We start from the raw sequence: 288,358 nt of genomic DNA, 5'->3' as shown, positions 1-288,358 counted from the left end.
TTATAATAAATCATTGTATTTAACAATACTTGAAAAAGTCACATAATTACGTATTGCAATGACAGTTTAAAAGACAGATTACCCTTATTGCAGTCAGTGTCTCCTCCAAGTGCTCTGATCCAAGATTTTTTTATACAGAAAAAGTATTCATTTTTAATACTTCCTAGATTGAACGCCACAGAAGCATAAAACAATAATAATAATAATAACTAAAATATCAACTTTTTTTCTTCATTAATTTATGTGTATATGTGTGTGTTTATATTATGTAATATAAGTATAATAATTATAATATGTGTGTGTTTATTATATGTAATATACAGTATATGTATTGTTATGAAGTCATATGTATAATCAGTACATTACCTGTTTTCTCTTCAGATTCATCAAAGTATGCTCAGTTTCTCTTCAATGCATTTGATAAAGATAAGAATGGCTCTCTTAGTTTTGAGGTAAAGACTTTTAATTAACTAGTTTGTTTTTGGATAATAAAAACATATATTTGTGTTGTTGACGTGACATTTCAAAAAAAGTGTGCCCACATTTTAAATCTGTCATATGGTGTGACTGTTTCAACAATTGTCTAATAAATTACAACTCTTATAAATTAAAAGTAAATTCATTAAATTATTAATAAATATCCCAGGCCTACATTTAAAAATGGCTATTTTAGTAAATGGCAATCATTTCTAAAAACGTAGGAACTAGATATAATTTGTTACTGTAAACCATGTCCTTTAGTGTGACACTATATGCTTATTTTTTAAATTGGCCAGTTCCACAGAACTTTAATTATTGAAAGACCCCATTGAAAATCATGTGACTGAAGCCCCCGTGAAGCCCATGATATTTACCTGTTAAATTTTTGTCTCAGAATTTTTCTTTTATTGACCTTTTTTTGGAACCACTGTAAAATTTTCATGTGTATTATGTCATAATTAGCACTATTTGCACCATATAAAGTGTCAAACAATGAAGATGAATTACACTTATGTTATTTGTACATTATTAAGAGTTGTTTTTCCTCATTTTTGCTATGTAACACCATTTGACATATTTAAGATACAGGAGTCTCATTAAAAAAATGGTGCAAACACAAAACGGGGTTAGAATCGTACACATTTTCCATGTTGTGCTGTAATAAGTAAACTTTAATTGTACCAATTTAAATCATCATACAAGCCATAATCGTTGATTAATAAATATGTATTTATTCTGCTTTACATTTAATTTTAGAAAGCTTTGGTTTGTTTGCAAGTTTTATAAGTGAGACCCCTGTTCAGTAAAATTGTAAAAAAAAAAATATTTATGTATATATTTCCTCAAATATCTGACTTCGAACTACATCAATATATCAAATTTTTCTTCAAAAGGGGTTTTTTACAAAATCTTTTTACTGCCTATTTGTCAACTACCCATTAATGTGTAAAATATGCATGTGAAAAGTTATACAGTGTTTTGAATGGCTTTTGTAGGATATCCACTGTAAACAATTTCTTGTGGAATTTACAGTAACTTACTGGCAGCACATCACCAGTTACTTACTGTAAATCAATTACAGCAAAAAAAACAAAAAACAAAAAAACAAACAAACAAAAAAACTGTATTTACATTCATAGCACCATTAATCTTGCTGTATATGTATTTACAGAATTATGCCTTTAATGTAAAATATACATTATTTTTACAACTTTAAAAATACAGTAACATACTGCATAACTGTCCTACAGTAAAAAACAGTTCATATTACAGTTAAATACTGTGTAATTTGCACAAATCGTTGACAGTGTAGTATCATTATGCATGGGACTTTATTATGTCAATTCCTTTTTTCAGGAGTTAGTCTGTGATCTCTCTGTTTTGCTGAGAGGCACTACCGAAGAAAAGTTGAACTGGGCTTTCAATCTATATGATATCAACAAAGATGGGCAGATAACTAAAGAGGTCTGGAAACTACTGTCATTTTCAGATTTTGTCTTTTACTGAATTTGTGTCTTTGCATTTTTAGTTCTGCCAAAGTCTAAACACATTCTGAGGTTTCGATTGTGACATTTTTCTATGTATTTGATCTTGTGTTTCAGGAAATGCTGGATATAATGAAGTCTATTTATGATTTGATGGGGAAATCTATACATCCACGGCTTAAGGAGGAGGCAGTGAGGCAACATGTCAGAATGTTCTTCCAAGTAATTCCATTATACATTATTATCATTATTATTGAAATATGTGACTGTACATTTCTTTAAAGAGCCCATATTATACATGAAATAGGGTCATATCTTGGTTGTAAGGGTCTCCAACAACAGTCTAATATGCATGCAAGGTCAAAAAACACTTTCATGGTCTTATAATCTGCATTTATTTTTACCTAATTATCCCAGCGACTCCTGTATGAATCGTTCAGTGATTCATTTGTTCCCAAACCCCTCCTTAGCGCGAAGCTAATCTGCGCTGATTGGACCGATGACAGTCTGTCGCGATTGGTCGACTGCCTTCAGTCAGAGAGTGAAATGGCCAATAGCTAATCAGCAATTTAAAAAGTAATCACAGTTCATACACGCTAGATAGTGTAGGCGTGGATTTTAGCTGCCACACACACACACACCTCCGGACGAGAACGCTCCCGCTTCCGCCCGCACCCGCCAGGTTTTAGCCTTAGAACCCGCCCCGTATTCTGCCCGCCGCGCCCGATCCCGCTAAAGAGCGGGGGAGAACAAAACCGAAAATCTGTATAAACACACACACAGCACCAAGCATAAAGCTCTCGCTCGCTCGCTCTCTCTCTCTCTCTCTCTCTCTCTCTCTCTCTCTCTCTCTCTCTCTCTCTCTCTCTCTCTCTCTCTCTCTCTCTCTCTCTCTCTCTCTCTCTCTCTCTCTCTCTCTCTCTCTCTCTCTCTCTCTCATACGCGCGCGTGCGCACTAACACACAAGCACCAAGCAGACACATCTTTCTCTTTCTCAGACAGCCCGCTCCCGTCCCAAATCAAACCCGTTACCGACCGCTCCGGCGATTTATTCGGAAATTTATTCCCGCGCCGCAGAAATCTGGCGCGGGGACAGCCGCGGGTATGCACACCTCTAACGTTACCACGGAGCTCCATAAACAAAGCAGCACGCGTCGCGTTTTTAACGTGACTTTGCACGCGATAAGAGAATATAGCCAGTTAACCTGATACAGTACACTCGGTTACAAGTAACAAATCACAACTAAATACATTTGCAAGCTAGAGTCAACGAGGCAACAACTTTAACCGCACGTACTTACACTTGAGAAATGGAAGAAACCCATCCTGATGTCCATCAGTAAGTTACTGATCCTTCCTTTAACAAACGCAGATGAAGTATTCCTTGTAGCATGTAGCTTCCAGAAGTTTCCAGTAGTTTCCAACTGCTTGGCTATAATGCTGAGGTTTCATCTTTGGGTAGAGACTCAATATATCCATCTGCAATGTGACTTCAATCGACCGGCATGTTTGTGTGCGTGTGTTTGTGGGTGTGTGTGTGTGTGTGTGTCTGGGTTACTGCGTCAGAGGGCGGGGCCTCAGGTTTGAAATCTCCCGGGTTTGCGCGTGCACGTGAAAAACTTAGTTTCGTTCGTACGTCATGGCGAAACACCTAATGAGTCGGTATCAAGGCGACTCGTTTGAAGCACTATGAATCGACTCTTTTATAGATGAATCAACAGTTTTAAACACTGTATTCTTACAGATTTAAGCCTTAGCTGGATACTTCACTTCACTTAGAGCTGTGTTACACACTACATGGAGGGGAATTTTCTAAAACCCATAATATGGGCTCTTTAAAATATATTTACCGTAACAGGCCCGTAGCCAGGGGGGGTTCGGGTGGTTCGGAACCGGAAGACCCACCCGCACTGACAAAGGTTCAGAATTTGTCTTATATATACTCACTTGTCAAAAATAGTGAAAATAACCCATCGAAAAAGTTATTAAGACCAAACGGAATTTTCTGTTAGCTGTCGTTTTGGTGTGACTTCTGCTAATCAGTTTTGGCCTATGCAAACAATAGTTATTCATGAGTCCAACAACCATTGTGCAAGAAAAAATAAACATACATCCGACCCCAGATTAATAAAGGGACTAAGCCGAAAAGTAAATGATTGAATGAATTATTACTAATAATAATATTATTATGTTTACATTTTTTATTATTCAAAGAGCTCAATTCTGACTGAGGAATGTTGAATGTGCTGGCCAGTTTGTTATTTGCCAAATAAATGACAATATGCTACAGTTTTTAATAAAAAAACCTGACAGATTACTATGTTTTTTCTAGTGATATCAATTGTAATAAATTTTTATTTTAAAAATAGGTACTTAATTCATATTTCTTTATTCTAAATCTTTAGGAAATATTTTTGGTACATTTAAAGTGTTATGATGACCATCTAACAAGCTAATCTAGCTAAAAGTAGTGCTTAAAATGTCACAAAAATGCAGTATTTAAATTTCAGAATTAAATAGCAAATGAGGCGAATAACTGAAAAAATATCCACTTTCTTGAGAAGAATGAACCACCCCTTTTACCAGGCTGGCTATGGGCTTGTATGAAGCTTACTATAATAAAACATTATGACAGTTATGATAACTGCAGATTTAAAAATATAGAGTTAAAATATCCACAGGGTGGCGCAAAAACAGATTGGACAAAAGTGGGGGGAGACAAATGATGGCAGAATTTTAATTTGAAAAATAGTCAGGATGAATTAAAAGCTGCAACTTTAAGAAATGTCCATAAGTTAGCATTTTTTTGTATTTTGTGATTCATCTTTTTATTTGTCATTTATTTATGCTTTTAAATTGCATAATGTGACTTAAAACAACTTTTAATCTTGAAAACATTGACTTTTTTTATTTTTTATTTTTTTTAGATTTTTAATAGTTTAAAGTGATATATCGTCTGGGTTCGTGTTATATATTATGGTACAACAATCTTGAAATAAACCTCCATTACATTTTCTGTTATTCTACACATTTATTTCCCTATACATTCTTTCTTATACATTATATTATTTCAAAATACTAAAATATCAATAAAAGTCAATTTGTTAAACAGTAGAGTTGAATTTTCAACATCAAATGTCGACAGAGAAGAAATCAAGGTCCCATAATGCAATTCACAACTGTAAATAAACAGCATTATTTCTCACATATGTTTTTATTCTCTAAGAACATGGACATAAACCAGGATGGTGTAGTAACTATTGATGAATTCATTGACAGCTGTGAAAAGGTAAGTCTCATTTAATCTTTTTTAAAAACATGTATCGTATAAAGCAAATATGTATAACAATACCACTGCTTCTTTATTATTATTATTTTTTTTTGCAGGATGAACATATCATGCAGTCTCTTAAGATTTTTGACAATGCAGTCTAGATGTTGACCTGGAATTCCACTCTCAAAAGTTAATGATAACAGCTTTTCTGTACTGTTGTCCTGGATTCTTCTAGACAGCTCAGGACTGCTTTGGACTGTTTATGCCAACACACTACTGAATGTATACCTGCATTGGTAAATGTTTGAGACTGTTTTGTGATGCAAATAGAAATGGAATATTAGCGGTAGAGCAGCAACTGCTTTTAAAGCAACAGTGTTTTTGTATTATAATGTGCTTCTGTTGTTACCAATGTGGTTCAGTTCTGGGTATCTGTTTCATTCTATTGTTTCACACATCTTCTGTTTCACACCTGAACCGTAAGCACTTAATGTATACTTTTGTAGAGATTCAAAGCCTTTTAACCCCAACCTCTTTAATATTTAATACAGTAGATGAATAATATATACAAGACTGGGATTACTTGAAAGCTTTCAAGGTCAAACTAAAACCTTCTGAGTGAAGTAAACGCCCCACTGTTCTTGACGTCAAATGTGCACATTGCATTTGAAGTAACACTGTATTTTTTCTGCCAAAAACATGTTCTGAGGTGAGATTTTTTTACTTTTTATTATTTGTACTGTATATTATGCAAAAGAATGATTTGAATTAAATTTATGATAAAATTAAGTTTTATGCTAAAAAATGAAGACTCATTTTTGACATTTTAATAAACAAATGACAGTAAACATAAATATTTCATTAACATTCCATATACACTTCAATCACCATGTTAAGTTATTTTGTTTGAAAAAAAAAAAAGTTTTTCTAGAAAATATTCACTGAATTTTAGTCAACAGTACAGCCTTTTGTTTTTTCCCCTAATAATGTTGGAATACAAAAAAAAAATTAATCATTATGAAATGTAACTTCATGTGATCTTTTGTAGAGTACTCTAAATAAAGTTAGGCTTAGTTGCATTAAAGAAACATTGAAACATATAAGAAACAAAAAAGTGTAAAACAAAAAGAAATTTAAAATAATTTGAAATACATTTAGGAGGGTGAAGATGATCAGATCCTGAAAAACAAGGGTACTCTACAAGGGTATTTTGGTGCTATTCTATGTTCTGTAAATGCAGCATTTATTATTAATGTAATTTATTTAGCTATAATTATAAATCATATCCCTTCCATATAAATTAAATTTAACCAGCACTACTATTAATAGCTTAGCATACAATAAAAGATCTTATTAACATTAAAACTCGCACATAATACAATAAATAAATGCCAACAAGTAATTATGGCATGCAGATATACATTTATTTAACTGAAAGTTTTGATGTATTCTGTAGTTTTATATATTTTAAATGTCAAGAAATAAAGTATAATGAGTTAGGCACTGGTGAAGTTTTAATATTAACTCATGAATGTGTATAACCAAATTAAGATGAGATGCCTCTATGCCAGATTGCCTTCTCTCTTTCTATCTATCAGATGAAGAGTTCTCTAATAATGTCCATGGCTGAGAACATAACAGTTTTATTGTGCATTCTGGAATTGTTATGAATAGAAAAGACAAGAAGATCTGAAATGTAGACATTTATGAATAGATTATTTGCTTTCCAAAATAATTCCTTTCAACTGTATAATAATTATTTGAAAATTGTCAGTGTCTGGTATAAAATCTAACATTTTTGTCTTGTGGTATTAGTTTGTGTGGTCATATATGTATAGTAATTTATAAAGCGTTTATAATTGCTTATTGTAAGTGTTATGTTCTTTAATAAGCTAATAAATGCTAGCTGCCTTGATTTCAACCAAATGTATAACATGTCAGTTGTTGTTAATTCTTAATCTGTTTTAAAACACTCATTTATGTTTAATTCAGAAGAGTATATGTTTTCTCTGGTTTCTTAGAATTCCATTGTTTTACTCAAAACCAAAATGAAAAAAAAAGGTTATTAATGTTTTGTGTGAAACTGTGTGGTTTATATATATATGTATATAAGTTACACATTTTTTACCACCACAAGCTGCTCTATCATGCTGTATTGTATTCATATAAAAATGTATTAGACTGATTTAGCTAATTTGCACAGTTGTTTTAAAGTAAACAAATACATTGTTAGCTGCTTCATTCATTAGTTGGCTTACTGCTTTTCACAATGTCCTTTAAATGGTCTACATTAATGTCTCATAGTTTTCTTTTCCAGAAGGTTTAACTAAGTTCCATTATGAAGACTGGTCACTAGAGGGCACAAGAAAGTAATTTCATGTTGTTCTATTTCTGAAGTTTGTTTTTATTCTTCCCAGTGCATCAATTTGCAAATTAACTTTTACAATGTTTTTATAGTGTATTTGTTTGAAATATGTCGCAGGGATCAAACATTTGATTTACGAGTCTTAGAACTCCCACTGATAATGGCTTTAATGGCATAGGTAATCAAAGTGTTTTCCTTTCCATGCTGTGGGCCTACAGTACCTGTAGTTGCTCATTCATGAGCTTCATCCATGTCACTTTGAACACTGGTACTCCCTCAGATTCTACCTCTGGGAACGCTGGGAGCAGGAGCCATCTCATTATTCCAAGAATAATTCCAATATATTCTTTAGAATATCTTGTTTTGTGCTCAACAGAAGAAATTAATTTTCAAATGTTTAGTACCACTTGTATATGAGTAAATGGTAAGGATTTTTTTTTTTTTTAAATTTGGATGACGTATCCTTTAAGGGGTGAAGTCTCATTGTGACATTTCTCATTAAATGCAGTCTAATATTTTTATAGAAACCCATTTTTCCTCTCAATCTAGGCCTGGCAGGCAGAGATCCTCCCTGTGGGGACTAGTTGATTATGGATAATTCCAACAATCCAACCCCCAACAAACCAGTGGACAAATGGTAACTCCTCTGAAAAGGCCATGAGCAAAAGAGGTTTCTCAAGAGTTTGCTTTCAGGATCCATTTGAAACTTTTTCTCGGTATGCTTTGAGTCCAGTTGCTTCTTTTGTGGATACTGCAACCACAGGTGCTCTTTCACATCCTTTTTTAAGGGATGCTTTGGGGCAACATCAGGGGATCTTGCAAATGCAGATTCTCCAAGTTGGAGTCCTTTTGGCAGGTACAGCATCTTTTTGATTACTTCCTCAATGGATCTGGCAGACACTGGTCTCTTTGATGGGATTCAGGAGGAACAAGTGATACTCATTGCTGGAATCAGCTGGAATGAGATCTGAAAGCCACAGTGGATCAGTGGATCTGACAGCCACACTCTCCAACAGGAATAGGTTTTTCCTCAAGTCTCTTGGCATGCATAGTTTGTACCTTTCTATTTGTACAGAGCAGGAACAGGTGGCTTTGTTATCTTTTCCAGGTGATAATCTTCTACTTCCATTATTAGCAGATCTGCCTTCAAGAACTGCTGCATTGGGGCATGAAGGTTTGCATGACTAATATTGTTGTTTTATAGTAAAAAATCTTTTATGGTGGTAAGACAACAGTTACTCATTTCTTACATGTTTTACTTCACATATCACCACTTGGTTTGGTGTGTATAATTGATAACAACAGCATACTATTAGGTTCACTATTTATTTTCATAAGCACTTTAGATAAAATTCTTGCAATAATTTTTGAACCAGTTCTGGTTAATATGTATTAAATGTAACAGATATGTTTCTGTTGTGAAACTGCTACCTTTTGTGTCAACTTAGGTTCAATTTGAAATTGACTTTTACTCGACTGAACGTGAGCTACCTGAAACACAGACTCAGAGCTGCAACAACAATAAATTCACAGGTTATTGTCATACAATAACTGAAGTATATGTAAACTTTAAGCCAAGTTTCATAAAAGTAATTTCGAGGGGAGCATGTGATATGATTAGTTGTGGCTGGTCTTTCATATGCAATCATTCACAAACCAATCAGATTATTCCAAACCTACAATAAATAGCCCATTTCACATTAAGACCACTACCGCTACAAAAATGATCCAGCTTCAAGAAATTTTTTACAGCGTTGCACTATTAAACCTATCTGTCACGGTTGCAGGTTTGTGCGCTTCTCCGGAGTGTATGTTTGATCACGTGGGTTTGTTTTGTTTTGGTTGTCCATGTGGATTTGTTAGGCTCACGTGTTATGACTACACTCAGTTGGTCTGATTAGTTCGCCAGCTGAGGCTCATCATGGTGCCTATATCTGTGCAACGCTTTTGTGTGTCTGTGTCAGTTTGTTACTATCACTTATGTTTGTGCTGTCTGTGTTTAGGCCCTGAGGAGTTTGTCTGGATCTGGTTTCCCCGTTCTGTTCCTGTCCTGTGTTCTGCGTTCATCTAGCCTGGCACTATTTGTTTTATTGTCAGATTCTAATAAACATTGTCACTTGCATTTGGATCCTCTCTGACTCTCATTCGAAACGTTACAGAACGAACTGACCTGTTCATGGATCCAGCGAGTGTTTCCCAGATCTCCGAGTTCGTCTCTCAGAGCAACGCTCGGATTGATCGACAGGATGAGGCCCTGGCCACCACGGCTCAGGCGATCCAGGCCCTGGTTGGCCAAATTTCATTGCTCACATCCCAGGTCCAACAACTGGTTACCCGTGCTGCACAGGCTGATACGGCACCAGCCCCCGAGACTGCACCGACCCCGGAAGTGTCACCAGCGCCTGCGGTCCTTGCTCGCTCTGTTGAGCCGCGTCTTCCACCTCCGACCAGCTACTCTGGAGAGCCTCTCTTGTGCCGATTCTTCTTGTCTAAGTGTTCCCTTTACATCTCGCTGCAGCCGTCATTATTTTCCTCCGAGCAATCTAAGGTGGCGTTCGTCATCACCCTCCTTTCGGGCAAGGCGGCTCAGTGGGGAACAACAGCTTGGGAACAAAAGCTACCATGCTGCTCTACGTTTAACCTGTTCTCCAAAGAACTTAAGAAGGTCTTTGATCGAGCCGCTTCCGGGAGAGAGGCCGCCCGAGTCCTCGCTGAACTCCGCCAGGGGAATCGGAGCGTGGCGGAGTACTCGATTGAGTTCCGAACCCTAGCCGCTGAATGCGGCTGGAACGCGGAGGCACAATGGGACATGTTTCTGCACGGATTGTCTGATCGTCTGCAAGATGCAATCTATTCCTTAGATCTTCCAAAGACTCTGGACGAGTTGGTGGATTTGGCCATCCATGTGGACACCAGACTGCTTCGGCGTGAGACTCGCCTGCAGCAGAGCAGGTATTCGGATTCCGTCCCTGACTTTCCGGCATTGGCTGCGACACCGGAAGTGGTAAGCGCTGACCCGGAACCCATGCAGCTGGGGAGATCCCGCTTGTCCGTGCAAGAAAAGCGCCGACGGAGAACGGAGGGACTCTGCCTCTACTGCGGAGGGGCGGGTCATCGGGTGGCTTCCGGTACCGTAAAAGACAACACCCATCAGTAGGTAAGAGGTTACTGATGGGTGAAATTAATTTGGACAAATCCTCTACGACTGTCACTTTACTGCCCGTCACTGTATCATGGGGTTCCGGAAGTCATGACATCCATGCCCTCGTCGATTCCGGGGCGGAGGGAAATTTCATTGACTCCAGTTTCGCTTTCAGTTCTAAACTTCCGGTTATAGCTCTGTCACAACCCATTGCAGTACGCGCCCTCAGTGGGCTTTCCCTTCCCACTATCACTCACTCCACCAAACCCATAAAACTTATCACGTCTGGAAATCATGTTGGACACATTTCATTTGTTCATTTTTCCAACTCACCGGTGGTTTTAGGACATCCATGGTTAATTCTTCATAAACCTCACATTAACTGGGGTCTTAATTCCATATTTTCGTGGAGTGAGAAATGTCATGAGTCTTGTCTTTCGTCTGCTCGTTCTGCTGTTTCTTGTTCTGTGTTTCAGGAGGAGCGCATGGACCTGTCAAACGTGCCCAGTGAGTACCTTGACCTGAAGAGAGTGTTCAGTAAGTCTCGAGCTGCTTCTCTGCCTCCTCATCGTCCCTATGACTGTGCAATAGACCTATTGCCAGGTACCTCTCCGCCTAAAGGCAAGTTATACTCTCTTTCTATTCCTGAGAGGGAGGCCATGGAGAAATATATTTCTGATTCTCTAGCGGCCAAGATCATACGGCCCTCTTCTTCACCGGCGGGGGCGGGGTTCTTTTTCGTGAAAAAGAAGGATGGGTCTCTTAGACCTTGCATAGACTATCGAGGGCTGAACAGCATCACGGTGAAGAATACGTATCCTTTGCCGCTGATGTCTTCAGCGTTCGAGCGTCTGCAAGGGGCTTCGTTTTTCACTAAATTAGATCTCCGCAACGCATATCATTTGGTTCGCATGAAGCAGGGCCATGAGTGGAAAACCGCGTTTTTGACCCCCAGGGGGCATTTTGAATATTGTGTTCTTCCTTTTGTGCTTTCATATGCTCCTGCGGTTTTCCAAGCACTCGTAAATGACGTGTTGCGAGACATGATAGATCAGTTTATTTATGTCTACCTGGATGACATTCTGATTTTTTCTCGTTCTCTCCAGGAACATGTGCAGCACGTCAGGCGAGTGCTTCAGCGGCTGCTAGAGAATGGGCTTTTTGTCAAGGCGTAGAAATGCGTGTTCCATGCACAGTCTGTTCCCTTTCTAGGACACATTGTGTCAGTCGAGGGGGTGCGCATGGACCCAGAGAAAGTTCAGGCTGTGGTGAATTGGCCAATCCCTGAGTCTCGTAAGGCCCTGCAGAGATTTCTGGGCTTCGCTAATTTTTACCGGCGTTTTATTCGCAATTTCAGCCAGCTCGCCGCCCCTCTGACGTCCTTAACCTCCGCCAAGACGCCCTTCAGGTGGTCGAGTGCAGCACAGGTTGCATTCACTAAACTAAAGAGCCGCTTTGTTTCAGCTCCTATTCTGGTGACACCTGATCCCTCCCGGCAGTTCGTGGTGGAGGTTGACGCGTCAGAGGTGGGCGTGAGCGCGATCCTGTCCCAGCGCGCAGCCTCGGATGACAGAATTCATCCGTGCGCGTTTTTCTCACACGATTATCTCCCGCAGAACGAAATTACGACATTGGTAATAGGGAGTTGTTGGCTGTCAAACTCGCTTTGGAGGAGTGGCGTCATTGGTTGGAGGGTTCGGGGGTTCCCTTTATCGTTTGGACCGATCATAAGAACCTCGAAAACATCAGGTCCGCCAAACGACTTAACCCCAGGCAGGCTCGGTGGGCATTAATTTTCGGACGTTTTGACTTTACTATCTCATATCGACCGGGTTCCAAAAACATCAAACCCGACGCGTTATCCCGTCTTTTTGATTCTTCCGAGCGCAATACGCCTCTTGAGCCCATCGTTCCCCAGAGGATTTGTATTTCTGCAGTAACATGGGAGATCGAGAGCAGGGTCCACACAGCCCTGGATGGGGTAACGCCCCCGGTCGGATGCCCACCCAGTCGTTTGTTTGTGCCGGAGGAGATTCGGTCTGACGTCATTCGGTGGGGACATTCCTCCAAAGTGGCTTGTCATCCTGGGGTGAGTCGTACCTTATTTTTGGTTAAACAGCGATTTTGGTGGCCAGCTATGGCACGGGACATACGCGAGTTTGTTTTGGCCTGTTCCGTTTGTGCTGTTTCTAAGACTTCTAATCGCCCTCCTGCTGGACTCCTTCAGCCGCTGTCAGTGCCCTCGAGACCCTGGTCGTACATTTCGCTAGATTTCGTCACCGGTCTCCCGCCATCTGGTGGCAATACGGCTGTTTTGACCGTTGTGGACCGGTTCTCGAAGGCTACTCATTTCATTCCTCTGCCTAAATTACCCTCAGCCAGAGAGACAGCGGAGGCTGTCATTAATCACGTCTTTCGCATTCATGGCCTCCCGACGGACGTGGTTTCTGACAGGGGACTCTAGTTTGTCTCTAAATTTTGGAGAGAATTCTGTCATTTATTGGGAGCGACTGTAAGTCTTTCTTCTGGCTTCCATCCTCAGAGTAACTGACAAACACAGAGGGCCAATCAAGATCTCGAGCGCATGTTACGTTGTTTGGTTTCCCAAAATCCCTCCTCTTAGAGTCAGCAGCTCCCATGGGTGGAGTACGCACACAATTCATTACCAGTGTCGGCTACGGGCCTCTCTCCGTTTCAGTGTAGCTTAGGATACCAGCCACCAGCTTTTCCCAGTCTGGAATCCGAAATCGCGGTCCCCTCTGCCCACGCCTTTGTCCAGAGGTGCCGACGCACTTGGAGCAGAGCCAGACAGACCCTCCTCCAAGTGGGTGCGCGCACCAAGGCTAAAGCCGATCGCCCCCGGTCGAAGCCTCCCGTTTACGTCGTCGGTCAAAAAGTGTGGCTTTCAACTAAGAATATTCCTTTGCGTTCCGTATGTAATAAACTTGCACCTAAATTTATTGGCCCATTCACTGTCATCAAGATCATTAGTCCGGTGGCAGTCTGCCTCAAACTTCCTCCAGCGTACAGGAGAATACATCCCGTGTTTCATGTTTCCAAATTAAAGCCCGTTTTTCATACGGCCATTAACCAGCCCTCACCGGTTCCCCCCCCCGCCGCGTCTCGTAGATGGGGAGACCGTTTATTCGGTTAAGCGCATTCTGGACTCGAGACGAAGGGGACGAGGATTTCAGTACTTGGTGGACTGGGAAGGTTATGGTGCGGAGGAGAGGAGTTGGGTCCCTGCAAAGGACATATTGGATCACTCTCTTATCGATGATTACAATCGCCAGGTAAGCTCTTCTGGGAGCACCAGGAGGTGCTCGTAGGAGAGGAGGTAATGTCACGGTTGCAGGTTTGTGCGCTTCTCCGGAGTGTATGTTTGATCACGTGGGTTTGTTTTGTTTTGGTTGTCCATGTGGATTTGTTAGGCTCACGTGTTATGACGACACTCAGTTGGTCTGATTAGTTCGCCAGCTGAGGCTCATCATGGTGCCTATATCTGTGCAACGCTTTTGTGTGTCTGTGTCAGTTCGTTACTATCACTTATGTTTGTGCTGTCTGTGCTCAGGCCCTGAGGAGTTTGTCTGGATCTGGTTTCCCCGTTCTGTTCCTGTCCTGTGTTCTGCGTTCATCTAGCCTAACACTATTTGTTTTATTGTCAGATTCTAATAAACATTGTCACTTGCATTTGGATCCTCTCTGACTCTCATTCGAAACGTTACACTATCAACATGGAAAAGAACCAACAACAACTTCAGCGAGCGCACCTCTCTCCCCGAGAGTGCCACCCAGCCCTGCCATGACCACAAATCAAACCTTAGGCCCCCGCCTTCAACCACAATGCTGCCAAAAAATCTCCTTCTCCATCCATTTCAGGCCACCATTTGCCCAGCCTCATCCTACGCATCCACCAAGTCTTCATCCCAAATCTCCAGCAAGATCACAGTTCACAAACTGCGCCAGAATGTACCAGATGCCGGGATCCATGCTCCAAGCCTTTGCAATAAGCCATACTCTTACCCCTTGATTTTCTAATGTACCATATGCGGTACATATAATGCTTCAAGATGAAATTCGCTAAATATAATGACTCCCCAACAAAAGACTAACTTCAAACTAGTCACCAGAGCAATCCAATCTTTAACATGTTCGGTAGTGTAGCGTCTTTTCAGGTGTAAACATTACTGCAAACATCACCTAAACTTTTTACTCATCATAGCACACGTGCTGCTGATGATGTGACAATAAAACTGATTTGATTTGATTTTGCAAATGACTTTGTGGATGACTTGGGGAAAAATGTCTAATCTAAAAGCCAATAAACATCTGAAAAGATTAATATACAACTAGTGGAAAAAATCAACATACTGAGCATATATGTCTGATCGTAATATGCCACAGTGCGTAACAGTGTAGCGGGAAAGTTTACATTTGCAAGTTGGCTGGAAGTGAAAATGGCAAGGAAAACAAACATAACAAACTTCCAGATTGAAAACCAAAATGTACTTGGGTGACAGTAATAAATGAAGTAATGATTTATGTGTTGATAGATACATTTGCATTTTAAGCAAATTTATAAGAACGCTGAAGAGTTAAAATTCTACTCCTTCATCACTTTATCTACTCCACCTGCTGGAGCTGGCCAACACAGCTACCGCCTAAAGCCCTCCCTGTCACCTCCGCACCACCCCCACCTCCAAACCCTGGCCTGTTTCCCCTGGAGTCTTCACTGCCCTCTCACTTATCCCTGACTCCCACCGGACAATGCCCCCAATTGTCAATATAACATTAAACCGTTCTGTACGACATCCACTGTTCAATACGCGCTTGTGAATTGCGGCTTTCTCGGTTTTATGTTGAAATAATTTATGTGCGTTTTATATCTCCTTGAATCGACTGTTTGTGTGTGCCTGCAAGTCTACGAGCTGAGATTAGGAAACTCCTCTCCGCGAGTAAATATCCAATCACTATGCTTTAAAGTGTTCAAAACATAACAAGTGGCGGTGAAGTGAGGCAACAGTACGAGGAAGGCCTTCAGTTTTGTCGCTGAGTATAATGCCAATGAAAGAAAAAACAGTGAACAGTGTGGAAGCATTGTTTTACACATATAACCATGAATGCACATCTGCAGTGCCATCACTTAGCAATATCACTGACTGAGGCAGGAAAGCAGAAAAGGTGATAAAGTCCTCCAAAAAACAACAATCTGTTGCTAAATCCTTTCAGCAAACATACCCAACTGGTTCAGAGACACACGTAAAAAAACAAAGGCAGTGGGGGTGTTCATTATTGCTAAAGATTTCCAGCCATTTTTGGTGATGGGAGATGCAGGCTTCTGTCATCTTATAAAAGCACTTGATCCAAGTTACAGACTATTATCTCACACTTTTTTCAACACCAAGACAATTAGGATGGTTTATTTATGTTTACTTAAGTACAAATAGGTCTATTTAAAATGGCCAATTTATCTTTATTAACATCACATGTGTTTATTTTCAAAATGTAGGAATTTATGTGTTCCCCAGTTTGTACATAGGCTACCAGTAGCTGTGAGATTTCAGTGTTAAATTTTTTCATACAATACACTAGGAACAAGTGTCCTTTTCTTGGCTTTTAAGTAATGTATAATGTCTTGCAATAAATCGTTTAAATTTTTTCTCCTTAACCTATTACTTTTCCTATTGCCATAACAAGAAACAAACAAAAAACAATATATATATATATATTGTAGCGAGCACACAAATGCCACGTTGCCCTGGTCGCAGATCCACCCCAGCTGGATCTTCATTAACACCGGATCGCTCACAGCTGGACCTCGTCAGAAGGAGAGGCATATAAGCCAAGCCCACGCCAGAGGAAGATGAGCTTCATTCAACTAATGACTCCCTGCGCTAATGCTTGTCTCTCTGTCTCTCCACAGCAGACTCCAGCTCGTGACGATCCCACACCCGACTACTCACTGTCCTTCACCTACTTCCCGGAGCACCAGAGCACCTCACCTCGAAGAAGAGCACCGTTTGCACACCCTTCACTTTGTAAATAAAGCACCCTCCGGGGACTTGTCTGTAAACTTATCCAACTGTGTCGGTGTTTTCCCTCTGCCTCGCTACTATATATATATATATATATATATATATATATATATATATATATATTATTATTTTATTTATTGTTTTTGTCGAAATCCTCAACAAATCTCAGCTGATCCTCCTGTGAGCCAAGCGATTGTTGAATTGTGCCAACAGCTGAAGTCAACTCTTCCTTCACTCTGTTGATATCTGATTGTAGACCGCTGATCGCACTTTCAATTCTAACACAAATGTCATTTTTCATAGACTCCAGCAATTGTTTAAACATTTCAGCTGAAAGTAATTCTCAGTGAGTCAAAGTGAGTCAGCCGAGCTAACGTTAGATGTAGCTAACGTTAGCTTGCGTCTCTTTGCCACCTCGTTTGTTGCCAGGAGCAGCCATTCTACACACGATATCAACAAATTTACTGTCTGAATGTGTGTATAAGCCATATTAAAGAAAAATAAAGTTTATTGATTATTACTTAATGAAATGTCACCTATGAGGAGCTCACTATAAACGCGTATTCATCTTGTTCGTGCAACCTTGACTCTCTTGATTGACACCTCTGAGGAATTGGATGATTAGATTATGCTTCCCGAGTGTGTTGCCAATCACCGCGTCATGATGAGCGGAGATGGCAGCCATGTAAACCTTCAGTGTGGAGGGTGACAGCCCACGCTCTAGCTTATCCTAATGGAAGGATAACACAATGCTAATCTGGCAAGTTCAAGAGTCATCTCAGCGAGAAGCTCACCACTCAGCGAATAGACTTCACTTCTGAGCATAGGCATGGCATAGACAGTGCTTTAGCCTGAGTGATGGTGTTAACCACTGACGCTGGTAGGTCACGTAAGTCTATGGACCACACATGGAGCTTCCAGAAATCTAGGCACAGGTGCCAGAGGGTGCCTCATCCCTGGGAGAGGAGGTCCTCTCTCAGGGGAATGTGCCAGGGACGGGCCATTGCAAGGAGTGTGAGTTTGGAAACCCAGGTCCGGTTTGGCACGTAATGATTTTAGACACTTGTGACTCCAGAGGAGCAGATGGTGAGCAAGCTGAGACATGTGTCTGGAGTGTATTGCTCATGCAATATGCCCAATTCATGCTGTAGGCATCCGTAGATACGACAACATGTCTGGATGCATGTTCTAGAGACACAATAACTCGTAGAAAAGCAGTATGACACAGCAGAGTGATGGACACATGGTGTGTGCCCATGCGCCATGCCCAGCTGGGGACCCAATGGTAAAGTCAGCATTGAAGTGGTCTCATATGAAGCAAGCCAAACAGCGTGACAGTGGCTGCTGATGCCATATACCCCAAAAGCCTCTTAAATATTTCATTGGGACCACTGATAGCACCAGCCAGGCACCATAGCCATTGAATCCAGCTCCATCCAGAGATAGATGATTCTCTGTACAGGACAGAGTTTGCTCTTCTCTTGGTTGACCTGAAGCCCCAACTGGTTGAAGTGCCAGAGCACCATGTCCCTTCGCATAATCAATTGATCCTGGGATGAAGCCAATATGAGTAAGTCATCGAGATAATTGAGTAAATGCTTGTAAGCCGCAGAGGTGCTAGGGTACCCTCTGCGAGCTTCGTGAAAACACGTGGAGACAGGGAGAGCCAGAAGGGGAGAATTTTATACTGCTTTGCTCGAGCCTCGAATACAAACCAGAGAAAGGGACGGTGGCATGGAAGAATGGAGACATGAAAGTATGCGTCCTTCAGGCATATTACTGAAAACCAATCCCAAAGACGGAAGCATGGGAGTATGCGTTTCTGCGTGAGTTTGCACAGATATAGGATTGGACCAACCACTCTTTCTGGGCACAATGAAGTACGGACTGTAAAACCTGGCCTTCATCTTGGCTAGAGGGGCCGACTCAATTGCATCCTTCGCCAGAAGGACAGCAATCTCCTCTCACAAGAAAGGGGCAGACACAGGACTGACCCTCGTAAAAAGTACACCCGTGAACTTGGGAGGGCGAAAGGTGAATTGAATAATGTATATGTAATTGTCCACATGAGCCACCACCATGGACTGGGCAGTGCTAACCAGGCTGGCTGAGCCCATGCTAATGGTGCCATAGGCAAAATCACTGACGTGCCAGTGGAAGGGCGGCTCGGGAGGGGATTAACACAGTTGTGCAGTGCATCTTTTTCAAGACATCGCTCCGACCATGCATTTTTGGATGCGGCGGTTTCCTGTCCCCGCATGATGGGCACGAGCATAGCGTTTCATGTCTGGGGGGTCCAGCATGTTAATGCAGTGCTTGTGGGCAGTGCATGCCGTCACTGTGATGTCATGTCTGTTGCGCAGTTAAGATTGCGGCTCGCTCTTGCAAAAGAGCGACCCACCTCAATTGACCCCTGCACTTGGGCAGATCGGAGGGTTCAGTGGGAGTAAATCCGTCGCCTTTAGGCTGCAGACCATGCGCTCCTCTATGCGCTCCATCCAAGCTTCAGGTGAAGAGAAGTGCTCCTTCCTTGAATGGTCGCTCTCTCACTTGATGACAACGAGGACCAGATGTCCATCGCTGCATCAGAGGATAGTCATTGTCCGATGAGGATGCAAACTCACTTTTCACTTCCTTTGGGGTGGGGAGCACAACGTTGGCATCTAAAAAGCAAGCATGATGGCCATGCTTTCCCGGGCTGCTTCGGCCATGGGCCTGGTGATAGTTTATCCCCCTGTCTAGCGACCAGACCAACTAGATGGGTGTTATGAGGAGGATATAAGGAGGCAAGACCTTCAAAGCCCTCCGTCCCCTTCTTCCCAGAAGTGCACAGTAAGCTCACACAGTTTTGCGGGCACTTTTTTCAGCCCAATCTGCATACGCTTCCATCCTTACCATCCTTGGAGGGTGGGCTGTCAATGTCTGATAAGGATTCGAACTCACTCCCTCCCTCCAGGATGATGAACACAGCGTCAAATCTAGAAGTATACTTGTGACCGTGCTTCCCCAGGCTGCTTTGGCCGTGGCTCTGGAGATGGTTTATCCCCCAGCCCCGCAGCTGGACCGGCTAGAGGGGTGTGATGTGGAGGATGAAGGCAAGACCTTCTAAGCCTCCCTGTCCCCTTCTTCCTGGATGCGCACAGCAGGCTTACGATGTGTGCTGCGTGCACCTCAGCCCTCACAATGCATGCTTTGGCCTTCTACCAGCGCTACCAAGCGCAGACACTGGCCCAGTTGCGCGAGGATGTTCCCGACCCAGAACTGACCATGAGCTCCGCACAGCAACCGACTGTGCGAAAAAAAAAAAAAAATTGGCTGTGTGTGCCCTGGGAAGGACAATGGTCACATTAGGGGCCAGGAACGCCACTTCAGGCTAAAACTGATGATGTGCGTGATGCTGACAAAGTTCGCTTTCTTAACTCACCCATTTCCTAGGCTGGCCTGTTTGACGACACCTTTGGTGAATTTGCCTAGGAATTCATGCCGGTGAAGGAGCGGTCGATCGGGGGGATCAAAAGACCATCCACATTCACTGCTTTTTGCCTGTAGCTTTTGCTCCGCCGCCTGCGTCTCCTGCCAAGCAGCTGCGCTGAGCATCTCGCAGGCAACCAGCACCCCCGACCCCAGGGAACCGCTAAGTTCTGTAAACGGACCGCGAATCGTCCCTGAGATGGGCCATCTGGAGAAGAGGGAATTTGCTTTTTCCCCGCTGAAGGGCGAGGCTATTTATTTAAAAAAAAAACGCCATCAAATCCTCAAAAAAAGAGCATTGTTCTCTATCCCCAGATGTGACAGCCCGAGCACTGCCAATCTAAGACGCTATGCCTTCCAGCCTGCAGGATCGGTGCATTCCGCCAATGGCTCATGGAGTGCGAGAGAACGTTCTCCTTTTTCTCCCACTCCTAGCCCCTCCTCTGGAGCTTGGGTGCGAGACGAGAGCAAGTCTCTCATCTCCTGCTGTCCCGCGGTACCACAGCCCACCCCGGGTGAGCCCACTCACTCCACGCTGCCCTACCGCTGGCACATCAGTGATCGTGCAGGTGGGACCACTTGCAAGGGCTCAGCTTTCCTGGTAAACGCGAGCCAGCCCTTCGCACTAACCTATCCGTACTATCAGACTCGGCTATGCGATACAATTTGTGAAACGGCCTCCCAGGTTCACAAGCGTGTATTTGACCAGGGTCAGCCTTGCATCCAGCCCTGTCTTGCATAAGGGGATTGCTGTCCTCCTGGCAAAGGATGTAATCAAGCCGCAGAAGCGCATCATCCGAAGCGTTTATCCGTGGAATTGGTTTGCAGCAATAGACCTGAAGGACGCATATTTCCATGTTTCCATACTTCCACGCTACCGGCAGGTCCTGCGGATTGCGTTCAAAGGTTGAACATGGCAGTACAAGGTCCTCCCCTTCAGGCTTTCTCTGTCCGCGGGTTTTCACCAGTTATCTCTACAACTGGCTGATTTTAGCCTACTCTCGGGAGCAATTGATTATGCACAGAGACAAGGTGCTCAGGCACTTCCACCTGTTGGGGTTTCAAGTCAACCGAGAAAAGAGCAAGCTCACCCCCGGGCAAAGCATCTCCTTTTTAAGGAGCTGAACTCAATCACCATGAAGGCACCCATCTCACGAGAATGCGCCAAGCTAGTGCTGAACGGTCTGAGAGAGTTTGACAGGACAGCATGACACGCGGGCACACATCGAGTGACTGTCAATGCACTGTGTTGCCGCGCCCTCACCCCCTGGAGGGACCCCTCCTTCCTACGGGCTGGAGTGCTCCTAGGTCAGGCGTCCAGGCATGTTGTCGTTTCGACAGATGCTTCCGGTACGTGTTGGGGGGCCATGTGTTGCGGCATGCTGCTGCGGACCTGTGGAAGGGAACCCAGCTGCAACTGCCTAGAGCTGTTGGCAGTGTTTCTTGCTCTGCCACTTTTTACTGGTGCTGAGGGGGCAACAAGGGCTGGCCAGGATGGACAGCACGGCGATGGTAGCGTATATCCACCGGATGGGGGGTATGTGCTCCTGCCGCATGTCTCAGCTCGCTTGCCGTCTGCTCCTTTGGAGTCACAAGTTGGTAAAGTCGCTCTCATGGCAGCCCCTAACCCCGGGAGAATGGCGACTCCAACCCGAGTCTGTCCAGCTGATATGAGCATGCTTCAGGGAAACCCAGATCGACCTGTTTGCTTCCTCCGAGAACGGCCATTGCCAGTGGTTCTTTTCCCTGACAGTGGACTCCCTCAGCACTGATGCACTGGTCCACAGCTAGCCTCGGGACATGTGCAAATATGCGTTTCTCCAGTGAGCCTACTCGCGCAGTTACTGTGTAAGGTCAGGAAGGACGAGAAGCAGGTCTTGCTAGTTGCGCCTCTCTGGCCCAACCGGACCTGGATATCAGAACTCTCCCTCCTCGCACTCAGAGCTTTAGTTGCTCTGACTAGCTCTTTGTCTGTTATGGTGGTCGGCAGAAGGAAAGTGCCGTATCTTAACCGAGGTTGGCTCACTGGATAGTGGATGCCATCTCAGAGCCAGCACGAGCCGTGTCCCCCGGGGGTAAGAGCGCACTCCATTCGGAGCATTGCATCCTCTTAGACATTAGCACGCGGCGCCTCTCTGACAGACATTTGCAGATCTGCGGGCTGGGCAACACCACATACATTTGCAAGGTTTTACAATCTGCAAGTGGAGCTGGTTTTCTCAAGGGTATTAGGTCACCCTTAGTGATTAAGGAAACAATTCGGTTAAGGTGTTGGAACATGCTTGCTGCGCCATTCTCCCTAACACAGAGATGCGTGCGCTTTTTTTTTTTTAGCTTTGACAGTTCAGTTACCCATTTGGGCTAGGCTAGTCCACAGGTTGTCACTAGGTCTCCCTTCTTTTGGGTAGCAGGTGACCTCCGCAGCGTACTCCCTATCAGGACTGAACGCTTTCCCAACGTACTGTTGTATTAAAACCTTATTTTACTGTTATTGTGACTCCCCGAAAAATATAGCTAAACCTGAACAGGTAAGTAAGGGCCAGGGGACATGCTGGAAGACTGTGTCTCGAGGCGTTGCAGGTGTGCTCGCTCTAATGGATGGCACACCCTTCGCCAGGGACGCGGTTAGGCTCTTTCATTGTGGCGTTTTCCATATATTTTCCCATAGTGGAAGTTTCCACATAGCATTGGAGTTCCCCATCTAAAAGGGAAAGCTACAGTTACTAAAGTAACCCTCCGTTCCCGGAAGGAGGAAATGGAAATGCTATGTTCCTTTGCCACAAACGATTATCCCTTAGCTGTTGAGAATGATAGTCTCTTCAGCTAAAAAAGGATGTCGAGCATTGCACTAGCCACGTCTTTATGGCATGACTGATTGTCATTGACGCCAGCAGTGCACGCCGATGTCGCCAACTCATTGGCATTTCATTGGCCTGCTTTTATACTCTTTCAGATGATTGGTTTCTGACGAAATCCCCACAGTGGAAGTTTCCACATAGCATTTCCATTTCCCCCCCACTTGGGGAACGAAGGGTTACTTTAGTAACCTTAGCGATTGTCTCTTACCTTTCTCCCTGGATCCCATGATGAGGCCCGTCTTAGAGATGCTTTATGGTTCTATTATTGGACTTAACGGCACCCTGCCAGCACGAGGCTTGGATTTGCCACTTGATTGAGCAGCCGAGGTGGATGGGGTAGCGGGGACAGCAGTTTTCCAAGCCTGCTGATAGGTGACATCACCTATCACCTTAGACTGCTCTTTTACTACCAAGAACTCCTGGGTAAAGTCCCAGATGGCATCGCCGAACAGGCCTGCATGGGATATGGGTGCATTGAGAAAGCGAGCTTTGTCAACGTACCTCATATCTGCCAGGTTTAGCCAGAGATGGCATTCCAGGACCACTAGTGTGGCCATCATCTTCCCCAGGGCACTGGTGGCCGACTGGGTGGTCATAAGAGCATAATTGGTTTCCATGCAGAGTCCAAACCTGCACGATGTGGAAGTGAGCTTGGGCAGACCTCTCCTTGTGGAGGCACCTTGGGGGCAAATATTGACAGCAATAGTCTGCTCCACCTGACAGATAAGTCCCCCCACAGTGATCCTCAGGCCTGCCTGTGTGCTAACCGACTGGCGGGGAGCAGCAGGGGTGACACACCCTAATGCTAGAGTGCGCAACAACCTCAGTTGCACAAAAATCAAGCCTTCGCAGTGAGGGCAAGAGCTGTCTGGAAGCACCTGCCCGACATGCTAGACCTCAAGACATGCGATACAGTGCTTGTGCCAGTCATCCAGAGCGGAAAAACAACCACATGAATGAATGATTGGAATGACATTTTTAAAAGATGTGCTGTTCTACTGTGTTGCTCTTTTAGGGAATCTGCTCTTTCAATGGAAACTGCTTTTTTATCCACCAGTGAAATGTCCAAGGGACAGGAAAGGAGCTCAGATCTACCGCCGCTGTGGTGTTGTAATCTGCACTAGTGGGAAGACTGATTTCTCTGCAAAATCAGGTTTACAGATGTTTGGAACTCTTTAGTCTCTTAGAGAGAGGCTCTGAAGCAAAAGTCTAAAGCTCGCTTTACAAGCACCAGCTGATATACTCTGTTAATGATTAATCGCTGACACCTGCGAAGACAAGCGCTGCCAATTCACTCTTCAGAGTGATTTAAGTGTGAACTCTTGAAGTGAAGTTTTTTAAAGCGGCTGGTCTCTCATCTGCAATCATTGATAAACCAATCAGATTAATCGAAACCTACAATAAATAGCCTACTTCAAGGCAAGGCAAAGTTTATTTATATAGCACATTTCATACAAAGTGCTTTACATAAACAATAATAAAAAAGACAAGTTTAAGAACATAAAAAACAAACAATAAAATGATTAAAAACAGATAAAAACTGATTTAAATTAGTTTAAACAGGTTATAAAGGAATGAAAAAGAAAAAAGAAAAACATAATAGTATGGTCTGTTGGACGTAGCACAGTGCTCACTTAGCAGAGGCAAAGCTAAACAGATGTATTTTCAGTCTCAATTTGAATGTGCCGAATGTTGGAGCACATCTGATCATTTCTGGAAGCTGATTCCAGCAGCAAGGGGCGTAGTGGCTGAAGGCAGATTCACCCTGCTTTGACTGAACTCTTGGAATTTCTAGTTTATTTGATCCTATAGATCTAAATGATCTGTTGGATTTGTATTTAGTCAGCATATCTGTAATGTATTGAGGTCCTAGGCCATTTAGTAATTTATAGACAAGTAATAATACTTTAAAATCTATTCTGAATGTAACTGGCAGCCAGTGTAGACCTGAGAACTGGTGTGATGTGCTCTGATTTCCTGGTTCTGGTCAGAATCCTGGCCGCAGTGTTCTGGATGAGCTGCAACTGTCTGACTGTCTTTTTGGGAAGGCCAGTGAGCAGGCTGTTACAATAATCCACCCTGCTGCTGATGAAAGCATGAACAAGTTTCTCTAAGTCTTCACTGGAAACAAAGCATTTAATTTGTGCAATGTTTTTGAGATGATAGTATGCTGATTTACTAAGTGCTTTGACTTGACTGTTGAATCTCAGATCTGACTCCAGAGTCACATTAAGATTCTTGACCTTATTTTTTGTTGTTTGACCCTTAAAACGCAATGACTTCAGTTTTCTCTTTGTGTACCTGAAGAAAATTTTTGCACATACAATTGTAAATTTCATCGATGCATTGGCAGAGGGTGTCAATGGGGCTGTAGTCATTAGGCAGAAAGGCTAGGTAGATCTGAGTGTCCTCAGCATAGCTGTGGCAGGAAATTTGGTTCTTTCTCATTATTTGGCTTAGAGAGAGCATATAAAGGTTGACCAGCAGAGGTGCCAGAATCGAGCCTTGTGGGACTCCTCATGTTATGGGTGTCCACCTCGACCTATGGTCACCTATAGACCAATTACCAACCTACGTCACACATGATGTCACACGGGTCCTCCGTTGCAAAAAAAGGACAGGCTGCAATGGGAAAAATGTTGTTTTGTGCGGTAGGATGCCGAATTCGAGTTAAAAAATAGAAAACTTAACTTTTACCATACACCACACACTGCTTTAATACCGACTGCAGACGTCTTTGGCTAAATAGGAGCTGAATGAAGTGAGAAGAGCTAATTAGAAATGCTGTACTCTGCAGTTCTCATGTCATATCAGGTAAGTTCACGCTATGCTGAATCATACACATCACTCGTTTTTGATTGCAGAAAGGATTTCAGCAAAAACAGTTACATATGGTGAATAAAACTGCGGACACTGAATGCTAAGAATGAAACGTGAAAGTTACGTTTATTAAGGTAAAGTTGGTTTATATTTACACATTCATTCAGTGACTTGTGACAAACTCCCTATATTGTTTACCACTGCACTTTGAATATTCGGTCTGAAATAACCTGCAAGTGTGACTTGAAAACAACATTAACACAGTTTATTTGACTGTGAACATGTTGTACTTAGTCATTGGCTGCTAATAAGATTTCGGTATTTAGAGTTTGCAAATAATACTTTAATGAAATTATACTGTTTAGGAGAAAGTCCAAATGTGCGAATATAAAACAGACTTTACCTCGTTCACATATCCTGCCGTACAGGTGCAGTCGTTTTGCGTGTTGGGGATTAATTACCCAGGCCTTGTATAACATTAACTCCGTCTTCTTTCCTTGTCTTTGGCTAAGCAGAATCTTGGTTTTTAGCTTTACATAGTGTTGAATCTGGTCATCATGGAGCATTATTTTTTGCACATGACCACACACAACATCATTGTTGGCATCCAAAGACTTGTAGACCTTTAACTTCTCTCTTGTAAAATCACTTGGAGCTTCAATGAGATTGTATATTTGGGGCTGGATGCTTGGTCATTTCGTCTTATCCAATATCCATTGGGTGGGTGCTATCGCAAATGGACCTGTCAGATGAACGCTGCTCACTTTAACGTTAATTTTGCCGAATCACTGTGCTTATTACTGGGTGACGAGCTGTTATAATATGCTGAAAGCATTATGTAAATAATATATATAATGTGTAATCAATATATCTTATTTCTAAGACAACAACAAACTCTGCACCGCATCTGATGTCATTCCCTCGCTGTAAATGCTGGCGCTGCCAGTTTTTTTTGCCACCTTCCTGCGCGCGCATCCTGAATGTTTACAAACATGGTAATTGGTTTATACTGACATAGTAACCTCTCCCTTCAAGGTAAGATCTGAATTATTTAAGGACTGTCCCAGACAGCCCAACCCAGTTTTCCAGCCTATCTATAAGTATGCTGTGATTAACAGTGTGAAATACAGCACTGATATCAAGCAGTACCAGCACTGTTAGTTTGCCTGAATCTGTATTTAGGCGGATATCATTGATTATCTTTATAAGGGCGCTCTCTGTACTGTGATATGCTCTGAAACCAGACTAAAAATTGTCTAAACACCCCCTAAAGTTTAAGAAATTGTTAACCTGGTTAAAACAACTTTTTCAATGATTTTGCCAATGACAGGTAGATTTGAGATTGGTCTGTAATTGCTCACTAGAGTATTATCCAGGTTGCTCTTCTTCAAGAGGGGTTTAACAACTGCAGTTTTAAGTGAGTTTGGAAAAATCCCTGTGTGAAGTGAAGCATTTACCACTTTTAGAAGATCCATTTCTAAACAGGTAAACACAGTTGTAAAGAATGACGTGGGGAGCGCGTCAAGACTGCAGTTTGATGTTTTCATAACTTGCACATTCTCTTCTAAGATTTTACCATTAATTGCCATGAAGTCAGACATAATGTCTGATTTCTTAAGTTGTGGCTGAGCTAATCTGACGTCGACACAACTTGACTGATTGGATGAGCTGATTGCCTTTCTGATATTATTGATCTTGTCAGTAAAGAAATTAGCAAACTCATTTAATTTGCTTTTAGAGAGTAGCTCACTTGGAATCCTACTGTCTCTCTACTGTTGCAAAGAGTGCGTGAGAATTTTTTACATTGCTGTTTATAAGGTTTAAAAAGAAAGCCTGCTTAGCAGTGTTTAGTTCCATATTAAAAGCATGAAAACTTTCTTTATAGATATTATAATGGACTACTAGATTCGTCTTTCTCCAAATACGTTCAGCTTTTCTGCACTTTCATCATTTCTTTTCATCATTTGGACCTTGTCCAAGATCCCTTTTGCCTGCCAGTCATCTTCCTGACTTTAACAGGAGCAATGTCATCCATGACAATCTTAACTTTAGAGTTAAACAAATCAAGGAGAGAATCAACAGAGTCTGCAGATATACTTGCTGCTAGCAATATGGCCTTCATAAACTGCTCACAGGTGTTCTCCTTTATGCATCTCTTTCTGACAGAGATAGATCTGTCTTTAATAGCAGGAGTGATCAATATATCAAAGAAACGTGCGTCCACAATTGTGTGTGGGTCAGATCAAAAGTGTCAAAAACAGTCAAAAGTTCTTTTGCAGCATTGATTTCTGGATTATCAATGTGAATATTAAAATCCCCAGCAATAGTAAAATAGTCAAATCCAGATTTTACTGACCATATGACTTTTGTCAGTGTTAACGATTTAGCAGAGGGTAAATGAAGTGGCTTACAAACAGGAGAACAATTATATTTTATTTCACAAGTTGTAGTATACACATAGTCTCCATCTTTAATGCAAACAAGGAGGGAAAAGTAAATGAACTAAATAAAGGAAAAGAAAAATAATAAACCACTAATGGCCACCGGTTACCCAGAAAGTGAGGACAGAAGAGGTACCCAAGCAGCAGTGTTCTCACCACACTCAGCACACAGCAATCACACTGCAACCTAAAAAACACAAAAATCAACAGTGACCAAATCACCACACAATCCCAACCACCTTTTCTCCACCGCCGTCCACACAGTGCAGGGAACCCAGTGGCCACTGATGGTAAAGCAAATCCAAAACAGAACCTACAAAAGAAAGAAAACGTTTAACAAAGAAAAATACAAATACAAATTTTTGTCAACCTAGCAACATAATAAACAACCCAAATGAGCATACAACAAAAGTCAACAAAAAAAAAAAAAAAAATAACAAAAACATTATTGTAGGTCTAAGGTAAACGGCAATGGTGCATCCCTAAAAAGGGGAAACACAGTTTATTACAATACAGAAACTCAAAATATTAAAATCACAAAGAAAATAAAACATCCTATAAATAAAACATGCATTAAAATAGAGATAAAAACCCTTCTTTGTTTTAAACAATACCTCTAAGATCCATAATTTCCCATTCTGACACTCAGACAACAATCAGCAGACAATGATCCCGTAATAGCATTAAAAATAAAAAGGATAATATCATTGAAACACAATACTATAAATGGGTTATTCAAATTATAAAACGACTACCTTTTCAATAAGTTCGCAATGAAGATCTGGCAGCATTAATGTCGTTTGCTCATCAGCTACCCCTCACGTGAAGTGTTGACTCTATAAATGTCAGTTTATGTATGCATTAAAAAAAGGAAACTCCGCGAGAAAGAGAGAGAGCGCACATCACACAAATAAACTCACTACCCACCGGCCTTTACGTGACGCGACCAAAATCCAACAACGAAAGCAAAAGGGCAAACAAACTTTATGACTCACTTATATAGCGCTGAGCAATCTACAACATGTTGTTAATTTACGCTGCAATCAGGAAATAAAGTGTCCGCACATAAACAACAACACTTCCTTGCATGGCGCTAAGCCTGCTGGGACTTGTAGTGTCCAGACATCGTCTCATTACATTACTATTGACAACAGCTCAGTAAATTCATCAATAAATTTTGGAGAATATTTTGGAGGGCTGTAGTTAATGATCAGTAAAATGCATGGAGCAACTTTCAGTTCTATACTCAGATATTCAAAAGACAAATAGTCACCAAATGACACTTGTTTACACCCATAGACATTTTTAAACTGGGCAGCGATGCCTCCACCTCTCCTATTAGCTCTGCAAACACTCAAAAAAATCTATGTTTAAAGATTTTACAAAACATCACTTCACAAGTTCACACTTGCATTCGTTTAAGTATAAAGCATATTTGGCGTGCTGTCCGGGGGGAAGGCTCTGAGCTCGAGAAAACACCCCAACTCGAGTTATTCCCCTTATCAGGAAACAAAGAGGAATTGGTATTCGAGCGAAGTGTCTAGCCCGGCCCCAGATCGCTCCCCAAAAAACGCTATTTGGTTACAGGACAGCAGCCATACAAGTGTGCAAGCCCCCCAAAATTGCTGATAATGAGACATCGTCTCATTACATTACTATTGACAACAAGCCCCCCAAAATTGCTGATCCTAAAAATTTGGAGGGGTGCTGTTGAGTTGTAAGGTATGAGTTTCGGGAGGAAGCGGTTGTAGAATTGCAAAGTGTATGTCTCCCATAGGAGCAGTCACTGCGCTTGCAGTGGTGCATAATTGTAAGGTGTACGTCTCCCGTGGGAGCAGTCACTGCACTTGCAGTGGTGCATAATTGTAAAGTGTACGTCTCCCATAGGAGTGGTCACTGCGTTTGCAGTGGTGCATAATTGTAAGGTGTACGTCTCCCGTGGGAGCAGTCACTACGCTTGCAGTGGTGCATAATGATAAGGTATACGTCTCCCATAGGAGCGGTCACTGCGCTTGCAGTGGTGCATAATTTCAAGGTGTATGTCTCCTGTAGGAGCAGTCACTGCGCTTGCAGTGGTGCATGATTGTAAGGTGTACGTCTGCCGTAGGAGCAGTCACTGCGCTTGCAGTGGTGCATAATTGTAAGTTTACGTCTCCTGTAGAAGCTGTCACTGCGCTTGCGGTGGTGCACAATTGAGAAGTGTACGTCTCTAGTAGGAGCGGTCACTGCACTAGCGGTGGTGCATAAAAAGTGTGTGTCTCCTGTATGAGTGGTCACTGCTCTTGAAATAGTGCATGATAGTGAGGTGTACGTCTCCCGTATGAGCGGCCATTGCATTAGCGATGGTGCATCAAAACATAATATAACACCTATCTGCCTAGAGAAAGCTACAGACACACTGGGTTCCTGCTTGTTCTGTAAACATCTGATAAAGATACTGTTATCTCAGCAGGCACTCGAGACACATCAGTGAGAGCTGTTGTGTTCACCAGCTAAATATGGGCCATTGTTTAGGGTTAGGGCTTCCAGGTGGCCTTAGATGTGGTTGTGGAGCAGGCCGCTTTTTGGTTGGTAACTGGAGGCTTGCGGCAATGGAGTGTGAGAGTTTAGTTCCAGCAAACACCAGTTCCTCCATCTTTTTTGAAAAATCCAAGAAAGGCGAGCAAGGTGACAATAAGAACATGTCTGATGAGAGAGGCTGTGGGTCTGGGGTTTCTGTCTGCTGAGATATGTTTACCTTGCTGTTCCTGGAGATCAGCCATGAGTGCTGAGACTTGCTGTTCTGATGCATGACATTCTGCCTGTGTTGAGCTCAGTGTACAGGGCGCAGACGGCAGTTTGTCCATTATCGCTGTCCTTGTAGGATGCGTCAGCCACAAGTCCACTCAGGAGCTGATTTGAAGTCCTGTGGTCATTCAGACATTTGCTAGGTGTGTGTGTACCATTCAGCTCAGAGGCATACACAGTTGATGGATGATAGAGGAAGAAATAGATGTTGTCTTTCAGCACTTTTGAACCAAGCTTGTTTGGATGAAGGCCATTTGATGTACAGTTGTATTTGGTTTCAGAAGAGATTGAAGTTGTCAATAAAATTCAGTCCTTTCCTGTTACATATTTTCTGCAGCCAGCCATTTAGGCCAAGAAGCAGTGAAAACAACATATTTGTCCCTCTCGCAGGGAGTGGTCCACTGATGAACGGCTTCAATCTCTGTCTAACTGCATTTAGGGATTCTTCACCTTTATTACTCAAAACTTTATATCTGTTCTGAAGCTGTATTTGAGTCTGAGCTGTATTTGGGTTTGAAGACGCTAATGCAGCAGCGTATGATCTTCGTGATCTGACCCCGCGAGTACCATTTGGTCTACATCGGTCTTAAATGAAGCAACCAAATCAGGCATGCACATTTCATTGTAGAAAAAGATTTTTGGCTGGCAAATGGTGCCAGTCACCTGCCACTTGCAGGAATGAGAAATTATCTGTATAAATTAACATTAGGTGGTGCTCACCCCCAGCCCACTCAAAATGTATAGTAGTAGTTCAGTAGAACTGTAAAGATTTTCTCATGAAAATTGTGTACCTTTCTGAATAATGTGCTCATTGAGTGATGGCTGTTTTTGAAAATCAGTGGTTTAGAACACGTAAGCTGTTCTGCTGTTTTACAAATTTGAAGACATTTTAATGAGATATTTTTAAATTAAAACAACAATAGCTGGCCAATTTAGCAGAGCTCATTATTAAACAGGCAATATTTATATATGTTAAAAAAATTATAAAAGAATTGATAATATGCAGACTTTTTATATTTCATAATTATTATATGATCAGCTAATTGCATTCAGTTTGTTTCACTCTCAGTTTTGTTGCGTTTACAGTTTTGACCAGCAGGTGTTCTAAATCTGTGGATTTTTGAATGCTTCAAAACTAAATTATTTTGCCAAGCTATGAAAAACGTTGCTTCTCCTATCACTACCTTGAACACACCAACAAATGACAGCCAACTTCAAACTAGGACTTGTATTCTGTGCTGCATGAGAACAAAAATCTTACTATACCTATAGGTGGCTATCAGTAGTCTGTTATAACATTCCAAATCTATATATTGCTATAAATGTATTGTTGTGAACTCAGGTTCATTTTTTCAGATGTAAACTTAAAAAATCTGACATTTTTGTTAAAACTGAGTTATTGACATATTCTTGTTAAATGACAACTTATTTACATTATGGAATGTTTTTTGTTATAAGTTGTTTACATTCAAAGACTTTTTTTGTTTACAAACAAATGTTACACACATACTGTTTGCCATAGGAAATGCAACAACTTTGAAGGTAAATATCTCAAAATAATCCAGAACGCAGATAGAACCTTATAATTCCAAGATGATGACATGACAATCACACACAAACAGAGAGCGAAAGCAGCACCACTCGTGCTTTGCGCACCTTTTTAGATACAATTGTAAACAATAATAGGACATACAGCAGATTCTGTTCTTGCTTCTTGGCATGTGACTGTATATCACAAGGAGATGACAAGGTTTGGCTTGGAACAACCATGGCTGATTGCTGAGCACTGTCATTGTATTATTATGGTGTCTTGTCTTGGCTGTGTAATGAAAACCTTTTCCCTTTTTTTCCTCCCAATTCTCCTTGCTTTAGCAAACACCGGTGATGATTCTCATTAAAAACCAATAGCGTGTAGCTGCAAGTATAGCTCCACCCTTTTGGTACCATTCTGTGTTCAATTACAAATCATAGATGCCATAAAGTGGTTTTGTGGTATTTATTTGGTGGTGTGCAAAGAACTGCACAAAAATGTATGTGACATGGTGACATGACATCAGAACGCTCTGGTTACTAGGAAATGCTATTAATGGATTTATTCATAATCCATGAATGAGAGATTTCGTTTCAGAAAGCCAATTGTCGAAAGAATATATAACGGGCCAATGAAATGCCAATGAATTGACAGCGTAAGCTTGCGCGCCTGGAACTTATTGCCAATTAGCTCCGCATATAAGCACAGGTGAAGCAAGGAAACACCATCCTTTTAAGCTGAAGAGACTGACACTTACAGCCAAGGAACAGTCATTATGGCAATGCTAAATAGCATTTCCGTTCCGGGGGTTACCTTAGTAACCAGAGCGTTCCCCTTCGGACGGGGAACTTCAATGCTATTAGTGGATTTATTCATAATTCCATGATTTAGATATATTTTTTGGGAAGTCGCTAGCTTCTAGATAATTCTAGGAAAATACGACAGTACATTGGGAAGCGTGCAGTCCCGATAGGGAGGACGCTGCGGAGGCCATCTGCTACCCAATGGGGTGATATGATGGCAAAAATACATATGGACTAGCCCTGAGAAGGGGGAGTACACATATAATAAGATGGTTAGCGGAGAGGGAATACACGGGTCAGCCTGTGAGGGGGGACTGCACCGTGGCTGAATAAGCATATGGGTTCTCCTAGTGGGGATCATGCATAGCAGGCACCTATACCCAAAACACGGGCTGACCAGTGGGCAGACCTACAACGTAGTGGGCCAGCAAGTGACTCCTCCGCTAAGTCAGTGCTGGGGGCCTCGGAGGAATCTGCAGGGCTCACCTGACGGGGAACTTTACTGACAGATAAAAAGGCGCACGCATCTCCGTGTTAGAGAGAATGGCGCAGCAAGCTTGTTTTAACACCTTCACCGAGTTGTTTTCTCAATCACCAAGGGTTACCTAATACCCTTGAGGAAACTGGCTCCACTCGCAGATTGTAACCTTGCAAATGTATTAGGTGTCGCCCAGCCCGCAGCTCTACAGATGTCTGTTAGAGAGGTGACGCGTGCACGCGCCCAAGAGGATGCGAAGCTCCGAGTGGAGTGCGCACGCACTCTCGGGGGACACGGCTCGCCTCGGCTTTGATAAGCGAGAGAGATAGCATGCACTATCCGGTGGGCCAACTCTGTTTTGATACGTCACTTCCCTGCTGCCGACCGCCATAACAGACGAAGAGCTGCTCAGATGATCTAAGCTCTGAGTGCGGTCCAGATAAATACTCAAAGCACGAACTGGACAAAGTAAGGAAGGGGCTGGGCCTGCCTCCTCCGGGGTCAGCGCTTGCAGGCTCACTACCTGTTAATAAAAAAGAGTGGTAGGAACCTTGGGCACATATCCCGGGCGGGGTCTCAGGAACGTGAGAGTAAGCCAGCCCGAATTACAGGCATGAGTCACTGGACGAAAAAATGCCTCCAGGTCCCTGACCCTCTAATCGATATCAACGCGACCAACAGAGCTGTCTTCAGGGACAGAAACTTAAAGATACTGAGTCGAGGATCAAAGGGATCTGACGCAGGCTCGTGAGAACGAGGGCAAGATCCTAAGAGGACATGAGAGGGAGCGGGGTGGATTAATTCGCCTAGCGTCTGAGGGAACGGATGATGAGGTTATGCGTCATGAGAGCGAAGATGGCAGCCACGTAACCTTGCGTGTGGAGGGCAACAGCCTGCTCTCCAGCTTCTCTTGGCATAAGAAAGCACAACGCTGATCTGGCAAATTTCGGGGGTCTTCTCAGCGAGAGACGCACCATTCAGTGAATAGACTCTACTTCAGGGCATAGGCGCCTTCAAGGAGGGGGCTCTAGCTGGAGTGACGGTATTAACCACCGCAATTGGCAGGTTACCTAAGTCTTCCTCACGTCTAAGCACCACCCGTGGAGGTTCCAAAGATCGGGGCGAGGGTGCCAGATGGTGCCTGTCCCTGAGAGAGTAGGTGCTGTCTCAAAGGGATCTGCCAGGGGAGGGCCATCGCAAGGAAGGAGAGCTCAGACATCCAGGTCCGGTTGGTTGGGCCAGAGGGGCGCAACCAGCAACCTGTTCCTCATCCTCCCTGACCTTGCACAGTAACTGCGCAAGCAGGCTTACTGGGGGAAACAAATATTTGCGCATGCCCCGAGGCCAGCTGTGAGCCAGTGCATCCGTGCCGAGAGAGACATTACCCATCGCCTCATACTGCTCTCTTACCGCCTTGAATTCCTGGGTGAATTCACAGACGGTGTTGCCGAACAGCCCAGCTTGGGATATGGGGAAGTCAAGAAAGTCTTTGTCGACTTCGCGCATATCAGCCAAGTTTAGCCAGAGGTGGAGCTCCTGGATCACTAATGTGGACATCGTCCTCCCCAACGCACACGCAGCAGACTTAGTGGTCCAAAGAGCATAGTCGGATGCGGTGCGAAGCTCACAAGCCTGGGTTGGACCCACCCTCATGCAGCTTGGCCAGCGCCTGCACTTGGTAGCGCTGGTAGGTAGCCATCGCGTGCAAGGCGGAGGCAATCTGGCCCGCAGCCATGTAAGCTCTAGCTCCGAAGGAGGCAGATAACTTACAGGCTTTGGACGGGAGACGAGGCGGACCCCGCCAAGAAGAGGCGCCACGCAGACAAAGATTGACCTCAATCGCGCGCTCAACCTGAGGAATCGCCACATACCCCCTGGCCGCTCCACCGTCAAGAGTGGTGAGGGTGGAGGGACATGCAGCACGGGCAGAAAAAAGTGCCCTCCAAGACTGCGTGAGCCTACTATGCACCTCCGGGAAGAAGGGGACGAGAGGCTTCGAAGACTTCGCCCTCTGGTCCTCTACGTAGCACCCATCTAGTTGGTCCGGCCATGGAGCTGGGGGATAAACCATCTCCAACCCATGGCCAAAGCAGCCCGGGAAAGCACGGCTAACATGTCCGTTTCAGGATCCGTCTTGACAGCGTTCACCTGCCCGGAGGGGGCGAGCGGGTCTGGATCATCATCGGACAATGAAAGCCCACCCTCCGATGCCGCGGTGGTCGTCTAGTCTCCGGTGTCATCTAGCGTAAGGGCTACCATCTGGTTAGATGGATCACTTCCCCCGCCCGAAGCTTGGATGGAGCGCCTGGAGGAGCGGGAGGTCCGCGGGCCCGTGGGTGATGGATTATCTCTCGCTGAAACCCTCAGATCTGCCCGAGTGCCCGCTGCAGTGCAGGGGACAGCTGGGGTGGTTTGCCCTTTTGCAAAGGCTAGTCGCGATCTTAACTGCGCAACAGTCATGGCATCACAATGACGGCATGAACTGCCCGCAAGCAGCACATTAACATGCTGGACCCCCCAGGCATGCAACGCAGTGCCCATCATCCAAGGACAGGAAACCACCGCATCCAGAAACGCACAGTCGGAGCGCCACCCTGAAAAGGACGTGCTGCACAACTGTGTTGCTCTCTTGGTGAAGTTACATCTTTATATGCACCGCTCTGGAGGACCGGACCCAAAGAACGCCAGCAAAAGAAGAAACCCAGCTCGACCGTCTGCCGCTGCGTGTACACACTCTGGACCGGGAGAATGCTCTCGTTCGCTCGTAATCGCTGGATCACAGCAGGAGGAACCCTCATCGACTCTCTTAGAAGGCTGTAATAGTCTCTGAAGCGAGAAGGATGGCGTTTTCTTGCTTCACCTATGCTTATATGCGGAGCTAATTGGCAATAAGTTCCAGGTGCGCAAGCTTACGCTGTCAATTCATTGGCATTTCATTGGCCCGTCATATACTCTTTCAGACAATTGGCTTTCTGAAACGAAATCTCCCTTTCATGGATTATGAATAAATCCACTAATAGCATTGAAGTTCCCCATCCGGAGGGGAATCAGGAAGACCTGTCCTTTAAGAATCTGTGATCTGTGCACATTGTCAATTTGGTTTCGTTTGTCTTAGGGCAAATATCTCAAAGTATTCAGGGTTCACAGGTAAGTCTCACAAAAGGGTTGGAGATCCCCTACTAGTGAGATCCAGCTCCTCTTATCAGGTTTCTGAAGCCAGCTCTGCCAATTCTTCCATTTCAAGAGGGAGCCTTGTTCATCACCTTTTTGCTTTTGAGGAGATGGAAGCACTGAGCTCTGAAACAAAAGTTGTTGGAAAACCGCAGACTATTTAAAACACAGAGTCAAAGTCGGTGATGACGAGCTCATTGAAGTCTTGTCCCAGGTAATGACAAGATTAAACATGAACTGGCTACTTAAAAAGCATGCAGTGCATCCACAAAGAGAGCTGCCCTCAATGACGAGACCTGCATATTTGAATTATGTGCATCATGGTTTTCATGGTCCCTTTACCTTAGATTATTCAAATGTACTGTGGATCAATCAATATGGACACAAGGCAATGTTGGAGACTGGTGATGATCTAGCTCAGCACCTCTCTCACAACTAAGTATTGTGCTTTAGGGCCTGATGTATCTATCCAAGCCGACCTGTTGAGAGAGTTGACATGAGAACAATCTGGATTTTGAAGAGTTACGTTTCACTATAATGAAAGTATATATATTCTCACAAACTAATTACTTAAACAAAATCAGTTAAAAAGTGAATGAAGTTAATTGACTTTGGGTGTAGAAATGTTGGTAGCATTTGGTAGCAACCTGCAAATTGAAGACCACATTTCAAGCCGTAAAACTGCATTTCTCTTTCAGGTCAAGAACATTACATTACCTTGAACAACATTATAGGGAATTGCCAGATGACCAGTCTCTCTGAAGAGTAAGAAAACGTGCCAATGTATGTTTGAGTAGGCAGAGAAGCTCCTTTACTGATGCAGCTACTTTATAATCTGCTGAGTTTATAAGTAGCAACTGGAGGAGCTTCTGTCAGACTTCGATTCAGAGCCAACAAACTGATGAGAGAGACAACACTGCTACCACTGAGATGATCTAAAGCTCCACTTTGCATCTATCGTTGAACGATGCATATGGCAGTGGTCAAGCTGGGTACTTCTCCCGTCCCCTGGCATTTCACTGAAGCTTATGAGAGCAGTCTAAAAGAAGCAGTTTCTCTAAAAGAACAACAGTCAATGAACATGTGCTTTTCAAGATGTTGTACCGGCTGTGCGTTTCTGGATGCTGTGGTTCCTTGGCACTGGATGATAAGCATGAAAGCTGTGTCACATGTGGAGCCAGCTCTCATGCACAGTTGCATAGCTAAGATTGTAGCTCATTCTTACAAAAGCACAAGCCATCCTTGTTGCTTCCCACAGCGCAGTGAACATTCGGGCAGGTCTGACGATTTCATTAGGGAGTAATCCATTGGCCAAATCCCTCACTCCTCCCTAGCTCAGTCCATCCAAGTTTCGGGCATAAGTGGCGAATCATCCTCCAGGATGCTCATGCTCTCACTCAATGACACAGCTTACCAGATGTTCATTGCAGCATTCATTGCAGGGTGATCTATCAATAAAGGAGGAAGGCCTGGATACACTTGGGTGCCTGAGGTACAGGACTTAGAATTTGATATGATGGCTGTGCTATTTGGTGCTGCTTTGGTGTCAGCTTCTGGATCAACAAAAAAGGTGCTATAGTATGTGGGGGCAAAAAAGAAAGGAGGCAAATCCTCCAGACCCTCCATCTCCTTCTTTTCAGAGGTGCATTGAGAGCCTACACAAGCATCAAGGGTAACACATTACTCCTTTCTCCACCCAATTCTTAAGCCCCTCCGACCTCACCACCCTGGATGGTGGGGCAGCCAGAGCTGGACTCAATCTCCATGACAGCATGCCTCACTGAGGAACGTGCTGGGCTGATAATGGCCTGTCTGAAATGCTTTGACAGAATAACAGTGGCTTCAGCAATGGCTTCACGATGGGGTCCCCGGATGGGCATGGCATGCGGGGAAACAGTGGGTGACCATCATCTTGTTGTATCACTGCACCCTCAGTACTTGAATGGACTTTCTATTTCTATTTCTTAGAAGAAGTGTCCAGGCATTTTGATGTCCTGACAGAATTCCAGTATGAGCTGAGGGGCTGTGTGCAATGAGCAAGTGGTTGCAGGCTTGTGGGATGAACCCCAGCTGCATCGCCATATCAATTGCCTGAAGCTGTGGACAGTGTTTTTTGATTTCCACTGATTTTGGTCGGTACTGGAAGGAAAACACATGTTGTTGTTTAGGAGAGAAAACATTACTACAGTATCGTATATTAACCAAATGGGCATTATACATTTTCGGTGCATGTCTCAGGTCGCTTGCCATCTGCTACTTTTCACTCACACACAGCTAAAATTGATGTGTAATGTTCATTTCTGGGGTGAGCTCAACAATGCATCCAATGTGCTCTCATGGCGGCTCAAGCTCCCAGGAAAATGGAAACTCCACCCTGTTGTGGTCCTGCTAATTTGGGAACAGGTGAACCTCTCATTGCCGGTGACCTCTCACTGCCAGTGATTTTATTCCCTAAGCAAGAGTCCTGTCAGCATGGGTGTGCTGGCACACAGCTGAGCCCAGAGGTCGCGTTAGACTTTCTCATTGTCTGTCATTTTGACGGAGAGGGTTGTAAAATATTCGTCATAACTTATTATTTTTTGTGTTTTAATTTGCAGACTTTCTGATAGCTTTTTTCATTCATCATTTAATAATGAACTTGCACGACGAGCACATAGGCTAAATTATTCATTTATTTATTTGACAAATGAACAAAAACTCCTATCTGCCTTAATTCATACCTTCCTCCTGCATCGACCTGAACTGGGTGCTTGCCTGTGCGTAATCAAATGCATCAAGGGAGACTGAGGGGGCACCCCTGTGAGTCCGGTAGTGCTCACAACGCACTCTAACGCACCCCAGATAGCAAAATACACTCGGGCCAGTTTTGGCTAGATTCTCGCCTGCCGGAGACTCCGGCTGCCGGACTCGGGCCAGATGCCTGTGGACTCACTGCCCGATTCCGGCCCGAGTCAATCAGGCCAGATGCGGCGGCCATAATAAGTGAGACAACGCTGCCGCATCCGAGACAGAATCAGCTCGCGAGTAATGTGGGCTGCGGCCCGGCGCGACTCCTTTTGGTATTATATTGGTTCTTGATACATGGTATTACAACCATTTGAGTTGATATAACAGCAAACGCAGGCTTTAATGTAAACACAAAGTGTAGGCACTGCGTTTAACCTTTGAATAAAATGCAAACAGCATACATATCCTTTAACAAAAATAGTCAAACAAAGGACAAAATAAATAATAAGAAATGTTTATTGATTGCAAGAAACAAATAATACTAAAAATGAATAAATTATTTTGTAGTGCACAAGAACATCAATATAAAAACATTAAACCTGACCTCCTTGCTAGCTGCCACTTGGTTGCATCATATTTTTGTCTGTTCTTCAACCTCTACTGCATAACTTCCTCTTTTTTCACCTTTATTATTAATATCACAACTATTTGGGTGTTTAAAGAAACTTCTCACACTCACCTGCTGTGACATTTTTGCTACTGTACGCAGCTTTGACAAAGAGAAGACAAATAAGGGCAATCGCCATCAGCTGGACAGGAGTGGGAATTACAGTTAGCTACAAATTACAATAGATCACCCTCAGCATAATCCGTCAAAATGATGGATCACTTTCAGATTTTTTCTTCACTCCTGAAAAAAATCTGTCAATGACGGAAAACATTTGGTTAACGCGACCTCTGGCTGGGCCTCAGGCCTGTGCAATTATGTATTTACCCCAGTAAGTTTGCTCACACAGACCCTGTGCTAGGTCAGGGCATAAGAGAAGCAGGTTATGCCTGTTGCCACTTTGTGGCCCAACCGGACTTGGGTTCCTGAACTTACTCCTCACGACAACCCCTCGCTGGCAAGTTGCCCTGAGGAATGACCAGCTTTTGCAGGAACAGGGCACCATCTGGTACCTGCGTCCAGACCTCTGGATCCTTTACGTTTCCATAGATAGAGCACAAAAGACTTAGATGACCTACCACCTGCGGTGGTTGACATTATTACTCAGTCTAAAGCCCCCTCTATGAGGCAGGCCTATGTCCTGAAGTGGAGTCTGTCCATTGAGTGGTACACTTAAAGGGCACATAGGTTACCCCTTTTTTCAGATTTAATATAAGTCTTTTGCATCTCTAGAATTTGTAAATAAAGTTTCAGATCAAAATACCCATCAGATTTTTCATTATACCTTTTACAAGATGCTGTTTAATACTGATTTCCAGCAGGGGGTGGTTTTGTCGTACTGCGCCTTTAAGACGAGTTTTTCCCGCCCACTGTTTCTACATGCCTCCTCTCTCAGCTGCGTCAGACAACAGACAGACTTAAAGGAAGAAGGTCTCACGTAGCGTTTGTGAGATACTACAGTAAGAACTAACCTTTACTAATCAGTATTGTTAAGTTGCATTGATGAGTCACACACAATATCGTTACAAAGTTAACGCATGCACACACACACACACACACACACACACACACACAGATACACACGAACACCGCAGATGACACACACACACACACACACACACAGGCAGGCAGGCAGGCAGACAGACAGAGCGCTTAGCTTAGTTAAGGCTAACCTCAAATACTGTGTGGATATCTGTTATGCTAATGTACAAAATAAACCTGATTTAACTTTCACAAACCGGGATTGAAGCGTCTTCTTTTATTATTGTTCTGACACGCGGCTGTGCTGATGAAGTAAAGCTGAAGTTAAACGCTGTAATTAATTACACACATACTCTGTTTTAAAACACTTTAAACATGTGAAACTTACTCTTAATCACATTTGATGATGATTGCTGATCCTAGCGAACAGAACAGACCTTTTATTCCCGGTTGCTTTGCGTATGTCTGTCTGGACTTGTTGACATATACACGTGACTACCGGAACATGTTAATGCGTGCAGCTGTCAATCAATTCGGTGGGCGGGGGGATCGCACACCTACGTAATGGTGCGATCGATTTGAAAACAGCTCCAATTGGCCGACCCTTTTTTTGTAGTTAAATTGGAAAAAAAGGACTGGGTGTGTCATATCACCCCAGTATGACGGTCTATACACTATACCAACACACAGATCTGTCCAAACAGCTTGAAAAGTAGATTTTTTACCATAGGTGCCCTTTAAAAAAGATGCCTGGACATGCCAGATCAGTGTTGTGCTCTCCTTCCTTCAGGGTAAGCTGGAGCGGAGACTGTCACCTCTACAGTGAAGGTCTATGTCGCAGCCTTCTCTGCTCAATATGACATCGTAGATGGCAGTGCACTAGGAAGGCACAATCTAGTCATCTGGTTCCTCAGAGGAGTGAGGTGGAAATCCATACTGTCCACCTCTCATGTCCTCTTCAGATCTCTCTGTAATCCTCTCTGGACTAACCACTCTATTCAGTATTTTAGGCTTCTAACATGAGGGCCGGGTATCCGGAGGTATTTTCATTCAAAAAATCGTGCATAGAATTTGGCCCAGGCTAGGGTTATCCTTATGTCATGCTGAGACTTCGGCACAGCTACATGCCCAAGATTCCTATGTGTCCTTTTTAAAACCAGGAAGTGGGTTACCAAACAGAGATTGCCACACTGGATAAGTAAATGCCATTGTCCTCACATACTCGTGCCATGGTGAGATGTGTCTCTGGGAATGAGAGAGCATTCAACAACGAGTGTTGCCCTCTCCTGGGTGTTACCACATATTACCTATTTAACAGATATATTAAGAGCTGCGGGCTGAGCAACACTTAACACATTTGCAAGATTTTACAATCTTCTAGTGAAGCTGGTTTCCTCCTGATTACCAGGAATGTCAGCTGGTCAGGAGAAAATCAGGCTCTGTGTTAAAAACTGCTTTTTGCACCATTCTCCTTAAAATAGAGATGCGTGCACTTATTTTGCTCTACTAGTAAGTTTTCTGGCAAATCAATATACATTTATTGGCCCGTTTTCTTACTCTTCAGAGTAATTGGTCATCTACTGCGCCACTTCGTCTCCACTGTAAAAATCTTTTGCTCAAGTGGTGTCTGAAACACCTCAAGCAGGTGAATCCACAACTACCTGAAATGGAATGGTCTGGCTTCTGTCACGGAAGGCATGGGAACCAGGTAAGTTGGCATATACACAGTTTATTTATAAAAGGATGTCAGGTAAACAGAGAATCATGAAAAAGTTTAGGAATGGGTTTCTGGACTTGAAATGTGGCATGCTCTAGGATGGGGAGTGGACCAGACAAAAACCAGAAGGGGAACCAGGTGAGACCAACACTAGGAGACAAAGCACAAGCAGCTGACTTGGATGTGCAGAGAGCATAGTCAGTTACTCTGTTGAGGCCATCCATGATGCCAAGGGAAGGACCATTCTTGTGCAGCCCACCCAGGGCATGAATATAATATTGTTGGACCTGGCCATGGCACCCGTGTAGGCTCTGTTCGTGAGGATTCCAGAAAAACTAGCTTGAAGCACCCAGGTACAGGAGAGAAGACCCAGTTGTGAGTTACTCTGTGTTGTGTTGAGTTGTGAATTACTCGGAAGAGAAAGTGCTCCAGTTTTCTGTACACTAGACATTCTCTACACTCCATAAGATAAATTTATTGGTACTAATGGGAACTCCAACATGTTTCTGATACCAGACATATGGGAGTACATAGCTGGTGGACTAAAAGAGCAATTTCCACTAAAAGAGCAGATTTATCTATGAGAGCACATGGTTGAGCAGTGCATCTTTTTCAAGATGTCGTTCCGAATGTGCGTTTCTGCATACGGTGGTTTCCTAGCCCCGGATGACAGGCACAAGCACAGTATCACGTTTGGGGGTCCAGCATGTTGAAGCGGTGCTCGCAGACAGTACTTGCCCTCACTGCAAGGGCTTGACTGTTGTGCAACTGAGGTCGCGGCGTACTCTAACATTAGGCCGTGTCACCTCTGGTGCTCCATGCCAAGCGGTTAGCACTCAGGCTGGACTGAGGGTTACGGTGGGGCTTATTCGTGACCTTTAGGCCCGCGGACCCCTCACTCCTCATCAGTTAGCTATGTCTAAGCTTTGTGTGGGAGCAATGGTCCATCCTCTGGGATGGCCGCACTTTCATTAGATGACACAGAAGATGTGATGTCCATCTTTGCATCGAAGGGTGGGCTGACATGGGTCTTGGATTTGGAGTTGGACATGTTGGCCGTGTTATCCCAGGCTGCTTCAGCCATAGAAATGGAGATGACTTATCCCCCAGCACCGCGGCCAGTCCTTTTGTGTTCCCGCTCTCACCACCCTTGATGGCAAAGCAGCCAGGGGATATGAGACAATTCCTCAGGTGAAGTGCATTGCAATCAATATTTGTCCACAAGGCACCTCCACCTGAAGAGGTCCACCCAAACTCACATCCACAGCATGCAGGTTATCTGAGTCTTTCAGGGCCAGAACCTACACCACTGCGGGCCAGGCTGCATCTGCTCTACAACCTATGGCCACCTAATAACGCTACTGAGCGCAGTAGCTGGCTGAGCAGCAGGACAGACTAGTGGTCCAGGAATGCTACCTCTGGCTAAACCTGGCTGATATGAAAGAAGTTAGCTGCTGTGGTGTTTTCCATACACTCTCCCAAATGTCTGGTATCAGACACACGTTGGAGTTCCCATGATAGGAAAAGTCCTGTTTAGGTATGTAACCCACGTTTCCCAAATGAGGAACAAAGACATGTGTTTTCCCTGCCACAGCACTTGAGTCTTCAGCTGTTAGCTGAATGATCAGCTCCTCAGCAGGCAAATTCTAGTGATCGCTTCTCAGCCGGCAGCTGCTATATCCCACTAATGGCTAATTGCTGTCAGCTGTGGAGCTGAGCTCTGCCAATTCATTAGACATTCATTGGCCTGTTTTCTTTCTCTTCAGAGTGATTGGTCATCTGATGTACTCCCATATGTCTGGTATCAGACACACGTCTCCATTCCCTGTTTAAAGAAGGGAATTCAGGGAACCAGGTTGTTACTTGCTCTGAAGCAGACCTTGGCTGTTTCTCAATATGCGTTCTTCAGCGGTCTTGCGTCCTCGTGTTCTCGTGCAACGTCATCATCAGCTGCCTAAGTTCAGTTCCAATACTCAAGACCGCAAGTACGGAGGACACATGAAACTTCCCGGATGTGTTCTTGATATCGAGGACGCACTGATGCAGACTTGAGCAGCGAACTCGCTCTGGAAGTCCCAGAAGTCATTGCGACTGGAGGTGGGAAGCGCAGCATTTTATTTAGATTTATTATAAAAGTTCAGAGATATCACTTATTTACCTCAGGAGTTTCCCTAAATGAAACGGTGAAAATAAACATTAACATGGATATCTTAATTAAGGAATAAACACATTAAGGGTTGTTTGTTTGCTGAAATTCATATTAAAATCTGTTTTATTTATATTGTGCAGAGTACATTTATAATGTTTTTATGCAAAGTATATATTTTGAAGAGGGGGGAAACCATAAATCGTTGCATGAATGCTGTAATGTTTAAATAATTAACTATTTAAAACGTGTGAAGGTCATTTGACCATCAGGAAGAACGCAGCATCCCATTTCTCAAAGGACGCATTCTCTGCCCTCGCGGTCTCCTGAGTTCGTTCTTCCGAGGACACCTGGCAAGACCGGTCTCCACAAGAACACAAGTCCGTTCTCTGCGTTCTTGGAATTGAGAAACAGCCTATGTTTTCACATTGCAGTATTTATTTATTCCTGGTTCCATAGGTCTGTAGGTGGTGATGTTCTTTCTCATCACTGGAACAAGTGTGCCACGTGCCTGCTTATGAGTATAGGTCTTGGCTGTTAGATCGCCCCCTGGGGGCTGGCTGCAATACAAATCATTAAGCCCGTCTCCTTCTTGTTAGTGAAGCAGACTTGAGCCCAAATAAAAAAAATAAATAAATAATTACACTTGTCTCAAAAGATGGTTCTGGTCAATTAAGGCACTGGATATCACGCTGATATAGGTGCAGATCTTCATTTTTGTAAAGTTTGTTTTTAGCCAGTAATTTAATGCTGGGCATGTCATTGTGATTGACAGTTGTGATTGACAGTTTCTCTAAGCTGACCGTCAGAGCTTTGGGTGGGAGACTGAAGTGTTATTATTCGATTTCTGTGTTATTTTACCATGATAAAATGAATTCAGCATTAAATATAGTTTCTGACATATAGGATCTGGTGGAACACTGTTTATTGGATAAGGTCAGGGCTTCATCTGGCTTTATTAGTTTGCTGATACACACCTAGCCATGACAGGAAAAATACAGGTGATCGCTATCTAGCAGTAATTCTCTTTATGGGTCTACAATAATAAATAGGAAGACAAAACTAATGTTAGCCGACACCTACATTGATCCCCTGTAAGGTTAATTGAACTTGATTAACAGGACGTCTCTGACATTTAGAATTTTGGCATGTTATTGAGTAAATCTAAGTTTGCTGTTATAAAATATGAATGTTCTAGAAACCAAATCTTAAATAACAAATAGAGCTGTAAATGTTATATATTATTTATATACACGATGTGCCGTTGGCTTTTTATTTGAGAACTCCTAATAAGCTAAAATGAATGTAAATTACTCTTTGCCAGATATAATGAAGGCATGGAATAAACCAAATGAAAAAAATGATAAACAATACAAATTATGTTGCTGCAGCTGATGGACATCAGTTGATGTATTAGAGTTTTTTTGGATTGGTTACACAATAAAATTAAAAGTAGTACACTATTAGAAAAACGTTACACTCAAGAAGCAAAACATCAGCCCATTATATATTGAACTGGTTTTAGCGACATCCACATTTCACCGTCCTATATCTTCCATCACACTCACCATTCCTCAACCCTATAGAAGAGTTTTTCTCGGCATGGTGGTGGAAGGTATATGATCTCGATCTCCAGGCTGAGGTACCCCTCATCCAAGCCATGGAGGAGGCCTGTGACCAGATGGAGGTCAGCAGCCATACAAGGATGGATTCGTCATTCAAGACGTTTCTTTCCTGGGTGTCTTGCTAATGACAACATTGCAATGTTGATGAAATTCTCTGGCCAGATCCGACTAGGTGAAGAGACAATGTCTTACTTACAGTACAATATGTAAAAAGCATATTATGTTACAGTACTACGTATCTCCATGTCAACATTTTACAGTTTTTTAGGATTGCTTACACACTAAAATTAAAAGTAGTACACTATTAGCAAAATATTACACACAAGTATCAAAACATCAGCCCATATTTGCACAACTATAAGCACATTGTCAACTTAACACTTGTTGCAAAACTCTACACACAGTGATTTTCAAAACACTAAACACACTTAACATACATTACACACTAAAATCTATCATGAAGTCACTTCATTGCAATACCAAAGCACGGACTGTCAAATTACTGCGCCGTCCAACCAATTGGTTCAACACACTCATCATCAGGTGTGCAAACACTTGTTTGATTTATTGTAGACACAACAATCAGGCATTTAAGCACTGTAAAATGCCAGTTTCAATGAAAACCATCAGGTCTAAACATCAACACTGTCACACACCATGAAAAAAAAAAACATTTAAATGAAGCAAATTTATGGAGTGCCTTTAGAGCACAATTTCGAAAGGGTGAAAAGACTGTGGCATGATTATGCAGAGGTATGTATTCACTTTAGCAGTGTGATCTGGCATTCTGTCTCATTATCTTTTACTGTACTGTAATACTAGATCTACACTGAACTACACAATTTTGCCTGACACTGTTCTTCAGGTAGTTTTACGAATGGATGGAGAGGAAATCCAGCATGAGTTCATTTTCGTAGATGATGGTGTGTTCAACCTGACGAGAACACAGAGTAGAAGAAATATTGGCCACAGGGCTATAGTCAATGTCCCAGGGCAACGTGGGGGAAATATACAGTAACACATATGCAGCCATTACAAAGAATGGGATCCTCCACTGCCATGCCCATATGGGCCCTTACTGTATAACACAGCACATATACTTACATTCTTGGACCAATTGCATAACATAACAGCAGCAAATCAAATTGGTCATACCCATGACATTGTTGTCTGGGACAATGTTTCTTTCCATCGTTCTGCCCTGGTTCAGAACTGGTTTTAGCAACATCCACATTTTACCGTCCTATATCTTCCACCATACTCTCCATTATTCAACCCTATAGAAGAGCTTTTCTCGGCATAGTAGTGGAAAGTATATGATCTTCATCTCCGAGCTCAGGTACCCCTCATCCAAGCCATGGAGGAGGCCTGTGACCAGATGGAGGTAGCAGCAATACATGATTCTACATTCAAGACACTTCTTTCCAAGGTGTCTTGCTAAGGACAACATTGCAATTGATAATTTTCATGTCAGATCCAGCTAGGCGAAGAAACAATGTCTAACTTACAGTTCAATACGTAAAGTGACATGTTACAGTACTTTGAATCTTCATGCCAACATGTTGGACATGTTGAGGAATTAATGAGTTTCTTCAAGGTGCAACATTGTTTTTGAGTAGTGTTTGGTGAATTTACTTTATATTTGTACTTTGTTGATGGTAGCCTACTCTAATCATAGGGAAGTAGAAGTGCTAAAAGTCTTTTAGGTTTATCACAGCAGTGTGTAACTCGTGCAAACAGTGTATAGTAAATGTGAAAATGTGTGTTTCTTTTGGTAAAAAGTGTGGTTTTTAAACATAAGTCTATAGTTTTTATAGGAGTGTTTAATTATGCAAAGGATCTGTAGTGTTTTGCTAATTGGGTGTGTGGTTGTGCTAATTGTGTGTACTGTTTTGAAAACACGGGCCCTGTTTTGAAAATCGTGCTTAAGCAATCCACAAAAAACTGTAAATAAATGTTGTTATTTAAATAAATATAATTAAATGAGAAATTAATTCCTCCTCCTGAGTTTCTTCAAGGAGCAACATTGGTCTTGAGTAGTGTTTGGTGGATTTACTTTAGATTTGTTCTTTGTTGATTTTAGCCTACTCTTATCATAAAGAAGTAGAAGTGCTAAAAGTTCATTCATTCATTCATTTTCTTGTCGGCTTAGTCCCTTTATTCATCTGGGCCACAGCAGAATGAACCGCCAACTTATCCAGCAGGTTTTTACGCAGCGGATGCCCTTCCAGCTACACACACACTACGGACAATTTAGCCTACCCAATTCACCTGTACCGCATGTCTTTGGACTGTGGGGGAAACCGGAGTACCCGGAGGAAACCCACCCGAACACAGGGAGAACATGCAAACTCCACACAGAAACGCCAACTGAGCCGAGGTTCGAACCAGCAACCCAGCAACCTTCTAGCTGTGAGGCGACAGCACTACCTACTGCGCCACTGCCTTGCGTAGAAGTGTAGTAAATGTGAAACGTGTGTTTCTTATAGTAAAAAAGTGTGTTTTTTAAAAGTTAGTGTATAGTTTTTACAAGAGTGTTTAATTATGCAAAGGATCTGTAGTGTTTTGCTAAGTGGTGTGTGGTTGTGGTAATTGTGTTTACTGTTTTGAAAACATGGGCCCTGTTTTGAAAATTGTGCTTAAGCAATCCTAAAAAACGAATACTGCGAAGTTTATTGTACGAATTGACAAGGATTATTTTATAGAGTTCTGGGATGGGATGTGTAAATACCCTGTTGATATTTAGAAATCTTCTTGTGTTTATCTTTTTAAACACGATTTTTCCCGCATAGTGAATCTTTGACGATGGTGTGTATATTTTGGGTCCTGTTGAATGCTTATTAAAAATAAAAACCTTTAATAAAATCTATGTGCTGTTTACATGTTATTGTTCATATTTTACAAGTGTTCGTTCTACCCCTATGAAGATAACAAATACTAACAACCCTGTTATAAGAGAAATATTTTTTTCTGCTTATAAATATATCAACTCAGGCTAGAGTGTAAGAAAGATTTCTGTAGTACAACATATATTGCTTTTATTACATTTTTAAATTCGTATATTATTACGTGTTTTCAATGTAAGTGCTTATATTTATATTAGCGAGCCCTTGTTAAAGTGCAAAGACCGGCAGTCAAGTGAGAAGTTCAGAAGGCATGGTTGATTTGATGTAAAAGCGTTTGGTTGGAAGCTTGATTCCGCGGCTCTGCCTCTGGCTTCATCAGCCACTCTTCAATTTCAGCAGTCTTATGCAACAGTTTGTGCCTGTCATGAGGCGTTTTGCCTTTAAAGCGTTCAATGGGAAAAGGTGCTGTTGCATCGTCCATATTTTTTACAGTCATTGCACTGGACTTATTGTGCAGATGCTTTACAACATAATAATGGAGAGATGACTGGTGATTTGAAGTCCCGTTCCCTCTCAGACAACTTGGGTTACACATGTAACCTGAGTTGTTTTTGTGGTATTACAAAACATATTTTCAATGTGCCTGTGTACCTCGCTTCCTGGTCTGAATCTAACACATCCAAGCTCTGAATCTTGTATTTCAAAGTCTAAGAGACTTCTACAGTATGCATTTTTTCTTTTTTTCACTAAGAAGCAGCTCTTTATATTTCCCCTGTATGTTTCTGTATTTTTCTTTGAAATGAATTCACAAATTGCTTTATCCCCCTATAGGGTGGATAAAAGCTCTACTCAATCAGATATTAGTGAAATCCTCCCAACTCAGGTCCCCTGCCATTTCCAGACTTGATAATTTGGATCTACCTCGTTGCTTTAGAATTATAACTCAATTTTATACTTGCGACTGGTTTGACAGAATCACCTACAGACCCTGTGATCATATTTTTGGATGGCATATCCAGTTGCCTGAGGGGTTTGAATAATTTTTTGTAGTGCAACATGAACTGACTTACTAGGCCCACTTTTGCATTGCCAGTGGAAACTGTGGAGTCACATCTACATGCATGTGTTTTGTCTATGGCACATTATGGTTGGAGAATGAGCAAGAAATGCAGACTTTGGTGAATGTAGTTAATGTTTGTTGTTAATGACCTGCATTCTAAATAATCTAATGTTGGGGCTATTTGCACAAACCTTCTTTGTTTTGTCCAAATAACTTTTATTTATTATATATTTATACAAATATCTTACTATTTTTATTTTTATACATTTGATAGTTTAACACTTACATTTTTAATATGCTGCACACCTACAAATAGATGAATGTGATGTGCTTTAAAAGATGTTATATATCATACACGACTATCACATATCAAAGCCATTTTTTCATGCTGAGTTATTTAATCCAACAGCAGGTGTTCGCTCGGCCAAAGGTCAATTTCAAAACAGCTGTCAATCAAATAAAAAAAATCAGTAGTAAGTATTTTTATTTTTTTTTTGTCACATGACATTTACTGTATGATTACTATTTATAATGAGCTATCCCTGGTTTCAAGAGGCTGCATTTGTGATCTGAATTTAATGATTGTAAACAAGCAACTGCAAATAATGCAATATTTAGTCAGTTACTGTATGCAATATGCAGAACTAGGAACAAATACATTTTATTTGTGATAATATAGAGTAGTGTTATTTAAATAAAAGTTCATTTTGAAAACTCTTGTATCTTAACAACAATTAAGTTTTTTTTATTTATATTTTTAATCTGTTTTTATTTATATCATTAATCTGTAACTATGATTGTGTATGGATATTAGTTTTTCTTAGTTGTTTACACACAATTACTTGTACTACAGAAATAATTACAGCAACATGTAACATGCACCAACCCCCTGAACTATTTTTACTAAACTAAAATCACAATTCCTGCTTCACACTCAAATTGTATGTTTAAAACACACTTTTTTCAAAACACTACACACAATTCTTTGCATTTGGCACAATTTTCATGCAGAAACTCTCTGGTTTTCACAAGGAACACACTGTCATTCACAATTGTAAAGTCAGTTGTCCTACATTGCATACTAACTCATCACATGAGTAAACACCTGTCACACAGAATTTCAATTTAGAAATCAGAGCTCATCTGGTTCATAACTGGTTCACTGCCCACTCACAATTTTTAGTTGTTTATCTCCCTCCATATTCTCCATTCCTCAAACCTATTGAGGATTTTTTTTCTGCCTGGACATGGAAAGTATATGACCGAAATCCACACACACGCTATAGTAGTTGATGCTTTTCATGGCTGGATTCGCCATGCGAGGTGACATTTCCCCCGCTGCTTGGCCAGACCAAAACAGAAAAGAGGTTGCAGTATAGCTGTTTTTTTATTATTATTATTTATTTATTTTACTGTAACTGTATTTAGTAAATACTTCTGTTTTTGGCATATTTAGACCCCGATATCTGCAACTTTGTGTTGGTTGGGATGAACAATGTGTACACTGTATTTGTGAGGAAAATACAGTAAAATATATTTGGTATTTGTTTGTTTTGTATAAAAACAATACTCTGAAATATTTTACACTTCTGTATGCACTTGTACTTCTGTAGGCCTACTGTCTGTAGTAAAGTGTAACACTGAACAAAAAAGACTTACAGAAAGTCATAATGATGAATGGAGAAGAAGTGGTCATAGTGTTTTACATTACAGTTTTTCTTGTTCGCTTTAATACAGTCGTCAACTAAAACTCCACATTTTCAAAACATCAAACACACAGGCCTAAACAGCGGCACTCATGGTCAAAAATGACACATTTTGCTTGCACATATGCTTTGATTAAATATATATTGAATTCTTGATATTTTTCAAACTGTGGCTGAAAACTGAAATACTGTATATATATAAAAAAGACAAAAGTAATAAAATACTGTAAATATTAGAGAAAACACATGTAAACTAATATACAGTCAAATCTATTGGGAGTATAGGACATAGCCATATTGACCTCCTCCATCAATGCTGTCACAGAACAACACAGACCTTCCATCGTTTTTATAAGGTTTGCAGACTGATTGCTAATTGAAGATTTGTGTGAAGGAGTGTCAAACCGGTGCTTCAGTGATTTCATACTGATGTTGGTAGTTTTTAATAGTTAGGAATAGATGGTTTCTGTTTGGTTACCATAACTAAAACAATGAAGTTTGGACTGCTTGAATAAAATCTGTGTTAACTGTTTTGAAAAATGGTGGGGAAAATCTGTCATCCCAATGAGAAAGGGTTTACACATTTGCAAGACCTGTCTTCTGCTCTGCTGGGATAGTGATAATGAAAATGAAGTGGAACATATTTCCTTTAACCAGGTCAAAGCAAACAAGAAAAACTGTAAGCACACCAGTGTTCAACTGTTCTTATAAATGTCTATTCATGTTCAATTCAATTCAGCTTTATTTGTATAGCGCTTTTACAATGTAGATTGTGTCAAAGCAGCTTCACATAAATGGTCATAGTAACTGGAACAGTGTGGTTCAGTAACTGGAACAGTGTGGTTCAGGTTTTAGTGTTTAAGTTCAGTTCAGTTCCGTTTAGCTCAGTTCAGTGTGATTTAATCATTACTGAGAGTTGAAACACTGAAGAGCAAATTCATCGATGCGTAGCTCTACCAATCCTGAACCATGCGAGGCAGTGGCGACAGCGGAGAGGGAAAAAAAACTTCACCTGATGGGAGTGAAGAAAAAAAACCTTGAGAGAACCAGACTCAGTTGGGCACGACCATTTTAATTTCTCCGCTGGCCAAAAGTCTTGTGCAGAACTTCATTCGCCGTGGTTTATGCTGGAAGATGGCCTCAGCGAAGACTCGTCTGTCCCTGGAGCGTCGCTGGAATCAGACACATGTTCTCCACTCCCCACGACCATCAGCGCAGCAGCAGCTCAGGATATGGCCTGGTCCTGGATATGGAATCCTTGGGATCATCACGTCGCTGGTCTTGGATCCAATCAGTGACTCCGCCTAATCTGAGGACCTCGGGATGAGTATCCCCAGGTGAAAATAGAGAATAAAGAGAATAATTAGCGTAGCTGCTGTTCATAGTGTATATAAGCAAGATGCAGAAGCCAGTGTGGAACCCGCTAGGTGATGCATTGAGTGTATGCTTTACTAAACAGATAGGTCTTTAATCTAGTTTTGAACTGGGAGAGTGTGTCTAAGCCTCGGACATTACCAGGAAGGCTATTCCAGAGTGTAGGAGCCATGAAAGAGAAGGCTCGACCTCCTTTACTTGATTTTGCTATTCTAGGTACTACCAGAAGCCCTGAATTTTGAGATCTTAAGGAGCGAGTTGGTTCGTAGCGAGACAGAAGGTTGGTTAGATAAACAGGAGCTAGATTATTTAGAGCTTTATAGGTGAGAAGTAATATTTTAAATTCAATACGAAATTTAACAGGCAGCCAGTGTAAGGAGGATAAAATTGGGGTTATATGATCATATTTTCTAGACCTGGTCAGAACTCTGGCTGCTGCATTTTGTACTAATTGAAGTTTGTTAATAGAGGATGCTGGGCAGCCAGCAAATAGAGCATTACAGTAATCCAGTCTCGAAGTCATAAAAGCATGGACTAGCTTTTCTGCATCTGAGATGGATAGCATATTTCGTAATTTAGCGATATTTCTCAGATGAAAGAAGGCAGTTTTTGTGACATGGGATATATGGTTTTTAAAAGTTAGATTGCTGTCTAATATGACACCCAAATCTTTTATAGTAGAGCTAAAGCTAACTTTGTATCCCTCTAATTGTAAATTGAGTTGCGAGATCTGCTGTGTGCAAGATTTAGGCCCAATGAGTAATAATTATTGATGATGTGAATTCATGTGATGGCTTGTGTGTGTCATTTGAAAACAAAAGACCATTTTGAGAAGAAATCACATTGTTTTGAGTTTCATTTCAAGAGTTCACACTTAGCTGATAATCAATAAAGCGTATTTGGCATGCTGTCCCGGGAGAGAGCCCTGAGCTCGTAATATCCTCGAGCCCGGGGCTCCCTCCCGTTAGAAGGGCGAGAGGGGAATTCGAGGTCAGGTAGGTCTCAAGAACTCCCCTGCTTGTCACCGTGAGAAGTGTAAACTCAGGTTGTATTGGGTGATAATTTGTTTTAGTCGATTGCTATGGTTTATGTTTTTGGACGGTGGGAGGAAACCGGGGAACCCGGGGAAAACCCACGCGAACACGGGGAGAACATGCAAACTCCACACAGAAACACCAACCAGCCCGATGGGTTGGACTAGCGGTGTTCTTGCTGTGAGGCAACAGTGCTAGCCACTGGGCCACCGTGTCGCCCGATCAGAAAAAGTGGGAGGATGTAGGGGTGGAAGGGGGGGAGCTTCAAGACGAAGATAACTGGAGTGGAAAACTCAGGTTATTTATAATGCTTCCGTAATCATCTAATAGGGCTGATTACGGAGCTAACAAGGAGCCAGCCGTGTTGATTATAAGCACGTGATCCTCTCGAAATTAGTTTATGAATAAACCACACTTCAAGAGTTCACACTTAGCTGATAATCAATAAAGCGTATTTGGCATGCTGTCCCGGGAGAGAGCCCTGAGCTCGTAATATCCTCGAGCCCGGGGCTCCCTCCCGTCAGAAGGGCGAGAGGGGAATTCGAGGTCAGGTAGGTCTCAAGAACTCCCCAAAAGGCAAAGGTTTTCAGCTCGGGACAGCAGCCGCGTATTGAAGTGCCCCCCAAAAGGCGAGAGGTCAGTGCCATATCCGGCTGCTGAATGTAAATTGAAGTGAGATGGGTTACTGCAGGAGAAAAGTTGAAACTGATTCTTAGGAGAGGCTGGGGACTCTGTTGGAGTTGGGTTCGGGGAGGCAGGGTTGGGGAGCCTAACGGAAGAAAGGAGAGTAGCAGAGGGATTTGGTGCTAGAAATAGGAAAGTAGCGGAGTAACTTAACGCTGAAAGAAGAAAAGTAGCGGAGGAACTCAACGCTGGGAAAGGGGAATGTAGTGGGTAGGGGAGAGGGGTTGTAGAGGGGGTGGAGAGAAGAGCGGAAGCATTCGACGCTGGAAGGAAGTAAAGAGGATGCGGAGGAACTCAACGCTGGGAAGAAGAGAGCATGAGATGCGGAGGAACTCGACGCTGGAAAGGTAAAGAAAAGAAACCTATGGGGATCAGAGGTCTGGGTCAACTCCGTGGGAGTTAGAGCTGTAGGATTGGACTACTACAGGAGTCTGGGAATGGAGGGAGAGGTGGAGACTCCTGTAGGTGGTGGGCTGAGCAGGACTCCGGGGGAGTCAGAACGTGGGAAGACTCCTTGGGAGTCAGATTGGTGAGTGATGTTTTTGAAATATAGAAAGAGTAGCGGAGGAACTCAATGCTGAAAATAGTAAAGTAGCGGAGAAACTCAACGCTGAAGAAAGAAAGTAGCGGAGAAACTCAACGCTGAAAGGGGGATTGGGAGTTAAGGGTGGGGAGAGGAGAGAAGTTGTAAGAGGGGGGAGAGGAAAGAGCGGAAGCATTCGACGCTGGAAGGAAGAGAAAGAGATGCGGAGGAACTCAACGCTAGGGAATATAGGACAGGAGATGCGGAGGAACTCAACGCTAGAAGGTAGGAAAGATGCGTATTAGGCCGGGGCGAGAGAGAGAGGGAAGGGGGAACTCCGTGGGAGTCTTAGCTCTTGGGGTAACTCCGTGGGAGTTAGAGCTGAAAGATTAGGCTCCTACAGGAGTCTAAATGGGGAGGGGGGGGTGGAGACTCCTATAGGAGGTGGGCTGGGCAGGACTCCGGGGGAGTCTAAGCTTAGATTGGAAAGGTAAGAGTAGCGGAATACTCAACGCTAGAAGGAAGTGATAGTAGCGGAGCAACTCGACGCTGAAAAAGAAAAGAAGCGGAGAAACTCAACGCTGGAAAGGGGGTAGGGAGTAAAAGATATTGAGGAGGTGGGGGGAGAGTGGGAGGGGATGGAGGAAAGAGCGGAAGCATTCGACGCTTGAAGGAAGGAAAGGAGGTGCGGAGGAACTCAACGCTAGAAAGGAGAAGAAGGAGGAGCGGAGAAACAAAGGAAGTGAAGACTGAAAAGATTTTATACTGGTAGCTTTGGGGAAAAAAGTTTTGCTCCTGTTGGGGTCGGGGTTCAGGCACTCTTGGGAGAGAGATAGGGGGAGATTATTTGCTGAACTGGGAGCGCTGAAAGAGGGGGTGGGGGTGGGGGGTGCGGGGTTGGGGAACAGGCAGAATTAAATTTCTGTCCTTGTATTCAAGATAGTGGATGTCGTGAGTGCGGGCTGTGAGGATGAATTGATATCCTCTCCAAATGTATACATGCATCACGCTGAGCTGTTACGTGTAATTGGGCTAGACAATAATAACGAGTAAACGCTTTTATGGGGGCGTTTAAACTGTTGTGAAGTGTCAATAGTGGTATGTTGAATGGAAGTGTATGTGAGCTCAGGCAGAGCGTCACTGCTGCGAAAGTGAAGCGGGGGGGGGGAAAAGAAGCTCTGCAGCTTCTCTGCTGTTGCAGAGGTGTGGTGGAAGTCAATGTCGGGAGGCGGGTACGCTTTCCCGAAAATGTATAACTGCTGTGCAGTGTTGGGGAGTGGAAAGGAAAGGAGCTGCTCTGTGACAGTGGTGCAATGGGAGAATAAGGCTTGGCTGAGCATCTCTGCTGTTGCAGGTACGGTGGTAGTCAGTATTGGAGCATTATAGGTGCTCCCACAAAAATATTAATATCAGAAGTGATGTGTTGAGATGAAAGTAAGTAGGGGCTCAGGTAGAGTGTCACTACGGTTGTTGTGATGCTATGGTGAGTGTAGCTCAGCGGAGCGCTACTGCTATTGGATAGGTGCAGTAGTGATCGGTATTGGAGAGTTTTGAATGCTCTCGCAAGAATATTAAATACTGTTAGTAGTGATATGTAGAGAGGAAGTGAATAAGGGCTTAGCTACAGGTGCAATGGGTGAGTATGGCACAGTGGAGCGATTCTGCTGCTGCAGAGGATCAGTATGGAGACAATGTGTGCTCCTGCAGAAGCATTTACTGCTGTATTAGTGCAGGGCAGTGTGACGAGTGTTATTGGACTTGTAGGTGTATGGAGCTTGCTTAGAGCATCCCTGCTGCAGTAATAGAAAAATTTAGGCAACCCCTAAATAAGTTGGAACTGTGGTGAGCGAAAATGTATGGGTGTATGGGATAGTTTAAGTTGTGCTTACACTTAAAACATTTGAATTGTGTGAGTGGGGGAAGGGATGTCGAAAATGTATATAGGACATGCTTTGCCGAAATAATCGGTTTGCTTGCTTAATGGAGAGAGATAGTGTTCCTCCAGTCAGATCAGATATGGTGAGGTGGATTGTGGGATTGCAACTGATGGTAATTCAGAGAATCTCAAAACCCGAAGACTAGTGTGAATATGGCATTATGGATGTGGGCTGTATGATTGGAAATGCATCCTTGTGTAGATTGTGATTGCATTTGGAATGGATGTGGAGTGTAATAGGTTGGATGAAGGTCAGCTTCTGGGCCGGCTGTCCTAATGTCTGGAATGAGAAACAAGAAAAAAATCAGAAATTTAATTTACAACATGATTCATGTATAGCAAACATGACAAAATTGTTTTAGCTGATATCTAATGCAAGGCATTTTAATAAGAGCATGGACAATTGTGAGCTTCGTTGTCGCAGTCTGCGAGGATGATCGAGGTGGGCATTTGTTCCCCCACAGGATAGCAGGTGGATGCAGGGCTGGGGATATGGGGTGTAGCTTGTCTGGTGGTCCTAGAAATTCTTCTTGAAGATTTATTTAAATGTTCATTCATGCAGTCAAGCGAAAAGTTAGTTTCTTTACCATTTTCACCTCCAGCCGGCGTGCCATTATAAGTTACATATGGCACTGTATATGCAAGTATGGGTCATTGACGTATTACGATTGGACTTTTGTGTTAAATTCTCACTGGTTGGGTAGTAGTCTTTACAGAAGTTAAATGCTATCAGATCTGGCAGAGGTTTTTATTTATTTTATTTATTTATTATTTTATTATTATTTATTATTATTATTATTATTATTATTATTATTTATTCATTCATTTATTATTATTATTATTATTTGTCAATTTATTTATTTATTATATCAAATCCCAACATCAAACGCTTATTTCACTACTTAGTGGAAACTGTATGAATGGAATGTTAGTTATGGGCTTTACTTAATTTGCTTAAATACATGTTAGGAATCTTAACTTCTAAAATTCTTAATCTTAACTTAATTCGCAAGCATGTCTGTCTCAGTTCATTCACGAGTCTTTTATGGCTGGGTTCATTCATGAATTGTTGAGAGGGCGGAACCATATCGAGTTTTAAAAGCGCATTGGATGAGGGCGCTGCTCCTTCGCTATTGGCTCGATGGGGCGTCAATCAAGATCGGAGGCCAAGTTTGTTTACCAGCGTTGTGTGAAGACACTGCGGCACACCAGCGACTAGTTTGGATGATAACAGCGCGGTCCATCGACGTATCAATATGTCGTGGATTAATGTCGTGATCTTTGCAGTGATTTACTTATGGATTTGTGGACGGGCTTGAAGGGTGAGTTCTTATGAATCTTCTAATCACGCAAGTCTTGTTTTTAAAAGATTTGTAAATAGGTTTAGTCTTTGATGGAGATTAGTTGTTTCCGCGATGCTACCCCTTAAAAGCATACTATACGTTACCGAGGGTGCACCGCTAGGAAGCAGTGAGTTAGGCTTTTGCGATGTTTTGGATCGTCGACGCCTAGAGAGTTTAGGTGGAGTTGTGGACTGCGTTTGCGTGAGGCAGTTTGGAGTGGAGATGGAAGAGCTGGTGGGCAGCACCGGCGTTTTTGCGGGAATTCAGGCTCGATTTTGGCGAGGCTGCGGCTGAATTCTCAGGGAGAGTGGAGCTCTGGCTGGAGTTGTTGTTTGTTGTTGTTGTTGTTGTTGTTGTGTGTTCTTCCGTATCGATAGGTTAAATGGTGCGATGCTGGAGCGTTTTGTAGCGGGAAGCGAGCTTCAAGACGAAGATAACTGGAGTGGAAAACTCAGGTTATTTATAATGCTTCCGTAATCATCTAATAGGGCTGATTACGGAGCTAACAAGGAGCCAGCCGTGTTGATTATAAGCACGTGATCCTCTCGAAATTAGTTTATGAATAAACCACACTTTGCAGAAGAATTAAAGAGTTTTGCCCAATGTGTGTGTATTTTGTGATTTGTGTGTAGAGTTCTGACAATATAAGACCTGCTTTCAGAAAATGTGTGTAAACAATTGGGAAAAACTGTAAGACATAAATGGCAATGAGACTGGGAGGACAACCAGTAGTAGAAAATATGGCCTACAAAGTATGGTATGGAAAACAGCCACCACACTGTTGTGTTTGGCTTCCAGGACACAAATGCTAGTTTAACATTTAGACACAAACATTGAATACCATTCCTTGTAGAGAAAGCAGAAGAGCTGATGGCTTTCCAGACAGTACTGCAGACTCCCTAATGAGGAAGAGGAATGAAGTCTCAACATGCTTTCATATATTTGGGCAAATTTGGAAACGACCAAATATATATATATGGATGACTTAGGTTTTCATTCATTCATTCATTCATTCAATCATTCTTTTTCTTTTCGGGTTAGTCCCTTTATTACAGTTTTTTTGGATTGCTTAAGCACGTTTTTAAAACAGGGCCCGTGTGTTCAAAACAGTACACAGAATAAGCACAACCACACACCCAATTAGCAAAACACTACAGATCCTTTGCATAATTAAAAACTCTTGTAAAAACTATACACTTATGTTTAAAAACCACAGTTTTTTTTACCATAAGAAACACACGTTTCACATTTACTATACACTGTTTGCACGAGTTACACTTTGCTGTGATAAACCTATGAATGCTGAATCCATCCTTGTATTGCTGCTTCCTCCATCTGATCACAGGCCTCCTCTATGGGTTGGATGAGGGTAACCTTAGCCAGACAGAGATCATATACCTGTAATGTGTATTTATATAGCACATTTATTGTGTATGGTCATACACCCAAAGCGCTTCACAATCATAAGGGAGGGGGGGTCTTTCCACACCACCGCCAGTGTGCAGCATCCACTTGGATGATGCGACGGCAGCCACAGGACAACGGTGCCAGTGCGCTCACCACACACCAGCTATTGGTGGAGTAGAGAGACAGTGATAGAGCCAATTCGGTGGAAGGGGATGATTGATTGGGAGGCCATGATCGCAAGGGCCGATAGAGGGACTTTAGCCAGGACACCGGGGTTACACCCCTGCTCTTTCACGAGAAGTGCCATGGGATTTTGAATGACCACAGAGAGTCAGGACCTCAGTTTAACGTCTCATCTGAAAGTTGGCGCTCACGGACAGTGTAGTGTCCCCTTCACTTTTACTGGGGCATTAGGACTCACGCAGACCACAGGTTGAGTGCCCCCTGCTGGCCTCACTAACACCACTTCCAACAGCAACCTAGTGTTTCCTAGTGGTCTCCCATCCAAGTACTGACCAGGCTTAGCCCTGCTTTGCTTCAGTGACTAATCGGTCTTGGGCTGCAGGGTGATATGGCTGTGACGTGTGTGTCCCAGACAATGTTTTGCATATGATTGATTTGATTAGCTGCTGTTACTGTATGTTGTACAATTGGTCCAATTGGTGTAAGTATGAGTGCTGTGTTGTAAGGGCCCATATGGGCATGGCAGTGGAGGACCCCATTCTTTATAATGGCTGCACAGAGTGTACATTTGCCCCACGTTGCCCTGGGACATTGACTATAGCCCTGCCCCTGTGGCCAATGATGCTTCTTCCCCTTCTTCATGTTCTCGTCAGGTTGAACCCAGCCTCATTTACATAAATAAACTCATGCTGGATCTCCTTTCCATCCATTTGTGAAACTACATGAATAATAGTGTCAGGCAAAATTGTGTAGTTCAGTGTAGATCTAGCATTACATATTACAGTCCATAAAAGATTATGAGACAGTAAGCAAGATCACACTGCTAAAGTGAATACATACCTCTGCATAATCATGCCGCAGTCATTTCACCCTTTTAGAATTGTGCACACACATCCACACACACTCACGCTCATACACTACAATTTAACTTACCCTATTCACCTGTAGCGCATGTCTTTGGACTGTGAGGGAAACCGGAGCACCCGGAGGACACCTACGCGAACGCAGGGAGAACATGCAAACTCCACACATAAAACAGCCGAAGCTCGACCCAGCAACCTCCTTGCTGTGAGGCGACCGCAATACCTACTGCGCCACTGCTTCGCCGGTTTTCATTCATTCATTCGTTCATTCATTCATTCATTCATTTTATTTTCATTTTCGGCTTAGTCCCTTTATTCATTAGGCGTCGCCACAGCGGAATGATCTGCCAGCTTATCCAGCACATGTCTTACGCATTGTATACCCTTCCAGCTGCAACCCATCTCTGGGAAACATCCATAAACACTCATTCACACACAAGCGAACCCACGCAAACACAGGCAGAACATGCAAACTCCACACAGAAATGCCAACTGACCCAGCCGAGACTTGAAGCAGCGACCTCCTTGCTGTGAGGCGACATCGCTACTGGTTTTTATATAAAATTAATTTTTTAAATATACAGCTTAATGCCGATGAGTAAATTATATTATTAAATTGATGCAAATATAGTATATCAAACAATAAATGAAAATATTTTACAACAGTTATTATAGGGCCATGTAAATTTGTGATACAGAAAACATGGCTGCAATTTGTTAACTTCGTAGATTTTGTGAATACATTAAAAGCACTACAATAAACTATTTGTGATGCGGACTACTATCTTAAAAAATGCTATTTAAATATTATCTATATGTGAATTTTGGTGTGGTTATGCATACTTGTTCATTTGTGATACTTTGAGGTGTTTTTTTTAATCAATCATCTCACTAAATGAAGACATAAAATTCTTGAAGACATTTCCACAGCTTGTGAGGAAAACTTTGCCTTTAGGACTAACTACACGATTGTTATTTTAGATTGGACAATGCATTTTCATTAATTGATTTATTGATTCATTGCTTGAATCATTCATTCATTCATTCATTCATTTATTAATTCATTCATTTACCTTTGGCTTAGTCCCTTTATCCATTAGGGGTTGCCACAGGGGAATAAACCTATAACTCAACCAGCATATGTTTTACACAGCAAATGCCCTTCCAGCTGCAACTTAGTACTGGGAAACACCCATACACACTCACACATACACTATGACCAATTTAGTTTATTCATTCAACCTGTAGCACGTCTTTGGACTGTGGGGGAAACTGGAGCACCCAAAAGAAACCCACACCAACACAGGGAGAACATGCAAACTCCACACAGAAATGCCAACTGACCCAGCTGGGGCTCGAACCAGTGACCTTCTTGCTGTTAGGCGACAGTGCTAACCACTAAGCCATCGTACTATCACCGAACATGCATTTTGATAAAATAAAATAAAACACATGGTGAAAAAACTAATGCAGAAAAGTCAATACATAAAAAAAGAATCTGAGGTAAAATAACACTGCTTTATTGAGCCCTCAATTAGAATATTTGTAAAGATTTCAAATACTGCAATATCTCCATAACATTAATAAATTTGTATATTTTACATGTAACATCATTTTTGTAATGACCATAAGCAGTACACTTAATCTATAAAAAAATAACATTTTAAAATATGTACTACAAGTTAATTAATTGTTTGGCTGTGTTGTGTAGAAATAGAAAAGTGTTGTCAAAGATAAGAAGCCCTTCAAAGCATAAGGCTCTCTGTGGTCAGTTGAATAATGGGTCTCTTAACATCTTTTGACAAGTCACTGACATCAGCATTTGAAGCCCTCTCCAGGATGACAAGGCGACTCTTCGCTTCCACACAGATATGAACTGCTATCATAGTACCTGCTGTACTTCTCCATATTTGAACAGTCAACAGCACACAGCAGCTCTTCTACTGCAGGCGTAGGACAGAGAAGAAGGAGGAGGGAGAGGTGAAGGACCTCCTGTGTGTCAAGTGGAATCTGGGGTGCTGAGCAGGCAGAGCGGAGGGGGAAAGTCTCCTTGACGGTGCAGACCAGACTCAGCAGACACCAAGCAAGACAGGCACGTAAGACAAACCTTCTCCAAATCTGTCCTTCAGTCTGTCTGTCTTTGTATCTGTCTGTGCTTTTCTTTTTCCTTACCTCTTCTCTGATGGTCATATTTTACTCTTGTCAGATGTTATCTAATAAATATCAGTATAAAATAAACTGAAAAACCTTAAATACTAATTGGTATTTGTTGCATTTGTAGAGAAAATAAAATCAATCACAGTAACAAAGAATTTATTTTTTTTATTTAAAAATAAGGGATTTTATTTCAATATTTGATTAGTTTGCTGGTGTGTAAGCGATTGTTTGCATGAGCATGTCTTGACGGTTAGAGTGGCCGAACAGAAATAACTGAGCAATTCTGGAAGATCTAAATTTAAAGATCAAGATCTAAATGTCCTCACAAATTGACAGAAGGACTATTAAGTTTTGTTGTTGGCTGTGCGTGCAGAGCTGTTCTAATGTACACTTAAAAGCAATGAGACTAGATTGTGGCTTTTTTTTCTTTAAGATTATCATTGGTTCTTAATAATTATGATATGAATGGAGTAGTATGTTAAATCAGCATTTGAAAGCTGCCTAAATAAGAGTGTGTCCCTGCATTAGTCCTAGGGCCACTGGTTTGATGGGCACCAGCATGTGTCAGTAGAGATTTGTCATACGATCTCTACATTAAATAGTGGACACCACCTCTCTCTCTCTCTCTCCCTCCCTCTCTCTCATCTAACCGCAGTGTTAGCACTGACACCGTTTGCACAGAGACCCACTTTAGCCAAGAGGTTTTATGACCTCTCGCAATGTTTGTTCACCTGAAAAAGCTTTCGGTAAGCCAGGCTGCCTTAGACTAAGCTGATTGTAAAAAACTCAATGCCCATTAGAATTGTTTATTGCTTAATTGATAAATTGATTGATTTTGCAAAGCTGTGAGGATAATTTGCCTGGATTTAGTGTAAGTGTGCTAATGTTCTCCACAATTATTTGTGAGACTCCCTAATGCTTATTTCTTATTTAAAACTATATTTAAGTACACTTTAATATATCATTAATCATTATATTCTGATAAATAATGATGGATCAGCTATGCTTTTCTAATATAAATTTTGCAGTCATAATTGCTTTGATGTCTATGAATATGTATCTGAAAAGAGAGAAGTTTAATCATTTTAATTACTGGCTAATTATTTTGCTCTGAATATTTAGAGAAACAAGACATTGTAAGCTAACAAAACACACAGTGCTCATTCACCTTAAGTGTTAAAGTATCTAAACAGTGCTTCAGTAATAGTAAAATAAAGTAGAATGCTAAAATGCTTACCGGTAACATATCAAAAGTTTAAACATTGTTATTTATCTGTTTATAACCACAGAGAATGAGTGCATTAACCATACTGATTATAACATGACAAGTTTTAAGATGAATTATGATCACATGCTGCATCGCATTGCATCAAATGCATGGAGCAGTCTGGGAAATTTAAATTCCTGAAAGTAGTTCCTGTTTTGTGTTGTGTCATTAATTTTCTCATGCCGTTTTCTTTTTTTTCTTGTTCTAAATTTTGTTTCACAGGACTAAAATGGAGATACAGTTGGCATGACAGCTGGAAAAAAGTCAACCCTAAATGTAAAAATAACACTGCTTTTTACTGTGGCCAACAGCAAGAGGGTGTTGATTTTTAAGACGTGTCAACAAAAGGGTCAGAAGGTAACACTGGTTAGCCACAGTATATCTAAATGACAGATTTCGGGACAGGAAAGACATTGTACACCACAAAGTAAGTCAGGATTTACACTCTCATCAAAGACATTTCAATGCTCAGAAACAAAGTACCACTTTGAGCTACATCAGAATATCTTATTATAAACTAAATAACTTTGAGACAATGGAGCATCTTCCACAGACAAAAGGCAAAGGAGTTTTGATGTTTGCCAAGAGGCGTCAAAGGATGGATGAGATTTCTGCAGAACATGAGGAAATGAGACGAAAAGGCATACCAGTTGATGCAATTGAGGAAACAAAAAGGGAAATTGTGATGCCTCCTCCTCAAGAAAGTAAACAATCTCCACAAGATTTCTATGCAAGGCAAGAGAAGCATTATCAAGGGCAGCCATTTCAGCTACAGATGTTGCAACAATCAGCAAACAGCATGAATGGTCTGGATCCACACCAAGGTTCGGCTGTTCCAAAACCCCTTGTGTCCAACAGAACTGCTAAACCCTTCTTTAGCGGTCATAATCAAGGCCAAAAAACTTTTTCACCAGTTAGAGGTGTCTCAAGCCCAACATCTAAGAAACCTGAAAACATATTCAAGGTTCCTATTCCGGTAAACACAACACCACACGTTTGGTCTCCCACATCAGACGTTATTGCTTCTCGTGATGAACGTATTGCCATTCCTGCTATTAAGACAGGGATCTTGCCAGAAACAAAAAGGAGAGGAGCAAACAAGACAGACTTAAAAGAAAGACCTCTACATCAGAAGAAAAGAGATGAAAAGTCCTTAACAGAGTTCGTTCAAGAGGAGGACCTTCTCAGTCTAGGCGCTGAAGCATGCAATTTCATGCAAGCTCCAACAGTCAAGCAGAAAAATCCTCCACCTGTCCTACCCAAACCTGTTATCAACCCAGCTCACCCTCTCTGGTCTGCAGATGGTCATGCCGTTTCAACGAGCCTCCTAATGACATCAAGTTCAGCTCAAGCTATGGGGCACAATCAGGTGCAGGCGGGCCATACAAAACAGCACCCTGCTGCAGCCTGGACTCCAGAACCACATCAGACACCACATAAACTTCGTGCTGGTCCCTCCAAATCCAAAACCCCATGGATAAAGTCACAAAGTGAAGAGAACTCTGTTGCTTCCTGCCCACCCCAACATCTTAGCACATACCTTCCAGCATCAAAGGCCCCATCAGCTTCTCATCAAGAGTATTCATCAGAAACAGGTGCATCTGAGGGTCTGAACCTTAAAGGAAAAGGAGCTGAACTGTTTGCACGGAGACAAACTCGTATGGAAAAATTCATTGTGGACAATGAGACTGTGCGAACCAATAAGGTCAGACCCTCATCACCAACGCTCTCAATGCCAAGCACCTGGAAATACTCTTCTAACATCCGTGCACCACCTCCAGTGTCCTACAACCCTATTTTATCACCCTTTTATCCCCTTGCAGCAGTTAAACAACCCCCACCTGCGACTAGTCCAAAGACAAAGCCGAAGGTAAACAAGGAGAAGAAGAATCCTCCCCCCAAGCATCTCAATGTTCTGGATGTCATGAAACATCAGCCTTACCAGTTGGATTCCTCCCTATTCACCTACAACTTTACACCAGAGGTTGAAGAAGCAGTTTCTCCTAAAGACTCAAAGCCAACTTCAGCAAATAGTTCTTCCAAAATTTCACAAACAGATAAGCAAAATCCATCTAAAGCCACTGGAGAGGTAAGTGCTGTATACCCGTTTGTCCGCCAGACTACATCAAATGAGACTGCTGCTGTTGCCCCACAACAATTAGATGGAAAACAACTTAACATGTATGATGGTACTAGAAACAAAGGCATCTTCAGTGTCCGTCTGCCTCCTGGTAGCTCTGGTGGCAATGTTTCTGTAGGATCTTCTGTACTTGAAAATAATCAATATGCTTCACGATCTGTATTACCAGTTGCCCCAAGACCAAAGTTTTCAGCCAAAAAGTCGAACATGACAGGCAAGCAATGGAAACCGATGATTCTGCAACATTAATTGAGCTTTAAAAGGGTCATGACATGGTGTTAATTAATTAAAATTTTATTTTTTCATTCACATGGTCATTAAAATACTTTTAATTATTGCTTTTTAGGTTAATGCGTGTTTCTTTTTGAGCTCAATGCATAATACTTGCAAATATTTCTGTGATTTAGGGTATAAAATGATTTGATTAGATTAATATTCTTGATTTTATTAGCTTCACAATTTTCTTGTTATGTTTCCATGTGATACAAAATGGGAGTTGAATTTATTTTTAAACAGTTTTTTTTTTTCTTTTTTTAAATAAGAGTTTTGGCAAATATCAAACCTGTTTCCTTTTCCCAATGAAAAAATCTTTGCTAGCATTAAATGCTATGTTTAGGTTCAGTGTCAGAGCAATACACTAAAAATGCATCCCTCTTTTGCTATATCATTAGATATTAGGTTTGGAACTTTTTCCACAGATTGCATTTCAACAAGGTTGTATTTTAGACTTCATCAGACATTTTTTAAACATTGTTTTATTGAGTTTTCTTTGGAAACTCAGGCCAGCCTAAAATATAATTCAGAGATATTTACTATTATTATGTGCTTTGTAAATTATAAACTATTTGTAATGTGTTTAGCAGACCCTTCTGTTCAAATACTGAGAAAAATACGTATGTATAAAATTTGCTCATTCATTTGTCTCAAGTCAAATATGATTGAACTGTATTACTACTTTTCTGGTTTCTTCTTTTCTTGATATTTCAAAACTACTGCATTGCCTGATCCTTCACTTTAATAAAATTTTCCATCTTTCTTTGCTTTATTTGTCTTTTTTGATCTTTCCCGCATTTCACCACAGCTCATTTTCTACACACATCCACTTGTCCTACAAAGACACATTGTAGTCTTTTACGGGTCTAGTCTTTATTCTGTGTGGCTGATTTTATTCTTCACTTGTTGATATGCTGTGGGAAGCTTGCAGAGACTTGGGGCTGTGGCTTTTTAAACTTTGCACATTGCTTTTTTTAAAAATAACTCCACCATGTTTGAAACGCACAAGCCTTATTACGACCAGCTTTGCAATATGATCTAACCAGAAGTGCTAAAATAACCTCACTCCCTAACTCAACCCTAAGGCTTTAAATGTTGTAATGACAGCACTAGATGTCAGCAGTATCATCTCATAAAGCAAATTGCATAATAATTTCAGACAAAAATGTATAATTTCAAAAGAAAATCATCTTAAAGCTGTTTTTTGTCAGTGATATTCCTCCCTAAGTATAAACATTTAAATAATTTAGAGAAAGTTTTGTTCATTTAAAATATATTAAAGTTTCATTTAATCAATTAGGAATAGAAATAAAAACCTTGGTCCCACTTTATATTAAGTGTCTTTAACTAATATGTACTCACACTGAAATTATTAATTTCTTACAAAGTACTTATTGCATAAATACACCTTTTTACATTGTTCTTATGATTGATTAAATACATGCATGTAGTTACATCTGTAATTAATATCTAGTTACATCTTTAACTACACTGTTGACCATCCCTTACACCGTAACCCACCCTTAAACCTACCCGTACCACCAAAATGTCCCCATCCCAATTTAGAAGCACCAAAATTGTTGTGCAATACATTATGAACACAGTTAGTGTGTTGTATTTATATTTTGATTCAAGTACATAGTAGTTAAGGCCACTTAATATAAAGTGGGACCAAAAGCTAAGCTCACATTTGTGAGTATATACCTATTTTTGCATTTATTTAATTAAAATGTGATATACACTTAATTTGATTGTTTTTATTATAATATTAATGACTTTTTATGGTAAATAAATTGTATACATTGATATCTATCAGCAAGTTAGGGCAAATTATTGCTGTGAGTGCAAATTATGATTCCGAAATGATCCTGTGCCAATCAAACCTGACCTCCTTTAAACTAAAATGAACATTATGTCTCTAAAAAGCACTTGCAGACACAGTCCAGATGAGGGCAGTCTTAGTGCATGATATAATTTTCTTTGGAGTAAATGGTCTTTTGAGCAACTCAAGATCTAAAACAGTCTCTGTTTCAATGTGAAATGTGTGCATTTAAAAAGAATCTACTGTGTCAAACAGTGCATACTGAATTATTTTACTAGTACTGATAAACGTGAATGTATATCTTTCATTTTCTGTAGGGTTTCAGCCGATGCCGTTCCTTGTCATCTCCAATGACCCATAATTTGCTGAGCAGGCAGTTTTCATGGGTAGAACAGCCCAAAACACCACTGTCGTCTATGGAAGCGCTTGCTTCAGTGCCTCTAAATGAGTCCAAAATGTCTGCCACTCATAGAAAATCATTACCAGAAACGCCAGCAGAATGGAAGGAAAGAGTTTTCTACGAGTCACTTGGTGGTCCACAGGAGATGCCCCCTGTTGTAGCTGTTACATCCTGCATCAACAGCTTTTTTTCAGTGCCAAAAGATCCTGTCGTACATGGGACGACTTTTTGTCCTTCACAGCCTCTGGTGACAAGCAAAAGGTACAGCAGAGGTAGTTCTCTGCCAAACAGTTACACACTTCAAAAAAACCATCCACAGTCACATAGAGTCAGCTGGAAACTGTAATCAAATTAATATCGTAGTCAAATTCAGTCAGAGAATAGAGCTTACAAAAAGTATTTTATGAGTTGTTTGATGTTTATCCATGTATGCCCATAAACGTTTTATGTGTGTGTTTTTGCTGTTGTTTTAAAATTGTTTTGATGTTTTAAAATTGGCTACTGAAAAAAAACTGTTATTCTGTGTCTTTACTTTGTAATTTAAGTTTAAAACTAATATCCTGCAAGATAACTAATAAAATGTGATTTACTATTATCATGGCAAAGGCAAAAAAATTAGGGTAACACTTTACTTGGGGTATTCATAAGAACATCATGATACATTTATAATGATAATATAACATGAGATTTTATGCATGCTTATGACAAGTGTCATTAAGTGTCATTAGCTCAGTGTTGTCATTTTTAATGCAAAGGTGACAGTTTGATATCATAAATACATCACAACTTGACACAGTGCCAAAACACCATGTCATAAATCTGTCATAAACATGATTTTCATGACTCCGTTATAACTGTGTTATGAATATTTTCTAATCACTTTCTTCAGAGTAACAAACTGAATTGTCATTAAAATTTTACATTAGAAGTGCCAATACTCAAATAAATTTAAACCAATACAAGACTTGGTGTGGAGTGACAGCTTCATTCATTATAACAGAACTTTGTAAAATTACTGTGAACTGAAATGAGGGATTTTTAGTTATTTAGGGATTTTAGACCCCTTGGTCTCATGCTATAATGCTATAAATCCAGACATTTTTTTATGATTACAGGCATTATTATGCAGAAAATCAGAAGAGAAGTATAATAGCACCCGGAAAAAATCCACGCAAACACAGGGAGAACATGCAAACTCCACACACAACTGCCACCTTACCCAGGGGACTTGAATCAGTGACCTTCTTGTTCTAACCACTGAGCCACCATGTTGCCAACATAGCTTTATACACTGTAAAAATGTACCTGATCAATTAGCGTTGACAGAAAATGCTTTTAGTTCATTGTAACTTCTTAAACTACATTAATAATGGTCTAACTGTCTAAGGTTATAATGGTAATAATGGTCTAAGTCAGTTTAAAATAATATAAATTCAATGGACTCATAGGGTTAATTTGATTCAATAAAAAACGATATGTCAAAACAGATGTGCATTAAGGCTAGAGCGACCTTGCTCATTTTTGACGCTCCTTTGCTGATTTGATTCTGGAACCAGGCCTCTGTCAGCCTTAATTCTTTATAGTAATCAGTAATCTATTTTCCAATCAAGCTGTCAGTCTTTATAGGCTTTACCTTGGTGCACACAGAATCCGTTTTCTTTGTTTGCAGGAGTGGGGAGAGAAATAAGTGGACAAAAAATTTTGTTGTTGTCATTTATAATGATAATAATAGTAATCACCATCATCATCATCATCATCATTAGCAAAGGGCACAGCTTGTAAATGTGCTACAGAGAACAAATTCATTCAAATGTATTGTACTGTGTGTACCTACTCAGAGTAAAAACCACATTGAGTGGACTGGAATAAATTCAATGTAGTCATAAGGAACAATATCTTTGAAGGCCTTCTGAATGGCAACATGCCCATGTCCTCAGCAGTGCATCTTCTCAGGACTGAGAAATATGTTGGTTTACAGTATGTTGTTTGCCTATAGAGTTTAGTTATTTAAATACAACAAAAATTTAGTTTGGCTATTATCTTTTATGTCTTTAAGTTGTGCATATGACTTTGGGCCAAATTCTGACTTCTGATATTGTCTTTTTGAGTAAGGGTTAGAGCCGAATTTAAAGGGATTGTTCACCTATTGTAATTTTGCTGTTTGTTAATTCTTAGTTCATGAATATGGCAGATTTTAAGCCATGCTGCTTAATTGTTGCAATTCATTTTGATGGTCTCACATTTGAAAATTCACAGTTAAAATAAAAAATGCACAGAGATATGAAGCATACCAACTGCATTTTTGATTGGGGTTGTTTGCAGTGTTCGCAAATCAATTTTTTTTGACTTAAATTGTTAAGTGGATAGTTTTCTTAAAAATATATATTTTCAATTTTCCTCCAAGACATTTTTTCTGCAGTAAAGTCAATAACTTTCTAACACAAAACAACACAGCAAAACTGCTTAAGCAACATTTAAAAAGTTATTTCATTTTTAAAGCTTAATAATACTTTGGAATTCTTAGGCTAGCAACAAATACAATGACCCCGAGAGCCCAAAAAAGGGAGCTCGGGCAGATCTGAGGGTTCCAGTGGGAGATAATCCGCCGCCCACGGGCTCGCGGACCTCTCGCTCCTCACGGCGCTCCATCCAAGCTTCGGGTAGTGGGAGTGATCCGTCTAACCAGATGGTAGCTCTCACGCTCGCTGACACCGGAGATCAGATGTCCTCCGCGGCATCGGAGGGTGGGCTTTCACTGTCTGACGAAGATCCAGGCCCGCTCGCCCCCCTCCGGGCAGGTGAGCGCCGTCAAATTGGATCCTGAAGCGGACATGTTAGCCGTGCTTTCCCGGGCTGCTTCGGCCGTGGGGTTGGAGCTGGTTTATCCCCCAGCTCCGCGGCCGGACCGACTAAATGAGTGCTACGTAGAGGACCAGAAGGCGAAGCCTTCGAAGCCTCTCGTCCCCTTCTTCCCGAAAGTGCACAGTAGGCTCACGCAGTCTTGGAGGGCACCTTTCTCTGCTCGTGCTGCGTGTCCCTCCGCCCTCACCGCCCTTGACGGTGGAGCTGCCAGGGGGTATGAGGCGATCCCGTTAGTGGAACGCGCTATCGCGGTCAATCTTTGTCCGCGTGGTGCCTCTACGTGGCGGGGTTTGCCCCGCCTCCCGTCCAAAGCCTGTAGGTTGTCTGCCTCCCTCGGAGCCAGAGCTTATAAGGCTGCGGGCCAGGCTGCTTCTGCTTTGCACGCGATATCCACCTACCAGCGCAAACAAGCGCAGGCGCTGGCCGAGCTGCACGAGGGCGGGTCCAACCCAAGCTTATTAAATGAGCTGCGCACCGCGACCGACTATGCTCTTCGGACTACTAAGTCCGCCGCGTGTGCGCTGGGGAGGACGATGTCCACACTTGTGGTTCAGGAACGCCACCTCTGGCTAAACCTGGCCGATATGCGCGATGTTGACAAAGTTCGCTTTCTTGACTCGCCCATATCCCAGGCTGGCCTGTTCGGCGACAACGTCGGTGAAGTCACCCAGGAATTCAAGGCGGTGAAAGAGCAGTCGGATGCGATGGGCAATGTCATCTATCGGCGTGGCCGTAAGCCCGCTCCGCTCGCCGAGCCATCCACCTCCGCTGCTCCTCGCTGAGGGCGCCCGCCAACGAGTGCTGCCCCGCCCCCGCATGCGCCTCCGGCCAAGCAGGCGCGGCGTACACCTCGAAAGCAGGCAGCCCCCCCTGCCCAGAGCGCCGTTAAGTCCGGCAAATGGACCGCGAAGCGTCCCTGAGACAGCCCCCTCTCCGGAGTCAGGGTGCGGAGCCAGAGCGAATCGCTCTCCTCCAGCTCTTCCGCGGGACCCTCGTGCTTCCCGGATCAGCACACCCACTCCGCGCTGCCCCAACGCTGGTACGTCAGCGATTGTATCGATGACTCCATTAGCGAGGGCTCTGCCTGCCTGGTTAGCGCGGGCCAGCCCCTCGCGGTGGCTCATACGCACAATCAGACTCGGTTACGCGATTCAGTTCGCGAAACGGCCCCCCAAGTTTACGGGCGTGTATTTCTCCAGGGTCAACCCCCTGTCTGCCCCTGTCTTGCGAGAGGAGATTGCTGCCCTTCTGGCGAAGGGTGCAATCGAGCCGGTTCCTCCAGCCGAGATGGAGAGTGGGTTTTACAGCCCATACTTCATCGTACCCAAAAAGAGCGGTGGGTCACGGCCAATCCTAGATCTGCGCGTTTTGAACCGCTGTCTGCACAGGCTGCCATTCAGAATGCTCACGCAGAGGCGCATTCTCCAATGCGTTCGTCCTCAGGATTGGTTTGCAGCCATAGACCTGAAGGACGCGTATTTCCATGTCTCCATTCTTCCACGCCACCGCCAATTTCTGCGGTTTGCGTTCGAGGGTCGAGCGTGGCAGTACAAGGTCCTCCCCTTCGGGCTCTCTCTGTCTCCGCGGGTCTTCACCAAACTCGCGGAGGGTGCCCTAGTGCCCCTTCGGCTCGCGGGCATTCGCATACTCAATTATCTCGACGACTGGCTGATTTTAGCCCACTCGCGGGAGCAATTGATTATGCACCGGGACAAGGTGCTTCGGCATCTCCGCCTACTGGGGCTTCAGGTCAACCGAGAAAAGAGCAAACTCGCCCCCGTGCAGAGGATTTCTTTTCTCGGGATGGAGCTGGACTCGATCACCATGGTAGCGCACCTCTCCGAGGAACGCGCTCGCCTGTTGCTGAACTGTCTGAGGGAGCTCGACAGCAAACTAGTGGTCCCACTGAAGTTCTTTCAGAGGCTCCTGGGGCATATGGCATCCGCAGCCGCCGTCACGCCGCTCGGGTTGCTCCATATGAAACCACTTCAGCACTGGCTTCACGATCGGGTCCCCAGACGCGCATGGCAGGCGGGCACACACCGGGTCTCGGTTACTGCGCTGTGTCGCCGCGGCCTCAGCCCTTGGAACGACCCCTCGTTCCTACAGGCCGGTGTGCCTCTAGGACAGGCGTCCAGCCATGTTGTTGTTTCAACAGACGCTTCCAACACGGGTTGGGGGGCCGTGTGTCGCGGGCATGCGGCTGCGGGCCTGTGGAAGGGTGCCCAGCTGCATTGGCATATCAATCGCCTAGAGCTGTTGGCAGTGTTCCTCGCTCTCCACCGCTTTTTACCGGTGCTGGAGCGGCAACACGTGCTGGTCAGGACGGACAGTATGGCGGCGGCGGCGTATATCAACCGCATGGGGGGTATGCGCTCTCGCCGCATGTCTCAGCTCGCCCGCCGTCTGCTCCTCTGGAGTCACCCGCGGCTGAAATCGCTGCACGCCATTCACGTTCCAGGCACGCTCAATCGTGCAGCCGATGCGCTCTCACGACAGCTGTTACGCCCTGGAGAATGGAGACTCCACCCCGAGTCTGTTCAGCTGATATGGGCGCGATTCGGGGAGGCCCAGATCGATCTGTTTGCTTCCCCCGAGAACGCTCACTGCCAGTTGTTTTTTTCCCTGACCGAGGGCTCTCTCGGCACGGATGCACTGGCCCACAGCTGGCCTCGGGGCATGCGCAAGTATGCGTTTCCCCCAGTGAGCCTGCTCGCGCAGTTTCTGTGCAAGGTCAGGGAGGACGAGGAACAGGTTCTGCTAGTTGCGCCCCCTTGGCCCAACCGGACCTGGATATCAGAGCTCTCACTCCTCGCGACGGCCCTCCCCTGGTGGATCCCTTTGAGAGAGGACCTACTCTCTCAGGGACAGGGCACCATCTGGCACCCTCGCCCCGATCTTTGGAACCTCCACGTGTGGTCCCTAGACGCGAGGAAGACTTAGGTAACATACCGACTGCGGTGGTTAATACCATCACTCAGGCTAGAGCCCCCTCCACGAGGCGCACCTACGCCCTGAAGTGGAGTCTATTCACTGAATGGTGCGTCTCTCGCAGAGAAGACCCCCGAAATTGCCAGATTAGTGTTGTGCTCTCTTTCCTTCAAGAGAAGTTGGACAGCGGCTGTCGCCCTCCACTCTCAAGGTTCACGTGGCCGCCATCTCCGCTTATCATAGCGCGGTAGCTGGCGGCACCGTGGGAAAGCATAACCTGGTCATCCAGTTCCTTAGGGGTGCTAGGCGAATTAATCCATCTCGCCCCCCTCTCATGCCCTCTTGGGATCTCGCCCTCGTTCTCACGAGTCTGCGATCCGATCCCTTTGAGCCACTCGAATCAGTATCTCTAAGATTTCTGTCCCTGAAGACAGCTCTGCTGGTTGCGTTGGCCTCCATCAAGAGGGTCGGGGACCTGGAGGCATTTTCGGTCAGTGACTCGTGCCTGGAATTCGGGCCGGATTACTCTCACGTCATCCTGAGACCCCGCCCCGGTTATGTGCCCAAGGTTCCTACCACCCCCTTTAGAGATCAGGTAGTGAACCTGCAAGCGCTGCCCCCGGAGGAGGCAGACCCAGCCCTTTCTTTACTTTGTCCAGTTCGCGCTCTGCGCATTTATGTGGACCGTACTCAGAATTTTAGATCATCTGAGCAGCTCTTTGTCTGTTATGGCGGTCGGCAGCAGGGAAGTGCCGTATCGAAACAAAGATTATCCCACTGGATTGTGGATGCCATTTCACTCGCTTATTCGAGTCAAGGTCAGCCGTGTCCCCCGGGAGTACGTGCACACTCCACTCGGAGCGTTGCATCCTCTTGGGCGCGTGCACGTGGCGCCTCTCTAACAGACATCTGTAGAGCTGCGGGCTGGGCGACACCCAACACATTTGCAAGGTTTTACAATCTGCGAGTGGAGCCGGTTTCCTCAAGGGTATTAGGTAACCCTTTGGTGATTGAGGAGACAACTCGGTAGGGTGTTGAAACACGCTTGCTGCGCCATTCTCCCTAACACGGAGGTACGTGCGCCTTTTTATCTGTCAGTAAAGTTCCCCGTCAGGTGAGCCCTGCAGATTCCTCCGTGGCCCCCAGCACTGACTCAGCGGAGGAGTCACTTGCTGGCCCACTACGTTGTAGGTCTGCCCGCTGGTCAGCCCGCGTTTTGGGTATAGGTGCCTGCTATGCGTGATCCCCACTAGGCGATCCCATATGCTCATTCCGCCACGGTTAAGTCCCCCCCCTGGGCGGACCCGTGTCTTCCCTCTCCGCTAACCACGCTTTTGCTATGAGTACTCCCCCTTTTTAGGGCTAGTCCATATGTAAATTCTGCCATCTATCCCCCCCTTGGGTAACGGATGGCCTCCGCAGCATCCTCCCTATCGGGATTGCACGCTTCCCAACGTACTGTCGTATTTCCTAGAATTATCTAGATGCTCACGACTTCCCAAAAAATATATCTAAATCCGTAAAACTTCTGTTGAAGTAGGATAAATTAGGGCCAGGGACACGTTGGAGGACCGCGCCCCCCATGATGTGGGTGCGTCACGCTTTCTTGACTATCTCCTCATCGGGGGTGTTGGTAAGGTGCAGTCATTATGGCGCTTTCCATACTTCTCCCATCGTGGATTTCATCCACTTATGGCACTGAAGTTCCCCAACCGAAGGGGAACGTTCGAGGTTACAGAAGTAACCCTTCGTTCCCCGAGGAGGGGAACGGAAGTGCCATACTCCGTCGCCATAATGACTGTCCCTTAGCTGTTTGAAAGTCTCTTCAGCTTAAAAGGATGGCGTCTGCTGGCTTCAGGTGTGCTTATATGCTGAGATAATTGCAGATGCCGCACACCTGCGCAAGCTTACGCTGCCAATTAATTACATTCATTGGCCCGTTCAATACTCTCCAGACAAGCGGCTTCTGATCCGAATCCTCCCATCGTGGATTTCATCCACTTATGGCACTTCCGTTCCCCTCCTCGGGGAACGAAGGGTTACTTCTGTAACCTCGAACGTTAAGCAGTAGACTTAAAATCTCCCATTGCAAATGAGTTAAATCATATGCACTAGTTCCAGAAGTCAAACATTGATTGCAATGTCCTGTTTGCAGGAAACAGAGCATTCCCTGGTCAGTTTTATCACAACCAGACATATCATAATTTCGATTATCATAAGGATTTAAACAATCACCATTTAAATGCATGATCCAATAATATCCTTCAGTTATGATAGGAAGTGCATGGTAAAAAACCATTGTGACAGCTCTGTTTACATTGAATTGTTCCAACTCTCCATAGCACACAGTATCATTGCAAAAAGTACTGTGGGTACTTAACTTAGGCTAATATAAAACATAATATTTAAATAGTGTAACAGCTCCGGTTACATTGAATTGTTCCCAATTCCCATAACACACAGTATTGTTGAAAACAATACTGTGGGCACTTAACTAAAAACAATATCCCTTACTCATGTTCCATAATTCTCTCCAAGCATTGCAACTATCAGACATTAATGTTTGTTGTACATCGCAAAGTTGAATTTTTGCAAACAACATGCTAACTTTACATTGTTACATTTTGTCCAATTCATCCACAATGACCAGTCATACCAACCTAATTCCTTTCTCCTCTGGTAGCCACCAGTAAGTCTGTTCTCCAGAGATTCCTGCACAGAAGAGACACATATACTTCGCAAAAGTTATTATGACTATCTCCTAATCCTCGGTCCACCACGGTGTCTTTCTGCAGATTTAAAGTTACAGTGGTTAAGGCATGCAAATTTAAGCCTGCTGAGTCTGGTATGTGCCTGATGTCCAGCCTTGCCTCCAACTCAGTTAGCCAAAATTTAACAGGTTGTGTCTGACAATATTTTACTATTGCAATCTAAACCTCGAGTTGCACAAAAGGAGTCTGAACCTTGTTGAGTGGTCGATTATTGAATGCCATAAAAGCTTCTTCTAAACGGTCCCTCCACCTCGTCAGATCCCCACAAAACAAAACAAAAACAAAGACAAAAACAACAAAAAAAAAACTACACATACTCATAGATACTGTTTCATACACCTTCTGATCATCTCTGTTATCTCCAACTATTCCCAACTTGGTGCTATTCCCCCAAGTCACCTAACTCACGTAATTTGGCAACTGTGACCCCAATTGTCCAATCCTCTGATCGTAAAAGAACAGCCATAACAGGACCTTTATACTGTGCTTTAGCATTTTTTATGATAGCATTTCTCATTGATAATGTCAACAGAGTGTCATCTAGATCTCCTGCATGCCCTGATATTACAGCCGCTCTCATGGCGAGCTCTCTTACTCTTGAAATGGCTTCATTCAAAGTGCACCACTGCCCCTCCTTAGAAGGCCAACTACCCTTATCTGGAAAGTGACGATACACTGCATTGACAATGAGAGCTAACAGACTAGTGTTACCCCCATCAAGTGCTTCTGCTTCAGTTTTTATGCTGGCTCTAATGACCGGATCACTACACAGATCTAGAAAATGCATACTATCAACACCATCTACTTGAACTTGACCTGCTCCCTGATCATAAAGCCGCACTAACCATCGATCAAGGGGTTCTTCTGATTTTTGTCTCATTCGTTCTCGTATATCTGAGAGTTCCTGGTGAGTATAATCTTCCATTACATCCTGTCTATTATTACCCATTGGTCCCTGTGTTAATCTCCTTCTCTGAATTGGTTTTGCCTGAACACAAGGCGAAACTGGAACAGCATCATTGTAATCACCATCAGAATCCCAAATATTTCCATCCCAAGTGGATGGGTCCCAACTCTCAGCATTTGCAGTAGCTACAAACGCCTGTACTTTACGTACATTTGGTCTTCTTTTCTTCCTAGTATTAACTTTGGCTATCTGAACAGCAGCCTTTTCTGCTACACCAGTTATCTGTTCTAAACGCTGGCGTAAAATTTCAGCTTGACCTTGCGCTAATGAGGCGCGCCCTATGGCATCAGCCACTTGTAACATAACTTTTTCCCTCTCTCTAACCTGTTGATCTGCACGCTTATGCTGCTTTCTGTAAGCAGTTAACACGATCCACAAGCAGCTCTGTAAGCCCTTCAATGGATCCATTTGCGAGACATTGACCTTTTTCAAGCAAGATTCTACTTGTTGCGGGTCTGCATCCCTCAGCACACCAGACCAACACTGAGGCAACCCTCCGCCCTTTCGGAGTTCTCTGGCCACTGACTCGTACAAAGTATCATCCCACTCGGGGAGTACATCAGGCTCGGGTTCCTTAACCTTCTTACAAAACATCTTATCAATATATCTTTCACAGCAAACCAATGAAACCTCCTCTGTCTCACACCAAAATCACTTTAAATGTCTCACAAATATCCTGCCGACTACGCCAAAATGTTTTAGTATGCCCCAAATTTTAGTATGTAAAATGTTTCAGCATACCAAAAAGGTTTTAGTATGGTATGTGTTTATGCAAGTGAGACAAGTGTGGTGCTAATCGACAAGAGAAGGCACCAATAATGGTCCATACACCATACTAATCAAGCAATACAACTGTTTATTGCTGGTACACACAGCTGATATCAATTATCCCAATAATATTCAATAATCATGAATCATACTCATGAACATCATTAATCGAAATACAACAAAATTGCATAAAAGGCTTATAATGCGAAATAAAGATGAGGTTACATGAATAAAAGATAGATAATGAAAACTTCAAGCAATTTGATACAAGTATATACAACCTCAGAGACGTGCCATCATTTTCCTCTTCAAAGACTGGGGAGCCCGTTGCAGTCACATTGGAAAACCAACACGTGTGTCCGAGAATGCCGGGCGATGCGCGCTTATCCCACGGCTGAGCTTCCAATGTTTCAGCAAGAAACCCTCATCTTTATAGTCAAAATTTGGGTGCTGGCCAAAGGTTGGCCTAATAGGTAAGAGAGAAGTGTGAGTTGATCAGGCCCACCTCCTCTCTCAGCTAGTTGCACAATATTTCTGATTGCAAAGCACTAATTTGAGGGTTGTAGTGTCAGCATGATCATCTAAAGTCAATATTATACCTCCTGAAATTTGGAGAAAGTTAACCTTAAGGTCTGGAGACCCTTCTCTGGTTATTTGGTCATTCTTAAGTGTCAATATTTTACCTCCCTAAATTTGGAGAAAGGTGTGAAGTTAACCCTAAGGTCATGAGACCCTTCTCTGTTCATTTGGTTGTTTGTTGAGCGCAACAGAAGAAAAACAAAAAATATCTCATTTGTTACACCATTGTAAAACCATTGTAAAAGGAGGGTAAAACCATTGTTTTACCATTGTAAAACCATTGTAAAACGATTGTTTTACCATTGTAAAACCATTGTAAAACCATTGTAAAACGATTGTTTTACCATTGTAAAACCATTGTAAAACGATGGTAAAACGATCGTTTTATCATTGTAAAACCATTGTAAAACCATTGTAAAACGATGGTAAAACGATCGTTTTACCATTGTAAAACCATTGTAAAACCATTGTAAAACGATCGTTTTTCCATTGTAAAACCATTGTAGAACGATCGTTTTACCATTGTAAAATCATTGTAAAACGATCGTTTTGCCATTGTAAAACCATTGTAAAACCGTTGTAAAACGATGGTAAAACGATCGTTTTATCATTGTAAAACCATTGTAAAACCATTGTAAAACGATCGTTTTACCATTGTAAAACCATTGTAAAACCATTGTAAAACCATTGTAAAACGATGGTAAAACGATCGTTTTATCATTGTAAAACCATTGTAAAACCATTGTAAAACGAACGTTTTACCATTGTAAAACCATTGTAAAACGATGGTAAAACGATAGTTTTATCATTGTAAAACCATTGTAAAACCATTGTAAAACGATCGTTTTACCATTGTAAAACCATTGTAAAACGATTGTTTTACCATTGTAAAACCATTGTAAAACCATTGTAAAACCATTGTAAAACAATGGTTTTACAATAGTTTTACAATGGTAAAACGATCGTTTTACAATGGTTTTACAATGGTTTTACCATCGTTTTACAATGGTTTTACAATGGCTTTACAATGGTAAAACGGTCGTTTTACAATGGTTTTACAATGGTTTTACAATGATAAAACGATCGTTTTACCATCGTTTTACAATGGTTTTACAATGGCAAAGCGATCGTTTTACAATGGTTTTACAATGGTTTTACAATGGTCAAACGATCGTTTTACAATGGTTTTACAATGGTTTTACAATGGTAAAACGATCGTTTTACCATCGTTTTACAATGGTTTTACAATGGTTTTACAATGGTAAAACGATCGTTTTACAATGGTTTTACAATGGTTTTACAATGGTAAAACAATCATTTTACAATGGTTTTACAATGGTTTTACAATGGTCAAACGATCGTTTTACAATGGTTTTACAATGGTTTTACAATGGTAAAACGATCGTTTTACCATCGTTTTACAATGGTTTTACAATGGTTTTACAATGGTAAAACGATCGTTTTACAATGGTTAAACAATGGTTTTACAATGGTAAAACGATCGTTTTACAATGGTTTTACAATGGTTTTACAATGGTTTTACAATGATAAAACGATCGTTTTACCATGGTTTTACAATGGTTTTACAATGGTAAAACGATTGTTTTACCATCGTTTTACAATGGTTTTACAATGGTTTTACAATGGTAAAACGATCGTTTTACAATGGTTTTACAATGGTTTTACCATCGTTTTACAATGGTTTTACAATGGTTTTACAATGGTAAAACGATCGTTTTACAATGGTTTTACAATGGTTTTACAATGGTAAAACGGTCGTTTTACAATGGTTTTACAATGGTTTTACAATGATAAAACGATCGTTTTACCATCGTTTTACAATGGTTTTACAATGGTTTTACAATGGCAAAACGATCGTTTTACAATGGTTTTACAATGGTTTTACAATGGTAAAACGATCGTTTTACCATCGTTTTACAATGGTTTTACAATGGTAAAACGATCGTTTTACAATGGTTTTACAATGGTAAAACGATCGTTTTACAATGGTTTTACAATGGTTTTACAATGGTTTTACCATCGTTTTACAATGGTTTTACAATGGTTTTACAATGGCAAAACGATCGTTTTACAATGGTTTTACAATGGTTTTACAATGGTAAAACGATCGTTTTACAATGGTTTTACAATGGTTTTACAATGGCAAAACGGTCGTTTTACAATGGTTTTACAATGGTTTTACAATGGTAAAACGATCGTTTTACAATGGTTTTACAATGGTTTTACAATGGTAAAACGGTCGTTTTACAATGGTTTTACAATGGTTTTACAATGATAAAACGATCGTTTTACCATCGTTTTACAATGGTTTTACAATGGCAAAACAATCGTTTTACAATGGTTTTACAATGGTAAAACGATCGTTTTACAATGGTTTTACAATGGTTTTACAATGGTTTTACAATGGTAAAACGATCGTTTTACACTGGTTTTACAATGGTAAAACGATGGTTTTACCATCGTTTTACAATGGTTTTACAATGGTTTTACAATGGTAAAACGATCGTTTTACCATCGTTTTACAATGGTTTTACAATGGTTTTACAATAGTAAAACGATCGTTTTACAATGGTTTTACAATGGTAAAACGATGGTTTTACCATCATTTTACAATGGTTTTACAATGGTTTTACAATGATAAAACGATCGTTTTACCATGATTTTACAATGGTTTTACAATGGTTTTACAATGGTAAAACGATCGTTTTACAATGGTTTTACAATGGTTTTACAATGGTAAAACGATCGTTTTACCATCGTTTTACAATGGTTTTACAATGGTTTTACAATGGTAAAACGATCGTTTTACAATGGTTTTACAATGGTTTTACAATGGTAAAACGATCGTTTTACAATGGTTTTACAATGGTTTTACAATGGTAAAACGATCGTTTTACAATGGTTTTACAATGGTTTTACAAAGGTAAAACAATCGTTTTACAATGGTTTTACAATGGTAAAACGATCGTTTTACAATGGTTTTACAATGGTTTTACAATGGTTTTAGAATGGTAAAACGATCGTTTTACAATGGTTTTAAAATGGTTTTACAATGGTTTTACAATGGTAAAACGATCGTTTTACCATCGTTTTACAATGGTTTTACAATGGTTTTACAATGGTTTTACAATGGTCAAACGATCGTTTTACAATGGTTTTACAATGGTAAAACGATCGTTTTACCATCGTTTTACAATGGTTTTACAATGGTTTTACAATGGTAAAACGATCGTTTTACAATGGTTAAACAATGGTTTTACAATGGTAAAACGATCGTTTTACAATGGTTTTACAATGGTTTTACAATGGTTTTACAATGATAAAACGATCGTTTTACCATGGTTTTACAATGGTTTTACAATGGTAAAACGATTGTTTTACCATCGTTTTACAATGGTTTTACAATGGTTTTACAATGGTAAAACGATCGTTTTACAATGGTTTTACAATGGTTTTACCATCGTTTTACAATGGTTTTACAATGGTTTTACAATGGTAAAACGATCGTTTTACAATGGTTTTACAATGGTTTTACAATGGTAAAACGGTCGTTTTACAATGGTTTTACAATGGTTTTACAATGATAAAACGATCGTTTTACCATCGTTTTACAATGGTTTTACAATGGTTTTACAATGGCAAAACGATCGTTTTACAATGGTTTTACAATGGTTTTACAATGGTAAAACGATCGTTTTACCATCGTTTTACAATGGTTTTACAATGGTAAAACGATCGTTTTACAATGGTTTTACAATGGTAAAACGATCGTTTTACAATGGTTTTACAATGGTTTTACAATGGTTTTACCATCGTTTTACAATGGTTTTACAATGGTTTTACAATGGCAAAACGATCGTTTTACAATGGTTTTACAATGGTTTTACAATGGTAAAACGATCGTTTTACAATGGTTTTACAATGGTTTTACAATGGTAAAACGGTCGTTTTACAATGGTTTTACAATGGTTTTACAATGATAAAACGATCGTTTTACCATCGTTTTACAATGGTTTTACAATGGCAAAACGATCGTTTTACAATGGTTTTACAATGGTTTTACAATGGTAAAACGATCGTTTTACAATGGTTTTACAATGGTTTTACAATAGTAAAACGATCGTTTTACCATCGTTTTACAATGGTTTTACAATGGTTTTACAATGGTAAAACGATCGTTTTACAATGGTTTTACAATGGTTTTACAATGGTAAAACGATCGTTTTACAATGGTTTTACAATGGTTTTACAATGGTAAAACGATCGTTTTACAATGGTTTTACAATGGTTTTACAAAGGTAAAACAATCGTTTTACAATGGTTTTACAATGGTAAAACAATGGTTTTACCATCGTTTTACAATGGTTTTACAATGGTAAAACGATCGTTTTACAATGGTTTTACAATGGTTTTACAATGGTAAAACAATCGTTTTACAATGGTTTTACAATGGTAAAACGATCGTTTTACAATGGTTTTACAATGGTTTTACAATGGTTTTAGAATGGTAAAACGATCGTTTTACAATGGTTTTAAAATGGTTTTACAATGGTTTTACAATGGTAAAACGATCGTTTTACCATCGTTTTACAATGGTTTTACAATGGTTTTACAATGGTTTTACAATGGTCAAACGATCGTTTTACAATGGTTTTACAATGGTAAAACGATCGTTTTACCATCGTTTTACAATGGTTTTACAATGGTTTTACAATGGTAAAACGATCGTTTTACAATGGTTAAACAATGGTTTTACAATGGTAAAACGATCGTTTTACAATGGTTTTACAATGGTTTTACAATGGTTTTACAATGATAAAACGATCGTTTTACCATGGTTTTACAATGGTTTTACAATGGTAAAACGATTGTTTTACCATCGTTTTACAATGGTTTTACAATGGTTTTACAATGGTAGAACGATCGTTTTACAATGGTTTTACAATGGTTTTACCATCGTTTTACAATGGTTTTACAATGGTTTTACAATGGTAAAACGATCGTTTTACAATGGTTTTACAATGGTTTTACAATGGTAAAACGGTCGTTTTACAATGGTTTTACAATGGTTTTACAATGATAAAACGATCGTTTTACCATCGTTTTACAATGGTTTTACAATGGTTTTACAATGGCAAAACGATCGTTTTACAATGGTTTTACAATGGTTTTACAATGGTAAAACGATCGTTTTACCATCGTTTTACAATGGTTTTACAATGGTAAAACGATCGTTTTACAATGGTTTTACAATGGTAAAACGATCGTTTTACAATGGTTTTACAATGGTTTTACAATGGTTTTACCATCGTTTTACAATGGTTTTACAATGGTTTTACAATGGTAAAACGATCGTTTTACAATGGTTTTACAATGGTTTTACAATGGTAAAACAATCGTTTTACAATGGTTTTACAATGGTTTTACAATGGTAAAACGGTCGTTTTACAATGGTTTTACAATGGTTTTACAATGATAAAACGATCGTTTTACCATCGTTTTACAATGGTTTTACAATGGCAAAACGATCGTTTTACAATGGTTTTACAATGGTTTTACAATGGTAAAACGATCGTTTTACAATGGTTTTACAATGGTTTTGCAATGATAAAACGATCGTTTTACCATCGTTTTACAATGGTTTCACAATGGCAAAACGATCGTTTTACAATGGTTTTACAATGGTTTTACAATGGTAAAACGATCGTTTTACAATGGTTTTACAATGGTTTTACAATGGTAAAACGATCGTTTTACAATGGTTTTACAATGGTTTTACAATGGTAAAACGGTCGTTTTACAATGGTTTTACAATGGTTTTACAATGATAAAACGATCGTTTTACAATGGTTTTACAATGGTAAAACGATCGTTTTACAATGGTTTTACAATGGTTTTACAATGGTTTTACAATGGTTTTACAATGGTAAAACGATCGTTTTACACTGGTTTTACAATGGTAAAACGATGGTTTTACCATCGTTTTACAATGGTTTTACAATGGTTTTACAATGGTAAAACGATCGCTTTACCATCGTTTTACAATGGTTTTACAATGGTTTTACAATAGTAAAACGATCGTTTTACAATGGTTTTACAATGGTAAAACGATGGTTTTACCATCATTTTACAATGGTTTTACAATGGTTTTACAATGATAAAACGATCGTTTTACCATGATTTTACAATGGTTTTACAATGGTTTTACAATGGTAAAACGATCGTTTTACAATGGTTTTACAATGGTTTTACAATGGTAAAACGATCGTTTTACCATCGTTTTACAATGGTTTTACAATGGTTTTACAATGGTAAAACGATCGTTTTACAATGGTTTTACAATGGTTTTACAATGGTAAAACGATCGTTTTACAATGGTTTTACAATGGTTTTACAATGGTTTTACAATGGTAAAACGATCGTTTTACAATGGTTTTACAATGGTTTTACAAAGGTAAAACAATCGTTTTACAATGGTTTTACAATGGTAAAACGATCGTTTTACAATGGTTTTACAATGGTTTTACAATGGTTTTAGAATGGTAAAACGATCGTTTTACAATGGTTTTAAAATGGTTTTACAATGGTTTTACAATGGTAAAACGATCGTTTTACCATCGTTTTACAATGGTTTTACAATGGTTTTACAATGGTTTTACAATGGTCAAACGATCGTTTTACAATGGTTTTACAATGGTAAAACGATCGTTTTACCATCGTTTTACAATGGTTTTACAATGGTTTTACAATGGTAAAACGATCGTTTTACAATGGTTAAACAATGGTTTTACAATGGTAAAACGATCGTTTTACAATGGTTTTACAATGGTTTTACAATGGTTTTACAATGATAAAACGATCGTTTTACCATGGTTTTACAATGGTTTTACAATGGTAAAACGATTGTTTTACCATCGTTTTACAATGGTTTTACAATGGTTTTACAATGGTAAAACGATCGTTTTACAATGGTTTTACAATGGTTTTACCATCGTTTTACAATGGTTTTACAATGGTAAAACGATCGTTTTACAATGGTTTTACAATGGTTTTACAATGGTTTTACCATCGTTTTACAATGGTTTTACAATGGTTTTACAATGGTAAAACGATCGTTTTACAATGGTTTTACAATGGTTTTACAATGGTAAAACAATCGTTTTACAATGGTTTTACAATGGTTTTACAATGGTAAAACGGTCGTTTTACAATGGTTTTACAATGGTTTTACAATGATAAAACGATCGTTTTACCATCGTTTTACAATGGTTTTACAATGGCTAAACGATCGTTTTACAATGGTTTTACAATGGTTTTACAATGGTAAAACGATCGTTTTACAATGGTTTTACAATGGTTTTGCAATGATAAAACGATCGTTTTACCATCGTTTTACAATGGTTTCACAATGGCAAAACGATCGTTTTACAATGGTTTTACAATGGTTTTACAATGGTAAAACGATCGTTTTACAATGGTTTTACAATGGTTTTACAATGGTAAAACGATCGTTTTACAATGGTTTTACAATGGTTTTACAATGGTAAAACGGTCGTTTTACAATGGTTTTACAATGGTTTTACAATGATAAAACGATCGTTTTACCATCGTTTTACAATGGTTTTACAATGGCAAAACGATCGTTTTACAATGGTTTTACAATGGTTTTACAATGGTAAAACGATCGTTTTACAATGGTTTTACAATGGTTTTACAATGGTAAAACGGTCGTTTTACAATGGTTTTACAATGGTTTTACAATGATAAAACGATCGTTTTACCATCGTTTTACAATGGTTTTACAATGGCAAAACGATCGTTTTACAATGGTTTTACAATGGTTTTACAATGGTAAAACGATCGTTTTACAATGGTTTTACAATGGTTTTACAATAGTAAAACGATCGTTTTACCATCGTTTTACAATGGTTTTACAATGGTTTTACAATGGTAAAACGATCGTTTTACAATGGTTTTACAATGGTTTTACAATGGTAAAACGATCGTTTTACAATGGTTTTACAATGGTTTTACAATGGTAAAACGATCGTTTTACAATGGTTTTACAATGGTTTTACAAAGGTAAAACAATCGTTTTACAATGGTTTTACAATGGTAAAACAATGGTTTTACCATCGTTTTACAATGGTTTTACAATGGTAAAACGATCGTTTTACAATGGTTTTACAATGGTTTTACAATGGTAAAACAATCGTTTTACAATGGTTTTACAATGGTAAAACGATCGTTTTACAATGGTTTTACAATGGTTTTACAATGGTTTTAGAATGGTAAAACGATCGTTTTACAATGGTTTTAAAATGGTTTTACAATGGTTTTACAATGGTAAAACGATCGTTTTACCATCGTTTTACAATGGTTTTACAATGGTTTTACAATGGTTTTACAATGGTCAAACGATCGTTTTACAATGGTTTTACAATGGTAAAACGATCGTTTTACCATCGTTTTACAATGGTTTTACAATGGTTTTACAATGGTAAAACGATCGTTTTACAATGGTTAAACAATGGTTTTACAATGGTAAAACGATCGTTTTACAATGGTTTTACAATGGTTTTACAATGGTTTTACAATGATAAAACGATCGTTTTACCATGGTTTTACAATGGTTTTACAATGGTAAAACGATTGTTTTACCATCGTTTTACAATGGTTTTACAATGGTTTTACAATGGTAGAACGATCGTTTTACAATGGTTTTACAATGGTTTTACCATCGTTTTACAATGGTTTTACAATGGTTTTACAATGGTAAAACGATCGTTTTACAATGGTTTTACAATGGTTTTACAATGGTAAAACGGTCGTTTTACAATGGTTTTACAATGGTTTTACAATGATAAAACGATCGTTTTACCATCGTTTTACAATGGTTTTACAATGGTTTTACAATGGCAAAACGATCGTTTTACAATGGTTTTACAATGGTTTTACAATGGTAAAACGATCGTTTTACCATCGTTTTACAATGGTTTTACAATGGTAAAACGATCGTTTTACAATGGTTTTACAATGGTAAAACGATCGTTTTACAATGGTTTTACAATGGTTTTACAATGGTTTTACCATCGTTTTACAATGGTTTTACAATGGTTTTACAATGGTAAAACGATCGTTTTACAATGGTTTTACAATGGTTTTACAATGGTAAAACAATCGTTTTACAATGGTTTTACAATGGTTTTACAATGGTAAAACGGTCGTTTTACAATGGTTTTACAATGGTTTTACAATGATAAAACGATCGTTTTACCATCGTTTTACAATGGTTTTACAATGGCAAAACGATCGTTTTACAATGGTTTTACAATGGTTTTACAATGGTAAAACGATCGTTTTACAATGGTTTTACAATGGTTTTGCAATGATAAAACGATCGTTTTACCATCGTTTTACAATGGTTTCACAATGGCAAAACGATCGTTTTACAATGGTTTTACAATGGTTTTACAATGGTAAAACGATCGTTTTACAATGGTTTTACAATGGTTTTACAATGGTAAAACGATCGTTTTACAATGGTTTTACAATGGTTTTACAATGGTAAAACGGTCGTTTTACAATGGTTTTACAATGGTTTTACAATGATAAAACGATCGTTTTACAATGGTTTTACAATGGTTTTACAATGGTAAAACGATCGTTTTACAATGGTTTTACAATGGTTTTACAATGGTTTTACAATGGTAAAACGATCGTTTTACACTGGTTTTACAATGGTAAAACGATGGTTTTACCATCGTTTTACAATGGTTTTACAATGGTTTTACAATGGTAAAACGATCGCTTTACCATCGTTTTACAATGGTTTTACAATGGTTTTACAATAGTAAAACGATCGTTTTACAATGGTTTTACAATGGTAAAACGATGGTTTTACCATCATTTTACAATGGTTTTACAATGGTTTTACAATGATAAAACGATCGTTTTACCATGATTTTACAATGGTTTTACAATGGTTTTACAATGGTAAAACGATCGTTTTACAATGGTTTTACAATGGTTTTACAATGGTAAAACGATCGTTTTACCATCGTTTTACAATGGTTTTACAATGGTTTTACAATGATAAAACGATCGTTTTACCATCGTTTTACAATGGTTTTACAATGGCAAAACGATCGTTTTACAATGGTTTTACAATGGTTTTACAATGGTAAAACGATCGTTTTACAATGGTTTTACAATGGTTTTACAATGGTTTTACAATGGTTTTACAATGGTAAAACGATCGTTTTACACTGGTTTTACAATGGTAAAACGATGGTTTTACCATCGTTTTACAATGGTTTTACAATGGTTTTACAATGGTAAAACGATCGCTTTACCATCGTTTTACAATGGTTTTACAATGGTTTTACAATAGTAAAACGATCGTTTTACAATGGTTTTACAATGGTAAAACGATGGTTTTACCATCATTTTACAATGGTTTTACAATGGTTTTACAATGATAAAACGATCGTTTTACCATGATTTTACAATGGTTTTACAATGGTTTTACAATGGTAAAACGATCGTTTTACAATGGTTTTACAATGGTTTTACAATGGTAAAACGATCGTTTTACCATCGTTTTACAATGGTTTTACAATGGTTTTACAATGGTAAAACGATCGTTTTACAATGGTTTTACAATGGTTTTACAATGGTAAAACGATCGTTTTACAATGGTTTTACAATGGTTTTACAATGGTTTTACAATGGTAAAACGATCGTTTTACAATGGTTTTACAATGGTTTTACAAAGGTAAAACAATCGTTTTACAATGGTTTTACAATGGTAAAACGATCGTTTTACAATGGTTTTACAATGGTTTTACAATGGTTTTAGAATGGTAAAACGATCGTTTTACAATGGTTTTAAAATGGTTTTACAATGGTTTTACAATGGTAAAACGATCGTTTTACCATCGTTTTACAATGGTTTTACAATGGTTTTACAATGGTTTTACAATGGTCAAACGATCGTTTTACAATGGTTTTACAATGGTAAAACGATCGTTTTACCATCGTTTTACAATGGTTTTACAATGGTTTTACAATGGTAAAACGATCGTTTTACAATGGTTAAACAATGGTTTTACAATGGTAAAACGATCGTTTTACAATGGTTTTACAATGGTTTTACAATGGTTTTACAATGATAAAACGATCGTTTTACCATGGTTTTACAATGGTTTTACAATGGTAAAACGATTGTTTTACCATCGTTTTACAATGGTTTTACAATGGTTTTACAATGGTAAAACGATCGTTTTACAATGGTTTTACAATGGTTTTACCATCGTTTTACAATGGTTTTACAATGGTTTTACAATGGTAAAACGATCGTTTTACAATGGTTTTACAATGGTTTTACAATGGTAAAACGGTCGTTTTACAATGGTTTTACAATGGTTTTACAATGATAAAACGATCGTTTTACCATCGTTTTACAATGGTTTTACAATGGTTTTACAATGGCAAAACGATCGTTTTACAATGGTTTTACAATGGTTTTACAATGGTAAAACGATCGTTTTACCATCGTTTTACAATGGTTTTACAATGGTAAAACGATCGTTTTACAATGGTTTTACAATGGTAAAACGATCGTTTTACAATGGTTTTACAATGGTTTTACAATGGTTTTACCATCGTTTTACAATGGTTTTACAATGGTTTTACAATGGCAAAACGATCGTTTTACAATGGTTTTACAATGGTAAAACGATCGTTTTACAATGGTTTTACAATGGTTTTACAATGGTAAAACAATCGTTTTACAATGGTTTTACAATGGTTTTACAATGGTAAAACGGTCGTTTTACCATCGTTTTACAATGGTTTTACAATGGTTTTACAATGGTAAAACGATCGTTTTACAATGGTTTTACAATGGTTTTACAATGGTAAAACGATCGTTTTACAATGGTTTTACAATGGTTTTACAATGATAAAACGATCGTTTTACCATCGTTTTACAATGGTTTTACAATGGTTTTACAATGGTATTACAATGGTAAAACGATCGTTTTACAATGGTTTTACAATGGTTTTACAATGGTTTTACAATGATAAAACGATCGTTTTACCATCGTTTTACAATGGTTTTACAATGGCAAAACGATCGTTTTACAATGGTTTTACAATGGTTTTACAATGGTAAAACGATCGTTTTACTATCGTTTTACAATGGTTTTACAATGGTAAAACGATCGTTTTACAATGGTTTTACAATGGTTTTACAATGGTAAAACGATCGTTTTACAATGGTTTTACAATGGTTTTACAATGGTAAAACGATCCTTTTACCATCGTTTTACAATGGTTTTACAATGGTTTTACAATGATAAAACGATCGTTTTACCATCGTTTTACAATGGTTTTACAATGGTTTTACAATGGTAAAACGATCGTTTTACAATGGATTTACAATGGTTTTACAATGATAAAACGATCGTTTTACAATGGATTTACAATGGTTTTACAATGATAAAACGATCGTTTTACCATCGTTTTACAATGGTTTTACAATGGTAAAACGATCGTTTTACAATGGTTTTACAATGGTTTTACAATGGTAAAACGATCGTTTTACAATGGTTTTACAATGGTAAAATGATGGTTTTACCATCGTTTTACAATGGTTTTACAATGGTTTTACAATGATAAAACGATCGTATAACCATAGTTTTACAATGGTTTTACAATGGTTTTACAATGGTAAAACGATCGTTTTACAATGGTTTTACAATGGTTTTACAATGGTAAAACGATTGTTTTACCATCGTTTTACAATGGTTTTACAATGGTTTTACAATGGTAAAACGATGGTTTTACCATCATTTTACAATGGTTTTACAATGGTATTACAATGGTAAAACGATCGTTTGACAATGGTTTTACAATGGTTTTACAATGTTAAAATGGTCGTTTTACAATGGTTTTACAATGATAAATCGATCGTTTTACCATCGTTTTACAATGGTTTTACAATGGCAAAACGATCGTTTTACAATGGTTTTACAATGGTTTTACAATGGTAAAACGATCGTTTTACAATGGTTTTACAATGGTTTTACAATGGTAAAATGATGGTTTTACCATCGTTTTACAATGGTTTTACAATGGTTTTACAATGATAAAACGATCGTTTTACCATCGTTTTACAATGGTTTTACAATGGTTTTACAATGGTTTTACAATGGTAAAACGATCGTTTTACAATGGTTTTACAATGGTTTTACAATGGTTTTACAATGGTAAAACGGTCATTTTACAATGGTTTTACAATGGTTTCACAATGATAAAACGATCGTTTTACCATCATTTTACAATGGTTTTACAATGGCAAAACGATCGTTTTACATTGGTTTTACAATAGTAAAACGATCGTTTTACAATGGTTTCACAATGGTTTTACTTGGGTAAAACGATCGTTTTACAATGGTTTTACAATTGTTTTACAATGGTTTTACAATGATAAAACGATCGTTTTACCATCGTTTTACAATGGTTTTACAATGGTTTTACAATGGTATTACAATGGTAAAACGATCGTTTTACAATGGTTTTACAATGGTAAAACGATCGTTTTACAATGGTTTTACAATGGTTTTACAATGGCAAAACGATCGTTTTACAATGGTAAAACAATGGTTTTACAATGGTAAAACAATCGTTTTACAATGGTTTTACAATGGTAAAACGATCGTTTTACAATGGTTTTAGAATGGTTTTACAATGGTAAAACAATCGTTTTACAATGGTTTTACAATGGTTTTACAATGGTAAAACGGTCGTTTTACAATGGTTTTACAATGGTAAAACGATCGTTTTACAATGGTTTTACAATGGTTTTACAATGATAAAACGATCGTTTTACCATGGTTTTACAATGGTTTTACAATGGTTTTACAATGGTAAAACGATCGATTTACAATCGTTTTACAATGGTTTTACAATGGTAAAACAATCGTTTTACAATGGTTTTACAATGGTTTTACAATGGTAAAACGGTCGTTTTACAATGGTTTTACAATGGTAAAACGATCGTTTTACAATGGTTTTACAATGGTTTTACAATGATAAAACGATCGTTTTACCATGGTTTTACAATGGTTTTACAATGGTTTTACAATGGTAAAACGATCGATTTACAATCGTTTTACAATGGTTTTACAATGGTAAAACGATGGTTTTACCATCGTTTTACAATGGTTTTACAATGGTATTACAATGGTAAAACGATCGTTTTACAATGGTTTTACAATGGTTTTACAATGTTAAAACGGTCGTTTTACAATGGTTTTACAATGATAAAACGATCGTTTTACCATCGTTTTACAATGGTTTTACAATGGCAAAACGATCGTTTTACAATGGTTTTACAATGGTAAAACGATCGTTTTACCATCGTTTTACAATGGTTTTACAATGGTTTTACAATGATAAAACGATCGTTTTACCATCGTTTTACAATGGTTTTACAATGGTTTTACAATGGTTTTACAATGGTAAAACGATCGTTTTACAATGGTTTTACAATGGTTTTACAATGGTAAAACGATCGTTTTACAATGGTTTTACAATGGTTTTACAATGGTAAAACGGTCATTTTACAATGGTTTTACAATGGTTTCACAATGATAAAACGATCGTTTTACCATCATTTTACAATGGTTTTACAATGGCAAAACGATCGTTTTACATTGGTTTTACAATAGTAAAACGATCGTTTTACAATGGTTTCACAATGGTTTTACTTGGGTAAAACGATCGTTTTACAATGGTTTTACAATTGTTTTACAATGGTTTTACAATGATAAAACGATCGTTTTACCATCGTTTTACAATGGTTTTACAATGGTTTTACAATGGTTTTACAATGGTAAAACGATCGTTTTACAATGGTTTTACAATGGTTTTACAATGGTAAAACGATCGTTTTACAATGGTTTTACAATGGTTTTACAATGGTAAAATGATCGTTTTACAATGGTTTTACAATGGTTTTACAATGGTTTTACCATCGTTTTACAATGGTTTTACAATGGTAAAACGATCGTTTTACAATAGTTTTACAATGGTTTTACAATGATAAAACGATCGTTTTACCATCGTTTTACAACGGTTTTACAATGGTTTTACAATGGCAAAACGATCGTTTTACAATGGTTTTACAATGGTTTTACAATGGTCAAACGATCGTTTTACAATGGTTTTACAATGGTAAAACGATCGTTTTACAATGGTTTAACAATGGTTTTACAATGGTAAAACGATCGTTTTACAATGGTTTTACAATGGTTTTACAATGGCAAAACGATCGTTTTACAATGGTAAAACAATGGTTTTACAATGGTAAAACAATCGTTTTACAATGGTTTTACAATGGTAAAACGATCGTTTTACAATGGTTTTAGAATGGTTTTACAATGGTAAAACAATCGTTTTACAATGGTTTTACAATGGTTTTACAATGGTAAAACGGTCGTTTTACAATGGTTTTACAATGGTAAAACGATCGTTTTACAATGGTTTTACAATGGTTTTACAATGATAAAACGATCGTTTTACCATGGTTTTACAATGGTTTTACAATGGTTTTACAATGGTAAAACGATCGATTTACAATCGTTTTACAATGGTTTTACAATGGTAAAACGATGGTTTTACCATCGTTTTACAATGGTTTTACAATGGTATTACAATGGTAAAACGATCGTTTTACAATGGTTTTACAATGGTTTTACAATGTTAAAACGGTCGTTTTACAATGGTTTTACAATGATAAAACGATCGTTTTACCATCGTTTTACAATGGTTTTACAATGGCAAAACGATCGTTTTACAATGGTTTTACAATGGTAAAACGATCGTTTTACCATCGTTTTACAATGGTTTTACAATGGTTTTACAATGATTAAACGATCGTTTGACCATCGTTTTACAATGGTTTTACAATGGTTTTACAATGGTTTTACAATGGTAAAACGATCGTTTTACAATGGTTTTACAATGGTTTTACAATGGTAAAACGATCGTTTTACAATGGTTTTACAATGGTTTTACAATGGTAAAATGATCGTTTTACAATGGTTTTACAATGGTTTTACAATGGTTTTACCATCGTTTTACAATGGTTTTACAATGGTAAAACGATCGTTTTACAATAGTTTTACAATGGTTTTACAATGATAAAACGATCGTTTTACCATCGTTTTACAACGGTTTTACAATGGTTTTACAATGGCAAAACGATCGTTTTACAATGGTTTTACAATGGTTTTACAATGGTCAAACGATCGTTTTACAATGGTTTTACAATGGTAAAACGATCGTTTTACAATGGTTTAACAATGGTTTTACAATGGTAAAACGATCGTTTTACAATGGTTTTACAATGGTTTTACAATGGCAAAACGATCGTTTTACAATGGTAAAACAATGGTTTTACAATGGTAAAACAATCGTTTTACAATGGTTTTACAATGGTAAAACGATCGTTTTACAATGGTTTTAGAATGGTTTTACAATGGTAAAACAATCGTTTTACAATGGTTTTACAATGGTTTTACAATGGTAAAACGGTCGTTTTACAATGGTTTTACAATGGTAAAACGATCGTTTTACAATGGTTTTACAATGGTTTTACAATGATAAAACGATCGTTTTACCATGGTTTTACAATGGTTTTACAATGGTTTTACAATGGTAAAACGATCGATTTACAATCGTTTTACAATGGTTTTACAATGGTAAAACGATGGTTTTACCATCGTTTTACAATGGTTTTACAATGGTATTACAATGGTAAAACGATCGTTTTACAATGGTTTTACAATGGTTTTACAATGTTAAAACGGTCGTTTTACAATGGTTTTACAATGATAAAACGATCGTTTTACCATCGTTTTACAATGGTTTTACAATGGCAAAACGATCGTTTTACAATGGTTTTACAATGGTAAAACGATCGTTTTACCATCGTTTTACAATGGTTTTACAATGGTTTTACAATGATAAAACGATCGTTTTACCATCGTTTTACAATGGTTTTACAATGGTTTTACAATGGTAAAACGATCGTTTTACAATGGTTTTACAATGGTAAAACGATCGTTTTACCATCGTTTTACAATGGTTTTACAATGGTTTTACAATGATTAAACGATCGTTTGACCATCGTTTTACAATGGTTTTACAATGGTTTTACAATGGTTTTACAATGGTAAAACGATCGTTTTACAATGGTTTTACAATGGTTTTACAATGGTAAAACGATCGTTTTACAATGGTTTTACAATGGTTTTACAATGGTAAAATGATCGTTTTACAATGGTTTTACAATGGTTTTACAATGGTTTTACCATCGTTTTACAATGGTTTTACAATGGTAAAACGATCGTTTTACAATAGTTTTACAATGGTTTTACAATGATAAAACGATCGTTTTACCATCGTTTTACAACGGTTTTACAATGGTTTTACAATGGCAAAACGATCGTTTTACAATGGTTTTACAATGGTTTTACAATGGTCAAACGATCGTTTTACAATGGTTTTACAATGGTAAAACGATCGTTTTACAATGGTTTAACAATGGTTTTACAATGGTAAAACGATCGTTTTACAATGGTTTTACAATGGTTTTACAATGGCAAAACGATCGTTTTACAATGGTAAAACAATGGTTTTACAATGGTAAAACAATCGTTTTACAATGGTTTTACAATGGTAAAACGATCGTTTTACAATGGTTTTAGAATGGTTTTACAATGGTAAAACAATCGTTTTACAATGGTTTTACAATGGTTTTACAATGGTAAAACGGTCGTTTTACAATGGTTTTACAATGGTAAAACGATCGTTTTACAATGGTTTTACAATGGTTTTACAATGATAAAACGATCGTTTTACCATGGTTTTACAATGGTTTTACAATGGTTTTACAATGGTAAAACGATCGATTTACAATCGTTTTACAATGGTTTTACAATGGTAAAACGATGGTTTTACCATCGTTTTACAATGGTTTTACAATGGTATTACAATGGTAAAACGATCGTTTTACAATGGTTTTACAATGGTTTTACAATGTTAAAACGGTCGTTTTACAATGGTTTTACAATGATAAAACGATCGTTTTACCATCGTTTTACAATGGTTTTACAATGGCAAAACGATCGTTTTACAATGGTTTTACAATGGTAAAACGATCGTTTTACCATCGTTTTACAATGGTTTTACAATGGTTTTACAATGATAAAACGATCGTTTTACCATCGTTTTACAATGGTTTTACAATGGTTTTACAATGGTAAAACGATCGTTTTACAATGGATTTACAATGGTTTTACAATGATAAAACGATCGTTTTACAATGGATTTACAATGGTTTTACAATGATAAAACGATCGTTTTACCATCGTTTTACAATGGTTTTACAATGGTAAAACGATCGTTTTACAATGGTTTTACAATGGTTTTACAATGGTAAAACGATCGTTTTACCATCGTTTTACAATGGTTTTACAATGGTTTTACAATGGTAAAACGATCGTTTTACAATGGATTTACAATGGTTTTACAATGATAAAACGATCGTTTTACCATCGTTTTACAATGGTAAAACGATCGTTTTTACAATGGTTTTACAATGGTTTTGCAATGGTTTTACAATGATAAAATGATCGTTTTACCATCGTTTTACAATGGTTTTACAATGGTTTTACAATGATAAAACGATCGTTTTACCATCGTTTTACAATGGTTTTACAATGGTTTTACAATGGCAAAACGATCGTTTTACAATGGTTTTACAATGGTAAAACAATCGTTTTACAATGGTTTCACAATGGTTTTACTTGGGTAAAACGATTGTTTTACCATCGTTTTACAATGGTTTTACAATGGTTTTACAATGGTTTTACAATGATAAAACGATCGTTTTACCATCGTTTTACAATGGTTTTACAATGGTTTTACAATGGTAAAACGATCGTTTTACAATGGTTTTACAATGGTTTTACAATGGTAAAACGATCGTTTTACAATGGTTTTACAATGGTTTTACAATGGTTTTACCATCGTTTTACAATGGTTTTACAATGGCTTTACAATGGTAAAACAGTCGTTTTACAATGGTTTTACAATGGTTTTACAATGATAAAACGATCGTTTTACCATCGTTTTACAATGGATTTACAATGGTTTTACAATGATAAAACGATCGTTTTACAATGGAATTACAATGGTTTTACAATGATAAAACGATCGTTTTACCATCGTTTTACAATGGTAAAACGATCGTTTTACAATGGTTTTACAATGGTTTTGCAATGGTTTTACAATGATAAAACGATCGTTTTACCATCGTTTTACAATGGTTTTACAATGGTTTTACAATGATAAAACGATCGTTTTACCATCGTTTTACAATGGTTTTACAATGGTTTTACAATGGTAAAACGATCGTTTTACAATGGTTTTACAATGGTTTTACAATGGTAAAACGATCGTTTTACAATGGTTTTACAATGGTTTTACCATCGTTTTACAATGGTTTTACAATGGCTTTACAATGGTAAAACGGTCGTTTTACAATGGTTTTACAATGGTTTTACAATGATAAAACGATCGTTTTACCATCGTTTTACAATGGTTTTACAATGGTTTTACAATGGCAAAACGATCGTTTTACAATGGTTTTACAATGGTTTTACAATGGTCAAACGATCGTTTTACAATGGTTTTACAATGGTTTTACAATGGTAAAACGATCGTTTTACCATCGTTTTACAATGGTTTTACAATGGTTTTACAATGGTAAAACGATCGTTTTACAATGGTTTAACAATGGTTTTACAATGGTAAAACGATCGTTTTACAATGGTTTTACAATGGTTTTACAATGGTAAAACGATCGTTTTACAATGGTTTTACAATGGTTTTACAATGGTAAAACATTCGTTTTACAATGGTTTTACAATGGTTTTACAATGGTAAAACGGTCGTTTTACAATGGTTTTACAATGGTTTTACAATGGTAAAACGATCGTTTTACAATGGTTTTACAATGGTTTTACAATGGTAAAACAATCGTTTTACAATGGTTTTACAATGGTTTTACAATGGTTTTACAATGATAAAACGATCGTTTAACCATGGTTTTACAATGGTTTTACAATGGTTTTACAATGGTAAAACGATCGTTTTACAATGGTTTTACAATGGTTTTACAATGGTAAAACGATTGTTTTACCATCGTTTTACAATGGTTTTACAATGGTAAAACAATGGTAAAACAATGGTTTTACCATCGTTTTACAATGGTTTTACAATGGTATTACAATGGTAAAACGATCGTTTGACAATGGTTTTACAATGGTTTTACAATGTTAAAATGGTCGTTTTACAATGGTTTTACAATGATAAATCGATCGTTTTACCATCGATTTACAATGGTTTTACAATGGCAAAACGATCGTTTTACAATGGTTTTACAATGGTTTTACAATGGTAAAACGATCGTTTTACAATGGTTTTACAATGGTTTTACAATGGTAAAATGATGGTTTTACCATCGTTTTACAATGGTTTTACAATGGTTTTACAATGATAAAACGATCGTTTTACTATCGTTTTACAATGGTTTTACAATGGTTTTACAATGGTAAAACGATCGTTTTACAATGGTTTTACAATGGTTTTACAATGGTAAAACGGTCATTTTACAATGGTTTTACAATGGTTTCACAATGATAAAACGATCGTTTTACCATCTGTAACCCAGGTTACTAGTGGGTAGTATACAGCAATAGAGCAAATAGAAATATGAGGAAAAAACATTGGCAGAATACTCGATTAAATAATATACATTAAAATTATTTACTTATATAAATAATTTATAATAGAGTATTATACAGCATTCAAGGGAATAGTGCTTTAGAATGACATCATCGTGCCTTACACTATAGCAGCAGATCAGCTTTCCAAACAATAATAAATCTCGCTTGTCTGTTAGCTTGTGTTTACCGTTGCTATGGTGATTCAGTGTTCGCAAGGGAAAGCAGAGATGTAAGTTGTTATATTAATAAAAGTAATATAACTATTAGATTTACATCTTTTAATGTTTTAATGCGTATTAACTGTGAAAATTGACCATTAATAAGATGCTGACATGATTTCAATCATATATTTTTAATGAAGGATTGAGAGAAGAAAAAACAAGATTTGTCTCTGAGAGTGAAATCTGCACACGAGTGCCACCTGGAGTTTTCCTATTTGTTTCGTTTTGATTTTGAATGATTTCCTTGGTGAGTTCATGTTTTATTTAATTATTATTGTATTCATTATAACATGATTTAAACTAGTGTCGAAAAATGTGTTTCATTAATTAACCATTTGTTTGGTCTAGTAAAAACAAAGTATTATACAGAGTATTATACAAGTGATTGTGTAAAGTTTAAGTGAAAGAGTAAAATGCTGTCATTTGTAAAAAGAAAATGCCAAATAGGAGAGAGAAATAGGAAAAACACAGAAATTCAGCAGAGAGAAGCATATACATGGTTATTTACTGTTGCTGTTTATTTAGAAATGTGTTAAGCTGAGTTAATGCATTCACTGTAAAATGCTAATGGTTTCTTTGGCCTTGTGTTTTCAAGGCCATGTTTTTTTTTTTGTTTGGTTTTGTTCGTTTGTGCATCTTCTTCTGGTTTTTCATCGGTGAGATGTTCTATTGACGTCAGTTGCTGGATGTGATCTGCTCTGGATTCGAATTAATTGAAGTTTGAACTCTCTTCTGGATTTGGATTGTCTCAACTTCCATCGGCGTGTCTAATTGTGGAGTTGGACTGGCGAGCCTCCCATTAGGTGGATTCTTTGGATACACCTGTTGAAAAGATACAAAGTAAAACCTATTCAGCGTCATGGTAGGAATGTAAATTTACAACACACTCACAAGTGCAACATCCTGGATCTCTGGAACTGAATTTGCAACCTAGTTGTTTTGCAAAAGAATCTTTTTGAAAGTTTATCACCTTTACTGGACTTTTGGAACATTTTGAAATGTTTTAAGTGAATGTTTTATCTTCATTTTTATTTTATTTGTACATTGTTCTTTAGAGTGTTCATTCGTTGGAATTTTTTAAGCTTTTTAGAGAGAGGTTAACTGGTTTAAGAAGGGAAATCTTGATTATATGTTAAATAATAATACAATTTTAATATTGTATTATTAACTTACACTTACAAACCTTTAATATAGTATTGTTATTAGTATATTAGTATTATATTATTGTTATAATAGTAACCAAAATATAATATTAGCCTTAACAATAGAAAAACTGAAAAAATAACAATATATTAACTTACCTTATTAGTGATATAGCCATAAAACCCTGTGAAGAAAGATAAGTGTTATTAGAGAGTGTAAATAAGATTGAGGTCATTAGATAAGTGTGAAATAAACCTAAAATTTGTTTTATTTATTTTTTTTATTTATTTTTTTTATATTTCTGTGAACATTTTACAATACAATCTTTTAATATTCTTACCTCTGTGTCCGAGTCCTTCACTGTTGTTGTATCTTCTCTCTCTTTGGAGGAATTTAGACTTCTGAGCATCTGGTCCATTGATTAAATCTTATAATACATTTGTCTACCGAGGGTTACATACTCGGATTGTTTTACCATCGTTTTACAATGGTTTTACAATGGTAAAACAATGGTTTTACCATCGTTTTACAATGGTTTTACAATGGTATTACAATGGTAAAACGATCGTTTGACAATGGTTTTACAATGGTTTTACAATGTTAAAACGGTCGTTTTACAATGGTTTTACAATGATAAATCGATCGTTTTACCATCGATTTACAATGGTTTTACAATGGCAAAACGATCGTTTTACAATGGTTTTACAATGGTTTTACAATGGTAAAACGATCGTTTTACAATGGTTTTACAATGGTTTTACAATGGTAAAATGATGGTTTTACCATCGTTTTACAATGGTTTTACAATGGTTTTACAATGATAAAACGATCGTTTTACCATCGTTTTACAATGGTTTTACAATGGTTTTACAATGGTAAAACGATCGTTTTACAATGGTTTTACAATGGTTTTACAATGGTAAAACGGTCATTTTACAATGGTTTTACAATGGTTTCACAATGATAAAACGATCGTTTTACCATCATTTTACAATGGTTTTACAATGGCAAAACGATCGTTTTACATTGGTTTTACAATAGTAAAACGATCGTTTTACAATGGTTTCACAATGGTTTTACTTGGGTAAAACGATCGTTTTACAATGGTTTTACAATTGTTTTACAATGGTTTTACAATGATAAAACGATCGTTTTACCATCGTTTTACAATGGTTTTACAATGGTTTTACAATGGTTTTACAATGGTAAAACGATCGTTTTACAATGGTTTTACAATGGTTTTACAATGGTAAAACGATCGTTTTACAATGGTTTTACAATGGTTTTACAATGGTAAAATGATCGTTTTACAATGGTTTTACAATGGTTTTACAATGGTTTTACCATCGTTTTACAATGGTTTTACAATGGTAAAACGATCGTTTTACAATGGTTTTACAATGGTTTTACAATGATAAAACGATCGTTTTACCATCGTTTTACAACGGTTTTACAATGGTTTTACAATGGCAAAACGATCGTTTTACAATGGTTTTACAATGGTTTTACAATGGTCAAACGATCGTTTTACAATGGTTTTACAATGGTAAAACGATCGTTTTACAATGGTTTTACAATGGTTTTACAATGGCAAAACGATCGTTTTACAATGGTAAAACAATGGTTTTACAATGGTAAAACAATCATTTTACAATGGTTTTACAATGGTTTTACAATGGTAAAACGATCGTTTTACAATGGTTTTACAATGGTTTTACAATGGTAAAACAATCGTTTTACAATGGTTTTACAATGGTTTTACAATGGTAAAACGGTCGTTTTACAATGGTTTTACAATGGTAAAACAATCGTTTTACAATGGTTTTACAATGGTTTTACAATGATAAAACGATCGTTTTACCATGGTTTTACAATGGTTTTACAATGGTTTTACAATGGTAAAACGATCGTTTTACAATCGTTTTACAATGGTTTTACAATGGTAAAACGATGGTTTTACCATCGTTTTACAATGGTTTTACAATGGTATTACAATGGTAAAACGATCGTTTTACAATGGTTTTACAATGGTTTTACAATGTTAAAACGGTCGTTTTACAATGGTTTTACAATGGCAAAACGATCGTTTTACAATGGTTTTACAATGGTAAAACGATCGTTTTACCATCGTTTTACAATGGTTTTACAATGGTAAAACGATCGTTTTACAATGGTTTAACAATGGTTTTACAATGGTAAAACGATCGTTTTACAATGGTTTTACAATGGTTTTACAATGGTAAAACGATCGTTTTACAATGGTAAAACAATGGTTTTACAATGGTAAAACAATCGTTTTACAATGGTTTTACAATGGTTTTACAATGGTAAAACGATCGTTTTACAATGGTTTTACAATGGTTTTACAATGGTAAAACAATGATTTTACAATGGTTTTACAATGGTTTTACAATGGTAAAACGGTCGTTTTACAATGGTTTTACAATGGTTTTACAATGGTAAAACGATCGTTTTACAATGGTTTTACAATGGTAAAACGATCGTTTTACAATGGTTTTACAATGGTTTTACAATGATAAAACGATCGTTTTACCATGGTTTTACAATGGTTTTATAATGGTTTTACAATGGTAAAACGATCGTTTTACAATGGTTTAACAATGGTTTTACAATGGTAAAACGATCGTTTTACAATGGTTTTACAATGGTTTTACAATGGCAAAACGATCGTTTTACAATGGTAAAACAATGGTTTTACAATGGTAAAACAATCGTTTTACAATGGTTTTACAATGGTTTTACAATGGTAAAACGATCGTTTTACAATGGTTTTACAATGGTTTTACAATGGTAAAACAATCGTTTTACAATGGTTTTACAATGGTTTTACAATGGTAAAACGGTCGTTTTACAATGGTTTTACAATGGTAAAACGATCGTTTTACAATGGTTTTACAATGGTTTTACAATGATAAAACGATCGTTTTACCATGGTTTTACAATGGTTTTACAATGGTAAAACGATCGTTTTACAATCGTTTTACAATGGTTTTACAATGGTAAAACGATGGTTTTACCATCGTTTTACAATGGTTTTACAATGGTATTACAATGGTAAAACGATCGTTTTACAATGGTTTTACAATGGTTTTACAATGTTAAAACGGTCGTTTTACAATGGTTTTACAATGATAAAACGATCGTTTTACCATCGTTTTACAATGGTTTTACAATGGCAAAACGATCGTTTTACAATGGTTTTACAATGGTTTTACAATGGTAAAACGATCGTTTTACAATGGTAAAACAATGGTTTTACAATGGTAAAACAATCGTTTTACAATGGTTTTACAATGGTTTTACAATGGTAAAACGATCGTTTTACAATGGTTTTACAATGGTTTTACAATGGTAAAACAATCGTTTTACAATGGTTTCACAATGGTTTTACAATGGTAAAACGGTCGTTTTACAATGGTTTTACAATGGTTTTACAATGGTAAAACAATCGTTTTACAATGGTTTTACAATGGTAAAACGATCGTTTTACAATGGTTTTACAATGGTTTTACAATGATAAAACGATCGTTTTACCATGGTTTTACAATGGTTTTACAATGGTTTTACAATGGTAAAACGATCGTTTTACAATGGTTTTACAATGGTTTTACAATGGTAAAACGATTGATTTACCATCGTTTTACAATGTTTTTACAATGGTTTTACAATGGTAAAACGATCGTTTTACAATGGTTTTACAATGGTAAAACAATGGTTTTACCATCGTTTTACAATGGTTTTACAATGGTTTTACAATGTTAAAACGGTCGTTTTACAATGGTTTTACAATGATAAAACGATCGTTTTACCATCGTTTTACAATGGTTTTACAATGGCAAAACGATCGTTTTACAATGGTTTTACAATGGTTTTACAATGGTAAAACGATCGTTTTACCATCGTTTTACAATGGTTTTACAATGGTAAAACGATCGTTTTACAATGGTTTTACAATGGTTTTACAATGGTAAAATGATGGTTTTACCATCGTTTTACAATGGTTTTACAATGGTTTTACAATGATTAAACGATCGTTTGACCATCGTTTTACAATGGTTTTACAATGGTTTTACAATGGTAAAACGATCGTTTTACAATGGTTTTACAATGGTTTTACAATGGTAAAACGGTCATTTTACAATGGTTTTACAATGGTTTCACAATGATAAAACGATCGTTTTACCATCATTTTACAATGGTTTTACAATGGCAAAACCATCGTTTTACAATGGTTTTACAATGGTTTTGCAATGGTTTTACAATGATAAAACGATCGTTTTACCATCGTTTTACAATGGTTTTACAATGGTTTTACAATGATAAAACGATCGTTTTACCATCGTTTTACAATGGTTTTACAATGGTTTTACAATGGCAAAACGATCGTTTTACAATGGTTTTACAATGGTAAAACAATCGTTTTACAATGGTTTCACAATGGTTTTACTTGGGTAAAACGATTGTTATACCATCGTTTTACAATGGTTTTACAATGGTTTTACAATGATAAAACGATCGTTTTACCATCGTTTTACAATGGTTTTACAATGGTTTTACAATGGTAAAACGATCGTTTTACAATGGTTTTACAATGGTTTTACAATGGTAAAACGATCGTTTTACAATGGTTTTACAATGGTTTTACAATCGTTTTACAATGGCTTTACAATGGTAAAACGGTCGTTTTACAATGGTTTTACAATGGTTTTACAATGATAAAACGATCGTTTTACCATCGTTTTACAATGGTTTTACAATGGTTTTACAATGGCAAAACGATCGTTTTACAATGGTTTTACAATGGTTTTACAATGGTTTTACAATGGTAAAACGATCGTTTTACAATGGTTTTACAATGGTAAAACGATCGTTTTACCATCGTTTTACAATGGTTTTACAATGGTTTTACAATGGTAAAACGATCGTTTTACAATGGTTTTACAATGGTAAAACGATGGTTTTACCATCGTTTTATAATGGTTTTACAATGGTTTTACAATGATAAAACGATAGTTTTACCATCGTTTTACAATGGTTTTACAATGGTTTTACAATGGTAAAACGATCGTTTTACAATGGTTTTACAATGGTTTTACAATGGTAAAACGATCGTTTTACAATGGTTTTACAATAGTTTTACAATGATAAAACGATCGTTTTACCATCGTTTTACAATGGTTTTACAATGGTTTTACAATGGTAAAACGATCGTTTTACAATGGTTTTACAATGGTTTTACAATGGTAAAACGATCGTTTTACAATGGTTTTACAATGGTTTTACAATGGTAAAACGATCGTTTTACAATGGTTTTAAAATGGTTTTACAATGGTTTTACAATGATAAAACGATCGTTTTACCATCGTTTTACAATGGTTTTACAATGGTTTTACAATGGCAAAACGATTGTTTTACAATGGTTTTACAATGGTTTTACAATGGTAAAACGATCGTTTTACCATCGTTTTACAATGGTTTTACAATGGTTTTACAATGGTTTTACAGTGATAAAACGATCGTTTTACCATCGTTTTACAATGGTTTTACAATGGTTTTACAATGGTAAAACGATCGTTTTACAATGGTTTTACAATGGTTTTACAATGGTAAAACGATCGTTTTACAATGGTTTTACAATGGTTTTACAATGGTAAAACGATCGTTTTACAATGGTTTTACAATAGTTTTACAATGGTAAAACAATCGCTTTACCATGGTTTTACAATGGTTTTACAATGGTTTTACAATAGTTTTACAATGGTAAAACAATCGCTTTACCATGGTTTTACAATGGTTTTACAATGGTTTTACAATGGTTTTACAATGGTAAAACGATCGTTTTACAATGGTTTTACAATGGTAAAACGATCGTTTTACAATGGTTTTACAATGGTAAAACGATCGTTTCACAATGGTTTTACAATGGTTTTACAATGGTAAAACGATGGTTCCCCTTCGGGGGGAACTCCAGCACTATAAGTGGATTTGATGTTCTAAATCCACGTATGGGAGGTTCGGTTCAGTATTGAATGGGCCAATTAAGAATGAATTGGCAGCGCAAGCCTGCGCAGGTGTGCGGCATATGCAATCAACTGAGTATATAAGCACGCCTGGCGCCAGCAGACGCTATCCTTTTCGCTTCAGAGCCTTTTCTGATCGAGCTTATGAGGGTTCCTCCTGCTGATCTACAGCCTTTTCGAGAGAACGATTGCATCCCGGTCCAGAGCGAGTCCACGCAGCGGCAGACGGTCGAGCTGGGTATCTCCCTTGCCTGGCGTCCCTTTGGGTCCGGTCCTCCAAGAGCGGTGCGTACTGTTGCAAACTTCCTAAAAGAGCAACACAGTCGTGCAGCTCGCCCCCTCTGGGCAAGCGAGCGCCGTCAAAACGGATCCTGAAGCGGACATGTTGGCCGTGCTTTCTCGGGCTGCTTCGGCCGTCGGGTTGGAAATGGTTTATCCCCCAGCCCCGCGGCCGGACCGACTAGATGGGTGTTACGTAGAGGATCAGAAGGCTTCGCCTTCGAAGCCTCTCGTCCCCTTCTTCCCGGAAGTGCACAGTAGGCTCACGCAGTCCTGGAGGGCACCTTTCTCTGCCCGCGCTGCGTCCGCCTCCGCCCTCACCACCCTGGATGGTGGAGCTGCCAGGGTTTATGAGGCGATCCCGCAGGTGGAGCGCGCCATTGCGGTCAATCTTTGTCCGCGTGGCGCCCCCGCTTTGCGTGGTCCGCCCCGTCTCCCGTCCAAAGCCTGTAAGTTTTCTGCCTCCCTCGGAGCTAGAGCTTACAAGGCTGCGGGCCAGGCAGCTTCCGCCTTGCATGCGATGGCCACCTACCAGCGCTACCAAGCGCAGGCGCTGGCCGAGCTGCACGAGGGTGGGTCTAACCCAGGCATGTTACACGAGCAGCGTACGGCGACCGACAATGCTCTCCGGACCACTAAGTCCGCCGCCTGCGCCCTGGGGAGGATGATGTCCACACTTGTGGTCCAGGAATGCCACCTCTGGCTAAACCTGGCAGATATGCGCGATGTCGACAAAGTTCGCTTTCTTGACGCGCCCATATCCCAGGCTGGCCTGTTCGGCGACACCGTCGGTGAATTCACCCAGGAGTTCAAGGCAGTGAAGGAGCAGTCGGATGCGATGGGCAAAGTCATCTATCGGCTGGGCCGTAAGCCCGCTCCATCCCCGGCCGAGCCATCCACCTCTGCTGCTCCTCGCCGAGGGTGCCCGCCAACGGCCGATGCCCCGCCCCCGCCTCCGCCTCCGGCGAAGCGGGCGCGTCGAGCACGCCGAAAGCCGGTAGACGGACCGCGAAGCGTCCCTGAGACAGGCCATCCGGAGAAGAGGAAACTTGCTCTTTCCCCGCTGGAGGGCGGGGCCCTGATAACAACGGTACTTTTCAGTGCCACCAAAACATCAGTAAAAGAGCACTTTTTCCCTTCCCCGGATGTGACTGCACGAGTTCTGCCAGTCCGGGACGCGCTGCCTTCCGGCTCGCAGACTCTACGTGCTTCGCCAGTGGCTCACGAGCGCTGGGGGGACGGTCTCCCTTCCCTCAGCCCTCCAGCCCCCTCTCCGGAGTCAGGGTGCGGAGCCAGAGCGAATCGCTCTCCTCCAGCTCTTCCGCGGGACCCTCGTGCTTCCCGGATCAGCACACCCACTCCGCGCTGCCCCACCGCTGGTACGTCAGCGATTGTAGCGATGACTCCATTAGCGAGGGCTCTGCCTGCCTGGTTAGCGCGGGCCAGCCCCTCGCGGTGGCTCATACGCACAATCAGACTCGGTTACGCGATTCAGTTCGCGAAACGGCCCCCCAAGTTTACGGGCGTGTATTTTTCCAGGGTCAACCCCCTGTCCGCCCCTGTCTTGCGAGAGGAGATTGCTGCCCTCCTGGCGAAGGGTGCAATCGAGCCGGTTCCTCCAGCCGAGATGGAGAGTGGGTTTTACAGCCTGTACTTCATCGTACCCAAAAAGAGCGGTGGGTCACGGCCAATCCTAGATCTGCGCGTTTTGAACCGCTGTCTGCACAGGCTGCCGTTCAGAATGCTCACGCAGAGGCGCATTCTCCAATGCGTTCGTCCTCGGGATTGGTTTGCAGCCATAGACCTGAAGGACGCGTATTTCCATGTCTCCATTCTTCCACGCCACCGCCAATTTCTGCGGTTTGCGTTCAAGGGTCGAGCGTGGCAGTACAAGGTCCTCCCCTTTGAGCTCTCTCTGTCTCCGCGGGTCTTCACCAAACTCGCGGAGGGTGCCCTAGCGCCCCTTCGGCTCGCGGGCATTCGCATACTCAATTATCTCGACGACTGGCTGATTTTAGCCCACTCGCGGGAGCAATTGATTATGCACAGGGACAAGGTGCTTCGGCATCTCCGCCTACTGGGGCTTCAGGTCAACCGAGAAAAGAGCAAACTCGCCCCCGTGCAGAGGATTTCTTTTCTCGGGATGGAGCTGGACTCGATCACCATGGTAGCGCACCTCTCCGAGGAACGCGCTCGCCTGTTGCTGAACTGTCTGAGGGAGCTCGACAGCAAACTAGTGGTCCCACTGAAGTTCTTTCAGAGGCTCCTGGGGCATATGGCATCCGCAGCCGCCGTCACGCCGCTCGGGTTGCTCCATATGAGACCACTTCAGCACTGGCTTCACGATCGGGTCCCCAGACGCGCATGGCACGCGGGCACACACCGGGTCTCGGTTACTGCGCTGTGTCGCCGCGCCCTCAGCCCTTGGAACGACCCCTCGTTCCTACAGGCCGGTGTGCCTCTAGGACAGGCGTCCAGCCATGTTGTTGTTTCAACAGACGCTTCCAACACGGGTTGGGGGGCCGTGTGTCGCGGGCATGCGGCTGCGGGCCTCTGGAAGGGTGCCCAGCTGCATTGGCATATCAATAGCCTAGAGCTGTTGGCAGTGTTCCTCGCTCTCCACCGCTTTTTACCGGTGCTGGAGCGGCAACACGTGCTGGTCAGGACGGACAGTATGGCGGCGGCGGCGTATATCAACCGCATGGGGGGTATGCGCTCTCGCCGCATGTCTCAGCTCGCCCGCCGTCTGCTCCTCTGGAGTCACATGCGGCTGAAATCGCTGCGCGCCATTCACGTCCCAGGCACGCTCAATCGTGCAGCCGATGCGCTCTCACGACAGCTGTTACGCCCTGGAGAATGGAGACTCCACCCCGAGTGAGATTACTCTCACGTCATCCTGAGACCCCGCCCCGGTTATGTGCCCAAGGTTCCTACCACCCCCTTTAGAGATCAGGTAGTGAACCTGCAAGCGCTGCCCCCGGAGGAGGCAGACCCAGCCCTTTCTTTACTTTGTCCAGTTCGCGCTCTGCGCATTTATGTGGACCGTACTCAGAATTTTAGATCATCTGAGCAGCTCTTTGTCTGTTATGGCGGTCGGCAGCAGGGAAGTGCCGTATCGAAACAAAGATTATCCCACTGGATTGTGGATGCCATTTCACTCGCTTATTCGAGTCGAGGTCAGCCGTGTCCCCCGGGAGTTCGTGCACACTCCACTCGGAGCGTTGCATCCTCTTGGGCGCGTGCACGCGGCGCCTCTCTAACAGACATCTGTAGAGCTGCGGGCTGGGCGACACCCAACACATTTGCAAGGTTTTACAATCTGCGAGTGGAGCCGGTTTCCTCAAGGGTATTAGGTAACCCTTTGGTGATTGAGGAGACAACTCGGTAGGGTGTTGAAACACGCTTGCTGCGCCATTCTCCCTAACACGGAGGTACGTGCGCCTTTTTTATCTGTCAGTAAAGTTCCCCGTCAGGTGAGCCCTGCAGATTCCTCCGTGGCCCCCAGCACTGACTCAGCGGAGGAGTCACTTGCTGGCCCACTACGTTGTAGGTCTGCCCGCTGGTCAGCCCGCGTTTTGGGTATAGGTGCCTGCTATGCGTGATCCCCACTAGGCGATCCCATATGCTTATTCCGCCACGGTTAAGTCCCCCCCCTGGGCGGACCCATGTCTTCCCTCTCCGCTAACCACTCTTTTGCTATGCGTACTCCCCCTTTTTAGGGCTAGTCCATATGTAAATTCTGCCATCTATCCCCCCCTTGGGTAACGGATGGCCTCCGCAGCGTCCTCCCTATCGGGATTGCACGCTTCCCAACGTACTGTCGAATTTCCTAGAATTTTCTAGATGCTCACGACTTCCCAAAAAATATATCTAAATCCGTAAAACTTCTGTTGAAGTAGGATAAATTAGGGCCAGGGACACGTTGGAGGACCGCGCCCCCCATGATGTGGGTGCGTCACGCTTGCTTGACTATCTCCTCATCGGGGGTGTTGGTAAGGTGCAGTCATTATGGCGCTTTAAATGGGCTCCCAATGCGTGGATTTTACAATCAAATCCACTTATAGTGCTGAAGTTCCCCCCGAAGGGGAACGTTCGAGGTTACTAAAGTAACCCTTCTCGGGGAACGGAAGCATTATACTCCGTCGCCATAATGACTGTCCCTTAGCTGTTTGAAAGTCTCTTCAGCTTAAAAGGATGGCGTCTGCTGGCTTCAGGTGTGCTTATATGCTGAGATAATTGCTGATGTCGCACACCTGCGCAAGCTTACGCTGCCAATTAATTTCATTCATTGGCCCGTTCAATACTCTCCAGACAAGCGGCTTCTGATCCGAATCCTCCCAATGCGTGGATTTTACAATCAAATCCACTTATAGTGCTTCCGTTCCCCTCCTCGGGGAACGAAGGGTTACTTTAGTAACCTCGAACATTTTACCATTGTAAAACCATTGTAAAACGATTGTAAAACAATTGTAAAACCATTGTAAAACGATGGTAAAACGATCGTTTTATCAATTCAATTCAATTCAATTCAGCTTTATTTGTATAGCGCTTTTACAATGTAGATTGTGTCAAAGCAGCTTCACATAAATGGTCATAGTAACTGGAACAGTTTGGTTCAGGTTTTAGTGTTTAAGTTCAGTTCAGATCAGTTTAGCTCAGTTCAGTGTGATTTAATCATTACTGAGAGTTCAAACACTGAAGAGCAAATTCATCGATGCATAGTTCTACCAATCCTGAACCATGCGAGGCAGTGGCGACAGCGGAGAGGGGAAAAAAAACTTCACCTGATGGGAGTGAAGAAAAAAAACCTTGAGGGAACCAGACTCAGTTGGGCACGACCATTTTAATTTCTCCGCTGGCCAAAAGTCTTGTGCAGAGCTTCATTCGCCGTGGTTTAGGCTGGAAGATGGCCTCAGCGAAGACTCGTCTGTCCCTGGAGCGTCGCTGGAATCAGACTCATGTTCTCCACTCCCCACGACCATCAGCGCAGCAGCAGCTCAGGATATGGCCTGGTCCCGGATATGAAATCCTTGGGATCATCACGTCGCCGGTCTTGGATCCAATCAGTGACTCCGCATAATCTGAGGACCTCGGGATGAGTATTCCCAGGTGAAAATAGAGAATAAAGAGAATAATTAGCGTAGCTGCTGTTCATAGTGTATATAAGCAAGATGCAGAAGCCTGTGTGGAACCCGCTAGGTGATGCATTGAGTGTATGCTTTACTAAACAGATAGGTCTTTAATCTAGTTTTGAACTGGGAGAGTGTGTCTGAGCCTCGGACGTTATCAGGAAGGCTATTCCAGAGTGTAGGAGCCATGAAAGAGAAGGCTCGACCTCCTTTACTTGATTTTGCTATTCTAGGTACTACCAGAAGCCCTGAATTTTGAGATCTTAAAGAGCGAGTTGGTTTGTAGCGAGACAGAAGGTTGGTAAGATAAACAGGAGCTAGATTATTTAGAGCTTTATAGGTGAGAAGCAATATTTTAAATTCAATTCGAAACTTAACAGGCAGCCAGTGTAAGGAGGATAAAATTGGGGTTATATGATCATATTTTCTAGACCTGGTCAGAACTCTGGCTGCTGCATTTTGTACTAATTGAACTTTGTTAATAGAGGATACTGGGCAGCCAGCAAATAGAGCATTACAGTAATCCAGTCTCGAAGTCATAAAAGCATGGACTAGCTTTTCTGCATCTGAGATGGATAGCATATTTCTTAATTTAGCGATATTTCTCAGATGAAAGAAGGCAGTTTTTGTGACATGGGATATATGGTTTTTAAAAGTTAGATTGCTGTCTAATATGACACCCAGATCTTTTATAGTAGAGCTAAAGCTAACTTTGTATCCCTCTAATTGTAAATTGAGTTGCGAGATCTGCTGTGTGCAAGATTTAGGCCCAATAAGTAATAATTCTGTTTTGTCAGAGTTTAAGAGAAGAAAATTGTTGGTCATCCAGTCTTTGATGTCTTTGATACACTCAGTTAGTTTAGAAAGTTCAGACGTCTCGTCAGGTTTAGTTGAAATATATAATTGAGTATCATCTGCATAGCAGTGAAAGCTGATTCCATGTCTTCTAATAATGTCTCCCAGAGGTAGCATGTAAATTGTAAACAGTAAAGGGCCTAAAACTGATCCTTGAGGCACCCCATACTTTACTGGGCTGACTTGTGAAGGCTGTCCATTAATATTCACAAACTGGTAGCGGTCAGTTAAATATGACTTAAACCATTGTAGAGCCTGTCCCTGGACACCTGTAGACTTTAAGCGATTTATGAGGATATTGTGGTCAATGGTATCAAATGCCGCACTAAGATCGAGTAAAACTAATAGCGAGACACACCCGCGGTCAGCAGCTAAGAGTAAATCATTGGTTATTTTCACTAAGGCGTTTTCTGTACTGTGGTGAGCCCTGAAACCTGACTGAAACACTTCAAAAATATTGTTCGTCTGCAGAAAAGAGCATAATTGAGTGGAAACAACTTTTTCTTGTATTTTAGACATAAATGGAATTTATCATTGCAAAACCATTGTAAAACCATTGCAAAACGATCGTTTTACCATTGTAAAACCATTGTAAAACGATGGTAAAACGATCGTTTTACCATTGTAAAACCATTGTAAAACGATCGTTTTACCATTGTAAAACCATTGTAAAACCATTGTAAAACGATCGTTTTACCATTGTAAAACCATTGTAAAAACCATTGTAAAACGATGGTAAAACGATCGTTTTATCATTGTAAAAATATTGTAAAACGATCGTTTTACCATTGTAAAACCATTGTAAAACCATTGTAAAACGATAGTAAAACGATCGTTTTACCATTGTAAAACCATTGTAAAACGATTGTTTTACCATTGTAAAACCATTGTAAAACGATCGTTTTACCATTGTAAAACCATTGTAAAACGATCGTTTTACCATTGTAAAACCATTGTAAGACCATTGTAAAACCATTGTAAAACCATTGTAAAACCATTGTAAAATGATGGTAAAACGATCGTTTTATCATTGTAAAACCATTGTAAAACCATTGTAAAACGATCGTTTTACCATTGTAAAACCATTGTAAAACGATCGTTTTACCATTGTAAAACCATTGTAAAACGATGGTTAAACGATCGTTTTACCATTGTAAAACCATTGTAAAACGATTGTAAAACGATTGTAAAACGATTGTAAAGCCATTGTAAAACGATGGTAAATCTAGCCATTGTAAAACAATCGTTTTACCATTGTAAAACCATTGTAAAACGATTGTAAAACCATTGTAAAACCATTGTAAAACGATGGTAAAACCTATTGTAAAACGATTGTAAAACCACTGTAAAACGATGGTAAAACGATTGTAAAACCATTGTAAAACGATTGTAAAGCCATTGTAAAACGATGGTAAAACGATTGTAAAACCATTGTAAAACGATGGTAAAACGCTTGTAAAACCATTGTAAAATCATTGTAAAACGATGGTAAAATGATTGTAAAACCATTGTAAAACGACTGTAAAACCATTGTAAAACCATTGTAAAACGATTGTAAAACCATTTTAAAACCATTGTAAAACCGTTGTAAAACCATTGTAAAATGATGGTAAAACGATTGTAAAATGATTGTAAAACCATTGTAAAACCATTGTAAAACGATGGTAAAACAATTGTAAAACCATTGTAAAACGATTGTAAAACCATTGTAAAACGATGGTAAAACGATGGTAAAACCATTGTAAAACGATGGTAAAACGATTGTAAAACCATTGTAAAACCATTGAAAAACCATAGTAAAACGATTGTAAAACCATTGTAAAACGATTGTCAAACCATTGTAAAACCATTGTAAAACGATGGTAAAATTATTGTAAAACCATTGTAAAACCATTGTAAAACGATGGTAAAACAATTGTAAAACGATTGTAAAACCATTGTAAAACGATTGTAAAACGATGGTAAAACCATTGTAAATCGATGGTAAAACGATTGTAAAACCATTGTTAAACGATGGTAAAACCATTGTAAAATGATTGTAAAACGATGGCAAAATGATTAAAAACAATTGTAAAACCATTGTAAAACGATGGTAAAACCATTGTAAAACGATTGTAAAACGATGGTAAAACCATTGTAAAACGATGGTAAAACGATTGTAAAACCATTGTAAAACCATTGTAAAACGATGGTAAAACCATTGTAAAACGATTGTAAAACCATTTTAAAACCATTGAAAAACCATAGTAAAACGATAGTAAAACCATTGTAAAACGATTGTCAAAAAACTATTGTAAAACTATTGTAAAACCATTGTAAAACGATGGTAAAACGATTGTAAAACCATTGTAAAACGATAGTAAAACGATGGTAAAACCATTGTAAAACCATTGTTAAAACATTGTAAAACGATGGTAAAACGATTGTAAAACCATTGTAAAACGATGGTAAAACCATTGTAAAACCATTGTAAAAGGATGGTAAAACCATTGTAAAATGATTGTAAAACCATTGTAAAGCGATTTGTAAACCCCCTCCAGGGGTTGACGGCGCCCCATCACTCATGTATCCGGCAAACCTCATGCATTAATAGGCCTAGACATTATTGAGACATGCCCCTGTCTTCGATGACTAGATAATAAATGTGTTATGAAATAAAGTTTTAACCGTTTTTCATGCGAGAATGTAGTTGTTTTAAACTCAAGTTTGTGTTTTATTTATTAAAATAGTGCGTATTTTAAAATGTTGTTTTGTTATATGGTTGTTTGTGACCTAAGGTGGCCCATATGGGCGCCCAATATTCTTGAATCCGTCTAAAGCAGGTTGGTCACTCTGACATTTAAGCTGACTTTGAAATAATTTTGTGTGTTTAACAGTCTTTGGTTACGTGAATCAATTATTTTTGTTCCAATTTACGTTTTGGTTTAGCACAAAGTTATGTTTATTAAGTATTATTTAATGTTTCCATGTTACCTTATAAAATGAAGGTGCAGTGCACCCAAAAATGGAAAACCAGGGGACAGTTTAATGCACTGAACAGTCTGAAGAAACTGGTTAGGTTATTCACAAAATAATTTGTCAAAAAATAAATAAACATAATATTCATAATATATAGTGTGTGTGGAGTTGTTCTTGGTCATTTGCAGTACTGTATTTAGATGCACAGTAACTGATTTTTCCCCAAAATTCATTGTAAAATGTACAGTAACATACTGTTAACCATGTTCACAGTATAGAAAAGTTGAAAATACATTATTATACTGTGAAAACAACAATATATACAGTAACACACTGTGCACAGCTTATACAGTAAAAAACAGTTGAGAAATGCAGTATAATACTGTGAAAACAACAGAAATCGTTTACTGTCACGGTTGTGGATCTATCTGCTCTTCATTTGAAGTGTCTGCGTTGAGTGACAGTTCATTATTTATGGTATGTGTTTCTAAGTGTGTGTGCTTCTCTCTCTGTGCTTGTGTGGGACTCGCGTGCCTGTCAGTGGGTGTTTGTTTTCGTGGCATCAGCTGAGCGGTCACATGATCCTTGTTACCGGAACTATTGCGTGTCACCGCTCGGCTGTTAATCAGCGCCCTACAGGTGTAGCGCATTTTTGTGCCTATAAATGTTCAGCGTTCCTGTCTCACTTTGTCAGTTCGTTGTATGCTCACGGTGTTTTGTCTTTTGTCAGGATCCTCTTGCTGATTCTCGCTGGTGGTGAGTGGCTCGGTTGCTTCCTCGTTTCACTTTCAGATGCTTCCGGTTCCTTTGATGATGACTGTTTGATTCACTCTGTTGACGAGTGTCATGAACTTTCTAAAAGACTGTGTACTTCCAGCCACTCACCATTTTCTCTGTCTTTTTTCTGTGATCTTCATTAAAAAACTTTTACTTGCAATTGGGTTCCACGTCCTGATTATTGAGCGTCACAGAACGAACTGACCAACATGGACCCAGCAAGTGCCGCAGAAATTCAGGAGGTGCTTTCACGCAGTGTCGCCAGGATGGATCATCAAGACCAACAGATGAAAATGACCAGCCAAGCCATCCAAGCACTGGTCAATCAAGTTTCGGAGCTGACTACACAAGTCCAACGACTCAGCTCGGGTCTCAGCGCCGGATCCTCCTTACCAGCTCCCTCCGTCGACCCACCAGCCAGCCCGTTGGTCAACGAAACTCCCCGAACCACCGAACCACGACTACCTCCACCACAACCTTATGCAGGTGAACCCCATTTATGTAGAGCCTTTATTGCCAAATGTTCACTTTACATATCTCTTCAACCATCATCTTTTCCCACCGAAGAGAGCAAGGTGGCGTTTTTAATTAATCTATTGACTGGCAAAGCGGCATTATGGGGAACCACGGCGTGGGAGAAGAAACTTCCCTGCTGTCTGTCTTTTAAGTCTTTTTCAGAGGAGCTCAAGACGGTGTTTGATCAGGCTGCTTCGGGGAGGGAGGCATCCAGACGTCTCGCGGCGCTTCGCCAGGAGGATCACAGTGTGGCGGATTACTCCATTGATTTCCGCACCCTGGCGGCTGAGTGTGGCTGGAACAGTGAAGCCCAGTGGGACATGTTCTTTCACGGACTCGCGGACCACATAAAAGACGAAATTTATGCGTTGGAGCTGCCCAAGACGTTGGACGGTCTCATCAGTCTGGCTATAAGGGTGGACAACCGTCTGCAGCGCAGAGGCGTTCACAAGGAGTTCCGTCCTCAGGCCTGCTTTCCAGTGGCTACAACCCCCGATCCGGAACCTGAGCCCATGCAGGTGGGAAGATTTCGCCTCTCGTCGGAGGAGAGACGTCGTCGTCGCACAGGGGGACTGTGCATGTACTGTGGGGTTGGTGGTCATTATGCAGCCGTATGTCCAGTCAAGAACAAACCATCCACTGGTAAGAGTTTTTTGGTGGGCGAAATATTGACTGGGAAGGACACTTCAGGTTCCACTTTTCTACCCATTAAATTGGGAGTTAACTCGAACTTTCATTCCTGTGATGCGCTCATCGATTCAGGAGCTGAAGGGAGTTTTATCGATTCTGATCTAGTTAATAAGTAAAAAATTCCTTGTTTTCTTCACCCATAGCTGTTCATGCACTTAGTGGACTACCTCTTCCTACTATCACGCACATCACGGCCCCTATTAGACTTATTACTTCAGGAAATCATACTGAAACTATTTCCTTTTTTCTCACTAAGACTATTAAGAATCCTGTCATTCTGGGACATCCGTGGTTGGTGTTACACAAGCCACATATTAACTGGGGCCACAACACAGTTTTTTCTTGGAGCGAGAGCTGTCATAAGTCTTGTTTATTGTCTGCGTGTTCTACTGTGTCTTGTTCTGTGTTTCAGGAAGAGCAGGTGGATCTGTCAAACGTGCCCCGTGAGTACCATGACCTGAAGAGAGTGTTCAGTAAGTCCCGGGCTGCTTCTCTACCTCCTCACCGTCCCTATGACTGTGCTATAGACTTATTGCCAGGTACGTCTCCGCCTAAAGGCAAGTTATATTCGCTGTCTGTTCCAGAGAGGGAGGCCATGGAGAAATATATTTCTGATTCTCTAGCAGCCAAGATCATCCGCCCGTCTTCTTCACCGGCGGGGGCGGGATTTTTTTTTGTGAAAAAGAAGGATGGTTCCCTTCGTCCGTGCATAGACTATCGAGGGCTGAACAGCATCACGGTTAAGAATACTTATCCTTTGCCGCTGATGTCTTCAGCCTTCGAGCGTCTGCAGGGGGCGAACTTTTTCACAAAATTAGATCTTCGCAATGCTTATCATTTGGTTCGCATAAGACCCGGGGATGAGTGGAAAACAGCGTTTAACACCCCTAGAGGGCATTTTGAGTATTGCGTTCTGCCCTTCGGCCTTTCCAACGCTCCGGCTGTTTTTCAGGCACTCGTCAATGACGTGTTGAGAGATATGATAGATCAGTTTATTTATGTCTACCTGGATGACATTCTGATTTTTTCCCACTCTCTCCAGGAGCACATTCAACATGTCAGACGAGTGTTGCAGAGGCTGTTAGAGAATGGGCTTTATGTCAAGGCAGAGAAATGCGTTTTTCATGCACAGTCGGTTCAGTTCTTGGGACATATCGTGTCAGTCGAGGGGATGCGCATGGATCCAGAGAAGATTCAGGCTGTGGTAGATTGGCCAACCCCGGATTCCCGTAAGGCCCTGCAGAGGTTTCTGGGTTTTGCCAATTTCTACCGGCGTTTTATCCGCAATTTCAGCCAGCTCGCCACACCTCTGACTTCCTTGACCTCCTCCAAAACGCCGCTCAGGTGGTCCAGTGCAGCCGAGGCTGCCTTCTCCAAACTAAAAGGCTGTTTTGTTTCAGCCCCGATCCTCATTGCCCCTGACCCTTCCCGGCAGTTTGTGGTGGAGGTCGATGCGTCGGAGGTTGGGGTCGGAGCCATCCTGTCCCAGCGTTCCGCCTCGGATGGCAAGGTCCATCCTTGCGCGTATTTTTCTCATCGATTATCTCCTGCAGAAAGAAATTACGACATTGGTAATCGAGAGTTGTTGGCCGTCAAGCTTGCTTTGGAGGAGTGGCGTCACTGGTTAGAAGGCTCGGGGGTGCCTTTTATCGTCTGGACCGATCATAAAAATCTTGAATATATTAGATCCGCTAAAAGATTGAACTCCAGGCAGGCTCGGTGGGCATTATTTTTCGGACGGTTTAATTTTACCATCTCGTACAGACCAGGTTCCAAAAACATCAAACCTGATGCGTTATCACGTCTTTTCGATCCTTCAGATCGCAAGTCATCTTCTGATTCTGTACTTCCTCAGAACATCGTCGTAGCTAACATATCTTGGGAGATCGAGTCGAGGGTCCGTGCAGCCCTGGATGGGGTAACGCCCCCGATCGGATGTCCACCGAGTTGTTTGTTTGTGCCAGAGGGTTTACGGTCCGACGTCGTCCGGTGGGGTCATTCCTCCAAGGTAGCTTGTCACCCAGGGGTGAGTCGCACATTATTCGTTATCAAACAACGATTTTGGTGGCCAGCTATGGCTCGCGATGTGCGTGATTTTGTTTTGGCTTGCTCTGTCTGTGCGGTTTCCAAGTCTTCCAATCGCCCACCTGCTGGACTCCTCCAACCGCTGTCAGTGCCTTCAAGACCCTGGTCACACATTTCGCTAGATTTTGTTAAGGGTCTTCCATCCTCTAATGGTAACACGGTAGTTTTGACCGTGGTGGACCGGTTCTCGAAGGCTGCTCATTTCATCTCTCTGCTCAAATTACCATCAGCCAGAGAGACAGCGGTTGCTGTCATTGATCATGTCTTTCGCATTCATGGCCTCCCGACGGATGTGGTCTCTGACAGGGGGCCTCAGTTTGTCTCTAAATTTTGGAGAGAATTCTGCCGTTTATTGGGGGCCACTGTTAGTCTTTCTTCTGGTTTTCATCCCCAGAGTAACGGCCAGACCGAGAGAGCCAATCAGGATCTTGAGCGCACATTGCGATGTTTGGTCTCGCAGAATCCATCTTCTTGGAGCCAACAACTTTCGTGGGTGGAGTACGCACATAATTCGTTACCAGTGTCTGCCACGGGCCTTTCTCCGTTTCAGTGTAGTCTAGGTTACCAGCCACCAGTTTTTCCTAGTCTGGAATCTGAAGTTGCGGTTCCCTCTGTTCACGCCTTTGTCCAGAGGTGCCGCCGCACTTGGAATAGGGCCAGACAGACCCTCCTCCAAGTGGGGAAGCGCACCAAGGCTAAAGCCGATCGCCACCGGTCTAAGCCTCTCGTTTACGTTGTCGGTCAAAAAGTGTGGCTTTCTACGAAAAACATTCCGCTCCGCACCGTCTGCAATAAGTTAGCTCCTAAATTTATTGGCCCTTTTATTGTCACTAAGATCATTAATCCTGTGGCAATCCGCCTCAAATTACCTCCAGCGTACAGGAGAATTCATCCCGTGTTCCATGTATCCAAAGTAAAGCCCGTTTTTCATACGGCAATTAATCCGCACACACCAGTTCCCCCCCCCGCCGCGTCTCGTAGATGGGGAGAATGCTTATTCGGTTAAGCGCATTCTGGACTCTAGACGGAGGGCACGAGGATTTCAGTACTTGGTGGACTGGGAAGGTTACGGTCCGGAGGAGAGAAGTTGGGTTCCGGCCGGGCACATATTGGACCACTCTCTTATCGATGATTACAATCGCCAGGTAGGCTCGTCTGGGGACGCCAGGAGGCGTCCGTAGGGGAGAGGGTAATGTCACGGTTGTGGATCTATCTGCTCTTCATTTGAAGTGTCTGCGTTGAGTGACAGTTCATTATTTATGGTATGTGTTTCTAAGTGTGTGTGCTTCTCTCTCTGTGCTTGTGTGGGACTCGCGTGCCTGTCAGTGGGTGTTTGTTTTCGTGGCATCAGCTGAGCGGTCACATGATCCTTGTTACCGGAACTATTGCGTGTCACCGCTCGGCTGTTAATCAGCGCGCTACAGGTGTAGCGCATTTTTGTGCCTATAAATGTTCAGCGTTCCTGTCTCACTTTGTCAGTTCGTTGTATGCTCACGGTGTTTTGTCTTTTGTCAGGATCCTCTCGCTGATTCTCGCTGGTGGTGAGTGGCTCGGTTGCTTCCTCGTTTCACTTTCAGATGCTTCCGGTTCCTTTGATGATGACTGTTTGATTCACTCTGTTGACGAGTGTCATGAACTTTCTATTGGCGCTGCCGACCAAGATCGCTACTGTTATTCCTGCTAAAAGACTGTGTACTTCCAGCCACTCACCATTTTCTCTGTCTTTTTTCTGTGATCTTCATTAAAAAACTTTTACTTGCAATTGGGTTCCACGTCCTGATTATTGAGCGTCACAGTTTACAGTGTATGTATATATATATATATATATATATATATATATATATATATATATATATATAATTATTAATAAAGATTTTAAAGTAATCATTTACCAACAATAAAATTGTACTCATCATTTACTCACCCTCAAAATGTTTCCTTACCTTTATGAGTTTCCATTTTCTGTTGAACTGAAAACAAGATAGTTTGATAAATTTTAGAAACATCACTGACATCCATAGGAGGAAAACAAATACTATTCAAGTCAATAGTTACCCTTTTCCAACATTTAAAAAAAATATTTTGTGTTCAACAGAAAAAAAAAACTCAACCAGGTTTGTCACAAGAGAAGTTTGAGTAAATGTTAGTAAATGATGATGGAAACTGAAAATCGGTCTTAAATGACAATCAAGAAAATCCCAGTCTATGGTGCAAACTGTTTTACATACTAAACCCTCGTCGGTTTTATCCACTTACATAGACTTGTGTACACTTTATTCTTATGCATAGGCTACAGCTGTACCTCCCTCCCCCTCCATACCATCTTATTGCATTGTGAGAGGTTTGAGTGCTGAACACAGCTAAAATTAGCCTATTGATGTAAGCTGGCGTTCCGCTAACACCCGCACACACCCCCACCTCAGTGTAAGTCAAGAACAGAGTGTGAGACAAAGACAAATCTGGCCGGATCGATCTACCTAAAGTAACCTCTTGCTTTGTACAGGTACTGAACTGAAGAAAACACGCAGCTCTAACAGGTAAGATGATGGCCTTCCTTCAGAGAATGTGTGCTGTGATGACATGATAACAACCATGCTTTATAACAATGCTGGGGTTGTGTTTTCTGGACAGTTCTGACACTTAAACTGATAACAAAGCATTGGTGTCTTTTACATTTTAAAAGTCATTTAAAAGAATGATGAGGATAAATGAGAATGATAACTAAGGCAGAAGTTCTAACACAAGAAAAGCTATTTTAAAATTATTGTTTAGAAATTTCCCTTTCTGAACAACGCAACTATTGTTACACTTAAAAAATATATATAATATATAAATATATATAATATATTTTTATATATAAAATATAATATTTTATAATAAATACATTATATATATAATAATATACAGTTTTACAATTTTGACACAACAAAGTATGCAAGTAGAGAGTGTTAATATTATTTAGCCTTTAACAAAAAGATTATTTAATGACTACACAAACTAGTTGAATCTCGACTCACATTGAAAAGAAAGTGTCAGAAAATGACCTCTGAGAGTGTTTGATAAGAGTAGCAAGTAAAGGATGTAATGGAATGTGCCAAGAAAGTTTTTGTTGGCAGTGATTGGCCTCAGTAACCCAATCAACAACCTGCACACAATGTTCCGTCACCAGCTCATGCATAACCACTGATTTATATGACTTCATGACATATGACATCTTGCTCTGTGTAAAGAGTTGGCAAATGCTCCGGTAAGTTTCACCTCTACACTTTGAGGAAGAACTTTTGGTGACTTGGAAAACCTAAATGTGTGGATTTTTTTACACAGCTAAAAAATCAATAACTGCATATTAATCATCAACCATTTGTAGAGAAGAATTAAGAACACTCAAAAAAACTATTTATTTAAAACAAGTTTTATCAAAGGTTTTCTGGTATAACTTAATTGTTTTATGTTCAATTTACTTAAAAGCTTGTAAAAGCTAATAAGTTAATGTCATTTTTTTCATGTCGCCCCAACACAAATCGATTGTGTATTTTTTACAGTGAAAAATGTTGTGTATTTTTACAGTATTTTAACACTGTTTAAAAAAAAAGCTGGGTTCCACACAATTTCTTCATGACGTCCCAACATAGATCGATTAAGTAACTTAATCATTTTTGTAACTTTAATTGAACATAAAACAATTAAATTGTACCAAAAAAAAAAAAAAAAAAAACTTAAGAAGTGTATTGTTTCAGCTTACTTTAAATAAGGAGTTTAAACAATCGTTTTTTGAGTGGTGGTATACTTTTCTATTTCAGTTATAAAAAAACACTAATGTGAAAGCCTTTTTTCTGCCACAGGATAAAATATGTAGTTGCACATTTTTATATTATAATTTTAATTCTGAGTTTATTTCCATTCAGAGAAAAAAGTCAGAATAGATTTAGGTCAAAATAATATAAGCAAAATAAATAAATAAATAAATAAATAAAATTTCAAATGTGCAATATATGAAATAACCTGATATTATAAAAACTACATTTGAATTCTGAATTAATGTTACAATTATCAGTTTATATTTTACCATTATTAATTGTGATAAATTTTATAGTTTATATTTTCATTAAAAAGAAGAATTTTTACATTAAAAAAAGTTATTCCACATAATTTTGTTACTTTAACTTATTATAAAGTTAACTACTTAATTTCAAGCCAGTTTAATAAACTTTCACCGTTAACTTTATTCACAAAAACATCAACAAAGTTTTTAAAAGCATTATAAATGTGAGATATTAACTCACAATACTGAGTAGAAAACTTAAAAATGTGAGAAGCAAAATCCCACTTGCAAAAAAGTCAGAAATGCACAGTAAAAAGCAATCAATTGGTTTACTTTTTAAAAGTAATAAAAACTTTGCCTTAAAAGGAAAAAGTAGACTGAAACTCACTGAGACCTGTAACTGTCGATACTGTATAGTTTGTATAATTAGAGAACATTATTCATACACTTAATAATTTTAAGCTAACCCAACTTGCTTTTTACCACCTGTAAGATAAAAGTTGCAATGTTTTTTTATTCTGTGATGGAAAAAAAGACAACATATTTGATGAATAATAACAAAAAATTGAAGTCATAACAATAGATTTTATTTTATCCTATTTATAGAGTTTACTGTCTTAATACAGGACTACTCATTTTCACCTTTCATTCTTTCAGACAGGTTTTTTTCAGGACAATCTCATTCATCTAAAAAGGATTTACATTTTTTTCCACGCCAAAAATCTTTGTCTTTTATGTATTGCAGCACCACTGGAATTCTGATTTAACGCAACATGTCACAGTTCAGCACTCTTTCAGTGCGTGAGAGGAAGATGCAGGCAGCTGCCCTTTGCCATGAGGTCCATGGTGGTGTCAACGGTATAATCTTCTATCAAAACTGCTCTCAGATCAGCAACAAATAATCACAGAGCACAATAAAGAGCATAGCTGCCAATCACAGAGAGAAAAGGCAACATTTAGAGTGTGGTTCAGGGCCACAGTCTCATTCTGGCCATAAATAATCTGTGGATGCTCTGCTGCCTGTAGCGGTGGATTCACTCTGTCATTGTCACAGGCTATTTCTGCAGAGGCTAAAGTTGGGAGGATGGGGCAGGACAGCTGTGCTGGAGCTGAAATGAGCACAGAATAAAGAGCATGGAGAACAAGAGCTTCTCCTATTTTAAAAAAAGCTTGCTCTGTTTAAAAAAAATAAAAAATAAACAATGAACACAGTGCATTGTTTTTGTTAGATTATTTTACATTAGAGATAATTAAGTATTCTGTATTGAGTTAGATCACAGCCCACATTAATACATCAATTATTGAACAAACAAAATTTACAGCACTTTTTTTTTTTAAATAGTAGTCTACCTAGCCTATTATAATCTTGGGGAAACAAGAGGATAACATGCACCTTTAATTTCCAGCCTAATGTAGAGGTAATTTACAAGAGCATGTTCTGGTGTTCAATTTACATAGCATATACAGTGCAGTGCAGCTGAAAACATTCATAAGCAAAACTTTAACTAAACCAACTACAAAACCTTTGAGATTAAATACTGTAAAGCTGGGGTTTATATCAAAAGTATAAATGATTTATTTGGCTGTTAATCAAAAGTGGGCAATGCAACTGGGGAAAGAAAACCTTTTAAACTGGGCAAACAACATTTTTTTTCCTGTAATTTCTGCTGAAATACTATTCTTTTATGTTGTTACTTTTGTTGTTAAATAATAATGTAACATCACAAAGAAAGAAGCCAGTGGTGCAATATGACTGAATAATGAGAAAAACATTTCAGTTTATATTTCACAATTCAAATCTTTCTACCATTTTGATAAGTGACAACATGCTTTTGTTACTTTAACTTATCCAAAAACATGAACTCCTTCATTTTCAAGCCACTTGGATAAAATATCTGAATTAAAATAACTTGTACAGTTAATGTGATTCACATTAAAGTTTGTGATTGCAACTGTTAGCTACCCTCTTGTTTCTCATCGATACAATTTAAAGCTATAAATGAGTGCTTTTTACTCCCTTGTTTCTCTAAACTTTTTATATTGTTTTCTTTTACTTACATTGTAGGTACATGGATATAGACTGTACAGGTGCACTAGCATTACAAAAAAACTATGCTGTAAATTTAGTTTACTTACTATGTAAATTGTGGGTTGTAATTTAAAGCTTTCCAAACATTCTTCTACTGAAAGATCGTTAATTTTACATTGGAGCACATGAAAAAAATTTATGATTTCTTTAAAATTTTGTTTGGAATCTTTTAGGAATAGCATATTAAGCTCTACTGAAAGATGCTGCAGCAATAGCTTATGACTGCACCTTGTATAACCTCCTATTAATTATAAAAAATCACAAGCATCATGTTTAACCCTTCAATAATGAACTTACCAGTTTCTATTAAGGCTGAATGATTTGTCCCGTGACCTGTCACAGAATGTGTGTCTAACACAGGCATTCAGACTCACACTAGCACCCTTTTTGTATTCTAGTTTTCTTTATATCATGATATATGATGTGTTGTTTGAATACCTGATACTGTACATGCAGTATGTATTTAAATATAAATCATATATGAAACATCCACATCATGACTTTCATACCTTTCATAGTTATGTCATTAACAGACATTATTGCGTTTAAACTGTAATAATACAAATTGCATACTGTAATTTTGAATACCATTCATTTACACACCGAATATCATTATTTCAATGCCATGATCCATACATTTTCAAATTAATTCATATATTAATATTAATGCTAAACACCTCCCACACAAACATTTCTACATACATATATATATATATATATATATATAAACACAATATGTTCATTTACAGTGTAGTTTATTTATATGTGCACATTATTTTTATACATAAATAAATGCATAATTATAAATTGTATGACATTAACGAACACAGGTGTTACTATGGACCTGGGAAAGAAACTTTCCACCCCAAAAGACATCATGCTGGAGGAACTTTCCCTCTTGTCAAACCGTGGATCACGTCTTTTTAAAATGCGACAACGGAGGTCAGACAAATACACCTTTGAAAGCATTCAGAATGAAGCCAATGCGCTTTTTAATGTAAGTAGCAGCTACACAAACACACTGGCCTGTCTGTATGTTGTGCATAACAAATCATTATGAGCTAATACAAATCATACAAATTAGTGTAATACATATTACGACATATTATGATAATAACAACACCTAGCCTACTTTTCACATGATGAAAGTGACTAAGATCTAATTTGATGTTCCAATTGGCAGATTACCACTGATATTGAGAGCAGTAAAGCTGAATTGTTCTGTTGTTGTGATTTGCTTGTCTGCGCTACTGTATGTGGGGTTACTTTGTTGGCTGATAAAGCAAGCATGTGTTCAGCTGAATGAATGGCAGCCACACATGGAAGATAGCAAATGCCACGTGCCCAGTGTCCTTCCACATGCTTCTTCTTTAGGGTCAGCACTGCCATGCGTCCCTGACAACCTACTTCATTTATCATTGTTTGTTTGTCTATGTGTGTTTGTGTGTGTCCATTCTCACCACTGTGCTTTAATTATAAATTATATCTTGTGTTTTATCAAATGAATGTTTCAATCAAAGAATATATAATTAATAAACTGTCTGTATACTGTATATACAGTACCCCAGGCTATAAATCTATAATGTACGGTGAATCACATCAACTCTAACAAACAAACAAACAAATAAACAGTGTACTATCTCTGGAGTAAATGCTTGTAATAAATCCTGAATCATTTAAATTGTAAAGTCACTAAATCTCCATCGCTCTGGCTGTGAAAATGATATTGATATATTAGCGTTTCTAAGAATTTTTCAGCAAGTGAACTCTTTACTATATAATTATTTTAGGATTTCCAATTCATTTGCATTTATAAATGGTCAAACCGCTTGGTTTACAAAAATGTTTATGACTATAATTAAAAATTAAAACAAAATATTAAGCAAATACCAGTTTGCAACATCAAGCAGCATAATTAGCTGTGTGTCTATAAATCAATTAGGTTTCAATGGCAGCACCTGCTCTTATGTGAAAGAATAAGGTCAATAGGTGTGTTCACTACTGACAGGTTTGCTTTGATTTAACAAGGTGTTTGCTTTGATTAAAGGCATAATATATAAGATATATATATAATATAATATATATAAAATTTTTCAAAAAACAAAACAAAACAAAACACTACAACAGTGTTATATATTTAGCAGTTTTATGTACTTATACTACATTTTATATATATGTAAATATATATATATATATATATATATATATATATATTTTTTTTTTTTTTTTTTTTTTTTTTTTTTTGAAAACATGATAATACCAAAGACATGTAAGTATTTTGTATTTTTCTTTAGACAGCAAAGAGCAGCATTATACTAGAACCTTGAAATTTATTTAATTTGATAAAACAGTGCTGCACACAATAAAAGCTGTGCTGAGCTTTTGACCTTTGTCTATTACTAATATTTTAGATCATCCATAAAAATTATTTCTGCAGCAGTCCAGTGGCTTGTAATGATTTCACAAAGCATCATCAAATGGCTGTTTCTTAATTCTAAGAACGCAAAGAACGGACTTGCGTTCTTGTGGAAACCGGTCTTGCCAAGTTATTTTGAAAGAAGGAACTCGAGAGACCGCGAGAACAGAGAACCCGTCCTGTGAGAAATGAGATGCTACATTCTTCCCTGGTTCTTCCTGATGGTCACACGACCTTCACGTTTTTATTGGAAAATGATTTAAGCATTACAGCATTCATACAACGATTTTTTGTTTTTCCCCTTTTTATTTTATATACTATGCATAGAGATCTTACAAATATATGTTGCACAATACAAATAAAACTAATTTTAATACGAATTTTAGCAAATACGCACAAAATGTTTTATGCCTTAATTAAGATATTCATGGTAATGTTTACTTTTACCGATTCGTTAAGGGAAACTCCTGAGATAAATAATGTAAATCTCCAAAATTAATTAAATGAAATCTAAATGAAATGCGCTTCCCACCTCCTTATTCAGCTGCAATGACTTCTGCGACTTCTCAAGCGAATTTTGTGCTCAAGTCTGCATCAATGTGTCCTCGATATCAATAACAAATCCGGGAACTTTCACACATCCTCTGTTCTTGAGTATTGGAGCTGAAATTTGGCAGTTGATGATGATGTTACACGAGGATGCAAGATCGTTGAAAAATGCATATTGAGAAACAGCCTATGTCTTTGTTTGTTGTGAATACATGCCCTCTAGTGGCAAAAAATACATACTGTACCTTTAAAACAATCTCTAGTGTCTAAGTGTGGTACTGTGTGTGTGTGTGTGTGTGTGTGTGTGTGTGTGTGTGTGTGTGTGTGTGTGTGTGTGTGTGTGTGTGTGTGTGTGTGTGTGTGTGTGTGTTTTCTTTGATAAAACGATGTCAGTTTGCATCTGATCAGTTTTAACAATGACAGTGTGAACGCAAAGCAGACTGGGACTATTAGAAACAATTTTCTGCTTCATTTAAAACTTTATTGCCATTTTGTGTACAATGTGAAATATACTTTTTATTATAAAGCTGTTTAGAATATACAATATAACGGTTTTTACGTCTTTTACTACAATGCACAATGTAGAAAGTTAATGTCAAAGATGAATGTTGGAAATACCGTGGACACAATTTAAATTAGTATTTCATTTCAGAATGAAAATCAAGCTAATGCTGAAAACTCAGAAAACAAAGGAGTTGCATCAAAAACTCCACCAAATACACCAGATCCCAGAAACCCAGCGAACCCTGAGGACATTGCACCAGGTATGTCAAAAGTAACAATTTTTGAAACATTATTTCATTGTCTTAATTCAAGATAATTGTACCATTATTCATATTCATTTAATTGGCAATGAGTGCCCAAATTTGCCCATTTAAATTGAGGTAACAAACATATATTCTGTTTTAGAAACTTAAAAGGTTTAATAAACTAAAAGGTTTATTATAAATTACTAAAGCCTAAAGTATACATCAGTGTAGGACATTTGTCTGGTGTGTGCTAAACCCAACGTGGATTTTTAACAAGGGTGCACAAATGAAATTTCCAGCAACAATATTTCCACCAAAGAATTTCGAGATTTTCAATCAGGTTTAGACTAAAATTTTACCTGGTTGTTTCAATATTTGAATGTTTTATATATATATATATATATATATATATATATATATATATATATATATATATATATATATATATATATATATATATATATATATTTTTTTTTTTTGAGGAACTGCTTTACCTGTTTTGTTGTATGATGGGATTCATTGCCCTGCATCCAAATGTCTGGGTGATTAGGTGATGAACATATAGAAAGGAACCACATGTTTCCAAAGAAACTTCTGATAGTTTGCATACTTTGTTATAGCTGTACTCTAGCCAAGTACTACTAACTAAAACTACTGTGTCTTTCAGTCAAAGTACATTTTTATATTGGATTGTGAAAAAAAAAAAAAAAAAAAAAAAATATATATATATATATATATATAATAATATAATAATCTGTTTTATTCAATTTGTCTTAAAGCAACCGCCTAAAAACTTAAAAAACATTTGCCTTTTTCAAATCAATATTTTTACTTTAAACAGCAGATTAAATGTCATGAAAACATGAAAAAAGTGGAACACAGTGAAAATGTTTAAAGGAAACCCTAAAACGTTATGGACCTGGTTATTTAGCTTATGGATATTTAGGGTAATAAATAAAGATAAGGGTGACGCAGTGGTGCAGTAGGTAGTGCTGTCGCCTCACAGCAAGAAGGTTGCTGGGTCGCTGGTTTGATCCTCGGCTCAGTTGGCATTTCTGTGTGGAGTTTGCATGTTCTCCCTGCGTTCGTGTGGGTTTCCTCCGGGTGCTCCGGTTTCCCCCACAGTGCAAAAACATGTGGTACAGGTGAATTGGGTAGGCTAAATTGTCCGAAGTGTATGAGTGTGTGTGTGAATATGTGTGTGGATGTTTCCCAGAGATGGGGAGCGGCTGGAAGTGCATCTGCTGCGTAAAAATGTGCTGGATAAATTGGCGGTTCATTCCACAGTGGCGATCCCGGATTAATAAAGGGACTAAGCCGACAAGAAAATGAATGAATGAATGAATAAAGACAAGGGAATCGGGATATTAAAATAAACAAACAAAAACTCCCCTACAACTTTACTGAGCAATATTCACGGCACAGCAGCGTCTGTCACATTTTTGGGTCCCCTTAAAACATTTACATTGTGTTTAAAATTATTTGTGTTGTGAGAAAATGCAGCATGTTTTTTTTTTATAAATTGCATGTGTGCTTTCAAACAGATGAAGATCTTTTCTTAATTTGCTGGTGTTTATTGTAACTGCATGCGTTTTCTTAAATTGCAGCACGTAAAGCTTTCTTGGCCCCTGTATTAAATACTATATATATATATATATATATATATATATATATATATATATATATATATATATATATATATATATATATATATATGTATGTATATATATTTATATAAAATTATAATATGAAATTTTCAGCCAAATCAAAACTATAATTTGAGGGTAATTTATATATTTATCTAAATGTAACTAATTACAATACTTTTTTAGGTTGGTCCAAAGCAAGATTATACTTTGATCTAAGATTGAAAAAAGTTTTTTCTACTTCAAATTAAATAAAATTTTTGTTTGAATTTAAAGTTAAATAATTAAAAAAGCTGGTAACACTTTATAATAACTACACACTACGAACCATTTATTAAGCATCAACAATTAGTGAATTCATAATCTGTTAAGAATTAACTCTACATTAAAAAACGTTAGTAAACGGTTTATAACTGAATCTACAAATGCTGTATTCTTGACTTTATAATCTGCCTTATATTTGTACTTTCATACTTTGGTAATATTTTATTTTTTACTATTTCTAAATTAAGTATTGCTTTATTTGCAAGGCAGTGGCGCAGTAGGTAGTGCTCTCGCCTCACAGCAAGAAGGTCGCTGGGTCACTGGTTTGAACCTCGGCTCAGTTGGCGTTTCTGTGTGGAGTTTGCATGTTCTCCCTGCCTTTGCGTGGGTTTCTTCTCCCTGCCTTTGCGTGGGTTTCTTCTCCCTGCCTTTGCGTGGGTTTCCTCTGGGTGCTCTGGTTTCCCCTACAGTCCAAAGACATGCGTTACAGGTGAATTGGGTAGGCTAAATTGTCCTTAGTGTTTGAATGTGTGTGGATGTTTCCCAGAGATGGGTTGCGGCTGGAAGGGCATCTGCTGCGTAAAAACTTGCTGGATAAGTTGGTGGTTCATTCCGCTGTGGCGACGCTGGATTAATAAAGGGACTAAGCCGACAAGAAAATGAATGAATGTATTGCTTTATTTACAAACCATTTATTTAAGCATAGTTGGTTGTTTTTTTAGATCATTCAGAATGAGTTAGTAAATGATTAATAAACTATTCAAACTAACATTTATAAATCTTATTACTCAGGCATATACTGTAGTAACAGTTGCTATGTATGTGAATAAATGGTTTATTAACTCAGTTTCATGCAGTTTTGTGACCTAATCCAAAGTGAGGACTATTAATACTTTATAAAGCCCTTATAAATGACATTTAAAGGTTCAGTTAAATTCTAAACTGGAAAAACATGAACAACTTTATTTATTTGTAACACAAATGTAACTGTACTTCAAATAAAAAAAAAATCTTTGAAACCTTATGTAAAATAAAAGTAGTTTAAACATAGTATCCTATTATATTGTTAAATTATTATATAGTTGTTGTTTTATCCAATTTTATGTCATATTTAACATTCCTTTATTCAGCAATGTTCAAACTTTACAATAATTTTACTTTTTAGATATTGCAAAGATTAATGTTCATTTGATACCAAGTCATTTATAAGGGATTTATAAAACATTAATAGTCCTCACTTTAGTTAAGGTCACAAAACTGCATGAAGTTGAGTTAATAAAGCATTTATTAACATATTAGTTAACTACTACCATATGCCTGAACAATAAGATATATAAATGTTAATTTTAATAGTTTATTAATCATTTTCTAACTCATTCTGAATGATCGTAAAAGCCTCCAACTACTCTTAAATACAAATGGTTTGTAAATGATGCAATACTTAATTTAGTATAATGAAAAATCAACCAGTCACTTTTTATGTAAGCACAATTATTAAGGTTATAAATGTGGTTATATTCTTGGTTACAAGAATACAGCATTTGTAGCTGCAGTTATTAACTGCTTACTAATGTTTATTAATGTAGAGTTAATGCTTAACAGATAATGAACTCACTAGATTAATAAATGATTCATAGTGTGTAGTTATTATAAAGTGCTACCTGCTCCTGCTGCAGAAAACATACTCAAACCATGAAACTTTGTTTCCTGAAGGTTCGAACTTAGATAAACTCTATGATAAGATCTCTCTATCCAGAGCTGAAAAAGAAAACCAGTTGCATCTGTGGTGTTGAACTGATTGCCCACATTACCTTCCATGCATTTGTCTTTTATGGAAGATTTGCCTTTTTGTGGGACATGCTTGAGATAGAAACATTGCAAACATTTTTTTAAATGACAAATTTGAAACAACAAACCTTTCCCTTTGGCCTCTATCTGGACAGTCTGCTTCAGTCACTTTAGAATGGCTCACTGTCTGATCATTTTCAATTATCTCATTTTATAGTGTGCTTGTTGCTTGTGTTTGTATATGTTCCAAAACTGCTGATAGGAGAACAGTTTCAGATTGCATACCTCAAATAAGCAGTAAAATTAGACCTTTTAGCAATCAAAGGTTGTTTACAAACTTTAATCACTGCCCTGTTTTGTAACCGTGCGTACAGTAAGACTGGCACATCTTTTGAACAGATTTCACATTATTTAGTTTATCTCATATTTAAGTTGTAAACACTGAGTCAGGCCATTGTTTCACAGTCAGAAATTAAATGACATTAGGAGACAGAACAAGAACAATAAAATACTACTGAAGACGACTACTGAAAATACTACTAAAAAAAGTGATAAATGCTTGTGTGAGTGGATTAAATAAATTCTCAACTCTGCACTGTTAGACCTTACCGGGCATTTTTACAGTAGAATACTGGCAACACTGTTGCCAGTTACTCACTGTAAAAGTTTGGTTACAGTAAGTAACTGGCAACACTGTTGCCATTTAATTACTGTAACTTAACCATTACAGTGAGTGGCTGGCAACAGTGTTGCCAGTTATTTACTGTAACCGAACCATTACAGTGAGTAGCTGGCAACAGTGTTGCCAGTTAATTACTGTAATAGAGCAGTAGTGGTAACTAACTGGAAACTGTGTACAGTTAATTACTGTACTGTGGTGTTACAACTCACAGCATTATACTGCATACACATTAATAGTATGTCATAGTCTTACTAAGATTAATTAGTATTCTTACCTGTTATTAAAAATAGAAGGCATAAAAATTTAGACAAATGTATTTTATTGTTTTGGCAGCAAACAAATATACAACAGAAAATGTATAACAAAATTAAGAAATCAGCAGATATAAATGTCATCTTTCATATTACAGGTCTGCACAGTAAGGCTGCGGTCACACTAACGTTTGAGCATGCAAAATTCTGTCATACGGCACTGCGAAAAGAAGTGGGATTAAACAAAATAATTAGAGATTGAAAAAACAAGCGACTGGTCCATAGTTAAAATTTTTGTTCAGACAGGTCATGTTTTGATCTTTGATTGGTCTCAAGCAATCACATGATGTGATTTCGCAGGTCAGAGATCTCCAAGTTTGAACTTTCCAATGCTGCGAACAGTGAAATTTTTTGCATGAGCTAGCATTCCAGGTCTGCAGCATTCACATGCGTATGAATGGAAGTCTAGAGGAAGAAAAGTGCAGTGTGACTGGGACTTTAAGCTGTAACTCTAATTGAACACACCTGATCAAACTAATTAAGGCTTGTTAGAAATCTACAGGTAATGTTGAAGCAGGGTGTGAACTAAACTCTGCTGCGCTGCTGTCCTCCATGAACTTGGAGTTTGACCCCCATGGTATATAGCATATTTTTAAAGCAACTGCCAACATTTATCACAATCACATATCAAATAAAAAAATGCATGCATGCACACACACACGCACGCACGCACGCACGCACACACACACACACACACACACACACACACACACACACACACACACACACACACACACACACACACACACACACACAGAAAGTGCTGCAGTAAAATGTGTTTCTCTCTCCTCAATGCTGACCATGCAAAAAAAGAAAAAACTAAACAGCAAAAAACACAAAATATTTATTTTATTTTTTAAAGTTTCAAATAATGAAAAAATAAGCATATGAAAAGAACACACACATATTCTCTCTCTCTCTCTCTCTTTCTCTCTCTCTCTCTCTCTCTCTCTCTCTATATATATATATATATATATATATATATATATATATATATATATATACATGTTTGTCAAACACAGGCAGATACTGTGTCAATTCTCAATAAAAAGTTCAAAATAAGTATAAAAAACAAAAACAAAGTCGGCAACACCGAAAATCCAAAGGATCCAATCTTTTATTGCTATAATTATTATCTACTTTAAAATCTCATGACCACAAACTTTTCTATTGTTTCTAATATAAATTCATAGGTGGAAACACAGCTCTGAAAAATACTTTGCAACAAACTCACAACCTGGGACCTGACAATGGAGCTTTTGTGTGTGGATAGTTATTTGTATCATATTTTTTGTGATTCCCTGTGATGATTTCTGTGCACATGTTAACTTACTGAGGTGATGGAATTTATTGGTTTTTATGTGCATAAACTTTTAGCATCTGTACATTATTGCAATATGCAATATCCAATAAATAAATATACTTAAAAGCGAGGAGAGGCTAACTAGCTAACAATGTAGCTTTCAAGTACACAGTTCAAGATAACAACAATATAACTTAAAACACAGCCTTATTTTAGAAACCCTCAAAAACATTTTAACACATTTTACTTACTCATTGTAGATTCTTATTTAAAGCCTAAAACATCAGACTCTACATCTGAATTGATAGACAGAGAATAGAGCACACTCAGCAGTAAACAAATCAAACACCTGGCTCCCTTAAAGAGCCAGCATTTTCTGAAAACTTTTTCTAATACCTTTGTGTTTAGAATAAGACAGCCTGTGGGAGTGTGGTGAGGCCTAAATCATTGTCTTCTGACTTTAAAATGCACGTCTCTATAAACAGCAACATGAAGCATCAGAGTAAATGGGACAGTAATGGTTGAACAGTAATTTGCCATTTATTGTCACAGTACATAAAGTAAATTACTGTAATTTATCCTTTGCATTACACAATTTTATACAAACTCTACTCCTTTTACAGTAAAATACTGTTTCCTTTCATTACAGCAAAACACTGACTAGTTTGCAGTTATTTACTGCATAATCTACAGGGGAAGAGTGCAGTTAAGCTTTAACCCTAATTAAGCACACCTGATCAAACTAAATCTAAAGGTAGTGTGTTGAAGCAGGGCTGGAACTAAATTCTGCTAGGCTTCGGCCCTCTAGTAGTTTGACACCCCTGGAGCATAGCATATTTTCAAAGCAACTGCCTACATTTATCACAATTATGCACATATTGTTTAATAAAAACAATTAAAATATGCAAACTTCATCCATAGAAAAAAAAATGATGATAAATAATCTGATCCTCATGTAGTCCCAAATCTGTAGTAATAATAAAAAAACACCAAAATTACATGATTTATACATTTATGTAGGAAAGTCTTTAAACTATACTGTTAATGCCACTTTTACTTACTTTAATTGAAGTTTTCCAAACAAATTCATTGAGTCTCTGCAAACATGTATGTACGTGCTGTTTAAGATATATTTTTTAAATAACACATTTTTACTAGTCATTTAGCAAAATACTAATATTCAGTTGAAAGTGCAAGTTAAAAGCTGAACTATAGGTTAAATTAGGCAAATTAGACTAATTATAGAAACGTAAACAAAGTTATAAGAATTATTATGACAGTTTCTTTGCTCTGTGTGAATATTTTTGCCTTTAAATGCATTTCATCCATATATGCTTAGCCTTTAATGATCTCTGTGGCATTGGTTGACTCCTGATACTCAATGTTAAAACATAAAAGAAACCAAAGAAAACACATGGCTGCAGTGAAATTCAGCTTATCATCAATGCAATGTCCCACTCTCCCCTCAATACTGACCATTCACATATCAAAACTGAACAGTAAATATATATAAAATTATATAATAAATATAAATAGCAACATAAAGCATCAGAGTAGATGGGGCAGTAATGGTTGATCAGTAATTTACCATTTATTATGACAGTAAATATCTGTAATGGATACATAGAGTAAATTACTGTGATTTATTCTTTGCACTACAGAATTTCATACAAATCCTGCTTCTTTTACAGTAAAATACTGTTTTCTTTCATTACAGCTAAACACTGGCTATTTTACAGTTATTTACTGCATAATCTACAGTAAGGGTTAACAGTGTGTTTTAAAGGGGCATACACATCTGCATTGCTCTTAAAATGTTGAAGAAAGTAAGCTCATAAAAAATAATACATTTATTGTATATTTGTAATGGCTCATGAGTCAGGAGGTTTGCTATAGTCTTGCTTATTATCCACTTTCAATAGCTTGGGAGATGCTTATAAAGCCTTGTATCGTTTGTGAAAGAGCAAGTGCAGTGGAATCAGAGCGAGTGAAAAGAGAACATGATAGTGACAGCACATGCCAACCCCAACTCACTATTTCTAGCTGAGTGAATCACTCTGAGTAACTTTAAAAAGGTTAAAAGCGGTATGCGTGTCTGTTTGAATGTTCAGTAAATGTTTGCTGATTTTGCTTTGCAACAGTCTTTAAGATTACATTGTTCCACAAGAACAAAAACAAACCTCCATTTTGCATTACTTTGACTTTTTGAATTGTAGGTTATTTTATTTTCTTTCAGTTTAATCTACCTGATTTACTTTTGCTCCTTTCATTTTAATTTCAGTTCACGCATTTTAATTTATATTGTTTGTCCTGTACAAGATTAACTACAATTGTTGAGAACTACAATGTATTTAAACCTTCATCTCTTCATTACTATATCCACTGAATTTTTATTTGTATTTTTCTCTCAGGATATGGAGGTCCTTTGACAAACATTCCTCCAGAGAGGTTTAATGCCACAGCTATGCCCAAATCCTACCACTCCCCCTGGGAAGAGGCCATCATCAATGACCCCACACTGGCTGACACACTTAAAGTTCACATGCCAGTGCCTGAACCGAAAGTAGAGCTGCCTGACTACAAAAGCTTTAATAGGTACTGCATTTTGTTTCTTATGGTCATCATGAAACACCAGAAATATGTGAATACTGTTTTAACAATAGTATATTATTTGGTTTCAATTACATTTTTATGAAAATATATATTTTATCAGGACAGATCCAGATCTCTTCTTATAGGGTGACCTGGCCAATATGGCAGCACAAAATGTTTCACATTTAACAAAAGACAAACAAAATTTGCTCTGTTCTGATTTGACAAATTCATTCATTCATTCATTTTCTTTTAGGCTTAGTCATAGCAGAATAAACTACAAATTTATCCAGCACGTGTTTTACGCAGCCAATTCCCTTCCAGCTACAACCCATCACTGGGAAACATCCATACACTCCATCACACACATACACATACACACACTATAGACAGTTTAGCTTACCCAATTCATCTATACCACATGCTTTTAGGCTTGTGGGGGAAACCAGAGCACCCGAAAGGAAACTCACGCGAACACGGGGAGAACATGCAAACTCCACACAGAAATGCCAATTGACCCAGCCGGGGCTCAAACCATTGACTTTCTTGCTGTCAGGCGATTGTGCTACCCACTGCGCTACCGTGCTGCATTGATACAACAAATATTATAAGAAAAATAAATGAAGACGATAAATCATAACAAGTGCAGATTCTTCCCTTTACAGTAGTTGAAAGTAATGAAAGTGGGTAGTGTTTTCAGCATTTACTCACACCACCATAATCTAACACACGAAATGAAAGAACTTGATTATCTCGCTTCAAAAAGAAAACATAAGTGAAAAAAACGATTTTAATCTTAGTTTTTTCACAGTTTTTCTGTTGAGAATCCCAATTTGACCATATACCCATGCAAGTATTTAGAACAATTTACTTTCAACAGAATACCCTTATAAAATATGTTGATCTATTTACATTAAATGCTTTTACATTGTTTTAAAGGTTATGTATGCTTAGTAATATTTTTTTTTTCATTAAATAGTAGTAATGGCAGTTTACATTGTAAAGTTTTTTTTATGTATGAGACATATATAGTTGCCAAGGGGGGACAGACAACATTTAGTCCTTTAATCTGAGCAGTACAGCACCATCCTGAGGAAATGAACAGGAGGTGCAGTCTCAATATCCATAAATCCCAATAGTTTTTTAAAGGAACTGATGACAGTGGTGTTCAAGATTTTATCATCATCATCATCATCATCATCATCATCATCATAATTATTATTATTTTCTGCTGTATATACCCCATCATGATATCAATACACACAATTGATCATTACCTTATCAATTTGATTTCAAATATAAAGTGATAAATATATAAATATAATAAATATAAAATTTACAGCAAAGTTTTGTTTTTAAGTTACTTTAGAGCAAAATATTTAATCACAAAAATCTAAATAAATGAATAAAAATTTATTAAACATATTTATCATTAGTTATCATAAAGTAAATCACTGTTACCATTACATCTTTTAGAAATGACAAATCTATTTATAATCTATTTAGTCTATTTATCAGAGGACAAAACATAAGCATAAAACTCATAGAAAACATAAGCATAGTCACCTAATATCCATATTATTTTAAAGCTATTGAATATTATGCAATTCTTTTGCTTAGCTTTTTTTTTTAAAGATATGCAGATTTTTTATGTTGAATCTTGCTGCTGATGTTTCAATGTTTGCAATTATATCTGTTCAGTATTTGTAAACATGGCACTTTCTGATCTTGTGCATTTACTTCAGCTCACGGAAAAAGCTTGTTTATAGTGAGTTATGATTTAAGTGGTGGTTGTCAGTGTATTTTAAATATACAAAACAGTACATCATGTAGATATATTGTTAAAAATATCATTTAAATAAATATAATTTCTTTTTTTATCAGAAACTGTAGAACGTACACCTGTAGAGATGCTTCACTAAAATAAAACTCTGTTTCTCAGGGTTGCTACACCATTTGGCGGTTTCGAAAAAGCTCCACGAGGAATCACCTTTAAGCTTCCAGAGATGGACTTGAATACTCCTCAATACCCTGAGCTTCAGGATCATTCAGCCAAGCGGCCCACTTTCAACAGGACAGCCCAGGGGTGGATCTCTGAAGGCACACCTTTAATTTTACCCACCGTCTCTCTGGAGCCTTTTGAGATCCCTGAGTCTGATGATCTGTAACACCAGTCCAACCCCAAACCCACTGAGCCTGATGGAAGTTTAAGGCTTTTGTAGATGTCCCCCATGTTAGCGTCTGATAACAGCCAAGTGTCATGTTTTATCAGTAAATATTGAACTTCTGTTCTTGGGACTAGTATTTTCACATATCATTTTTTAATGGATGCCAAATCAAAGAAAAAATGGATATCTAACAAAACAGTATCAAATGAGCAGCAGGAAATGAATCATTTTTAGTATCCATCACAGCATTACAAGTATTATTTACTGTAATTTATTGATATATCCAAGGTGTTGATTTTAATGCTGTGCATGGTTATACTGTGAAACAGTTTTCTAAGGTTGCATTCATCTTTATTAGTAAGTTTCATTTAGTACAGCATAAGATAATAGCTTGTTTTGCTCACATAAACAATCTTTGTAGTGTAAACAGCAACTCTTTGTCTAAAAGTAAAATTATTCATTTTAATCCTGTAATTAAATCTAATCTAATTTAATCAGGGATGAATCAATGGAGGAAACAGCCATGTAAATATAATTTGTTGAGTGCCTGAAATATTGTTTTTACTGTTAAAATATACTACTATAGATTTCTGTCTGAAACATTACATTCACTGTGTTAGAACTTGTACTGTAGCTTATAGAAATTAGTGTACCCAAACTGTGCAAATAAAATGATGAATTATTTGATTCTAGTTGTTGGTTACATATGTATGGTAGCATATTAAATCATCATCATCCAAAGCAGTCTCTGCAAGAATCTATCTCAGTTTCCCTGAGACACAACACACACACACACACACACACACACACACACACACACACACACACACACACACACACACACACACACACACACATACGCACGGACACATCCTATCTTCTGACATGGTCTATATTTACAGGAGTCATAAGTAGCCTTGAATTTGACACTCTGCACTGCAGCAACAGTAAACACAAAGACTTTTGGTCAGCAAATGCTTTCTTTAAGCTCAATAAATTGCACATAAAAAAACATAGCTACTTTATACTTAAAATGTATACTACATACACACACACACACACACACACACACACACACACACACACACACACACACACACACACACTTATCTATGGTCTTGTGGTCTGTTAGGCTGTTCTTGCCTGCAGCCGAGTTCACCCTCATTATTCACACAACTCTGTCCAACAAATGCTAATTATAGGTAACAATATAGATCATACAGACATTACATATGTAGGGTCATCAAGTATGTTAAGCATACAGCACTGTCCTTCAAAACACAAAAAGGACATGGCAAACATCATCAGCCTACTGTATGTGAATTATAGCCATTATTCAGTGGGTGATAATAAGAAATTAAAATAAATAAATGAATAAATAAAAAATAAAACATGAATAAATTTAATTATACCAATAAAGTATTATCTTATTCATCTTATTCAAAATAATAATCGCAATATCTATTTCAGCCTGTATGTTTTATTTTCGTGTTCATAATATTAATCATTTACCTATGTCTACATAAGTAAATAATTAATATTATAATATATCAATTCTTGTATAAAAATATAATAGGCTAATATTAAAAAATTTATTTGAACAACTAAAACAACACATTGTACCCTATTTGGGTCTTATTTTCTGACTAGGATATTATTTTGTCCCGGATTTCTGTAGAATTGCTTTGTTGTTGCGTAAGTTTTCGGTAATATCTCTGAGGTCATCCACGTCATACAGTTATAAGTCCTTTGGCTTCGTGTCTGTTTCGTCACACCATTTCATAAAACTGCGACAGTAATTTAATACAATAACAAAACATGACTTTGCATCTTTAAATTCAATGTGCTTGTGATGCACCAAGCGCTAGAGCACTGCAATCTAAATGTCACATCGGATGTTTTTTCTGGGTCTTTTGAGAATCTGTCAGAATCCACGCCCTCCGAACACGCGGGTTATTCCTGCGGAATGACAGTAAATAGTGTAGCGGTATATGCGGGGCGGAGTCAACGCGTCTAACTCCACATCCATCAGAATAATCTCCAGCTCAGGACCTGGACGGATAAACCCTCATGCTGATGAGAGAAAGTGGAGGAGCAGGAATGCGTGAACACGGACACGGCGCTGCGGTGTTATTGTGTTTGGGCCTGTAAGAGGATATCACCGTGTGGATTTACTGCGCTGAGCAATGAAGGATACCGACAGCAAATAACTTGAGTCGGACGCTTCTTGATGTGTGCATGTGGATAAACAGGCTTCTAAGCGCAGGATTTTATTACCAATATATTGGAGACGTGTAGGTGAGCTGCGCTTGTTTATTAATGTCTGTGTGTCAAAACTTAGCTAGCTCTCTGCATGTACATCATTTTTGGGCATCATAGGCGCGTTCTAATGCCTAAAAATGCGGCATAGAGCAGGTCACCTGAAGCGCATGCGCACTAACAGGTGTAACGGCACGCTGCTGCGCGCATTTCTGCTTTTGTTTATCATCTCATGCTCATACATAGCCTACCTTGACATGGAACCGTAGCTATCGATTCTATTTAACAACTACTTAGGGAGAGAGAAAACACAGTTTTAGAGCTATTTTGACAACGCATGGTTGTTTTAATGTTAAATGAGCTCATATAGTCAAATACACATTTCCTGACAGTTTTGCCACTGTTTTATATATAAAAAATGTTCGCTTATAAAACATACTCACGAATTATCACGAATACAGTTGTTTATTATTTTTTATGCACTACCTGTAATTTAATAAGACTGCCTTGCAGTATATTACACAAAAGTCATCTGTAAATAGTGAAATAGTGCAAGTGCTTATGGGAACCACACAGACTCCAGAAAAATAACGTCTTTGTTGTGGGTGTAACGTTAATTTTATACCATTAAACATGGGTTTTTCATTATGAAGAGGCATCAGTGCTGCAGCTGCCTACAGCCCATCATCTTCATGCGGTAGCCATGGCAATGGTCCAGCATTTACAGTAATATACTGCGACACTGCGGCAACAAGTTCTACATTCATCCTGACTCTTGAACAGTGGCTCTGGGCAGAGGATTGCCCCCTTGCACTGAACTGCAGTCAGATTTACTTATACAGTTGTCAGTTCCACATCATGACAAAAGCTAAACTCTTAATAGTCTAGTCTACTGCTTATAGTCAACTTATAAAGCAGGCTTTAATGTTGCTACTGCATTTTATTGTAACTTAATATATATGGTAAATAGTCACAAATAATAATAATAATAATTTTGAATAGACTAGGTGATTTGTATCATTTCTGAAATGTCAATCATTTATCTTTTATGTTTAATAAATGTTAAAGGTGTCAAAGTACAAGCAGTAAATCCATATGAATGCTTACAAATATAGTGCTGTACAGTAAATAAGAGCTATTTATTAACACAAGAACTCGTCTTACAGTCGTACAGAAACAAAGTATCATTTCAATTAAATGCAAGTTCCTGAATTTTATCCATACTTTTATCTTAAAATTTTATGATAGACATGATGATGGCACTGGTTAGTCTGCTTATAAGAGAAAGTTATTTTTCTATTTAGTAATGAGTAAGCTAATAGAATGAGTTACTAAATGAATAACTTTAAAAAAGATAAATGACATCAGTGAATCACAAGGGTTTTAAATTAGAAGACAGACAATAGCAAAATATATTGTATTTTATACTTTGAACATATCAAGCAACATGTCCAGTTGTTTGTTTAACTTTGTCATTTAACAGTTTTGAATAAGTGTAATTATTTACAAATTAAATGTAATGCCATCATTATTTAAACTCAAATGACAGATGTGGGGTGTCCAGTTTACAAGACTTTTACAGGACAGTCTAGGAGTGGTTTCAATGTCCAGTAAATTCTACCTAGCACAATAAAAGAACAATGTTAAATCAAGTTAAAGAACATGCATAGTTTTATTTTGTTTAATTATGGATGTCACTAAGTCTGTAAGTCTAAGTCCTGCCAGGCTTGTTTTAGTTAGCCCTTTCTTAATCGTTGCTGACCATTGGAGCAGCTGTTTTGAAATTTTATCTTGTTGTCATTTTGCTTCTCAACACTGATGTGAATACCAGAGATAAAGTGTAATGAAATGCTTGAACTTGGTCTGGATTTTCTTTCTTAGCTCAACTACTAGACATCCAGCGGCTAGTCAGCAGCTACTTAACTGAACTATTAACCTATGGATAGTTTACCCAAAAATAAAATTTCTGTTATCATTCACACACCATAATGCTGTTCTAATGGCATATACCTTTAGTGTGTGTGTGTGTGTTTTTTTCACACGAAATGAGAGATAGAAAAAGTCCTGTAGTTAGCTGTTGCTGCAGCTTATATGAAAATATACAAAGTCATAAATATCTGCCACCAACTGGCCCACACTTGGCCACAAAGTTGTCATAGATTAACACAGCTCATTTAACATGTTGGGTATATAAAAGATTTCAGCTGATTTTGCTACAGTATAACATATTTATAAAACTTGTTTTATGGAGTAAAATATGTGCTAGGGCTGCACGATATATTATTTCAGCATCAATATTGTAATGTGCGAGTCTGCAATTGTCACATCGCAGGGATCTGCAATGGATTGTAGTTGACCAGACATTTCAGTTATAACCTTGTGGAGTCATTTCAAATTTAAACCTTTAAGGGAAAGTTTATTATTTGCATGTGTTTGAATTTGAGGCAAACCTTTTTCTTTATCACAATTATGCTTGTCATTTTAAAATGATATTTTATGCAGATACACTCCCCTACACAATCAACCCAATCTTTACGAGCTATCAAGTCATCTGGTGAAATTTCATTTATATTGCAATATATATTGCAGTGAAGGAACAAATTGCAATGTCAGTTTTTTCCAATATCATGAAGCATTAATATTCATTCGTTCATTTTCTCTGTGGCTTAGTCCCTTTATTAATCTGGGGTCACCACAGCGGAACGAACCACCAAATTATCCAGCACTTGTTTTATGCAGCAGATGCCCTTCCAGCTGCAACCCATCACTAGGAAACATACATACACTACGGTCAATTTTTAGCATACCCAATTCATCTATACCTCATGTCTTTGGACTTTGGACCGGAGCAACCGGAGGAAACCCATGTGAACATGGAGAGAACATGCAAACTCCACACAGAAATGCCAACTGACCCAGCCGAGGCTCAAACCAATGACCTTCTTGCTGTAAGGCAAACGTGCTACCCACTGCGCCACAATGTTGCCCCAGCTCTAATATATGCCTCTTAAAAATGTTTTGTTTATTTATTCTCAGCTTCAAGTCAACTAAGATTTATGGGAATTTTTAATTTGTATAGAATAGATATGGGCCGGTATAAGATTCTGATGGTATGAAAACCTTGGATAATCATATCAAGGTTTCATGGTTTCACGTGTTGTGCTCACTGCTCTAAAATATATTCTTTTTAAATGTCTGGGTAAAAAACAAAAACTTTTTTCCCCTTTGATAAGAATTTATTCTTTTTTTTTTGAAAGATATATGATACTTTGTAGCACTAAACACATTAGGCTATATAATTCAGATAAATCATTAACTTCTGCTGTCTTTGTTTCAAAAACACAGATTTCTTTACAATTTAAAATGGCTTAAAATCTTAATGGCTTCAAATCTTTGGATATTTTTTCTGCTGGAGATACTGTTGTCCTAAAAAAATGTAAATAAAAAATCTTACATACTCAGGTACGGTATTACAGAATGTTTTGGCGGTTTTAAAACCTTGACTTTTCGGTTGACTTTTTCCCATGCCTTGCATAAAACATTAAAAATAATTATTTACTGCCATTTGAAGGCATACATTTCACCAGCGTATGTGCTCTATGAAATTGAGCCCATGGTTTTTGTGCTACCACAACACAGTGCTCTACTAGTCAAGCTACACAGTTCGAGAATTTTAGTATTGATGAAACCGCACATTGCATTGTGTCAGAGGCACAAATTTAGTACACATTCTTACAATCTCAGGAATAAAGATACAAGAGGTGTCACTGGGGCAGTACGCATATACAGTACAGTAAAGGGTCCATATTGGTACTACAAATAGTGTCTGGACTCTCAGCAGTGAATATTAAACCACACTGAACTAAGCTAAACTGAACTGAACTGATGATTTAATGAACTGTTATTTAATGTTTTACTAAGGAAAAAAGATAAGAAAAAGCCTACATTTTGCAGGGCATGAGAGAGAACAAATTAACAGCATGTTCATTTTTTGGTGAATTATCCCCTAGTAATAAAAGCATTAGATTTCATGTCATAATGCAGTATAACAAATGACTATAATAATATCAAGTAGCTTTCTATTAAACAACATTGATTTTCTCCTTTCATTATAACTCACCCTCTGCACCCCCAACCCCTCCCTGTGTGTCTCTCCCTGTCTGTAGGTCGTCCTTTGTTAGCCAGTGTTCTACTTCAGTGCCTGTCCTGAGGAGCCTTTATGAATGACCCTCTTCAGTGACCTCCATTGACTTTGCTGGAAATGCAGAGGAGAGTAATGGATTTGTTCTTCTATCTGCGTCCATCCTCATATTGCCTGTGTGCCTGGATGCAGAGGAATCCACACATGCAGTGGAGACAGAGCCAGATCATTGTTATAGTAACTGCTGGACTGATAAAGCAATGTGCTTCAACTTGTGGCTGAATGCCACATGCTTGCGTTAAATGTAAAGCAACTGAATAATTTCTTATATCCCAATGGTGTGCTGTCAAATTCTGCACATCGAAAAAAAATCTGTTGCAATATATTTTGCTCTTTTGTCGGGGGGCATTATACAGTTGGCTTTCAGCTACAGGGACTGCCAGGACTAATGTTGCCTAAAACAGATCCATCAGCCTCAAGTTGCTCAAGATCCATCAGCCTCAAGAGTAATTGACTGGTTATTTGCTGGAGAGAGGGCCAGGCTCCAACCTCATGGCATGGGTCAAACTGTTTAAAAAGCCTGGAGGCAACATGTCTGGCACAGGTGCAAGGAGTGGGACGGGGCTGAGCAAGTCCTATCAGCCGGGCAGCATGATCTCTCTCGCTTTGACCAAAGGACTTCTAAATGAGCCAGGCCAGAACAGCTGCTTTCTCAACAGTGCGGTGCAGGTGAGTGAAGCTATATTGAAAACCTACTGTATGCTGGTGTACAATTGAACAAACACTGAAACTGAATATAAAATATTCTTTAAATGGGGTGGAATGTGTGACCCTGGACTTGAAAACCATTTATAGGGGTAATTGTCTATAGATACGCCACATGAAGACAGAATCAAAAATCTGTTGAGATAGGACATTATTTGGCTAAGATATAAGATAAAATCTGTAATCTGAGGGTTAAAAAATAGAGAAATTTGCATTAAAAAGACATTGAAATTGTGGCATTCACTCGAGTAAATTATGATGTTGATTTTTATGCGTTCACTAGAGGAAATAATATGATTAACGCTAGCTCCACAGCTAACTATCAGGCACCTGTAGAGTTAATGCGTTCCAGTAAAATATAGCTATACAAATAAAATGGACCGGGTGCTTTTTGAAACTACACTGTAAAAAAACAATTGTAAAAAATAAGGTCAAGTGACTGGCAGCTATATCTGCAAAACAAAAACCATAAAATCACGGTAAAATTTCTTTGTTGAAATAAAGTGCAAAAAATAATAAATCTTAAGACTTTATAATAAGACTTTTCCTAGATTATTACGATCAAATCCGTTCAATAAAGTTACACACTAAGGGGCCTATCATACACCCGGCGCAATGTGGCGCAAGACGCGACGCAATTGTTGTTTGCTAGTTTCAGCTCGGCGCAAGAGTCGTTTTAACGTTTTGTGCCACGCTGTTTAAATAGCAAATGCATTTTTGCTCATATGTGCACCCATAGGCGTTCTGGTCTAAAAAGGAAAGCATTCTGAGGTGCATTGCTAGCGCGTTGCTATTTTGAGAAACTATAATAGATTTTTCAATTGACCAGAACAAAGCCGGTCTATTGTCCAGCGTTAGCACGTTAGTTATGCGCCTCGCTTACACACTGCTTAATACACACAAGATGTAGAGCAATGCGCAAATATATTTACATATAAAAAAGAATAAAAATATTAAGGATATATATATATAGGATATGATAAAGATATATATATAGGCTATAAATATAAAGGATAAAAATATTACAAAACATATTATTTTCTAGCCTGCATAAATTTAAAACCATACTTTCATGCCTTCTTCATCTCGGGGGCTTTTTCAGTTTATTTAGTATTAGGCAGTATTAAGCAGTATTATTTATTATATGCATATTTATATTTGTTTTATTAAAAAAAAGCTTAGATTTGCCCACCTGTCAGGTTTTAGACCATATGGGGCATAGCATTTGTATTTGGATATAACTTCGTTATTATTGTTTATTTATTAATTTGCTGAAAATTAGAACTGAATTTACAAATAGTTTTGAAATAAATCTTCGCGCTTAACAAACAAAATTAATTATTTATAGGCTAATTGATGTCTGTGCATACAAGGTTTCCCTATCCATGAGGGCAAAAGTGAAAGTAGATAAGGAGAGGCCCTTATCTCTCATTTTCGCGCTGCAGATGCTCTGTTTAGCTGTTTTCTTGCTAGTGAAATGCTCAGTTTTTCCACTTACAAAGTCGTCATGTAAATAGCAAATGCACCATGGCGTGATGCAACTGGCTCTTAAAGGGAATGGGAGATGAGACTCTGATTGGTTTATTCTCAAAACATACCTATAACTCATTAAGAAAATAAGCTCAACCCTTTTAGACCATGCACCATGGCGCAAAGTGGATTTTTCCGTCCTTAAAATAGCAAAAGTGAATTCCGACACGCTCTTAATGCATTTGCACCCTGCGCTTTGCACTTGGATCGTCAAAATAGAGCTTTCCAAAGAAACACTGTTTTTTTACAGACTTTACCTAGATTATTACGATCAAATCCGTTCAATAAAGATACACACTAAGAGTTTTACAATGAAACACTGTTATTTTACCCACTTTTCCTAGATTATTACGATCAAATCTGTTTAATAAAGTTACACACTAAGAGTTTTACAAAGAAACACTGTTATTTTACAGACTTTTATTACGATCGAACACCATCAATAAAGTGCCTGCACTAAAAGTTCAAGAGACAACAATGTTATTTAAAAGAATTGTTCCTAAGTCATTAAGATTAGACACCTTTAATAAAATGCCAAGACATGCTCATGGTCAGAGTTTAACAGTTTTATTTTGGATCAAAAAAGTATGGAAAAAAACAACAAATGAGATACAACTGATTAAAATTCTCACAACTTTAAAATTACAGTTGTTAAATTTTATTGAGTAGTATTTATGTAAAACATGTAGAGGTTTAAGTTATATGGAATGATTAATTTACAAATCCTAAATAAAATGGAATTGTAACGTGAAGGGGATGCTGACAGAAGGAGTGCAGATCCAAATGCAGGTTTATTACAAAGAGATGGTCAGGTAAGCAACAGTCAACACAGGGGCAAACAGAAGTATGCAGGAAATCCAGAGTCATGGTCAAATAACAGGCAAATGGTCAATCCTGGCAGCAAACCACGTAAACAATTAACAAACAAAGCAAGGCAAAAAAAGACAAATGCATCATAACATTCACAGTAACATTATAACAAGACTTAGCAGTTGGTGTGTGCGTCTGTGCTGCTTTTAAAGTCCATGTAATCAGTTCATAACTATTCTCCAACTATGTGTGTGATCACACGCAATCAGCGGAATCCTTTACAGGTGCATGAGAGTGGATTTTATCTGTTTTATTTATTGAACGGATTTGATCGTAATAATCTAGGAAAAGTCTGTAAAATAACAGTGTTTTTCTGTAAACATTTTAATGAAAATATCTGTAGATTTATTATTTTTTCACCTTATTTCAACAAACAAACTTTACCGTAATTTTTTGGTTTTTGTTTGGCAGCTATTTTTTTTTTGGCAGCTATTTATTAGACCTTTTTTTCCCGATTTTTAATTTTAATTTTTTTTTTACAAAGCAAGTAATCACAATTTATTACTTTAATTTTACGTAAATTTAAATGTACTTAAAAAAACAGGAAAAGCAGTGTGTAAATAATTTGCCATTTTTTTATGTAAAACAGAAAAATTGCTGTCATTTTCCATTAATTATTTATTTATATTATAATTTTTACGGACTTTTGAATATATTTTAAAATAACAGAAAAAATACTGTATAAATAATACTATAATTTCCCTGTATAAAAAAATGTCAGTAATTAATCTTTAATGATAAGTACCTAAAATGAAAGTCAAACTGTTAATTTAGAGAGATTGTCATTTTACTAAGTTTTAAATATAATTTGAAATGACAAAAAATAACTGTGAAAAACTTAGAGATATTTTCTGTCAATTTTTTTTTTTTACAGTGTAATGTAATGACGGTGAATGAATGAAAGTTAAACTGGTGAGCCGTCTGACAAAAAAGTGTCCTTCTGAATCAAATCAGGAGAATGCCCATCTGGATCTTTCACTTACTTTGAAGACTAATTACTATGTTTACATGGATATCAGTAATAGTAATTTGCCTTAATCTGAATAAGAGAATAATATAATTACGTGAAATGCTTTTTGAATGTTGTGTCACCAGGCTATTCACGTTTCCTTCAGTCTTGTGTAATTTTGGGTGTTTTATCTTCAATTTCTCGACTTTAACTGCAGTTCGGCAGTTTAACTTTCACTCATGAACATTTTATTCATACCCCCATGAAAAACTGGGTTATTTGATACGAATATGGAGGACTGGTGGAAGAGTGTTGTTTTTGTTGATACCGCATGTCGAATGGAAAAAAAAAAACTTCTGCATTTTGCAGCGAAAAGTCCTACATGGTGGTAATAGTTTGATTGCTGTGTTTACTTCAATAATGCCACTATTATATGCATACTCCACGTCGGAATTCCATTTCTGTTTAATTCAATAATGACTTTAGTCGGATTATGGTAATTAAAAATCACTGTTAACATGGAAGACTTAATTAGAGTATTGTCTTAATCGTATTAAAATCGTTTTAAAGTATTGTTGCCCCTGTTTAACTCAACCACACTGTCAGGGCTCTGCGAACTTGACTTTGCGAAGCAGCATTTTCTGTATGTACATACATCAAAAGCAAGTATGCTATGGCTCATGATTATTGACAATAAAAGATGATTTACAGTTTAACATTTTGTCTTCACAGAAAAGGCCCAGCCATCACTGAGTCAGGGAAGCAATATATTTATGTTTTATTGTAATTAATTCTACACACTTTAAACGCAGCAAGTAATATGTGAATGATGTTTGCATATGCATTATAATTTTGGCTTGAGGGAGGGGTGTCCTGGGGGGGGGGGGGGGGTGATCAAAATTGGACAAACTTGGGCGGCGTGTGTCCTAAATGTTTGAAAACCCCTGCCCCAGACAACCTCTTTCAGGCAGACTCGGGTACGGTTGACGGGTGTGCACTCGAGTTTAGAAGACATCGTTCACACCAAAAGTACTAGTGTGAAAGCACGCTGAAGAACTTAAAAGATGCAAACAATTGTTAAAACATTTGAACATTTGACTGCCTTAGAATTTCACTATATGGACAAAAGCCCTAGATTTTTTTTTTTTTTACAAAAAAAATGGGTTTGTGATTTCTAAGCCAGAAAAGCCTGTCCAGGAGCAGATTAACCATATAGTTTCAAGAGTTCACACTTAGCTGATGATTTACAAAGCTTATTTGGCATGCTGTCCCGGGAGAGAGCCCCGAGCTCAAGGGCTCCTCGAGCCCGGGGCTTCCTCCCGTTGGCAGAGCAAGAAGGGAGCCTGAGCTCGGTGGATCTCAGAACTCCCCTGCCGCTGTAGCTAAGGGAACGTAAGGAATTAGACAAGCTTGATTGTTAAGTATGTTGAATGTCTTTGGATGGTGGGAGGAAACCGGAGAGCCCGGGGAAAACCCACGCGGACACGGGAAGGACATACAAACTCCCCACAGAAACACTCACCGGTCCTATCGAACTAGGACCGGCAGTATTCTTGCTGTGTGGTTCACAGTGCTAACCACTGGACCGCCGTGCCGCCCAATTGCAGGTAAAGGAGGAGAATAGGGGAGGAGGGGGGTTTTCTTCCAAACGAAGATAAAGTGAACTGAAAACTTAGACTATTTATGGTGCCTTAGGGCTCATATGATTGGAAGATTAGTGATTAGCAAATACGAGACTGGACGTGATAAATCATAAGCACGTGATCCTCTCGAAATTAGTTTATGAATAAACTTCACTTCAAGAGTTCACACTTAGCTGATGATTTACAAAGCTTATTTGGCATGCTGTCCCGGGAGAGAGCCCCGAGCTCAAGGGCTCCTCGAGCCCGGGGCTTCCTCCCGTTGGCAGAGCAAGAAGGGAGCCTGAGCTCGGTGGATCTCAGAACTCCCCAAAATGCAGAAATTAATCGCTCGGGACAGCAGCCGCGTATTCGAAGAAAAAACCCCCCAAAAGGCAGGAAATTTAGAGCTATATCCGGCTGCTGGATATAATAGAAGGAAAGAGGTTAAATGCATGGGCATTAATTAGATAGGATTAATAAGGGTGAAAAGAGGATTCTAATAACTCTTGCTGGAGTTAGAGTTTGAAGGAACCCCTGCGGGGGTCATGGTTTTCGGGGTTGAGAAGAAGGGGAGAATAGGTGGTTTGAAGCAGTGAAAAGAGAACTTTGAGTGAATCTTGTGGGAGTTGGAGCTCTAAGTGACCCCTGCGGGGGCCAGAGTAGAGTGAAGGTATGGAGCAGTGAGTGGAGGAGAGTAGCTCTTACGAAAGATGGAGCTTTTGTGAGAGTTAGAGTTTAGAGCGGCCTCTGCGGAGGTTAGAGCTTGAGGGTAGGGTGTAGATAGGAGTGACCTCTGCGGAGGTTAGAGCTTGAGGGTAGGGTGTAGATAGGAGCGACCTCTGCGGAGGTTTGAGCTTGAAGGTAGGGTGTAGATAGGAGTGACCTCTGCGGAGGTTTGAGCTTGAGGGTAGGGTGTAGATAGGAGCGACCTCTGCGGAGGTTTGAGCTTGAAGGTAGGGTGTAGATAGGAGTGACCTCTGCGGAGGTTTGAGCTTGAGGGTAGGGTGTAGATAGGAGTGACCTCTGCGGAGGTTTGAGCTTGAGGGTAGAGTGTAGATAGGAGTGACCTCTGCGGAGGTTTGAGCTTGAGGGTAGAGTGTAGCTAGGAGCGACCTCTGCGGAGGTTTGAGCTTGAAGGTAGGGTGTAGATAGGAGTGACCTCTGCGGAGGTTTGAGCTTGAGGGTAGGGTGTAGATAGGAGTGACCTCTGCGGAGGTTTGAGCTTGAGGGTAGAGTGTAGCTGGGAGGAGCAATGAGTGGAAGAGAGTAACTCTTGCGAGAGTTGGAGCTTGAAGCGACCTCTGTGGAGGTCAGAGCTTGGGGGTAGAGTGTAGATAGGGGGAGATAGGTAGCAGTGAGTGGAAGAGAGTAACTCTTGTGAGAGTTGGAGCTCTGAGCGACCTTTGTGGAGGTCAGAGCTTGAGGGTAGATTGCGGATAGGAGGAGATAGATATCAGTGAGTGGGAAAGAGGATTTGGATAACTCTTGCGAGAGATTGGGGCTCGGAGCGACCCCTGTGGGGGTCAGAGCTAGAGGGTGAGTCATAAGGAGAAGAGAGGTAGTTGAAGTAGAGTGAAGAAGTTTTAGCTTGAGCGGACCCCTGCGGGGTTTGGAGCTTGGAGAAAGAGTCTAGGCGGAAAAAGAATATGTAACATCGTGAAGAAGAAAGGACTGTGGCCGCTATGGCCGAATCCTGCGAGAGTTGGAGCTCAAGGGGGCCCCTTCGGGTGTCTGAAGAGTCTAGACAGGAGAAACAAGATCATTAGAGGTAGAGTGTAAAATAGATTAGTTGGGAGTGGAGTGTAGAGAAGAAAGGAACGAGAGGCTGAAAAGTAGGGTTATAAGGATAAAAGATTTGGAAAAGTTGGAAGAAGGGAACAAGCACAAATATAATACATATGTACAAACGCAGTAAATGCGCAAAGAACATGTGGATACAAACGTCTGCATCTGTAAATAGCTATTGGTGATTGCAGAAGATGCTAACTGCAATGGCCCTTGAGGGAGTCCTTGGCAAACATGTAAGGGTGCCATGGGTGGACAATTGGGCTTCTGCGGAGTTTGGTTTGGATGACTCTTGCGAGAGTCGAGGCTCTGTTAGACACCTTTTTGAGTTGGAGCCGTGTGAGGAGGTGCTTGGGGGTTGGTTAAAGCCTGTTGGGCTTTCTTGAGGTGGTATTTACTGAGACGTATATAAGATTTGAAAGCTTCAGAAGACCAGCGACCAAGGGTCTGGATCTGATGGTGTGAGAGCCCGTTGTAGTGGCTGCGCCAATCCTGAATGAGTGGCTGGAAAAGGGCTCTGGGAAAAACCTGATAGGCGAAAGATTTCTTTAAGGTGTTTTTGAAACCAGAATCGAGATACTGGACAGTTAGCGTCATCAGTAAAAAGCGGGGCCAGTGGGTTAGCCTCTTGAGATTTTCTAGGCTAAGAGGGTTTGGAATGGGCGTGTAGGTGAAGGAATATTGAAAATGAGGATAGAGTGTCCTCTCTGGAATTAATCTGTTTTGCTTTGTTTGATAAGGAAAGAGATAGTTTCCCTGTCTTGCAAAGCTAGATCTGAGATGGTGGGGTGGAGTAGAGGGTTAAATTTGGATGTAACTGTTAATTCAGAACATTTAAGAAACCCCCCAAAAAAATGCTAGATTGAACATAACATCTAAAGTGCGGGCTGTATGGGAGGAAATGTAACCTTTACAGAGGGTGTAGATGCATGAGGTAAGGATTTTGAGTGTAATGGGTTGTCTAGCATGGTATGGAATTGTTTGAACAAATTCCATGCTGTGAGGTATGCATTGAGGGTTCTGGGATCTATTGCTTGTAGGATAAGAGATAGAGAAGTTTGATGAAGATTATGAAGTGGGTGGTTTATGGAAATATCGTTACTGAATAAGGAGGGACCGGCGTTGGGTGAGGGTCTGCTTCCGGGGCTAGTTGCCAGAATATCTGCAAAGAGAAATGAGAGAGAGAGTCAGCGATTTGGTTTTTGCAACCAGGTACATGTTCAGCAATCATGATAAATTGTTTTTTAGCAGATATCCAGATAAGGTGTCTTAAAAATGGCATAAGCGATTGGGAGTGGGAGCGCCCTTTGTTAATGCAATGCACTGTAGCTTCGTTATCGCAGTGAAAGAGAATGCTAGATGTAGACCATTCGTCCCCCCACAGGATGGCTGCTGCGATGATAGGGTAGAATTTGAAGAGGGCTGAAAAACATTGGTCTTTGGAATGGAATTACAATTGGGTTGGCCATGTTGAGACAAACCAGTGTCCTTTATATTAGCCACTGTAACCTATTGGAGGGACAGCGTCTGTGTATGTGTTGATGTCAATAGGGGATGCAATCAAGTCGCTGTAGAAAAAGGAACAGCCGTTCCATTGCTTAAGGAAAGAGATCCATAAGCAAAGTTCATCGCGACTGGGTTTGGAGAGAAAAATTGTTTCTTCTAAACCATGAACTGTGGTGGATAATTGAAGGAGGTGGGAAATGAAAGGAATAATGCGCATAGCGAAATTTAGATGGCCGAGAATTGGTAGGAGTTCTCGTTGTGTGCACATCTGTTTTTCAAGGAAAATTTGAGATAGAGAAATTATTCGATTGATTTTCTCTTTAGGAAGGGATGCTTGGAATTTATGCGAGTCTAGATTAATACCCAGAAATTCGATTGAAGTACTGGGTCCTTCCGAGATCAGCGAAAACCTGTTGGGTGATCGCTAGGTGTTTGGCTGGAGGAGATGACGGGGGGGAAATAAGAAAATCGTCTAGAAGGTGAATGAGGTATGGTATTTCGTAAATATTAGACAGAATCCAGCATAAAGCTTCTGACATCATGTCAAATATTTTTTGGGCTGCTTTTGCATCCGAAAAATAGAATTGATTTCGCCAATAAATGCCAAAAGGTGCCAGAAGTCTGGGTGGATTGGCATGATTTTAAAGGTAGGGGAAATGTCTTCTTTGGCTAGCCAGGTGTTACGACTGTCTATCTTTATGAGAGAGATCTCTTGATCAATGTCGTGGTAGTTAAGTAAATATTCGTCCAATGGGATAGTGCTGTTAATGCTAGGAAAGGAGCAATTGTGTTGGGACGAAAGGTCGACTACAAGGCGTTTTTGCCAGAACATTTTTGAGTAGCGACACCAATGGGGCTAATGCGCGAGATATTAAAAGGAGGAGCCTTGGAGTTCCAATCATGAAGTTGTTGTCGATTTCTTTTTAATAAGATAATCGACGGTTTCAGGTTCGGAGGTTGCAGACTGCAGGTTAGGACAGATTGGATAAAGTGAAAAATGGAATGTATCCTTTGTGAAGAGGATGTGGAGTGTAATAGGTTGGATGAGGGTCAGCTTCTGGAGCCAGCAGTCATGATCTCTAAAATAGAAAAAACAAAGAGAATCAGAAATTAAATCTTTGCAAAATAATACAAGTATGGCAGACATGAAAATTGTTTTAGTTTATATCCATGCGAGGCATCTTAATAAGGGCATGGGCAGCTGTAAATGGAAGCGCTTTTGATAATGCATGGTCCGATGACTTCATTGATACGATGTGCAAGGATGGTAGGGGTGGGTGTTCGTCTCCTAACGGGATGACAGATGAATGGAGAGCTGAGGACATGGGATATGGCTAGTCTGGTGGTCCTGGAAAACTGGTACCCCTTGAAGACTGAGCATGTGAAGTGATAGTGAAGTTTAAATTTGTATTTATAACAGTCAAGTGGGAAGTTTGTTTCTTTGCCGTTTTCACATCCGACTGACTTGCTATATAATCTTATATGACGCTTGTAAATCAACACATGAGTCGCTAGCGTATTACAATTGGACTTCTGTGCTTGATGGCATAATGTTTTTCAATAGCTTGTTAATATTTACTGGTTGGGTAATAATCTTTTCAGAAGTTAAATGTCAAATGGAATTTTATTTTTTATTTTTATTTATTTTATTTTATTTATTTATTTATTTATTTATTTTTAACTAAATTTACAAGCGTGTCTGGCCTATTCGTTCATAAGGTCTTTGCAACAGAGTCAAGAGAGAGGGCGGGACCATCTCCAGTCTTTTAGCTCATTGGATGGAGACGCTTATCTTTACAGCTATTGGCTTAAGGAGTTTCAGTCAGGCCATGCAAAAGGTGCAAAAAGCCTGGCGGCCATTTTGTTGATCAAATTCAACATTGTTTGTGGCTGGAGCTGCTGCTCTGCTGAACACATTCCAGCAAACAATCTGTTAAACGATGGATCGCATGTGTACTGCTAGGAGAAGGTGAGGGTTCCGTTTTATTGCAATAGCTTTGGAGTTTTGGCTTATATCTTGCTGGGAAATAAGGTTAAAGACACAGCAGATGCGTTGTGGTGGCTCTTTGAAGTGGAAGGTTTTGGTGTTGTTGTTTAAGCTGTTGATGAAATTGTTGGAGTTGTAGTTGTTTGAAATGGTAGTAATAGTAGTTGTTGTTGTTGCTGCTGTAGCTTGTATATTGTAGCTTGTAGATTGAAGCTTTTAGATTGTATATTGTAGATTGAAGCTTTTGTAACTTGTAGAGCTTGTAGCTTTTGTAGTTGATGAGTGGAGCAGAGCGTTCTTCCAAACGAAGATACTGAAGATTGTAGCTTGTTGCTGCTTTGGTTGTCCATGCTGGTTTAGAGTTGGTTCTTCAACGGAGATAGCTACGGTGAAGCTGCTTCTTCCAAACGAAGATAAAGTGAACTGAAAACTTAGACTATTTATGGTGCCTTAGGGCTCATATGATTGGAAGATTAGTGATTAGCAAATACGAGACTGGACGTGATAAATCATAAGCACGTGATCCTCTCGAAATTAGTTTATGAATAAACTTCACTTAAGTTACCATGGTAGAAAACTATATTCAAACTTACCTGGGTGAAAATCCTTTGTGCAACAGGCCTCAGGCAGACTATAAGCTGTCATTAAATATCAACGGTGTACTGTTTGCAAATATTGTCATATTAAGAGTTGTGTGAATTATTTTGGGTTAATTGTTCTCTATTACATGCTGTAAATGTCACATCCTTTTAATTTTCCTGTTGAAAATGTCCTACAAATAAAAACAGTCATTTTAAAATAACCTATGTATTTGAGTAACACACACACACACACACACACGCACGCACGCACGCACGCACGCACGCACACATACACACACACACACACACATATGTTATTGTTTTAGTTTTGTTAAAAGCTAGTGTTTTATATCCAATAAAAATCATGAGCTTTCTGTGAAAGCTTAATGTAACTATTTTCAATAGTATAAGGAAGTATAAGCTTCCTTTTACAGCATCAATATTGTAATGTAATTCAAATACAATCAATTAAATAGACTTAAGCATCCATTTGACTGTTAAAGCATAAAAAGAGACTAAAGACAGCAAAAACTACAACAGAATTTCCCTATTTAAAGACATGGCGTGGAAAAATTGAATTTAATAGAGTGCTTCTTGTCTGGTCTGACACACACACACTTATTATCGTATCTCAGCCAGGCAGTGAAGATCGCTGTTTTTTAAAGAAATCAAATCCTAAACGCATCGATTTTAAATGGGATAAGAATGCAACGGAATCCCTGGGGCTGGCTGACTGAAATTAAAAGTCTGTGTGTATATATCCCATTAATATATATTAGGAAAACTCTTAAATATCTCAAACACTCCAAAACAAATGTAAAGGACCAAAAATATTTCTTCTCTATGCAAACACAGCTAAATTGTATGAGAGGCTGATTATATGCAAACTAAAGGCCAGTTTCTTACAGGTTCTTTGGCAGCTTGACATCTTCAGGAGGAGCCTACGACAGCTGTCTGGCCATTTCTGCTTGGGTGATGCCTGTATTTTCTGCGCTTTAAAGGTGCATGTGTATCTGAAGGCTCAGATGTCTCAAAACTTAGTGAACTTACGACCTAGACAACATTTTTTAATCCTTTTTTGCTTTTATGAAAAATGTATCAGCTTATGAAAGACAAAAATGACAGCTCTTAAATCCAGCATGCAATATTCCATAAACAAGATTTGGCAGTCAATTTCATGGTAACATAAAGATCTAATTTTGACAAAAATGTCAGATAATAGTGTAAATAAGAACTCATACAGTTTATTTAGTTACAAAAAGCCTAGAAGGGGAATAGTGCAGTATGTGACCCTGGAGTAATGACCCAAAACCAGACTTATGTTTCATGGGTATACTTTTGGCTCTAGTTTTAATAGGTCAAAATTATATTATTTTCTTTTTGCCAAAAGATTATTGGATTATTAAGTACAGATAATGTTCTATGAAAATATTTTCCAAATTTCCACTGTAAATATAGTAAAGCTTTGATCAGTAATGTGAATTGCTAATAACTTTAAACCACTATTAAACAATTTTCTTACTATTTCAGTTTTTAACACTCATATTATAGGTGTTCAATCATAAAATGTTTAATATTTAACAATGCTTTTCTCAGTTAGTGTCAATTTAACTCTCTCAATTTAACAATCTGTTGCGTCCTTTTTGTGAGGAATGCTCTTTGCATGCTGTGACTCATTGACTGTTAATTAATATTCTTCCTATGAGGATCTCAAATTTATTATGCTCCTTCATCAATGTTAGGATGATGTCTGTGTGAACAGCTGTCCTTGTAAAAAGTCTAGACTTACTGAGTTCTGAGACATAACCTTAAATGAACATGACACAAACCTTTGTTATCTCAATACATTTTACGACAACCTTTCAAATACTATTTCTGAAGGATAACTGTATTGCATTTCTGAATTGTGGTTCTGCATTTCTGTGTTTTTTCTAGAGCATCTTCTGTCAGTTCCAGCAGAGTCGAGAGCGGGCTCTGCCGTCAGACACTCTACGTCACGCTCTGGCCGAGACCTTTAAAGATGAGCAGCGCTTCCAGCTGGGTCTCATGGATGATGCAGCGGAGTGTTTTGTATGTCTGACCTCAGAGAGAAAATACAGAATTACATTTGAGCTGAGACTAGGGTTGTAACGGTATGAATTTTTCACGGTATGATAATCGTCTAAAACAATACCACGGTTTGACGGTTTCACGGTATACGGTATGTTACAAATGTTACAAAATAATAGAACAGTGAAGCAAATTTGACTTTTTCCAAATAATATATTTTTAGTTACTATAAACAACACCACTTACAATGAACAAATAAAAAAAAGAAAATAATAAATAATGTGTCAAAGTCCAAATAAAGTCCAAATAAACATGGTGCAAATCCTCAGTAAAAATAGATATAAATATTTACTATACTATAAATAGTTACATAACGAAACTAGATTCAATATGGAACATCCTTAGGTTTTATGTGCCAGCATGGATATGGTTGTCTATCGATATGGATTTGGATATGGTTGTCTGCAATGCAGACAAACAGCTGCATCTTCATTTGCGTCTTTTGAAAACAGCAAGAGCAGCAGTTCGTCTTTGCTGTGTCACTGTTTTGTCATGTTTCTGTGCTGCTGTGCATGCAAAAGTATTTAGTATGAGAATTATTTCATGCAAAACTTTTTTTTTTTGCGTTTTATTTAGCCGCGCATAAATGTATGCCTATGTCTCATTCCGTGTTGTTCAAAAAGCTTGGTCCACAAACAAAAGCGAAACCTATGCTTATTGGTTGTGATATAGCGAGTTTGAACCAATCTGGGCATGGAGGAGGGACAATGCATCAATGTATCATGTCTGATTTGTCCGGAGACACAGTGACGAGCGTTTCTTTGTCAAATCAGCGTTGTCAAATGTTGATGACGTAACCGCACTGATTCCGGAGCCTCTGAAAGTCCGCGAATGTTATGTGATACAGCACTGGAAAGCTGAGATTCTCTTCTTTATGCCAATCTTTGAATTGTATGAATCGGATCAGCGGATCAAAAGTTATTAAACATTTAAGAGCAATACTTATTTTTAGCCGCGGGCGGCTGTCTCGATCTTTAAGGGTTAAAACCGTTGATATGCAATTGTTCATGGTATGATAATCGTGCACGTTCAAATCGTGGTAAACCGTCATACCGGTATATTGTTACAACCCTAGCTGAGACGTAATCTGTTTCCATGTGTTTAACTGTGGTGGAGTGGAGGTTATTACTAAACCTTAGACCTTATTAAGATGTTAGAATCTAATACTTTTCTGGGTTCCAAGGTCACTAAGCTTTTTATAAAAAATTTGAGTTGCATTGCAGTGCTTAACATTGTATGTGGCTCTGGGGAGTTAATGTGGAAGAGTTAAAATGGTTTATATATCATCACTCTGTCAGCTGATCTCATTTGTTCAGGGTCAGAATGACCATCGCTTGTTCACTTGATGTTTACCTTCACAAACAAACTTCCGTGGGCAGTGGTCTAAGCCAGATTTCATGAGATCTACAGTGACTGAGTAATGCTACACTGAATATTGCTACTTTACTCTTTATAAGCTTATGGTTAGGATTATCTGCAATTATACACAATTAATTATTGTTAATACTACAGTAAATGTGAATAAAAATATTTAGTTGTATATACAGTATTTGACATTGGATCACAAAAAAGTTTTATGTTGCATGGATATATTTTTGGCAGCGTCTAAAAATACATTGTATTGGTCATTTTATTTTAAATAACAATACAGTACTATGTAAATATCCTGTTCCATGAAGATATTGTCTAAATTCCCAACAATAAATATATTTTAAAAATCTATTTGCTCAATTTGCTAATACTTAACATGGAAAATATAAACACAGTTTTGTCAATTTTTAGATTTCTTTTAAATCTTCAGATTTCAAATAGTACCAAAGTCTGACATTTTTCTGTCCTAACAAAGGAGAGCATACATCAATATTTATTCAGCATTCAGACAATGCTTGAATGTCATTTTCCAAAAATGGACACTTATAACTATGGTACAGTATCACATATGTGTATCACACACAGTATCACAACTTACAGTGTTACTAATGTTTCCACTGATACAAAGGAATGATTATTATTTCTCACTCTTATGTAGTTTCAAACCTGTGGGACATTTTAAAAATCAGTGGGGTCCAAACAATGTTTGAGTCTTTCATGTTCATGCTAAATATAACAAAAAGTCTAATTATATTGTATTAATTTAGGCCTAACCACCATTTTGATGGTATTAAGTTTGCATATACAGTACTGTGCAAAAGTCCTAAGCAATATACCAGCTTTGTTGGCCTAAGACTTACTTTGACACAATATATAACCAATCAGTCTCTTTATCAACAAAACAACAACAACAACAACAGCTTTTTTGTTCTAATTGTCTTGACATTTTCTGAGATAATGTGCTGTGTAATATCAGGCTTCTTATAGCCATTTTCAGAGTTCTTCTTTAGGTTTAGAGTGTCAAGTCTTTCTTTTTTGCCTCTATAATATTCATGTCTAGACCCTGTGAAGGACATTTCATGACTGTCTGTGTTTCATCAGCAGTTTTCTGTCTCCAAATAGGATTCTCTGCAATTAGCGGATCGTTATGATGCTGAAAATGAAAACTATTACCACTGAAGCTCCTTCCAGAATGGCATAATGGATTAAAATCTGTACTTTTCATTCAGAAATACATCAATTTAGACAACATTGCTAACAACATTGATAGAAATGCAGCTCAAACTAGGACAAACAACCTCTCTCAAATGTTTTCTTTTACATATTTTAAACAATTAAACCAAAATAATTTAAACTCTGACCTAACCTAAATCCTATCCTAACAAGCCATACGTCAATTGTAGGATGATTTATTCAGCCTGTATAAATCTCAATGTAAAAAAAAAAGACCAAAAAAAATAAATAAATAAATAAAAATACACCAATGACTGGTTTTGTAATAAAGGGTCTCTTATATCATTATACCATCAGTAAAACATTTAATGTTGGACTAAAACTTTTGCACAGCACTGTATATTATATGCATTATTTATGAGCTTATGGTGTAACAATAAATGTACAAAATTGTTCACTGTTTCTTTTTTAGGCTGTGAATAATTTGAATCCATTTAGTGCCATTGCTGTGCTTTATTTTTAAAGCAGCTGTTTGTGTGATTTGACCTACTTTGTGTTAGTTTGATAACGCTAATAATAACAATGATTGTTAAAAATAAGCATTAGATTAGCACTAAGAATAATTGTGTCACCAGACTCCGACTCATCCTTTTTATTTCTGCATTTTGTTTTGGAAACCTTGGGGCACAGGAGAACATTCTAGAAAGGATACACCTCCACCTTGTTTCTGACTCAGCTACAGAAACATGTACTTCCAAATCATGCATCACCCACCAGAAGTTTGCTATGACTCTCTATGAGCAGGTACTGTGATGTTGTTTGCTCTCTTTTTTATTTTCACTAAAACTGTCTCCTTGTCCGTCTCAACAATAACAAGAAAAACAACAACAGTCTTTTTGCTTCATGTAACTCTCAGAATTTGATAACTTTTGGATATCGATTACAATGACAGTGCTTGGTGGGTTGGTAAGACCTCACTTTATACTGACAGTGATTTCTCCTCTGTAGTTTGTTTGTCGTAGTTGTGGAGCATCATCAGACCCTCTCCCTTTCACTGAGCTTGTGCACTATGTTTCCTCTACAGCCCTCTGGTGAGTGAGATATCCTACTGACCCATTATAACCTTGCAACTTTCATATTTAGGGAGGGACATATACAGCTAAAAACACAAAATAATTAGCCCTCCTGTGAACATTGTAACTACTTTACTAATATTTACCAAGTTATGTTTAGTTTGGCTTGAAAGAACAAAATTAAGGTCAATACTATTAGCCCCTTAAGAAATTATATATTTTTTTCAATTAGTTACATTCATGTAACAAACCACTGTTGTCAAATTATTTGCCTAATTTACCTAAATTGTCTAGTTAGTTAACTAAATTGTCTAGTTAGTTAAGCTAGTTAAGTCTTTAAATTGCACTTGAAGCTGAATACTAGTATCTTGCAATATAACTTGTAAAATATTATGTACTGTCATCATGGCAAAGACAAAAGAAATACGTTATTAAAACTATTATGTGGAAAAGTGTTTTTAAAATCTCACAGTTAAACAGTGCTTTGCAAATATTTAAAAAAGAAAAAATAATTTCAGGGTGAGGCTAAAAAGTGGTCTTTAATTGTGTAGGCTATATACCCCTATGGAATAGTTTTTTCATAACCTGGTGTGGTTTCTCCTTTGGATTGCTTACTTTAGACATGGCAGTCACACTTGGATTTTCGACATTGCCTGAATGATTTTTAGGTCTGTTTGAAGGGAAGACGGAGGGAAGGTTATTTTGAGTTATTTTAAGTATTTTACTATTTTGAACTTTGACTGTGGTGCACACAAGTTTTAAGGTGTACTCTACTGTGTGTACATTCTGGTCAGTGTAGCTCAAACCATTGCAATGAATGGGTTTCACAGCTGGATGTTTTCATTCACTTACAGTAGATCATGCATTAATAGAAATTTTAATTTATTTTTTGTCAGTTTCGAAATATTGACTTTGTGAATGTAAACTGATCCAAAAAACAAATTGCAGCACTTTTAATTTCTATAGAGGTGTTAAACACCCTAAAGTAGATGTATGCTATACACTATTACACTATCTGTTATCTAGGGTGGTTTAGTGACAGAAATTATCCTTGTGCTTTTTTTTTGTTGCTTTTTTGCCAGTCAACAAGTGGAGCGAATCTTGGAGAAGACAGACAGACTGCGTTCAGACATGTTTGGTGAACTGTTACAGGCAGCCAACACCATTGGAGATCTCCGCAATTGCCCTGTATGTAAATCTTTTTTCTTTCTTAACCAGTTCATGTACGCTAAAAAGTGCCATATTTTGTGTCTACTGTACGATCTTGTTTTTAAAAAGTGATGATTTTTTGTTCTTCTTAAGTTTGTTAAGAGGATAAATCAAATTCCAATTCTGTTATAAATTTGTCATTAAAACCCTAAGATATTTCGTTTCTAAAACACTATTAAAGATCATAAATCTTCACTATTCTCTACATATTTTATCCATCTATCCATATTAGATATATTTTCTATAGATATTGGAAAAATTTCCTCTATCTGTCCATAACAGCTTAAGTAATGTTCATTTGAATGCCTACAAAAATATTAAAAACATTAATTTTATGAAATGGCTGGAATGCTTTTTCTTTCCAAAAACAATATTGTTTAATATTGTTTATATATTTACAGTTTGTATTTGTATAGTGTTGTTCTGTTCATTATAAGAATGAGATGGGTAATGACAGAATTATATTTTGGAGTGAACTGTCTCTTTAAAGTGACACAGCCTATTGTGTCCAGCATACCAAAGTGTTAAAGCCTGAAAGATTGTAATTACATATCACATATAACATTTTAACACCTTTTTTCTGCACTGATCAGGTATAATCACCTTAAATGTTGTTTTAAACCTGGTTTTTAAGAATGAATAACCAAAAAAAGTTAAATAGAATCTCTATAATCTCTATATTCTTACGTAGTTCTATTTGATTAATTTGCTATTGTAGCAGTTAACACTTAATGCATCTTAAGCTCTAGTTAATTATTGAGGTCTATAATTAATCCCAGATAACTGTAAATGTGTGACTGTTTTAATGATGTTGTAAAATAGGTGTCCATTCCATCAGAGTATCAGAATTGATCTGAAGCTTTAGTCGTACCACGTGTAGGACTAATAAATAACATGCCAAGATTAGCCAGAGTTAACCTCTTGACACCACAGGCAGCTGTAGAACAAGTGTTAAATTTGGATACCCTTCTGAGAATGCTTCAGAATACAAATTAGTAAAACAAATAGATTTTGACATGAATCATTATTTCTTCTCAAAAGAAATAATTTTCAGCTTACAGATTTTATATTATTATTTTTAAGCGAACAGTTGAACTCACCCTCACTCTGTTATGCTAAATCTAATGTTTTTGTACATTTTAAAGAATTTATTAACTGCCTTTTTTACATAAAATTATAATTAATGTAAAGTAAAAATTTAAAGCATCCTAAACATATCATGAATACACAGCTTACCATTACCAGAAATAATGTGCCACCATTATATTGGTTCAAAAATGCAAATATACTGTTAAGTTTTAATGCATTGTATTCTGTTCAGTAAATTTTTTTATGAAATTTTACATTAAGACTTGCACTTTACTTGATTAGTATGACAAATATCATTTTGATATCTCTTGTCTGTCATTTTGCATTTCTCTTTTCATTTAACTAGACTATTAAACTATCTCATTTTAATTTACAAATCTTTTCAAAATTCAACCTTCTTATATTTATAGATTCTCCCACCACATTATTACTTGCTTTTTCAAAATAGCATTTTTAAGGTGACCTTGATAGACACCATACAGATAAAAGGGTGTTCTTCTTACATACCAGAGCTACATTCCTTTGCTTGCCATTTTGTAATTGTAATTTGACCTGTGCTCTTGTGCACTGCAGAGTAACTGTGGGCAGAGTATCAAAATCCGCCGTGTGCTGATGAACTGCCCCGAGATTGTAACCATTGGCTTTGTGTGGGACGCTGAACAGTCCGACCTCACTGAAGATGTCATCCGCTGTCTGGGCCCAAACCTCAATCTGTCAGGGGTGAGGGACAAATGTGCCCGACTATTGATGAATTATCTGCTCATCAAAGTCAGATTTTACAATTCTGTGTGTTCAATATTATTATATTGAATTATACAACTGTATTGTCATTCATTAATTTTCCTTCGGCTTAGTTCCTTTATTAATCAGGGGTCAACACAGCGGAATGAATCGGCAACTTATCAAGCATATATTTTACATAGCGGATCCATTTCCAGCTGCAACCCACTACTGGGAAACACCCATATACTCTCACATGCACACACATACACTTCGGCTAATTTAGTTTATTCAATTTAGCTTTAGTGCATGTATTTGGACTGTAGGGGAAACCGGAGCACCTGGAGGAAACCCACACCAACACAGGGAGAACATGCAAATTCCACACAGAAATGCCTAATGGCCCTGCTCGGACTCGGACCAGTGACCTTCTTGCTGTGAGGTGACAGTGCTACCCACTGCGCCACTGTGTACAACTGTATTGTAATGCATGCAGTTTTTAATGCAATATGTAATAAATGCTTGTGAACACAAATGGGATCAACATATAGGCCAGTTCAAAATCCATTTATGCATTTTTACCCAAGGTAAAATCTTCCAAAAATCTTCATAAGAATAAAGGCTATACCAATAATTATCGACTGGTGGCTAGAAACTTCATTTTTACAGATGGTCAAATTGCAAGTTATGTAATGATCTTAAAATTTTAGATATAAATTGAACTAGATATTATTATGTTTGGATAATTTATTAATGATTTTCTTAATTGAGAATGTTTAGAGTACCAAGATCTGCACACAAGCTGTGGTAGACCAAATAGATGTTTTGTGCACTAAATTAAAAATGACTGTTATTCCAATGACTGATACATGGTCATGTTTTATTCAGTAATTCCATTGTTTTAGTTAGATTATGGGCCTGTGTAGAATTGCAGCCAAGTTTGTACAACATGGTCATATGTTAACTACAATGAGGGAACAAACTAAAAAGTCATGGGAACTAAACTGTCAAGCCCAAAATTATTTATTCGCCTGAACATAATGTGAGCTTATAAAAAAGAGGTTTGATCTTATAGAGCCATTACAAAATTGATTACAGTTTTTGTTAAAAAAAAACAACAACCCAAAAAAGTGTAACTTCATAGATTTGCAACTGGCTTTGTATTTATACAAAGTTGGGAGTGTAGTACACATCATCAGCAGACTTTTGACATCTCCCAGGCTGCAGCTTTCTGAGCCACCGATAATGCTTGAAGGCTTTCCACTCTCTTGAAGGACAGAAACATTTTAGAAGCACTGCTTTCAAAGTCAGATATTAAAGCTCAGCAGATTAGTCTGGTTCAAAAGAAGGCATAGATAAGCCTTCAGGACACTACCCAAGTCTCAGGTTATGACCTTGAGGTGGCTTGCATGCCAATGGTTTCCTCCTCAAAAACACATAACTCAATGGTACGTGGTAAGCCACTCTATAGCGTGAAGGGGGATAGTCCTGCAGAGAACCAGTTCTGAAGCAACTCCAGCAATAGATCTACTGGGCAATAACTGGGTGCAGAAAACAACTGCTGCATCATGAAGTTAAATTACTAGTATAATTACCTTGTGAGGAGAACTCTAGTGCTGAGAATGGTCAGCACAACCTCAGTTGGAAGACCAGAGTTTGTTTGTTGAGTCCGGTCAGAGGCCAAACCCTTCCACATGTATGGTCTGGCTCCCTGGCTGTGACAGAAAGTCTCTCCTTATGGAAATCATTCAAGAATAAATGTTGAGGAGAGACATTATATCTGAGCCCAAGCCAAAACAAGGTTACTTGTAGTAGATGGACCCTGTTCTGACAGACACTCTCTAGAACTCCTGGGAGCAAAGTGATCTGGAAATGTGTATAACCTAGTTTCTATACCATGGTGTTCAACCTAAAAAATGAAGGTTTGAGGCAGAACCAGACTGGACAATGATATGTTTCTTGTGAAGCTAATTGATCGACTTTTGGCTTTGCCAAACTCCAAATCACCAGATCATAATGGATTTTCCAATCCCTGGGTCTTAGCCCCTGTCTCATCTGGGTGTCTTCAGCATAAACTTGGTGGCATGGAATATAAACTGCACTGGCAATTTGCCCTGAACCAACAAGATCTGCTGTGCCAGTTTGTGACCACAGGTGGTTGACCTAAGAAACCACCAATATGTTGTCTGTCTGAGATCTGTGAGGAAAAAAAAACATCTCTCCACAGTCTTGTGGAGTCATGTGTAGTGACCTTCCAAAATTGCTCTCCAACCCATGTGGTCATTAATCCCTTGCAATGACAGGGTTGCTAAGAGCACTGGGCCTTGATCAAGGACCAATCTTTTTTAACATATAAGGAATGTAGTTTTTTGCTTGTTACTTTGATCTGACATATATACTCACATTATATAGAAAACATAATGTCTAACATAATGTCTAGTTAACAAGGTGAAATGACCGCCTCATGTTGAACTTTTAACAGTCAACGTTTCTTCATTAAACACAGGGTTAAATTTATATAGTAAAATAAATGCAGTATTTACTGTCGCAGTATTTACAGTAGCACAAGGAAGGAGGTCTTCTCAACAGATATGGTAAAGACCATTTTGCTTCAGTAAGCACTGAGAAATAGCAGACTGGGCCATATGACCAATCAAAGCAGAGTAAGCTTTCAGAAATGAAAGGTTTAGAAAGAAGAAATTAGCAAACGAATTGAACACTGTAAAAATAGATGGTTTCACACAAATTCTTCATGGTGTCCCAACACAAATCAATTAATTTAGCTTAACTGTTTTTACAAATTTAGGGTGATTGAACATAAAAAGTAATTTAGAATTGTGTAGTTTTTCAGTGGTGAAGCACCCGTTTAATACTTGTTCAATTCTACCTTAGAAACAAATATTTGAGACTTTAAATGCCACATTGCGCTGGAAATATGTGTTGCCAAAATCAACCTTTTTAAAACCGGATTCCCCTCTGTTAGACCTCAGTTTCCTCCTCAGCAGTCATATGAGTGCTGCAGGCCAATATCACATATGTATGGGTCACTACACTGGAGAAGACATGAACCTTGGCACACTTTGACAAAACCATCCGGTCTGTACCCTCTTAGCTAGAGGCAGTTTACTGTTTTATTTAGATTTTGAGACATCGAAGTTTGATAAAATGGGAATAATGTAAAGCAGTTCTTTGCACAATACTTTCATTGCTTCAACCTAACACTTTTAAATGTCAATTTGCATTGTTCTGTCTGTTTATTCTTCAGCTGTTTTATAGAGTCACCGATGAAAATGCCAAGAAAAGAGATCTTCACCTGGTGGGAATGATCTGCTACTCTAGTCGACATTACCTAGCATTCGCTTTTCACAGCAAGTCTTCCAAATGGATCTTTTTTGATGATGCAACAGTGAAAGAGGTATTTACACACACATTTCTTCATATACAAAATAGTGAAAACTTTTTCATGGAAGTGGGCTACCAATAAGAGACTATAGGTATAAATACCACAAGGTCACTATAACATAGCCTGTATCATGCGTCTGCTAAATAACAACTTACCACTAGTTAAGCTATTTGGATTACAGTGTAATAAAGTTGCAGATTATATAGCAGATCCTTCCAATGTAAGATTTCCAATGAATATCTTACACACATTCAGATTACATATAGCAGATTACAGGTTTTCCCCACTGTGGGCCATGTGATGCAAATTAAATTTTGACTTTATTATTATTATTATTATTATTATTAATTCGTTCATTCGTTGTCTTTTGGCCTAATCTCTTTATTCATCAGGGTTGCCACAGCGAAATGAACCGCCAACTTGCCCTTACAGCTGCAACACAGTACTGGGAAACATTCATACACACTTGTTCACACACATACACTAGGGCCAATTTAGTTTATTCAATCACCTATACCACGTCTTTGGACTGTGGGAGAAACACAGAGCACCTGGAGGAAACCCAAGCCAACACGGGTAGAACATGCAAACTCCGCACAGAAATACTAACTGACCCACACTGCAAAAAATGCTTTTCTTACTTAGATTTTTTGTCTTGTTTCTAGTCCAAATATCTGGAAATTCCTAAATCAAGAATAATTTTCAAGACAAGAAAAACATAATATGCCAATAGAGAAATAATATGCCAATAATAAGTTAGTTTTTCCTTAAAACAAGCAAAATAATCTGCCAATGGGGTAAGCAAAATAATCTTACGTCAAAAGAAAAAACAAGAATATTTTGCTTACTCCATTGGTAGATTATTTTGCTTGTTTTAAGGAAAAACTAACTTATTATTATCACATTATTTCTCAAAACGAGAGAATATGTTTTGCTTGTCTAGAAATTGCCTCTTAATATAAGAAATTTTACATATTTAGACTAGAAACAAGACAAAAAATCTAAGCAAGAAAAGCATTTTTTGCAGTGCAGCCGGGACTCGAATCAGCAGCCTTCTTGCTGTGAGGCGACAGTGCTAACTACTGAGCCACCGTGTCACTATTATTATTGTTAGTAGTAGTAGTAGTTGTCGACACATAGTTATAATTGTAAATACAGACTTTTGGGACACATTTGGGACAAATACAAATTAAACAAATAAAATGGCACATGGTATTGAGTTTCTTAAGAACTCTAGATCAGACAGAAAGTAATGTAGTTAAATAACCATCAGAAAAAAACACAAGCATGAAAAAAGTGTGCTCATTCAGTTTTAGTTAAGTAGTAATCATAATTTTACCTAAATGAAAATGTAATAACAAATTTGAACAGTTCTCACATGGTACAAATTTATATAACGTCAGGGGAACTAATTCATAAATTGTGGCCACAATATCAGTTGTTTTGACTGTTGTTTTTTTTTTTAATTGTTTGTAAGCAAAACGTTTCCATTTTTAATTCATTATTTGCACACCAAACCTAAAATCACTATATAAAAAGCCATTACAGCTACTGGATGATGTTTAATAAAAGCATACAGGGATAAAATACAATGGGAAGATGAGTTACAAATATTGAGAAAAGTATAGCCTTTCAAGATGGCAGGGTTTTAGTCCACATAACATTTCCTCCATATAAAGTAAAGTCAAATGCAGATGCTTGTTAGGGAATCTATTTATAGTTGAAGTAATTCTAATTACCAGACTGATAATGAGGTGCAGATTGAATGAGCTTAACTAAGTGCAGAGCTTAGTTAAGAGTTACAGCAAACAGTTTCTATGAGATGTGATTTATGTACTGTGTCTGGCAGATGGTCACTTAAACCTTTCTCCTTCCTGGCCTGAGCCCCAGTGACTCAGATACTGTTACTATGAAGAATATTTACCAATTTTAAGAATGTCTCCTTCCCAAAGGGTATGGAGTCAGTCTTTTTCTCAGACCATGTTATAATGATCTCAATTATTAATAATGATCTCTTATTAATACATTTCTATTTAATCTATTTAGCAAATGTTTTATTAGACATGATATAGAGCGGATTACAGTGTCTGAAATTTTTTATTACTATTACAGAGACATTATTAGTGTTAATGTAAATCATTTTTTAATCACTTTATTTTGATAGTCCTTTTAACACATTTAGTTGTTTATAAGTTGCATTGCAACTCTGATTCTAATTTGAGTATTAGTAGAAAGTTAGGGTTGGGTTAAGGTTAATGTAAGTTGACATACTTGCAACTGTTCTTATACTCAGGAGAAAGTCTGTTGTTCAAGCAGTGTAAGCAGCTACAGTATTAAGCAAACAGACTACTAATATTTGATTGAGAAATAGTTAGCATGTAGTTGCATTGTAACTTATAGTCAACTAAATGTGCAAAAGGGACCATCAAAATAAAGTGATACCAATCATTTTATAAAATCTGCATTTAGAATTAGCAAGCACTTTTACAACTGGCTTCTGGTTAAAGAATTCTGGCTCCTAGTTTCAACTGGGCTGTGTTTGCAGATGTATCTTATAAAAACTCTTTGTTCAATTTCTACCTTTTGTAGTATACTAACATATTGTTGTTACAATATCTTGTGTCCAGATTGGCTCCAAGTGGAAAGATGTGGCATCTAAATGTATTCGGGGTCACTTTCAGCCTCTTCTCTTGTTTTATGCCAACCCTGATGGTACTGCAGTGTCCAATGAGGATGCCCCCCGACAGACCACCATGTGGTCACGTTATAACTCTCCTCTCAATGGAAAAGGGACAGGTAAGACTTCACATCTTGCTTACCCCTAGCATTCTTAGATTCCTGTAACTAATGACTTTAATGTAACCGATGTAAAGAATCCTTTCAAACATTTTAACAGATTAACCAATAGTTATTCGTTGTACAAAGTTGTTGTTAGGTAGAAACAAGTCTATTTACCACCCTTAAAAAATAATTGCCACCCCATCTGCCAGCCCAGCATTGGTAACCCAGTGTATTAAACATAAGTCAGTTATCTTGGCTGTTTTACAGCATGTGCTGTTCATTTTAAGCACATAAAATAACATGCACCTGTAAATAAAGAAAATAAATAATATCTAATAAATTGCAGTCCAAACAAACAACTTGTATGAACTGCTTTGTTTTAGTGAATTCTGCAGCCACCTACTCTCCTCTATGTTGCCAAATAAAGTAATTTTAGTCATATTTTAATACTGACACCTCAAGCCTCGGCTGGGTCAGTTGGCATTTCTGTGTGGATTTTGCATGTTCTCCCCGCGTTTGCGTAGGTTTCCTCCGGTTTCCGCCACAGTCCAAAGACATGCGATACAGGTGAATTGGGTTGGCTAAATTGTCCGTAGTATATGAGTGTGAATAAGTGTGTATGGATGTTTCCCAGAGATAGGTTGCAGCTGGAAGGGCATCCACCGTCCACCGTCCATAAAGCATATGCTGGATAAGTTGGCGGTTCATTCCGCTGTGGCAACCCCGGATTATTAAAGGGACTAAGCCAAAAAGAAAATGAGTGAATATTTGAGCTTATTTTACAAATTTGTGGGGATAGCTTTTTATTTATTTATTTTTATTTTTTGTGTAAATATTTGACAAACATTGTATTGGAAATAATGTATCAATTGGACTAAAATTGACAGTATCAAATTCAATGCAATAATCCTTGCTTTAGTGTTGCCACACCATAAAGAAATTTTTAGATCCACCCCTGTACTAAAGTTGAAAAAATAGGAGCGTTCACATCACAATAATAATGACGCAGATAAATCATTCAGTTTAGCAATCGCTACTTTTTTTTAGTTAAAGAATGACAAAAACACATTTTTATTTTAAAATTATACTTATTATAATTTTTACTCCCAATTATTGTTAAGGGCGTAGCACGATCGCCTCACAGCAAAGTAGGTCACTGGTTCAAGCCTCGGCTAGGACAGTTGCCATTTCTGTGTGATATTTGCATGTTCTCCCTGTGTTCGCGTGGGTTTCCTCCGGGTGCTCCGGTTTCCCCCTCAAGTCGAAAGACATGCACTATAGGTTAATTAACTAAGCTAAATTGTCCGTAGTGTATGTGTGAATGAGAGTGTATGGATGTTTCCCAGTGATGGGTTGCATGTAGAAGGGCATCTGCTTGATGTACTTGAAATGTTGGTGGTTCATTCCGCTGTGGCAACCCCTGATTAATAAAAGGACTAAGCTGAAAAGAAAATGAATGAATAAATGAATTATTATTAAAATGTGAATTTGTGAAATACTGTTTTCAGTCATCGTTGTCGTTTGTATGCCAACCCACTTATTTAATTATAAACTATAATAAAATTATAAATACATCTTCAGATCACTTAGCTGTTGTCTGTTGCATCCATGAAACTACCACATATGAAACTATTAATACATAGGTAAAATGTGTAAAATAACAGTTGTAGTAGTAGTAGTATGTGTAAATAGTAGTAGTAGTAGTAGTAGTTGTAGTAGTAGTAAGTTGTTTTTTATGAACATTAGCTACAAACCACTTTTTAATATGTCCTAAGAGTTACGTAAACTCCAGCATTCTATTGAGAACTCTTATTTTAAGCACAAATCCTGGTTTCGCAGCGAGCATTTGCGGGTGGATGAGTTGATTTCTGCTCGGCTTTCTGAACTCTACCAAGGACAGGGATTATCACCCACGCGCACTTTCTCTCCCTGCCTTTCACTTTATCTCTCTTGCTCTCTCTCTCGTTCTGTCTCTCCTAATCCCTTCCCTCTGGCCTTTGCCATGCACTGCTATTCTCTTGTCCCTTCTACCGAATTTTCTCTCCATTCTTGCTTTCGTCTGACTGATTTGCTAAATGGATATTCTCCCCCGGCTGTCATTCTCACAGAGTCCTATTGGAATGGGAAAGCATTCTTATTTTAATATGAATATCTGTAAGTAGCGCTTGTTTTCCTTTTCTTTTTCTTATAAGTTTTATTTATTTGATGTTTGTCAGTAGTTGTGCAAAGAAGAGATTGTTTACTTGGATGTGTACAATAGCACAGAGAAGTGTCGTGCTGTATATTAGTAACTATTGCTGTTGTGCAGCAGCAATTTATCCACTAGATAACTTCCCTCCACCGTTGGACCGTAGTGTGTATCTGCTCAGTTTTTTGTTGACTTTAAAATGTCTTAATGTGTTTCCTGGATTTGTTCCTCTGGTGCTTTTGGAAGGATGTTTAATGTGGGATCTGCGCCAGCTTGTTCTTGTAGTCTCTGCTGAGCTCTGTTCTTTAGACTGAGCTGGCAACACTTCTGCTGAGCAGAACACAGATGCTCTCCCGCTAGTGATAGACTGCTCACAGTCCCATGATTTCATCAAAGCTGTTAACTTTTTGCTAGCTTTGAATGCTGCTCAGTTTGAAGATTATTATTCAATTATTAGAAAATAATGCACACACCAATGTTGTGATGTGGTTACAGCCTGATGTATAGTTTTTTTTGAACGTTTGGCTTTCAAAAGAATGTTTTGTTCATAAAGTGACTAGAAGAACATCAAACCAAATAAGAATTATCTATCTATCTATCTATCTATCTATCTATCTATCTATCTATCTATCTATCTATCTATCTATCTATCTATCTATCTATCTATCTATCTATCTATCTATCTATCTATCTATCTATCTATCTATCTATCTATCTATCTATCCATCCATCCATCCATCCATCCATCCATCCATCCATCCATCCATCCATCCATCCATCCATCCATCCATCCATCCATCCATCCATCCATCCATCCATCCATCCATCCATCCATCCATCCATCCATCCATCCATCCATCCATCCATCCATCCATCCATCCATCCATCCATCTGCATTTTTTAAGGTCAAGTTACATAATAAACATTTCATGGTACTTTTCAGCTTTTTGTTTGTTTGTTTGTTTGTATTATTTCTATCTCTCCCTTAAAGTTAGATTATGTTATGATTGATGCCGATTTAAATCCAGTGAATTTTGTGTTGTTTTGTTTCTGTGGTGTAACAGTATTATGATTCCCTATTTGTTTGATTTATTACAGTATTTGTGTGTGTACAGTTGCTCTTCATCTGTGGGGAATGCAGTAATCCATGTGCTTGTTTTTTCCCTCTTCAAACATCTGTGGCGGCTCACTGCGTGTCCTACATAAGCACATAATAAGCAAGTTTAGCCTCTCTCTCTCCCTCACAGCATGAGTTTGCAGACACAGCAGAGATGTAATGTAGTTTAGTCTGTGCAAAGCTGTTTGTTAAGATACAGACTGCATTGGCTTATTTAATTATTTAACTCAGTGTCCTCTGGATGAGATGCTGAGTCAGTTTGGAAAGGTCTTTCTCTGCAAATACAACACAGCATAAAAATTAGGCAGTCTATGGCAATGTTATAATTTATAATATTCAAATGTAGTATACTAGCTATATTCATTTTATTACCAGTGTTACAAATACTCAAATTTCTGTATTTGAGTAGTTTTTTTCAAGTTTAATAGTAGTTTAGTAGTAAAAAAAATATATACAAAAATGTTTGACTTTGTGTGTAAAGACCTTGATTTACAGTAGGGATATACACTACTTTAGGGTTGTTGTTTATTTATTTACTTAATCCGTGATTGTTTAAGTAGAATAATCAATTCTGTGATTCTCATTTAATCAAATCATGCATGGAAAAAACACGACAGACAGACTGAACGCAAGACACATGGAGCAAACATGTACATTGTTAAAAGTCTCCTAGGAGACACAAAATCATTACTCACAGGGATCTAGAGACTGTTTTGACTGCATGTGAATGATGCGACACAATACACATGCTTTGTTTGTGGTACCAACTGTTGGGCACTTGTAGATTGTTTGTTTGGGTTTAAAGTGCATAAGTGAAGTTTATTTATAAACTTATTTCAAGAGGATCACATGCTTATGATTGCTTGCGGCTGGTCCTGCATTATCCAATTTATGATTCACCAATCAGATGATTCCCAAGCCACTATAAATACCCTAAGTTCCATATAACAGCCATCTTTGTTTTGAAGAATCCCCCCTTCCACAAATACTTCTCCTTTCCTAGACTGGTGGTATTTCTGTGCAGAGTTTACACAGTCTCCCCATGCTCACGTGGGTTTCCTCTGGGTTCCCCGGTTTCCTCCCACCGTCCAACATGCAACTTAAGATAATTGACTAATCCAAATTGGCACCATAGACATGCAAATAATAAGTAGTTTTCTCTTAAAAGCAATCACTATCTGTTTATTAGCTACTACAGCTGGGGAGTTCTTGAGATCTACCTGAGCTTAAACTCCCCTCTCGCCTTACAAACAGGATGGATCCCTGGGCTCATGGATCTTATGAGCTCAGGGCTCTCCCCCGCGACAGCATGCCAAACAAGCTTTATAATCAATCATCAGCTAAGTGTGAACCCGTGAGGTTACACAGGTTTCAAACTCATCAACCTGCTTTCAGTCAGCTTAGTAAAGGTGTGTTTATTAATATAATGTGTTTTAACATTAAATTAATCTAAAATTTTAAATTTAGAGGGGACTTATTATTCCCCTTTTTAGAAGATGTAAAATAAGTCTTTGATGTAGACCTAGAGTGTGTATGTGATGTTTCAGCTTAAAATACCCCATACATTTTTTTAAAAGTTTTTGAAACTGTGCCTGTTAGGTTTGATCAAAATTTTCCTGTTTTAGTGACTCTCGCTTTAAATTCAAATGAGATTGTGAACCAGCCCTTTTCAAAACAGAGCGGAGCTTGCAAGCACCTATGCATCAACATAACTGCAGATTTAAAACCAGGAGTAATGCTATCTCTGTGAAAAATAAAAAATGTCAAAATAAGTGTCTTAGAAGATGGAGACAACGGTGTTCATCTGTGCATCCTAAAACTTTACATTTATAATGCCTCTTAAGGGGGTAGCACACCAGATGCGCCATGCCACGCCATGCATTTTAGAATCTTACACATAGATTTCTATCAGTGTACACACACCGGCACTGCAAGTCAGTGGCTGCTTGTGTCGCCCAGCTATGACTCAAGCTCACTGTTCATATTTTTGCCATGCAACAGAGTGCCATCTTAATATTCATTCATTTATTTTCATTTTAGCTTAGTCCCTTTATTAATCTGGGGTCGCCACAGTGGAATGAACCGCCAACTTATCCAGCATATGTTTTACGCAGAGGATGCCCTTCCAGTTGCAACCCATTAATGGGAAATATCCATACACTCTCATTCACTATGGACAATTTTAGCCTACCCAATTCACCCGCATGTCATTGTGGGGCAAACCGGAGCATCTGGAGGAAACCCACGCAAACACGCAAACTCCACACAGAAACGCCAACTGACCCAGCCGAGGCTCGAACCAGCGGCCTTCTTGCTATAAGGCGACAGCACTACCTACTTCGCCACTGTGTCGCCGCAATCGGAATTGTTTCATCTTAAATAACATTCAAATGTGAGCGTCTGTGTGGAACTACAAAGTGTCATGTTCACATCATGTCGCTGAGCGGCACATCCAGTGCGACCCCCTTTAGTAGCTGACAGTCTTTAGCTGGTACAGTGTGACACCTTTAATGGACAGGGATTTGCCCTCTCATAACATGTACAAAGGAAGAATGTCAATCGAAGTGTTATATTACAGTTTTTCTCAGTCGCCATGATGTTGAGTATGATGTGAAAAAAAAAAAAAAGTCAGATGTTGATGACACGTCCTGAGAATGCTCAAGACAGCACTATTTACTATTTGAACAGCCATTTGAAAACTACAGTAAAGTTAGACATGACTGCATTTTGTGAGATATCTGAGTACAATACCCTGAATATGTATGTTTCACATTTTTGCTGCATATGCTTTATGCAATTCTAATTTATTCACAGCATTGTGCAAAAGAATAAATACACCCTTATTTACAACAAACATAAACTCCCATTGGGTAGAGCTGTGCACAACTGTAAACAATATAGCAGTACATATTGGAACTGAACCTACAACATACACAGGTCTGTAAATCATTCAGAAAATTGTTCAGTTTAGAAGACATTTTCAGGGAAAAAAAAAAGATTTAAACATTTTTTACAAAATTAGTTTGACAGATATTGACAACTAGTTCAACATTTTTGTATGACTCAAGTAATGAAATGAGGACTATTAGTTTTATATAGAATGACTAATTAGCATTCACAGGTTTAGTTAATTTTGTCTGACATGACATAAGCAAATAATAATGTTATAAACAGCATAAAGCAGTATGAATTCAATTGAAGCAGGTTCAAAATCATTTGCAAGCATTTGCTATGATGTGCACAAATAACTAATTGTTTTGAGAAATGCATGAACTGTTGAGCAAATCCAAGTAGTGTTGTGAGAAATGCACCAAAGCCACTGAGAAAAACTGTAAAGTGCAATTATAAAAATAGTAAGAATTAATTTTAGAGTCTTTAGAGTCTGGCTATATTTACACACTATTGCCACATAACTGTGATTAAACCTCTTATAAATTAATTTTTGCATAATAGTTCCCCTTTAAAGTGTAAGAATGGCAAAAACTTTACCTTTCACTTAAAAACAACCTTAAAGGAAAATGCCACTGTTTTAGACTACATTTTTAATTTACAGGGTATAAGGTGGAATATTATTTACACTGTAATATTCACTGCTTACAGCTCTTGTGTACTCTTAAAAAGGCTACGTTTTACCCACACTGTATTTTGAATGAAACAGATATAGTAGTGCAGATACATTTAATTTATTTGAGGTACATCTTTTGGCAAGTAATGCTACTTTCGCTTGAGTATGATTTTTCCATCTCTTTAAATAAATGGAAATTGTATAATTACTTGCCAATACAGGGCTCAACAAAGTTTACACCAGTCAACAACAGTGAATTGTTTATTTACCCTTTTGTCATTGCAAATTTGCACTTCTTCCTTCCTTTTTTCTGTGGAGCTCAAAAGAATAAGCTTTTACCGGTATATGTTTTATTATATATTGTTTTTAAATCAACAATGGTGCAAAATATCTGCAATATTTCACTGTTTCACTCAACTTTAATTCAAGTTTTAGAAAGTGGTTTTAGTATGGCCAGCAGGGGGCACTCAACCTGTTGTCTGTTTGAGTCCCTATGCCCCAGTAAAGTGAAGCGGACTCTATACTGTCAGTTGGTGCTGTCTTTCGGATGAGATGTTAAACCAAGGTCCTGACTCTCTATGGTCATTTAAAATCCCATGGCACATCTTGTAGGGATGTAACCGCACTAGGGATGTAACGGTATTAGAATTTCACGGTACGGTAATACCTCGATATGAATGTCACGGTACGGTATTTATTGAATAATTTACAGGAAAAACTAAACTTATGAAAATACTCCAAAAAAGTGCCAAAAGTATCAATGACATACAAATTAGCAATCTATCTGTAAGCTTTGAAACAGGAACTTCAATTTTAATAACAAAAAAATTATTAAACCATGTAAAAAATAAAGTTTCAATTTAGTATTGTTGAAAACTCATCACATTCAACATTTAATCACTCACTCACTCACTTAGATAGAGATGGGTTTTAAGGAAAATTATCATATAACTATAATCTGGTAAAAGTTGGTATCTTTGGGTATTTACAATGTCCCCTGCAACAGAAAAAAGCCCACTCATTTGGGACTGAGGTTTCTGGGACAGAAATATGACCATAAGTGACATAGAGGTCTCTTTGCGGTACAAGTCAATGTCTGCATCAATCTGAACAGTGTGCTGTGTTTCTGCAGTCCCCATGACTGTTATTAGTCGTATTCCCCAACTTGCAGGCACGTGCACAAATAGGGCTCAACCTGTGCAGTGCACATGCCCTTTTTAGTCTTGGATAGAAAATGCCCCCCCCCCGGCTTTACAGTACGCGCACAACAACACAGCTGATCAGAACGCGCTCGACAACAACGCCATTCAGTACGCGCGCGGCAACAACACCTGCTTAGGTTCGATCATTTCCAGCTCTTTTTCATCCCCGCACACTCCATTTCTGCATTACTGGATCTATAGCGACAACAAACCGCAAAGGATGATGGCCACGCCTGGGCTGATGGGAATTATAGTTTCCGCTACCTCCCGTTCGCTTCATTCGCCTGATCAAATTTTCTCAGATGACCTATAGTTTTATCGAGTCATGCGACTACAGTAATATCGAAAAAAATTGCTATTGCGGTATGACGTATTTTCAATACCGTTACATCCCTAAATCGCACTGTCCTGGCCAAATTCCCGCCATTGGCCTTTACCAATCATGGCCTCATAATCGTCCCCATCCACTGAATTGGCTCTATCAGTTACTCTCCATTCCACCTATAGCTGGTGTGTGGTAAGCGCACTGGCATCATTGTGCTTTGTCTGTCATCGCATCATCTAAGACCCCGTTTACACTAATGTGCTTTAGTTTGAAAATGCATAAGTTTTGCTACGGTTACGCCAACCGTCCACACTACGCTGGAGTTCTCGAGCGCCGAAAACGGAGCGTTTCGAATATGCTGGAGAGACCATTTTCATTCTAAAACGCTGCTGCTCCGTCTCAGTGTGGATGATGGAAAATGGAGACATCTGAAAACGGAGGCGGGGCTGCAGACATTCGCCTCTCTGATTGGGGCTTTTCCTCAATATTAAGTAGCCTAACACACACAGTTCAGCCCTGCATCCTCCCTTGTAAGATTTAGACTTCGCAAGTTTGATCAAGGCTGCAGTCTCTTCTTCTCAGTTTGATATGGAAAACAGACTATACCGAGGACATGGGTAAATCTTCAAAGGGAACAGTGTACTTTATAACTTCATTCACATCACCCTGGCTACGTTGTTTCACTTTCTCAATAATAAAATGTAAACATGATTTAAGGAACTGTCTATCTTCATTTTAATATTAGCAACTTAACAGACAGCAGAAATGTTGAGGCATCGTGCTGCATAATATGAGCGTCATCTTCACTGTGTGGATATTTATAACAAAACGGAGCCTATAACAACACTGCCTCCTTTCAATTTCAGTGAAAATACGAAACATACACTCTCTTTTGCTGAATATCAGTTTTACTAATCGATAATGGCCTTTATTAAGTTTATACATTATAGGAAATAAAGGCAAGCTATCTAGGCTACGTTACATTAATCATTAACTTATCTTAGCGCTCAGCCAAAACACGTTACCTGAGAACAATTAATAGATTCCAATGACCAAAGTCAGGGAATATGTCGTTAGATTAAGACAACAAGATGAATGAAATATCACGTTTAATAAATATAGTGAGATTTGATCACGCGGGAGACTCTTGATAAGAAGTCCGACTAGCACAGCTCTCATCTGGGTAGATGGGCTGCAGCGCTTGCCCGAGAGTGTGTGTGTGTGGTCACAGGATGTGCGTTTTCAGCGTTTTGGTGTGGACGGAGAGCTGTTCAGAAACGCTGGGTAAAACGCGAGTGTGGACGGGGATCGTTTTCATTCTAAAACGCCGTTTTAAAACTAAAACGCAATAGTGTAAAAGGGGCCTAAGTCAGGGGTCACCAATCTCGGTCCTGGAGGGTCAGTGTCCCTGCAGGGTTTAGCTCCAACTTGCCTCAACACCCCTGCCTGGATGTTTCAAGTATACAAAGTAAGCCCTTGATTAGCTTGTTCACGTGTGTTTGATTAGGGCTGAATCTAAAGTCTGAAGGACACTGGGCATCCAGGAACAAGTTTGGCGATCACTGATCTAAGTGGATGCTGAACACTGGTGGTGGTGTGGAGAGTGAATGTAAAGCGCTTGTAATTGTTTTAGTTTTACTTAACAGCACTGCAAATAATTGACATATAGCTGAAAAGTATACCTTTTTAAGTTTCTTCTGTTAACCACAAAAAAAGATATTTTGAAGAAACCTGGAAAATTGGTATCCAATGAATTCCATAGTATTTGTGTTTGACATACTATGGATGTCAACAGCTTCTGTTTTTCAGCCTTTTTCATGCTATCTTCTTTTGTTCTTTTTGTCATAAAGGGTTAAGATGACTTGAGGGTGCGTAAATAGTACATTTGGTGAACTATTCTTTTAATGTTTAATAAAACATTTAGTATTTTTACAGCAGAACTCAGTCATCACCAATTAACTCAAACAACAAATACATTTTTCTACTTGTGAAAATGAAACATTTGCAAGGCTGAGTGTTATACAAGTATACATTAAAGAAAGGTTTAGGTGAACATGGGTTTACCCCTGTGATTTCTCTGTCTCTGTTTGTTTGACAGACACTCAGCTTTCAGGCTGTAAGAAACTGGACAGTGTGAGAGATGCGAGTGCTGGTTCCCAACGAACAAATCAGGGATCTCACAAAACACCAATGCAGTCTTCAACCAGCCGGCGTAAGTCGTCATTATTAAAATTATAAAAAAAATTATATTTTAAAAAAATTTGTATTTATAAATTTATATTTAAAAAATTTTAAAAACTATAAAATTATAGTTTGTCAATTTGTGCAAAGACTTAAAGGATACTTCATCATAGTTAACACAAGATTTGGACAAAGATAATCTGTCTGTCCATTAGGCTTATGACAGTAGCAAATTTTCTTGTTGTACATCTTTCCCAAAGATTATTCACAAACAGTATTGCAATCTTATAAATATATATATAAATATATATATATATATATATATATATATATTATACTACTATAGTCCATATGACATAGTCAACATTCCTGCAGTGGTTTGAGTCTGTCAAAATTGTAAAAACAAACAAACAAACAAACAAACAAACAAACAAACAAACAAACAAACAAACAAACAAAATACTTCTAAAAATAATAATAGTAATCATGCATTCTGATCTAAATGTAATTATATACGATAAATAAATGAAAATAATTTTTTATGACCATATATGATTTATATATGACAATAGTCTGCATATTAGCCACTGTCAGTGGATTTATGTTTTAGTATACAATATGGAATATTCTGTAGAACATATGTAGGCCCAATATGTAAATGCATGTTTTAACAAAACTCACATTGAGTAAAAAAAAAAAAACAATGTGTCTGAATCTGCATGTTAAAGAAATATTTATTTTTCAAAAGAACTCTTTAATATGGATTTTCTCTGAAGAATTTGTTACTCTACTCAGTCTAGAAAATAATTACAGAAGTTTTATGTTTTACCTAACATGGGTCTGCGACAGAGCAACTATGATTTTCAGAAACATTTGTCACAACATTTTTTATTTCCCAAATGATGCATTGTTCTATGGTAGTTAAGCTGTGAGTTATGTTGTTGTTTGGGAAACGCATGCCAGATTAGTTTAATCAACTAATGTTAACAAACAAAGCATTGTAAAGTGTTAATGAACAATAACACTATACAAACCAGAAAAGTTTCAAACAATATCTCAGGCACATATTGTGCCAGAATAACATGCATATTTTTTTTCCAAAATAAATTGAGTTCACCCAATAATGTTAAAAGATCATCATTCAAAACGTGAATTACGTGAGTTTCTCTCCTCTGATGATTACAAAAGAAGATATTTTGCTGGTATCAGGCACCCATTGACTATCATAGCATTTATTTTCCTACTATTGAAGTCGATGGGTCAGTGGGTGATTGATTGAGTTCAAGAGAAGAAATAAACTCTCAAAGGTTTATAACCACATGATAGAGAGTAGACGGTTGTTTTAATTTTGGGTGAAACCTAACCTTAATTGAAACAAACTGTATTATATTTTATAAAAGTTTTTTTTTAAAAGAGTGAGAGCTCTTTTTGTTTTTTACAATTGTTTTCTTTTAATGTCCCAGTTAAAGTGCTTCCAGAAAGTCCAAGCAGATTCCGAGAGTCTTCCAGAGATTTGTCTCACAGAGGAGGAGGAGGACAGAGGAGAGAGAGTGATAGAAGCTACCGAAGATCAGACTCTTTCCAACACAAAGGTATGTCAATGAAAGATGCAAATTTATAAAGAAGTACAGTATATGAGTCATTGCCCAAAAAATAATACAGTTCTGATCATAATTTACACAGTTTAAGGGTTGATGCTTTATTACAACCCCAAATTAGAAATAGTTGTGGCAGTATGGAAAACAAAAATTAAAAAAAAGAAATGATTTCTAAATTAACTTTGAGTTGTATTTCATTGCGGACAATGCAATCATTATTTAATTTATTCCTTATTGCTGATATTGTTTTTTTTGTTTTGTTTTTTTTTCAAAATAAATTCCAATTTTGGTTTTTGCAACACATTTAAAATATAGGAACAGTAAATCATTAACCATTTCGTAATGGTGCCATTCCTTTTTACAATCTTTTGGGCAATCGTTCGGGGTCTTCGAAAATGTTCGAAAATCTCGATGTACATTTCAGCTGTAAAGGTGCCATCACAGAAGTGCAGTTACTACTGACACAATCCTAATACCATGACAGCCCCTGGCTTTTGGACATGTTGCTGATAAAAGTCTGGATGATCCTTTTCTTCTTTCTTCCGGAGCTCACGGCATCCATTTCTCCCTAACAATACCTGAAATACTGATTCACTTGACAACAGTACATGTTTACAGTGTGTGATGGTCCATCCCAAATGACTTTGAGCCCAGAGAAGTCAATAGCACTGTTAACTTCGGCCTTTTGCTCTTTTGGCACAGTACAGTATTAACTGGCATTTGTGGATGTAACTACATATTGTGGTACTTAACAAAGGTTTTGCCAAAGTAGTCCTGAGCCCATGTGGTGATTTTGCTTATAGATGAAGGAGGATGCTTGATGCAGTGTCACCTGAAGGGTCGGAGATCACGGTTGTTCAGCTTAGGCTTGCGTCCTTGTTCTTTACACACTGAAACTCCTCCAGATACCTACTTAGAATTAAAATACTTTTAATTTTGTTACACACGGTTGATGGTGAAATATCCAAATGTCTTTCTATCTTTTTTTAAAGAACATTATTTTTAAACATTTCAATAATTTTATCAAGTATTTGTTGGCAAACTGGTGATCCTCAGCCTATCTTTGCTCCGAAAGGACTAGACCTTTCTTGGATGCTGCTTTTTTACCAAATCATAATTACAATCACCTGTTGACATCACCTGTTACAAATCACATACTTATTTGATCAATTTACTGCATTATTAACCCTAAATTGATCCTGTCCCAACTTTTCTTGAAATTTGTTCAATCATGAGGAACACATTAAGTGATGTTTGTTTTATTGTCTGCAATGAAATACTAGTCAAAGTAAATTTAGAAATCACTACTTTATCTTTTATTTTCGTTTTCCATACTGTTCTAACTTTTTCTGATTTGGGGTTGTACTACTGTGCTTAGAAAATACTGAATTATATTATATTATATATATATATATATATATATATATATATATATATATATATATATATATATATATATATATATATATATATATATATATATATATAGTGTTGGTCTAGTAGACCATGCTTCACTTTTCTATTTTCACAAAGCAGCTTTTGCATTTTGCAGTTCATGGAGATTTGTGTGCTGCACATGTAATACGGTTTCCACTGGTAATAAGCATCAATCATGAGACATCATTCACAGGCCAAAACAGAATTTTTTTTTAGAGGTTTTTTTTTCTGGTTGCTTTTTTGCTGCTTCATATCTCTGAAATGCGGTTTTATGTGATACATTTTTGTGATACATCTGTTGCTGTGAATTTGAGTTAGTATTACAGTATATTAACATTGACTCAAGTTCAAGGTAACAGATGCATAAATGTACAGGTACGTATTCTTAAGGGGGTCTTATTATTTTGACCTTAGCAGTTTTTGTTTAAATATTTTTTTGATTCCAGCCAAACTAAAAGAAAAAGAAAATTTTCCAGAAGAAAAATATAATAGGAAAATACTGTGAAAATGCCCTTGCTCTGTTAGACATCACTTGGGATATATTTGAATAATAAATATAATTTTTTATTTTGTATATAATAATATTTTTTGTATACAAAACTGTATAATATTAATTGATATAGGTATTTTAAAAGTATCAGCTTAATACTTTATTTTTGAAAAGTAGATGATATTAATCACTATTGAGTCCACAGTCAACTAATAAATAAAGAAATGAGATAAAAATGTCTAATTGTGTCAGAAGTTGGCCTAGAAATCTGATTAAAAACTCAAAGAGCATTATTGTAATCAGAGTTGCTTTTTAAATATCTTTATTTATATAAAATAGATTTTTTTATTTAAAACAACATAAGCTCAGTCACTGTAAATTGTGTCTTTTGCTAATGTTACTGTAGAATAATGATACCAAATCAAATTAAAATTAGATCAAAATCACTGTAAATTTTATTAGTTCATATTGTTCTGTCAATGAACTCACAATGTTTCCATAGCCATGTATTTTGAAAACACAGTAATAAAAAAAAAACAGAAAAGGAAATCAATTTTCTGTATCAATTTATTAATTCTACTTCGTCTTACGAGCCAACAACGGTTTATTTGACAGTTTAGAGATATTTTGTGTGTTTGAAAACATGAAAGAGGCAACATGTCCGTGGTGATTGAACTTCTGGTCTTCTTCTGGTCTCGTTCTAACAGACGGAGCTTCTAAGGGCTACTTACAGACAGGAGTTTTGGCAAACCTCCAACATAACAGCAAACCATCTGTTCTATTAAACAGGCTGCAGATAAAAAACATCTGTTTAAAGAGGCTTAAAATTAATGCTAAAGTGCATCCACGTAACCTAATATGACTGAGTTTCACTAGATTTCTCTTAGTTTTGTTTTTGGTTAAAGATGAAATTTGGTAACAATAGTTAACCCCGTTAGATAGAAAAGATCTTGTATAAAAAGACAATAAAAGAGATTTAAATACTGTTGCAGATGTTTGGCTTATTATTAGTTACGTAGTGTTAACTGCTTTCCTTTTTTAAGTCAAGTTAGAAAAAAAGATGTAACTATCATAATTTCTGATAATTTCTTACTTTTTAAATTAAACATTATTACATTATTTATAATCTAATATTAATAATAAATAATTTAGACGTCTAATATGACATCTATGTCTATTTTGCCCAAGCGTTTAGATAGTAAAGTATAAACATATGCAAATATCTATCTGATCCAACATTCATTTATTCATTCATTCATTCATTCATTTTTTTTTTTGGCTCAGTCCCTTTATTAATCTGGGGTCGCCACAGCAGAATGAATCACCAACTTATCAAGCTTATGTTTTACACAGTGGATGCCCTTCCAGCTGCAACCCATCACTGGGAAACACCCATACACACTCATTCACTACACTACGGACAATTTAGCTTATTCAATTCACTTATAGCGCATGTCTGGACTGTGGGGGAAACCAGAGCATCCGGAGGACACCCACTCAAACAAGGGGAGTAAATGCAAACTCCTGGCTCGAACCAGCAACCTTCTTGCTGTGAGGCGATAGCGATACACACTGTTCCACTGCGCTGCCCATTTTATTAAATTACTTGTAAGAAATAAACTAGTGATTTTATTTAGTTGATTTACTTTTTTTATATGTTTGTTCAGTGGCCACAAAATATGAAAACTTCAGTTCTAGATTTAAGGCCAGCGCAAAATTATACTACTGTAGTCTCAGTGTAAAGCACTAAATTTTATGGACAATAATTTGACCTTATTGCATATACATGTATATGTGTAGACGTTTCACTTTCAAACACAATTTATATCTGGAGAATGTTTAAAATACATCAATTGATATACTAATGTACTAATGTTTGTAGCACCCTTAAAACATTTACATAACGCTTTTTGTCAAAAATTGCTACAGTATCTATGACATTCATAAATTTAGAGGGCACAATTTAGGAAACCTTTCTACACATGCAATTTAATTTCTCTTTTTTATGGGAGAATACTGATGAATTTTTAAATAATATTTACCAAGGTTTATTTTTTATTAATTTGCTGTTATTTGTTCCATTATTGAATTATATTTCAAACCATTTTGAGCTTCTTAGGTCACCAGTTCCAGATTATCATCAGATCGACCTGCAAATGTGTGCATTTACTCATATGTGTGTGTATCTTATTATTTTATCAAAAGTAGAAAAAACTAATAGAGTATTTCTATCTTGAATGGCCATAATGGTCAAATTGACCATGCATTTCAGCATGCCTTTTTCAGTGCGTCTGTTGCCTAGCAACATTCTGCTAACAAAAACATCATCTTCTCATAGCAAAAACAAATTTACTTGAATTATGTCTTTAAAAACAACATTTTCACTAGAAAATGTCTGCTTGTGATTGCTGATTTAATGCCGGTCACAGCTGATGAAAGTACTGTCAAATATTCATCTGCAAAGAGCAAAAATTGTTTAAGCTTGTCTATAAACTTTTCCATAACTCATAATGAATGACAATGGAATAAGCGAGTAATCAACAGCTTGCTATGCATTAAAGCAGTGGTCACCAAACTTGTTCCTGGAGGGCAGTTATCCTGCAGATTTTAGCTCCAACCCTAATCAAACACACCTGGACAAGCTGATCAAGCTCTTACTAGGTATACTAGAAACACCCAGGCAGGTGTGTTGAGGCAAGTTGAAGCTAAACCCTGCAGGGACACCGGTCCTCCAGGGCCGAGATTGGTGACTCCTGCATTAAAGGATCCTAAATGCACGATCCAGAGGCGGTTCTTTACCTCTGCGGCATACATTTCTACGCAATCCTTTAAAGGTTTAAGAAACCCTCAAGTTCTTTTTTTGAGACCCTTACAGATTTGTGTGTTGAGCATCAGTTAAGACAGCGTTAGCACTTGATAGCTTTAATTATGGGGAAAACTCAATCTTTTGAGCTTTTGTCAGCTAATTTCATTTCTGTTTTCTGTTTTCATTTCTGTTTTCTCATTTTGTTTCTCATTATTATTCATACAGAAGTTTTTTTGTCCTAAGCTTCTTAATTATTCATGTGACAGCACGTCCTTTCTGATGACAAGGCAGACCTGCCAAGCTGTGAGACCTCGGCCGAGCACAGCACACAGTATTTAGCCATTCATGAAGGGTTGTATGTGTTTGTTTCCATGATCCACAGGCTTTGTTGCATGTTTTTCCCCGCGATGCTGACAGGGCAGATACAGCAAAACTCTTAGTTTGTAGCAAGCATTTATGTCGGGAGAGCCTCACAAGAATTTTAGAATGGCAGTATTTGTCTTTTATCAGTTGAGTTTGTTACCATTCAGACACATCGCCTATATCCATGCTGCTGTGTTTCCTACTTTTAAAATGCTCTGGATTACCGGCAGGGTTAATTGTTGGAATAGACAGGTTAGGAGACCTACTGCACTGCTATCCACTGTGTCTGCATTCAGACCTGGGAATTCAGCAGGAGAGAAGTGTAGATGTACCAATAACATATGTAGCAGGGCATTAAATCACTTACTATTTATTTCTTTGCATTTTAACTTTGTAAACTATACAATTATGGGTCTACTTACAGTTCCCCTTCGGTTGGGGAACTTCAGTGCCATAGAGTGGATTGATTGAAATCCACGAATGGGAGGATTCGGATCAGAAGCCGCTTGTCTGAAAGAGTATTGAACGGGCCAATGAATGCAATAAATTGGCAGCGTAAGCTTGCACAGGTGTGCTTCATTGCCAATTATCCCAGCATATAAGCACACCTGGAGCGAGCAAACACCATCCTTTTCGCTTCAGAGACTTTCTGATCTAGTCGATTAGGGTTCCTACTGCTGTGACCAGCGATTCTGATCGAATGAGAGCATTCTCCCGGTCCAGAGTGTGTACACTCAGCCTTTGCAAAAGGGCGAACCAACCCAGTTGTCCCCTGCTCTGCAGCGGGCACTCGGGCAGATCTGAGGGTTTCAGCGAGAGGTAATCCGTCGCCCACGGGCCCGCGGACCTCCCGCTCCTCTAAGCGCTCTATCCAAGCTTCGGGCGGGGGAAGCGATCCATCTAACAGATGGTAGCCCTTACGCCCGATGACACCGGAGACCAGACGTCCACCGCGGCATCGGAGAGTGGGCTTTCATTGTCCGATGATGATCCAGACCCGCTCGCCCCCTTCGGGCTGGTGAGCGCTGTCACTACGGATCCTGAAACGGACATGTTAGCCGTGCTTTCCCGGGCTGCTTCGGCCGTGGGTTGGAGATGGTTTATCCCCCAGCTCCGCGGCCGGACCGACTAGAGGGGCGTTCCCTTCTTCCCAGAGGTGCACAGTAGGCTCACGCGGTCTTGAAAAGCACTTTTTTCTGCTCGTGCTGCGTGTCCCTCCACCCTCACCACTCTTGACGGTGGAACAGCCAGGGGGTATGTGGCGATTCCTCAGGTTGAGTGCGCGATGGCGGTCAATCCGCGCGGCGCCTCTTCTAGGCGGGGTCCGCCTAGTCTCCCATCCAAAGCATGTAAGTTATCTGCCTCCCTCGGAGCTAGAGCTTACATAGCTGCGGGCCAGGCTGCTTCCGCCTTGCATGCGATAGCCACCTACCAGCGCTAGGTCCAACCCAGGCTTACGAGCTTCGCACCGCCACTGACTTAGCTCTTCGGACTACTGAGTCCGCTGTGTGTGCGTTGGGGAGGACGATGTCCACATTAGTGATCCAGGAGCGCCACCCCTGGCTGATATGCGCGAAGTCGACAAAGTCCGCTTTCTTGACTTCCCCATATTCCAAGCCATGTTCGGCGACACTGTCTGTGAATTCACCCAGGAATTCAAGGTGGTGAGAGAGCAGTTGGTGGGTGATGTCTTATCGGCGGTCCGTAGCCCGCTCCGCCCGCCGTGCCATTCATACCTGCTCCTCGCCGAAGGCGCCCGCCTATGAGAGATGCTCCGCCCCCGCACACGCCTCTGGCGAAGCGAGTGCGTCGGGCACCTCGGAAGCAGGCAGCCCCCCTGCCCAGAACGCCGCTAAGTCCGGCAACGGACCGCGAAGCGTCCCTGGGACAGGCCATCTGGAGAAGAGGGAACTTGCTCTTTCCCCGCCCCATTTCCCCCCGGCGGGGCCCCATTTCCAACGGCACTTTTTTACTGCCATGAAAACATCATGAAAGAGCACTTTTCCCCTTCCCCGGATGTGACAGCACGAATTCTGCCAGTCTGGGACGCGCTGCCTTCCGGCTCGTCAGTGGCTCACAAGCGCTGGGGGGACGATCTCCCTTCCCTCAGCCCTCCAGCCCCCTCTCCGGAGCCAGGGTGCGGAGCCAGAGCGAATCGCTCTCCTCCAGCTCTTCCGCGGGACCCTCGTGCTTCCCGGATCAGCACACCCACTCCGCGCTGCCCCACCGCTGGTACGTCAGCGATTGTAGCGATGACTCCATTAGCGAGGGCTCTGCCTGCCTGGTTAGCGCGGGCCAGCCCCTCGCGGTGGCTCATACGCACAATCAGACTCGGTTACACGATTCAGTTCGCGAAACGGCCCCCCAAGTTCACGGCGTGTTTTTCTTAGGGTCAACCCCCTGTCTGCCCCTGTCTTGCGAGAGGAGATTGCTGCCCTCCTGGCGAATTGTGCAGTCGAGCCAGTTCCTCCAGCCGAGATGGAGAGTGGGTTTTACAGCCCATACTTCATCGTACCCAAAAAGAGCGGTGGGTCACGACCAATCCTAGATCTGCGCATTTTGAACCGCTGTCTGCACAAGCTGCCGTTCAGAATGCTCAAGCAGAGGCGCATTCTCCAATGCGTTCGTCCTCGGGATTGGTTTGCAGCCATAGACCTGAAGGATGCGTATTTCCATGTCTCCATTCTTCCACGTCACCGCCAAATTCTGCGGTTTGCGTTCGAGGGTCGAGCGTGGCAGTACAAGGTCCTCCCCTTCGGGCTCTCTCTGTCTCCGCGGGTCTTCACCAAACTCGCGGAGGGTGCCTTAGCGCCCCTTCGGCTCGCGGGCATCCGCATACTCAATTATCTCGCCGACTGGCTGATTTTAGCCCACTCGCGGGAGCAATTGATTGTGCACAGGGACAAGGTGCTTCGGCATCTCCGCCTACTGAGGCTTCAGGTCAACCAAGAAAAGAGCAAACTCGCCCCCGTGCAGAGGATCTCCTTTCTCGGGATGGAGCTGGACTCGATCACCATGGTAGCGCACCTCTCCGAGGAACGCGCTCGCCTGTTGCTGAACTGTCTGAGGGAGCTCGACAGCAAACTAGTGGTCCCACTGAAGTTCTTTCAGAGGCTCCTGGGGCATATGGCTGCCGCAGCCGCCGTCATGCCGCTCGGATTGTTCCATATGAGACTACTTCAGCACTGGCTTCACAATCGGGTCCCAAGACGCGCATGGCACGCGGGCACACACCGGGTCTCTGTTACTGCGCTGTGTCGCTGCGCCCTCAGCCCTTGGAACGACCCCTCGTTCCTACAGGCCGGTGTACCTCTAGGACAGGCGTCCAGCCATGTTGTTGTTTCAACAGATGCTTCCAACACGGGTTGGGGGGCCGTGTATCGCGGGCATGCGGCTGCGAACCTGTGGAAAGGCACCCAGTTGCATTGGCATATCAATCGCCTAGAGCTGTTGGCAGTGTTCCTTGCTCTCCACCGCTTTTTACCGGTGCTGGAGCGGCAACACGTGCTGGTCAGGACGGACAGTACGGCGGCGTATATCAACAGCATGGGGGGTATGCGCTCTCGCCGCATGTCTCAGCTCGCCCGCCGTCTGCTCCTCTGGAGACACCCGCGGCTGAAATCGCTGCTCGCCATTCACGTTCCAGGCACGCTCAATTGTGCAGCCAATGCGCTCTCACGACAGCTGTTACGCCCTGGAGAATGGAGACTCCACCCCGAGTCTGTTCAGCTGATATGGGCGCGATTCGGGGAGGCCCAGATCGATCTGTTTGCTTCCCCCCGAGAACGCTCATTGCCAGTTGTTTTTTTCCCTGACCGATGGCTCTCTCGGCACGGATGCACTGGCCCACAGCTGGCTTCGGGGCATGCGCAAGTATGCGTTTCCCCCAGTGAGCTTGCTCGCGCAGTTACTGTGCAAGGTCAGGGAGAACGAGGAACAGGTTCTGCTAGTTGCGCCCCTTTGGCCCAACCGGACCTGGATATCAGAGCTCTCACTCCTCGCGACGGCCCTCCTCTGGCGGATCCCTTTGAGAGAGGACCTACTCTCTCAGGGACAGGGCACCATCTGGCACCCTCGCCCCGATCTTTGGAACCTCCACGTGTGGTCCTTAGACGCGAGGAAGACTTAGGTAACCTACCGACTGCAGTGGTTAATACCATCACTCAGGCTAGAGCCCCCTCCACGAGGCGCGCCTACGCCCTGACGTGGAGTCTATTCACTGAATGGTGCGTCTCTCGCAGAGAAGACCCCCAAAACTGCCAGATTAGTGTTGTGCTCTCTTTCCTTCAAGAGAAGTTGGACAGCAGGCTGTCGCCCTCCATTCTCAAGGTTACGTGGCTGCCATCTCCGCTTATCATAACGCGGTAGCTGGCGGCACCGTGGGAAAGCATAACCTCATCATCCGGTTCCTTAGGGGTGCTAGACGAATTAATCCATCTCGCCCCCCTCTCATGCCCTCTTGGGATCTCGCCCTCGTTCTCACAAGTTGCGAGCCGATCCCTTTGAGCCTCTCGAATCAGTATCTCTAAGATTTCTGTCCCTGAAGACAGCTCTGCTGGTTGCGTTGGCCTCCATCAAGAGGGTCGGGGACCTGGAGGCATTTTCGGTCAGTGACTCGTGCCTAGAATTTTGGCCGGATTACTCTCACGTCATCCTGAGACCCCGCCCGGGTTATGTGCCCAAGGTTCCTACCACCCCCTTTAGAGATCAGGTAGTGAACCTGCAAGCGCTGCCCCTGGAGGAGGCAGACCCAGCCCTTTCTTTACTTTGTCCAGTTCGCGCTCTGCGCATTTATGTGGACCGTACTCAGAATTTTAGATCATATGAGCAGCTCTTTGTCTGTTATGGCGGTCGGCAGCAGGGAAGTGCCGTTCGAAACAAAGATTATCCCACTGGATTGTGGATGCCATTTCACTCGCTTATTCGAGTCGAGGTCAGCCGGGTCCCCCGGGAGTGCGTGCACACTCCACTCGGAGCGTTGCATCCTCTTGGGCGCGTGCACGCGGCGCCTCTCTAACAGACATCTGTAGAGCTGCAGGCTGGGCGACACCCAACACATTTGCAAGGTTTTACAATCTGCGAGTGGAGCCGGTTTCCTCAAGGGTATTAGGTAACCCTTTGGTGATTGAGGAAACAACTCGGTAGGGTGTTGAGACACGCTTGCTGCGCCATTTTCCCTAACACGGAGATACATGCGCCCTTTTATCTGTCAGTAAAGTTCCCCGTCAGGTGAGCCCTGCAGATTCCTCCGTGGCCCCCAGCACTGACTCAGCGGAGGAGTCACTTGCTGGCCCACTACGTTGTAGGTCTGCCCGCTGGTCAGCCCACGTTTTGGGTATAGGTGCCTGCTATGCGTGATCCCCACTAGGCGATCCCATATGCTTATTCCGCCACGGTTAAGTCCCCCCCCTGGGCGGACCCGTGTCTTCCCTCTCCGCTAACCACTCTTTTGCTATGCATACTCCCCCTTTTTAGGGCTAGTCCATATGTAAATCCTGCCATCTATCCCCCCTTGGGTAACGGATGGCCTCCGCAGCGTCCTCCCTATCGGGATTGCACGCTTCCCAACATACTGTCGTATTTTCCTAGAATTATCTAGATGCTCACGACTTCCCAAAAAATATATCTAAATCCGTAAGACTTCTGTTGAAGTAGGATAAATTAGGGCCAGGGACACGTTGGAGGACTGCGCCTCCCATGATGTGGGTGCGTCACGCTTGCTTGACTATCCCCTCATCGGGGGCGTTGGTAAGGTGCAGTCATTATGGCGCTTTCCATACTTCTCCCATTCGTGGATTTCAATTAATCCACTCTATGGCACTGAAGTTCCCCAACCGAAGGGGAACGTTCGAGGTTAGAGAAGTAACCCTTCATTCCCCGAGGAGGGGAACGGAAGTGCCATACTCCGTCGCCATAATGACTGTCCCTTAGCTGTTTGAAAGTCTCTTCAGCTTAAAAGGATGCTGTTTGCTCGCTCCAGGTGTGCTTATATGCTGGGATAATTGGCAATGAAGCACACCTGTGCAAGCTTACGCTGCCAATTCATTGCATTCATTGGCCCATTCAATACTTTTTCAGACAAGCGGCTTCTGATCCGAATCCTCCCATTCGTGGATTTCAATCAATCCACTCTATGGCACTTCCGTTCCCCTCCTCGGGGAACGAAGGGTTACTTCTGTAACCTCGAACGTTTGTGCCTCATTTTGTGAGCCAACTGACAGTTGTTCACTTCCCTTTTTTTTCTGCTTTACTGGCCATGCCCAATCGCAGCACTCCACACCCATCATAAAGCTTTTTTTTTTTTAAATCTAAGGTACACTTGAACTAAAAGAAAGGGATTGCATGACCCTTTAAAACACACACAGCAACCCATTGATTATCTCAAACTTATAATCTGAATTGCTTACTAATGAAAATTATTTTGATTTCAGATATGACATATCCACGCTTATCCTCTCCACCTGAGAATGGCCCAAGGTTTCATTGTGAGCAGAGGCCGCGAACTTTGCCCTCACGGGTCTCTCGAACTGAGCACTCTTCTGTTCATCCTCGTGTATCACCCCAGGAGTCTCGCTCAAACCAGGGGATGGCATCTGGAGTCAGTCGTCACGCTGATTCATCATCGCTTTCCCATCGTGGCTCCACAAATCCCACTGAGCGTGGCAAGTCCAAGCCCTCATGGAGACCAGTACGGGAGGTCCTCAATGTAGACAGTGTGCTGAGCGAACTAGAGCGACGACAGCAGCAGCAACAGCAGCAACAGCGTGGAAGCCCTCGATGTGTGCGTCGATTCGCCCATGAGAGGGGGCTGATGAAGGACAAGCAGAAGGGTCTGATGACTATTTATGAAGATGACTCACGGCTGGAGACTGAAAGTCAAAGCTCCCAGGAGTCTCAACGACAGATGATGGTGACCAGGTCTAAAGGTGGAGCAAATGTAGCACAGCGAAGTGATAACTGGGTAATACAGAGGACAGAGTCAGGATATGAGAGCAGTGATAGGCTGAGCAGCGGCTCTACCAATCCTGACTCACCTGGAGTTGAGAACTTTACCGGCAAAGAGCTGAGACTCAGTCAAGATGCACAGCACCTCAGGTAGGAGAAATTAAGTAATGATGTGTATGTTATTTATTCTTTGAGTTACTTGCTCTTGATTTAGTGATGTATTCCCTCAGGGATCAAGGCCATAATAATCAAGATGACTCAAAAATGGAGGCGGCGCGTTCTCCACTGTACCACGGTAAGTATTAACGTTACACCTTAAGCATCAATTCAGATTAATTTGTCTATTCGTCACCTTAAAATTATAAGGTTCTACCTGCCATTTTTTTTTCAAAATTGAGTTATTGACGTATTACTATATTAAATAAACAACTTATTTACATTTTGGCATGTTTTTTAATAAGTTGTTTACATTTTAAGACTTGTTATTTAAAAAAACAAATGTTACATGCATATTATTATTATTATATTGTATAGGCTTGAGCATCAGGGAATATATACAGTATAAGAATATTGCTGGCCAAATTAACATTTTTATTAATTCCAACAAGTATGTATACATATTTGAATTAAATCTTTTGTTGTCAGCAAAAGAAAATCTTTTCAAAAGAACAGTTTTCTTGCAGTTTTCCACCAAAATAAGCAAAGAAAACAAATAGTTTAGTGATGCTACTTTGAAGTATTAGTCTAAACAAAAGTAAAGAACACCTGTGTTTTTACAGGGTGAAATGCTTATGCAGGATTATAACAGCAGTATATAAATATGTACACTGATTATCAAATCATAACAATAATCATAGCAGTCATATTTTTATTAAAAAAAAAATCTAAGAAAAAAATACATTTACTTTGTCTACAGGGTGGGCCATTTATATGTATACACCCTAACAAAACTTATTGGGCATTTCACAAGAAAGACAATGGTGTGCTTGGTTTTAACGTAACTTTTTTTCTCTCATGAGTTATTTACAAGCCCCCTCACATATACTAATGTGCCACAAACAGGACGATAATATCACTAACCATTCCCATTTTATTAAGGTGTATCCATATAAATGGCCCGGCTTGTTGCTGCAAGAATATATACTTGTTTTTCATTTCAAATTACTGTATTTTGTTTGATACTTAAAGTTATTACTAAAAGGCTGATTCAAGCCTGTTAACATTTCTTTTTGCTGCATGAGGTGAACTGTGATATTTATGTAATATAGGTTATAGGGTGCAGATGATAATCTTGCTTCTTTATGACATTGACATAAGATCTAAACGTACTGTACATTTCCATGTAACATTTATAATTCTTATTTTTCAGACATATAGTATTAGTTACCATGGGTGATAGTAAATGCTTTATTAACTTCATCCAGTTTTGTGACCTAATCTAAAATAAGGACTATTTATGCTTTGTAAATCCCTTATAAATGACAATTAAAGTCTCAGTATCAAATTAACATGTACATGTTTCTCTTTTAAAGTAAAGTTTAAATATTACAGTATAACAGGTGTGTCAAAATACAATTAGAAATAAATACAATTAAATACAATTGGATAAAAAACCAATATAGTAATTTAACAATATGTTATGATTCAACATTTCAAAATTATTTAGTTTAAACTGTACAGTAATTTTATTTTACTTAAATTTGCAAATATCTCTTTTTCATTTGATACAGTTTCATTTGTGGATCTTCAAATAAATAGAAATTAATAAAGTCATTTATTTCTTTTTTTCTGTTTATAATATAACTGAGCCTTTATTTATAAAACATAAATAGTCCTCACTTTAGTTTAGGTCACAAAACTGGATGAAGTTGAATTAATAAAGCATTTATTAACATATAAATGAACTATTAGGATATGCCTGAGTATTAAGAGATATAATTGTTAATTAAAATAGTTTATTAAGCATCTACTTACACATTCTGATTGATCTTAAAATAGCACCAATTATTCTTAAATTAGTAGTTTTTAAATAATGTAATACTTTAAATTAATCATTAAAAAATACAATTATTAAGCACATTTGAAATGTGCTTGTGAGTCAAGAATTTGTAGAAAGTTGTAGCTGTTTATAAACTGCTTACTAGCGTCTATTAATGTGGAGTTAATACTTAAAAGATAATGAATTAATATTTGCTAAGGCTTAATAGATGATTCATAGTGTGTAACTATTATAAAGTGTTAACCATTTCATTAAGAATATCATAAAATGTTATTCTATGAAAGACATGTTGCTTTAACCTTCTTTTATTACTGAAGCATACAGTATATTCACAAAATGAGTTAGCATGTGCTTAATCTGCATTTCCAACCAAACTCATTTAAACCTTAAAAGAAATGTAAACATTTGGAGTTGTTCCAAAAGACACACTCATCTACATTTTGTCATGTCTTTGAATATTTTGTGAATTTATGCAACTGTAATTCTCACTAATTCCATGGTAGCACATGGTCGCTTGCCAAAAACTCAGACTATCTGCTTCATCTACTCTCAAAAGGAGACAGAAGCGGCTTAAAATATAAAACACTTTGCCCCACCAAAATATGATGTACTAGATTTGAACACAGGGTTGGAGAAGAGAGAGAGGGAGAGAGAGAGATAAAAAAATGATTTTTTAAAAATGCTTAAATTGCTCTGTGGTTGATTACGATTTTTGAGGCAGTCACAAAAACAGCCCCTTGATATCTCTGTACTTCAAATCTCCATGCACTGTTTCCAAACCTCCGCTGTTTCCCAGAAGTCATGGAATTTTAAAGGCTCTTCTTAGTAAGGATAAAAACTCCAGAAGCTTATGTGGCAGTAGGACAGCGCAAACCGACTACGAGAGTGAATGAAATACTGGAGCACAGTGAAAGCGAAAATGGAAAAAAAAAAAACCATTGAGTTGTAAAATGTTTTCTATCAGCTTACTAAAACCCACATTTCAGATTTAGAGCACGTGCTGTATGCTGTGACTTTATCCTCACATGGAGCTCAGCAGGTTGGCAGGAAAGAGATGAAAAGTCTGTCTATTTATAAATAAGTGAGTAGGATGTGCCCTAGTGAGTGTGTCTGTGCCCACTGTGATCCAACTAGGGGGATTTTGGCAGTTCTTTTTTCCTCTGTGGCCACACACCCATATCAGAGATGCAAAAATCCACATTTCAGACTGCATTGTCTGCTGTTTCATGTCTCAGAAAATAAATGATTTGCTTGTATTGTGTTCCCTCAGGTAAACACTTGGCTAAAATTCAGGGAAAGAACTCAGAACATCTCATGAAAGGCAGTCCAAGTTCAAGGTATTTATATTTTATTTAAGTGGTTCAATCCCTTTATCAAAGTTGTCCTAAAAGTTCTGAACAACACCCATAATTGTCTTTTTGGACAATACAGGAAAAATGTTTTTATCCAGTTTAGATTTTTACTAATATATATTGATTTTCACATTTTGATTAAACAAAAGGTGGAAATTACCATTATTTTAGAGACTTTGAACTTAACACAGTCAAGAGTGTCATCAAGTGTCCTCTTGAGGATGTTATTTTTTTGCAATTTTTATGTTTGCATTTGGTGTTTAACTGTGTTAGTAAAAATAGAGCATGAAATTGCAGACAACTCTTTAACATTGCTTTAAACAGTTTTTTTTCACAATTTCACAATTCAGGGGCTGCATGTATACAGTACACAGAGTACTGGGACTGTAATGAAAGTCAAATTCAACTTTCTGAAAATAAAATGGCATTCACAACCTGTGTAAATATTCTTATCTCGGCCTACCTAAAGTGCTGCTTTGCCAAAACAAAAGTTACTGTTTAAATAAGCAAAACTTTAAGCTTTTGTATTTGGATCTTTATTGCTGTAATGAATATGTTTCTGGCTGGCCAACTATTATTTGTAACCCTAAATGGTGCAGGGTGTAGCTTTTTATTTCTTATTTATATTGAACGATGTATGCCATTGTTTAAATTAGTTATGACAATTCAATTCCTGTGGCTCATTGTTTAAATTTCACATATGTTCACATGTATTGGCCACCAATTGACCTCAACCTTAAAAAAAAAACACTGAAAAAAGAAAAGACATTGCAAAAGACTTCTAAAACAATGCCAAGAATTCAATTCACATTCAAAGATAAAGGCAGTCCAATTAAATAATAAAGTGTGATGTATTTTTTTATATATAAATACAGTTGTACTTAAAAGTTTGTGTACCATTTGCAAAATCTGTTCGAATGTGGATTACGTTAACTAAGACAGATCATAGATAATGCATGCTATTTTTAATTTTATTTAGTACTGTCCAGAATAAGGTATTTTACAGAAAAGATGTGTACATATCAGGGTTCCCATGCTTCTTAAAGTTTATTTTCAGACATATGAATTCAAGGCTTTGGAAGCAAACAGGTTTTGAAAGTGCATGAATTTTATAGTGTTAGTTTGCCAATTGTACTGTTCTGTGTTCAAAGCCTGAACGTAAAAAAAACTAAGAAATAGGGCTGCACGATTAATCAAAAAAAGATTGTGGGTCGACCATACACACAATCTTAATTCAGCTTTTCTGTGATTCAGCCAATTATATCTTCAAGGTCAAAAGAGAAGCATAAAGTGTTTACATTGTTTTACATATGCTGCTCAGCAACACGGACTCCTCCAAATGTTGTTGAAAGTGTTGCATACTGTATTTATAAGGTATGATTTACCAAAGAAATGTAATCAACGTAATGATGTCTTAATGTAACCATGAAATCACACATAAGCTGACACACTGTTTGTTTACTACTGAGAGGACATGCGTGTGCCCACCAATGATGTTTACTTTAGTAAACAGAATCTGCATAGCCAGTGAATAACAGGTACCAAAGTTGTGAATAATGTTCAGTTTGTTGCAAAGTGAAAGTGAAACCGAAAGCTCACACATCATTAAAAAGATCATATCACATTTTAGAGTTAAGATTGCGACAAGCACTTGATGTGTTTTCTCTTTCATAGCGAACACAAAATGTTGTGCATGAGAATAAATGTTTAACAGTGTCAGTATAACTACTCCAGCATATATAGTGTTAAATATAATCCAAGAGGGAATCTGATAATGACAAACGTCTCATTTTACTTGTGAAAAAATTATCTAAAAATGTTGTCAGTGACAAAAGACAAGCATATGTCTCAAACATAATCATTCAGAATTATGAATAGTTGTATTCTGATGTCATCACTTTACTGTGCATTAACAACCAGGACACATTTAAAGTCTGTTCAAGTCCACCATTCCAAGTCTATACAAAATTTAACCAACAGTAGACCTACACATAGGCCGAATATTATTATGGTTGTTTTACCATGTGTCTGAGAAATAACAATAATAGCCTTCTCATATTAACCTTTCTTTTATATGTTCAGAATTGTAAGAAAATCTTCATCTTGATTGTAAGCAAAAAAGTTTTGGCAGAATCATGCGGCCCTACTAAGAAATTCCTAATTTAAATATCTTAAATTTCAATCTTATATATGAACTATGAAAAATAATGTATATTATCAATCCACATTTGAATATTGCCGGTCTGGAATTCAACTAACTATATTAAAGTTCTTTTAACATGAATTTAAAACAGTTGTTTAAAATGGTCAGCATTTTTAAATGACATACAAAACATAATCAGTATGACATTTTAATGTAAATATTAAGAGTAAGTGAAACGTTAAGAACAGGAAAGACTTTCATGGCACTACATGCTCGGGGTGTGAATTACAAAGGTGCTCGATTTGAAATATTAGTGATTAAATTGATTGTCCATGATAGAGTGGGAACCCTGACATATGCTTTACAAGACATAAACTTACATGTAGCTGAAATGATTTTAATAACACTATGCAAAAATGTGAGTACCGTGTTGTATAACTGTTTCTGGGTAATTTAAAAACTTCTACAAATAAAAAAAAATGGTCACACTTTACAATAAGATTTTATTAGTTAATGTTAAAGTATTTGCTAACATGAATTAATGACAATAACATAATTATTAACAATATTTGTACAGCATTTATTAATAATAGTTGCAACTGATGCATCATTAACATTTAAATTCATGCTCATTAACATTAGTAAATGCCCCATGAGTTAACATGAACAATGAACAACTTACATTAACAAACATGAACAAATACTGTAATAAATGTGTTGTTTATTGTTATTGTTAAATAAAATAAAATAAATGGTACCATTGTACTATATGGTTCTAGTAGTTAATGCTACAGTAGTTAATGTATTTACCAACATGAACAACCAATGAACAATACATTTATTACAGTATTTATTGATTAGTTAGTTAATGAAATGCAATTGTTTATTGCTAGTTCTTGTTAATTCACAGTGTATTAACTAATATTAACAACCACATCTTTAGATTTTATTAATGCATTGGTAAATGTTGATCTATGATTACTAAAGGCTGTAAACCTTATTGTAAAATGTGACCAAACAATCACTGCTGTGCAATGAATCTTGGGATAGTAAGGGGGCTTCCAATTGTTGTGTTTTTTGAGGTCCTAAAAACATCAGTTTCCATTTGCAATAAGGTTGCATTAGTTAATTTTAGTTGATGTATTTACTAACATGAATATACAATTAACAATGCATTTATTACAACGTGTATTCATCTTTGTCAATGTTAGTTAATAGAATTAAAGTTATTCAATGTTCCCACTAACTCATGTTGCATTAACTATTGTTAACAAGCATGAATTTGGATAACTGTGTTTAATAAATACTGCACAAGTATTGTTTATTATTAGCTCATGTTAGTAAATACATTAACTAATGAAACTTTATTGTAAAGTGTAACCATGCAACTTTCGACTGATGCAGCATCTGATTTGGGACACCTAAACATATGTAATATACAGCCAAGCCTGAAATGATTCATATACCTAGGGTATCTATATACAGTTGAAGTCAGACTTATTAGCCTCCTTTGAATTCTTTCCTTTTTTAAATATTTCCCAAATGATGTTTAACAAAGCAAGGAAATTTTCACAGGATGTCTGATAATATTTTTCCTTCTGAGAAAAAGTCTTATTTGTTTTATTTCAGCTAGAATAAAATCAGTTTTTCATTTTTCAAACACCATTTTAATGTAAAAATTATTAGCCCCTTTTGGCTAATTTTTTTTTTTTTCCGATAGTCTACAGAACAAACCACTGTTATACAATAACTTGCCTCATTACCCTAACCTGCCAAGTTAACCTAATTAACCTAATTAAGCCTTTAAATGTCACTTTAAGCTGTATAGAAGTGCCTTGAAAAATGTCAAAAATTATTTACTGCCATCATGGCAAAAAGAAAATAAATCACTTTTTTGAAATGAGTTAAGAAAACTATTATGTTTAGAAATGTTTTGAAAACATTTCGCTCCGTTAAGTAGAAATTGGGTAAAAAATAAACAGAGGGTATAATAATTCAGAGGGGCTAATAATTCTGACTTCAACTTTATATATCTAAAAGTAAAATAAATTACTAAATGAGATTGCTCATGTTTCACAGAAGGAAGCTTCGATATTCATCCTGTGGTACCAGGAAAGCAGGCAACACAGAGAAAGACCCGTCAGGTGTGGATCTTCCACTAGAGCAGCAGGAACTTTCCATGCGATGGCACCACAGCCCAGAAAGCCCATTACTGCGCCGCCTGGGCAAGATCAGCAGTTCAGAGTGTAACAGTTCTGATGAACTCACTAACCCTCTGTCAGAGCAGGAGGACAGTGCTTATCGTTCCAGCACCAGTGAAGTCGCTCCACATGAGTCACCGGGTCCCAATCGCTCTAGTTACCCATGGGAAGAATCAGCCATCCAATCAGGACCCTCGATTGCAAGCCACTCCAAACACGCTCAGCGACCGATCGAGATAAAGACTCCACCTTTCCGTCCCAGAATCTTACAGGAACCATCTCAAACAGCTTCAAGAGCATCTGGCCGTGGTGCTCCATCATCTTCACACAGTGGCGCAGTACACAGGCGAATGGAGATCAATGGCACGTGCCCCAGCTCGTCAGACGTGAGCTCAAAATCGGGATCAGACCAGGAAAGAGGGGAGCAGGTGTCCAGCGAGCCCGAGGGTTGGGATAAGCCATCTTCTTCTGTGTCTCCAGGATCTGGAGTGGCGCTGACCACTTATTTCTCTGTGGATAATTGCATGACAGACACCTACAGACTGAAGTATCACCACCAGAGGCCATTGGTCCTCTCCATGCCTGAGCCTAGAGGAGCTGGTAAGGACGGGAGGGATGCGGGACACTCCAGCCGCATGGAGAACCAGTCTGAGCGTGCCAAAAATAAGCCTGAGTCCGGTATGGTAAAGCTTGGCTGAACTGCATTCATATATTGATTTTTAGTGACATTGACTGACCAATCAAACGTTTGGGGTCAGTAAGATTTGTTTTTATTCATTCTTTTGAAAGGTGTCTTATGCTTACAAACGCAAGTTCATGTGGTTTGTAAAAAATATCTATATAATATTGCAATTTTTGTATTATTATTAATTAAAAAAAACTTATTTTCAATTTTTCCTGTGATGGCAAAGCAGACTGTAGAATTCATTGCCATGCGATTCTACAAAAATTATTCTAATATGCTGATTTGGTGCTCTTACTATGATTCATGTTTAAAATGGTTCTGCTGAAAGTTCTCAAAATTTTATTTGCAGTAAAAATATTTCCATATTTAACATTAAAAAAGTTTACAGCCATTTTCGCAAAACTTCAATTCATTTTGCTAAATAGAAATATTATTCTTCATTCTTTTTCCTTCGGCTTAGTCCCTGACTATCAGGGGTCACCACAGCGGAACAAACGGCCAGAAATATTAATGTCTTAAAAAAAATCTTACTCACCTCAAACGTTTGCTTTTAATCAGTAGTAAAGCTTTAATAACATACTAACTGTAGTTAGTAGCTTAACCAAACTAAATGATCCTTTCCAGGCAATAGCAACAATAAGCCCACTGCTAAATGGCACCCTGTCACTTCAAAAGGGCTAGATGAACATGGATATTTGTGAAAGTTATGGTAAGTCCTCACTAGGCTTTCAGATATTGTTATCTGTTGGTCTACATCTACTGTAAAAGTTTGGAATAATACAATTCTTTAAGAATTAATCAATATTGCACATTTGTTTTAGCAATGTACTAATTAAATTATACGTTTTTACTAACAAGTTTCAGTACGTTTGTTAGTTTATGCACTAGAATCCAATATTGAACAACATTTATTAATTGTTTAACCTTATTATTAAATATTTAATACATTTATGAAATATGTAACCTAAATTACTTAATTTAGTAAAAACGTTACACACTGTTAGTTAATAAATCATACTGGATGATCTAAGTTTATGAAAACAATTGATAAATAATGATTCAGTACTTTATCACAGTCTATTTTTTGAAACAAGCCTATATGTGCAGTGCTAGTCATTATTGTGCACTGAATATACTTTAAGTTTTTATATATACATCAACATACATACATACATACATACATACATACATACATACATACGTACATACATACATACGTACATACATACGTAAACATTTTTAAGTACAACTAATGTATACATTTTTTTGACTGTCTAAAATATTTGTGTAGTTTGAAAATAATCCACATAATGAATAAGGGTCTTCGCTACCAAAATTCTTTATCTTTTTTGGTAAATGTGTTTGGTAAATGGGTAAATATTATATAATTTAATATAAAATTTAATTTGAAGTAAATACGATCATCTTGAACCAGCTGTGATGTATTTACGGGATCTCTTGCATGACAAGAACTGCATATACTGTATACTTGATGCTTCAGTCTAGGAAAAGACTTTTATTTGTCAGCTGAGGTCATGTGGACTATTTTAAAACTGCTTAAATATGGATTTTTTAACAGCAAATATGAACTACATATACTGTAGAGCCCTGTCTTGCATTATAAGTAGAGGGTAGGTTTCTTTTAAAAATTCATTTCTCTTGGAATAAAGAAAAAAAGTCAAATACATATTACTATATATAGTAAAATAATACGAACAAGAACATTGACAAGGCTTGACTATTCATACTTTGTAACAACGTGCTTTGAAAGCACCAACCTGTTTGAGACATACTGTGTAACCTAGCAACAAAATTAAGTCATATATGTACAATATACATACTGAGTTTGTGTATTCATACTTTTTTCCCAGTACTTTATATAAAGACCATGCAGAATAATCTGTAGTCTTCTTTCTTATCAGGTCCTGGTGACCCACTGAGAAGTAATGCAAGAGAATTGCCAAAGAAGTTGAAAAATATGGATTGTTTTTCTACTTGTAATTTCAATGCATTTGTATTTGAGACTGAGGGCAGTGTAACAGAGACTCATCCTTTTGTACCCTCTTCCTGTAAATTGTGACCTTCGAGTATCTTATCAAAGCCATCCACAGGAGGGCAGTATGCACTTTGGCTTGAATTTGTGTTTGCTTGTAAACAGGAATGACCATTTTATGCTGAATAACAAAATTATTTATTATCTATTATTGAATTGTGACAGATTTTATATATATATATATATATATATATATATATATATATATATATATATATATATATATATATATATATATATATATATATATATATATATATATATATATATATATATAAGAAAGAAGTATTTTAGTCCTAAAGACAGAGTCTTAAAGACTAAGACAGCAAGCAATTGTGTCGACTTTAATTTCATTGCAAATGGACCTTTGTACATACTCCCTAGAGGTTATTTGTGGAGTGCCTTCCTGCAATTTTATTCATGCAAAATATTGACCTAACTAAAAATGAACAAATAATGTAATATTATATCTGCTATATATTTTTGGAGATGTCTATGCAGTTATTTTTATTCTTTGTTTAATAAACTTCAAATGTTCTATCACTTATGAAAAATGTGTCTTTGTCTGTCTGTTTGTTTTTTGAATCTGAAAAAAAAAATGAATATGTACTTTCAGTCTTTAAAATCCAGTCATTCTTTGCCTGTGATGACAGTGGGCTCTATTTTGATGGTCCATGTGCAAAACGCAGGGCGTAAACACTTTCAGGGCGTGTCAGAATGCATTTTTGTTGATATAAGGACGGAAAAATCCGCTTTGAGCCGGCATGTTGTCCGTAGTGTGTGAATGTGTGTGTGGATGTTTCCCAGAGATGGGTTGCGGCTGGAAGAGCATCTGCTGCGTAAAAATGTGCTGGATAAGTTGGCGGTTTATTCCGCTGTGGCGACCCCGTATTAATATGGGGACTAAGCCGACAAAAAAATGAATGAATTGATATATATATATATATATATATATATATATATATATATATATATATATATGTATATATGTATATATATATATATATATATATATATATATATATATATATATATATATATATATATATATATATATATATATATATATATATGTTATGAGCAGACATTCTGAGAACATTCTCGGAACTGTGAACATTCCCAGAATTTGGACAGAAACTCTCAGAGCAACATTTATTCTCTACATCCTTATGATCTTATTGATATGTGCTGAAGGTTAATGCCATTGTTTTTTTTTTGTTTTTTTTTTTATATAAACAATTGTTCAACTACTATAGAGTATAAAAACTACTATAGGGTTAAAAATAAAATAGAAACTTTTATTGTTATTTCAAATGTTAATCTAACCATGTCGATAAAACTAGATTTAACTCCTCCAATAAAGATTTCACAACAAATCTGTCAGAAAAATACATTTATCCAACATGAATCACGACACGTATTAAATCCATTCACAAAAGGGCCTTAAGATAGCTTTATTATCATAAATATCAAAACTCACAGTGCAAATGACACGATTTACATAAATGTTTTGTAAACTTTAGGGCTGCCAATCATTAAAGCTATTTTCAGGTTAAATATTTAAACACTATAAAGTTTCATATTGTCCCACTTCAGTTGTAAGTTTGACATTGGGAGTGCAGATAACAGTTTAAGCCCTCTTGAAAATCCTCTTGGCCTCGACTCCATCATAGCTATAGCTCTGTAAGCAAATGCAAAAAGTGAGAACACTACTTTACAGGAAATCCAAACATTCGTCATAATATATAAGAAACAACTCCTCACCTGTACAAGTTCACCATTAACGATAGTCCTGACTGTTGTTAGTACCTTTCCGTTGTCCTTGCGTGTGAAAGTCCCCTTGAGCGTGTCTCCCTCTATGACCCAGGATCCCTGCAATCAGAAAGTCAAAGGTCAGGCTCATTTTCAAGCGGCGCCAGATCTAGTTGACCGGTTAGTGATTTTCTCTCCAGAAAGCTTGTAAAACATGTGTTATGTAATTAATTTATTCTTCTCTGCTATACTCAAAGCCTGAACTTTGTTGCTTATCAATAAAGCACAATGATGCAGCAAAAATAGTCAGTAAGCCATTGTACAACATGACACTTAGAAAATGTTTTTTGCTGTTTGTTTAATCTACTTGTTTAAAATGAGTTGCAACAACACAATTCTAAAGATTTTTTGGAAAACTTAATTGTTTATCTTTAATCCACTTACAGTAAATAAATCGATTTGTGTAAGTATAACATGCATAAATTGTGTGGAATAGTTTTTTTTTTTTTTTTTTACACTATTTCATGGTATCCTCTTTACAAATCTGATTCATGGCAGGATGTGCAAATTGCAAATATGAGATACAAGTTCATATTTGGATTTCACCTACAATATATGTCATATATGCAACATATTTTGAAATATATGGCCACATACATACTGTATATTTTTTCCAACCATTGGAATTAGAATAAATATGCATAAATGTTATATAAGTATATTATATATGTATGTTATATAAGTAATAAGTATATATAAATAAGTAATATGTTGTAATATATATTTACATATTTAGAATTTCGTTTAGGCTGAAATATACTGTATATGTATTTAAAATATACCAAAAGTTTGGGGTCAGGTATTTTCATTTGTTATTATACTGTTCATCAAGGTAGCATTTATTAAATGTAATTAAAAAAACAATTATTAAAATTTAAATGTAGTTTTAAATGAAATTAATACTTCAGTAATTATTGTTTTTTTTACTATTATCAATAATAATAATAATAATAATAATAATAATAATTATTATTATTATTATTATTATTATTATAACAACAACAACAACAATAATAATAATAATAATAACAATAATAATAATAATAATAACAATAATATTTAATATAAGAGGGATGTCTGAAGGATCCTGTGACTCTGAAGACTGGAGTAATGCTAAAAATTCACCATTAAAATCAGTGGAATAAATGATTAAATTAAATGATAAACTACTTTTGAAAAGTTATATACAATTTTACAATTTGTACTGTATTTTTGTTTAAATAAATGCAGCCTTGGTGAGCAGAAGAAGCTTATTTTAAAACATTTAAAAATCGCACTGACCCCAAACTTTTGACTGGTAGTGGATGCTGCATATATGACTTATATTTTATATTTGCAAAATACAAATATGAACTTGTGTCTCAGACAAGCAATTTGCATATATTGTCAAAGGACTATGTCAGATTTCTATGTGGGATGGTTACATCATCATTCAATACCTCTCAACCTTTGCTCTTGATTTTTTTTACCCCTTTTTTTTGGTTCTCCAAAAATCTTTCAGTGAACAGTTCTTATAAGAACCCAGTGTGCAGAAAATTTGAAATAATCAAATAACCATTTTTTTTCCTATGTAGAGACCAGCTGTGGTCAACATTTGCTGCAGGTTTTTCAAAAATGTGTGTTTTTTTAAGTAAAATAAGGTCTTTAGTGTTTATAAATTAGTTACATTTTTTGTTCTTTCACAGCACATTATGTGCACCAGAGAATGTTAAAGACTATGAACTGGAAACATTTGAAGAAACTAGTAGTAAAGGTGCAGACAGCAAACCTATTTTTTTGGAAAACAAAATTCATTTATTTTGGTCTATTTGGAAAATCTTCTATGGCTTTTTGGAGAAATGGTGATGGTGACTTTTCTTAAACTGACATTGAAAGTATATAGATTAGACAAATATGTTATTGCTGTATTATTTAACATTAATATTGTTATTTTATTTTTTTCTCTCAAAGTGTGTTAAGTTATTTTGAATCTATATTATTCTTGATGTTTTTTGTATTAACTTCTTTTAATTTATTTAATTTACTATTTTTATTTTTTGCTAAACTGAAAAATTAAACCTTTGTCAATTTGTATAACAATGTTTAAAATAAAAATTCTTAAAAAAAAGTGCAGTCAGCACACTATAAAGAACCCTTTGTGCAGATTGAATGTTATGGGCTTACTATGGAACCACGCTTATGCATCTGAAATCAGCAATGACTGTGCTTACTGTGAGCTCAGTGCCGTCTGCCAGAGAATAGTCAAAGGTGACGCCCAGAGTAAAGTTAATTTCCAGTGTGCGGAAAGTGCTGACTTCCTTCACGTTGAACTTGTCTCCGGTCTGCTCCAGGGTGATCTTCAGGTTGTCATGGGCAGCCAGTTTCCTTTTCACCATGTTGACGCCTGTTAAAGGAATGCAGTAAATCTCACTTAATCAATCAACTCACTCAAGCAAGCATCGATTATTATTCATCACTTACCCATTTGTTCCATGAACTTCTCGTAGTTCTCATTGCGGTCGACTTTCCAGGTCCCGTTGAAGGTCATGATGATGACAGACTGTTGTGTGATCCTGACAGTGGCCTAACTTTACCCCGAGCCACTCTTTTATACCTGTGCGAGTGGCGAAGCGTTGCCTTATCTGAGTATTATCTTCATGCTGATGTGGCCGAGTAAAGCTCACCAAGTATAAATCTCACCCGCCCAACAGGCTATATGTTACACACATCCCAGCATGCCTTGCTTATTCATTGATTGTGCAAAGAGCGGAGATTTCAAGTCCTGAGAACAAGCACTCACTTGTACTGCGATGGTCAAACATACACGCTCTGTTGTTCTCATAACAAAGTCCTGCTTTTGTTTGAATTGTTTGCTGTTTAAACTGTGTAGGGTGTGTCTGTTATACTAGTAAGTGCCTTGTGTTGCAGTAACTACTGAGGGACTATGAAGAGTGTTTGAAAGCTATGAATTCTAGCCACATGTATTGATTTTTAAACAATTGTGGTGAAAGGTCAAAGGTCAAAACTTTAGATTTAATGGTTACAGTTAAATTAGTTTACAATCTTGCTGCATGCCTCATTGGCTATTGAGAAATACTGGTAACAATTATTTTAAGGCTCTGTGTTGACATGAATGGTTGGTTTTATAAAGTACTTTTTGAAATATTTCATTGCACAAAAATTTTATTTATGTAGAAAAATGTTTTAAGATTATTGAAAAGTTCTTCACACTATATAAAAAGGGTCTTTGAAGAACTTTTTACTACAAAAGTGCAGCTATTGCAGCTAAAATTGAGAATACAGTATATGGCAATGCTTCGTTCTTCCTCGTACCTTTTTTTTGTGCAGTTCTACTTAACAGACAGCTACCAGTGAATATACTTCAAAGCCAGTTCTAAAGCTAACTCAAATATTTACAGTACTAGTACATTATTAAAATGAAAATTTGCACCTGCCAATATTATTTCATAGATCTGATCTGAATACTAATGAACAGTTGTGTTTTGTCCTAAAACCTTAACCCTAACCGAACCATTATTATTGTAACATTTTATCAGTAACATAACACATACGATATATTTATCACAGATAAGTAATGCATAATAATATTTTTAATTTAAAGATAAAGTATTTATCCTTTGCATTTACTACTAATATTAAAATGCAAATCTATAAAACACTTTAGATATAAAAATAAATGCACACAAATGTCAAAAACAGACCATACATTCACCAACATTATACAGTAACGACAATAATTCCCTGAATATTTTATTTAAAATCTGCAGTACTCATCCAGTTATACTAAAATAACAGCATTATGTATTTTGCTCATTGTTAGTTATTAGTAATATAGTTATTGGAACCTTATTTTAAATTGTATTACTGAATTATCCCCTTGTATTGTTTGAAAATGTTGTAAATATTGATGCAAGGCTGTGAAAGAACAGCTTCAGCATTATCTGTAATGATGAATAGTGTACAAAGCCTGCAAATGATTCAAATTAAGCAACATGCAGTGTGGAAGTTTTATCTGGAGGCTCCATGACAAGATAAAGAGACGAGATATCAAACTGAGACATGATAATCTCTGATGATGGTTTATCTCATCATTACCTTATCCTTAATCTCTTAACAGTGCAATTAAATAAGACCTCTGAAGACCTTTGGTATCGTCCCATTGTAAGACCTTTGGCATCGTCCCACTAAGAGTAGGGACAAGAAAAGGTCCAAGCTGATAATAATTGATTTAATGCATGTTTAAATGTATAAAATAATGTAAAAAGTAAGCTAAAAACATCTTTTATACTATATTTACTACAAACATTTTGTAGAATTTGCAGAATCTGCGTAACAGTGATCTTTTTCAGATTTAGTTATTTTTTTGAGGTCGTTAATAAGAAGTCTCTTTTCGGTTTAGTGTGAAAATGTATATATAATATAATAATAGAATAGAATATAAAATTATTAATATTATTACTAAATCTTATTGCTATAGACAAATTTAAATATAAAGCAGTTATTACAGGCATGAACCTTCAGAAACCATTCTAATGATTGTACTGATTGTACTGGCAATTTAGGACAAATACAATAAAATAAATTCAATTAAATAAATTAAAATAAAGGGTGGAGCGGTGGCGCAATGGCTAGCGCTGTCACCTCACAGTAAGAAGGGCTGGTTTGAACCTCAGCTGGGTCAGTTGGCATTTCTGTGTGGAGTTTCCGGTTTCCCCCACAAGTCCAAAGATATGTGATGAATATATAGGTGAATTGCGTAGGCTAAACTGTGTGACTGTGAGTGTATGGGTGTTTCCCAGTGATGGGTTGCAGCTGGAAGGGCATCTGCTGCGTAAAACATATGCTGGGTAAGTTGGTGGTTCATTCTGCTGTGACAATACTAGATCAATAAAGGGACTAAGCCAAAAAGAAAATGAATGAAAATGAAATATTATTTGCTTAACATGTGTGAGTAAAACATTTGATCATTATTTTTTATGAATGGAAAAAAACAACAACATTTATTTTTTATCATAACCTAACTCATCTTATTTGGTAAAAGTATTAGCTTCTTAAAAGAAAAATAGTGCTTATAGACATAACATGTGGTTTTACAAATCCAGTATGTTCCCCTGAAGCATTTGGGATTTATATGCGTGCTAATCTGCAATTTTCCAGCACAGTTCTTCTGTGAAACATAAAAGGTTGTTTATTAATCAGGTTTGTAAAGTCATGCATGGTTGCTCTAGTCCAATAATCCTACAATTTGCATTTGCACACTATCACTGGGAAATAAACAGTTCTCTGATGTACTCAGAGTTTAGACACAATCCAAAACAATTTGTTTTTATGATGCTTTAATCTTACATAATCAATTGCCTTATGCGCTTGGCATGGTTATGTATTTTACTACAGAGGAGTAGTAACTGCTAGCACAATTTGTTCAGAAGGTAATGATTAACTATTAAAAGGCAATGATTAACTAACTATCTATTATCTACTTCTCTGTGGAAGTGGAAATATTGAAAATATTGGGGTCATAGTGCTTCAGAACGATTTTAGCCATTGGTTTTCATTGCAACACTTCAGAGCTATTTTTAAAAGAATGTACTTACTTATTTGTACCACAAGACGGAGGTATTTGCAGTAATATCAGGCTGGTCAAGTTTGGCTGGAGTGATTCCAGTCATGTACAAGTAGTAGGCTATTGCTTTAAGGGTTATTAAAGTCTGGCTGTAAAGCCAGCATTTTTTTTAAATAAAGGTGCCTACACACCAATCATGATCAAGACAACGATACAGATCTGATTTACTGTTCTAAATATGAAAAAAAAAAAAAAAAACAGAGTTTTTACCTCTATCTACACCTACACCATCTTACCACTGACTATCGACAGTGATAGATGAAGAATGTCCTGAAGTAACTTTCAAAACAATACAGTGGAGATCACAAATTGCTAACTATTTATAAACACTTCATCTTTATAATCATTCATTCATTCATTTTCTTTTCGGCTTAGTCCGTTAATTAATGGGGTCGCCAGAGCGGAATGAACCGCCAATGTTTTTTCGCAGTGCATGCCCTTCCAGCTGCAATCCATCACTGGGAATCTCCCACACACATTCACAACAGACATTTTTAGCTTACCCAATTCACCTACAGCGCATGTCTTTGAACTTCTGGGATAAACCAGAGCATCCAGAGGCAACCCACGACAACCCAGGGAGAACATGCAAACTCTACACAGAAATGCCAACTGACCCAGCCGAGGCTCAAACAGTGACCTTCTTGCTGTGAGGCAATCATGCTACCCACTGCGCATCTTCATAATCTTCACCATTAAATTTTTGAAATCTGGAGGGATCTGCAGAGTGGATAACAACATTAACAACCTGGGCCCGGTTTTTCAAAAGGTTTAATCCGGATAAAATTGATCCAGATTTAGTAATCCTGTTTTTGCGATCCGTGATCACGTAATCCAGCTCATTTTTTGAGCCAGTTTTTCAAAGCAACATCGGATTGGATCAATCTGATCTGGATAGGAACTTTTCAGGATCACTAAATCTGGATAACCAGTGCTCAAACAGCATATGACATCACAATGTAGAACTATAGATATGTAAAGAGTAGAATAGCATGGGGTCAATATAACTTTATTTTTATTTGAAATGAAAACTTGTGGCGAGATGGATGCTTTAATGTTTATTTTTCTCAAGTGCCACTAGGGGGCGCTGCTCCGACCGGTCCTTCCTATCGCTTCCAGACAATACTTCCGGGGGTCGGGAGGAAGCGGAAGGGCAGGTAAACAATCGGAGATTATAAAAGAGGGAGAAAAGGCCAGAGAAGGAGTTCTGGTTGTTTTGGTGTCGGGTATTTGGTGGCAAGAATTGGAGAAGGAGGAGAAGAACGGTGTAAGGTGGAGAGCTTGTTGGTTTCAATGACTGTGTGAGGAAAAAACTGAGGGGTGGAAGCAATTCGTGGACGTGGTGACCAGGCGATCTCTCTAGTATTGTGTGCGAGGGGTCTGAAATTCTGATGGGAAAAGTGGACCTGTGCAGAACGGCTTCGGTGTCCCTGGGTCAGTAACTTTTGTCCATTTGCATCCATTCATACACCCACACATTCCACACACACATTACAACGTTATCACATAGGCTTTCTTTACATTTTTCCCTCTCTTGTTTCCAGTCGATCAGCCACACATTATTATTGTTTGTTTGTTTGTTTGTTTGTTTTCTTTTGGGTTATCTAAACATTATTATTGAAGTGTTTGAATTGTTTGTTTGATGTTTCCTTTTGTTACCTAAGAAGTGCTAATTTTGACTATGATCTATGACTGAACAGTGATTAAAAGTATATATTTTGATTTAGAAAACCTTTTTGTTGTACTGCTTGTTAAAAATATACCAGTTAATTTAATTTAAAGTGTGTGTTGGGTTATCTTTATTTTCTTCTCTTTGTGTGTATGGTGGTTGAGTGTTTGCCGCGGCTATCCAGGGTTTTAATTTAATTTTTGGCAAGTTAATCTTGTCTGGCGCCCAAAGATTTATTAATTTTGGTAACTATTTTATTTTTTTTTTTTGTTTGAGGTCCGCTGGCAGTGGGATTAAGGGACGTGTGAAAGCCAGCTAGTGCAGTACCCACGTGGACCTGCGGTTGAGCGTTCGGCTGCGGTGCAGGAGGTCCCGTGTTCGAATCCCGCGGAGTTCAGTTTTTGAGATTTGAATTATTATTATTTTTTTTCTTATTATAAACTGTATATAAGATTTATTTATTACAAACAACCACCGTCACATAAGTGGCGCCCAAACAGGGACCCTGAACACTTAAAAAAAAAAAAAAACTGAACACTTTAAAAGACATTGAACACCATTGAAACCTTACTTTATTTTGGGAAATTTTGAACTTTGAAACTCATTTGAATTGTTTGACTGATTTCAGTTGACAACAACCTTTTGACTTTTTGAACTGTTTTGCTTTACTGACAAAGACTTTGGAAAAAAAAAACAATTTTGTTAAAAAAAAAAAAAAAAAAAAAAGTTGTTATAGAACATTTGTGTCATTGTACAGGAATTGTACTGATTTTGTATACCTTGTGAATTTGGTACTTGTGGTACTTTTGACCTCTCTCTCTATATATATTTTTGTGACCACATTGCCTAAAAAGTCAACATTTTCTTTTTTGATTTTTATTTTTTCAAAACCCTTAGATTACACTCATACACACTATAAACATGGCCAACGTCAATCCTTCCCCTTCAACTTCCGTGGATATTGATCCACCAGATATAGCCACTCCAGTTTGGCCACCAATGCAGCAAAGACAGTTCTCATCACCTTCCAACATTCCCACATACCACTCCACACCCACTCAGTTAGACCCTTATGGAAGGACTCAAGTGCATTTCCACACCACCACTCCAGGTGTTACTTCTACAGTTCAACCTGACCCAATGCAACTGTGCACAAGTGCATCCATGGTAGAATCACCGCCCTCCACAGCAACCCAGCATGCTCTTCCTGGATACCTCCCTACACCTGGAAGAGAAATTCATCAACTTACTGCTCATGTACAAGGAAACTGGGATCGTGTATTTGACTGTCTGAAACGGCAAGATAAAGCTGTGAAGGAACTCACCGAAAAATCGTCTAAATCTTTTTCCCTGCATGAAGCAAAGCTTGCAAAAATGGAATCCACTCATCAGCAACTCCTGAACACCTTAACTGCACAACGAAAAGATGACACAGAGACAGCGGATCAACTCACTAAAGCTGTGAAGGTGATGGTGACACAAGAAATCCAAAGGAGTGAAAGTACCTTAATTTTAGAGATTCGCTTCATGGTGGAACAAGCTCAGTTGGAATTGCAGAAGGATATTCAAGCTACCAAGGAACACTCTGACAAGAATTTTGAACGCCTTTCCAGTGATCTAAATCACTGCAGCACTGAAATTAATGCCATAAAAAACCAACTTGACAATCTTCAAACAGAAATAAGTGATGTCATCCCACCTATAAAGCAAGTGTCTGATCCTCCAAGCAGTGCACCTGTATCAGTTTCAACACAGTCTTCATCTTCAGTGACTGCTCCAATGCCTTTTCAAACACCTGTTATAAAAAGTGATCATTTAAAGTTAACTTTTCCAACGTTTGGAAGACCTTCGGATGATGCTGATCCACTGCTATATGTAACACGCTGCAAAGATTTCCTGGCCTTACACCCTCTAGATGATCCAGACATCCTAGCTACCTTCCGCACTGTCCTGTACGGTACAGCCCGGGATTGGTGGGAAGTGGCTCGCTCTGCTATTTCCACATGGAGTGAGTTTGAAACTGCTTTTCTCTCAGCTTTCCTTTCAGAAGACTATGAGGATGAGCTGGCAGAGAGGGTTAGAACTAGAACACAAGCAGAGAAAGAGTCAATTAGAGACTTTGCTTTTACATACAGAGCAATGTGTAAACGATGGAAGCCCACATTAACTGAGAGTGAATTAGTAAAAATGATTCTAAAAAACATAAAACCTCACCTAGCCAGCCAACTTCGAAGCCGTGTCCATACAGTGGATGAGTTGGTTAAACTGGGGCTTCAGCTTGAGAAGGATTATGTTCAGCAGTTACATTATGTAGAACATGTGACTCAACCCTCATCACAAAGAATTGCCCCCAACCGAGTTGAGAAACCTCCAGTTTTGTGTTGGAGATGCAAAGGTCTGCATCCACCAGGTAGTTGTCCTCACTATTCCTCCTCTGTGCAAACCACTCAATCATCTAGTCACCCTCCTCCTACTGGAAATAAACGTTATTTTCAGACCCAAAAGCACGGAGGTAATCCATCTAACAATGCCATGTCTGTTACACTTCCTTCAAAGTTATTACCCAAGTCGACTGTTACTAAATCTGTGGTCATACCACAACAGCTGATAGTTCCAATTTACATTGGGGCTTGGAGAGGAAAAGCCATATTGGATACGGGTGCCAGTTACACTTTACTCCATGAGAGTTTGTGGAAGGAGATCGATCCCCAAGCCAGCCTCCATCCCTGGACACTTGGCACACTCTATCTGGCCAATGGAGAAGCCGAAGTTCCTTTAGGATGGACGAATTTTGATATCATATTGCATAACAAAGTTTTTCCTACTCAAGCTGCCATTCTCACTCCAAAAGCCTTGGCTTACTCTGTAGTCTTGGGTTTAGATTTCATTTATTCAAGTGGTCTACAGATTAATGTGGTTGACCAGACATACTCTTTTAAGTCCAACCCTAATGAAGAGTACCCTTTTCAACCTGGACATGCTAGTGTTCCTGTGGGAAGATCCCAACATTTGAACAAAAATGCACAAACCCAACATTCAAGTAAGACACTATCTCTGCTCAGCTCTATTCCTCCACCATTACCGTTTCCAGTAGTATCCCAACTTGCACCCAGTAGTGATGATCAAGCTCTGATTGAGATGGTTGTTGCCGAAGCACACTTACCACTAGAAAGTAAGCCACAGTTACTTCATCTTCTCCAGTCAAACCCAAAAGTCTGTACTCTTCAGCTTGGAAGAACCACTGTTCTTCAACATTGCATTTACACCACTCACCCAGTACCCGTTAAGCAACGTCCTTATCGGTTGACACCTGGAAAACAAGCCATAGTAGAGGAACAGATTGAAGAGATGCTAAAGGCTGGTGTCATCGAACAGTCTTGTTCTCCATGGGCATCTCCAGTAGTTCTTGTTCCTAAGAAAGACAACAGTCTTAGGTTCTGTGTGGACTACAGAAAATTAAATGCGATGACAGAAAGTGATGCTTATCCAATACCTAACATCACAGAGATTTTAGAGTCTCTTTCTGGAGCATCCACATTCTCATCCTTGGACCTCAACTGTGGATTTTGGCAGGTACCAATGGATGACAAAAGCAAGTTGATGACTGCATTCATCACCTCTAGAGGGTTATATCATTTCAATGTTATGCCCTTTGGACTGAAAAATGCTCCTGCTACCTTCCAACGTTTGATGGAAATCGTCCTGAGAGATTTACTTGGGAAAATTTGCTACGTCTATATTGACGACATTGTCATTTACTCACCCACCTTGACCCAACATCTTCACGACATCCAGACCATCTTGGAGAGACTGGAAAAAGCAGGTCTAACCCTAAACCTAAAAAAATGTTCCTTTTGCCTACCTGAAATTACCTTTCTAGGACACGTAGTGAGTCACCAAGGAGTTGCAGCTGACCCCAAGAAGGTGGAGGTCATTCACGCTTACCCAGTCCCACAAAACCTTAAGGATGTTCAGCGATTCTTAGGACTGGCAGGATGGTATCACCGTTTTGTACCAAATTTTTCACGCATTGCTGAACCACTGAATAATCTGAAAAAGAAAGGACGACAATTCAAGTGGGATTCACTATGCCAGCAAGCATTTGACAATCTAAAGTTCTGTCTTACCACACCTCCCATCCTGGGCAATCCAGATCTTAACATACCTTTTACTGTGTATACTGATGCCAGTGACTCAGGACTAGGGGCTGTTTTGACCCAGCGTAAAGAGCAGGGTGGCGAAGAAGTAATTGCTTATGCCAGTAGAACCTTGACTAAGGCAGAAGTGAATTACTCCACCACGGAGAAAGAGTGTCTGGCTGTGGTGTGGGCTTTAGACAAGTGGCAACACTACCTGGAACCTAGAATGTTTACAGTGGTTACAGACCATTCCGCTCTGCAATGGGTCATGAATTCCACCAAACCAGCCAGTCGACTCATGAGATGGGCCTTGCGCTTGCAACGCTATGATTTTGTGATCGAGTACAGAAAAGGACGGCTGAATGTTGCTCCTGATGCGTTGTCCCGTATGTATTTCATGCCAGGCTGTAACTTGTACACCACGGAAAAGGATCTGCCTGATTTCCCTGTCACCCCACAAACCATCTGGGAGGAACAACATCAAGACACAGACATTATGAAGATCTTTCAAGCTCTGGCCAAAAATGAGCAACAGGAACAAGCCCAGTACACTGTGTTGGAAGACAAGCTGTATCACATCACCCACCTAGCAGATGAAACTGTTCACTACAAAGTAGTCATTCCATCTACTCTTAGACCAACAGTACTAGAATGGTACCATGATACTCCCTTAAGCGGACACTTGGGAATTTACAAGACGTACAAGCGAATACAAGATGTTGCTTATTGGCCAGGAATGTGGACAGACATAAAAAAATATGTCAAAAATTGTGCCAAATGTCAAGTCACCAAATGGGACAACCGGAAACCTGCTGGCAAGTTACAACAAGTTACAACATCACGACCAAATGAGATGTGGGGAGTGGATATAATGGGTCCAATGCCGAAGTCTGGAAAACAAAATGAGTACTTACTCGTATTTGTCGACTATTTCTCCAAATGGGTTGAACTGTTTCCCATGCGGCATGCCACAGCACAGACCATTGCCACCATACTAAGACAAGAAATGTTGACTCGGTGGGGAGTCCCTGACTTCATATTGTCAGACAGAGGAGCGCAGTTTGTTTCTTCTTTATTCACAGAGCTGTGTGGAAAATGGAACATCACTCCAAAACTTACCACTGCTTATCACCCACAGACCAACATGACAGAAAGAGTGAATCGCACTTTGAAGTCTATGATTGCAGGGTTTGTGGAGGACAACCACAAGACCTGGGATACATACTTACCAGAGTTACGTTTTGCTTTAAATTCTGCAATACAGGAATCCATTGGGATGACGCCTGCCGAACTTCACCTAGGTCGGAAAATCCACAGTCCCATGGATAAACTGCTGCACAGACGTGATCTCTCACCAACCAAGCCTGCATACGATATGGTACACAAAATAATACAGTTACAAAGGCAAGCCAAAGAAAATTACACAAAAGCTCAAAAACGGCAGTTAAGGAGCTATGACAAGAACAGAAGAGACGTGTTCTTCAGAGAAAGAGAGCGTGTATGGGTCCGTAATTTTCCCATCTCTAGTGCACAACATCACTTCAGTGCTAAACTAGCTCCAAAGTGGAAAGGACCATACCGCATTATCCAGCAACTAGGTCCTGTGAACTACCAGGTATCTCTTGAAGACACTGGTGAGGATGTGAGAAATGTTCATGTGTGTAATCTCAAACCATGTTTCCCCACGGCAGAGGAGCTGGAAGCAAGGGAGAAAAATTGCACAAAGATCCTCCCACAGCAGGATCAAAAAAGATTTTAAAAACGTAAATCCTCGTGAGCATTGAACAACATGGGTTGTTCTCACGAAGGGGGGGAGAGTGTGGCGAGATGGATGCTTTAATGTTTATTTTTCTCAAGTGCCACTAGGGGGCGCTGCTCCGACCGGTCCTTCCTATCGCTTCCAGACAATACTTCCGGGGGTCGGGAGGAAGCGGAAGGGCAGGTAAACAATCGGAGATTATAAAAGAGGGAGAAAAGGCCAGAGAAGGAGTTCTGGTTGTTTTGGTGTCGGGTATTTGGTGGCAAGAATTGGAGAAGGAGGAGAAGAACGGTGTAAGGTGGAGAGCTTGTTGGTTTCAATGACTGTGTGAGGAAAAAACTGAGGGGTGGAAGCAATTCGTGGACGTGGTGACCAGGCGATCTCTCTAGTATTGTGTGCGAGGGGTCTGAAATTCTGATGGGAAAAGTGGACCTGTGCAGAACGGCTTCGGTGTCCCTGGGTCAGTAACTTTTGTCCATTTGCATCCATTCATACACCCACACATTCCACACACACATTACAACGTTATCACATAGGCTTTCTTTACATTTTTCCCTCTCTTGTTTCCAGTCGATCAGCCACACATTATTATTGTTTGTTTGTTTGTTTGTTTGTTTTCTTTTGGGTTATCTAAACATTATTATTGAAGTGTTTGAATTGTTTGTTTGATGTTTCCTTTTGTTACCTAAGAAGTGCTAATTTTGACTATGATCTATGACTGAACAGTGATTAAAAGTATATATTTTGATTTAGAAAACCTTTTTGTTGTACTGCTTGTTAAAAATATACCAGTTAATTTAATTTAAAGTGTGTGTTGGGTTATCTTTATTTTCTTCTCTTTGTGTGTATGGTGGTTGAGTGTTTGCCGCGGCTATCCAGGGTTTTAATTTAATTTTTGGCAAGTTAATCTTGTCTGGCGCCCAAAGATTTATTAATTTTGGTAACTATTTTATTTTTTTTTTTTGTTTGAGGTCCGCTGGCAGTGGGATTAAGGGACGTGTGAAAGCCAGCTAGTGCAGTACCCACGTGGACCTGCGGTTGAGCGTTCGGCTGCGGTGCAGGAGGTCCCGTGTTCGAATCCCGCGGAGTTCAGTTTTTGAGATTTGAATTATTATTATTTTTTTTCTTATTATAAACTGTATATAAGATTTATTTATTACAAACAACCACCGTCACAAACTAAGAAAAAAAATTATAATAATTAAAATAATAATAATAATAAATAATAATAAAAACAAGAAAAACAACACCCCATCCTCTTCCAGCAGTCCGCTCATCTGAGACCTACAACACTGTAGATTGAGGATATTTATAATAAGTTTCAATAATAAAAAGATGTAAATAATAAAAAGACTTAATGTCAAAAACTCCACAATAAGTTCAGACTTCCTCATCTGATGTGGAGAGAGCAGCTTGTCTGAGCGTAGTCTTTAGGAGGCAGATCTCAAGTCATTGGTCTTGGTTTGCTGCAGTTTGGTCAAGGTCAGTTGTTCCTCTACCAGATGAACCTGTGCTTCTGCCCTTTCAGTCTCTTTTTGCAATTGTTGAAAGAGATTTCAAAAATTAGTCATTGCCATTCTTTGCATTATTTTTTATTCTGTAATCATTGCATACATCACTAATAAATATTCTAAAAAGAAAAACATTTTCCATTGCGATGAATATATATATATATATATATATATATATATATATGTATATATATATATATGTATATATATATATATATATATATATATATATATATATATGTATATATATATATATATGTATATATATATATATATATATATATATATGTATATATATAATATATATATATATATATATATATATATATATATATATATATATATATATATATATATATATATATATATATATATATCAATTAGTGACATAATAAAGTTGATTGTTTTTGGTCTGTTTTAACAGCTGTTTGGGGGATTATTTTATGAGGCCAAACTCGTTCTACTTTGCTGTAGGCCTATACTGAAAGGCTGAATACGTTAAAGCCAATAATCACTACAGCCTGACGGATGAACAAATAAAATTAAAACTTTATGAATAAATAGTATATCTCGTAAGATCCAAAAATAGTATTATTTATTAAATTTTTAAGTTTTCATTACATTTTGGGCATGAAATTCACGCTAAATCCACCCTTCTGATGAGATCAGTTTAATCCAGGTTTTTTGGATCAAAGTGATCCAAATCCTACAAAAAAGGTCTGAAAAACCCAAACTAAAGGTTTGATCCGGATCAAAACCAAGATTGGATTACGTGATCTAATCCAATTATGTAATCCGTTTTTTCTTTTGAAAAACCCATTTTCAAGATTTGATCCAATCCCTTATCCAAAATCCTAGTGGATTACTCTTGAAAAACCGAGCCCTGATGTATCAAGACATTTGTGCTGCCCATTACATTTCAAACCACAGGAGAGGGCAAATTCTTCAGCAGGATATGCTCCTTTAGCTTCCACATCAAAGTTCCTAAAAGCAAAGAAGGTCAAGGTGCTCCAGGATTGGCCAGCCCAGTCACCAGACATGAAAATGATTGAGCATGTCTGGGATAAGATGAAGAAATATGCATTGAAGATGAATCCAAAGAATCTTGATGAACTCTGGGAGTCTTGCAAGAACACTTTCTCTGCCATTCCAGATGACTTTATTAATAGGTTGTCTGAGTCATTGCAGAGATGTACTGTATGAATGGATGCATTCCTCCAAGCTCACACAACAATCATTCTTTTTCCACTGCACCATGACTTAATATTCTATACTGTACATTATTTATGTTAAGTGACAAGACTTTTGGCTAAGCAAAGTCAGACCTTACTGTCATAATTAAATAATTTAAAATCAAGGCATGATCATATTTTATTTTGTTTAATTAGGCATAATCTAGGGCCCTTTGCCTTTCATATAAGCCCCTTCTGATAGCAAATGATCAACTAGAAGTCAAGTTACTATATGTTGGTATTCCTAAAACTTGGAGAGGCGACGAGACTTTTGTCAGGTCCAATTAAAACTTGACAAAACAATATCATTTGGGGTTATCATACAACAAAAACAAATCACACTATCACATATTTTAAATAATATTTTAATACAAGATTTCAGTTTATGCTGGAATTAGAGGTGTACATAAAAAGCATCGTGAAGCATGGGGTTTACTATAAAGAACTCTATCTGTGAGATTTAATGAATACAAACTCTCACACCAATGAAATATACTCACTTTTAAATAAATGTTCAGTTAGAAACTATCAGAATATATTAATTCACTCAATAATTACTCATTAAATCACAAAAACAGTAGTGTAGGTACATACTGTTGCAACCATAAAATGTTTATATGTACATGTTTGGCAACTTTTCTGACAAGAGTGTAAATATGAATCCAATGTGTAGGCATTTTGCTATCGACAGCATGAGCATTACCCTTGGAAATGTAAACATAAATTAATTCTGGTGAATTTGTTGTTAGTTAAACTTGAGTATTTTCAATATGATACAGTAATACATTAGCAAAATGTGCTGTGATACTTAAAACTAAACAAAAACTATACTCTTAATCTTAAATATCAACACTTAAGTCATGCATGATTTAAAGGAACAGTTCACTCTGAAACAAAGAGTACACTGTATTTTACTCACCCTTAAGCCAACTTTACTATTCAGCATATAACTTTTTTTCTGTTGACAAACACAGTCAGAGCAGCTTTTGCTAGGTTCAAAATAAAGGCCACTCTCCAATACCATTATACAGAATAGAAGAGCCAGGATGGAAGAGAAAACCACATTTAACTTTAAGTAAGTTATTTATGGAGTAATTTTCACTTTGTGAACTGATTCTTTAAATCAGACAGAGTGACAAACAATAGCTTAAATGAAACTACTTCTGGACATGCTAGTATTCTACAGTAAACTAACACATCCTCTACTATAAATAAAACATGATGAAACAAACACTTGATGAGCAGGTTTGCATGTTGCATAGTGAATCTGTACCGTGTTCCAGTTTTATGTTATTTGGATGTTCTGTTTCCGTAATCAGTTCAATAGTTGGCACTGAAGTTAGTACCATTAATATCAATTTCTGTGTAAAATATGAAGAGCTCTGTTCATCATCAGCTCTGTGACAACCTTTTCCCACTATCTTTTCATTGTCCTTAAATCAGAGATAATTGGCACTTGAAATGCAGGGGTCACTGAAGAACATTCTTAATTTGGCCCCTTAGAGGGGAAGAATACGCTGAATTTGATGTAGAAAGCAAAGCATTTTCCTATTCATAGAATTTATAATAAACACAGTAGCTGATAACACAACACAAACTGCATCAGTGCGGCGAGTCTGTTAAGTCTTGCGTGAGAGAAACCACACTTTCATTGGCTCTTTCTTTCCTTTCATGGTTACAGGTCCTCTGTACTCCAAATGAAATTGAGGATCAGCATTTTCCACAGACTGCAAACACCTGCGACAAACAACACATATATTACTGTATATTACAGTATAATATCAACTCAAATCACCTTAGCCTATGGCACCAATAAAAACAATGATTGTTATTATATTATATTATATTATATTATATTATATTATATTATATTATATTATATTATATTATGTTATATTATATTATATTATGTTATGTTATGTTATGTTATGTTATGTTATATTATGTTATGTTATGTTATGTTATGTTATATTATATTATATTATAATCATTCATTCATTCATTTTTCTTTGGCTTAGTCCCTTATTTATTTTGGGGTTGACATAGTGGAGTGAACCGGCAACTACTGCAGCATATGTTTTACACAGCGGATGCCTTTCCAGCCACCACCCAGTACTATCCACCATAGACTGTAAAAGATATGGATGTAGTATCTGTGACGTCACCCATAGGTTTCTGAAGAACACAAAAGAAGTGGGCTTGGCCAACCGTGACCAAACAAAGGCAAAGTGGCGGAGCGTGAGCGGAGCTACTGATGCCTGCTAGCATTTTGCTTAGACAAGCTTTTATTAGGGATAAATGCTTAATACTTTATTACAGTACCTGCGACTCATTGTACACTACATCAATAAAGTGTTTAGTCTTTTAAAAACACTGTTGTAATACATTGAGCCTCTAAGCATTGTTCTTATGGTGTTTTTCTACAGAAGGAATTACTTCCAAACACTTCAAATATAGTCTGTGTTAGTAAACGCAAGGCTATTTATGAAATCCAGGAATAAAACTGTAAGACAACATGTCAGACAATCATTCTGTCAGAATCTGGAGTGCATTCAAGTTCTAAAGAAAATATAAATGATAAATTATCTTAAATAAAACAAATACATTTATAGAGATGGTTTATAAGTATATAGTTTCACTCACCAGGAAAATGCAGGCCACGTGAATGAATTGTGAGCACAATAAAGTATTTTGTAAGAATTGTAAGAATTAATTCCAAAAAGCAACTGATTGTGTAAAGCCACCAAAATATGATGTATATGCCGAGTCATCAGCTAATAAGCTGAACCAACTGAGGTGAAGTGATGGTGACCAGTGAGACCTAGCTGTCACTCAAGTGGCCACACCCTTAATTACACAGACTTAATGTAACTTAATATAAACAAAACTAATGAGTTGTAAAAAAAATTCACCCCCTCACAGTTGTCATGAAGGATAATATAAGCTCTATGAACCAAAATCGTTCTTTGTACCAGGCTGTAAACACATTTTTTTTCTGCTGAAAAGCTGGAACTTTTAACAGTTTGGTCAATAGACATGTGCTCTATTATGGAGCCAGGACTAGTGGAATTTCGATAAATTGCAGTCTCAGTTACTTCCGCATTTGCTTTACGAGAGAGAGAGTGGGAGGTTGCCGCTAGGGGAGGGGGATCAAAATGGTCATGTTCTCTTATCGTGTTTAATGTTGGTCAACTGTGGTAGCATCTTTTAATTAGGAAAAAATATTTTATTATTATTATTTTTTTTAAATTTTTTTATTTTGCTCTTTTAATGATAATCTTTCTATGTACCTTCCTATTATGTGCCTATTGCTGTTTTTACTGTTTTATGCTCATATCATGTGTTTATTTTCTCTCTGTAAAGCACTTTGTGCAGCCTTGTGGCTGTTGGGAACGTGCTATATAAATAAATAGAACTTGAACTTGAACTTTTTGAGTTCAAGTACCTTTATTCTTTTTAAATACTTTAAACTTAATATATGAGCTAAAGTAAACATTCATTCAACAGTTCATTCAGTAAATTTGACCATTGGATTTTATTGTAATGTTTGTACAATGAAAGAATAATACATTTAGACCAGTTTTACCTCATTTTCGAAATATTTAAAAAATATATATAAACACAAATGATCAAAAACAGAATAACAGAAATTGGTTTTCCTATATATGGAAATATGTAAAATAATGTATTAAATGTATTTTATTCCATAAATTCTTGATAAATTTTTTTTTTAATATTACATTGCTATTTACTTTAGTTTTATAATGAATGGTTCCCTCACCTGTATGTGTATTCAGACACATTAATTTTTCCTTTCTCTCCAGTGGTCTCTGTACGACTTGTTAGATTGACAGTGTTTCCAAACAGGCAGTAACGGGGCATTCTTTGACCTATGACCCCTGTGACCACCTCTCCTGTGTGAATTCCAATGGTGATCTGTCCCAAAACACAACAGTCAAAATATGAGTAAAGTGTAAAGCTTTATATAGCATACAGCAAAAAAAAAAAAAAAAAAATTTCTGAAATGCTTTTAAAGCATATGCTATCTACATACAACACATTCAAGCATTAAAGACACAATTTTAAATCTTCCGCCACTACAGGCTGCACATTTACAACAAACAAAGGCAAAGTTTGATGATGCCGTGAATAAGTGTGGAATCATGGGAGTTGATTACATCCTATGGGACTTCTGCAGAAATCATTCATGGCTTAAAAGTCCATGGATGAGCTAAAGTATTTAAAATTATTATGGCAGTATAAAGTAGATTAAAGCAATTGCTGATGAGAGACAAGCGCAATGCAACATAATTTTGATAATTTCCAGTTCCTAATGTCATGATCATGTGGGCAAGCACAGTGCCGTTTTATCCAAGCATCTTTGGTATTTGCCTGTTTTCTATCAACCCAAACCAGAAATCGAGGGTGTGCATAAGTCAGCAAAATGTAAACAACTGTTCTGGTGTTTTTGGATATATTGAATCTCACATATTGTGCTTTTTACTTTAAATCATCCAAAACAATTCAGACATACAGTGGTCCCCATAAATTGGCAAAAAATTTGATTTTCATCCATCCTCAGTGAATAGTGATTGTGTTCAACAAATATCTCTACCAAAATACATCGAAACTCAAATATATATACATATGCAGTGCTCAGCATAAATAAGTGCATCCCTTTGTTTAAGAACCCCATTTTCTATAGAAGGCTTTACAATAATATACATGTATACTGTATATAGTAAATTTGTGATTATACTGTTATTTAGTCAGTCCCAAGTCTGACATAAATACAACTGATCAGTCTTTAAATTAGTACACCCAAATTAATATGTTGTGGGAAAATATAAAATAACATTTTAAGTAAAAGAACAGATCAAGAGAAATTAGAAAAATCTAACATTTAAATTTTGAAGTTTGCATTTTTTTATGGTTGCAAAAACTAATTTGTATTTAAACGTATTATCTTTCTACACCTAAAGATATTAGGTGACCAAAGTCTTATTTTAATGGATATAACACTATTGTTGAATAGTTATTAATCATTAATGTTTAATAAAAACAGTTTAAATGCATGAAAATATTGACTATATTCACTGAGAATATATGCTAAGCAGTGTATGTATATATACAGTACACTAACAATAACAAATGACAATTATAATAAATCTGTATACTCATTTTTGCACGATGATTAGATTATTGTTAGAACTGTTCCATTTAGACTAATCTAATGTAAAACCAATTAACCTAAATCTGCAAATACCTTATTGTATAACATCCTAAAGAAAGTATTCATTTAAAAATGAACAACAGTTTTTTGTTTTTTTTTTCTGACAAATGTGTTAGGGTGTACTCGTAAATGCTGGGCACTTTATTTCTATGAAAAAGAAATCGTTGTCTTTCTTTTCTAGCAAATGCATCCACTGAGCGAGACACGAGTGCGTGCCAGAGCAGAGCTAAATGTTCAAAATAAAGTTAATGTGGGTGTATTTTTAAACACTGAAAGGAAGGATGATCTGACGGTGTCTCCCTTTGCCAGACTGTGCTTACATTTGCGTACGTGTGTGTTTTTGTGTGAAAGTCTTCATGCCATCTGTCTAATACAGCCGTCTTTATCTCATTTAGATGCTCCGAGTGTTCCAACAACACATCTTTAACAGTCACATATAATATAACAAACCTGCATCGTCTGGTTAAACAAAAGAGCCTGCCGAGACTTTTCCTGTTAGCACCTTTGAGATGCAATCTGAAGCTATTCTTAGAAAACATAAAGCATTTTTAATACACTGTGTAAAATATGTATGTGTGTGCTTTATGTAGGGCTGCATGGTGGGTGGGCACTTATGTGACCCCATAAGCCGGGTATGCGAAATATGCAGTGGATATATTGATTGTTTAATTTGTGCTATGAGGCAGCGCATTAAACAAGTCTAAACAGTCAGGATTTATTGATGCATTAAATTACATATACACAGTGAACAATATGAATATATTGTGTGCTCACAAAACATGTCCTGAGTGCATCTGAAGCATGAACTCACATTACGGTTGGAATGTATATATAAATAATTACATATTATATATTATAATTAATAATTAATACTTTATTGATATGTAAAATTAATTTAATAATACTTTTAGTTCTCATAATTACATAGTTCTAATAAATAAACATACAATTGTACACAACACTGTGGTGTTGACACAATGCTCAGTTGGTACTAATGGGCCCAAAGTGTGGCAAGAAAACATCCCCACACCATTACACCACCACCAGCCTGAATCGTTAATACAAGGCAGGATGGATCCATGCTTTCATGTTGTTGACACCAAATTCTGAACCTACCATCCTAATGTCGCTGCAGAAAATTGAGACTCATCACACCAGACAACATTTTCCAATCTTCTATTGTCCAATTTTGGTGAGCCTGTGTTAACTGTAGCCTCAGTTTCCTGTTTTTAGCTGACAGGAGTGGCAACCGGTGTGGTCTTCTGCTGCTGTAGCCCATCTGCCTCAAGGTTTGACATTTTGTGTGTTCAGAGATGCTCTTCTGCATATCTCGGTTGTAACGAGTGGTTATTTAAGTTACTGTTACCTTTCTATCAGCTTGAACCAGTCTTGTCATTCTCCTCTGGCATCAACAAGGCATTTGTTGCCGCTCACTGGATATTTTCCCTTTTTCAGACCACTCTCTGTAAACCCTAGAGATGGTTGTGCATGAAAATGAACATGGAAACTCCACACAGAAATGCCAACATGCCCAGCCAGGACTCGAACCAGTGACCTTCTTGCTGTGAGTGACCTTCTTTACAGTACTAACCACTGAGCCACCGTGCTGCCCATATATATATATATATATATATATATATATATATATATGTTTTTAGTTAGTTTTTAGACACAATCTGGAAAAAATATCAATGTAAATTAATTATTTTTGTAAATCTGTGTGAATAATCAGAGTAAACTTAAATCATCAAACATTTATAGCTTATGTTATCATATATTTCACATTTTATTCATTCTAAAAATCTGGATTTCTGAGCTAATTACCCTTAGTTAAAGAGCCCATATTATACATGAAATAGGGTCATATCCTGGTTGTAAGGGTCTCCAACAACAGTCTAATATGCATGCAAGGTCAAAAAACACTTTCATGGTCTTATAATCTGCATTTATTTTTAGCTAATTATCCCAGCGACTCCTGTATGAATCGTCCAGTGATTCATTTGTTCCCAAACCCCTCCTTAGCGCGGAGCTAATCTGCGCTGATTGGACCGATGACAGTCTGTCGCGATTGGTCGACTGCCTTCAGTCAGAGAGGGAAATGGCCAATAGCTAATCAGCAATTTAAAAAGTAATCACAGTTCATACACGCTCGATAGTGTAGACGTGGATTTTAGCTGCCACACTATGGCGAGTGGATAGTGCCACGGATAACCGAACGAAGGAGACAGTCATGTACTCGCCATACCACACACACACAAAAACACACACACACCTCCGGATGACAACGCTCCCGCCCGCACCCGCCAGGTTTTAGCCTGAGAACCCGCTCCGTTTTCTGCCCGCCGCGCCCGGTCCCGCTAGAGCGGAGAACACAACCAAAAATCACCCAGTATACAGTCCAGACAGCCAAGCTGTCTGTATAAACACACACACACAGCACAAAGCACACAAAGCTCGTTCGTTCGTTCGCTCTCTCTCTCTCTCTCTCTCTCTCTCTCTCTCTCTCTCTCTCTCTCTCTCTCGCTCTCTCTCATACGCGCGCGTGCGCACTAACACACACACAAGCACCACGCAGACTCTCTCTTTCTAATTCGCATAGCAATATCCGTGATATTGCTAGACAGCCCGCTCCCGTCCCAAATTAAACCCGTTACCGACCGCTCCCGCGATTTATTCTGAAATTTATTCCCGCGGCTGTCCCCGCGCCAGATTTCTGCGGCGCGGGAATAAATTTCCGAATAAATCGCGGGAGCAGAACTCTAGCACGGAGCTCCATAAACAAACAGCACGCGTCGCGTTTTTAACGTGACTTTGCACGCGATAAGATAATATATCCAGTTAACCTGATACAGTACACGCGGTTACAAGTAACAAATCACAACTAAATACATTTGCAAGCTAGAGTCAACGAGGCAACAACTTTAACCGCACGTACTTACACTTGAGAAATGGAAGAAACCCATTCTGACGTCCATCAGTTACTCTTTACTGATCCTTCCTTTAACAAACTCAGATGAAGTATTCTTTGTAGCATGTAGCTTCCAGAAGTTTCCAACTGCTTGGTTATAATGCTGATGTTTCATCTTTGGGTAGAGACTCAATATAATGTCCATCTGCAGTGTTACTTCAATCGACCGGCATGTTTGTGTGCGTGTGTTTGTGGGTGTGCGTGTGTTTGTGGGTGTGTGTGTGTGTCTGGGTTTCTGCGTCAGAGGGCGGGGCCTCAGGTTTGAAATCTCCCGGGTTTGCGCGTGCACGTGAATAACTTGGTTTCGTTCGTACGTCATGGCGAAACACCTAATGAGTCGGTATCAAGGCGACTCGTTTGAAGCACTATGAGTCGACTCTTTTATAGATGAATCAACCGTTTTAAACACTGTATTCTTACAGATTTAAGCCTTAGCTGGATACTTCACTTCACTTAGAGCTGTGTTACACACTACATGGAGGGGAATTTTCAAAAACCCATAATATGGGCTCTTTAAATTTTTTTTGTAGTGCTTTAATGTTTATTTGAAGTTACAGAAGTAATATTACTGAAGTTTTAAAAACTACAAAACCATTAAAAAGTATGTAAAAAAATGAATGTGTTACATGAAGTATTACACATCCCTCTAGTCAGAGGCAGCTCCTGGCACAGCATATGCTGGCATTTGCATAGAATGCTAATGTTCTGTAGAGCAGCAATAGGCACACTCCCAGCACACAGCGCCCACTTTTCTAATACTCATCCATAATCCTCATCTATTACAGTGAAATGACGAAACAGAATGCAACCCCCATTACTGGTACTCATTTACTGGTAAATAGTTGCCAATAATAAATAGAAAATCTAGCAGAGTACGTTATGAACGACAACCTTTAAAATTAACACAAATCAAATATTCCCATGTGAGCCCCCACAGGCCCTACAATATGCCAATTAGAATACTTACAAAAGTTGTGACTTAGACAAAGCAATATAAACTGTCAGTGCTTGTTCCTGAGTGAATCAGTGTTTTTGAATGAATCAGCTGAATGAATAATTCATTAATCACCATTTACAGCCATAGCAACATCCATAGCAACAATATCCAGGTTCATTTAGATAAATTCACATTAGAACATGCAAACACAGGCAAGCAGATTATATGAACTGATGATGGGTCATTCATTTAAAATTAATCTTTAATGTAACTCTGAAACCCAGAGTCACATTAAAGAGGTCGGGTAGAAGATTGGTTCCTTTTTTGAGTCTTCTATTAGATTTGAGTCATTCGTTAATCAATGATTTCAAATCCTCTTTAAAAATGGGTGCATCATTTATTCATTCATTCATTTTCTTTTCAGCTTAGTCCCTTTATTAATCCGGGGTCGCCACAGAGGAATAAAACACCAACTTATCCAGCAGGTTTTTATGTAGCAGATGCCCTTCCAGCTGCAACCCATCTCCAGGAAACATCCACACAAACTCATTCACACACACACACACACACACACATACACTAAGGACAATTTAGCCTACCCAATTAACCTGTGCAACATGTCTTTGGACTGTGGGGGGAAACGGGAGCACCCGGAGGAAACCCACGCGAACACAGGGAGAGCAAGCAAACTCCACACAGAAACGCCAACTGACCGAGCCGAGGTTTGAACCAGCGACCTTCGTGCTGTGAGGCGACATCACTACCAACTGCGCCACTGTGTTGCCCATGGGTTCATCATTTTTATTGTTTTATATTATGTTATTATATTATTATGTTATTATACTGTTATTATATTTCTGATCTCAACCTGTAGCTCCATTACAATTGTTGGAATTTCTGTCACAATGATTTTCTATAATACTGAATGTGGTGATACGGTTTGTGGTAAGTTTTTTAACTTTATCTGCACAATGGCGATGAACTAATCATTTTGATTTCACCTAATCTTTTACGCATCAAAAACAGAAAACAAAATACTAAATTCTCATTGGATGACGAGGTATCAATCGTGGCTCAGACAACATAGTTTATATAAGCATCATATAAGTAAACGCTTATGCAGTCAAATGATGATCAAGCTTCCCAAAAATCCAAAGACTCGAAAGGTGAACTAAACATGGGAGTCTCGGTACTACAGACTAAATATAAGTACACAGGCAAATTTTCCCCTTAATTCCAGTCCTCTAATTCGATTGAGAAATGGATATTATTGATAATAAATAAAGCAGAACTGGAACACACGCTTTTTTGTTGAGAACTGCCATAATAAACTTCATTACTTATTATTATTTAAGCTTAAACTGGTATTTAATCTTATCATCAGAATAAGAAGATAATATTTGAGCAAAACTATTTGAGCAAACACTAGCTTCATTTTGTTTCTGCATACTTCAACTTACAATATTAAGTTGACTTCATATGTAATGCATTTTTTCATACAGTAACTTACTACTAACTGGCTACTCAAAATAATCACCTGCACAGGATCCTCATCCACTTTGACCTGTCCAGCGATCTCCATCATATCCAGGGCCAGATGACAGATGGATTTTGCATGGTGGGTGCAGGGCTCTGGAAGACCACTCACCGTCATGTATTTATCACCAACGGTCTCCACCTTTCAGAGAACAGAGAGAAACAAAAGACTTTGATGGCTTCAAATCAGAGACCTCCAGAAATAGCTATTGTGCCTGTGGTATGAGGTATCTCAAAGGATTTTCTTTTCTACGCTTGGATATTTTTAAGTTCTCTAGCCTAATTTTATATATAACACATTTAAAGGGCAACATGTAATAATATCTGTGTATTAATATTTTTTTATTGACAGTATGTGAACAGCTTTAACAAATGGCATAAATTAAAAGTATGTGACATTTACCAGTTCTCCAGAGAGAAATAAATGAAACGACTTCTTATAAAATGTTCAAAAGGATGACAGTCTTATAAACTACAGTCTTACAAAGGCAGGTCTATAATTTAAAATAAACTTTTTAATATTCAAACTATCATATACTTTAATTTTAATGACCTTATCTGTCCAACTGATTCCAGTGAATGTACAAATGTTCTGCCTAAATTCCACAGTGCTAGCGATTGTGCCAAATTACAAAAATTACATACTTAATTAATGTAATGACCATATCATATTTATCAAATACTGTAAATATTACAGTACATTATGAGCCATAAATGTGGAGATTGACAGTTTACAATTGACAGCTGTGCTATCCACCTTATTCACAATACCATAACCTTTTCTGATTTTAATTGTCATTTAATTTTCATTTGCAGTAATAATGTGTCAGTAAAATAGTTATTGTGGAAAGTCCTATCTATACAAATAAATTTGAGTTGAACAGCAAACATTTATTTGAACAGATAGTTCACACAAAAATTAACATTCTGTCATTTACTCTTTGTATATTTCAAACCTTGATTTTCTGTCTTCAGTTCAACACAAAAGAAGATATTTTGGACATTTAACATCCATAGTATTTATATTTCCTACTATGGATTTCAATGGTTACAGGTTTCAGCTTTCTTCAAAATCTCTTATTTTTTAACAGAAGAAAGAAACTCATAAAGGGTTGAAACTTCTTAATAATAAGTAAATGTTAAATTCTGGATGAACCATTCCTTTAAATAGCCCCTATTATGCATTAAAAAGGGTAACATTTTGGTTTTGGGGTTCTCCAACAACAGGCTGCTATGCATGCAAGGATTAAAAACACTTTCATTGTGATATAATATGCAATTATTTTAACCTAATTATACCAACAACTCCCAAACGAATCCTTAAGTGATTCAGGGGGTACACTATGCTATCCGAACCATGCCCGGGCCCGTTTCTCGGATCATTTGAGAAGTGTGAGTGCTCTGAATCGGGCTCAGGCACGGTTCACTTGGCCAGCCCTGACCCGGTTGGAAGAGGTGTGCCAGAGCACGGTTCACTTGGGTTCGGGCGCCTGAGCCTGAAACTGAAGATGAAACGTGACTTTTATGGGACTGTTTCATGTGAATTTATAATTCATTCATATTGTTCAATGAACGCAAACTGTTGTATATTATTAAAGACGCAAACCCCTCACTGCACGACAGCTGCACCTTCAGCAAATCTCCTAATTCCTGCAGCACAAGGACTTTATGATTGCTTATTAGGGGCAAAAGTGGCTGATGTGTTCAGCGAAATATTTGACTGCGTGTCACTGCATCCCAAACAACTAAAACAATATAACTAAAGAAATCTCCACTGTGGTGAGCGAAAGCGCTTACTTAACAGCGCATCATTGATGCTGTAAGGCCCAAATGTAATGTGAGTGCGAGCCGTCTGGGGAGACGGTAGAAGGGAAAAGCGTGCTTTGGCCTGGTTCAAGGCAGCTGTATATAGTGTGAGTAAACCCTCATTTGTTACCAAACCCCTGCTTAGTGCAATGCTAATATGTGCTGATTGGTACGATGGCCTAGTCTGTTGTGATTGGTCGACTATATGCAGCGTGAGATATAGAAAAACAAGGAGGCAACCATTTTTAATCGCACTTACTTACACTTGTAAAATGGAGGAAGAAACTGATCCATGAAATGTGTAAAGTTCTTGTCAAGCTCTGACAAAATTCCATATAGTTTTTCTTATCTTCTTTTAACAAATGGTCGATGAATCCCATACTGTAAGCATGTAGATTGTTGAAGGACTCGTCAGAAAAATGACTAGAACACAGCACAGGGCTGGAGCTGTAATGCTGAGGTATTTTTGCAAAAATAAACCTCAACCACTGACTCTTCACAGCCTCATTTGGATAGGGAAAATAAATATAACTTTTAATAATAATAACTTTCCCTCACACTTCAGAGCACAGCGTCTATGCAACATGATTCCACCGGGATCTGCTACAGTGTTTGTATTCCTCTTTTTTTCTTTGTACAATGTTTTTGGGTGGGGCCGGTGGTTTCAATTTTAAACAAGGAATGAATCAGTAGTTTTAAACACGATGGAAGGTCATTTTCATAAACCCATAATACGGGCTTTTTAGCAATTTGAATAAACACTGTTCAATATATATGCATACACAATTAGTTTGACAGTTATTAAATTAAATAAAGTTATCATGCATCCTCGACTGCATGATAAAAAAAGCTTGAGATATGAATACAGCCAAAAAAAATAAATAAATAAAATAGCAGGAGAAACCTGAGCCAATTTTAGGAAATGTTGATTCATCCAAGTTTTCTTGATAACACGTTCTTAAACTCAAACCTATCTCGATAACTCTAAAACATTTTTTCAGAGAGAGCCCAGTCCTTCACGAGACCTCTGTTTGAACCACATAGATACTACTGACTTTAAGTAAATATTGCTTTTTTTGGTTATCCAGCCTTGAAATTCTACCTGCCCTTTTGTTTAGTTAGCAAAGCTACATGAAGTGCATTCTTGTCTGTATGCCTAGGGTGTAAATCATGCCCTTGCTTTTGAGAGAGCATTGAACATGATGTACAATTGAAAAACTACCAACTATAAAGTACGAAAGCTAAGAGACCTGCCCTTTTGGTCTTTACAGGAGTCTAACTTTCTCTGGCTGGAAAGAAGAAAAAATTATTTCGCAATCCTCTATTTTGGTCAAACTTTGGTTACACTTTATTTCATGGTGTTCTTGTTACAATATAACTATTCATGTAACTGAGTAATAATATTTAATTAAATGTACTAACTGTACTAAGGGTGTTGCACATAATAATGCATAATTAGTTGTATTTACCATTGTAATTACATATAACATGTCAAACAAGTAAAAAAAAAAGTGTTGCCTAAATTTGTTATTCCCAGTATTTTAAAGTAGTTTTGTCTTATTATGAACACGTTTATTTGATTCCGTTTAAGTTTGAAAAATAAATGAAATAGTAATTAGTCAAATATTTTCTGTAATATCAAAATATATCAAGATTGTTGTTTTGCTGCCAACTGTAATTACCAAATGTCTACCAAATCTACATGGAATCAAAAGGCTTGAGTTAAATTTAGTAAAGTTCATGTTTCTCTTATTTCCCAAGTGTTGGTTTAAAAAAAATGAAGTGTGCTCTTGGTTGCCTACAGCAAATTTTAATAAATGTAAAAAAAAAGTCAGCCCACATTAGATGATTCAATCTGGCACTTGACCTACAATAAGCTTCACACTCTGCTCTAAATATAGTCAGTCATTTATTGATCTAATTAGGTACATCGTAAAAGATTTATCATATAATGATGCATCATAAAAGATTTTTTTTGTCTTTGAACTTTGTAGCTGGCCTGTTGTAACTGGTAATTTTATTACATGAGTTGAAAGTGACACTTTTATTAGGTTTTCTTAAAGTGACAATAGGAATAACATTAAGCATTGTGGCTAACACACATTCTCACAAGCAATTGTTCATGTACCTGAGACCATTTTTTGTTAAGATATTTTTAGACCAGTCACAATTAGAAAGAGCAGTTACTTTTTTGTCCTTAATATCTCTGGACATGGCCAAAAATATCTCTGCATATATCTGTTAGCATGTTTAAGATGTTAGTATGTGCCTATTCATTTTAGGGCCTTTTCAGTATTCAGTAAAATTGAACACAGGTTCATTGAAAATCCATGCTAAAGCCTCCACTTTTATGAATCTGAGAAAACATACTTCAACGTAAGTTTAAGTGCAATTTCTAGACAAAATGAATGCAGCAGGGCAGTGGGATGCCAACAACTTTTGTTTCTTTTCATACTAATAATATTTACAGGGAAATAATATCTTTATTAATAATAATAATATTAATAATAATAATAATAATAATAATAATAATAATACTTAATAAATAAATAAATTATTATTTTCTGTGCAGTTCTTTGAACAAAACCACAAAACAACTAAAAGATGTCTATGGTTATTTACTGTACATATGGACTTATTTGGTGTGGTCAGTTTGCTCTGCAACTGTGTTGTATTTGTGATATAAAGCATTTTACAAAACAAAACAAAACAAAATAAAACAAAACAAAATAAAAATAAAATAAAATAAAATAAAATAAAATAAAATAAAATAAAATAAAATAAAATAAAAAACAAAAGGAATGTATTTTCTAGTGGATTTTTCATCTGTGAAGTGCAACGTAACGTACCCAGAACAACATATTTTACATTTTGCAAAAATGTAGATTGAGGCACACATTTCCAATGATATTTACAATAACTTTCTTCCTAGCTTTTCCATCCTTCAAATTTCAGGGTCGAAATTTACTCACCTTATACACATAAGGATTCTTCCGAGAATCGGTGAGAATGTCAAATCTGGTGTAGATGTCATTGAGAAGGTTGACGATTTTGATGGCTCCCTCTGCAGATGCATGTTTGCTGCAGAATGCATTGAAGCCAACAATGCCACTAAAAAGAATGGTCACGTTGTCGTATCGTTTAGCAGGCACAGGCCGCTTATGCCGCAGTTCATTGGCTACAGACGGAGGCAGAACAGAATACAGCAACCTGAAACAAAGACAGCATCATTAAAATGTGAACTCTTCTGTGAAACACATATATTCATTGTATTCAATGTCACTGAACAAAAGATGTTTGACTCATATTTTACTGGTTTGTGCTCTTTCAAAGCAATACAGTTGTTTGGCAAAAGGTTTGTTAAAAAGACTTAAATGAATCCTTTTGTGAAATTCATTTCAGCTGACCATAGAATAATGTGCATCATTTCATTCTTTTAGACACAGTGCTTCCCCTGAAGGTTGAGTGCTAATTATCCACAGAGCTGTTTGAGTACTGGCTCTCAACATTCAGACATTCATCCATCTGTTCTGTTTATATTTCATTCTACCAATGGAAAAAAACACAAATATTAACCTCTATAATCAAAAGGCATTTTAAACCTATTTTCATCACTGCATGATCATCATTATAGGCTCTTTATGAATATACTTTTCTTTTTACAAGCATATCTATTTCTGTTTAAGTCTATTATGCTTAACAAGGCTGCAGTGGTTACATAAAAATCACTGATATTCTCACCTATGAATTTTTTATATATTTAAAAAAATTTTGTGATGGAATGCAGAATTTTTAGTCTTCTTTGTAATAAGTCTTCTGAAATTGTTTGGTATTATGTGTTATTTTTGTGGAAACTGTGCTACATCTTTAGGATTCTTCAGAGGAACAGCAGTATTTTTGCATTTACAGTAAGTGTTAATCAATTCAGTGCATTAATTAGTTTTTAAATGATTTTCAATAAAGACATAAATCAAATTTTACTGACCTCAAACTGTGTATGTGCGTATGTGTGTGTGCATTGAACAAATAGTGTTCTTTTAACCATCTAATTTGTGGAACTTAATTAGCAACTTTTCTTTTTCTCTTTTTCTCAAAATTAATTCTTAATTCCCCAGATCAATGTTTAGCGTATGCTGTTTCGATGTTGCACGAATAAAACATTATTAAAACTTAAATGGTGCAGCTCCATTATTAATCTCAAAAAGCTTTGTGTTTTATTTCGAGGACCTTTCATAACAAGTAGTTGTATGAAGTCAGTTATAAGAACAACCCTCTAAAATCAACAACTGGAGAATGGAGGATGCCATAATTCAAGATAAGGTATTACAACATAATGGTACATTGATGTATAAGCATTGTAACAAAAATGTAGATTAAATTAGCTATGACATCTTGTAGTGCTAAATATCACTGTGGCTGAGAAAATACAATCCGAAGTAGCAGCTATATTGTGAAAGCTTCTAATTAGAACTAGTTTGACTCAATTGTTAGCTAACCAGAGAAATAAGCATTTGTCTCTGGTTAAATGAGCATTTTTCAGAATATTTTAATAGTTTTAGTATTCATTAAGTTTTACTTAAGCTGTTAGCGATGTCTTGATTATTTAATCATTTATTTAAATACATCTGTTATGGAAGGAGGTTATGACAGCCTTTGTAAAAACCATTACAAAAAAAAAACATTTCAGGCTACAACTGTAACTATGGTTCACTTAAGGGAAAAAATGCTGCTAATGAGAACATTTTGTGTTTGTCGAAGTCTTGAAGCACATGTGTAATCACTCCAATAGAATTGGTGGTAAATCACTGCTTCACGTGATGTCATATCAGGAAGCTTTATACAGCCTGGGCTTTTGTCAAAACAATGGCTGCATCTTGTTCCCCTCAGGGAACCATGGTTACAGTCGTAACCTGGGACGTTCCTCTTCATGGAACTTTGACGATGCTTTAAATATCGCCCCAGAAGTCTTAGACTGATGGCTGAATGAATGACATTGTTCCTTTGCGTGATTTTGGCACAATTGTATCTCCATATCCATGATAGCCACCACTGAGCGGTCAATGGCCTTGGCCACCTCATTGGTGGTGCAGAGAGACAGGTCAGAGGCCCAAAGAAGTTCTCAACTGTATTTGGGCCCCATCATCAACTGAGGTCATTGTAGATGATTTTTCAAGTTGGAGATAATGAGACAAATGTTCCTCCATATGAGTCATTAATCCGACATAATGTTATGTGGGCTGAACAGGCCTACAGATTTCTTATTTAATATTATTATATTAATTGCGGAAACATGAGCAAAAAATCTGCATCAGCACCTCATATTTGGGAGATTGAGGTGGCAGATCCCATCTCCCAAACAAAGGCTCATTTCATCCTCCTCCTCGGAGGAGACAAGACAACTCTAAAGGACAGAAGTGGGTAAGAGAGAGACGCAGATATTGCAGATAAGAGAAGAGAAAGAGCCCTCGGACCTGTCTCTGAAGAAGATTTCTATTCTCTCAGTGTGTAGTATTTTCTAAGTGTAAAGCAGTTAATTTTCTCTTCTCAAAATGTATGTAGTGTTTGCAGCAAACATGCCAGCGTGTGTTAAAAATACAGTGATATGTCTGTGTAAGATGAGAATGCCTACAGAAGCAACACTAGGAGAAGGCTGAGTGACTGATTGTGTAGAATAACTGAATATGTAAAGCGCTGATTATATAGGTTAAATACTTCTATGAAGCTATATGTGTCAGAAGTTAGAATGAGTAACATATTATCAAGTTATTATCCTATCATAACAATGTATGTAAACACTTAGTTCCTTTGCATAAGTTGCATCTATACTTTGCTGACATAGACCTGTAACATCTCTGCTGACATGAGCTAGTGGGCTGAGAGCCAAGAATAGCAGGACCCCTTAGACTAGAAAACCTATTCAAAAATGGTCAAGAGTTAAAAAGAGACTTAGGGGTGTGTCAAATAATCCTGTATAAAAATTGTAACAAACACAGATACTTCAGAAGGTGCAGGAGAGACTTCAGAAGGTGTCCAGGAGAGACTTCAGAATGCTCTGGGGTCTGCTCTGTTCTTTCTCGGCTTTATTATGGAGAATAAAGTCTATTTTCTGATATTCAAAACCTCTGGTCTGATAATTTGTAATTGATAAGTCAAAATTTACGACATCTCTAACCTCTCTGCTATATTCATTTGTGAAACTCGTGACACATAGCATTGATATTTGAAGCATTGACGAAGTTCCTGGAAGCAAAACTAACCATTACAAAAAACCAATTGGATTTGATTCATATTGTATTCTTAGATTTGAACATTCCAGTAAAAAATGCCTTTTGCACAATTTACTGTACATATTTGCATATTTTTTTATTTGATCAGTGATTATTATATAAAAAAAATAAGATAACATGAAATATTTAATATGTCTGACCAATAAATGTTTTCTGATTTCTGTCTTTCTGTTCATCACTGTAAAGCAGCTTTGACACAATCTACACTGTATGACTTTATTATTATAGAAAGGTTCAAGTAATAGTTTACAGGATTAGCTAAAATGCTATCTTTTTAATCCCAAACAAATTAGTTTTCCAATGTATTCAGTGAAAAATTCTGGGAAAACATGTCTTTCTCTCTCTCCCAAATAAGTTGGTTGTATTGCCATGGTAACTGACTTAAGCATTACTTTTTTGGACAAAACTCCTAAATGTGTTAAATTATGGATAGAAATTGCCGGGTTTGCTGCAGTTAAGACCTTGTTGCAAGAATACAAACAAGCTATTTATAAAAACATTTCACATTATTGCTCAAACATCATAAATAATAAAAGCTGTACTGGCCCTGTATGCAGTCCAAAATAAATAAATAAACAGCCTGATTCACAGTAAATACAAATGGTCAAAAGCTATTTTCCTAGAGGTGAAAACCACTAGTACAGAATTTGCATATAAATAGCATGTCCTAAAATTCTATTCATAAACCTTAAAAAAAATGGCACAATCACATCTCAGTGTCCTAAACTGACCAACTGTACAAGTTCAAGTGCAGAACATCTGCTAGTGAAGATAAGCCGCACTTTTCAGCACATTTAGAATACAGCCCATTTGTTCACCTGTTATCAACAGGTCACAGACATCCAGGTTTCCAAGAAATGCACGTGGGCTACTGAAAAAAACGGCAATGTACATTTGAAATCGACTGAAATAACATGTATGCTTAGAAGGACATTACCATGTCAGCTGCTCACATTTCACTCACATTTTACTCACATTTACTACGCAATTTGGGACATAAATGAAAAAATTACCTGGGGTCCGTTCTTCGGACCTCACTTAAATGATCTAAGATAATTTGGCAGATGCTTGATCTTTTAATCTTGATAACTGATCTCTGGCTAATTTGGTTCTTTAAACAAGTTGGCGAATCAGATTAAAATGTCTGGATGAACTGATCTGAGATTGCTGTGCGTGTTGAGAAGGACAAATCCATCAATCCTCAAAATCATGATCAGTAATGTGACGATTGGCTGATGGCACAGCAGCGTAATAACATTGATTCATTTATTTTTCGGCTTAGTCTCTTTATTAATCCGGGGTCGCCACAGGCAGCGGATGCCCTTTCAGCTGCAAACCATCTCTGGGAAACATCCATACACACTCATTCACACACATACATGGATACCAGCGACCTTCTCGCTGTGAGGCGACACCACTACCTACTGCGTGACTGTTTATAATAACATCATCTGATTAATATTCAATTATCCATGTGAGCAAAATTATATAAAATTCATAATAAACGGTTATTTAAATATGATTTCCACATTTCCACATTTGTTGTGAGCTACAGGCTTTACTTTTTCATGTGTGAAGAGTGTTTGGCAATTTATTTAGTTTTACAGTTAGAGCAGATTTTCTTTATTATGGTAGTCATAGTTGTTTTATAGTAGCTGGTTTCTAAATAGGTGTAAAGAATAAAAGGATGTTTAAATTAATTAAGCAACACAAAAGCATTTTGATATTGGTAAAGGTGTCTGCAACTTTTGTGAATCATCAAATCACTGTCATATTAACTGTTAAAACATGTTCATGACTGCATAAATGTATTATTGCTTTTTTGAAAAAGTCACATATTGTGCATGTCTATTATTTACATTTACATTTACATTTAGTCATTTAGCAGACGCTTTTATCCAAAGTGACTTACAAATGAGGACAAGGAAGCAATTTACACAACCAAGAGCAACAATGAATAAGTGCTATAAGCAAGTTTCAGGTCTGTAAAGTCTAAGAAGGGAAGTATTAGTAGTATTAGTATTTTTTTTTTTTTTTTGTACAGTTAGTGTGATATTCAGAGAGGCAATTACAGATTAGGAAGTGTAGTGGAGACTAAATAGTTGAGTTTTTAGTCGTTTCTTGAAAGTAGCGAGTGACTCTGCTGTTCTGATGCAGTTAGGGAGTTCATTCCACCAACTTGGCAGATTGAGCGTGAGCGTTCGCGAAAGTGATTTCTTCCCCCTTTGGGATGGAACCACGAGGCGACGTTCATTCACAGAACGCAAGTTTCTGGAGGGCACATAGATCTGCAGAAGCGAGAGCAGATAAGAAGGAGCAAGGCCAGAAGTCACTTTGTAGGCAAACATCAGAGCTTTGAATTTGATGCGAGCAGCAACTGGCAGCCAGTGCAAACGGAGTAGCAGCGGAGTGACATGTGCTCGTTTAGGTTCATTGAAGACCACTCGTGCTGCTGCATTCTGGAGCAGTTGAAGAGGCTTGATAGAGTTAGCTGGAAGCCCAGCTAGTAGAGAGTTACAGTAATCCAGTTTGGAGAGAACAAGAGCTTGAACAAGGAGTTGAGCTGCATGTTCAGATAAGAAGGGTCGGATCTTTCTGATGTTATAGAGTATGAATCTGCACGATCGAGCAGTTCTAGAGATGTGGTCAGAGAAGTTTAGTTGGTCATCAATCGTTACTCCAAGGCTTTTCACCATTTTGGATGCAGTAATGGTGTAGAGTCGAGTTGGCAGAAACTATAAGCATTTCCGTTTTTGCAAGGTTCAGCTGAAGATGATGATCTTTCATCCAGTGTGAAATATCCAACAGGCAGGCTGAAATGCGAGCTGGAACCGAGGGATCATCAGGATGAAAAGAGAGGTATAGCTGGGTATCATCAGCATAGCAGTGGTAGGAGAATCTATGTCTCTGGATGACTGGTCCTAGAGATGATGTGTAGATGGAGAAGAGAAGTGGCCCAAGAACAGAGCCTTGAGGTACCCCAGTGTTTAGATGCTGTAGGTTGGACACCTCTCCCCTCCAAGACACCCTGAGTGACCTGTCAGTGAGGTAAGATCTGAACCATTGTATAACAGTGCCCGCAACGCCCAGTGACTCGAGCGTAGATAGCAGGATCTGGTGGTTGACAGTGTCAAAAGCAGCTGACAAGTCCAGCAAAATGAGGACTGATGATTTAGAGTCTGCTTTAGCCAGTCTGAGATCCTCCACGACCGAGAGCAGGGCAGTCTCAGTTGAGTGGCCTTTCTTAAAGCCGGATTGCTTGTTGTCCATGAGATTGTTTTGAGTAAGAAAGTCCAGGACTTGATTGAACACTACCTTCTCCAGAATCTTGGCCATGAATGGAAGCAGGGATACTGGTCTGTAGTTTTATGGTCCAGGTTGGGTTTCTTTAGCAGTGGGGTTACCCTAGCCTGCTTAAATGAATTGGGGAATAAACCAGAGTCAAGAGATGTGTTAATTATGTGAGTCAGTGTTGGTATGACTGCAGGAGAGATGGCTTGCAAGAGATGAGAGGGAATGGGATCGAGTGGACAGGTGGTTGCATGGCTAGATAGCACCAGTTTGGACACCTCAGACTCAGAGAGCTGAGAAAAAGAGGTGAGTGTGTGTGGTGTTGGTGGTGTACCTTGCGTGTTTGTTGTAGGTGCAGCAAATTGAGCACTGATTTTTGCAGTTTTGGTGCAAAAGAATGTAGCAAAGTCATCAGTAGTAAGTGTGGAGGATGCGGGTGGTGGAGGAGGATAGAGGAGGAAGGAAAATGTTTTAAAAAGTAGGCGAGGATTAGTGGCATTGTTGATTTTCAGACGGTAATATGTCTGCTTTCCCGAAGTAACCTCAGCTGAGAAAGAGGACAGAAGAGTTTGGTATGTTAAGAGCTGTGCAGGATTTTTAGTTTTCCGCCAAATTCTTTCTGCAGCTCGAAGTTTTGAGCGATGCTCATGGAGAGCATCCGAGAGCCAGGGTGCAGGAGGACTGGCACGGGCTGGCCTGGATGCAAGAGGACATAATTGGTCTAGACATGATGCTAGTGTGGAGCAGAGTGTATCAGTGGCACTGTTCGAATCAAGTGCAGAGAGTTTGCAAGATGGAGGAAGAGTCTGAAACAATGGTGGATAGTCTATTGGGTGAGAGAGATCGTAGGTTTCTGCGAAAGGTAACCAGTGTTGGAGTGTGTGGCGACTCAGGAGTAATGTGGATGTTGGGAGACAGAAGGAAATGATCCGATATTTGTAGTGGAGTTACTATTGTTTGATCAGCGAAGCAGTGTCGTGTGTAAATAAGGTCTAGCTGATTACCTGATTTGTGGGTAGCAGAGGTAGGTGCTCTTTTTAGGTCAAAAGAGGCAAGCAGAGTCTGAAAGTCTGCAGCTTGCGGTTTGTCAACGTAAATGTTGAAGTCACCTAGCACCAACAAGGGAGTGTCAATATTAGAAAAAGATGAGAGAAGAACATCCAGTTCATCTAAGAAGTGACCTAATTTACCTGGTGGGCGGTAGATGACAACCACACTTATGTAGAAGGGGTGGGTAATGGTGACTGCATGGAATTCAAAGGAGCTGATTGTTGGCAGGGACGGTATCAGAGTAAATTTCCATTCTTTGGAAATTAGTAGTCCAGTCCCACCCCCTCTCCCTGTGTGACGAGGAGTGTGGGAAAAAGAGAAATTAGCAGAAAGAGTAGCATGTGTAGCAGTGTCCTCCGGCCTCAACCAGGTCTCAGTTAGAGCCATGAGATTATAGTCAGAATATGTAGCTATGGAGGTAATAAAATCTGCCTTGTTAACAGCTGATTGACAGTTCCAGAGGCCCACGGAGAGAGAGAGTTGTGAAATAGCAGATACATGTATTGAACGAAGGTTGTGAGGATTACGCCTGCAGCGTACCTCCCGTGTTTTGCGAGTGTTAGTAGTGTAGTATTATCATACACAAATTGTACTTAAGCGATTGTACGCAGTTGTATTTAAAAATTTAATATCAATAAATTTTCTCTGAACCACCAGCAGGTGACAGCCTTTGTACTTTTATTTCGAGTGCAGATTGTATAAGTTTGGACACACTTTCTCATTCAAAGAGTTTTCTACCTCTTGAAGCTCACCATGAGCAAAAAGTGGCTGTATTGAAAAACCTAGAATATGACATATTTTCAGTTGCTTCACACTTTTTTGTTATGTATATAATTCAACATGTGTTTATTCATAGTTTTAATGCCTTCACTGAGAATCTATAATTTTTATAGTCATGAAAATAAAGAAAACTCTTTGAATGAGAAAGTGTGTCCAAACTTTTGGTCTGTACTGTATATAGTTAAAAATATATATATTTACTATTTTCCCAAGTGTATATAACTACAACTGTAAGAAAATACCAGCATTCGGTACATACTTCTAGTATTATCTTTGCTTGAAAAGACCCAATCTAATCCTGTTTATATGAAATGAGCCTGTTACCGAGCAGGTTTGAGCTACCAGAACTGTTGCTGTGACAACAACTCTCGGATAAGTTTTGAAGAATGAAGTGATCCTGGATCATGTCAAGTCATCAATAACCAAATCCAGCAACTGAGGAATCCATATACAAAGAACAGACCCTTCATCTGTTTCCAAAATATATTTTACAATAACCTAAAAAGTAGCTAGAACAAGTCATGTTTGAAATTCTGACTAGACTCTAAACTTGTACACAAGCATTTGTGCAGCAGCTTTAGCTGGAATTTATTGTCTGTGTGGATGAGAGAGAGGGTCTCTGGTGATGTTCAAGGTTCTCCACCAGATTTAATAAACAAACACAGAGCTTACAGACCGAGGCAGACTGGCTCCCCATGGAGAGTGCAAATACAGCCTCATTTTCCAAGCACAAAAAGAAAGACAGCCATCTCTAAAAAGCTGTTCGCAGGGGAATCAAAGTGAAACGGATTTCAATCATTTTTCTTTTAAATCATTATACGCATATACAATTCTGATTTATGACAATATAGGCAAACTATATAAGACATACAAGTTTATATTTGGATTTCACATATATAAAATATATGTCATATAATTCAAAATATTGCGAAAATGGGCATTCAATTATATATGTTCAATTATATTGGCTATACTTGTATAAATGTTCATTCATGGCCACATATGAACATATAATAACATATAACATATTTGAACATATTTGTAATTCAAAAAATATATGTAAATGGCAAATATCTTGAAATATACAGTCAAGCCAGAAATTCCTCATGAATAATTTCATTTTTAACTGTATGTTGCATTAATGACATATATTTTATGTATGTTAAATCCACACACAAAACTAATATGTCATATATGTAATATATGACATGTAATATATAATGCATATATTTCAATAAATCAGATTTCAAAATGGGTACCCTTGCAAGTTGCAACAAAATATGCAGCATTACATCACCAAATTATAGACTCAAAGCAGGACTGTAGGGGAAAAGTGTGCCATCTGGAATAGGGTCTTAGTCATGAGTGACCTTAGCTGCATTACTCAGTGTATTGGTCTGGATCTGGGTCCTTGCACATGGTCTCGCATACTGTAGAACTACAGCTTATTTACAGCTTGCCTCGTGTAATCACCCATTTAGACAGGAAGAGATGGTCTGATTGAAATGTAATGCAATTTACAGATTACTGTACAAAGGTAATGATGACATGCAGAGGAGGAGATGAGCTGTTTATTTTATTTCCCTGGAAATGATTGAACATTGTAAACTCCTATAAAGCCTATCCAAGGTCTTCTTTTAGTGAATACAAAAAATTATATCTTAACAAATGTACAAATTGTTTTTAAAGATATGGGAAACGACACAATACATTTTTTTATAACATGAAGATGTTTACATCTCAAATTTAGATAATTTACAATTTCCTCTGTGATTAATACCAGTCAATTGCTATTTAACATTTGAGTAAAATTCTTACACTCTCTTATTCAATCACTTATCGGATGAGAAAAAACATATTCAAGCACAACTAAATTATTTCCTGATTATATGTTAAAGTTTTATTAAGTGAAATGATATTTGTGCAACATTAGTAATGCCACTATTATCTTTAATCCACAACAACATTCCTTCCACACATGCAGGCACAAGCTGACTTGTTTGATTAAAATGGAGAGAGATAGAGAGAGAGAAAGAGAGCGAGAGAGAGATAGAAAGAGGATGATTATGTTGATTTATTCATCATAATGATGTTTGTGCCAATCCTGGATGCTGCATGCAACATAAAAACACAAGATTCCATTCATGTATTTAATCTCATTGGAAAATATTGACTTTCAATAAATTTCCAACATCTGACATAAATGATTATTTGACTATTATGTTCTAGACTGTTGTGAATGGGTTCAGGACTGTTTGCAGGCTGTGGATCAAAGAAAATAATGTTTTAAATAACAGCCCATTGTTTTTTGTTTGATATAAGCTCATTGTGTCATTAGAAGCCACATCATGTATTCATTTAGTTTTCAAAAAATTATATATATATATATGTTCAGCAGAAAAAAAATAACTCTAAAAAAGCAAATAGCGAGTAAATGATAATTTTTGGTGAACAATCCTTTTAAGAAGTAATAAGTGTATCAAATGAATATAAATTAAATGCAAAATAAGAAATGAGACACCCTGAAAAACTAACTCTAAGCAGCTTCTGGCATAAGAATGTAAGCATGAAAAGTGGCCCCGTTGGATGCCACTGAAGTAGCAGAATGACAGTGATGATTAGGATCAGACACGTGTCTTACCATCTTTTTTTCTTCATCTATTCCTCAAAAATATCAATGAATGTCTTCCTTCAAAATGACAGTAGTTACTTTCAAAGTGAGCTGCCACTCTGGCTGGCAGATAAAACAGAGATCTTTTAACTCTTTCACTCCCAGCATTTTTTTAAGTTGCCAGTTACTACATTTTTGATGATTTTCACCTAAATTTAACAGCCCTCACAGAACCAGCTACCTGATTTTAAATATTTGTAATACAACAAACTTCAAACAAAACATCTAAAGTACCCCATTATGATTTTTCACATATTGAGCTGCATAATAAAAATCTAAGTGCATGGTGCAGATCATCTATGAGCTGGATTCCACCAAAGCTCTCTAAAGTGAAGTAGGTGTGGAAGGAGGTAGCGGCTTTTATGGTTATGTAAACAATAATAATATTTTATATTATAATCCTTACATTTTTCATATTTGAATAAATATGTATGTGCAGCTGCACATCCCTTTGTGTGTAATACGCAATGCATGTAGCTGGTCAATGGCATGGTCTAATTCAGCTGCCTCAAAACAACAATTCGCAATAACACACCTCCTTTACAGACAGAAATGGGCGCAAATGCAATTGCTATTTAAACAACGTAGCTCAGGATGTGAAAATGATACCTGCACTGGGCTGAACTAGCAAAAAAACACTTCTGATAACTCCCTGGACAAGCCTATGTAGGTTTGTAACAAATCTGTATAACACAAATCAGGGCAGAGTAGAGCTCTCAAAGAGTGGAAGTTTAGAGAGACCAGGTCTTTGAACGAACCATGAGAAAATAAGTGATGCCTGAGAAAAATGCTTATATTAGAAGAAAAAAGAATTAGAAGTTGCAAAAACCTCTAAATACCATCTGAAATTTTCTTCTAATATTAGCGTTTTCTCAGGCTCCTTTGTCCTAATTCAAAAATGTCACTTTTATAGCAAAGTTCCCATCCCAGTTTTATAGCAAAGTTTCCATCACTTTTAACATAAAATAACTGTACATGGACATACTGTAAAAATGCTCAATGTAAGAGAAAAGTACTGATGGCACTGAGAGGTTTTTGCATCTGAACTCATATATATATATATATTTATACAACAGTTCTGTCTGGTTCTTGAATCTGATTGGCTGATAGGCGTGCAATATTCTGTAGATAACAGCACTGGTCCAGCCTCTTCACCCTTCACCCTTTTGTATTATTCCACCCACATACAGCAACAAGCAGAGGTCACTCTACAGTTTGACAAATATTGCTGCTGTTGGACAACATAATGTAATTTTGAGGCTTTTTAGTCAAAAATGTTGTTGTTTTGATTGCAAATATGTAGTTTATGTATAAGGATAGTGCCTATTTTAAAAATATTTATAATTTCTGAGAGATAGAGCGCTTCAGTGGCTATTAGCCTGTCATTAAGCAGAGCAAAGACGGTTGCTGTTGTCCATCCACAAAATGTCGGCAGAGACCACATTAAAATCCCTTAGATTAGGAAAAACCCATCATAATTTTAAACTACAGCTGATCAAATCATTATAAAACTGGTGAGTGACTTTTTCAGTTGATCTCTCCCTTTTGTATGTTGTAGTGCTGTATTTATACCATAGTAATTGCTGTGTATTGACTGCAGACTAGTTCAGTAAACAGAAAGAAAGGAAAAATGCCTGAATGTGTTCAGCATTTTTCCTTTACAAAGACAACAGTTTTATGGTAGTGATTGTGTTGTTTCGCAATTAAAACTGGCATCCAAATAGATATTCAGAAGAATTCAGAGATGACTGAATGACAAATGTTGCTGGACTGACCTGTCTGTCTTCTTCTTCTCATCTTCCAGTGCTCGGAGTGTATGCTGCAGACGGTCTGTCAAGATCTCCAGCTCCTGGGTCAACTTGTACTCCTCACGAAACTGCTCCCCAAGTAACACAAGGTCACGGGTGGCATCATGAAGAGGGATGTCACTCAGGTAAAGCCCTCTCCTCGTCAGGTCATCCAGATTCATAACACTGATATATGTAAATCACAGGACACTGGATCAGGCCCATCAATTAAGAAGTCAAAATGTCAATTAGAAAAAAGTTTATCTGCAAAAGAATCTAAATTAATAAAACATTTCTGTAAGAAAATATTTCCAGCACATGTATTTTAATAAGTTGTCCAAGTTCTGTGAGCACGCCATGGGGATTATTGCTGTTTCTTAAAAAAAAAAAAAAAAAAAATCAATAAACGATTCAATCTAAACCAGCAGGAAGGACACAGATTATTCTAGCAGTCATGTTTGCCAGTGAAAGAGTGTCTGAACCAAGTGACCTGTTCATTTTACTGTAAGTGGACTCATCTCATCTCAGACAGACACTAGCATGAGATAAGGTATTAGCAAACATAGTGCTTGAAATGGAAAAAAAAAAACTCCCCTGGGATTTGGCTTTTAAGCTGCATATAGAAAGGCTGGAATGTGAACATTTTAGATAGTGGCCCGACTGCTGCTTATAACTCCTCCTTTATAACAATAAAAACATTGCTAACCATTTTTTGATCTAAGAAGCAATGGACAAAAATGAACATATTGGATAAATAACAAAAACATTTTGTATAAATGAATGACATGTCCACATGCACTTCGAAAACTGAAAATGTCTCTTAAAATTTGAATCTATGTTGTTGTCCTTAATATATAGTCAAGTTGATTTAGTCATATTTTTACAGTGAGAAAGAAAGAAAGAAAGAAAGAAAGAAAGAAAGAAAGGAAGTAAGAAAGAAAGAAAGAAAGAAGGAAAGAAAGAAGGAAAGAAAGAAAGAAAGAAAGAAAGAAAGAAAGAAAGAAAGAAAGAAAGAAAGAAAGAAAGAAAGAAAGAAAGAAAGAAAGAAAGAAAGAAAGAAAGAAAGAAAGAATATAAATTCAAATTTAAACCTCGGGTATGTGGTAACATTTATTTTTTTTTTGCCCTTATTTTTTTATCTACCTTGGCGAGCACAGGAATAGGATGTTCTCCGTCTCAGGAAGTGAGATCATTTGGCCCTTTAGTCTAAGGCAGCTGATCTCTGTTCCTGTGAGTTCATCTTCATTCTCCGCCGTCTCTACATTTAGCAGGCCCTCCTACATGAAAGCAAAACCACACCTTGTGTCATGCGGTTTAATCACAATTTTTTCATATATTTTACAAGCATTGCAGTCCACCTGTATTGCTGCATCTTATGTAAATGTGTGATTTGCACATTCCAGATTATTGATTGTTTTCATTATTGATGTAGCAATGATTTTGCTATCTCTATGATAGTCTATGATGTGTTCTTCATTGGAGTGAATAATATGTTTCTGGGTTATTATGTTGTTTGTTCTATTCTTTTAAGCCTAATTGATTCAAAATATCTTATTTTTGTGTTCAATGGGTAAAAGAAACTCTAACAGATTTAGAATATAAAAGGTTGAGAGTGAGCAAATGATTCAAAAACTTTTATTTAGGGGGAAATTATTCCCTTAAACAACCATATTGTATATAACCATATTCCATATTAAACAAAAACAAGATTTATGAGACATATCATTAAAGAAGGCTTCATATTTACACATGATTAATTACCAACTGACCCAAACCCTATTGAAAGCTTCTGGGGAATAATGGAGTACATTTTTCAGAGTGGCAAAAAAGCAGTATATGAACCACACATTAGAGTTTGCGGTTTGATATCAGACGGTACGTAATGTGGTTTGGGCAGACAGACCTTACTCCGCAGCACAAAGACAGTGTTGATGTGAGACAGGATGCCATGGAAACTGAAGTCTATGTGCGGCCGAACCAGAGAGAACACTGAGGACAGGTTACAGACGCCAGGCTGCAGCTGGAAGAGGACACAATTTGACATTTACATCCATCACATGTTACATATATCTCTGATTTTATATTTATAGCAGAAACCATAGTCCCACTTTATTTTAAGTGGCCTTATTGACCTTATTTTTTCAAGTAGGAGTGGGCGCAGCCATTGAAACCTAATTGTCCTGAGACTTCCGCTCTCATGCTGCTTGATGTTGCAAATACAGGTATTTTCTTATTTTATTATTTGGGGCTGCACCATATTGGAAAAAAAACTGAAATTGCCATTGATTTTTTTTGTTATAGATACAGTTTCGCAAGATGGTTTGAATTGCACAAATTGAGGGTTTTCTAGGCAATCAGGTACAGAAATTGAATAATCAAATTGCAAATAAATGCTTTTCATACTTTGCTTTGTCTCATTTCTAGTCTGAATATCTAAAAATTCTTAGATCAAATAAAAATATGGTTTAAATAATCTTATTTTTGCTTTGAAATATAGATATTTGGACTAGAAACAAGACAAAAATTCTTATTAAGTAAAATATGTATTTTTGCATAAATCGCATAAATAATTAATTATTAATGCAATTAATACAATTCAACTTTGTTATTTCAAACATCAAGATTGTTTGTGTCCTAATGTTTTAAACTCTTGAAATGCTCAGTCACAAGCCATAAAAACACATACAAATGCTAAACTTTCAACACCCTTATGGTTAAAATTAGTAGTGCCTCCTGGTCAATACAATTCAGGCTCAAGATTGCATATTTTGCGATGTGATGGTTTTTGATGCACACACTTGCAATATTAATGCGGAATATGCACAATATTCTGTGCAGCCCTAACATTATTAAGATTTTTTTTTGTATTTAGTTTTTTTATTGTATTTGATTACATTCATTTCCTCTATAGGCAAATGAAATGGAAGTCCTAAAACAATCACTAAAAAGAGTTAAGAATAAGGTGAATACTCTACATGGTTGTTGAATGCTTGATTCTCATTGGCTGATGAACATTCTAAGGTGTGATATTTTCAGGACCACCTAAAGTAGTTCTAGGCAGTTTTTTTTTTTGTCTGTCCACAGCACATAGCAGCAAAAGTCACTTAATAGCTGGGCAAAATTTATTTTTGAATAGACAAACCTGTGGCAAGACTCTGAAGATGGCGTTGCCACACTGTGTTAGCATGAGGTCCTTGTCGAACATCAGGTGAAAGGGAAAAGCCTTGCAGAAGGTGTATGGACTGATTCGTGTCTCTTGAGTCCCATTCTCCTCAAAACCATCCAAGTCTTCATAAAACGCCTCCTCCTCCGAGTCCTTCTCCTCAATCAGGAACTTAATGTGATCACATTCTTCGCTCTTCGGCTGAATGACCTGGTACACCCCCACAAATAACAGATTTAGAATCTCATTTGGGGATTTGCATTTCCTGTTATTAAACAAGGAACCCCACGGTGTGAAGAAAACAGAAAGAAAATGCTGGAAGTAATGCTGAAAGAAAGTGATGGGATGATAAAACTAAACCTATACTGAAATAAAATAAATCATAAACAAGAAAATACGTTTTTACTTATTTGAGATGATCTACATGAGCCTGTAAGTACATTTGCTAACACAAGTAATACAAAAACATTCCTGTTGGTGGTAGGGATGGGTGAGGAGGTTGTTGGTTGGGTGAGTGGCAGCGATCGCGGATCGCTGGGTGGTTGGCGCGAGCCCTTGATAATGTCTCTGGAGCCCCCCTAAATGTATGGGCCCTTAGAATGGTCCTAACTCCCCAACCCCTTTACTTTTACTCTTTACTCCTTTACGTTCATGGATAAGGAAACGGTGTTGTGTGCATACATATTTCATTTTGTTAGTTAAGCGCAAAGATTTGTTTCAAAACTAGTTCTAAATTCAGTTCTAATTTCTAGCAAACAAAAAAATTAACAATAATAACGAAGTGTGGTTGAAAAACTGAGTTATATTCAAACAAACATCCTATTCCTAGGTGACACACACTGTATCCATAGTGACGCATACTGTATGTCTCCAAAACCCAACAAGTGGACAAATCTAAACTTGTTTTTATTGAAACAAATATAAATATGCATATAATAAATATTACTGCAACCAATAATAACATTATACAAATGTAAATTGTCATGAATAAACTGAAAAAAGCCCCCTGAGATGAAGAAGGCATGAGGTTGTGGTTTTTATATTTAAGTAGAAAAAAAATTGTAACATTTCCATCCTTAAATTTTTTCATATGTAAAGATATTTGTGTATTGCTGTACATCTTGTGTGTATTAAGCAAAGTGTAAGCGTTTGAACCCACATAGGCGCATAACTAACGCGCTCTGTGCTGGACTTTAGATGGTTAGATTTTCGATGGTCAATGGCGCAATCTATTTCAGTTCCTCAAAATAGCAACGCGCCAACAATTAACTTTAACACACCTCTATTTTAGACCAGCATGCCCATAAGTCCACGAAGTGGCATGAATTGATTTGCTATTTAAACAATGTGGTGCAAAATGTGAAAATTAGGGCAGCACTGGTCTAAAAAAAAGCAACAAATTGCGGCAAACATGTCTTGCGCCTTATTGCAGTGGGTGTATGATAGGGTCTAAAGTGTGAAAAAAAAAACACAATTTCTAACCTTCTTTGTTGTCTGTGTATGCAGAGATCCCACAATATAAATGCTATAAATTTTATGACTAAATTAAAATTTAAACAACAATGTGGATCAAATATCACAAAGGCTTTAACAGAAGTATTATACAATGTAAGATTAAAGATTAGATTAAATGTTAGATTTCAATCCTCAAAATGTGGCCCCAGTCATTTCCATGGTAATGCGTTCAATGTAACCTTGATTTCAAGGAGTAAAAATTATTTTGGTTGTAAACAGATTTATACTTTCCAAAATCACTATAAAGAAGACAAAAGACAGTGTCGAGTGGTCTAATGGTCTCTTGTGATTCTTTTGTTATGTGTTATGTGTTAAGTGTCCAAAGTCAGCAATCTCATTTTTTCAGTCCTTGCGTAGCATGTAGACTAAGCAAAGAGAAATTACAGCTTTAAGTGGCTCTGAGTGTTTAATCATCAATGTTTAGCATAATAAAATATGAAAATAGTTTTTTTTTTTTTTTTTTTTTACACAGAGCAGAGCATTGCATCGGTCTCTCTGTTTTCCATGAAACCTCCCTTTTTTACTGTAGATATAATATCATGAAGCCGCATGCAGAGAAGCTGTTGTTTTTTTCTCTCAGCTTGAAGTTGAGCCCATTTTACTGACGTCAAGTCTCTGTCTCTTTGCCCTGCCATCTCCATGACGACGATAGCTAACATTTTTTCAACAAGTCAGGTGTTGCGTTTCGAGGGTCTGTCGATTGGACTCCCTCATTTCACACTAAGCCCAGATGGAGAGAGAGAGAAAGAGAGAGAGAGAGAGGAATGGAAAGAGCAGTCTGCTGTCTAGGGGATGATTAGCTCTTATTGGGTGAGTGGGATTTATTTGGAAAATAAGGCAGAGACTGAAAGCGGTGACAAAGGATAAACCGCAGGGAGTTCATCATAATGTTGTTTATCGATGCGTCCTGCTCAGTAAGAATGAGACTAAACCTACCTCTGGTTTACATCAAATTGTGTTTTGACCATTGTAGAATTTAACACTTGCACTATAATGTCTGTTTTAAAATTACATTCTGCATTTAATTTGGAATCAGATTAGTCTCAAAAGAAATTCATGCAAAAGACACGATGTACACATGCTTAGCCAAATTCACGTGCATAAAACCAAATTCATAAAAATATTTATTTATATTCTCAAAAAAATTTCACGTGCACAAAACAAAAATACATTTTCATAAAATACGTTTCACAAATGCAAAACACTATTTGCAAATGTAAAAGAGTGTACAAAAAGTTTTGAATGTTTAAAACTTGCGAGTTTAGAACTCTGCGCTTCATTTGCACAGCTTGTTTACATTCATTGGATATAATCAGGGCCAGAGTGGGACTCCTTTTCAGCCCTGGAGTTTCAAGCCTTCAACCGGCCCACATCAGTTCACGACTGACTATATTAAAATAAGGTCATTTCCAATACAGTTTCTAATTACACTATCAAGTCTTTTTAAAGAAAACAGCTGCTTTAAAACTTCAAATGTTCAACAACCTTACAATTTTATATGTCTTAACAATAAGAAGATGGATGGATAAAAAGAGTGAGGCTATGGTCAAATAATTAAACAAATGAAAACAAGTGCGACTGCTGCTTTCTCCGTTTGCCATGCTGGAGAGAAACAGTCTGCGCAAATGAAGCGCAGAGTTGGTGTCATTGACTACAGCTCTCATCTGATTTGCTGAAAGGTACGACTTGCCCTGCCTCTGCCAGGAGAGTCTCAAAAATACACACACACGTATCCAGGGGGAGTCGTACGTGAAAGAGGATTAGCACATTCTCATTCAGGATGAACTCGCAAGTTTTAAACATTCAAAACTTTTTGTACACTCTTATACATTTGCAAATCGTGTTTTGCATTTGTGAAACGTATTTTATAAAAATGTATTTTGATTTTGTGCACGTGAAATTTTTTTGTGAATATAAATAAATATTTTACGCACTTAAATTTGATTTTATGCACGTGAATTTGGCTACGCATGTGTACATCGTGTCTTTTGCGTGAATTATTATTGAGTCTAATCTGTCTCTATAATTTAAGCATTGATACAGTTGAAGTCAGAATTATTAGCCCTCCATTTTTTTTCTCCAATTTCTGTTTAAGAGAAGGAAGATTGTTCAACACAATTTTAAACATTTATATTTATGCATTTTGCAGATGCTTTTATCCAAAATTACACCCTTGAAGACACACCCGGGGAGCAGTTGGGTGTCCATAGTTGCTCAAGGGAATCACCTCAGCTGTGGTATTGAGGTGGATATTCCCACCAACAATCCCTGCTGGTACCAATACTCAAACCTACTGTATGACCTTTGGATCACAAGTCCAACTCTCTCACCATCAGGCCATGGCTTGCCTATATTAGTGCTATGACTGTATTTACTAGTATTCAGCTTAAAGTTCAATATATAGGCTTAACTAGGTTAATTAGATTAATAAGGCAATGGGCTCTATGCACAGCTAGTGTTTTTCCACCAATGTTTTATGTGACTATTTTCAATTCCATAAGGGTCCTTTTACAGCATTGATGTAATGTAATTCAGATATAATCAGTTAAATAGACTTAAGCATTCATTTGGTTGTTAAAGCGTAAAAAAAGACGAAAACCATTTAAACGCTGCGCCGTCATTAGCTGTGTGATTTTATATGGATGACAATTCACCGGAAGCCCTGGCTGGCTGACTGAAATTAAAAGTCTGTGTGCAAATACCCCACGTCTGTAGCCATTCGAAAAAGAAAAAAAATGCTTAAGTGGGCTAAAAATATTGAAAAAAATATAAAAAAATAAGAATAAGAAAAATAAGAAAAAAAATATAATAGAAATACTGTGAAAAATTCCTTGCTCTATTAAACATTATTTGGAAAATATGCAAAAAAAACAACTGTAAGCTGTTGCATACAGTATGTTGAGTAAACTATTTGTGGCATAAGGTTACTTTTTTAAAAATGCTATCATGCTAAATTACCATTTAAACAGTTTTACAGCTCAAATAATACAAAGGTTTTAATTTACAAAATATTAAATGTAAAAAAATAAATAAATATTAAATGTCTTTAAAGCATTTTATTGAACTAAATAAAAAATAATTAAACTAATTGACTTACTCAAAAATGTACTGTTTTGAAGTAGTGAAATGTAAAGAATGTTTGAAATGCTTCAAAGTAATTCTACTGAAAATGACTAATTTTTTTAAAGCACATTTTGTTCATTTAGTGCCCCCAAGATGAAAAGTAGCCACTAATTTTGTAGGAAAGGCATTGCATCTTGGTGTCTGCATCACATTACATTCATAATAATGATTTATGTACATAAATATATATATGTATATGTATATTAAATGTAAAGATTCTACTTTAAAGTTTTTGGTGAAAATGTCAAATTATGGTTACAGTAATGTTCCAGTGCCATTTATACTGTATGTAAAACAGAACTAACACACTTTTCCTCTGTGTATTTACACACTTTTCCTTCCTGTATTTACTAAAATGAATAAAAGAATAAGTGACAATATTACATTTTATTACAAAAAATGTATAATTGCAATTGATTTGTATTTGAGGGCTGCACTGTTATGAGTGATCCTTAGACTTTAATTTAATTAAATCCTTAGTATTTTAATATGTAATCAAATGATCTACAGAATGGATGATATATATGATGTAAATTATTATTAAAACATTTAGACAACATACATGCATGCGTGTGCATGTGTGTGCTGTGTGTGTGTGTGTACGCGTACATGCGCACATTTGTTTGTTTGTGTGTGCGGGTGTGTGTGTATGCATGCGTGTGTGTGTGTGTGTTTGTGTGTGTGTGTGTGTGTGTGTGTGTGTGTGTATGTGTCCGTGTCTGCTACAGTAAGTTTGCATCCAAAGATGCAAATAAAATTTATGCGCATAACTAGAATATCGCACATAAAACATGCGAATAAACCAGTGTTTCCATCCAAGTAGTCAAAGAGAACAAAATCATCACTTCCTAATGAACTGGCGCCAAATATCAACAGTGAAAACAAAATTTGCTGCGATAGGAAAACCTTCGTGAATATTTTCTTTGTTTAATAAATGACTAAATGACGCCTCACAAGACAATGCTGGCACACTATGAACGCATGGTGGCGTTAGAAGGCGTCAGACGTGGAGCACAGGCACGCTTGACAGTTCTGGAGATCATTAATGATATAATAACACTAATGCCGAGTTCAGACTGCATGATTTTGAAAGTAGTCATGTCACAGATGTTTTCATACTGCACGACTCTCTGGGCTAGCGTTTTGTCGCTGCTTTGTTTACACTACAGGATGGATTTGTAGGATGCATGACTTTAAAATAGGAAGAATCGCCGACAACATCGTCCAAACTATGTCTCACAACCAAAAACACGTAGTATATCTTTTGTTATTAACAACATAACGGGAAAGAAGCCTTTAGTGGGGTAGAAAATGTACATATCTGCTCACCTGGGCTTAAAGAGAATTAGCCATTTCTCCTTAACTTTCTTTTTTGACTCGGTTGTGGTATTGCTCACAAGATTTGAATCGCCAACAGCTACAAACATTTAACATGCCAAATATCTCACAGGCAATGATGACTCATCTGCGATTCTTTCAGATCACGTCTTTGATAGTTCACACTGTGTGATTGTTACTCGCGTGCACAAGTACCGATTTGCCCGTGATTTCGGGCATTTGTCGGCGATTTCTCAAAATCTGTCGTTTAGTCAAAATCGGGGCTAAAATCATGCAGTCTGAACTAATACTGAAACGGTTAAGACATTTTAGAATGACCAAAACGACATTTCAGATGTTTTACAATGTGCTCTGCCTGCTGGTTTGTCCATCCACACACATTTTATTGATCACATGATCTCTAATAACAAAATCACATAACATTTTTTAATGCGCATACTGGAATTTGCTTGGGAAAAGTGTTTCCATTATAGTTTATGCGCATCTTTTCTTATCAAATAAAAAGTTTATTCTGCTCAGATATGCGCATATGTTTTTTTGTGTTTTTGTGCATATGTTTATGCGCATCTTGGCATTTCCATCAACCCATTTTTTATGTGTATTTCCAAAATGAGCATAAAAATAGGTGGATGGAAACGTAGCTTTTGTTATATTTAATATGATTTTTTTGTGTATTAACTAATATGACCATATTAATCTACCAGGAAAATTTGTATGTGATCATGATCAATGCTCAAGCCAACCTTCATCTCAATCTCAGTTCCGTGAATCTGCTGTGCAACCGTCTTGATGATCCCTATGACGATGTCCTGAAGACCCTCTCTCTCAGAGTAATAGTGGAGAATAAGGTTGTTCCCCTTCTCTGCATCCGTGCAGCGGAAGGAGGGAGCACGCATGCCAGGATAGATAGTGCCCAGATGGTCATGTAATGCATCCAGATTCTGAAAGAGAGAACAAGATGATCTGAATGTGGTAATGCAAAGAGAAGATTTTTGCTTAGCCCGACAAAAAAATAAAAAATCCACATCCAGGCAGTCACATAGTTAGCAAAGTAAAAAGCTTTTATGCTAAGACAGGGTTGCATAATAACAAACACCACCATGTATCAACTCAAACGGGCAGAAAGTTCCATTAAATTTAATACATATGGCAAAAGGCAGTACTTAATTAAATTAAATTTATTAATATTTATATAAATATTCAATATTTAAAAACGGTTGAAAATATACTGCTCATTATAGTCTATTACAAAGTTGACTGGATATAATATGCGTCTGTAATTGTGTGAGTACAATAAAATGGATGTTAGACTGTGGGTATTCTGTGTGTACTCAAAATGTTATGTGTGTATAATACTGTACTGGAATACTGGGAATTTGAAAGGGAACGTGTATGGAAACTTTTTTCCCCATAAAAAAACACCTGAATTTTTTTTTTTGTAAACAAACCAGCATTTAAACAGTTATAAATCTGAAAAATGTTTGGTGTTTGTTATAATTAGATCTGCTTTTGATGAAAATACTAAAATCAGTGTAAAATAAAATAATAATATATAATATTTATTTTTGGACATGGACCTTTTTGTCCACTTAAAAAAAGAAGATTATATTATATTATATTATATTATATTATATTATATTATATTATATTATATTATATTATATTATATTATATATTTAATGATAAAATCACTTTTACTAAAACTATGTTACATGGAATGTTTGAAATAGGGAACAGTCAGTATTGCTTGTGCCACTTTCTCAACATTGCTACTGATGATTTTTGGCTGATAAAAACAGAAGCCTCTTACTTGTAAGAATTCACGGACATTGGAGCCCAACACTCGCAGGATGGTGTCGTACCCAGATTCCTGACAGAACTCAAAAAACATTTTCCCAAACATTTGCAAGATACCACCGGCATCCATTTCTATAAGAAAAGAAACCACATTTTTTCAATTACACTATATAATTTCACTATATTTTAAAGTTATAACATATAACGTGTGAGCTAAAAAGAAAAAAAGTTATTTATCCATCTTTAAAAACTAAAAAATCTAAGATAAACATTCTTACTTAGAACTTTGCTTGCAGCAGCCACAAGGTCATATGTTTTGGCATCTTCATAGATAATTCTGACCAGAAACTGTCCCTCTACATCAACCTGAGCCTCTCTCCTGAAATAAAAAAAAAATGAATGAATGAATGAATGAATGAATGAATTAATTAATAAAGTAATTAATTAATTAAACAAAACAGATTTTGAAAAAGTAATTATTTTTTAATTATCAAATTAAAAACATTTTTTACACTTAAAATGTAGCTTATAGGACTCAAAATGATGACCAAATGGCAGTTCAGCCAAAAAGTTGCATTAGAATCATGAAGGGAAAACGCTTGTAAAAACAAAACCTAAAAATAGAAATAGAAACATCATTAATCACGTCTGGTACAGTGCACTGAGATACGTTGCTAACCTTGAGATAATACTGAACGCGGCTAAAAAAACGCTGCAGTGACTGAGTCCAACTACTTTAACATTGCCAGAACACAGAGTGAGACTCAAGCTCATGACTTGAGAATAAACAGGCTCTAAAACATATGTTTACCTTAAGAACAGCTGTGACTTGAAAAGACTGCTCTTAAAAGTCATGTCAAAGAGAAGGAGGAAGTTAAATAAAGCTGAACTCTCTGTGCAATAGGAAAAAGTTGTACGCATATTATGACCTCACCCCACGACATTGTGTACGTGATTTCTCATGCTGTAAACTAATGAAAAAGAGCATATGGTAGTAAAAACTGGGTTATTGATATCATAAACTCACATATTTGATCATATATTGTTTTTGCAAATGCAACAAATTTTCCACTTTTTAATGCATTTAGATAAAAATTCTGAGAATAAAATAGCAATTGCTGAAATTATATTTAATTTCCAAAGATTTCAAATGACATTTTTGAAAGTACTATACACAATGATGGTCACACACACACACACACACACACACACACACACACACACACACACACACACACACACACACACACACACTTCTAAGTTAAAGTTAAAATCAAATAACTGTATATGCAGTTCTATTAAAACAAAAACATAAAATTATAAACAAAATTGAAAAAAAAAAATCTTAGATAAAACATAAATATTTTTGAACTCACTTAATGTCCTCCCACACATCTGGACCATAATTTCTCAACACCAGAAGTTCCAACGCGTGGTTCACAAAACCATACTGTCAAAAAAAGACAAAAATGTACAGTTGAAAAATTCAAACCTAAAACATATTTATGTATCCATAACGTTACGTATACACGACAGATTTGACAGAATTAGAGATGAATGCATATTTGCCTTTTCGTTGTTTACATATTCAGCGTTCCTTCTAGATACAGACATACACTTGTGCTTTTTTTTGCGTAAACGAAAACATGAGCTTTTCGGCCCTGGAATTCAACATTTAATCACACAATGATTTAATCACACGATCAATATTCCCCTATGAAACAGAATTGTAGTTTCGAGTAATGACTTAATTCCCTCGTTTTACACAGTCTACCGCAAGCTATAAAGCAAATATTTACGTAAATGGCGACTAGAGAATAAAATGTAGCGCATGTAAAACTGCATTCATATTATTGCTAACGTTACATACCATGTTTCGATTAATTCGCCAATCCCCGGTTTCTGATGTATTAAATCACTAAACACCAGCACTGACAAACTGTACAGCTGTTACGGATGAAACGACCATTCCTGAAACGAGCGCTATGTTATTGACAAAGGATGTAGCCAACGGGAGCGCGAGGATGCAAAAAGTACACACAGCTGGTTCTCGCATTTGCATTACGCTAGATCCCGGATTCAGAATTATACTACGTTGAAGGATCGGCTCATGAATATTGATTACGCAACATGACGTTTGTGTGGAGGACCATTCTGATTGGCTGTGAGTGAAACGTTAGTAGATGGGCGCCAATCAACTGCAGATTGAGACTCTTAATATGGTTGAAAGTTATGAATATTAATTAGGTTACGTCTTGTACACTCCGCTAAGGTTACCAAGCAACTCCAGCATGACCCTTTTAATATTCATGGACCAAGCAGCAAGTTGAATTCTGTCAGAAGATATTATCATTGGAGTTACTTAGACAGTTTGCAAGATTGTAATGAATCTAAATAATTAATATGGTTATCTTAGAAAAGAAGGAAAAAAACATTTTAATAATAACCATAATATATATATATATATATATATATATATATATATATATATATATATATATATATATATATATATATATATAATATATATATATATATATATATATATATATATATTACATATACATTCTAGTTTAACGGATTTAAACGGTTTCCACTTCTGAGATTTAAAAATATAATAACAATAATAAAAATACTAATACTACTAATAATAATAATAATAGTAATAATTTCAAATGATTTAAACGGTTTCCACTTTTGAGATCTAAAAATATAATAACAATAATAATCATAATAATAATAATATTAATAATAATAATACAAATAATAATCATAATAATAACAATAATAGGGCGACAGTAGCGCAGTAGTACTGTCGCATTACAGCAAGAAGGTCGCTGGTTCGAGCCTTGGCTGATTGAATAATAATACACAATCAAATTATTTAAACATTGTGTACTTATTTAGATTCAATTACAATTTAATTTAGCCAATCATAATCATTTAACAATTTTGTTTTATTACATGATTATTCGTAGAATGACGGTATGATTCATAATTAACTCCTTATTTGTATTTTCTTATATAAAACAATAAGTTACAACATGCTTCTGGCATATATCTGTATATCTATATCCTCACTAATTATTAGTTGTCGATGTCTGGACAGTAGGCTACTATTTAAAATATGCATCCTTTTTAATTCTTCGTGTAATCCAGGGATTTCCAGCCCTCTTTCTTTGGCATTAAATATTCACCTGAAACCCTCCTGAGATTTTAAGTGTCAAAATAATATAAAAGTAAGCCAAAAGCAGTCGAAATACATTAGCTAAAATTAAATGACCTTTCTATGTAATTTATAATCAGTAGAAATTTTAAGCAGTCCAGGTATATTATGATCTGTACTGATAATAATATTTTGTATTGCATGTTTTTCATTCATTCATTTTCTGCCGCTTTTCCGGGGCAGGGGGAGCAGGGGCAGGGGCAGCAGTCTTAGGAGAGGACCCCAGACTTCCCTCTCTACAGGCACTTCCTCCAGCTTCTCCGGTGTGATCCCAAGGCGTTCCCAGACTAGCCGAGATACATAGTCCCTCCAGCGTGTCCTGGGTCTTCCCCGAGGCCTCCTCCCGGTGGGACATGACTGGAACACCTCCCTAGGTAGGCGTCCAAGAGGCATCCGAAACAGATGCCCGAGCCACCTCATGTGACTTCTCTCGATGTGGAGGAGCAGCGCCTCTACTCCGAGCTCCTCCCGGGTGTCAGAGCACCTCACCCTATCCATAAGACTGTGCCCTGCCACCCTTGGAAGGAAACTCATTTTGAGCGCTTGTATCCAAGATCTTGTCTTTTTGGTCATGACCCAAATCTCATGACCATATGGTGAGAGTAGGAGCGTAGATTGACCGGTAAACTCCTTCTTTACCACAACGGACAAGTACATCGACCGCATTACAGCTGCCGCAGCACCAATCCACCTGTAAATCTCACGCTCCATCCTTCCCTCACTGGTGAACAAAACCCCAAGATAATTAAACTCTTACACCTGGGGTAAGGACTTTCCTCCAACCTAAAGATGGCAAACCACCATTTTTCCGGTGGAGCACCATGGCCTCGAACTTGGAGGTGCTGATTCTCATCCCAGCAAACCGCCCTAGTGCATGCTGAAGGTCCAAGTTTGATAAGGCCAACAGAATAACATCTTCTGCGAATAACAGGGATAAAATCCTGTGGTCCCCGAACCGGACCCCCTCCAGCCCAAGGCTGCGACTTAAAATTCTGTCCATAAAAACACATGACTCATGTTCTGTTAATGTAGACAGAATTTATAATCTTAATAAAATCAAAATTGATTATGTTTATTTTAGCACATTTAGTCTTGACTAAGTAATGAACTAGTAAATCTGTGCAGGTAATCAGCTGAAAAATTAAATGTTTGTTATAAAAATCTAATTACAATCTAGCGGCTGCTCTTCTCTGATGATGCCAGTTAACCACGCCCCTTAAACCACTAGTTTGCTGCAAATGAAAGATGAAAGATAAGCAAAAGAAAACTCCATACAATACTGAATTTTCTGTTTCATTTGGAAATACTTCATCACACTGAAATAAATATACTGTACCTGCAGCATCAGCAAGTTCCAAGTGACACACGCTTTATTATAAAATACTTTAGCATTCTCTCTTTCACTCTTTTTATGAAAAAAACTAGTTGCATTGAAACATCACCATTAAACAAACCAAGCGTTGAGTAAAGCATGTTTATTACAGATCTATTACAATACAAAAAGTCACAATGTTTACTTTAATGATGATTGTGCTCGGGCTCTGCCGAGGTGAAGCTTTACTGTGTGCTTAATACAATGACGTGCTCTATAAAGATTATTGAACTGATGCTTATCGTAACTTTTATAGACGATTATGAACGATTCACTCTCTGTACTAGCATTTAAAGAAACAGTCAGCCATTGTAGATACGAACGTGGATGACATTCTTTGCTTTTTTATTTTTGGTATACACTAAGGAAGTCAAAACAAACTAATATACTTTATTAAAACAAAATATGATCTGTCTATCAAATTCTCACACCTAATTCCGCTGTGAGGAAACCTGTGCAAAGCAAAATCCTTCCGATGAGTGTTACTTGATAGTTTTTTGGCAACATTCAACATTTGGATGATAAACTACCTCTGGCTCAACTAAAAAGATACACAGAGTGACAGGCAGTATTAACCCACTCCTTCCAGCATTCGTCGTATGAGAGGTTTTTACACTTTCATCCACTGGGCTGAGTTTCCTCTGGAGCTGCATTTGTCTTTTGATCGTGAGCCTGGAGGAAGTAACAAACTCCAGGGATGTCAGTGGGGAAGTTGGGCGGAAGATCCTCTCTTGTCCGGGGGATGAGAGTAAACTCTGGACAATCTTTTAACAATCTGAAATAGAAGAGAAGTAACAAACTGTCCTAAAGCACACATGCAGATGCCCTGTAAAACTGCTAGCATTAAATCAGCAACACAAAAAAAAACACAAAAAAAATTTACTTGTTTTGACTCAGCAAGAAATGATTTAATGAGGACTTGTGTCATTCTTCCATAAACATAAAAAAGAACCATTTGGAGCAATGTTCCTGTTCTGTGTTTCTGTAAAAGAATTGTACTTGCTTCTACTGACACTCCATTGTACAATAACGAACTCACTGAATATGTTATTAATGTAAACACATCACATTAAAATAATTACTCAGATAATGGAATAAATATCCTACACAGAATACAATTTCTCCAATTAAAAAATCGAAACCAAAAACCAAACAGAAAAATTAGATTTACTTAAAATTGAATATTTTTGTTCCTATTATGCATATTATTTGAATAAAATGCATAATAATAAAGGTAAAACATTATTTAGTTACAATTCAATTTATTGTGTCCTTGTTACAGCATAACCCTTCAAAGTAACCACTGAGTAATATTAATTTACATGTACTCAGTAACTATAGGGTAAAAGTTAGGATGAGCAGGCCTGTAACCAGGGGGGGTTTCAAGTGGTTCAAAAAAACCACCCCTCACTGAAAAAGGCCCAGAATTCGTCCCATACATGAGCTCATTTGTCCTATTTTGACTGCTATGCCAAAATAAATTGTAAAGATAACTCATTGAAGATGGTTGTTAAATACATTTACATTATTACATTATTAATTTTTTATTAAATTTGTTTTTTATATTAGCGATATGTTTAAATTTTTTATTATTTAATTGGCCAAATTATGACAGGAAAGTTGAATGTGCTGACCAGTTTGTCATTTGCCTACTGCCTAATGTCAGTAAAATGCAGTATTTAAACCTCATAGTTAAATAGAAAATGAAGCGGATAACTGCAAAAAGGTCCACTTTTTGAGAAAAAAGTACCACCCCTTTCGCCAAGCTGGCTACGGGCCTGATAAGGGTTAGTTGATTGTACTTATGCATAATTAATATAGTAAGTATATTGACGTGTAACAAGACACCCCTAAAATAAAGTGTTACCTATTGTTTAAACAATTTTGCTGTAAATTCTAATTGCAAAATAAACAGGTATACAGGGCTGCAATTCCCAAAAGCATTTTAAGCCTAAGTGGATCTTAAAAATGATCATGCAACATATCCTAATTAAGGTCTGTTTCTCAAAAGTATAGTAACTTAAGTAGTACTTCAAAAATATTGTAGATCTACGTGTTCTGGAGTAATTGTTAAAGTTAAACTGTAAACTAATTAGTTGCTTTACTTTAAGAAGTGGGTAAAACTGTTGTCTTAAAGGAACAAGTTGAGAACCTAGTGAGTAAATATGTCGTAACTTAAATTGAATTACTTTTAATAATTAATTAATTAATTAATAATTTTAAGGCAATGGGTTTAAAATGAATTATGAATCATCTGTACTGTAAATGAATTCAAATAAAATTAACCATTCCAAAAAATGGATTTGCTCACTTCAAAAAAAAATGTGTTATGTGTTATTCACTTTTTACAGTAAAGTCAACTAATCACTTTAAAAGCAGTAGGTGTTTAAGTAAAGTATACTAATCATTGTTTTCACGTACTGTATGGGGAAAATCAGCAGATTACATTTGTAAGTGCAGTCCTACAGTATACAAAACTCTGAAATATGACCATGCATGTGGATATATAAAACTGTATGTGATATATTTGAACATGCAGGCTACATTTGTAATTCCAACAAATGAAACAATGCTTTAATGTAAATGGCAATTTTTGCAATATTTTGAGATATACTTTGCATATACAAATGTATATATTTAATACATGTAAAATCAAAACATTAACTATGCCATGTCATTTTAAACATTGGAATATATAACTTTATATTGTTTGTATGGTTTTCTCTTTTTTTATAATTAATGAATAGGATCGTAAAAATAAGCATGCAGAATATATAAATATACAGTTGAAGTCAGAATTATTAGCCCCGTTCGATTTTTTTCCTTCTTTTTAGAATATTTTCCAAATTATGTTTTACAGAGCAAGGAAATTTTCACAGTATGTCTAATAATATTTTTATTCGGCTAGAATAAAAGCAGTTTTGAATTTTTTAAACACCATTTTAGAGCCAAAATTATCAGCCCCTTTAAGCTATATTTTTTCTTGATAATCTACAGAACAATCCATTGTTATACAATAACTTGCCCAATTACCCTAAACTGCCTAGTTACCTTAATTAACCTTAAGCCTTTAAATGTCCCTTTGCGCTGTATAGAATTGTCTTGAAAAATATCTAGTAAAATATTATTTACTGTCATCATGGTAAAGATAAAATAAATTTGTTATTAGAAATAAGTTATGAAAACTATTATGTTTAGAAATGTGTTGAAAAAAATTGGGGACAAAATAAACAAGCGGTCTAATAATTTAGGGGGGCTAATAATTCTGACTTCAACTGTATATATAATACATCCAAATCTATTTAAATAAAAAAAATAATAAAAACAAATCATTTAATAAAATACTTAAAAGATAGGAAAATATGCAAAAAAATAAATTCATTTAAAAATCTGTCAATGACCCATCCATTTATTGGATATTGGATATGGATAACCTTTTGTTCTTTAACCTTTTTTTGTTTGTTTGTTCAACCAGTTTGTTTGCAGGTTGGTGCTTTTAGATTTGTCCCGACTTGTATAATTGCTAATTAACAAGAGAAGATGGTTAGAAGTTCAAAATTATTAATAATAATTATAATTAAGGATATATTTCATGAATTTGGAAATTGACAGTGACTCCTAAACATGTTCTTGCATAATATTGTTACATGCATCTTTGTGAAACACATGTGAAGTTGCAATGGAGCCAAAATGCTAAGCCAAGGACAGTTGTTTCTGTTTTGTACCTGTATGTCGTGGGACTGACGTTAATCTTTCTTGGCAGGCTACATGACTCAAACTTGTTGGCTAATGTGACATTATTGCCAAAAAGGCAGTAGCGGGGCATTTTAACACCAACCACACCAGCCAAAACTGAGCCAGAATGGATCCCAATACGCATCTGAAAATAAAACAAAGCAAAGACTTCCTTAAAGAACAGATTTGCTTTACATATTTCATTTGTTTCAATTTCCTCTTAAACAGGTGTAATATTGCTACTATCTTCAAGTCTTACCAAAATAAGCATCTATTAAAATATAATTATCCCATTTCTGTATATAAAACAGCGGTGTTCAGTTTCTGATTCTTACTTTGGTAAAAAAATATGCTAATTTCTATCTGTTATGAATACCTTGAACATGCCTAATTTTATACCTAAAATAAAATACATTTTGATGTGACCTTTCAAATATTATTCAAATATAATTGAGAATGTCTTATTTTACTAACCAACAGAATTGCTGAAACTTTTGGATTTTTGTGTTTAATAGCATTATATGTGCATTGTTTTGCATGATAAATAAGAGAAAGCATGTTAAACAATATTAAAAAAATCACTCGTATTGATGTTTTAACCACAGAAAGCCTAATGAAATACTTACCCTGATAACCTCACCCATGGGAGTCGTGACCTCATCAGACAACTCCATCATTTTTAGAGCCATAAGAGCAATTTGGACGGCATGGGTCGGACTCTCTTTGTGTAATCCTCCTGCTACACAGTATGCATCGCCGATGGTTTCCACCTTGAACACATAAATGAGGACATATGAAAGGTTATGAGAGCAGAGTGCTAAATATTTCATAACACATGTCTGGCTATATTCAAGCTTCATGGCTGCTGTGAATTTTTTTAGCCTCTCTGTGATATCCATGTGTTAAAACCAATTAACAAAACATTACATATATGCTAATTACAAAAATCAACAATTAATATATTATATTATATTATATTATATTATATTATATTATATTATATTATATTATATTATATTATATTATATTATATTATATTATATTATATTATATTATATTGACAGATTAGTTGAACTATTTATTATAATTCGGGCAAATCATAACAAATTTCATGGCAAATTTCTGATAACATGATCGGAAAAGATTTAGTGTGAAAACTAAGTATTTTGAAACCAGCTATAACTAACTAACTTTTTTTAATGGTACATCTTGACAGGCTGAGAGACATTAATTTCCTGTTATTGCACATCGAGTATGGAGATGTTGGAGGCACACTGCATGAACCAGCTGAGATATGTTGGGAGAAGACAAGAGGGGAATCTATTTTAGGATATAGCTGTCTGTAAGAATGTAAGCAAAGGCAGACACTAAGCTAAACTTTACCTCCACTGTCTTTTACAAGAAATTCATCTCTGCTGCATGTGTATGGGAAATTCGGCTACAGATTACATTATCCAACCTCGCAGCAGTCTATGGCCTCGCATGTCAGAAATTATTAAATTAATATTTGTTTGGTAAAAAGATTTTGGGTGAATTATCATCCTTAAATCCCAGGGGCCCGCAGATACAGTTAAAGGAATGTATTTTCCAGAAAAAAAACAACCTTTTTTTGCCAGCTTGAAGCTAAAAGACCTAAAAAGGAAGTTTCAATGAACTATATTGTAAACAATCCAAAGAGCAATCCAACACTTATCAAAAGTTAAATGTGACCCTGGACAACAAAACCAGTCTTATGTTGCATGTGTACCCAGCAGACACACAACATCATAAGACGTTTATATTAGGCTAGATTTAGGACGCCATGTCTAAGAAAAACATTATTTTGACGTCCAATAATGATGTGAAATGACGTTGATATTTGGTTGATTTTATGTTGTGTTGGAAAGTGACCAAAATCTAAGAAAAGGGAAGAAAAATTAGTTCATCAAGATGCTGAATTCCACCGGGTTAATGAGCACGTCAAAACAAGTTGCCATGCGTTTTACAAGCTACACCACTCACACTGCTGTGTTGCGCTCTTTAGTTATGTTGTCTCTGTCAATCAAACGGTGATTGGCGGGAATCACTTAATTAGCTTATTCCAATGAGGTGCGCTATTTGCATTTAGCCTAAATAGACACTCCAAAATCGGCATTTTCCCCCCCTCGCAGGGGCCCCAAGTACACACGGGCCCCTGGGCCTGTGGCCATAATGCCCATTGGTTAATCCGGCCATGGAGCCAAGGCTCGAACCAGCATCCTTCTTGCCGTGGGGCGAAACCACTACGCCGCCCAAACCAACGTCATAGTGATGTCAAATACTGAAATTTGTTCATCAGGTATGGCAACCAAAACCCAACGTCTGATAGATGTCAGAGCGGTAACGTCCACAACGTCAAGTTGTAAAATCATTAGAGGCTGATTATTGGTTGATTTTAGGTTGTGTTGGAAAGTATTCAAAATGCAATGTCTGTCTGATGTTGGACATTAACGTTGACCTGATACTGGGTTCTGACATCAACCTGATTTTTACTTCACAACGTCAATCTGACATCATGTTGACATCCTGTGCCTGCTGAGTATATTTTTGGTAATACACAGCAGCTTGCAGCTTGCTGGTAATACACAGCAAAGCTTTATTTACTTACATTTTTTGTTTTGTTTTCTAGTCCAGATGTCTAAACATTTTTTAATCATGAAGCGTTTTCTAGACAAGCAAAACATATTTTCTTGTTTTAAGAAATAATGTCAGTGAAGAGAGTTTTTCCTTCAAACAGGCAAAATAATCTGCCTATGTGGTAAGAAAAATAATCTTATCTCAAAAGGAAAAACAACATTATTTTGCTTGTTTTAAGGAAAATATTAATAATTTTGGTAAATTATTTCTTAAAACAAGACAATATTTTTGCTTGTTTAGAAATTGCTTCTTGATTTAAGATTGTTTAGATATTTAGATTAGAAACAAGGCAAAAAATCTATAAATATGTATTTAAGAAAAACATTTTATGTAGTGTAGCCAAAAATGCCAAAGTAAAAACAATATAGTTTTTCTTTTATGCCAAGAATCATTAAAATATTATGTAAATATAATGTTACATGAAGACATTTTGTAAATTTCCTACTGTAAATATATCAAACAAATTTTTGATAAGCATTACTTAAAATTTAATTTGGACAAATTTAAAGGCCATTTTCTTAATATTTACTTTTTTTATTTACTTTTTGTTTTTAAATAATTGTTTCTCTAACAGGCATTGTCCTATCAATAGAAAGACCTTTCATAAATTTTAATAAAAAAAGAGATTTATGACTGGTTCAGGGTCACAAACGGAAGTGAACTGCTCTACTGTACATTGTTTGATTTGCTACAGTATCACCCACCTTATACACATCCAGCTCACCGCAGTGGTGATCAAACCTGGTGTAGAGCTCACTGAGCATATTTACCACCTGCATGGGTGTACATCGTGAGCAGATGGCAGTGAAGCCCACTATATCTGAGAACAGCACGGTGACGTGATCAAACTTTTTCGCCTGCACAGGAAGTCCCTGCCACAAGCGCTGAGCAACGTTTCCTGGGAAGATTGTGAAGAGCAGCTCTACTGTTCGCCTCTTTTCTTCCTCCAGGGCCTGGTGTGCCTGTTCCAGTGCAGCTTTGGCTTTGCCCAGACGCTTTTTCAGTCCGTCCTGGGCCTTGGTTTGCTCCCCAACCAGAACAACATCCCGTAGTGCATTGTGGATGGGAATATCCGAGAGGTAAAGGCCCCGGCCTGTCAGCTCCTCCAGCTTATCCACACATGGAGAGCCGAGGAAGAGGAGAGCACTCATTTCTGACATGAAGATCATTTGGCCCTTTAGGTCCATATGCTACAAAGAGATAGTAAGGAAGGTTTTACTTTTTTTTTTAAAGTATACAATTATACACATATAATAATTTATCAAATTGTAAAATATATGTTGTTTAAAGGGAAAGCTCACCAAATACTAAACATACACTCACAATTTACTCAACATCAAGTGGTTTCAAATCCTTTTCTTTTTTTCTTTTGAGCATAAAAGAAGATATTTTGAATAATCTTGGAAACCGGTAGCCATTTAATCTACAGTAAAGTATTTAATGGAAATTAATGGTTTCCAGTTTCTAACATTCTTCAAAATATTTGCTTTCGAGTTCAACAGAAGACAAAAACTCAAACAGCTTTAGAACAAGTGGAGGGAGAGTAAATGATGATCAGTTTGTATTATTGGATGAGCAATTTAACCCTTTTATATATAACCCATTAAGAAGTTAATTATGAAATTTAGTAACCCATATTATTGGTGCCATTGTGGCCTACAAAAGGAACTGCATCCAGCCAATTTAAAGCTTGTGCGGATAAAATGTACAAGAGATTGAATGTGATTAAGTGCCCTGCTCAGAGCAAATTTTTTTTTACCTTTTTTGCTTGAACATAAAAAGAAACTGAAATACTATTGCAGCAATGAAGGCAAACAACCAGATGCCATCCACAGCTGAGAGTGAAGCTTAGATACAGTATGTAAATATGCGCCTCGCTCTTTCCTCTCAGTAACAAAACAAACACACAAGAAAATTCACCGCCATCATGTTGACAGAAGAAGTCATTTAAATTAGAATGTTACAGTATGTTGATTATAAAGTTCTTATGAGACTATATACTAGATCTAGCTTTGTACTGTAAAGGTAATGCCAGGCAATGTTAGGCAATATTGTCGTCAATGAGTAACCCGATAAGACACAGGGCAACTGGATACAGATTCAATTTTGCTACCCATTCTTAATTGGAATGTAGCAGAGCAACATCGCTTAACAATACACCCTTGTATCATTACCATGAAGTGCTTTCAAATACGCATTTTTATTCTATGTTTGACGTAATCTCAACTGAAACATTAGAGGGTGAGACACAGAGTAGCTCCTCCCCTTTAAAAAAACAGCCAATAGTGATTTGTTTAATCACAGCTCTGCCAGTGAATGTCAGATACTAGAAAGCGTTTACACTATAAACTTCTTTTGAATAACACTATTTTTTATTTATTCTGCTAATGTAAATATGATTTCAATTTATCTATAAAAGATACATTTCTGTTTTTCTCTAATAATGATCATCCCATTGATCTTACAGCTACATTTTTTGTAAAACCTAGATTTAATACTTTTCTTGCTGAATTTTTGTTCAATATTGAATCTCTTGAGCTTATTAATAATAATAAGAATATTAACGCAATGAAAAGTGCATATGTTTGCAAACCCACCCAAAGTTACAAACAATGGTGCCGATGAGAACGATCATGTGGTGAATGTTGATCCGCCAGCCGAGATCAAACGAGTGTTTTTGGAGAGAGTGCTGAAAGACTCGGTGGATCAGCTATTTTTAATGGCCTGAATCTCGATACGTTGCATTCACTGCATGTTCAGTGCAAATGGCTGCTAAATGTAAAATCTCTTTTGCTCATTCGCAGAAAGACGATGAAGGCTCTTGTGTTGAGCCCAATAAGCCTTACATCCAAAATTAGAGCAAGGGTGTTTCTTTGGTGACATCACTTTGACTCACACTCGGAAAATGGCAGACGTGAAACAACAAACTAAAGATATGGTAACGTGCGCCTTTCAAATAATATTGGTGGGTGGGGGACCGCACTCCTAATTTAACTTGCGGTCAGTCTCATAAGCGCTCCAATTGGTCCACCATTTATATGCTGTTAAATTAAAAAAAAAAAAGAACTGGGTGTGTTTATATCATCCCAATATGATGGTCTATACACTATACTTACACACAAGTCTTTCCAAACAGCTTGAAAAGTAGATTTTTCACCATAGGTGCCCTTTAAAGCTTATGATAATATTTTTTATTAATAATTGAGCCTTTGTAACATTTTTTTTCTTTTTTCTTCTCTTTCCTATTTTTTTGTTATTCTATTTACTCTTCAATGCAGCAATGTTATTTTACCTGTATTCAAACATTTTTTTTTTAAATTATATTTAAATTTAAAGGGCACCTATGGTGAAAAATCTACCTTTCAAACAGTTGTGTGTAACATGTGTGTAAGTTTAGTGTATAGACCATCATATTGGGGTGAAATAGACACATCCCGCCTTTTTTAAAAAATTGAACAACATAAAAACGGTCGACTAATTGGAGCGGTTTTTAGAACGACCGCAACTTGACGTAGGAGTGCGGTTCCCCCGTCCACCAATATTGATTGACAGGCACGCGTTACCATATCCTCAGTTTGTTGTTTCACTAAACAACATGTCACTAAAGGAACACCCTTGCTCTATTTTTAGATGCAAGGCTCATTGGGCTCAACACAAGATCAACATTAACCACATGAATGCTGTAATCGGAATTATTGTTTGTAACTTAGTTTGTTTGTAGGTAGGTTTGCAAACTAGTGTACTTTTCATTGCGTCTACCTTAAACTTCAGCCGTTTGCATTTCTTGCGGTCACAGAAACTCTCTGTGAGTGTGATCTTAAATAGGTGCAGCTGGAAAGTGCGAGCGCGGTGCCTCACGTGAGTGTCTCTCCATTGGAAATAAAATAACAAACTTGCCAGCAGGTCGCACACCAGAAGCACCGCTCAGCGACGTGCAGCATCCTGCCACACAGCACCACGCATTTTAGAATTCCAAACATAGGTTTCTATCAGGGTACACACAATGACGCTTCAGGTCGGTGGCTGTCTGCAGCGCCCAGCCACGATTCGGGACACTTCATATTTCTGCCTCGCCACAGAGCTCCATCTGAATAGTTTTTAAATAATATACAAATATGTGTGTCTGGTGTTCTGTGTCGCGGCTCTAATCGGGTCATCCGGTGCCTCAGTCAAAGTTAATTCAGTGTGCGTGGTTATTAGTCTCAGTGTACAAGCTCGTAAGTTTAAACTAGCACACAGTTGACTGTAAAACTATACAAAGACACAAATGATTGTGTACTCTCTGCTTGGTCTGTGTCAGAGTAGTACATGTACGGCTGAATGCTGATCCTCTCACTCATGTTGCTTCTCTCTGTCTGCCTGTCTGTTGCCAAACACAGAGCAGGGGGGCTCTTGGCTCCGCCCCCTTGTTACGTTGGGCGGTAAGTTGAAACTAATTTTCATGTGAAGCAACACACCCCTAAAACAGCGGCCTGTTTACACGCCCCCAAAATAACACTTTTTAACACATTATAATAAAAAAATCTGAATTGTGTTTTGAACTGAACCTGAACTGGCACACTCAGAAGAACCATAATATTATTATTAAATCGTAAAAAATCGGCAAACTATTTGCCATTTAAAAATGAAAGAAAAAAAACAAACTAGAAAGCATTTAATTGGTCAAGATTTGATGAGAAACGGTAATGTGAGATGACATAAAAAAAAATTGTTGATCCACTGTTTATATTAGGTTTATATATTCTAAATGCAAATTTTGTCACAGACATCCTGATATTAACATGTAATTTCACTGGACATTTAAGGCTATATTTTTAAACGAATTATTGTTTTTTTTTTTATGACACATTAACTGTTTTTTTTTTTATGACACATTAACATTACAGTACAGAATAGTTCTTCCAGCATTATCTTCAACATTGCTTAAGTGTTAATTTAATTTGTCCTAGACAAGCTCAACAGGAGCAATTTAAATATATATATTTTTTTTATTTCTTCTGCAAAACATTACAAGTCTATAACATAAAACACAAGCTTTTGTAAAGAAAATCTATTTTTAGTAGCATTTTTTTCAATTTGATAACACATCTACAACTATAAATTGATTATTATTTAATAGTTCTTACATATTACCCCTTTAATGATATTCACTTTAAAATAATAAATTAAATCTATGTTGCTTTATAGATACATGTTCAGAGTTTTTAGATAATTTTGTTTAATTATAAATATATATGGCAGCACAGTGGCGCAGTGGGAAGCACAATCGCCTCACAGCAAGAAAGCTGCTGGTTTGAGCCCCGGCTGGGTCAGTTGACATTTCTGTGTGAAGTTTGCATGTTCTCCCTATGTTCGTGTGGGTTTTCTCCGGGTGCTCCGGTTTCCCCACAGTCCAAAATACGCTATAGGTGAATAGGGTAAGCTAAATTGGCTATAGTAAGAGTGTGTGAATGCAAGAGTATATGGTTGTTTCCCGGTGTTGAGTTGCGGCTGGAAGGGCATCTGTGGCATAAAACATATGCTGGATAAGTTGGCGGTTCATTCCGATGTGGTTAATAAAGGGATTAAGCCGAAAAAAAAAATTAATAAATGAAGATTTATATATTCTATATGTATTTAGTACCTAACATGTGAATAAAGGACTTAAAGGATAACAATAAATACCAATAAAACATTTCCACCGGCTGTTTCATCAACGATTCTGCAGTCAACTAATTATTTCTTTCTGTCACTTCATTCTTTCAGTTTTTGGGGGTATGGAATATGTCTGTAGCCTCCTCCTACCCAGTTCCACCTGTCTAGATCTGCCACAAGAGTTTTTTTTTTTATCTTGTCACAGCACCTTTTAATCTCATATATTCTTGGGGTTCAGCAGAGTAAATCTTCACAGTCACAGCAGCAGCAGCATAGCAGATCTACTCTGCCAAAAAAAACCTATTTACATATATATTGTTTATTAATAAAATGTCTGTTTCAAAACCTTTCAAGAGTTGACATGACTTTATGGATATTTAGTAAGTATAAAAATATAAATCTGACTGTCTAAGTGGAGTAGCGTGATGTGAGAGGGATTTTGGTGTTGGTGCTGTTTATATCTTCCTTTTTTTCTATTTAGGGGTAAATCTTAAATTAATTAATTTTGTTTATTAAGTCTAAACTTTAAGTATGCCATTTAAATACAAAAAGTTTTACATTCTAGAAAAATGGTGTGTTATTTTAACTTAAATTTGTGTCAGATATGTCCTGGGTTAATTGTTTTTTAGTATGAAACTTTCTAATAACATATTGATACGAAATAACATAATAATGAAAATAATGAATAAACAGTACAATATTTTTTTTCTCCTGGAGAAAGTCTTATTAGTTTTATTTTGGCTTGAATAAAAGCAGTTTTAAATTTTTTAGAGAGCATTTTAAGGTCAAAATTATTAGCCCCTTTAAGCTATTTTTTCCGATAGTCTACAGAACAAACCATCATTATACAATAACTTGCCAAATTACACTAACCTGCCTAGTTAACCTAAATAACCTAGTTAACCCTTTAAATGTCACTTTAAGCTGTTGAGAAGTGTCTTGAAAAATATCTAGAAAAATATTAAGTACTATCATCATGGCACAGATAAAATAAATCAACTTTTAGAGATGAGTTACTAAAACTATTATGTTTAGAAATGTGTTGAAAAATTCTTATCTCCATTAAACAGAAATTGGGGAAAAAATAAACAGGGGGGCTAATAATTCTGACTTAAACTGTATATATAATGTATCCTTCTCAAAGGAATCTAGACAGGGTTGCTGTGCTATTTCTATCGTATGAGCATAAGGGTAGATTTTCATTAATAGAATCTTTGAAGGGCCTTCCATGTCTTGACATTTGGAGCCATGTTCATGCTTTATTGCATTGCCCTTATTACAACAGTGATCTGCAACCTGAGAAACTGAGATTTTCCATTAAAAAATTCTCCCTCAGCTATCTCATAAAAACTCATCTCGGATCAGCACGAATAGCAGGGAAACCCCTACTAATTACTTTGCACTGATTAGCAGAATCATGTTGCGCTTTTTAATTGTCTATCAACATGAAACCAGAGCTAATCTTTCATTTCTTTTTCTCTTTGATGTCGGTGTGATAAAATGACACAGACCTTCAGAAGCTCACCTTTTGAATGCAAACACAGCACCTGAAAGCATTCAAAGCTGCTAACTTGGATGTTTTTCCTCATTCTGGTTGGCTTGTCTTAGCTAAGCAATAAGCTTGATGTTTGAAAAATTCCCAGGTAAGCAGTTTCACATGTAACTAGGTGGCCCGTTGTTAGCATCAGCAGTTTGATACATAAGATTCAAAGGCACTTGCATTTTTTTGCAGAGGCAGAAACTCTAAATCAACAACAAAACAATTACCTTTCCCGGGCTGTCAGCAGAGCTTGCTCCATGCTGCTTCACCCTTAGCAAGAATTGAGTGTTTAGCATGGTCAAAATATCCTGGAAGCTGGCTCGTATCTCTGGTGAAACAATGGCAAAGTGTTCATTGAAAGCAGGTCTTCTTTGCCCATCTCTGCATCTCCCTAGCCGTCTCCTCAAACCATCCCCGATCTGCAGCAGGCCCATTTCCTGATCCAGGAGAATGTGGAAGGGAAAAGTGGAGTAGAGCAGCGAGAGGGGAATGTCTCCAGAAGTGTGTGTCCTCATGGGGCTTGGTGTGAGGCTCCTGCCGTCTCTCACCACCACTGAGTACAGCAGATGGGGCTGATGATCAGCCTGTAGAGCGCCACTGTCTTTACCCCCAACATCCATCCTGACCTCCACCCGTGTGCAGTAGAGCAAACACGCTGCCGCCTGGATGATACCCGAGAAGAAGAGCTCAGTGCTGGGAAGGGGATTGAAGAAATAGACGGTCAAGAGCCCTGGATCTTTGTCCAAGCAGAGGATGGAGGCTTGGTGGATGTAACGCTGTATCTCAGGGGTGGGTGGTGTGCTTTGTTTCAGAAGAACGTTGAAACTGTTGAGAAAATCATGAAGAGCTCCCCCCACCACTCTGAGAATATGACCGTCCTCTTCATAACAGTCCCGAAACACCTCCAGACCCAGAGAAATCTTTAGTGCGTCCATGGGGATACCTGAGATTGAAAAGATTTCATGTGAAAAATACAATCAATTGAAAATTGATATATATAATTGTGTACAGTGCCTCTTCTAACCTGTTTTAAGGGAGTAGTTTTTCATGACATCAGATAATTGTTCAGCATTGTCAAGTGTGTGAGAGACATCAGAGCTGCATGCTACGGGGCTTTAGACACATGTATTAAAACAGTGTTAGGTAAATTAATATCAAGAATGCAACAGCATCAACGTTATAATGCTTTTTCAATTTTTGGTTAAATGAGTAGACTACATTTTAGCAATTATATATATATATATATATATATATATATATATATATATATATATATATATATATATATATATATAATGTAATATAATATAATATAATATAATAATATAATTTTTTTTTACTTTGACAATTGGCTATGTCATCTAATTGAAATCACTGTGTATAATATAAACAAAAATTAGGAAAATAGTAATGCAGTACAATCTTTGATTACAAAAACGAAAACAGAGTCTGTGTCTACATTTTGAAAATGATCGACACAAACAAAAACTGGAGTAAATAAAAAAAAAGCAATACAGAAATTCATGAAAAAAAAAATCATGACAGATGATAGATGACAGATCATAAAAGAACATCTTACCAACTCGTGTCTATTTGCTGTTTGATAACTCTGATCAACGCATTTCGTAATTTCTCGAACTAAAAGAAAAGGAAAAAACATTATTTGTAGCACAACGTGTGGGTATTTGACAGATAACAGACGTTTGTCAGCCTTTTTTATTTATAGGCTAATTGCATTATTACATTTAGGCTATAACATTTAGACTGGGCTCCACGCAGATAAAAAAAACACATTTTCCAAATGCAATGTATAAGAATCTGCTGCAGGTACACATCGGACAAACGATTTTACCTCTGGACACACCAGCTTTCGGACGCTTTCTCCCAGTGAATGCAGATTAACTTTGCTCCGGCTTATTTTGCGTCTGGGCAGAATGTTTGTGATATTGCCCTGCACCTCTCTGGATACTGGCACAACATTCACCGCATTGCTTCCCTCAAAGTCCGCTGGTTCCTCATTTCCCAAGACCATAGAAAAGGGGCATTCGCCCGCAATTTTAAGATCCTTCAGTTTAGCGCAAAACATTCTTTGCGTAATGGTCCTCTCCAAACACACAGCAGAAAAAATCTACATTGTGAAAATCCGACTGAGACCATTCCTACCCATCCGAGTCCAGGATAAAAGCATTCCTATTGAGCAGGTGATGGAAACAATATAAGCTGCGGAGAAATTATTTACCCGCGTGAACACGTCTTACCCAGGACTAAGCTATTTCAAACTTATCAGCAGCTATTCCGCCTGCATACAATTTTCATAGTAAATTACAGGGGCAAATGATAAACCATGGATCATTAAGTATGGCCAATCACAGGCACCAAAGGAACCTCCATCTAGCCAATGGATGCGCCAGAAACCAGAGCTCCTTAAAAATGCATTATGCTCGTCTGGAGATGCGTGATGTTCTCCTGGAGATGCTGTGAGCCATGCGCATCATCCAATGAATTGGCTAGTGATTTTA

General features: G+C 37.9%; 8 protein-coding genes and 1 long non-coding RNA gene across 19 annotated transcripts in view; 5 read left to right on the top strand and 4 right to left on the bottom strand.

Annotated features, from left to right (window-relative positions):
• Positions 1-7,625, top strand: part of kcnip4b (potassium voltage-gated channel interacting protein 4b) — a 15,297-nt gene extending 7,672 nt beyond the window's left edge. Inside the window, exons 4-9 of one of the 2 annotated variants that reach the window (XM_087237245.1) lie at positions 382-452; positions 1,837-1,944; positions 2,082-2,186; positions 3,823-3,883; positions 5,191-5,253; positions 5,352-7,478. In XM_087237245.1, coding sequence (XP_087093371.1) covers positions 382-452; positions 1,837-1,944; positions 2,082-2,186; positions 3,823-3,883; positions 5,191-5,228 — 383 coding nt within the window. In that variant the 3' untranslated portion in view covers positions 5,229-5,253; positions 5,352-7,478. Of the gene's footprint in view, positions 1-381; positions 453-1,836; positions 1,945-2,081; positions 2,187-3,822; positions 3,884-5,190; positions 5,254-5,351 lie in introns of both variants that reach the window. The other variant, XM_087237244.1, reaches the window with a different exon arrangement.
• A 56,365-nt stretch (positions 7,626-63,990) lies between these two features.
• Positions 63,991-68,567, top strand: synpo2b (synaptopodin 2b). Of its 2 annotated transcripts, none has more exon segments than NM_001442462.1 (2): positions 63,991-64,054; positions 65,609-68,567. In NM_001442462.1, a coding segment is annotated over 1 exon segment (1,854 nt). In that variant the 5' UTR covers positions 63,991-64,054; positions 65,609-65,921; the 3' UTR covers positions 67,776-68,567.
• Positions 68,568-101,978: 33,411 nt separating this feature from the next.
• On the top strand, positions 101,979-103,166 carry LOC147846847 (uncharacterized). 2 transcript variants are annotated; one of them, XR_015476609.2, is made up of 3 exons: positions 101,979-102,013; positions 102,146-102,252; positions 102,601-103,166. It is a non-coding gene; the product is annotated as an uncharacterized LOC147846847 (long non-coding RNA). The 2 variants fall into 2 exon arrangements; XR_015941914.1 differs by having other exon boundaries at positions 101,989-102,252; positions 102,601-102,865.
• A 21,403-nt stretch (positions 103,167-124,569) lies between these two features.
• myoz2b (myozenin 2b) lies at positions 124,570-143,778 on the top strand. 5 transcript variants are annotated; one of them, XM_087235326.1, is made up of 7 exons: positions 124,570-124,902; positions 124,982-125,015; positions 127,266-127,378; positions 129,440-129,606; positions 132,227-132,338; positions 140,729-140,912; positions 142,852-143,764. In XM_087235326.1, the coding sequence occupies exons 3-7, from the start codon at positions 127,294-127,296 to the stop codon at positions 143,075-143,077; spliced, it is 774 nt and encodes a 257-aa protein (XP_087091452.1). In that variant the 5' UTR covers positions 124,570-124,902; positions 124,982-125,015; positions 127,266-127,293; the 3' UTR covers positions 143,078-143,764.
• Positions 143,779-145,098: 1,320 nt separating this feature from the next.
• On the top strand, positions 145,099-211,204 carry usp53b (ubiquitin specific peptidase 53b). 3 transcript variants are annotated; one of them, XM_087237214.1, is made up of 18 exons: positions 145,099-145,375; positions 149,503-150,206; positions 161,981-162,073; positions 163,008-163,142; positions 166,416-166,529; positions 166,734-166,816; positions 167,881-167,986; positions 169,670-169,816; positions 173,082-173,231; positions 175,847-176,015; positions 186,496-186,609; positions 188,042-188,170; positions 199,704-200,367; positions 200,448-200,512; positions 203,487-203,553; positions 207,791-208,590; positions 209,222-209,306; positions 210,520-211,204. In XM_087237214.1, the coding sequence occupies exons 2-17, from the start codon at positions 150,030-150,032 to the stop codon at positions 209,296-209,298; spliced, it is 3,090 nt and encodes a 1,029-aa protein (XP_087093340.1). In that variant the 5' UTR covers positions 145,099-145,375; positions 149,503-150,029; the 3' UTR covers positions 209,299-209,306; positions 210,520-211,204. The 3 variants fall into 3 exon arrangements, with proteins under 3 accessions (XP_087093340.1, XP_087093341.1, XP_087093342.1); XM_087237215.1 differs by lacking the exon at positions 169,670-169,816; XM_087237216.1 differs by lacking the exons at positions 145,099-145,375; positions 149,503-150,206; positions 161,981-162,073; ... (5 more) ...; positions 173,082-173,231; positions 175,847-176,015 and adding an exon at positions 177,841-178,154.
• LOC147846846 (uncharacterized) lies at positions 155,152-157,842 on the bottom strand. The gene is made up of 2 exons (XM_087237243.1): positions 156,097-157,842; positions 155,152-156,050 (listed from the first exon to the last, which is right to left on the bottom strand). The coding sequence occupies exons 1-2, from the start codon at positions 156,756-156,758 to the stop codon at positions 155,942-155,944; spliced, it is 771 nt and encodes a 256-aa protein (XP_087093369.1). The 5' UTR covers positions 156,759-157,842; the 3' UTR covers positions 155,152-155,941.
• An 871-nt stretch (positions 211,205-212,075) lies between the features above and the next one.
• fabp2 (fatty acid binding protein 2, intestinal) lies at positions 212,076-215,001 on the bottom strand. The gene is given in 4 exon segments (NM_131431.1): positions 212,076-212,331; positions 212,415-212,522; positions 214,673-214,845; positions 214,923-215,001. Coding segments are annotated over 4 exon segments (399 nt in total). The 5' UTR covers positions 214,990-215,001; the 3' UTR covers positions 212,076-212,280.
• A 14,893-nt stretch (positions 215,002-229,894) lies between these two features.
• Positions 229,895-269,725, bottom strand: gucy1b1 (guanylate cyclase 1 soluble subunit beta 1). The gene is given in 13 exon segments (NM_001251945.3): positions 229,895-230,132; positions 232,177-232,331; positions 239,071-239,211; positions 243,848-244,085; positions 256,730-256,927; positions 257,885-258,018; positions 258,645-258,761; positions 259,884-260,114; positions 266,624-266,821; positions 267,691-267,809; positions 267,956-268,056; positions 269,054-269,127; positions 269,548-269,725. Coding segments are annotated over 13 exon segments (1,827 nt in total). The 5' UTR covers positions 269,551-269,725; the 3' UTR covers positions 229,895-230,014.
• Positions 269,726-272,363: 2,638 nt separating this feature from the next.
• On the bottom strand, positions 272,364-288,146 carry gucy1a1 (guanylate cyclase 1 soluble subunit alpha 1). 2 transcript variants are annotated; one of them, NM_001309529.2, is given in 8 exon segments: positions 272,364-273,050; positions 276,001-276,155; positions 276,637-276,780; positions 279,370-279,855; positions 286,067-286,782; positions 286,864-286,952; positions 287,419-287,477; positions 287,692-288,129. In NM_001309529.2, coding segments are annotated over 8 exon segments (2,040 nt in total). In that variant the 5' UTR covers positions 287,926-288,129; the 3' UTR covers positions 272,364-272,893.
• Positions 288,147-288,358: the final 212 nt, after the last annotated feature.

Source organism: Danio rerio, chromosome 1 (assembly GCF_052040795.2).
Source record: "Danio rerio strain M-AB ecotype USA chromosome 1, GRCz13ab, whole genome shotgun sequence".
Taxonomy (NCBI): Eukaryota; Metazoa; Chordata; class Actinopteri; order Cypriniformes; family Danionidae; genus Danio; species Danio rerio.
Note: the sequence above shows the minus strand (reverse complement) of the source record. Positions and strands in the feature narration are given on the sequence as shown.

What these genes read in the sequence shown, in the direction of transcription:
- LOC147846846 (XM_087237243.1), bottom strand. Translation starts at nt 156,758, where the DNA reads ATGACTCACCCTCTAGCTCTGACCCCCACAGGGGTCGCTCCGAGCCCC. An exon ending in AAGCTCAAACCTCCGCAGAG is followed by an intron (nt 156,051 to 156,096) that starts GTCACTCCTATC and finishes ACCTCCGCAGAG; the next exon opens with GTCGCTCCTATCTACACCCT.
- myoz2b (XM_087235326.1), top strand. Translation starts at nt 127,294, where the DNA reads ATGTCACAGTTCAGCACTCTTTCAGTGCGTGAGAGGAAGATGCAGGCA. An exon ending in GGTCCATGGTGGTGTCAACG is followed by an intron (nt 127,379 to 129,439) that starts GTATAATCTTCT and finishes TAACGAACACAG; the next exon opens with GTGTTACTATGGACCTGGGA. An exon ending in GACTACAAAAGCTTTAATAG is followed by an intron (nt 140,913 to 142,851) that starts GTACTGCATTTT and finishes TCTGTTTCTCAG; the next exon opens with GGTTGCTACACCATTTGGCG.
- gucy1a1 (XM_087235641.1), bottom strand. Translation starts at nt 286,774, where the DNA reads ATGGACGCACTAAAGATTTCTCTGGGTCTGGAGGTGTTTCGGGACTGT. An exon ending in GTGAGCTGGATGTGTATAAG is followed by an intron (nt 276,781 to 279,369) that starts GTGGGTGATACT and finishes TATGTGTTCAAG; the next exon opens with GTGGAAACCATCGGCGATGC. An exon ending in GTCAGTCCCACGACATACAG is followed by an intron (nt 273,051 to 276,000) that starts GTACAAAACAGA and finishes CTTCTATTTCAG; the next exon opens with ATTGTTAAAAGATTGTCCAG.
- usp53b (XM_087237214.1), top strand. Translation starts at nt 150,030, where the DNA reads ATGGCATGGGTCAAACTGTTTAAAAAGCCTGGAGGCAACATGTCTGGC. An exon ending in CTATGACTCTCTATGAGCAG is followed by an intron (nt 166,530 to 166,733) that starts GTACTGTGATGT and finishes TCTCCTCTGTAG; the next exon opens with TTTGTTTGTCGTAGTTGTGG. An exon ending in GCAGTCTTCAACCAGCCGGC is followed by an intron (nt 186,610 to 188,041) that starts GTAAGTCGTCAT and finishes TTAATGTCCCAG; the next exon opens with TTAAAGTGCTTCCAGAAAGT.